The following is a 288,358-nucleotide window of genomic DNA, read 5'->3' as shown; positions in this document are numbered from 1 at the left end:
AGCAAACCACCTCAGGCCAGGGGCACAGAGGCCCACCTCACACTGACTGCCATTGATACTTTGTGCAAGTATCACAGAAAGTCAATTGAACGGGTTGAAATGAGGCCAAAAATCTAAAACCAACATACTTGACATGCAAGAAAGACAATTGTTCTCTCCTAAGACACCAATGCAATGTAAGTTTCCTGTTCTGTGGCTGAGCTTCCTTGCAGCTTGATCATTCATCACAAAACCTGTCATTTGAGAAAATTAGCTGGGCTACATTTTCACGCTGTTCATTTCTGATTTATAGCGCGCATCAAAACCTGGAATTGAATCTAGACAGGAAGGTGTCCACATCCACCAGACCTGGGTCAATTACACGTTACTAACCAAAATTCTAGTAACGTGTTGATGGTCCACGTGGTGCACTGCCGGGGTAACGTGCTTTGTCTGGTGTAGAATGGCTGGCACAGTGTCTAGATGATGTCCTTCAGCTGTGGGAAGGAAATCAGGGGTTGTTTATTTCTTCCTGCTTTCTCGCTGGCCGGCAGGTTTATTGTTTTCACCAAACGGTTTATCTCAGGATTACTCTGAATCTTCCAGCCTGAGCGTTGGAGTGAACAGAGTCGTCAGTGCTTATTGGCTGAGGGCTAACAGGAAGTCCATTCCACATTTAAAGCTGCTGGCCAGCTCTGGTGTTGTACAGAGGAGTTTATGGGGCTCCTCGGTTGTGGAAGGATTGTTTGTTTCCTGTCTTTCTCGCTTCGTTTTGGAGATGGTATCTGGTATTGCATTCCAGAAGGGCAATAAAGCTAATCCCCCACCCCCCTCTGTGGAGGCCCGAGGAGGAGATAGTGAAACAGTTATTTTCTCTAGAAAGGGGAAGGTGAGAATAAAAATGACTGAAACAGCGGTTAGTAATCAATGTAACAAATGTATGCTCCAGGTATAATTTGCTAAGAGCTTTGAAACTGGACTTTCTCCACCTCTTCCTGAGCTTATATGAAGGTCCTGCAAGTCTATGTTTACAAAGCTGCTTTCAAATTCCCACACCAGTGTAACATTATCTCCCAGTAGTTTTCGGTTTTAAATAGCTTTTAATTTGAAAAGGTGAAAAAATGTTAGCTGAGATGACATTCTGCTTGTGACCATTTTGCAGTTTTAGTCCATCAATTATAATAATAAATCAACAAATACATTCAATACTCCATCTAGATTTTCAGCCACACAGCCCAGTGCTAAATCAGCAACAATTTGCCCAAACTTGACAGCCCTGCTTTACATGAAATCTGTGAATGCCAACACTATTTATTTTTTAGTGTTAGAACTCAGTGTTTCATAAGCTGTCAAGTGCTTCCATACGAGCTTACAAAAAGACGTATAAAAACATTCTCATGCTTGAATTTTTCAGGTTCATTTGTTGTAGTTTAAAATGCGTTGGCCTATATTTTACTTATTGTGATGGGTTAATTTATATCATATCCTGTCAAGTAGAGTACAAACTAGAGTGAAACTGTAATTTTATGAAGAAACGTGAAGTTTGCAGCTGCTTAATTAGCAAATAAATCTATATGCTGTCACATGCTGTTCCGTTGTAAAGGTGCTTGGAATGATTTGATAAAAAAACAAGACATCCACAGAGCTTGCAGATAGATGCCGAGTGAAAGTATTGCTTTTCATAAAAATGATACTGGCTGTGAATTTGTCATTTAAAATATATTTTACGGTCTGTAAACCATGTTGTGTTCATGGCTGTCTGGGACATCCAATCCTGGGGTTTCTGCCTCCATCAATGATTCTGAGCCAGCAGCACGCCCATCTTTTTCTTTTTCACAAATAAAATGCACCGCCAGTTGCCAGTTAGTGTCAGATGAAGAAATTACTTCATTGGTATGTTTCACCAGAGAGCCAGCTAAGCCCAACCAGCTTGAAAAGTATTCTCCTAGCTGCATAAACAATGAAGAATGCTAATGTTAGCTGTCAAGCTACTGTACCGTTCTGTCATAGCTAACATGCACGTCGAACAACACCAAACACATCTGGCCTGCAAGAGACAAATCGCATCACAATCACATTTCTGTAGCTAATGCATTGCTATAAGACATTGCAAAGTTGCTATATAAATATAGAATCTGACATAAGACTTATCATTTGGCATTTTGGAATGCTACAGTAGTCCGCTTCCTGTCACTATATTCAGCACTGTACATTCATCATGAACAAAGACACAGGCTGTGAGACAACCTGGCAACCAATCGCGGAGCTGAGTTTTGATCAAAAGCAACTAGCAAGGTGGTGTCATGCTACAGGTTGGGACTGCAGTTCTCCCTTGTGGACACTAGGTTGGGTTTCAAATACTCAATTGCACCTTTAAATGCACCTGTTAATGGGACATAGCTCTTTATTACCACCAAAATACTGCATACTGATTAAGTCTGTTTAAGTTAAGTTCAGTAATATTGTATAACCAGGTTGATTGCAGTACAATTCATTTAACGCTGGAAGTTTGTATCTAGGCTAATTTCTGGGAAAGTTCTGAGAACATGGCGTTTGAAGAGTTCTTTTGCCTGAATTGTATATATTTTTTCTTCACTGTTTGGTATCATTGTGAGTGATGCTTTGGGAATATAAAAATGGAAGATTACACACTAATATATATATATATATATATATATATTATATATAATATATATTAGTGTGTGTGTGTGTGGGGGCTACTCTACAGCTTATGTTCATTCATCGCTGCTGTATATACCTGTAAAGTAACCATGGCAGCAGCACAGCACCACACAATGCATAGAAATATAAGGCACATTAACCATTAGCAAATCTGCTACACATCAGCAGTATGGTTTTCGGCAGTTGGCTTAGCTGGCATTATTTGTGTGCTAGGTCCCCCCAGACCCACGCATTAAACAAGAGGTAAATCTGCTTTGGAGAAAAAAAAGGCTTTTTAATCTTTAAAGCAAAGAGTGCAGGACAGCATTTTTTATATGAACCAGTATTACAGTGTGGCAGAAATGTAATAATGTGCAGGTCTCGTTGCCCTATTATGACTTTGTTAAAAAAGAAAAAAGTGAAATTTCAATGGGAGTATTTACTATTGTTGACAAGGTCACTAACAATGCTGTACTCTAAGGGATCTCAAATTAAAATGCACAAGTTCCTACAATGACCAGCTGAGTACAGGCAAGACAGAAGTTCACACACACACACACGCACGCATGCGTGCAAGGGTGGATGGTGGCACACCACTTTCAACAGAATTGATTGGAAATGACATTAGCTGTTTTTTTTTCCTATCCAGGGCAGCTTTCATAGCTTTTGTTATCACATACATACTTGTTGTAAGCAATTCAGGTTAGTACATTGCTTGAGGGTGTTAAAAAAAAAAAATGGATTTCCCTCTTCAAGCTGAGTCCTCTTAACCACTCTGCCACATTGCCTGCCCAGAAATGAGGTTGTAGTGTAAATAGCCCGTAAATGTATATGCAGAAGATGTAATTTTATTACCAGGCCAGCCTCTGGGCTCTTCAGACTCTCAACGCTGTCTAACGCTTTCATATGCACTGGCAGTGCAGGTAATTATAGAGCCCGCTCGCGTTCTTCTCTCCCTTACTATTTGTGCTGAAGTATCGGAGCAGTCTGATGCACCCCACAGAAATTAATTGCTGAGCAATATGGTGCAGAGCCGCGCCGCGGAGCACAAGAGAAATCTGTCTTGCTTCATGCATAATAGAAAACGCGCAGAGAAAGTACGCAGTATGCTTTGCGCGCTGAGCTACAGTGAGCGCCTCCACCGGTCCGGCGTCGAAGCCGACCTGTCCTCGGGCATTGGGGCAAGGCCGCATCATCACCCCCTCCCCCCCCACCCCGACCCCATTGCATACGGTCTCACACGACTGAATGTTCACCTTCCCCTCTCCCTCCTTCCCTCCCTCCCGCGGAATCCAGAAAAGAAGAGCTGTCTGCGGGCGTGTGTTGTAAGCAAACCCTCCACCGCTCCGCGCTCCGGGCGGCCCCTCTCTCATTTGATACGTTTCATTTGATGGCTACCGGTTGCGTAGAAGTGTCCTGGCGTGCGGGCGCCAGGCCTGTGGTGTAATCCTCTGTGAAGTGCCTCGGCCTGGCTGAACACTTCTCAGCCGTTACGGGGCCTCGGGAAGGCATCGAGGGGGCCTGCCAATTAATGGGGCTTGAAGGCGGTGGATCGGGCCTGGAGCCGATGTGAACAGGTCCGGCAGTGGGGCGCGGGTTTGGAGGGACAGGCACTGGTAGAAAGGAAAGGTATAATTCCAAAAGAACACTTTTGTGTCTGTGGATAGAAAGAAAACCATCCAGGTGCTGGCAGTTCACTTTTCCATTTGCCATTCCGTTTTCTCACCCGGCAATAGCTAAGGTGTTGTCCCCTAAACTAACTTGTTAGAGCTTTTTTTCATTACCCTGAGAAGGAAAATTCATTTAAAGCCAATTTGCATTTTTTTTACGAAGTCATTGTTTGGTTGATATTTTAATTTGATATTGATATTTTAGGAATTCTTGTTGCTGTGTTAGATGTGAACAGAACGCGCGCCATTTTGGAACATTTTCAGCGCAAAGAATGGATGAATGAGGACGGCTTGATTACGGCACTAATAGGGCTAATTACCTCCTGCTTTGTATTCCTAGGATAATGAAGCATTCTTCTTAGTAATAAATGCATGTTTTATTTTCTCACAGGGACGGTCCTGGTCGAAAATATGCAAATAAATGGAAGATCTCAAGACCCAGACCGGACCATTTCCTTGTCCTTGCGAGACAACTACGACCGCTGGGTTATCTTGGACCCGGTGGCACAAAGATTATACCTAAACAGCACTGGTCGAGTTCTCGACAGAGACGTAAGTATGCACGGCTAAATACGCCGAATGTTTGTTCATGTTATTCCCCGCTGCAGGTATTTTCATTCATTAATACGGGGCATTATTTATCATTGTTAACTGGGCTGTAAAGCCTACAGACCTCAATGAGAAGTTATGTCACATCCTGCTATTTCAATCAGAATTACAGCCTTCCTACCAGAATTAGATTGCAACACCTAATTGGCTGGATATCCAAAGATTTATCAATGCTTCTGCATCTGTTTGGCACACAATCATCCATGTATTTTGCCTGAAACAGGGAAATGTCATTATATTGTTGCCATAGAAATGAATAATGTAATATAAAAAGGCAACAATAATCAGAGACCGCCAGGGGATTCTCACAATTGTGTTCTTTCCCAAAAGGTATATATAAAAATTCCAGTAATGGCCGGCACATGCCTGTAATGGCAACATACTTTATTCATCCATGGTGTCCGAAAAAGAAACTCCTGCCAACTGTTTTTCATGCGCTACTTGAAGAAATGTCATTTTTGTCTTTCTACACGTAGATTGATGTTGTGTTGTGCTTGCCTGCTGTCTCGCTGGCCAAGGATTCCCTTAGATGTGCCAACTAATCAGGATGTTGCCCGCGATATCGACATGAAACGAGAAAAGAGAAGCAAAATTGAGACCGCCAACAAAGCCGCGTATCTCTCGAGCGCCTGCATCTTTCGGAGGCCGAGGAGATCATGTCCGTCAACAATGCGGGGAAAAAAAGCTCTGCCCGCCTGAGAGGGTTCTGTAGCGGGGAGACGGTGCCTTTGATATTCCCGACGCAATTCCCTCTGCTTCCTTACAGCCTCCGTCCTACACCCACTCCATCGTGGTGCAGGTGCAGTGCACCAACGAGCTGGTCGGGACGGTCATTCTGCACGAGGTGCGGATAGTCGTCAGGGACCGCAACGACAACACCCCTCGTTTCCAGCAGCCGCGCTACTATGTAGCGGTAAACGAGGTGAGCGATTCCAGGCCCTCGACCCAGGAGACGCGATGGCGAACAGCAAGGCCCGCGCTCTAATCAGGCTTCCCCATACCTCTGATGTAATTAAGTCTGCGGAAATTGTTTTCTCCAGAGTTTTGGATTGATATTGCTCTGTGTAATGTAAATAAATAACTTTTCACTGCAGACGTTGCTGCTGCTGTTGTAGGGACGCATGTGTGAGAATGTTTTGAATTTGACTAACATTATTATGCTTGTTTAGATGGCAGATTTTCATGGTGCCATGATCTCAAATCACACCAGTGTTTGATTTCGTGCTTTCGTTTTTCCTTAATTGAAGTGGGCTCCATGGGCTTGTGTCATTTGGTAGAACTCCTGCAGAGATGGTTGATAGCTCTCTTTAAATATTTCTGACATTGTGCTGAGGTCTTGAAACTTAATGATTATGATTCTTTGCAGTGTCCAATTGACATGGTCATTGTGATGTTTCTATAAATAACAAGGGTTTCTTTTGAAAGAAACTGTTGCCAGATACTGCTAGCCTCAGGGTCCAAAATAACCTCTCTCTTTATTATTATTATTATTATAATTCTTATTATTCATCCATCCATCCATTATCTATACCCACTTAATCCTGGTCAGGCAGGTATACACCTTGGACAGGTCACCAATCTATCGCAGAGCACACACACCATTCTCTCACACACACTCATACCTACGAGTATGTGTGTATACCCGAGACTCGAACCCAAGACCTTCTTGCTGTCAGGCGACGGTGTTACCCACTGCACCACTGTACCGCCCCTATTACTATTATTATTGCTACATTAATTGAAAATTGGCTGACATCCAAAAAAATTTTTTGTATGACTCTGGTTAGGTACAACTTAAAGTAATTAAACTTTTTTGGGCGTAGCTGGAAGGCAGAAAAGTGAAGTCTACACGGCGAGTGACCGCAATGCAATTATCCGCCGTGCTCCTCGGTGACCTATCCGTCTGTGTGTGCGCAGTTTTCAAAATAGATCGTCCGTAGGCATTGGAGAATGCGCGCTGGTGAGCAGCTCCCATACCGAGAGTGGAATAGATACATGGCGATTCTGTGGCTTTTCCTTAATTGAAATCTGTTCCCAAGGGTGTCGTCTGCAAGATTTCGCTCGTTAGGTCAGAGCTCCTTCAGAGAGTCAGACAGCTTGAAGTACTGTCTGGACTACAGTCTGAGCCAGTGTCCAGTAGAACTGAAATTGTGATTTTTTAAATTTATTTTTTAAGTTAAATGTTCAATTGACACATAGCTTAGGAGTTATTTCCGGTGTAACGCAGTCGCTCGGGCAACCTGTCAAGTCCAACCACAGTTCCTGATAAAATCAGCCTTTGCTAAGAGATTATCGAGCATAAATGTACTAGAGCAAACAAGGTTTATTGGTTACAACAAAAGCCCCTTTGTGGAAGGCCTAGGGCAAGGCTCTGGTAGTGCAGCGAGATGGAACTTGGCTGTCGCCATCCCTAAAGGTATCTCCAACATTTCAGGCTCAGCATTAGTATTTGGACGGTTTAAGAGAAACGGTCTGCTTTGCACACGCATAGCTGCATGTGCTGTATTATAAAGGCCCATATCTAGTCTTGAGCGCACAGAACTTCATAGAGCACCTTCACAGTCTCAGCTGCTGTTCTCTGTGGCATTGCTTTGGGGATGATCAGAAATGACGGTTGAGAAGCAGTTTAACGCAGGGCCTGTGATGTCATGCTGGGGCATGTGAGAAGGCTAGCACTGCAACATTTTCTCTCAGCTTCTATCTCTTTGCATGAACTATGTAAGAAAATGCTCTTTCTCCTTGCAAAGACGTACGGTTGTCATACAGTATCATGATTGCTTTGCCCCATGAGGCCTAGTTCACTGTAGAAGGGCTTCATAAATATATGGATTCTTTCTGGTTTGAACATGCTTTGGTCTAATGCATTTCTGTGGAGAAAATGGTCCATTGTGCTCATCTTTCTCAGCAGGTGGGTCATGTGGTCTGGTTAATTTCAGCTTTGTTCTCCTCTTAACAAATTTCCACTTCTATTGTGAATTGTGAGAGGACTGCACAGTAAATAAGATCAGAGGGACAAATGAATGAACATTTATCTCATTTTAAAAGTTGTACTGTAGCTTATTATAATAACTTATTTCCGTCTTTGTTCACGTGATATAATTTGTTCACATATAGGTTTGACATAGTGACGGTTTATCTGACATGAAACCCTAATGCGGTCTGTGCTGCGTGGTACTGTTCCATATTGTTAAGGTTTTTCCAAAGGCATTGTCTTAGCCTGTTGCCTTTATATTCATCTCATGTGATTCCTTGACATTCTGATTGCTAATTCAGCTGGGAAGCGGTGATAGCATTGCATGATGGAAAGCTGTAAAGTAGAACCCGGCAGCGCTTCTGAACAACCCTATAGATTCCTTGACATTTAGCCGTCAGGGAGTTACCCGGGAACATGCGTGGAGTGGGTAATGGACGCCGGTGTGCAGTTTGTCAATGCGCGCAACTCACGCTGGTCTCCTTTAGCCTGATTTAGTCTCGTGTCCGTTCACGTAATGAATTCACTTTACTGGTGCTGGAGCTCTCACAGGGTGATTGCGTAGTAGCTGATCGGCCACGCTGAGAAAATGCAAACCAGCATCCACCGAGCAGTGGAAAGTGAAAAGCATAAAGAAACATGGAGTAGAATGTAATCCTGTGAACTGCAGTATACCTATATTTATTCCTCTCCCTCCCTCTCTCCCCCTCCCTCCTCTCTCATCGCTCCTCTCTCCTCTCTCTTTGTGATAGATTCCCCTGTTCTGGTCGTTCATTTCAGTAATTTAGGATAGGTGTTTTGAAGAGGCCTCAGACAGCAGTCACTGGATGGCTGATTAAAGAGAGAGACAATATTTAATCATGATGCTGGTGCTTTTCTCAACAGTTGGACACTGAAAAACACGTTTGTGGTTGGTAATCACTCCTCTTATGAAACAAATGATGGAGGAGTCTGTTTAACATTTGCTGAAACATTGAATGGTGTGTGTGCGTGTGTGCATTCGTATGTGCGTGTGTGTGTGTTTGTGTATTCTGGCTGTGATTCAGGACCAAGGTGTAGGATCACAGGGAAATGATACCATCAGATTCCTAGAGCTCAACAATGCAAGCAGAGAAAAGGTTATGTGAGAAAAATGGGAAATAACTGGATTTAGCATTCCACTAGCTTGTGCACATCATTTGTGATAGTATGTTTTGGTGCTTCTGCTTTAAATTAGGCCTGTAATACAACCCATTATTATACATGTTGGAGAACATATAGTACATGTACCAAAAAAATAATACTTTTGCTTAAATGCATATTACACTCATAATTACTTTAAAAAAAAATTGAAATAAGATGTCTTAAAATCAGTTAGAAATAGCATAACAGCCCACTACTCTAGCTGCATTTAAATAAGAGTGTAAAATCACGAATAATTAATTGACCTCCAAAAGGAACCTCTCTAGCAGGAAATGTTAAATAAAGAGGCTTTTTATCCCTCTCTGCTTTTGATCAAAGTTGTGCTTTACTTCCAGTCATCCTCCAAGATATTTATTTCTAATTTACATAAAAGGGCTAATGTATTTGAAAAAGCATGATAACATTGTGTTATTAAACTATTATTTCCTTTGACTGCGAAAAAAATAAATACAAGTTAAGTATGTTTTGTTGCCATTGGCAACAATGAGTAATTTTCTAATTTTACAGTCTGGCACAATGGTTTTTATTTTTGATGTACAGCTTTGTGAAGCCCTTCAAATGTCTGCTAATTATCATAATTAGCTCCATTTCTCCAAGTAACTTGTTGATATTTTCATTTACACTTATCTTCTGAAAATACGTCAACTTATTATGTGTACCTGTGAAATAACCAAGGTTTGCATTGATTATGTCACAAGTTCAGGGGGGACTTGTAGAAAAGAACAAAATAAATTACCTGTATGTGGTTAGAAATAATTGATGGCAGAATGCAGACAGATTGCATACTGTTGTGTGACATAGATGGTTGATTATATCATAAGCACAAATGTTCTAGAGTCGGCCTCTAGTCGTGACAGCCAGCCACCGGTTCTACCACTATGGGACAACGCAGGCTACATGTAAATATAAGATACATGTTTTGTCAGTTTTTCACAGAACTGTCCTAAGTTCACTTTTAATCATATCTGATCTAAAATATGAGTGAAGCATAAAATTAAATTTTTAATTTTTAATCCACAGAAACTGCAAGACATATTCATTGACGCTATGCCATTATATGATTAGCTATTATGCTAAATGTATCATTTGGCAAACTGATTCCTCTCGATCTTGAAATTTCTTGTGTTTCTGTGTTCCTGGAGAGCCTTTCAGAATAGCATCCAGGGAACCATCTCAGGAAGTGAAATACAATTGAGTTCCCCAGTGTTGCCAAGCTCTCTCTCTCTCTCTCTCCGGTCTGAGCTATTACCTGCTATTTCTGCATCTGGGGCACGGGTGTGACAGGTGGAATAAGTGCTTTGGTGGTGTCCAACAGTCTGTATCAAAGAATGCGATGAAGAACTGCGCGTAGCGTGGCGGTCGGGGTATGGAGGGCATAAGTCAAACTCTGTACGGCCAATCTCCTGCTCTACGCTAGCTGAAAAAAAAAATATATGATAATATATATATATATATATATATATATATATATATATTGCTTCTTCCTTGTCTGAGCTCCAGGTTTCACTCAAGCTGTTTACTGTGGCTGCTGAGGGTTTTTTCTAAAGATTAAAGGTAGTCTTGTCCAAGCATTTTAAGGTTCACTTTAAGAAAGAGTTTCTTTACCCCTTCCCTCTCAAAGCTGACCCCCGTTGGCACGACCATCTTCACCGGCTTCTCTGGAAATAATGGCGCCACGGACATCGACGACGGGCCGAATGGACAAATCGAGTACATCATTCAGTTCAACCCGAATGACCCGGTATGTACACCCGGACCAATCAGAATTTTCCCTGAGTTATTTTTGATCCCAAGAGGATAGCATTACAAGAGCTGCAGTGTGTTTATCAAAGGGCCGTAGAATACTAGATAACCATTCAGCAGGATCGTAAGAATGGGAATGTGTTTTAAGTGTCTGGGGTATCCAAAATGTCAGTGGGCAGGATCAAAAGCTTGAACATATTTGTCTGTGTCTACAAGAGGACTGGAATACTTGCTGCACCTGGCTGTTTATCTTCACTGTTGAGGTAGTGTGTGTTTATGCTGGAGTCGTTTAACCTGGGGGGGGTGGGCGGCCTCTTCTATAGACTTCAAACAGAACCTTCAGCATCCCTCTCACCCTCGCCGGGTCGGTCGTGCTCAGGGAGAGGCTCAACTACGAGGAAACCACCCGTTACCTGGTCATCATTCAGGCTAATGTAAGTCCACCGTTATCTCGTCCTCCACATGTGCTTATAAACATTAGCTGTTATGAAGGCTTCTCCAACTGTGGCATAATGACTTGTTAGCGTTTGAGGGTTTGTTTTAGGTTTTTGTTTTCTTGTGATGGGATGAGTGCAATTTTGCTGCTTTTCAGTTCTCTCTGTGAGAGCTTTTGTCTAGGCATGTGTACGGCATCGGGGGTGGATCCTTAATTAATTTATTTAATTACATAAAATTCAGAGCAATTTAGCATGCTCTTAACCAAATTAATCAACTTGAACTGCTTAATGTAGACATTCTTACAACATATACTAACTTTCTAGTACTACTACTAATAATTATAATTATAATAACTATAAGAAGAAGAAGAAGAATGTTCTACTGGAGAATGAAAATGCTATAAAATGTTATGCTCCATTATGGTCATTTTGAATTAAAGGCTTCTAGAACACAAAACAAATAGAATAAAGTTATTAATTATTTGAAAAATTACAAATATTTAATATGTATTCCAGAAATCCTTTGATTGTTATCTTCAGAGGAAGCATCTTTTTATTTTGTGTCAGTGCTAATAATTTGTACGAGAAAGGGATCTGCCACTCTGGTGTATTAGAGTTATTAATGAACTGGCTGTTAGATTTGTGTTATGATTAAAAGTAAGCAACAGCTACCTGAACACTTTTAAATATTTTATCAAGTCTTCTGCATTATGAATAGCAATATTGCTTAATGTTAGTATTTGTGTAGAGTCAAAGAACCAACTGAGAGATTGATTTAATCTTGCCACAAAGTCATTTAGCCTCAGTTGCAATTACTAATTCATGGCAATGTTACCAATATTGCAAGGAAAATAAGCAATGGCTTTCTAATTGTTAAAGTTAAGACTAAACCATTTTGAAGGAATATTGACAGAAGCCTTAGATTATTACTCAGTGTTTCAGCCTGATTTCTGCAAGTGATATAGTATAGTAAATGCATAAATGTAGATAAAAGGTAATCATTATGTAGTTTTATATTGACAATGAATGTACATCAACATATTGATCATTATTAATTATCAAGTTTTTTTTTATAAGCACTTCCATGTTCACTTGGATATCACTTGGAATAGATATTGTTTTATAATAATGGGGGATTTTGTGTGTGTGTGTGTGTGTGTGTGTGTGTGTGTGTGTGTGTGTGTGTGTGTGTTTGTGTTTGTGTATTCTGACTGTGATTCAGGACCAAGGTGTAGGATCATAAGGTAGTGATACTATCAGATTACTAGAGCTCAACAATGCAAGCAGAGAAAAGGTTATAGTGAATAATGGGAAACAGCAGGATTTCGCTTTCAGCAAGGTTGTGCAGATGGTTTGTAATAATGTATGTTGTGGCGCATCTGCTTTAAATTAGGCCTATTATACAAGACATTATGCATGTTAGAGAAAGTATAGTACATATTCTAGGCTGTATATAGTATATAAGGCAGTCATTCGTACATGGATCTCTAAATATGGATGTAGATACCCTTAATTTAAAGCTGACTGTCTGCACTTTAACCTCATATTTATTTTCTCATTTCAAATCCAGTGTGCTGGAGTACAGAGTCAAAACGTCCAAATACTCACAGACTGCCCTGTATACTGAAAACAAGTATACAAGTTTTGAGAAAATCAGTCCTTTTTTTAGCTGTGGGCTTTGTGTGTTTTAGGCATATTAGGCACTGTATATTAAATTGCAAGCAGGTACAGACATTCCCAGCAGGCCGAGATGCTATTGATTATTCCTGTGAGGTTGCCATTCTTTCGATCGTTAATGCAACTGATAATGTTCTATAGCCCTTCGCAATACAGATTTACCTGTGCCTAGCAACCATAACACCACCTGTCCTGTCCAAATTATGTCAGTTCATTCTGTAATGGAATATTTCCTGGAAAAATCAGTTTTCTGCTCAAAGTGTATGTTGTTGTAATCCACTGTTATTATTATTATTATTATTATTACTACTACTACTACTACTACTACTATTACTGACTACCACTACTACTACCACCTGAGACTTAGACATTTCAGAAAAGTGTTGAAAAAAACTTTTACCCAAGTATTGAATGACAAGGTTTGATATTTTACCCTCCCAGAAACACTGAGAGTAAGAACCCCACTGTGTCCCTTGCTTTTCTTAATAGTGAAATGATTGACAATGAAATTGAGAAGTAACATATATTTCAGTTCAGCCAGTCATTGGTGCTAAAGACACCATTTCCAAAAGAAAGTGCCAGAGGCTGCCGTCATTTCTTCACTGGACATATTTGCGAGACTTTGGGTGTAGGCGGTGTTTTTCATGAGCTGTATACTGTTCGTGACAAGGTTCTATTACTGTTGCAGAAAGTCTTGCTTCTTCAGAATGGACTGTCTAACATTTTTGTTTACCATTCAGTTCTTGAGTGATGAAAAGAGAGCTCATAAGTGCATTGGCTTCAGGTGTAAAAGGGAAAAGAAGGTTTGAATGAATGAAACATTGCATTTATATAGCACTTTTCCAGATGCTCAAAGTGCTTTACAGTGAGGAGGGGGAAACTCACCTTAACCACCACTAATGTGTAGCACCCAGCTGGGTCATGTACAGCAGACATTTTGCACCAGAACACAACCACAGCATAGTGTAGGGGATGTAAGTGTGCGTTTGTGCTTGCATATGAGTGCGATATTACATTACAGGGCGACTGACATTGCATCCAATTATACAGCTGGATATATACTGGAGCAATGGTACAATGGCCCAACGGCAGTGTCCTACCGGGGACTAACTCCTTAGCTATTATACTGCACTGCCGCCCTTCATATTGATTCATACTACTCCCACAGCCACAAAAGGTATCAAGTGCTTACTGAGCAGATGTTCCTACCTGCAGGACCGGGCCCCTTACCCTAACGACAGGCTGACCGCCACCACCACGCTAACGGTGGACGTGCTGGACGGGGACGACCTGGGACCCATGTTCCTGCCCTGCGCGCCGGTGGGCAGCACCCGAGACTGCACCCCGCTCACCTACAAGGCCGTCATCCTGGAGCTCACGGACCCAGTAAGTCCTCTGTGCCGCGCGTTCCCGCCCGCGGCCCGTCCCCACCGGGTGCGAAGGCTCTTCCATCGCCGTTTCCTTGACGATGCTCCGACGGCTCGCCCGTTTAAAAAAAAAAAAAAAAAATTAAAAATGCCACACTTCAAGAAACTACTGACGCGGTGCTTCCTGGAGTGAAAACTCACACCCAGTCAGCTTGCTCTGGGCTCTACTGTTTGCATTCCTAATCTCCAGTGCTGCACATGTCACTGGAGCAGCATGAATATTTCATTAAATAACAAGTCGCACGATTTATTTATTTATTTATTAACTTTTTTGGGGGGGGGCTGAGAATGCTGGTGAGGTCTGTGTTACGGAAACGTGATATACAAGCTGACGTCCCTGTCTTTCCGTGGTGTGCGGGATGGGTAGTTGCTGTTTATCATCAGATCAATGTTTGCTGTGGATCACTCTGGTGGCTGTGACATAAAAACCAATTGATCTGCTAATCATCGAGATCATCAGAAATTCCAGGATAATGGTGGAGAAAATGCATTGTCAGGAGGCTGTGTTGACTCACTGAGAAACTGCGTAGCATAAACCTTTTTAGCGGGAATGAGATGGAATTGGGATTGAGTCTTTGACGTAGTTAGAACCACAGAACCTGTCCTGCGGTGTATTGTTTAGGCTTATGCAATATTAATGCTTTCTGCACACTTCGAGATTTTACCATGATTCCTTCAGAGGTGATTTGGCATAATGATAAAGGAAACCGTCGCATTTCGAAGTACTGTAGGTCTACCAGTTTCAAATTTAGAAGAACTCAATTAAGAGGGAAAAACAATGTGTTCCAGCAGACCATTGGAAAAAAACATAAATAAAGGCATAGTAATAAACAGCAAAATCATGAAAATGAGGTACTGAATTATTTAATCAGAACTTCGCTTGTCGTGACTTCTTCCTGATATTTAAAGCATGCTGCTGGTGTGTTTCTTCAGACTCTCTAAGGTTTTAGTCTTTGTTTCGCATTTGTCAGAATGTATTCACCTACTCTGATGCAGGCTGACTCTTACAGTGAATCACAATCTCAGGACTGCACTCAAAATTATTCTTTCTACTCTGTGTGCAACAGCAAGTGATGCAAAAAGTCAGCATACACTAAATTTCTGAAATTCAGAATTTGCCGGTGATTTGTTTTACACATTGGGGCTCCAGTACCTGAAAGTGGGGATAGCAAATTGCAGAAGTCAATTTATATGTAATGCATGGCTTGACAAAGAAGCAAATTTAGTGTCAGAAAACTGGATATAAAACAGATCTGTATGGTCTCTGCTTCTCTCTCTGCTTCTTTGGTTTGTTACTATACATTTACAGTATGAGACACTCTGGGTTTACCTGGAAGAGAAGTCTCTTTTTGTTAGCCTTGCCTCCAAGGCAAGGCTAACACTCTGCTGCAGAGAGAATCAGTCTATCACAGTTGTTTGATCTGCTTGGTACAAACATGCCAAACATGCCTTTGCGCTCTTGTTTTTGTAACTGTGATAGGCTAAGTACCAGTTTTGTATCAACTATTGACACCGAATGACTCCTACAACCCCGTACAACGCTGTGCTTTTGGTTGTTAATCCACACTTCGTTTAAGGATGTCCCGAGTTCCCAAGTTTTGCTTGTGGGCCAAAGAGGGATCGATATGATAGGAACAGCATTGATCTTGGTAATCTGTACTGTGAAATGGACTCGTGGACTGTACTAAATGATGTGACTCTGGTAGCAGAGCCCAGCCGGATTCCTTACAGACACTTTCACAGCAAGGCAAAAGGGAGACAGAGGAGGCACATTCTCTTATAAGGAGATACAGGTGCTGTGTGCTCCACTATAGTGAAAATATGATCTGGCGGTATCTTGAGAAAGTGTGAATATGCTGTAGTCACTTTTGTGTTGTATCACGTTTAATGATCTGCGGTCGAGAAAATCTACAATCGTTACCTCTCCTGTAGTATTTTGACATGGTAAATATTCTTATTTTGGCTTTCATTTCATTGGCATGCTATATCCAGGTGTTTTGGTCAGTTTTCCTGTCTTTAGGACTGCTCACTACAGGCCTCCAGTGAATGCCACACAGCTGAGAGTGATTTGTCACTGATGCCTCTATTAAAGTGGATGACATGACAGTACTCTGCCCATGGGCAAGTGAGGGATGACTTGAGATTTTGTGACATACTGCAATAACTGTTTCCATCCATCCATCCATCCATCCATTTTCTAAACTGCTTATTACTGGTCAGTTTCAAGCCTATTCCAGCATGCATTGGGTGAGAGGAAGAATACACCCTGGACAGGCTGCCAATCCATCAAGGGCCCACACGCCATTCACTCATTCATTCATACCTATGGACAATTTACAGTCTCCAATTACCATAACCTGCATGTATTTGGACTGTGGGCAAGCATGTATGCTTGCTTCCAGTTCCATTTTTTTGTCTCTTCAACATGGAAGGGGTATTTTCCTTCACTGCCCCAGGATTATGGTTGTAGCTGGGTATGGATGAATGAATTAATTAATAATTTATAAATACATTTCAACCATCTCAGTTAATCATTAAATTGATATCAAAAAGAGCCCAATGACTGCTAAAAGCCCGCGCTGGGTGGGAGGAATTAGGGGCTGGGCTGGTCGTTTGGGGGGTGCTTAATGACGAGTGCAGAGGACAACGGCATTGAGCTTGTGGGGAACGTTATTGGGGTTTAACAAATTTAAGGGGTCCGAACAGTCTGCTACCAGAAACCTGCATGTATGCAATCATGTGCAAGCAGTAACAGGGGACCTGAAGAGAGCCATTCTGCTTGAAGAGGGCAATTATATGTGAGATACCGATGCTATTTCTTCTACAACCATTTTCATTTCAACTCGTGAATAATGTGGCTTGCCATGACACTAACTGATAAATAAAGCACAGTCATATCTGATACTAAAACGTGTTATAAGAAATAACATGATCACTGAAGCTCCATTTTACTTCTAATTTCCCAAGCCTCTAAATTAAAAATGGCTCACAGTTCACTGCAAAGTGACCCATGGAGGTACAATGAGGAAAATCGTGCTCGCTTCAATATTTTAGTGCATTTTAGTTTGTTGTCAACCTTCAGGGACAGACTTTATGATGGTTGACAGAGGAAACACTTTGTGAAAGACTGTGACCCAGTATTCACAAGTAACATTAGCTCTTATCAAACCTCTAAAAAGCAAACAAATTCTTGCCAAGGACTCCATCATTCATGACGCTTGTCCGTTATAGATGCAGGAATAATTTTGCTGCATCTTGTCTGGTAGTCTCTTAGATGGCCTCTCTCCCATCTGAGAATGACTGTATTATCTCTAATACCTCACAGTACCTCACACAGAAAAAAAATACATGCAGTGCAGTATAACTCTTCCTTACCTTATCATTAGATACAAGAAAATGCACCTGCTAAATGAAGTCCCTAACAGAAAAAGAGACACCCCTGCCTGTTTCAGCTTACTGTGATATAGTATAACCAACATGGGCCTTTGGGTTCAACAGGCTGTAGGATATGAAGCAGCAAGTATGAAATATTTCGACTTCTCCGCACATTACAATGAGTTCAGTGGACTCAGAAATGGATTGAAAGACCGCAAAATGATTTTAAGGACAAAGCACCATAGTGGTTATATACTGTAGCACATCCCCCCCTGACAATTTGTTCGACATTGAGTCAAGCCGCAATCACTTTTCTACCTTTAATAGATCAGTGTTGCACTCATGGAATTGCCTACGTCAAAAAAACTTTCAGTTCTGCCTCACTAATCGACGTCATATCAACTTCCATGACCGACATTGATTAGATGTCTAACCAACGCACTGGTAGGTTGGAGAACAGTGTCACTGGTCAGAAAAATCAGCTCTGAATCATCAAAGTAAAGAGACCTGCAACTAGAACTGAATGGATCGAGTAACAGCCATGAATTGGTGCGGATGACTCACTCACCTAGAGCAATATCTTTATGAAGGAAAATGTTTCCTCCACAGAAGACTCCAGGTTAGTTCTTCTGTGGTAGAGTACAGTTGCTTTTTTGTGCCCACCGTTATGAGAGAGGTCCATTTCTGAGATACTCAGTCCCAGGTTCGTAGCACTTGCTCTTGAGACTCCAAAGTGTTGGTCATTGTGTGCTGCTTTGTCATCTGAAGCTTTCTTTTGTCACTTACCAAATGCAATATGGCTGTTCAGGAGATCGCCAGAGGACCCCAATATGTAATCAAAGTGAAGAAGTTGAGTCCTGCAATCTGAGATTTTGCTGTGTCTGTGCGTCACCTTTTCCAGAGGGATAGAGAACAGCACATTTTTATGGACTGGACAAGGATAAAAGTGCTTCTAAAGTAATACTACTGGCAGTGATTATGATAGTTTCATTATTAACAGGGCCTGTCAGTATTGCAACCACTGACATATGATGCTTTGTCATTTCTGTAGGGGTAGGAAGGATGTTTTCTTCTGTAATACTGTGGTTGGTGTACTGAGTGTACTATGTGGGAAGGGTTTGGGGGGGCTGAATATATTCAGGACGCTCGGATGAGTAGCCTCATGAAAACACAGGCCTACCTAGCATAAAAAGGATACTCACTGTACATCAATGTAGAGTATCCTTACAACTCTTAATGACATACATAGAGTAGTTCTCTAAGCCTTTTTAGATAACCACTTGAAATGCATAAGCCTACTCACAGGACAAAGACAAGCATAACCTCCCCTCCAAAGACTGTTCTGCAGGAAGCCACTTCTTTTTACTCTCCAGTCCATCAACTGAGTGGTGTGGTCATTGAGTCTGGGGAGTATCCTGCATATCCGACTGATGCAGGAAGACTCTCTGTGGGCTTGCCGGCTACAGTCAGCAGTGGTGCAGGGCTCAGTACTTTCAAGACTCAAAGTTAAAGACAAAGTTTAAAATAAAAGTTCAATCAAGGTTAAAAACAAGACCTTGATTGAATCCATGCTCCAGTGTTTTAGCTATATGAACCATCTGACAGCCCTCTGTAATTTGATTGACAAGTGTAGAAGTTGTATCGCTTTAATATGAAGGTGATTTAGTCCCTGTGACTTTCACTGTCAGGGAGGCGAGAAAACAAGGCGAGCTGATCGAAACAAACAACGGCCTCAAGCAAACGAGCCCTTAAGTGAAACCGTGTCACATGACCTCAGCCCCGGAGTGGCAGAGCGGACGTGGTTATGAGCGTGGATGTACTGATGCCCGGGGTCGTGCTGTTGGCAGACTGGATGGAGTCTGGCAGGGATCTGACAAGCGCACATGTCACCTGTCAGGTCAGCGTGCTGGGAGAGACAGGCGGGGTGGTGGTGTGAGCACAGCGGCTAAGGTTATAGGTGCTATGCGGAACAGTATTGCTGCTACACGCCTGCTGTACCTCACACCTGTCTAAAGCCGCAGTCCTTTTGTGCGTAGCGCTGCATAGCAAATGTCTCTGCTCCGCTCTATTAAAAACCCTACGGTCCTGTTTTATGTTCCTGCAACGAATTCTCTGTTTTATTCATTACTTCTGTGAATGGGATTGATTCATTTGCTTATTCAATTTCAAATTTAGCCAATACATCATTAGTGTGCTGCATTGTTTGGTTCAGATAGGAAAATGTAAAATTAAAATGTAGTGAAGGACATTGTGTTTTTTTCAGCAAGTGCCAAGCTAAAAATAGGCAAGGAACAAGTGTACGTTCAAAGAAGGCTGCCTGTTCATGAAAGTGGCCTTCAAGATTATTCCACATTTTTTATTTATTTATTAATTAAATAAATAAATAAATATGTTGCTTTTTCAAAAACTGAAAGTGCCCATCACTTTCAGGTTGCTGCTGTGGTCTTGTGCACATTGTCTGTAGAGCTTTCGGGCAAAGTTACAACAGAAGTGAAGACCTCTTAGGTTGAAAATAATAGACCCAAAGCGCCAACGGACACGTGATAAATCATTATTTCTTGACATGCACTTTCAAACTAATTGGAATTCAGGGGCATAGCTTTTTATTATCATGTTCCATTATTAGTCATGGCAAAGAAAAGGGGAAAAAAACAGAAGGTTAACAAAGTAACCTTTTCTGAGCGAACGGCAGTCTCTGGGTTGTATGATAAAGTGCGTTGTGTGGCAGTCAGGATGTGAATTTTGTCTATGAGGCAGCCTGCGGTGCGTGTGCGCGCACGTGTGCGACTGTATATCATGTGTCCCATAAAGGATAGTGCACGCATAAATCTTCCGTGGTTTCCTTGAACGCACCGACTCAAAACAACACGGTGGACCGGTGGCTATCTTTCACTCTGGGAACAGTGGTACCTGCTTCCATTATCTACTGTTACACTATGTAGAGAGGCAGCCGCTGAAAGTGAAAGTGAGCTGTTGCAAAAAGAAGCACTCTGGAAATATTACACTGAGAGGATTTCATCAAGTCATTTAACCGTCTGACTGAATGCATTTAAAGGGGGGGTCGCAAAATATCAGCGTTAATGAAACCGGGCTATGAAAGACTGTCATGTGCTGCATTCCATGGGAATGTGCTCCAACATGGGTGCTCAGAGTTACGTGCTGGGAGAGTTCCAGTGGTTACTTTGCAGCAACCGTTAGTAACATTGCAGCTGGCAAGAAGCTGATGCTAGCACTGACATTTTCTAAAACCATCTGAGCAGCAAAAGCTTCAGAGATACTTTATAGCATATGCTGTTTGTTGGGTACAGTAACATAGATATTAGGAGTTAAATAAGTTTAACTCCTGTTACACGTTGTTGTGTATGCTCACATTTTAAGCCATTTTGAATGATGTCAGTTTCCTCCTACTTGCCGACCCGGACCTGTGAATTGATACCCGACTTTCTGATTTGAAATTCCGAGTTAACTGATGGCTCCAACGTATCTTTCCTGGTCTGAAGGTGGTAATTACGAGTTTCCAAGGTATCTGGAATGCAGCAATATACACGCATTGGTACCAGCAAGGAATAATGGGATAATGGGACTACTTGCATCCAGTGTGTCGATGAGTCACAGACTGTCTTAACCTAATTTTATTAACCCTGCACGAAATAGCCAGCAGCCAACTAGGTATTCTCATGGAATGATCTAGCTCCCCAAAAGCTATGCTCTGATTGTGGCAGATGCTGCAATTAGGAGCAAACAAACTAATCATACTTTGGGTCAGGAACACCCTGGAGAATAACTCACATGAGGACAGATGCAGATGCTACAGCTAAAAAACTTTTTTTTTAAAATAAAATAAATAACCATACACAGACTTAGAATGAGAATGAGAACATTTCTGAGCGAGGGAGGGAGAGGGACAGAGAGAGAGAGCAAGAGAGAGAGAGAGAGCGAGAGCGATAGAGAGATGAAAATGTGTTAGCATGCTTTGGCTTGGAAGGCGAAACAAGCAAATTGCCTGTGACTTGGCTTTATTGAAATTGGGTATTAGGTGTCCCTGAGGTCTTCCGATTGTGAACAAGTCAGATGTCTTCCAGAACCTGTCACCAAGCAAGTCTATAATATTTAGCCGAACGCCCCTGCCCCTCCATAATGAGCCCCATAATCGAGCCCTGCACCAGCTCAAGGGATGTGGGGATAGAGACTCAGCATGAGACGGCTCAGCGGTCACTAAAGAAGGGGGGGAGGGGGGTGCAGGTACAGCTGCCTGGTGCCCCACAAGCAGGCAAGGCATGCCAAACAGGAGGACTGTCCATGTTGGCTCTAGATCCATCACAAGCTGGCCTCGCCACTCCTGTAAGAGGAAACTACAGAGGTACGCTTATTGAAACGTAAACATGACTGACTGAAAACCCAGTAGTGAGACACACTATATGAGAGGTCGAGTTTGATTGAATGGTCAATCACTTCCCTTGTCACCTTTTTGCTGGCAGACTGTTTGTGAAATACGGCAGGCAGGCACTGCTGTTGCCGCAGTGTAGTGGGAGTTAGCTCCCAGCAGGGAGAACTGTCATGACATATTGGATCTTGTGACATCAAGAAGCACAGATGTAAACTCACTGTAAACTTGCAGCTATTAAAAAACATGGACCAGTGCCGGTTGGTCCATCTTCAAAACGAATGTCCTTTTGTTATCACACAAAGTTCACGTGTATGATGTAGAGCAGCATGTGTACATTTAAACAGATAGGTGAGAAACAGTGCAAGAAACCAGGGACTGAGCTACCCCTGTGAACATTTTTGAGGTGGGAAGTTGGTGAAATTTTGTCAGGCATTCAAATGAAAACTCAGCTACTTGTGGTTGAAAAGTGAAAGTTTTCTAGCTGACTAGGATGTTTCCCGGCTATATCCGGGTAAAACCTGAGCTGTATTGTGGTTATCCTAGTCTATGTCAAAATCTCTCAGCCTAGATTTCCACCCCTCTAGACATCTAGATTCTGCCTTTTGCTCACTGGGGCTGTTCCCTTGTTAGAGGAGGGATTGGCACTTAGCAGTGCCACAGGGTAATTCTTGGCATGTTTCCACATTGATAAATGTCTGTTTAAGTTAAACCTTACTGCCAAACATTGAAGATATAAGAGCAGCCTAGTTTCTTTAAAAATGGGATTTCTAGCACTATTTTGTGACATTTCATTGTAGTTAGCAAGTTAGTCGGCAGAGTGAAAGTGAAAAGTTTTTCCTAACAGTGAGGAGGTGCAGTCAGGTGAAAAACAGGTTAACTGCCTTTGCTGAACAAAACCAGTGGGTTAATTTTGTGGGCTAATTCAAAAGTGGGCTACAGTGGCTAACAAGAACACTCATAGAAAATTACTGTGACCCATGAGAGAGAATACAGATGCTACAATGCAGAGGAAGGATAGCATGAGTCTATTGAGAAGTCCAAAATGGTAAACGAGATGATGGGCCAACTTTATTGAATCAGTGAATAGAGCCTGCAATATGGAGGCCTGTTATTACAAGGTAGCTAACCTAGGTGGCTACTATACAAGATACAGAATGGTTTCAACTGAATTTATAACTGCTATAATTTAACTTCCACTTGTGGGTGGTGGGTACAGCCTGTGACAGCTAAGTTTTACCGTGTCCTCAAGGTGGTAACAGATGTCAGTTAGCAGCTAGATGTTATGATATCATGAGTCTTGTGGAAGGATGTCTCCTCACTTGGGAGCATGGTTGATTCATCATTTTTCGACAGTTTATAGGTGATTGAGTAATACAGAATGCATCATCTAGGAACTATAAGAACGAGGCAGATGTGTGCATTGTTTTTTTTATACTGTAGCTTTTATGGCATACGGTCATGCATGCACACGCACATAATAGCATATTTTACTGAAAAGTACACATATTTATTCATATTACTCATCATCTGGCACCAAAGCAGCAACATTGCATCTCATTAGACAGTCCACTGGCTGTCTTCCCATGATAGAGGGGTGCCATCCATCTCATTTTTTAAAATACAGTATGGAAATAATGTGGGCTGTATATCAACAGAACTGAATAATTCAGAAACACTTTTAAACTTATAATGCTGTGTCTGGCATTATGTTCCAAGACTCCACGAGCATAATTATTCATTTAACCCTACCATTTATGAGACAAAACACTTTAGCATGCCAGAATTATTCATGAAAATTGGTCACGTAGAAAGGCTGCATTGCTGTTTTGGCTTCTGCTAATAGCGGCAAAATACAGCACTTTTCCAAACAACAGTTTACAATTCTCAGGCGTTTAAGAAATTTGCTGTATTTTCCTTCCTATCCGAAGTTTTATGGTGGCTGAATGGGGTTGGTCGCAGTGGTAGATATCTTAATATTCTTGTGATTTCATCTTCAGTAATTGCAACTATAAAAGCCACTTCACAACCATTCCTTAAGTGTACATTAGTATTTCATCAGTTTCACTCTCCAGGCATTAATTATTCGGTAATTAGAAATAGATGAGCAGTTTGAAGTGGGATGCTGAAAAATGGTATTTCTCAGCCCAAAAACAAAGAAAACAAAATCCTTCTTTTGGAAACTTAGAGAGTACAGGATTACATATGCAGTTCACTTTCAGGGAAATGTTATAATATTAAAATGTTGGAATGCAGACTTCTCCCCTTTCATGGTAATTAAAGTCAAATTTGACCAACATTTAATTATTTAACATTTTCACCTTCACCTTGTTGGAAATTCCACACACCTTTATGGTAGTAAAGTATTATTCAAACATGAATGATTGAATAATCACTAATGAAAGGAGGCTTTTGTGGAACTTACTGAAATGATGGTGTCCCATTTAGTCATTTATTTCTCCTGTGACTGCAACCACTCAAAAATCATGACTTTCAGTCCAGAGAAATTAAAAGAAAAACACGACCAGGTTAAAACCTAGTATATGGCTGGACTGGCCGACCAATGGTGTGACATCATAACTCGGCCGACCAATGGTGTAACTTCATCACTCAGTCACTCACTCAGTCACAGACATTCGTGTTTGTAGGGCTGGCCCCGCTGTTGCGGTCCAGCCAAAAATTGTTTCTGCCCTTCTTGTTTAAAATCTTAAAAGTAAAAATTGAAAAGCCATTGGAAATCTCTTTTTTGGTGTGAAGTGTAATGGTAACATGATTAATGTTACCATTAATGTTGTGATATTTAATATTTTATAGAAAAGTTGTATGTTGTATATGTATATGGTATGTTTATATGTATTGTGGGTTGAAGAAAACAGGAAATTCACATTTTTGGGTAAAATTGCTTTCATACTGTGAAAACTTTTAAACCCTTTGATAGACAACACAGCCATATTCCTGACCTGTGTAAAGGAGTAAAATATTTTCATGTTTTTTATGTTTGGCAGACTGTCAGATAGATTGTCAGAATGAATTAATATATATATATATACACCCTTTACCATATTAATAGGTATTATTGTAGCATGAGCCTTTATGGTTTTTCATGACCATTCTGTTGTAAAATACCTGTAGATAATGGCTGATTGAATGGGTTTCCCAGCTGATCTTTGCTGTGAAGACTCGGGGGGGAGGGGGAGTCTGATTTACAGCTGACACAGTCATTGTAATTGCTGGGGATGAGGATTACTCGGCAAGTCGAGGAAATAAATCTTGACCGAAGGGGCTGGGTATGAGTGGCGGTTATTAGCCATGTGAACACGAGGGGGAAGGTAGGAATGCCGTTAACCTTTAATTACCGCTGAAGTGCATGTCCGTTATGCTCTTTTGTAAATTATTCCTGCTTTTACTGTCAAAGTTAAAATAGCAAATACTCTTCAGGTGTAAAAAAAAAAATGTCTGCGTGTTGTTAAGAGTTTTTTGTTCACTTCCGATATGCATATTCCAGCTGCATGGCTTTTTGAAAGGCCATTGTGCTATGACTAACAGCACTCCTGGTGTGTTTCTCTTTATACTGATTCATTGTATTAAAAAGTGCTTTTTATTACATTATCTTACTCACAAAACAAACTGAGTGAAATGTCAGACAAATGAGAAAAAAAATACTGATGATGTTTACAAATCCTTTTAATGGATAATGATTTGCTTAAGTGCAAGCTTTCCTTTGTTTCCAAACAATGGAATAATCACGAGACACACACAGTATGTTTGTACAGTGCATTCATTAATGGGATTCTTTCTTACCAGACATTTCTGAATTCTGAAGCATTGTCAGTATTTGTTCCCAATGATTGCGATATAAAAATAAGTTAGGCTGAAGGTGGTATTTACTGTTTTTTTTATTGCTAACCTTTTCAGTATGATGAATGATTTCCATCATTCAGACACACCTGCAGAGGACATCATAGTTACTAAATTTAAGAGTGCTGTGGCCCCTCTGATTTATTACAAAAATGTATGTCATTTTTCATATCACTCTCCATGGAAGAAGCTGGGTAGTCTAGGTTTGCTTTTCTCCATTCAGTGTGTTAATGTGCTGTGAGCAGCAGCACTGAGGCTGATCTGCATCACCTCCGGGGGGGGGACACACGACACGACTGAGGCCGCTCCATCATGCATGCAGGCATTTGGTACATAATCATCGGACGTATCGAATTTGAATTGTTTGACCGGAGTTCTCCTTTAAGGGTCCTCTTGTATGTTGGTATTCATAGGTGGCTCTCGTGGCTGGGAAAACCTAATTACATGTAGGATCAGGGTGATCTGCGACCATCCGTAGCCGTGGGGATAGACATGCAGACTTAGCATTATTCAGTGTGCGCCGTGGCAGAGCGCCCGTTCCCTGGGATCGCGGGTGCGAATACGAGTCTCGCCTGACTCCCGCGCGTGAATACCGCGAAGCACGGCCAAGGGTTTACTCACAACGGCCAATACCGGTCTCGGTGCGCCACGCATCACACCTAGCTTCTCGCCACTGAGAATTATTCGGCTGCCGAAAGCTCTCCTCGTTAAAATAAGTTTGAAAAATAAGATATACAATTGTACGCCGCATGCACTGTGCTGTCTGAACGAGCTGTATTGTTTTTTGACGTTTGCTTGGTTCTGAATTAGACTTCTCCTGAGCTAGCGTGAGTCTGTGTCTCTGCGTGCCCGTGTGCAGATGGGTGGATGTGCTCGTCGCAGCGATGTCGTGGCGAGATGCACTTAAGGGAGCAGGGGCTCCTGCTGTTGTTTGTACACCCCGCCGTGAATTACATGCAGCCTTACATTCACCAGGGCTCTTATCTGGAGAAGGCCACCATGATTAAATTCGCAGTTGATCACCTTTCAAGTGTGTCATGAAATTTTCATGCGAGCTAGAATGAGATAGGAGTTCTTTCCAGGTACATTCAGATAGCTAAGTGAGCCCCAAAAGTTCCTTTGGTCCTGTGTAGAATTTTTTCGATACCCTGTCTGTGCTCCTTCTCCCATGGTCCATACCCAATTTTTTAACATTTGAAACGTGTCCCGAATGAAAATCGGAAGTGAGGTGTCACGAGCCCAGCCTGCTGAAATTGATATCACGTTTCACATGCTGTGTTTTGTTCTGAATTATGCTGTTGCGCTAAAAACATAAAAACGGCACGGACTGTTTAACACATCCGAATGCTAGCTTACAGTGTTAGCTCTTTGCTTGAATGCTTTTCTTGAATGGAGTCACACTGGCATCTGCGACATTATGCAGTTACTCCTCCATGCCAAGTTTAGGTTTTTTTTTTATTTTTTTTTTTTAAGATGGCGATATTTCCCAAGAACGACTCCTCCAGGAAAGTCGCTGTTTATTTCAGGGTGTACAACGAAAATTCCAGTTCCTGCAAATGTGTTTCATTGACTGTAGCTCACTCACACTCACACTCAAAAACAAAAAAACATCCTCTTTTATTTCAGAGCAGAGTGAACCCCGTTAATGTCACTCCTCCCATTCAAGCGGTTGATCAGGACCGAAACATCCAGCCTCCGTCGGACCGGCCGGGCGTCCTTTACTCCATCCTCGTTGGTAGGTGCCTGTCAAACGCGCCGCCGTCTGCAATCAGTCACCGCTCGCAGAAACCCCGGCCCCGGCTTTTTTAGAGGAACAATTTACTGCGAGAGCTGCATTAGAGAGGCAGCCCCGCTCAGTCACTGTGGGGTGCGGAGGGGATGGAATGCATTTGTGCGGGCCGACGGGGTGCAGGCCACCTGTCGAGAGGGAGAACGAGGCTCAGGGGGGCGGGGGGGTGTGGGGGGGGGCACGCTTCCCTGCCCCCGCTCGCACATGTCAAGCAATCATTGGGGATTATGGGGGACTGGCGTCAGCGATGTTTCTGCAATTGGTTTAATTTTCTTTATTTCCGGAAACTTCCAAGCATCTGATGTTCCGCAACGTATTATTAAAATTTTGCATGTGCACACATGGCTTTTTAACTGAATGTTGAATTCAATTCATTATCTCAAAGTTCTGCAGTAGTAAGAATCAGTGCAGAACACGTTGTAAATGTACTTTAATGTCGTAACGGAGCTGAGGTTGAATATGATAAAGTACTCACAGTCTGCACACCCCTGAAATTTCTTCTTCAGTGTCTCTTTATATTTTTCAGGCAAACCGGAGACGTACACAGAGTACTTCACACTGAATCGGACCACAGCTGAGCTCCATCTCCTGAAGCCGATCAGCAGGGACCTGTACCACAAATTTGACTTGGTAATCAAGGTAATAATAGTACTTTAAATGGGTCAGAGACACACACGGCGACAAGAATGTTGATGTTTTTTTGTTTTTCTCCTTCTTTTTATTAGTCCTAAGAACTTTCCCATAAATCATTTAACGGGGTTGGGAATGCCTGGGCTCCAGAGCGTCATCAGGGCGACTCGTGCGTAGAGCCGTGAAAGGCTGTCTCTCCGAACTCAGGAGGATGACGAACCGTAAAGAACGTCCCGCGTGCCTGGGGGGTTTCTCGCATTGAGCGGGAAAGTGTAGAAATCAGCCTGCGTGTGATATAACAGCCTTATCTGGCTGAGCGTGCTCCTGTGGGTTTCGTACCGCTGGCGCGAAGGAAAGAGGGGGGGGGGGGGGTACGGTGAAATGGAGATTACGCCGCCGCGCGCTACGCGATGCGATCTCAGGGATCCGCAGAGCGCACACGCGAAGCGGGCGCCTGATATTTCCATTGCGCGCGGATCCGGCGTGAAGAAGCCGAGCCCCATCACGCTACACTTAGACTCTGTATCAGGAGCCAGGTGGAGCGGTCGCTGATCCGTGGGGGGAGGTGGGTGCGTGACGGAGTGCCGACAAGGGGGGGCAGGAAGAGGGCGAGAGCCCCGGCCCTCCTACCTCTGCCAGCGCCTGACCCCCCGCCCACCCGGCGCTGGAAATGGAACCAAGCTCTCCCAAAATGCCAGTCTTGGCGGAGAGGGTGAATGGAAAGTGACAGTTAAACTATGACTCGTCTGCCACAGAAAGAGTGCGCTTCTCTCACCAGCTGCTAGATACACTAGGAGACAAAATAACCCCATTTGCCAGTCCCTCCCTCTATGTATCAGTTTCAAAGGGCCTGGCCATTAGGACTGTTGCGTATATTGTTCTTCTTTCCTCTATCTGCCATACCCAGTTGCGGTTTTTTTGAAGTTAATGTTTTAAGAATGGGATTGTGCGGATTTAACATGTTAATCGTATTCATTTGATCCTTTTGTCGAACGGTGAGCGTTTCATATTATTTCTACTCCCTCTCGTCGGTTCCACGTCCATTAATGTCCTCTAGCAGATCAAATAAAGGTGTGCGTTTTCAAAAGGACTCGGTACAGTGGCATTGCAGGTGACAATGGCCTTGTGAATTCATTCAAATTCCCTTCAGTGAGCCGCGATCCTTCCTTCTACGAGCGAGAGAGGACATTAAGCCATTGACGCCACTCAGCGCACATATAAGTTGCCGTAGAATGCCATTTCAATAAGATGAGTGTGGGTGAGTATGCTTAATGTACAATTTGCTGATCACCCAGCCTTCTTCTTCTGGGTTGTCGCACCGTGAAAAACCCTCTGCGACAGCGAAGCAGGTGTACTGGTTACAAACCCCCGGCTCTAGCCCGGTAGCACGGAAGGATTGAAACAACTGCTGGAGGGGTCTGTGCGATATCCCGGCGTGTGTAAACAGAGGTCAGGGGGCTACCATCTGCTGGATGTGATGTCTATGGTGCCTCAGGCAGGCTGGGAATGTGCAGTCAGCTGTACGGCCACTTCCTGGCAGTGGTCGGCGTGGTGCTGTCACGTGTGCTCTTGATATTTAAATCTATTACGTTTATTCGAACCCACTGTATGATGTTTGTTTGTTTGTTTGTTTTTATTTTTTTATTGTGTCATTGCACTTGACCCAAAGCTTTGATAATTGCTTGCTGACAGCTGGTTGAGAAATTTTAATTTGTGCTGTCTATAATTAGTACTTATAACTGTCTTACATTTGTATAATTAGATTGTACTGTGTGTTGCATTGGGGCTATGTTAAAGAAAAGGCTTTTGGAATGACTGGGAGGAAGTCATTATCCTACACTGATTTACACAATTATCATCTCAATATCTTAGCAAACCAGCTTGAAAAAAATAACTACACAATGCCTTATCAGTAACTGCAGAAGTGTACTTATAATTAGATAAAACATTGTTTCTTTAATTAAAGTGATTGTCCTCTGGATAAATTCCCTATTGTTTGCTTATAATAAAATAGTGACACTATTTAGTAGTTTTGGTGCTACTGCTGAAAGCCTTGACTATTTGACTATTTATGACCCATTTGACTATTTAAATGTCTTAGTGATCAATCTTTTTTATGGATTGTGCAGTTCCTGGCTGAATGTAGCTTAGTTAGATACTGATGCTGTAGAAGTAGTATTTCTGGAATAAATAAATAATAATAATTTTAACATCCACGCAAAGTTTATAACCTCTAGTCACTGAATCAGTCCAACCCGCAATCTGATCAATAATTCCAGCAAAATAATCTGAGATTTGTTTTATGCTGTTCAGCTGTTCAAATATGCTGCCCATACAAGAAATGTATCAGGATCAAAGGGAAGAGGATGAGGTTCACACTCCTTTCACGAGCACGCGTGTTTGCGTGTTCTTAATGTTAACGAAACATAATCTGTCCCTTTTAGGCGGAGCAAGACAACGGGCACCCCCTGCCAGCGTTTGCTAGTTTGCACATCGAGGTCCTTGATGAGAATAATCAGGCCCCGTACTTCAACGTGTCCTCCTATCAGGGGTTCATCATCGAGTCCGCGCCAGTGGGGACGACTATCTCGAGCAATTCCAATCTCACCGCGCCCCTCAGCATCATTGCCTTGGATAATGACATTGAGGAGGTAGGAATAACAATGCGCTTTGGGGCATTCAATATTGGTCATTCTAGAGAGATGCCAGAATAAACTCTATTTTTGAAAATAATTTTTTACAATTTACTAAAATAAATTGTAATCATGAATTTGATCATATGAGAAGTTTTTCATCTCCTTTTTGAAAATGAAAATGTACTATTTGAGTTCAAAATCGTGCATAGGTTTAATATAGTATTTGAATATTTATGTTCTCTTAACGGAACTTTCTATGAAACAGATGCTGCAGTTTTAATGTATTCTTTCTTGTACTCATTCTTATTTTTTCTTAGCACAGAAAGTGTAGAAATTCAAATTCTACAACTGCTATGCATTAGACAGTTGTTTCATTCACATTGTGTCATTCATTGTCTGACAATGCGCCTGAGAAGGGAAAGTATTGAAATGATTTCCCACACTTGTATGTGAAACATTGTTTAACACGATCCCTCACAAATATGACTTGAGATAGGTTTGAGCATTGTCCTTAAATCGTACCATATGTTTTGTCTCTGTGTTTTAGCTTTCACGCAATGCCACACCTGTAGGTATTAGGCACTTTGTTTGTACTCTAATTACAGGAGTGATCTTTGCTTTATGTTAGAGTAATGTAATGTCCAGTAAGGGTTGCTATGGTGTGTGCTATTTGCTTTAACGTTAATTTACTTTAACGTTTCAGTATTTCCTCTTTTTTTGTTCTGCATGTTTAATCTTTTCATGCAGTGCATGAAAATGAATGTGATTTGTTTCTGCATTGTTTTTTGGTGTGTTTGTGTCTTTTTTCAGTGATGTGACATTACTGATATCACATGTCATATTTATCACTTACTGTTGGCATAAACCTGGCAAGTGATAAATTAGTGAGTAGTGACATACTGAAACATTACTCAGAGCTGTACCTTTCAATTGGAATGTTAGCATTCATTTTTTTCTATCTTTGTTGACATTTCTCGTTAATTTCTGGTTAAAATCAAATTGAAATACTGTGTCATACTGTGTCAATACTGTCAATTTATGACAAAATGTTGAAACTTATGGTTCAGCATTCTCTGAGTGAAATTTCAATACTGAAAACTTTAAAAAAAGTGTCAGGTGTATGAAACGTTTTATATGTAAAAATTCACATACATCATTCTAATTCTACAACTGCTATACGAAGCTGTTGTATCTCCTTCTGGCAAAAAAAAAGCCTTTAAGCCTCTCACATATTTGTGATTAAAGAATAAATGCAGTCTTCAAGCTTTGCCCTCTCTCCCATTTGCTTTTAATACTTTAGAATACATTTTAATGTTAGGGTACTAAGTGGCTCAGCTAATAAATACACTCACCACGAGCGTAGAGTAAGACCGACAGTCATAGAATCAAACCCCTCTACTGTATGTCATTCACCTAGTATGACCAGGACTCCGCAGTGGTTGTACGCAGGTGGCCTTATCCCACCAGAGGTAGGGGGCATTAAAGTCAGCCCGGGTTACTATGGTTACTATTCCATTAGATCCTACCAATTACAGTGCATTCAAGCATCCAAATGAGTGCATGGTTGAAGATTCCTGTGAGCCATGGGTTATCTAAAGTGGGTCCACGGGCCCCTGGGAGTCCTTGAAGGTACTGTGGGGGTCCCCGGCCAGATGTGATGTGCAATGACTATGCAAAGCGTAGATTAGGGAAAGTATTTCAAAATATAAAACGTCTTTTTTTAATATATTACATTACAGGCATATAGCAGAAGCTATATTACACAAGTAAATATATTTTATATTGCATTTACTGTGTATTCATGTATACAGCACTTACGTTGTATCCATTTATACTTTTATACAGCAGGATATATACTGAAGAATTGCAGGTTAAGTACTATGCTCAAGGGTACAATGGCAAGTGTCCAACTAAGGATTCAAACCTGTGACCGTAGGTTATATAACCTCTTTTAACTTTTAATGGGGGTCCCCTGGATCTCCTGGGTCCTAGGTCCCCCTTTGAGCCTGGGTTGAGAGTCGCTGGATCAGGAAAGGTTGAAAACCCCTGCTGCGGGTTGTAAAATGCTTTCTTGCTTTCAGAAACTGCATTAGAGTCAGTCGTTTGACAAGATCATTTGATATTACATGCTACAAATGGTTTGTTTTTGCCATACGCAGAAAGGGAAACGGGCCAGTGTTTTTTTCTCTTTTTTTTCTTGAGAAAATGGAGTCTAAGCCTTTATATAGGCGATTTGTCACCAGCCACTCAAGTGCATTTGCCGAGCCATTAGTTGTGTCATTTCACTTTTTTCATAATTCAGCCACCGTGAACTAGATTGCGGATGTTCTTCAGTATTGTGAGGCTGTGCCGAATTATGCTCCTTTTACTGTGTATGCAGTTACTTCAAAGAAAGCTAATTTCCTTTTTTGCACGTAATGCTTACTGTAATCATATTGCTGTTGGGTATAAATTAACAGTACATGCAGTTATGGCAGAGATAAGGATGAACTTTGCACAGAAGTGCCACTTTACATTTGCTCATACCCTTCACAGCAGAAAATTATTTGTGGCAGTCCTGGATAAAATACATTAAATTGGCATAATGTAGTGACCTGACAAATGGGGGGCTGGGAGTTTTGCTTTCAGTATTGCCATGTCCATTTTATAATTTTAAAAAATGTGTGCTGTCTGTCACAGTTACTCATTTTCACTTTAATTCGGTTGTGCTTCCTGGCAGCTGACTGGGTTTAAATTGTGTAGAGCAAGCATGGCGTTTTATAAGTACGCCAGCAGGAACAATAGATGCACAAACGGATATTGCACGAAGGCAATGAAAGCTGTCATGAAAAGACTTCCCTGGTAACAATATTGCAACAGGTTGGGATAAGGTTTGAATTCATATCGGCTGAATTCATATAAATGTGTGCTCCAGCAATGCTCATCATTGCGCTGAATACCAAGTGCAGTTACAGGAGAAAGAAGAAAAGAGAACTTCAAATGCACTTGGCGAGAATGTGTTTCTAGCAGCCTCAAAAGCATTTGAATAAGTAAACACCTGTTCACAGAAGTGCAGAAGTAGACATTTGTAACAGGCAGGCTTATGCTGTTTGTATTGCTGTCACCCATGGATGTTTTCTGAAAGAATTTCGAAAAAGAAATATTATTCGCTTGTGATATACAGTATTACCAAACAAATATTGCTACACAGATACTTCACACATCATTTTAACACATAGAACCAAAAGTGACCAAAGGCTTTATTTTATTTTGTAAGCATTTGGTCTTATTATTAAGAATTCCAGTTATTTATGATGTCGACTCTGACTTAGTATCATGATTATAATGATCTGTTAAAATAAGCTTAAGAGCTGATGTGTGAGACACAGCGTAGATTAAATGAATTAAATGAACTGTGAACTACTGCCAAATGATTGTAATGAGCTCGATTTCAGCAACCTGTTTTTAAACTAAATTCAGGTATAATAATGTTAATAATTGCATGAAGATTTGTTTTATCTGTTTTTCTGTTTATTATTAATTTTTATCAACATGATTGTTGTTATAATTATTTATTTTGAAATACGTGCAGTTATCCAGCAGTATTCTAGTATATGTAATATTGTAAGGATTCTTAATATTGTAATATTATTATATTCTACGCTGGTATCTCTGTCTCCCGTCCTGGAAGGCTGCTGTGTCTGCTGTTTTTTGATGTGTTCCAGAACTTAAGTGATTAATTTATGTCATTGATTGGCTAAAGGGTCTGCACACCTTGTTTCCAAGGCCTAAATTGGGTGCTGATTGGAAGGAAATTACAAAAACAAGCAGGGGCTGTGAGTCCTCCTGGATTCGGGTTTGAGACCCCTGTTCTAAGGCTTTAATATTCCAATGATTATCTTCCTGAGCAAACGCGGACAGCAGGCTGTTAGAGAGCCTTGGCACAGATCATTATGCCTAATTATGTTATAAACTTCCCATTGTTTTGAATGTATGGCCTGTTATTTCACACTGAATGCCAGAGAAAGGTTGTTGTTTTTGCTTTGTGGATATATTTCTCATCTCCCCAAGACTCTTTTCTCGTTGCTTGAGAAACGTGAACTTCCTTTGGCCAGTCATTGCAGTGTTAACCAGCTATCTTTCATTCCAATTTAGATTTAATCCCTCATTCATAAAAAAATGTCATGCAGCATCTCTTCATAAATTAGGGAAATGACAAAACCCAAATTCAAAGCAGGTAAGGATTTTTCATAGAGTAACAACTCTGCTTATGTACCCAGTAGTCTTTATTACAGACTTGAATCTTTACAACTCCGTATCGGTGGTCGAAATGTAGGTTTTGTTTGGCATGGCTCACTGAAATCTGATTGGATGCAGCCAATTTGAGTGCATGAGTATTTCTGTCAATGAAAGCCATGTGACATTTTTTTTTTTTTTTTTTGAAGCTTGTTCGTAGACACTCTGGAAAAAGGTTTGGGGACTGTGTGTAGAGGAGCACTGTGATTATTTCCCAATGTGAAACGCTGCCTACCCTCTTACATTAATCCAACTGTAAGCTTCTTCTCTGATCAGCAATTTCCGTTCTAGAATATGGCCTGTTCTGTCCACTTGAGAGGATATTTCACTAGCAGGCTGATAGCAATAAGCTAGACACCTTGCAAGCAGAGACTATGTCCCTCATTCCCTTTAAATCATGTCAGAAATCAGGTGTTTGATTCTGGAATCACCAGGCCCTGCAGGCATGAACCAGTGGTTACTGTTCATTGGTCATGGATCACTCCTACTGTTCTTTGAACACGCAACATCTTTTCTGATTTTAAGAAAAATAATTCCTTCTTTTTTTGTTTTTCAATGATTACCGCAGTCCGCCTTTGTCTCATTAGCATGTCGCTAAACCCCTTTTTGACTGTAATGGCCTGAGAATGAGATTATGTTTCTGATCCACTCTAAATCCTGTTTTGAAGACAAAAGACCCCATGGTGCAGATATCCTTGAACAGCTACAACAGCATCTTCACCGTGACTCCCCTGGGGATCACGCGGCATCTCACCCTGCTGAAACCCTTGGACCGTGAAGAACAGCAGACCTACACCTTCACGGTAAGACCTTCCACTTGCTTTCGCGGTACACTCCGGTCTGCCCTTCACGACCTCTCCTTTCAAATACAGCTCTCCCCCATTCCTCCACCATGCCTGCACTTTTCCATACTGTAGCTCTCCAGGGCCACAACTGAAAGGACATCCGCTGTACTGAACGTGCAACCTTGTATACCCGTTCCAGATATTCATCCCTGATTATGCCTTTAACCTCCAGCCTATGCTATCATAAATTGAGCTTCTCGCTTATTCTGTTGTACTTTTAACTTAATTGGTCTCTCATCGACATACGTGATTGTGTATTCTAAACAGCGTCCTGTAAGTTTGAACCAGACACACTCACTCTAGCTGATGTCACAATCCGGCTATGCCACCACCCGGTGCCTTGCATTAAGGCAAATATAGAATTGCTGTACTAAAAATACCACAGATAGCTCTGCTAATCACTAAAAGATGCCAAGAGTAAGGAAAACTCCTTTTGAGCATGTATTTTGTGCATGGAGTCAATTTTGTTTTTTGGGGCTGAAACCCTTTCAAAAGGAAGATGGCTTCTTCAATGAGCACGCTTTGATTTTCACTCAGTTTCCGAGCAGTGGAATCATCATTGCAAACAAACCACAAATTGATACACTCACAACTCAGTTTTACACAGTATTCACTGCCTTTTCAGTGATCAAAGAACTACCCTCGCTTTTTGTACAGTATTTATCTGTTCACTCTTATAGATCACTCTCTCATACTGTGGGTGTCATCTTCTGGAATGTTGAACTGTACACATAAGTACTCTACAAACGTTGCAGATAAAAATGATAATTTTCAGAGATCTTATTTTGTGGTTCTCACCTAGACACTACACATTTCTATTTCACTTTCATACCTCAGCATGTACCGCTGCATCAACATAACTTTCAAAGCCGTAGATTTAGAAAATTCTGTGTCATTATCTGGCCCTTCAGTTGAATTGCATAGCCTTTGATTTTTTTTTCTTTCGTTTGCATATTCCTATGCGATAAGGCTTCCAGTTGTGTGTGTGCCTGTGTGCGTGCATGCGTGTTTTTGTGCAGTGCGTACCTGTGCCTGTCTGTGCACATACAGCAATATATAGGAAAATAAAGTAAAAAAGCTCTGTGTTTTTGTATTGATTGTTTGTATAGGAAGAAGCAATCAGCGTAAGAGCACTCATTGAAAAATTAAATTGTGGAAAAAGATAAATGGGAGATTCTTAATGTAATGTGATACTGTAGCCTCTCTCATTAACTGTTTCTGCAGACCTCTTGAGCATGCATCTTTCATAAGACATAAGACAGGATTCATTGTAAATGAAGCAATACTTATGCAGAGAGTAAAATCCTCTGTAATCCACCTTTCTCACAACTATGTTCTGAACGGCCATGGAAGGCATACTGTGTATTTGCAAACAAGGCAGTTTTTTGTCATTTGAGTGACCTTCGATTGTACTTGCGGTCAGACCATGTCTTTTTTGTTTGTCATGCCTAAACATGGAAATGCATTGCCAACAGGAACAAAACGCTTTTGATTTGAAAATACAGCAATCCTTGAGATGCGATCTTCCCAGTTTGAAAGGAAATGTTGGTCTTTTTATTTAACTGATGAATCAAACCTTCCATAAAGTTTGTTCCATAAAGGTTGTCCAGCAAAAGCAGCACTAAAAGAATTTCACTGAAACATTCTCACTGAAAAATTAATATTCACACTATGCCATGTAAACAATTTTACTATCATAATTGCATTTGCTATATAATTTATCTGCTGTACAGTATATCAGTTTTATTACAAGAAATTTAAAATTTACTTGGAATTCCATTTTGTATACCATACCATAATTACAAAGTTTACATTATTTTTGTAATCATGTGGGCAGCAATTGTTTTGTTGCTTTTAATTAAAATGATAAATCTATTATCTATTATAAAACATACAGTATGTGTATATGTGTGTTTGTGTGCGTGTGCGTGTGTGTGTGTGTGCGTGTGTGTGTGTGTGTGTTAGCTCATTACAATTGCACCATGCTCCGGACATTGCAGCTCCCTATAGATGAATGCACTGGTTTATAAGGGGAAGTGTCAATTAGTTCTCCCATTTTTGTGTCTGAGGATAAGCCTTTCTGTCAGTGATATCACTTCTCTTGTCAGGCTTTTAAATTGAGAAGTACCACACAGGAAACCGAAAATCTTCAGAAGTGAACCCAATTCTACAGTTCTGTTTGTTTGGTCCTTACCTAAAACTTCTAATTTTGAAAGCAAAAGCTTTGTCAAATAGCATAAAGGAGCCTATTTAAAACACTGCTTTCAGATCAAAATCTTCTGTTCTAAAGTATATAAGATTGCTGGATGAGTCTGCGGGCAATGCAATTTTTATTTTGTGATCAGAAGATTAAAGGTGTTCATGCTCATGCTAAAAATCATGACATACATTCCTCTACATCAACACATTTTCCATGTCAAAATAATTCATTACTGTGTATAGTGGTGCTTTTTAATTTTTTAATATCTGTTTTCTTTTTTAAATTTGGTGTAATTCAAAATAGGTGAATTTCATTATTCCGACACATCAACCATGCAATTATTGCATAAAATGCAGGATTCTGGGGCCGTCTGGGTAAAAGAGGTAGAGGTAAAAGCACTCGCCTACCACTGCAGAGACCCGGGTTCAATCCCCGGCAGCGGTACTTCCGGCTTGGTCAGACGTTCCTACGAACACAGTTGGCAGTGTTCGCGGGTGGGAAGCCGGTGAGGGTATGAGTCCTGATCGTTGCATTAGCGACTCCTACTGGTTGGTGGGGGCTCCTGTTCAGCAGGGAGGGGATCTGGGGGAAACAGCGTGAACCTCTGCACGCGTTACGCTCTCCCAGTGAAACTCCTCGCGGTCAGGTGAAAAGAAGCGGCTGGCGACTCCACATGTATCGGAGGAGGCTTGTGGTAGTCTACACCTTCCCCAGACCAATAGAAGGATACCGCATCGACCAGGACCGTGATACACATGGGGAATTGGTATAACAACTAAATTGAGGAGAAAATGGGAGAAAAATGGCAACAAAAAAAAGGATTCTTCATACCTCTCTGAATGCAAATAGGAGTCTGCTCCCTCTCTCCGGACTCTGGGGACCCAGTCCGGGAGAGTTAGCATTCCAAACACTCCAGATCTCTTCTGCCTCTCGTACTCACAGTCAGAGATTGATTAAAGCAGCAAGACATGGTATCCATGCCAGCTGAGGCCTCAGAGACAAAATTCTCACCGTTGTGTATAATTACAGGCACATTTCACATGTAGTAGTCACTGACTGCCTAAAATAACTACGGTTGACTTTAGGATAGAGCCAGATGAACAATATATTGTTATAATATGATAATAATTTAATCTTCTGTAGTATTGTGTGAGCTGTGTGTTGTAAAATAGATTATTTTCCCACAGGTGAGTGCATAGGAGGAGTGCTCAGGCATCACCTGTAGTGCTCCGTGAACATGGGACAGGACAGGTGGCTTGGCACAATTTGGGATTCCAATTTGGGGGGGGGGGGTAGTGGCAAGCAAGTGAAAAGTGCAGGATACCACATAAAGTAAGTTTTTCAAGTTCAAACTGTGAAGTCATTGGAAAGCCAGGGATAAAAGTGGACCAGAGTATTGTGGTCAGACTAATCCCCATCAGGGGGAGTGTGGGAGTGAACCGCTGCAACGCGGTCAGGCTAATCCTCATCAGGGGAAAGGTGGGAATTGCCGCAGTCGACAGCTGTGTGATTTGTTAGTTTCCTGGAACTGTTTCAATATCAGCATTTTTACAAGATCCATTTCATAGGGACACGGAAACCTAAAATCCCTCATTCAGCTCAGACCTCTTGTCCTGTGTTCCTTTTATGGGTCCCGCAAGGTCTCTGAACCGTCTCATTGTTATTGGTTAGCTTAAGCCCGACCCTTTTTGTGCTTCTCCATCACGTCTCTGTCATGTTTAGAACCAGGTCCCTCCAGACGGCGGCCCCTTTGCCTGACCCTCCACCTGACAAATAATGAACATGGGAGAAAGTGCCATCTGCATCTCTCAATGGCTGCCCTGATCTTGAAAAGAAAAATCATACAGGTCCCCAGAGGCCAGCAAAATGATGAACAGGAAGGCCTCTTTTTCCTTGCCGCCCACTCGAGTGAATAAAATACGGATTTGATCTTCAATTAATAAATGGAGATTCTCCAGTGAATTCATGTGTTGGTAATAGCATATTTTTACAAAAAAGTCTCTTGATATTTGATGTTTCTGTAGGATAGAAAGACAGACATTTTTTGTTAGGTGTGGGATTTTCTTAGCATATATTGTGGAATTTCTAACACTTAGGGCTTATTTAAATATTGTACTGTTTTTCTGTTGTTTGTTTGTTTGTTTTTTTCTTGAAGATGATTGCGTCTGACGGGGTCCAGGAGAGTGCACCGGTGACTGTTAATATTTCAGTGATCGATGCCAACGATAACACTCCAACCTTCCCCAACATCTCCTACAGTGTCGATGTTTACACAGACATGCAACCGGGGGAAACAGTGTTACGGGTAATCAATATCTACTTACTGTTTTTGCAAACAGACCACTTACTTAGAGTAATAGCATTAGGTTGGTCCTTTATTAATGGCTTATCGCTAATAAGTGCAGCAGTCTTGTGTGGCCTTAGTCTCAGCAGGCTTTCTCTTTGGTAATTTGGGTTTGGAAGATGTTGGGTAATGGCTCATTTGTGGTCAGCTCATGATCTGCATCAGTTGCTTAGAAATGCTGGGCCAGAAGCCGAAACAGAAGGTCAGCAGCTCTCTCTCTCTCTCTCTCTCTCTCTCTCTCTCTCTCTCTCTCTCTCTCTCTCTCTCTCTCTTTTCTCTCTCTCTTTCTCTCTCTCTGTCTTTATGTCTCTTTGTCTCTCTCTCTCCCTCTCTCTGTCTCACTCTCTTCACTGTCTTACTTACTGTCTCTAAAATAAAATTCTGCTGTTACTGTAAGTGCTATTCTGACGTGAAGAATATTGCGCATGACTAGGTATATGTTTTTATGGTTTTATGTTTTTACAGCTATACGTTTTATGGTTTCACCTTTGGTCGGGCAGCCACTTGATATTAATAAGGTGGATATTCAAGCAAGGAGTTTCTAATCAGCCTAACAGATCCTAAAAGGATTGTGGAGTGGAGATATATACCCTAGCTGATAAGACTGCAAAATGTAACTTGTGTGTTAAACTTTTGGACTGTTTGATGATTCCACCCAAGTCCACTTATGGATCCAGCTAGCTATAGATATAAATGCAGGCAACTATGGATATAAATGCAGGCAATCATACTGGACGCACTGCATTGCAGACTGTTTCCATAGCAGCAAAGACATGGAAAAGAGTGCAACCTCACCGCTTCTGCTTTCAGCTGATGGCCCTGGATGCGGACGAGGGTCCCAACGGGCTGATAAGCTACGAGATCTTGGCCGGCGGTCAGGGAGACTTCACCATCAATAACCGCAGCGGCCTGATCGCCGTGGCGCCCGGGGTCCGCCTGGCTGTGGGGCGCTCCTATGCCCTGACTGTCAAGGCCGAGGACAACGCCCACGAGTCTCAGAGAAGGTAAATCAATTAAGGATGAGAGTGTGGGATGGGGTGTGGGGTGGCGGGGTTAGCGGGTGTGGTGTTTGGGCTTTGGGAAACGCTGGCGAGCCGGTCGCGTTCGGGCAAGCGCGGGCCCCACTGCGGCTCGCTCGCCCCCTCCGCCTCCGAATCGATAAAACCAGGGAGGGTTGAAAGATTTGCCTTGGCACCGAACGCCGCGGCAATGCTAATATTATCAGCGCCACCGTTCCGTCTGGCACCTCGGCGGGTGGGAACGCGGGGTTTAGAGAATAACTGCAGACGCGTCCTCGCCAGCCCTGTTTAATCACGCCGCCTTTGTGCCCTCCGCTACGCGCCGGCCTCGCAGGATCAATAAAACTCCCGACAACATGTGATAGGAACAGATTCTGCATGTCCCGAAAGTTTATTGTGTTATTCCGTGCAGGTGCTTAGTGTGTGTGCTCGCGCATCTATTGAACTCCTCAGCACAGCTGCAATGGGAAATTCCTAAGACTATTATATGTGGAACGGCAGTATGCGAGAAGGAAGAAGCCAATTTGGTAATGACAAGAGGGTCTGTCTTGCAGGGCAGGGCTGACTGTTTTGCAGTAAACGAAAGCTGCCTTAAAAATGTACATACAAAATGTAAAGAATAGAATCTTGACCCACCCATTTATCTTGGTTGAACCACCAAACCCAATTGTAAATTCGGTTAGGTAGTTCTGGCCCACGTACTGTAGCAGGCCAAACTGTATGAACATTTCTGGCTACGCTGCTGTTGTAGAGTGGACTTACTGTAAGTTGGCTGTGACTCCTCAGGTTTCCACTGCTCGAGTACAAAGCAGCCACTCTGCAGCCACCCACCAGTCATCTTCAATGGGACATACACCTGAAATACCTCTCCTCTCTACCTCTCACTCTCGCCTCTTCCCTCTGTAGTACCATGTGAGCCGCGTGCCGTAAAACAGCTTCTGTAGTACGCTCTGTTTCTCATAGGGTGGGAAAACAGTCGCTGGTTCACAGGAAGATGTAGGAGGAGCACACACACTCAGCATGACAAACGAGCAGCGGGTGACAGTGCGATCGGTTTTCCAAAAAAAAAAGCAGGGGATGGGGTAAAAAAAAAAACAGCAAAGAGCTTTGTAGGGAAGCACCAGGTGCATTATATTTGGGGATTAAAGATGGAAAGAGCAGGGAGGGTTCATCTCACAATTTTTTTTTTTACAAGAGAGGGCTAGAATTCGGTTTATAGCACACCACTGGAGAGTAACAAAACAAAGTGTGCCCATCCAAATAAAGTAGCATAAACAGGTATTTCAAGAGAATGCAGTCTGCTGCTTTATCACTGCAATACATATCTAAAGTGCTGAGACTTCCAAGATCCTCAATATTGTGTTTTGATCAACAAAAGTTTGACTGTTGTCACAGCTTCCCCAATTCTGTTTTTTTTTTTTTTACTTTGTTTTACAGACTTTTTTTTCAGTTTGTCATGCATTCACTGACACTAAGCAACATGAAAATGAATGGTTAACTTTTAACTGAACAAAACTGTTAACATGTTTATCTGACCTTTTCCTAATCCTTTTTCTTGCATGTGAATATAAACAATGTGAGTACACTCGACTGACATTTTTCTTCACACTAAACCACTAAACTAGCTTTCCCATCTAGCGTCTTTGTTTTTTTAATCATCGTTTCTGGGTCAATCCACGTGTCCTTAACTTTTACAGAATGTATCCAAGACACACACTCTTCTTGACACCCCTTCACACACACAGTTTTTGCAAAGTTAAGCCAGCACCAAAATTAAACTGCCTCCACCAAACCACGTGAGGAAGTCACACTTGCTTTTTCAAAGTTGAGAAGACATGTTGACCGAATCCAGGCCGGCGCCATTATTTAGGCGCAGCGGTGCGCGTGACCAGCACATCAGTAACCCTTGCCAACCCCCCCTCATCATTCTGCGTTTCAGGAGCTCCATCACCACCGTGTACATAGAGGTCCTCCCCCCCAACAACCAGAGCCCCCCTCGCTTCCCCTCCTTCACGTACAGCCTGGAGGTCAGCGAAGCCATGAGGACGGGGGCCGTTCTGCTCAACCTGCAGGTGAGCCGGGGGCCACTGGGCCTGCCGACGCCTCGGCGTCCCTCCAGACCCCCGTCGAACCACTCTGAGAGAACGCACCACGAGCACAATAGCATCCCTGTACGCTGGCTGGGCTCAGTTCATGCTATAGGTACTGAGTAAAGAGAGGCCTTTCTGAACGGATGTGTCGAATGAAGGACGCCCGCCTAGCTGACGTGTCTCCATTGTGCCAGGAAGAGGTTACAGTGTTCGTGTGCAGTGAGTTTGAAAGGTCGTTCAGAGTAGTAATTTAGAGATTAAAGTAATTGCAGTTGCGATCATAGTTTTTTGTTGCGAACAGACCTGGTTTCTGTCTTTGTTATGAATGCCAGGTGTCCGTTGTAGGCCAGACTGAATTTTCTTCTTTGCATCTGTCGATATTGCATGTCTGGACCGTTGCACGGTTATTATATACATTTATCTTGTTTTTGTTCTTTTCCTTTCAGGCAACGGACCGTGAAAGGGATCCAATCACATACCGCATCCAAAACGGTGATTCAGAAAACAACTTCAACCTCTCAGAAACGTAAGCTCAGTCATGGGTCTTTTTGAATTAATGAATAGTTGGCTTGGGATTTCCAAAGGACAAGGTATACTGAGCAAGAATATATCAATGTGTCCAGCAACTCGATCTGAAAAATCCTTGAACTTTGTATGCTTTTTTTCTTTTTTAATTTGTTTTTTACTTTTAAAACTTTAATCTGACACATGTCTAGGTGTGACTATGTACTGGAGCAGGGATTCCAAAACTCTCAGAGTCCATGTCCCACTTAATGAGAAAATGCATTTACTCTGACTCACCCTTTATTCAAATGTATCATGAAGTATGTTCAATTATGGACATCATGATACATCAGGTGTCAACGTGCGTCGAAGGCAACCACATGTACACTTGGTAGTGCAGTGCAAATACTGAGTGCTCTGTTTTATTTGAGTAATGTGAAGGTTGAGGGAGAGTATGTTACACACTCATTCCCAACCCAAAGAATCCCTGTCTTAGCTCATAACATGGTCAGTTTTTGGAAATGTGAGGTCAAAGTGAGGGTATCCGATACAATGAAGCCTTTCCCCAAATCTCTGCTGAGCTGAGTTTGCTAGTCCTCATCTTGTTCCTTCTCAAGTGCGCCCTCAGATGCTTCAGGAGATCTTTTGCAGATGAAATTAATTATTAACAAGTAATACATACAAATACAGTATATAGTTGGTAATTTCCTTATTTGAAAACCGGAATAAAGTTGGTTTTGTTGTTTTATTTTTGTTTTGAGAAGCTAAAATGGTCTGTGGTTGGTAAATATGTTTGGGTCGTTGTATATCAAATATCAAAAAACTCTTTGTTAGATTAAATTAAATGATGTAGTGTCGTCGGTTCCACTGTGGAAGGCCGCAGAGGAGAGATATTGGAAAGGGTAGAGTGAAAGCCTCTGTGAGGACATGTAAACAGCCCAGCCTCCACTGCTTTTTTTGGCTCTCATTTTAGAGACACTGGAAGAGATGCCCTCACTTTCTACAAGATTCTTCCAACATCTGAAAAGAAAGATCATGATTAACCTTTCCCATGGTTTTAAAACCACTGGGACTGAAAACAATATAAAATCTGAATAAGTTTGGAGCTGTTAGTGTTTCTTCAATAAACAAGCAAATAGAACTGAAGCACTTGGCCAAAGCAATTGTATTGGGAGATTGTGAATCTTACGTTCAAGCCGTATTCCCTGATTGATCGAGGCCCATCCTCTTCAGTCAATTTCCATGTTTTTGTCGAACTGTTATTTTCCCAAATTGATTTTATTTTTTGGCTTGAGAACATATTTTCAAAGGGAAGCTCTGTCATCATGAGGAATGTAATTTTCCAACAGCGAAGGGCAGGTAAACAGACGAATCGTGACATGATCACAGACATGTCATACATTTCATTCTTGGGTAATGGCAGATTTTCAAGTGATTTATATAAAAAAGTACATGATTGGCACTAATGTACGGCAGCAAGAAAAGCATTTGTGATTCTTCTGCCCTGCTGTGATTATGTTATCATGCTTTCTGGAAATGACTATTGCTACTTCGGCAGTTCCACTCCAAATTCCACATTGAATCGGATGTAAAATTTACCTGTAATACCGCAGTCCTGTGAAGGTTCTCTGCAATACCAATGGAATGGTGCTCTCAAAGTAAAGGATATTCCACTTCTCAAGCCTTTTCATAAAAGAATACCTTGGTTGAATACCTTACCTACTGGTTTGGTATTGCCAAACATTTCATTTACTGTAGTGTGTGAGTACTGATTTTTTTTTTTCTTGCAAGGACGGGCTGCAGACACAATGGTATCATAGAACTGAGAGGCTCTGATGAAAGAATACACCGGAAAACATTTTTAAAAAATATGTTTTTCTTTAGAAAGAATTGAAACCAGCGCAAAACTGCGGGTTAAGTGGCTCACATCAAACAATTGTCGGCCATTTCAGCCTCAGGAATGCTGAGCAGAAAAAGAGATTTGAATCGGTTGAGTCACCTCTGCTTTGTTCTGGCTTCGAAGAGAAAGGTCCCCAGCTTCCAATAATTTGATAGTTCGTCATTCTTTCAAAAATATTTCCTTTTATTTGTAACCTTAAAGCCTGATGTTGTGCAGCTGCTATGAATGATTATCTTTCATTTTCTGTTATTATCATCATTGGTGTTCTTGCAGTGTAAATGGATTGTTTTTTTTTTGTTTTTTTCTTAGCCGCTTTATAATGCTTTATAAATAAACATGAGGCAATTAGCTGTTCTTTCAAGCAATGTGTAGCAGGCCAAAACACATGCAGGACTGTTTGTTATACAGATATGAATGAATGCTTCTCTCATGCTGGTTAATTGAGGGTTAAGTTCAGAATGAAACAATATATGTCATTTTACTATCATTACATGGAATACTAAATTAAATCTGTTTTTTAATAATATAGAAAATTTGAAAAGACAGATGTTAGATCTTCCCTGTATTTTTTAAAGCATATTCCTGACAAATAGCAGTTAAAAATATTTGAATGCAAAAGGTACATACTGGATAATTTGTAGCCACCTATTACTGAAGCAATGCCTCTGAGCATTTTCCCATAAATCTTTGTATACTGCAGCGCAAACTCTGGAGAACAAATTGTAGTTGAAAGGAATAGAAAGAAAAATAAGTACACACGTACATGGACAAAGCATCACACTAGCTTTAAATTACACCCCAGTCAGGAACAGCACTGCAAAACTGAGTTGAATACAAACTAGAAAGTAAATCTGACAGGAATTAATCTTAATCCCAGTAATTAATCCCCTGCAATTAAACATTGAATCAATGCCCTGCGAAAGTTCTGGAATCATAGCAGCATGCATGTCCAAGTAATTCAGTCCAAGTTCCTTTGCGATTTAAATGCTGTGATTGACAATGGTGCCACGCATAATCTGCCCCCTGAGGAGAGATCTGGGTGGAATGTGTGCATGTCACTGTGTGGTGCACCTGCCTGTGTCCCGCCTTTTATTTCATTTAAAATTGGATATTTGCTTCTTTAAGAGATTTAAAAATGTCTACATCAATCTGAGCCATGCAAACCAAAACAATGAACATGTCCACCATTTAAAAAGTGCCTGCTTATTTAATTTTATGCCTTGCCAAGAGCATTTTGTACCAAAAAAAAAAAACAGATTTTTTGTGTCTCTGAAAAATCAACAATTCTATTAATGCAATATTTACATTGACATTTTTTTATTAATCCTTATTTCAGTGTGATGTTTATAGTTTAATCTAATGTACTGGAAGCCTTTGTATCACGTATAGTGTTTCATGTAATATTTGTTCATTTATTTATGTTTAATTTCACAGTAAGACAATGAAAGAGAGCATTTTTTTCTCACACAAGGCTTGTGGCACATTTACAGTTTTCTGAACTCATTTGTTTCTTCTCCTCACAGTTCAGGGCTACTTTTACTGGGGAAGGCGCTGGACAGGGAGACCACAGATCACTACATCCTGTCCATCACCGCCGGCGACGGTCGCCCAGAGGGGGTACGGTCCCCCTGCTGCCAGGGGAACAGGCGTAGCGAGATTTTGCATGTTCCTGTGTCCCCGCGGGCTCCCGAGGCCTGTGTAGAAGGGTGGGCCCCTGGTCAAAATCACAAAAGGAATTTAACTAAATGGAGAAGAATGGGCAGCAGTGCAAAGCATGTTCCATAGGCCAGGAAGTAATTATTTTAGAGAATAAAGATAAATGAATGGGGAGGGGATTGCAGCTATGCAGCGTGGACTTATTTTATGTTATTCAGTTTGGGGAGTATTGCATAGAGACGTGTGATTATGTATTTAAAAGGGGTTCCTTCAAAACTGATGAAGCGAAATGATAAAGGAGTTCATGCCAGTGCAAGTCCTACAGATTTATATACTTCCCCTTTTAGCTAGATGGATGACTTTAATGGTTTTTGCATTTCAGATTCACAGAAGATTAACATACACCTCATTGAATGTATGCCAGACTTAAAACCTGCCTGTTTTTTGTCATTTATACTATTGCATAACACTATTAAATGTCCTTCTAAGCTATGGTATTTCCAAATAAGTTGTTTTTAGCCCAACAAATGTAATCTGAGTTAAGAAAGGTTCATGAGAGTGCATTATAATGTACAATAGCTGTGACAGTGAGTTCACTTGGTGCGTCTGGAGTATGTATTTTAAATTCATCTATTCTATCAGTATTTCATAAAACGTATTGAGTAAACAGTGACTAAGTAGTAACTAATGGTTCTCAAATCCTCGCTTTACTTTTCACCTCTAGCTCAATGACAGAAGTGTCAAAGACAGATTTGTGTCACATTAGAGTCATTTATGCCAGCTGCAGCATTTTAATGCAGGTTTAACTTGGGAACGTTGTGACCTTTGTGGAAAATGAATACAAATCTCTGTCTCCTGCCAAGCGCTTATGACTAAATATCCCCTCCCGATTTAATCAGAAGTCACCTTAATTGGCAGTTTAATTGGCATTTTTCCCACTTTGGTGATAAATCCTTTCCTCTTTAATGGAGAAATCTTGTGCGATTGTCTTAGGAAAGGAGAGTGAAACACCAGAGGACACTACTTAAATCCCTCCACTGCTGGCTGACAGTTTATTTCCCTGCTCTATCACCACAGCACTCCCTCTTTGTTCATGAAATCATGGACTCATTGCAAAACTGAAGTGCGTGCAGGAGAGGTCTTTGAAATGCACTGACCTTTCAAGATCAGTTGGCCATTGGCCAATTTTTACCAAACTGACTAACCTAAGTGTTCAGTTGAGTGAGGTATGGGAAAGATTAGAACGGAATCAGGTCAACGGGGGCGTTGAACTCCTGACCTGTGTGACCTCTGACCGAGGCTCTGGGGTATTTAGTGGGATTATGGAAAGCAGACAGACCTGTAACTCTGTCGTACTCCAAGTAGGGGACAGTGTGCAGTCATGGCATGAACGCAGCTCTGTAAAAGAAAAGGGATATCGGTCTGATCAACCTTACTAGATAAAAGATGAATCTTCTTTATTTTATGCCATTATATGCAGCAACTAGTAATAAATTGTTACAGTAAAATGAATTCCCCAGTCTAGAGAAACACTATTAAGCCTTTTATTTCCCTTTTGCAGTTGTGCGCATTTTTTATGAATTCTATGTGCATTCATTGCAAAGTGTTTTATTTTTTATCCACTCTTTTTACATTAGCTTTGAGGTTATTTTGGGGAGTAATTAACTACTCTATGCTCTTAGAAATACAATAAGAGTGAATATGGCAGAGGCTGAAACATAAATATTTCCCCTCTTCATTATTGATAAAGCACAGCAGACCGTGAGGTAGTGTAGCCTATGTCAATACATTTGAATAGTATCTACGAAAGATTAGTGTTCGTCTTATCCTATCAATAATGTTTTATTGAAGAATCCCCAGTTTGGCGCAATCTTTGTAATATGTTTTTTTTCAAATTGCCATGAGGGAACCAGTGTAAAAAAGACCATTTTATTTTCTTGAGTCATTTTTATGTCACTTGGTAAGTAACTATGAATTTTTAAAACGATTTTCTTTGATCTGCTGTACACGGGGCACAGCATACGTGAGATTAATTTCATTTTGAAAACCTTATGGTTTTTTTCTTTTTTTTGTATTTGAGAAATGACTGACAGGGGAGATCACTAGCTGTGTGGAGCTCACTATGCTACGGTGCCACGAAAAAGAATTTTCCCCGCTTACTGATTTCCTCAATCTCTTTGTCTAATATTACAGTCTGTCTAAAGATCTGAAACCATTCAGTGTGACAAGTATGCAATAATAGAGGAAATTTAGGAAGGGGGCAAATGCTTTTTTGTAGCACAGTGCATTTAGTGCTCTTTTTAAAGAAAATGTCTTTTTGCAGTGTAGTTTCAATCGTGGCTATGATTTTGAAATCATGTTAGTTTTTTTTTTTTTTTGGCTGCTGGGTACATTTAGTCAGCGAGAGAACTGTTAAATCTGTTCTTCCACTTTGGTAGTGCTGTGCCACTTCAAAGGTCTTCCAGATTTTTCCTAGGGTTGTCAGTATGTTTTAAAAGACTGTATTGCTTACATATTTGGCAATGTTAATGCTAGCATAAAAAAAAAATCCTTGTAACCTTTAGTCTTGCTTTGACCATTAGCCTGGTCAAATGTTGCCATTTCACTTGTATCATTGATGTTTGTTGCTCTGGAAGTGCTTTCTTATCAAGCCACTATTATGCCTGGGTGTAATTACCTTTCAAAGATATATTTGCCCTTCTTTATAATTTGATGGCAGAGGGGAGGGAGGACACCACAGAGGGGTTATTCTTCAAGATAAAGTACAGAAAGCCATTAATCAACATCAAAATGATGGCTACGGACCTAATGCAATGATCTGCTTTGATACCACCAGGCTAGAGAGAACCTAATTGGCTTCAAAGTCTAGAGTGAATCCATCATATGTGTGATGCTGTACAAGTAAATCTCCCTTGCCCATGTTCAGCTGCAGATTAAAAGTGTAGGTTGAAATCTTCTCTGACAGCCACCTCCTATAAGGCAAATTGCTTAAAATATCACTCATTGAACCCTGCCGCATTTATGAAAAGCTGTGAAAGTGCTAGGTCATTTGCAGTTGGATTTCTACCGTAAAGTAGCTCCAACAGCCTAACCTGTTAGATTGTGAGTGTTGAGGGGGTTTTGTTATAAAACCCATGTGCCTTCTAACAGCTGGGAAATTAAAGCAGTCGAATACAGTGCAATTGTTCAGAACTGTTTTCTTTGTGTTTAGGACATGGTGAAATGTGTCTTAAACACAAAAGCTGGGGTTTTGGCGGGAAGCGTCCTTGATGTGGCTGAAACTTAGGGGGTATCAGTTGCCCTGTGCTTCTCTTCTTCCAAATGCCTAATAGGTTCAACTTCATTCCGTATCATCGCTAGCAGGATTTTATTTTTCCTTGCAAGGCCAGGGGACCCTTATTTACGGTGGATGGTGAATCCATAGCTGGCCTTCATGGCCTATGATGAAAGGTTACGATGGTCTTTGCCCTCTTGCCTTTGGGTTTGAGTTCAGTAGTGTAACAGTGTATTCCGACGCCTGATGCAGTCACACGTCACGTTTGTTCAGACACTGAGGCACTGAGGTTATAATTTCACAGCTAAGCAGCATGTAATGTTCCTGTTTATTTCACCCTCTTTGACTGAAGTAACTGTCGAATCACTATAATTGTGTTATTCAATCCTTTTTTTCTTACAGCTTGTTGTTCTTGTAGACATTTATCAACAATTGTGTGCTGTACACAAAAATAACTTTGAAAGATTATGAAAGTTCAGATGTACATTTATTATGTGTCAGTATTATCTATGAGACAGTACTTCACAAAGTTACATTTTTTAAAAGCATCATATAATTACCTCAATTTGTATAAGTGTTCATGTACAAGAATATGATCTTCAGTTCTGAAGGTTTGGTGTTTCTTCATAATATATTTATTCAAGGTTATGATGAAGTGTTTCATTTCTACATTGTGTAATTCTCACAAGAAATGATGTGTGGAGATATGCTTGTTTGTTCTGGTTCTGTTGCCATAGCATTCTCACCACAATGCAAATTAAGTGATAAATATTAACTAAATTTTAATTTAATTATTTGTTGTCTGAGCCTGAATCCAAACACAGCATCATTTTACAAGAGCTATGTAAATTCATCAGTAAATTGTATTTGTTGACAGGAGCTATAGTGCTAGCAAGTTGGCAGAAACTGTATTTGATCAATTTTCATTTTTTAACACGTTGATGTTGATTTATGAATTAGAATTATTTGTAAATGTATTATTTACTTGTTTGTGTTTGGCTTGTCACAATGCAGCATTCTCTATTTATGTCTATTTATGGAATATGCGTGACTTCTGGAAAGCAAATGGCAGCTTCTTTCTGTTGTGAAAACTTTTTTTTTTTTTTTTCCAAAATGTCAGTAACTTTCTTTGGTTACAGATCTCCACAGCCACTGTAACAATAGTGGTCACTGACGTCAACGACAACGATCCTGTCTTTGACCTGCTTCTGCCCAAAAACTTCACTGTGAAGGAAGAGGAGGCCAATTTGTTTGTTGGTCAAGTAAAGGTATGTCCGTCGCCGTATATAAATATAAACAGCATGTGTGTATGTCTGAACAGTTGGTTTGATTTGAATGAGACTATCCCAGAAAGCATGGCTATGTCATTGTGAATTAGATACCCTACACTGTGGAACCACAATTAGTCTGTTGTAGATGTAGAGTAACATCTGACTGAGAGGCAAAATTCGGAATTGGCACAATATAATTCCATTTGGCTTCTGCTATGTAAAGTATCAGTAATTCTTGCAATTCTATTTCTGTGGCTGGCATTTGGCTTATTATGGCATTTGGGGTCCTTGTGGAGGGGAAGCACGGTGCCAGGGACCTCAGTGTCCAACACGCTCTCTGGATCGTAGCGCTGAACCACAATGACCAGCTGCCAAGAACCCGAAACCAACGGCAGCCCAGTATCCCCTAGCAACCGCCCTGCCCAATACCTTTATTTTAGTGTGTCTACAATTTTCCAATTAAATAAAAGTCATTTAAATAATTTGTCACCTTCAGAGACATCCCATAATGAGCAGCATTGTTCAGCTGCGTTAAGCCCCAAGGAGCTTTAATTACTGGTTAAGATTAATAGCGCTCCAGTTTGTTTGAAAAATAATCGGAGACTAATGCGATGAGACATCTTCGGAGAGCGTCTGTTCGTAGATTCCGAGACCCTATTTTATTTTATCTATTTATTTATTTATTTATTTTTTGTATGTGTGATTTGTCTCGCATCGCTCGGTTGATGTTAACCCCGGACAGCGTCCTGATGAAAAATGGCGGCGGCCGTTGACGGGAGCGACGCTGATTGATGGTTGTCTCGCTCGCCCGCCCCGTCTCTCCTCCGGTCCGACGCTCGCTCCGGTCTGTCAGTCATCCGTGAGTCATGAGCGCTGGACGCGGTCCGAGACTAACGGCCCCTAAACGGCGGCTCGCCTCGTCCGTGGCGGGACGTCCGCGGAGCGTCCGTGTCACGCTGAGGATCCTAACACGCCGCATCGCTGCCAGCATTAAACGCGCCGGTCCGTCGGCCCTCGTTCGTTGACTTGGGAGTTTGGCTGCGTGCCCCGAAATGTGAGCTGGGTCATTAGCAGGTACATGACATACTGTACATCCGAAATTACGCCTGTGACTGATCGCAGCAGTGTCCCATCTGCTGGGAAAAGTCGTGCGACCTTCTCGTCTGACGAGCTGTTTGTTCTGCGTTTTTTTTTTTGTTTCGTTTTTTGAAGAGGTGCTAACCGCTTCCTCTGTTGTTGTTTTTGTTTGTTAGTTTTATTTTTCTCAAATGAAATATCGTACCTGTCTGCTGTCTGTCAACACAGCTGCGTTTGCGGTTTGTGATGCGAAGAAGCGACTCGAGGGCGGACGTGTTCGAATTCGCCTCAGCAGAGCGATAAAAGTTGCGTGAAATATAGCCGCTAATTGGGGAAAATGGCGGAAGCTGCTCTGTTTGCTTTCATTATCTCCCTGTTAATAGAATCAGCCGCCCAGTCGCCGCCTGGCACTTTGTGTTGAGCCAGGTGCTCCTTTCCGTTCATCAGCACAGAAACGCGTGTCACTGTATTTACAAGACAGGCCGCGTGAGGAGGCATGAGAAATCAGAGCTTACTGCCTGCCCTTACCAGAGCCTTCCACACTAGTGTAATTACACCTTAGCAATTTCAAGTGTTTACTGACACTATTGTGCTGCACAGCTGCTCACACGGTTTTCTTATAAACCATTTTAATTAACTTTGAATTGATCTCCGAGTAGATAAATGCTTTCATTGCTATGACCTTTTTAAGTGCTTGATAAAAGCACTCTGAATGCCTGCAAGTGCTGAATTACAATGTTCATTTTTAGTTTTCTGTTCTTAGTGTGGGCAAAGTAAAAGAAAAGCTTTAAAAAAATTTTTGTTGTTGTTTATTAAAGATGTACAACAAAACTAAAGCTATGTACGTTTAACCCTGTGTGTATTCACAGTATGAAAATAGTCTGACAGTTCAGTCTTTGCTATGTTCGATTTTATAGTATTTCTGCATAGTATAGTATAGGTCAAGTTGTTGCTTTTTAAGAACCTCAAAGCTAATTTAAAGCAAGTCGATATCACATAAACTACTCTGAAATGCAGGCACAGAGAATTCATAAACATGTTCACAATTGTAGGAGAATAAATGATGTGACTTTAGTGTTACGTTGCTGTACTGTTCTAATGTACTAAGACAGGTGAATAAAAGTATAAAAAGAGCACAAATATAAAATGAAAATTAAGGCAGCCATTTTGTGTCTCTAGACTATGAACATTCATTTTATGACTAATTGTACAGTACTCTGTGCTGTGTCCAAGGTACAGATTTTTAATAGACATAATGTTATCATTTAAGTTATAAATTTAATATTAACTTATACTTAATTCTACCTATGCCCTATCCTTTAAGTTTCATGAAAATGCATTTTTATTAACATGTTCAAAAGAAACGTTAATTCTAAGTCCACCCTCACATTTGTATTCAACTCAAATGTCAGTTTGTGTAAGAGTTGCTTGCTCTGATTTGTAATTGCTCCTAAAGTGGTCAGCTGCTGGTTTCAGGATTGATTTTAATCAACGGTAGAGTCAACAAGCTCATTAGCCGGTCATCTTCGGTCCGGTCAGCAGATTTAATTCCTCTGTCAAACAATGAATGCTAACATTCCAGCCTGTGCAAGCTGAACTTTACCTTACAGTAAGTGCCACAGATTCACCCCAATCAAACGCTCACTTCGCTGTGTTGTGACCCCGGCTGAGAGGAGGATTGTGGTGTCACCTGGCACGGTGCCAGCTGAAATGCACCCAAAACCCAGAGGGTGGGTTTTCCCTCCTTCTTCGTCAGTAATTAAAAAGGAAAAGGAAGATATGACTGCTTTTCAGAAACTATTAGGACTACTTTCAAGCTCTTGGCCAAATTGTAATGAGCTGTCGTATTCAACAGGGAATTAGTATTGCAGCTCTTCTTGGCCCTCAAGGGGTCAGAAAACCCTTAAAACCCATGTTTTCTTATCTGTGATTTTTCATATGACTATACCCCTTACTTTTTGTTTTTTCTAAGTAAAATATTATGAGTTGGAAGGTTTACCTAAGAGTCATGGGGCATTCTTTCATAACTGTACATATTAGTATGGAGTGTGGTACTCCTGTGTTGGAATGGTTGAGATACTACCAGGTTTCTGACCCAGAATGTGTTTAGATGAAAATGGTTATTCCAGCACAACAGGGGATTATTCTGAATATTCAAATAGATATATTTTAATATAATTTGTACAGATTTCATGACTTTTTGAATGTTAAATGATGGCACTATAATATTGCGTCTGATGAAAGGGATACATCAGGGATGCTCAAATTTGGCCCTTGAGGCCAGTAGTACTGCTGGCTTTCATTAGTCCTTTCTAATAATGACTGATTTAAACATGGGCCACCTAGTGAGTTCAATCTCTGGCTAATCAGTGGCACTAATCAATCAATTAACTATTGGGTAGGGAGAAAAAGCAGCAGTGCTACTTGCCTCAAGGGTCAGATCCGAGTATCCTTGGTATACATCCTGTGGAATTTTCTCTCTCGAAGCAGGCCGTGGGTTTTGTTTATTAATCTTCTTGGCCGTGTGGATAACTGCGGCCCCTGTGATCTCCAGGCCACTGATCCGGATGCGGGGGTTAACGGACAGGTGAGGTACCGGCTGGTGAACCACGCCGGGCTGTTCAGGATCAACAGCAACGGCACCGTCTTCACGGGCGTGCCCTTGGACCGCGAGGCCCGGAGCGAGTACCACCTGGTGGTGGAGGCCTCGGACGGCGCCGTGGACCCCCGCCGCGCCACCGTCACGCTCTCCGTCCAGGTGCTGGACGTCGACGACAACAGCCCCGTCTTCACCCAGGCCTCCTACGCGGTCAGCCTGCCGGAGAATGGCCCCGTGGGCACGGTCATCCTGCAGCTGAGCGTGAGTGCAGTAAACCCTGCCCTGCCGTGCCACCTCACCCCCCCCCCCCGACCCCCACGTCCCCTCCCCCCTCCAACCCCTCCCCCCCAGCAGCGGGAGTCCCCAGTCTAAACATCTGTTGCATCAAAGCATGCCAGGTCATTAGGCGCTCTTAAGACCCTGGAGGTTGTGAGATGATGATATCAGCTCCACGCAAAGGGGACAGATGCCCAACCCTGCCATCACGCGCAGTCTGAGTTTACCGCAGGTGCAACACGATCCTCTTTAACGAGAAAAAAATACACTTGTCCAGCATGACTCTTAGAGATACTCAGATTGATTTCAGTTATCAGCAGAGAACCGCATTCTTCTGGCCCGGGATGGGTTACTGTTTCGCTTTGACATGTGAAGTGCGGCACGTGTCGTTCCACGGTCGTTTTCCGTTGAGCGCACCTGTGTGTGTGCGTCAGTCCATCCGAGCACAAGATTTTAGGTACAGTAGATTTAACTCGTCTGCCGTTGGCGCTGTAAGTTTGACGCAACGTTCGGGATTCTTTCAAGTGAAGCGAATGCTTCCTGTGAGCACGAGGAGACACGCACAATTACGCCGCTGAAGCTCGGAAAGGCTGTTATTAGCAGCTCATCCTGAATGAGTGATTGAGTGACACCCCGGCCACTGACAGCGCGACCGCTGATCTGTCTTCGGCGACAGGCCCGTCATCATCTTCATCATCATCACGTTCCCCGGTTCCTCCCGGCACCGGCGGGGGGAAAGCCCCCGTGATGGGCTGTGATTCTTAGAAAATGAAGGCACTGAAGGGGTTTTTTTTTTTTTCTTTATCAGTGTGTAAAGCGGTACCCTTTGAGCACTCCACATGAATGACTGCTACTTCCGAGGCTTTCAAACGCCTGGATAACCTGGCGTGGTTCACTTTTGATTCCGTTGTCAATAAGACATCGCTAATTCCAGAGGGGAAGTGCGCAGCTCGTTGTGAGGGACTGTGCACGGGGGGAGGGGTGCTGCTGTTGAATATTACATTCTCTCTGTTGAATATCAGGATAGGTTAAGTGCAGTGGATCAAGCGTGTAAATTAAGTCAATTTGAGGCAAATGGAGAAATAACTGCCGCCCTCTCCAGTGTTGTAAGAACATAATTTTAACTGCATGGTAACAGATCTGACTCACATATTAATTACTTCCCAGAACATTTTGGATTTCTTGCTTATGAGTTTATGAGCTTGTAGAAACAGTTAAGTGTTAATCTGGTGTATGTAGAGCCTTTCAGCTTGCGACTTTCTTTTGTTTGACCCAGGCCAAAGACGCAGACCTCGACTCCAACGTCACCTACCGGATAAGGACAGAGGAGGCCAGGCAGCTGTTCTCCATCAGTCCGGTTACCGGGCAGCTATCGGTGCTGCAGGCGCTGGATTTCGAGAACCTCTCCGCTTCAGGGGCCACCTACACCTTTGTGGTGGAGGCCTTGGACAGTGGTGGGAACATGCCCCCAGGGATGGCCACTGTCACCGTAAAAGTCACAGTAAGACTTCTCCTCTCTGTTTTTCCCCCTCACTGACGCTCACGATGTTCGCAAAATCCCACTTACAGTTGAAAATGTAGAGATGTGCCTCGCAAACTAATTAAGTAGGCCCCGTGAAGGCCACTTTGCAGATTGCTAAAGCCGCAGAACCGTCTTCACGAGATGGCACTGTCCAAGATAAATTGGCCCTCCTCTATTTCCACATTCATCAGCTCTTACATATGGCGAGCATGCTGACTGATTGATACAGTACAGCACTACAGTAAGGCAGGGATTTTTTTACGTGCGAGCGATCATTAGGTCTGTGAGGACTCTATTTTGTCAGGATTGCGGATGTGTGATTTATAGTGTTTCGGGGGAATAACCGTCGCGCGTCAGCTGAATGAAAATTTGCTTGCAGCAGGGAGCAGAAAATCAGCTCTGGTTAATGGAAACGGCCATAAAGCATATAGCAAAGGCTTTAGCAAATATGTAATGTTACACAATAGTCAGTGGCAACAGAAGAAATTAAAGTTTTTTTAATAGCTTGTTTCCTTATTTCCTCCACAAGTTGGGATTGGCGATTGTGGCACTTTGTGTCCTAGTTATGTCCTAGTGCCCAGTTATGACTCCTCCCGATCTTTGCTAATTATGAATTATTAGTAATTACATAGCTGCAAATATAGGGCCTAGGCTGAACTGGTGTCTGCCTGCAGGAGCACATGCACACAGTTAGTATGGCCCTAAATCATAGCTGAAATTCATCTCAATATCTTCAGTGTGTTTCTATCTGCAAGTCATAAGCAAACTTTTTGCATTGTTAAAATGGTATGTTTTCCAGTGACATTGAGCTTGCTCGCTGTCAGTCAAGAAAAGTACATTTGTATTCCTCAGATAAGGACATCCTTTGTTGTAATTTCTTATGTGTTCAGACTTTTTTGATAGGGGACTAGCAATTTATTCATGTTCTCACTTGATAAACTCAACATGAACTCATACTAATGTAGCCGGTTCAATTTCCCTTCCTTTATTGCTCTTTCTTAAGGATCACTCAGTAACCTTGACAGTCTTTGTTTATTTATTTATTTGTTTTGCAAAGGTTTTCAGTATTAAATCTTGTTTAGTCATATCCACAGAGCTTAAATTAAATTTGCTCACATTCTTTCCCTTCTCTGTTAAGATATTACAAAAAGGTATACTCGTGTCCACCAGGAGTTCATTATTAAAACAAAGGTATTGAATTATTGTTGTTGTGCAGCCAGGTGGGGAAAGTAATCAGAAGAAGATTTTTCCAATGTTACCCAGTGGAAAAAAAGGTCCAACTTCGTGAACTTAATTACAAAATGACTGACTGCATCAACTGATTTTCTCATTAAATGTCGTTAGCCAATTGAAGTACATTAGATTTAATGTTTAATTCTTCCTCACCACCTCACCTGTTTATTTCTTTGTCACTGTCACCACTGTTTCTGCACAATTTCTCTCCCATCTATGCAAAACTGCCCAATTTCCTCTCTGAATTCTGCCATACGGCGGTAGAATTTATAGCCACAAGGACTGGTGTGGAAATACAATGCCAGTTGCGGCAGTCATAAAGGTGCCATTGTAGCCAAACTTAGGTGCGCCCATTACACTGCATTGTGTGGTTTCAAATGACTAGTGGCCGTTGACATTCATGAAAAATGGCATCTAACAATCAAATTGACCTATTCCTTTCAGAACAGAGTGCATTGTGTTTTCATTGAATGGGAGCCATGGTATCTTGCAGTGCCAAGAATGAATGGGCCAAAGATTCCAGTCCTTTTCTGGCACTCAAATTAGAATTGTGTCCACGCTTAGAGAAAAAATTTCTATCGCTCTATACTGTAACTATAGATTTGCAAAGTCAATCTCTTTATCATGGTAAAAGGGTAACAGCACGTCCATTTCCTGGTGCTTTAATCCTTTTAAACTGCGACTGTTTCCAGTGAACGGAGGCACTGTAGACTGATTGCATCCCATAATTGCCAGTGACGTATGGCTTTGTGACATGTTGCATCCCCTCTGGGCTGTTGGTGTGCGATTCAACCTTGAACCGAAACGCACTCAGACAAGAGCCAATACCAGATGTTCAATACCATCTTGCTGCTCTAACGGAGTGGATTGTCTAAGCTTCCTTATAGCGGTAAGGTCTTAAAGGGAATCTCATTAGGGGACAGTGCCTTTGGGTAATCAGAGCCTGCATGGTAATTTCAACTTAAAGGGAGAAAATTTTCAAATGAGGTAGAGCGAGCATCTGACAGAAACTTAATGGCCACAAAGACCGGGGTCCATTTGTGACACCCCTAATTATTAATTAGCTGCAGGAGAGACATGCTGCTCTGTCCTGGGCAGAAAGTGGATTGTCCGATGCGGCAGATGGAGACATTGTGATATCAGAGGGGTGGGGTTATATGTGCTCAGTGGGCCTTATTGAAGTGATGTGAAACTGCTGCTTGGAGAATAATAAATGTTTGTGTGCTTTGTGTATGTGTGTGTGTGAATTTTTTTGTGTGCGCACGTATGTGCGGGTGTGTGTGCGTGCATGTTTGTGTGTGTGCTTGTAGGTGCATGTTTGTGTGCATGTGTGTGCGTGTGTAAACGTGCGTGTGTATGTGTGTGTGTGTGCGCGTGCATGTGTGAGTGTGGGTGTTTGTGCATGTGCAAGCGCATGTGCATGTGTGTGCGTGTATGTGTGTTTCTGTGCGCTTGTGCATACACATGCGACTCTGTGTGTGTGTGTGTGTGTATGTGCATGCATGTGAATGTGTTTGTGTGTGTGTGAGAATGTGCACGTGCATGTGTCTGTGTGTGTGTGTGTGTGTGTGTGTGTGTGTGCATGCATGTGTGTGAGTGTGTGTGTGTGCATGTGCTTGCAAGTGTATGTGTGTGTGTGCATGTGCGTGTGTGTGCGTTACTTTCTCATTTCCAGCTGGAAATGACTCCCCTGAACATTGCATCCCAATGTTGCGCGAAGGGCATTCTCAAACGCTGCTATTTCCTGCGTGTCTCGAAGCAATGAAAACCTTTATTTGCTCGAGCCCCGTCCAAGGACGTCTTGGGAGAGACTTGGAAGGGCGGCAGAGATGCTGGTTAGATGATTTGGACTCCTCAGCTGCGCTGCCCTCTCCTTGGACTCTGGGAAAGAGGCTCTATTGAACGCATGCAAATGGAGCTCTGTCTTCAGAGATGAATGGCTGCAGTGCAGGAGCTGGCAGCGGTTGCTTTGCCATCCCAGGCTTGAGTCTTCCTGGACTCCTAAGTAAAAACTAGCGAATCTCTTATAAATAATTTTCTCCAGCAAAGAAAAAGGCTCTTAATAATTCCCCCAGGTCGTTTATCGTTTCGGCAAAGGCCCCCCCCCCCCCCGTCACACTGTAGGCAAAATCACACCGTGCCTCTCAGAATATGGAATTTCCCTCGGTCCCAAAACACATACCCCCCGTGTTGCATTATTAATGCTCCGCAATAATGCGTTATTGAATATATGCCATTTTAGTTTAGTGCTTTCCCTTGGTGTTAATGGGATCTTCACTACTAGCGGCTGACACTTGTAAATGCGTTCCGTAGTAGGGAGGGAGTAGAGGGGGACCATTCAAGGAGCTGCTCTGTTGAAATGTGTCACTAATCCAGTTCTGATTTCCGCTCCAAAAGCGCTAACGATGTCTTTGTGGGTTTTTCATTTTATTTTGTTTGATTTTTTTCAGGATATGAACGATTACTCCCCGGTGTTCAGTCGGGCCATGTACAGGGGTATGGTGGCGCCCGATGCTGTCAAGGGAACGGTCATCACCGCGGTGTTCGCCGAGGACCAGGACCCTGCGGTGAGCGTGAATGTCGGCCTTGCGGCCGGTCGATACCGGAACCGGGCCGCTCCCTTTGTCCGTGTTTCAGGAGTGCCGTGCGCTTCTTGAGCGTGGAGAGGAAAATCAAGTGCTTTCCTTTCTTCAGCAAGTCTTTTGAAGCTCTCTGACGGTTTTTTTTTTTTTCACGTTAACCCTTAAAGCAACATGCTTTCAGATCTTTCAGGTGAAATTTTCTGATTTGTTCAAGTTGTTTATCTCTGTCGTTTATTGTTACCATGACTGAAACGATTGGAATGATTTGATAGCTCATTTTAGCTGAGTGATGAGCTCACTTTAAAGTTTTGTGTTTTATGTTCCTTTTTATTGGCATACTCTTTTTATCTCCTCGAAGTTTGAATGTAATTTCTGACATAATTCTGAAATTTGACACAAAAATAAATCCCCACGGAACCTAGTATAAATCTAGTTTATTTGAAGTGCCTGTTTAACTGTACTTTGGAATAGATATGGAGCAGTCATGACTGATTACAGTACCTTGCAAAACAGTAATTTTGCAAAGAAACTGACAGAAATCATTCAAATTTTGTTGCTGTGTCTACAGTAGCTGAAAAAAAAAAAACTTGGCATGCTCCACAAAAATATGTTCTCCCATTGGCAGAATGCAGCATGTAATTAAAACTGTTTGGGGGTTCTCCCCGTGGTTGTATGATTCATCTGTGATATCACAATACTTTGATTGACATGGCTGGGCAGCTTTGCAGCTGTAAAAGCAATCTGCTAACCGCATACTCGGGAACACTCATAGGACATGGGGTATGCCCTGCACTGCAGAAATAATTTCACTATTACCAGTTAGGAATCATGGAGCATGAAAATACATTGTTAGATTTATGACGCATCGCTATATAGATATAAGGAGTTTAACATTTGCCCTCTGCCAATGGGTGATTGCGCAAAGTAAGCCTATCACCACAAAGCAAAAACACATAAATAAAGATCGAGAACAAGCTTGTTATGTTCCAAGGTGTTAGTTTTCTTTCAGTCATAAAACCACCACTAAAATCAATAGCAGTTTTTATATGCACTATACGCATTTCAAGATATCCATGAGACAGAATTCTTATATCTTTTCTTGCCTATGTATTTTTTATGTATTTTATTTTGCGTGGTTGTTGAACCTGACACATACTTTTGAACCTAATGGTTCAGTAGTAGAGCCATTTGTGGCTAGCTGTTGCAATATCACTGTGTTACATGTTTTTGTTTTGCGAGTTGAGTGAACATACTGAGTTCACAGCGTGCAATGAGGAATAAAGGAGTGAAGAAACCAGAAAAGACGGGCCCTCTGGGGGTCACGCTGACCTACCGCTTTGCCGGGCCAGCTGAGAAACTTTGATATCCCTCTTCACCTGTGGGAGGCACAGCAAGCCGTGGCGATGCTTTCTCCTCTCCTCCTTCAAATACATGTAAAGCAGTTCTGAGATCACAAGAGCGGCAACTTCTCTCAGGCTGAGCGAGCAGATGAATCAGTCAGACACAGCCGCCTGGCGTCGGGCCCGACCTGAGCGTCGAAGCGCCTACCCCCCATACGGCCGCCCCCCCCCCCTTGGGTCCCGTGCCAGTTTTACGATCCCAGACCCAGGCTGTGCTGATGCAAGCCCCTCCTGACAGCAGCACTCCCTCCCTACTGGCACAAGCAGGCCGATGCCAATGATCCCCAAACTGTAGGTCATGGGAGGGGTTGAAATGGGTCATTAGTCATCCACCCAGAAATAAGTTTATTGTGTATGATGCAGTCCGGCGTAGACATTAACACCTGTCTATTGACTGCATCATAATCTATATGTCCTGCGCTGGTATAGTGTACATGTAGCGTTTTATGTTTAAAACATTAGAAGAATGTCTTTAATAAATCATGGGCCACATATTTGCTCATGAAATGGATCGTGGGCTCAAAGTTTGGTAGCCCCTGGTCTAGAAGGACTGCAATAGAGCACAGGTGTGTACAGATCAAGTGGAACTTTTTTCACACTAGTGGGGGCCCTGTCATTTTGCTTTTACTGGGATGATCAATGCCCATCTCCTTAAGGTCTCCCAGGGGTGCTTCCAGTCAATCTATCATTGCCTCAGCTGGTGCTGCGCTCTGTTGTTCCTGCCTGATCGATTCATTACTATTGCCTGATTCACTGACCCTCTGTTGTACCAGTGGTTCTGCAGCTGCCTGTTTGTGGCTTTTTTCCCACGCCACTTCGGTGTTAGCTTCGGTTTGGATCAGCTTGTGTCTCCAGTCGGGGAAGCCAGACTTACTTGTAGCCCCTTAAGGACCACAGGCATGAGTGTGGGCCCAACAAAATCCAAATCCATTATGCGGTTGGTGAAGAGCGTAAAAAGGCACCCGTCTGCATGAGGAAATAGTTTGCCTGAACTGACATGATAATTGCTTATTCGTTTTTTAAACAATTGTTTAATCAGTCCTAAGCAAAAAAACTAGATGATACAATATGTTTCATGCTTGTTTGTTTCAGCTACTTCCTTTGTACTTTTGTAAAGGCAAAACTTTTCTGGTTCTGCACTTCTCATCATCAATGTAAAACAAAGCAAAGGAAATAATACCAAAGCTGCTGTGATTTAACCAAATCCAGAAAAAGCCTCTTTCTAGAATATTCTGTGTGGTTTCATGCATAGCATAAGGTGTTCTCCCCTTCCAGGAAAACTTTCTAAAGCCAACGTTGAAGTTTCATATTCTCACCAAAAATAATGGCCTGGATTCAGTTTGCATTTGTACTTAACTCACAACTAAATGAAAGTATTACTTTTTTCTTAAGAAACTTTTTGTTTCCTTATTTCATTTTGAGGTTCTCCTGGATAACACACTTCACTCCTCACTAAAACACAGTAAAATAAACTTATATTCAAAGTGTTCTTTTTCCTCAGACAAACCAGATATTACATGGACTTTCCACATTCCAAAACTAGCTCAAATAGTACTGGATCAATTATAAAATATTTTTTGAAAATTTCAGAATTTGTTTTGGTAGTTCATTCTGTTTCCTGGAACACATGGATTTGTTATGATGGTTTATCCACAGTGATGGATATGTTTTCTTTCGATTTTTTCTTGCAGCATGTCTGTACTTCATATAATTCTGAAGATATGAATCATTATTAAAGGGTATGTGGTAGTAAGAAGAAATCAGCCAAACATTCCTCAGTCCTTAAAATTTTAAATAAAGTTTTAGGTTGAGTATGAGCTCATGAAATAGATCAAGGGAAATGTGCAGTTCAGATTAAACTTTTGTTTGAAATTTTAAATTGTTTTTGCTTTTCAAGCATGGTCGCGTGATAAGACAGGAGCTCTTCATGAAATAAAACCTAAATTATAAAGAAATTGCAGGAACCCAATTTCTAGTGAGGACATTTTGATTAATTTACTCAGAGGAAACGAGAAAGGTCTTAATGCAGGATTATACTATTGTTGGCATCAGATAACAGCATTAACACTGTTCTCAACATGACAGCTTAAAACATGTGGCGCAATGACAACATAAAAGCATTTTGAAGGAGAGTCATTAGCAGATTGCTTTATGTATTAATTACAAATTGTATGAATTTATGTATCAGAACATAGTAAATCTGAATACCATCTCCTTTACTTGTTTAATTAAGGTGGTTAAAATTCAGTTAAATTCTGTCTCTCTCGAGTAATTTTAGAGGTTGGTTTTTTAATGATAAAGTGTACATTTTCTGGAGTTTTTCCAAATATTAAGATACTGCGCATACATTCAACAGTTTATCTTTTTTGTTGATGACATTTTTCAGCAGGGAGGAGATTACAGATATGACTGGAATTATATCTGATGCACTGGAAACATTGTGTTTTATATATATATATATATATATATATATATATATATATATATATATATATATAGAAATGGTACTGTGAAGGACTGGGCAATTGCCAAAAATGTATGAAAAAAAACTGCCGTATGTCTAACTTTCGTTTAAATAATTAACAAGTTTGGTAGAATTTGGTAGATTCCTTAAAAAGTGAAACGTTTTATGACCAATTGTAAAGTGGGCAGTAACAATTTATGGGAAGCGTATAAGCTGGGTTATGTCGTATAGTAAAAAAAAGATACTAATGTCAGAAGAAATACCCAGTAGCTCTTGTAAAACTCAAGAGAAGGACAATACGATTGGTCCCGGATGTCAAATTTTTTGAGGGTGTACACTAAGGACAGCTGGTAAGCACAGTATTTGGTAGCTTTGAAGCATCTGCATAAAAATGACTTTTGTGCACAGATTGTCTTGAATTGAATAGCTGCAGGTGTCTGTCTATGGCTTTATGTCGATCTCAGACACAAAGTTATAGAACGTATCAGTTGATGAGTTTGAAATACATGCAGCAGTTTGAAAGGCTTTGTTGTGGTTGTCATACTGGCTGCTGCTTTTTCTGGTGTATTCTTATATGTGTTACCCATGACCCTGGGAGCTTATCTATTCCCATCATGCACTGTATTTTGCATGCATTTCACAGAACGCCACGCTGGTATGATGCAGAAAACTTGCGGAAAGTAGGATTTAGCCATTTCTGAAAATGGCCCTATACTGTACGTGTGAGTGGAATGCAAATGTTGTCTTTTGAAGAATTAATGTATTTAATCTGAGCACAAGTAGACACGTTGGCTTTTCATTGAGGCTTTTCCGTCTTTAAAAGGGATTAATAGCGTGAATTACAGGAGCTCTTCCAGGTTGAGTTCTGATGTAGTGCTGCATGGCATACTTTTGATGGAGCTTTTGAAGTATTTATTAAAGCTTGGAACAGCTAGCCAAGACTTATAGTAGAAGCAGGGACCCTCAGGAGTGTTCAGGTCTAGGCATAACACGCACATATGAAAAATGATTGGTTGAATGGTTACAGCGTATCAAGAGAAAATGAACGGAACCCAGAATGTTGTAAACTCCTTTTAATTTAATCACATTGCTAGTGTGTGGTGAGGTTAGCTGCACACACTCAGAGGATCTTTATTGTTTGTTTTTATTCATTGCAACATTTGTGCGTTTTGGGCTTTGGTATGGATTTTATTTCTTTCAGTTTCTGCTGAACCCAAAGTGAAATAAATAAATAAAAAACATTGAAGTAAATGCTGTTTATTGCATGAGAGAGTTTGTGTTTATCACCAAAATTGATAGCATATCATGTGTATAAAATGGCCCTTAAGATCTGGTTTGGGCTCAAAAATGCTTTGGGATGTCAGTTTTTAAAATTAACTGTGATGAATATGAAATCAAACAAAATACCATTGCGTGGCTGCTGTTGAGAGTTGCACCAATATTTTGTGGTCATTCAAACAGACTTTATCCTGACATGATAGACCTTTATTTGACTTTCAAATTAGACCTTTAAAGGACACTACATTTTCATGGAGCCAGGAAAGGTGATAATTCAGAGCATTTTCAGCAATTAAAGATTTTATTATTACATTTACCTTTTTATTCTTTTGTTTAGTGTCCTCTAAATACATTTGTTGTATGTTGTGACCCCATGTTTTCTACAATTCCATCCTACTGGCCATGTCTGTATTCAAATGTGCTTATTTTGTAGTGTGAATTTAAATAATATTTAAGGAGTCATTATTTGTAAAAGTTATACCATTTTAGTGGATTAAGGTTAATTGACACAAGAGTTCATCACACGTGCCTTTTGCCTGCAGATTTTAGAGCTTATAGTGCTACTGTTCTGTTCTTTTTATTATTTCATTACTTTTTCATTATTTAAACTGTGTCTGCTTAAAATTATTAATTTGATATTTATATTTATTCATCAGTTCATTTATACAAAAGCAATTCTAAACAAATTTAAGCAAGTTTTAAGAACAGAGGTCAGTTTTAGATGTGACTCGTAATGTTGTGACTTGTTTCTGTAATGGATCAGATCTCAACTGGGTGAGACGTCACTGGGAATTTTAATACCTTCAGTGGACACGACCCCTTTCCTTCGCTCATTCTACGCCAGATGGCAAAGCAGTGGGTCGAGGCTGTCTGTGATTCGCTGAGCTGTCCGCTCCCCGTCCCATCCGAGGCACCCCGCCCTGAACCTCGCCGTGTTTAGGCAGCATGGTGTTAAGGGGAGGGGGGGGGGCTCCGCCACTTCTGTACGCCGTGCTAGCTTGTGCGCGATCCGCGGTGAAGAGATTAGTCTCGCTTCTTGTTAGCAGAAGGATGCCTCCATTGGCACTCGCGGGCTGTTGATGACTTCCATTGACAGACGAGACCGATCACAATTTGATAATTAACTGAAATGCCAATGGAAAGTGTTTTGTCTTTTTCTTTTTATAAACAGTCGAATATATGGTTCTATACAAGTAGCAAAGAGGCATATCTTAGAGAGCACTTTTATTGTTTCCTGTATATCCAGGATTGCATTTTGATGTCTTCTTGAACATAAATTACCTTCTTATTTTGTCATTAACCCTCCTGGCATTCTACGCATTAAGGCATAATGTGCTTGAATATAAAATCTGTCATTGAATCTGTCTGCTTTTTTCCAGCTTGGTTGCTGTAAACAGAACAACTGCAATAAAATAGGATAGATAAAAAGAACTGCATTGCAACAGAAATGATCAGACAGTGCTGTCAGTTGTGGTTTGCTAAGCGGTACATTCAGTCTGTTCACACTTGTTTGATAGCTAAACCAGAATGCTTACTCATATTAGAATAGCACTTACAACTGATGTCACAGGGAGGTATCGTTACTATATAACTATAAACAGGCTTTACACTACTATTTTCCATGCTTATGTGCTGTGTCAACAGTTTTGATTTAAAAAAGGGACTCTCACAAGTGCTGTCAATGCAACCCTGGTATCACATTTGTGTTATTTTACATTATCCCCTTAATCCTTTATGAAATGTGAAAATGAAAATGGCCATTTAAATACATGGAGGGATCAAGGATAAGCACAAAGGTTCAGGATGTAATGCTGTGTCTTTGATTTATTTAACAGATAGTGTGAATTATATTTTGTGAGTGTATCATCATTTTTTCAGTGGTACATTGACCTGGTTGTTTCATAGTCTGTTAATGCTATTCCAAGGCACCTCTCTAATCCTCATATTCTCATAGCATCTGTCCATTGGCTCTTGATAGCAGCATCCGATAGCTCCTGAAGCCTGTCCATTTTTGTTTTATTCATTACCCGTTTCGCTTCATCCTGAATAAAAAGTCAACTATAAAAGCATGTTTTTAAAAAGTAAGGTCCTCCGACGCTTAAAATAATTACAGGTTCTTGAAATTTCCACGTTTCTAAGTGTCGCAATTATGTCTACACTTTGTCATCTGCTTTCGAAGTCACCAAGGATGGCTCTGTGAGAAAATTGAACCTAGGAAAAGTGGTTTCTTGGTTAATTCGAGCAATTAGGTTATTTTGGGTGCAACCTCCAAACACTTTTCCTAGATTCTAACACTATGGCTTTTTTGAAGGTGAGGAATTGTGTGAATACATGCTAAATTACAATTGCTTTACTAATCAAATACTCACATATCTGCCAGTGGAGCACTGTAAAGTATATTAAAGTACTGTATATTTCAGTTGGCCAGTCTGCCAAGCAAATAAACCTGAGCATGCCTGCAGAGTGCATTGTTCGAAACTGCTGAGGCAAAAAAAAGAAGAAAAAAAAAAGAAAAAGGTGCCTTCTGAGAATATGCTGGTTTCACAGTAGGGGGGGGGAAATAGAAAGACATAAAACACAAACAACGAGCATGTTTATGGAGTGCACACATAACACAATCAGCCGTGTTTCCTTTGAATTTTCTTTTGGGAACGTCATTTGGGAGACAAATTGCGTTCGGAGTGCTCAGAAACGCACTTCGCCGATTGGGCGACGGTGGTGGATTTACAAGGCGTATTGATTGAAATACGGTTCATTGATTGGCTTCTCTAAACCCCCCTGGGGTCCGGGCCTTTTTACGGGAGCGTTTATGCTGTTGAAAGATGGATTTATTTGAGCCAGTGCCCCCTTGGGTCCGCCCTGGCTCTAGGTCCCATTTCTCATTCTAGTTCACCCACATGCATTAGTGCGAACCCAGTAGGGCCACAACCTCAATGATTTTTCTTTGATGTGTACAGATGCTGAAGCATATTTGATTTTTGGAAGAAAAAAAAAGAAACCTACAGACATGTCTATTCAGTGAGAGCCACTGGGAAAATAAACCAACTGAACAAGTCAGTCAGGTTCATTGCCCTGCTGTGGCAAGTACTAATAATTGCCCTCTCAAACCGAGAGCTTTTGCAGACAAAATGGTCACTTAGGTGTTTGTTTTTTTAGTGGGTAATGTGTTTGTTTTTTTTTCATTTGTTTTGTGCTTCTGTATTCTTACGTGGCTGCATACTGTAGTCTGCACAATATATTTCAGATGTATTGTAAAATTTATTTATGCTTTCAAATGCTTTTGGCGCAATGGGCGAGCTGTGTCTGTGCTTTGCTTTTCAGGACACTGCAGCCAGCCGGGTTCGGTACCGGGTGGATCCAGACCAGTTTCCCTACAGCGGCAGCATTTTTGACGTGGAAGAAGATTCCGGAAATGTCATCACCAGGGTCAATCTCAACGAGCAGCCCAGTACAACATTCAGGGTGAATGTAACCTTTATACAATCTGACTCGTGCTGTCACAAAGAAAATACACGTGAATGCTGCTCTCAGATGAAACCTGACTGCTTCAGGCTAGGATGAAATGAGGACGAGCGCATGAATGTGACAATCAGATGTTTACTGAGGTGAACAGGAAACAAGGAGATGAATTTCCTTCATGTTGCTTCTGTTTCTGTGCTCTGGTGTGTGAGTGAATCTAGTTTCAGGCTCCACCCATGCATGATGCAGGTGTGCTTCTCTCTCCTGCTGTAGCTTGTTGTCATCGCGTATGATGACGGTGACCCAGTGAAGCTCAACCGGACCCTGGTGGAGATCACTGTTCTTCAGCCTTCAGTAATCCCTGTCTTCATCCAAGAGGAATACAGGTAGAGGTCTTTCATTCTTCACATCAGCTGAAATAAAATCAAGCCGAGAGCAGTGACTTCAAAAGCATACTGTCATGCTTGTACTACCAGATATATTTGTAGTCCAAATGCAATTTCAAAAACATTTTCTTCTATCATATAATTTATATATTTGTATAAAAAAATCCCTACTTTCCCTCCAGAGAAAGGGGAGTGTCTTTGTCAAAACGCACAGTATTATCGGCGTGTGAATGTTTCACACCAAAAGAATTGATATTGCAATAGTATATGGACAAATATAATATATAATAATATATAAATTATTGCCACTTCAGACATTGCAATGTATTCATTTAAGAATACATTTTTTAAAGTGAAATATATTTTTAATTATACAAAGATATCATGTTTTTATGCATTGCGTGTTGAATGTTTATTACAATGTTCATGAATAAACATTACAGCTGTTACATGATGGTAATCAAACTCAATGTAATCGCACGGATATTCTGAACTCATCAGTATTCAGGCCCAGTTTATTGTATTTGGTATGTGCTGTGTCAGTAAAGCTTGCTCCTGTGTGGTTTAGAGGGAACTGTTTTTTTTCCCAAAAAAGGAAATATTAAATTTGCCCCAATACCTACTGGGTAATGTTTGGTTTTGGGGTGAATTAATGTACCTGCTTATCTCCCTGACCCTTGGCACTGGGCTAGAACTGTTTCGCTCTTTGCATGGACTGTCTCATTTAATTCCTGACTTTTATTCATTGCATCTCTCAACATTTCTGTATCTGTCTGCTAAAAGTAAGAGAAAAATGTGAATAAATATTCAATTGGGAAGACATAGAGTCAATATTAAAGTTATTTTGTTTTCTTCTATTTCCTGGAATCCATTGTAGAAAACTCTGTAAATATGTAGCATAGCCCAAAGCTATGCGATGCAAATGTGCAGTGCACCAAATCATTGGTTTCTCAAACAGCAGGGTGTGCTTTTTTGGGTTTCTTACAAAATGTGTTTTTATGGGTTTAATAATTTTGAGGTTATTGGTCTAACCTTATGGTTTCTGTGGTAGTTAGTTTTGAGCTGTTCATTATGATTAATCGTGTAATATGATTTATTTGATTATCAGATGTACCAAAGTGTAAATCAGCAGTGATGTTATATTAACTAAAACCAAATGATTCACCAGCATCTTTAATAAATTAAGTTTTTCACAAAATCCAAAACAGAACAAAACATTAGTTTTTACTTAGAAAGGAAGTATTTGAATGATTTCTGCAACAGTGCCACCTAAGCATTGAGTTTTTGTTCATGGTTATATTAATATTCAAGCAACAAGCGAAGTCTTGTATATAATTAGACTGTTGTACTACAACCGCGCAGGAAGACTGGGGCTGCCATCAGCTTTTCTGATGAACTGTCACGATCACAAAATGAAAGAGCATCAGTGGCAGAGAGGATTGTGTGCTACTTCTTAAAAACATACCTGCGTAAACAGTGGATATTCCAGACTCCCAGATGAAGAAAAACTGTGTCTTACCTCCCAAAATATAAAGAATTTCTCACCAAGCCCCCTATCAGATAGATGGGTTGCGCTACTGAAACATTCTTCGCTTTTCTCCCCTCAGATCACGTCTGCTTTTCCTCACAAGTTCAGTTTTCTGACTGCAGGGGTTTGTCCCTGTTACAGCTTTCATAGTAGCTTTAAAAGTTTTTAAAAGACAACATGCACCATAGCAGTTTCTGCAAATTCCTACAAAATAGTTCCATGTCCAATGGTAAAACAATGTGTCAAGTCAGTTAAAACTGTTTTTTCTTGTATATTTTCCCAATCCCGTGGATTGGTCTAATGAAATGAGATGTAGCAAGCATATATGGAATTAACTTTCCAGTTATGAGTCATCATAATTAAATGTGTAAATTAACGTGAAATTATAGAATAATTCAATGCAAGCCTTACTTTTGGCACTAAAAATTATTTGGTTTCCCATTTTTAGTAATTTTTTAAAGACCTGTGTTGATCATTGCTTGATATGTGTTTTAGCTTTGCCATGCATCTCTAGGCACAGCAAAAATACAGAACCCAGAATGCATGTGACATGGTCCAAAATAAGGAAATATGCGCGTTGTGTGAGGTACGACCTGAGCTGTGACTTTCTGTGCCGGTTGATCAATGGGATACACACGGAAGCGTGGGAGATGAAAGGTTTGGGATTAGGGTTTGAATTAATGCTGGGAGCACAGGTCCTGGAATGTCACAGCCGACAGCTCCCCTCTGACAGGTTAGGAATAGCGATGCTGCGGCACATCAGGCGATGTCCCGATTTCGGGATCTTTCCGAAGAAAGCATTGACCGGGTGTTCGCTTGCCATCCGCGGTTAGAGGAGCGCGGTAGGTGCTTTTGCTCTGTCTCCTTGAGGAGGGCAGGTTTTATATAAGGCACTGTGTATGTGTGACTTGTGAATGTATCAGAATTTCCTTTCCGAGGCTCCTGCCAGTCATGTTCACCAAACATGCAGCATGCGCGTTTTTCCTGGTGCTTATCTCATAAACACGCTTAATGAAGCTACGGCAAGATTCCCTAAATCATTGTCATTGCAACTCACTGTGTGAGGTTGTCATTTTCTTACGATCTCTGCAATCACAGCCTGCTTTTTTTTTCTCTTTTTTTTTTTTTGCTTGCCTCTAGATGTGTGTAGTAGGGTTCATCTGCATTTCTGCATTCGCATTTATCCACTGAAAGAAGATGGTGTAGCGTGTGGGGACCAGATCAAATTTGCCTATGGCTCGGTGATGTTCTGGGCTGCACATTGAAAAGAACTCTACAATGCTGGTTAGTTGAAATTGGCCTTTTGCAAACCGCTCACACTGTGTGCTTTTAGCACAAACCATGCTACATGTAGAGAGCATGTTTAATGATCATCTTGATCACCGTGATAATCATCATCATCATTATCATCATCATCATCATTATCAATGGCAGTGATGGTGAAACATCATGAAGGATGGCACTTAAATATACCATTAGGCTCAGCTGCAGTGTTTCCCTTTTGTAATATTTGATGCATTGCGTCTGTGAGAAGGAAGTGCTGCTCTCAGCTTGTTAGCATTCAACAATAAATGAGTAAGACGGAAGCCACCCCAGGTGCCACCGCAGGTCACTTCTCTGTGCCATAATTCATCTCTTTGTTTGGAGGGAAGCGAGGGTGCGACCGTCGTTCTGAGCTGAGATCGTCATTAGCAGACACAAATAAAGTGCCGTACTATTTCGAACACTGTTCAGCGGGGTTGCTTTTCAAAACCGGAATGCCATTAGCCCTTTCCCTCCGCAGCCTTTGTAAAGGCATTGTGCTGAAATTACGCGCTGAAAAAAACCGTCACACAGAGAAGTATTCCAAAAAAAAAAAGCTCTCGGGCGACTTAAGCACGTGACTTTATTTTGACTGTTTTGCTGCTGTTCAGCTCCACTCCGCATTGTCACTTTGTCATTTTTATTTTTTTGTCTGGAGTGAAAGAGGAGGATTGTTCAAAAGTGTCATCCTTCATGGTTTTGTGCATTTTAATGGAGGGGGATTAGTTACCTGAGTGATGTGAATCCCACTGTTAGCACAGACTGCACTCCACCTCTGTTCTGTAGTGTGTAATTAGGGGACTGGGCTAGCCTTGCCGGCAGAGAACACCTGCAAGATTAGTATGCAGCCATTGACAGCCTGTGTGCAGTGTTACCGGCACAGGGTCAGGCAAACAAGCACGCCATTAGCATAACATTGTGTAGTGATGAACAGGCCATGTATTTCAGGAAGGGGTGCGCTGACAAACCGACACACGGCCAACTGTCTTGTTAATGAATGACATTAACAGCAGTGAGTAAACAATTAAGATCAGTAGATATGATTTATTTCATTATTTGTTTCTTGTGAATCAGCTTATTTGGACCTCTCTAAGGATGCTGGCCATTATAGATTGTGTGTGTGTGTGTGTGTGTGTGTGTGTGTGTCTGTGTTATGAAGCAGTGCTGCCTCGACATATCTGACACAAGGCTATATTGATCCTGCTGCAGTTTGAAATTTTAGAATGAGCAGTCGTTTTTGAACTTGCCGTTGCATTTCCATTTTCACATGGACTGCACCAAAATGCATGCCCTCTGAGCTTGAGCAGGCTAGGCCAAAATAATTTAGTCAGAAGTGCAGTTGCTCATTCATAGCCCGTCATAGTTAGAGCAGTGATTCCTTTAACCATAAACATTATAAATTATGCAATATGCGTTTCGTATTTATGTATTCTACCTGAATTTAGACTGCAGTTTGACCTTTACCTCATGTTTGGGTAGGACAAGCACAGTATTTCAACTTGCTGCCAACAATACTAATCCCAAATAGAAATGAAAAGGTCAATATCTAATCTTCCCGCAGACATTCTCTAAAAATCCACCTGTGATTGTATATCTTAATATATATTTGCTCATTTTTGTTTATTTATTTTGTATTTTTTTATTTTTAGTTTTATTCTTTGTGACAGCCTATTTATGCAAAGCAATACACTGCAGCCCCATGGGAGCATCAGAAATACTTTTACCAATGTCCGTGTGTAACAGATCCACCTCCAGCAGTTTCCTGTCTTTTTGTTTTACAAGAATAAATAAAATCAAAGTGCAAGTTAACCAAATTCGCTAGCCAGCTAATGTTTTCTATTTTTTTAACTAGCTTACTTAAAGTTTGTAAATTGCATGTATATTCACCTATTGTATCTATCAATTAATCAATCTATATAGATGTGCGTGCGTGCGTGCGTGCGTGCGTGAGCGTGTGTGCGTGCGACATGAAACACTTCAAACAAACCAGAAAATCAGCAGTTAACAGTCTAGCAGTGGTACATTAAGCTAACCCTCAGAGACAAGTATTCATTTCATGAAGCGCTATTGCCATACCTGGCACTGTAGATTCATATGACCACAGTGCAAATATTGGAATTTAAATTGTGGTGGCTGTGATAGCGGCATTACTCTGCGGACCTCATTAGTCTCACACTTAACCGTCTGCTTGTCTGGAGCAGCTATTAAAGTGTGGTGAGAGGACGGGAAGGAATGAGTATTCCGTGTGTTATCTGTACAAACACAGCTCAGCCTCCTTTTGGCAGGAGGGTCTGATTGGGAAATGTCAGAGGGGGATTATGGGGGTGAATGAGCTACTGAGGGCTTCCGCTGCGGCGCATCTCGCATACCAAAACTGTGAGCGAATTTCATATAACGCCACCCCAGTGAGCCCATCATTGCTTTACCACCATAAGGTAGAAAATAAATGAACTGAAAAGAAACTGTTCCACCTTTGTTGATATCCTGTAAATGGGTTTCCGCGTGCCGCATGTGCCCCAGTAGCAGGAAATTGTGAACCAGCCCTGCGTCGCGCGTGGCTGGCTGCCATTGCGGCTCTTCCGTGACGTGTCACCGGTTTAGTGGAAATACGGCCCCTGGTTCTGGCAGACCCTTTTCGCTGGAGAGCAGCGTGGTGTCGCCCAAGACCTTGAGCGAGGCGGACATGCCAGCGTGCGAGCCCTACGCAGGGCGTGGATCATCCCCGACTTTGAGGGCTACGCTGAGTTTGCCCTCCAAACGGCTCCGCTCTCGCGGGTGCTGCAGCTCTCCTGTGGTCGGGACCAGACGTTAGCATGACAGCCCAGTTAATGAGGGAAAGAATTCCGTCTGATTCACCTTGCAGTAAGATCCAAAGATCCAATTAAACAGGCTTTCTTTGTCAACATAATTTCATGTATACTAGCTGGTGACATATTTAGTTTGACTGAATGAGTATTATTAATTATATGGGTGGAAACACCTGTTCAAGAACTTCCATTGTTTAGTGGCTTTTGTTCCACTAGTGCTCATTGTTGTTTTTGTTTCAGTTTTATATCTTTTTTCTAGTTTGCCAGCCTTGGAAACAGCTTTTATGTTCTTCACAGTTTAGATGAGTAAATCTGACAAAACACTTGCTTGAAAAGCAGAGGTCGATAAAACATTCTTTAAAACGGTTGAACGGTTTCATATTATTGTTTTCAAGTGTATTGGATAGTTTTTTTTTTAAATGAACCATTCCTTTTTTGGAGGAGCCATTCAGCTCATTGCAAACAAAAGAAAATGAAGTGAGTTCTACTCTTTTAAATTGGGCTTATTTGGCTATTTTGTTAGATTTCATTCATTCAACTTTAAAAACATTTTGATTTGCATCAACAAATATTAGTAGAAATTTCTCAACGCACTGAACAGGTCTTGTAAAACGGTAATGAAAGCAGGTGGCTGAAGATATGTCCTTGATGTTTGGTTAGTATTCAGCTGGAGCAACCCGTGTAAAAAATACACAAATGAAATTTGAAAACCTGTAATAAAATGAGGTGAAAGGCCCTATCCTCTCCAAATTGTGTTGCATACTTGGAAATCTCAGCAACTTACTTCCACATACCATTAGGTATAGGGTAGATGGTAGAATCCTATTTTAAATGGTGTTTTATTAATACTTTTTGAAAAACTGATAGAAAGTGATTTGGTCAGACTGTTGTTTTGCAGCACCTTCCCAATATAGCTCTGTCTGTGTATTCTCATGAGACTCTTTTTCCCATGATGCAGCTGGATGCCAGTAGTTAGAAAGACTTTCCTTCACATGAAGTTCTACTAGTCTTAATGAGATTCTCTCCCAGTGAACAGCAGTCAAGGTGTCAGAATTCACTTATTTAGCCTGGAAACGCAGAGAGTGATGCAGAAAGACTTGTACTGTTACTTGTGACATCACTGTGTATTATTCTACACCTACTATGACAAATAAATTAGGCATACTGAAAAAATGGTTTTGATCTGCAGTAGCAGCATGTTTGTACCCAAATACTGTATTTGGAAATGCACCGATAATGCATTGTGTGCAGGAAATTTTTTGTGATTAGACTATCATAAAAAAAAAGCGAGCACTTAAAAAATGAAGCAGCAGTGTAAAATGGTTCATTTCAGTAATTTATGAAGGATGAATTTATACGTCCGAGTGTACGGGCCAAGGCAAGGTGAGGTGCTGAGCATGTGTGCTTTTTGGAAATGGGACAGCAGCTTTCACCACGACCTGAGAGTAGTCGCTCCACCAGCGCTCTGTGATCCACATAGTAATGAGCACGTCCAGATGTGCTTTCCTTGGTTGTCACATCCACTTGTCATCAGGCTTTGCTTCCCCAGGCAATACTCTGACTTGTGTGACACACGCACACACACACACACACACACACACACATCAACAGGACTCTTATGCTCTTATGTACACACAGGGATACACATGTACACATTTCTCTGTCACTCTGTAATAAATGAATACAGTGAAGCGAATAACATGCAAATGCCCTGCAGTTGGTCCAGTTAATTGTATTTGTCTGTTTATGAATTATTTATTCAGGGGTGGCTGTTTCTTCGGGTCAGAGCAGCTCACGATAGTTTACACAGAGCGCGTCTTCTGTCGCCGCGGTAGCTGCTGTCCGGGGTAGGGTGTAGATGCTAGCTGAGGCAGCCTGGCTGTGTTATCGCTGCCTTTCAGAGGGACTTTGTTTGAAGACTGAAATTTTAATTCCCCACTCATTCCGTGCTGTAAGGAAAAGCGCGTGGCTTTATGGAAATTGCTGGCTCTTGATCAGGAGTGCGGCCGGCCCGTGGATACAAAACGCGTCCTTCGGGCGGAATTTTTGCGGGAGGAAAGGACGGATGTCTAGAAAATTAGTATTTGTAAATGTGGAGTTTTTTTTAAACCGTACTATGGGTGGAGAGACTAATGTACCATCAGAAATTGATTTTAGGGTGAGGTTCCCCTTTAACATATCCTTTAACACATTCAAGCGATGGTTTTTCGCTAGAGCACAAAATTACCCAGTTAAATGAAGCAATCTTTTCTATTTCGATTAAGGGGTCCAGATTTAGATCCTCATTGAACCCCGGTTGTTCCAAGGTTTATACATTTACAAGACTCGCTCTGCAGCAGGTCTTTGAGGTGGTTACCACCTCTTGTTGGAAAATGTAGGGAGTGCGTGGGTGAGTTCTTGCTGTTATGTTTTTCTATGGAATAATAATAGTCCCTTTTATTTGACTAATGTCAGTAATGTATGCTTTGGAAAATTAGTCCCTTGGTTTTGCTGTTCATAAAGCCTTTCAAATTAGTTGTGTTTGAGCACACTGTGTACACTGTCCAGACCTACACGTTTCCATCTGGAGGTTTTAAGAGCCAAATGTGTTTTTTATTTATTTATTTGGACTGTATGAAATGAAATGTGAAAAGGTGACCAAGAAAATCCTAAAAAAAAAAAAATTAAAAAGCTGCACCTATTGCTATTCATTTTTTCCTGTATGTAGTATTTTCCTCCAAAGGTACAGCTAAAGTAATTTGAGTCAAGACTGATAGCAAGCAGGGTCAGTAGAAAGTTTTGCAGGTTGTAGATCAGTCTTATGGTAGGAAGGGTTGTAGATGCTGTTGAATCTTTCACCTTCAGCTTTGAGGAGATTTATTAGAGACTGATTTAATGAATTGATTTTACAGCATCCATGCCCTGCAGTACTCTAACTTTGACTGAATAACACCTACTGGTGTGTGTGTGTGTGCACGTGCGTGCAGGTGTGTGTGTGTTTGTGGACGGAGTGTAGCACAGTGGGTAAGGAACTGGGCTTGTAACCGAAAGGTCGCAGGTTCGATTCCCGCTATATAAAAGTTGTGTAAGTCGCTCTGGATAAGAGCGTCTGCTAAATGCCTGTAATGTAATGTAATGTTTGCGTCCATACATAGGTTTGTGCGTATGTGTATAGGTTTGTGTGTGTGTGCGTATGTATGTGTCCACACGTAGGTTTGTGCTCTACGTGTGTAGGTTTGTGTGTGTGTGAATGCTTTAAGTTGTGTGTGTATGAATGCTTTAAGTTGTTTTCTGTTGTACCTGTGTTGTTTAATAACCTTTTAAAAGCACAAAATTGAAATGCTGAATAAAGAATAGCATCTGCCGTGATGCTTTTCCCTACCTGTGGTTCTATGGTCCAGCTTCATAGTCCAGTTGTTGATTTGTTTGTGCCTTTGGGATGTCTGGTGTATTGCCTATGATCGTGCATGTTCCTGTCCCTTTGGTGCGTTTACATCTTATTATCAAGGCACCATTCATGAATTGGTATCAGTTATCTCACTCTGTTAATTTGCCATGTGTTAAAAGAGAACACAGACTAATTATTTGCTAAATAAATAGAGTTTATGTCACAGACTTTGATTTACACTAAATATCCGAGTGCCAAATATCAGTTTATGTAATCAAGCTATTTGGCATTTATCCTTTATTTGCACTACCAAAATTACCATTGGATCATGTTGATTTTTTTTTTATATCACACGAAATAGCATGCGTTTTCACCCCTCATTGATTATTTATGATTCTTCCTCTGTAATAAAAAGGCATGATGGGTTTTGGCTGAGTCAGTCTTTCTCTGTGCATGAGGGTAGGTGCCAATGTGCTGACGTTTGAGTCCTTCCCAATTTTCTCTCTCTGTTCTGCTCACATCCATGTTAGCAGCTGCAGAATCAGAGCCTAGACACGCAGTGCGAGTGTGCAGAACAGCAGGCTACAAGCACAAGGCTGAATGCTTCAAAGTGTACTTAACCGCTCAAAACAAATCTAAGCATTTCGGGGAAGAAAGGGTCGCACGGAAAGCTGAGGCTCCGCGGAACGCTGACGCCGTCGGTAATGGCTGAATTAAATTACATTACATTCATTTGCCAGACACTCTTATCCAGAGTGACTTACAGTGCGGGAGAAACGGAAGCTCATTCACCTGATTAAAATAAGCCACAGTTCCAGTCTTGGTTAACAACATTCTCAGGCCGGTGGGTAAAGATGCAGCATCGCTAAAGCAATAGTGCTATGCCGACCAAGAACAAGTACCCACCGCTGTGGAGCCAGTACAGACACCTCAAGCTGACAGAAAGGAGAGATCTGGCTGGGGTGCAGGTTTTGAAGATCGATTGGATGGTGGACCTGTCACATCCACTGCCCTATAGGCTAGCACCTATTTTTTGCCGGGCTTATTTTGTAGCAAGTGAAGTAAGGTGAGGACCAGTGTGGCATGTTTGGCAAGAGTGAAGACAAGTCATTCGGCTGTGTTCTGTATTAGTTCCAGGGGTTAGTGGTACACGCAGAGAGTCTAGTATAACAACTCTTAGTGAGCTCTCCTGTAGCATCTAGATTAAAACAGAGCTCTGAAAGTGGTAAGAATTTTGTGAGAATGTATAGCCCCTTAGTCTTAGCCTGGTTCAGCTTATGATGATGGTCCTCTATCCAGCAAAGATGTCCTTCTGGCTAGCTGAGACGCAAAGTGAGTCTCAGGTGGATGGAAAGAGGAGAAGAGATGAGTACAGTCAGTGTACAAATGGCATGAAAACCATAGAAGGAGATGAGAGATGCAAGGGATTGCGTATAAAGGAAATAGAGTAGAGAACCGAGCCAAGTATAGAGCCTTGGGGGACACCTGTAAGAAGGTCCTGGGTATCAGCCAAGCAACTGCTCACCTGCCAAATATTTTATCAGTCTCTGTATTAACCTGACGTTGGGTTTCATATATGGAACTGGAAATAAAGGAGAGACTATTGCCTGATTTTCTGTCCTTTTTTATGCCTTTGCAAGGATGGTTCATATTGTACTAATGCAAACACTCAAAACTAGTTTGACCTTTATCATATTTTTTAAATTATTCTGGCAGACTCAAAGTACATTAAGTTACCTGGATCAAAAAGACAACAACAGGGAAGTGAGGTAGCAACAGCATGGTACTAGATTGTTGCATCTGCCCCAAAGCCGTGCCATTTTAATTTGGGACTTTTTTAACAGTTTTAAACAGCACTGTACCTAAGATATTTTATAACAGAAAAACTACAAACAAGTTGTTTTTGTGTTTTTATTTTAAATATTAGGTCTAACATTTTTTGGAATTATATGTACATTTATACTAGCCTGTCATTTTTATGGAATGAATCCCATAATAATTAAATTATAATGTATGATATTTATTGGTGAGATTGGTGAGGTACTATAATTTGAATGCTACATAGGCTAGTTAACAACAAGAACATTTGGCTTTTTATTGAATTTAGTTCATTTACGGTGAAATTTAGATAAAATAGTGGGTGTATAATGCAATATAATGGTTTATAGACAATGCCTGCATGCCAATAACAGCAACGTACACAATTTTTCATAATAACAATAAATTATAGCATATTATTTTGTTTAAATGTCAGGCTTTTACCATTTTTACACTCTGGGTTCTTCTGTGTGTTTTGTGCATTGACTAAGCTCTGCGTTGCTGACAAAACCAATTATTTATAAGTAAATATTACGGGATGTGGTCCATGAGCTTCAGGTTGCGAGTAGATTAAGACAAGTCATTTTAACTGCCATTTGGTAGCATCCCTGCTGTATACTGTATGCCATTGTGTGTTTGCAGGTTTGCACCTGTGAGTGAGAATGCTCAAGTGGGGAAGGTGGTGGGAACCGTAATGGCTGCCGCTGTGAACCAGACAATAGTGTACTCCATTGTGGAAGGGAATGAAAATGGTAAGTTGGTTGCACTGCGCTACAACAAAGCCCATGTTACTGTTGAATTTCAAAACAACATTCGCTGTTTATACCTAATCATTAAGCAAACTAGCCTCAAAAGTATGTTGTTTATTATGATTTTTTTTCTGTTGTGCTGTTTGTCCCAAGCATTACCACATCTGCCAGTCTCCTGCGCTGTATTGGGGTACATCAGTTCAGTTCACTTTATTGGTTTTTATTTACTTATTGGTTTTCACAGTTTGAATCAACATGGGGTTCATGTCCGGAAATGAATTCCCTGTGTTGTTGGCTGAGACACCGATGTCAACAGTGCTTTTTTTAATGCTAGAGCAACTTAAGCCTAAAAGCCTGTGATGTGCTATACAGTGCTGTTCTGTTTGCAGTAACCTTCAGTTGCTTTTGAACAGCCTTCTCGTCTGTGTCTGCTTCCCATTTCATTGCCTTTGTCATCACCGCATTAAAAGTGGTAAAGGATAATAAGATGACGACTCATTTCGTACAGTGGCGACGACCTGTTCCTCTGCCTCCTGGGGTGTGAACAGATTAAATTGCCTCCGAGTTTGCCTCCACTCGATATTAAAATCTAAATTAAAGGACGCTCGGAACACTTACTCGCCCGGAAGGAGAGGAATAGAGTTTGTTTAATTCCCTTTTTAAATTCAATGAAGGGACTTTGTAAGATAATAAAAGTGTCCTCTAAAGTTTGGCTCCTGGAATCTAGAGCTTACAATTCATTGACATTCTGCTAGTCCATGAAAGTTGGCGTCTTTAAAATGTCTGCTTGACCTGGTGCCAGTAGGATATGATTTCTGTTGATTTCCCCCTTTCCTAAAATGATCAGAAGTGAAATGGTGGAATGGCAAGGCCTGGGTGAACAGTTTCATTTCATCCGTACAGCAACTGAGTCGAAAACACAGCCGTGAAAATGCTTAATTTTCTGTGGGCGTGCCTCCTGTCTTCCTTCTCAGGAATATTCTCAATGAATAACATCACTGGGGTCATCTCCACGGCCAGCCTGTTGGACTACGAGTCCGTCAATGGCTACACCCTCCGTGTGCAGGCGGACTCCATGAGCGTGGTTGCGTCCAATCTACGCGTGACTGCAAAAAGTAAGCCAGCAGCCAGGGCATTTGCACGGCTCGATTGCGACGATGACTGTTATAATTCCAGACATAATTGCCTCTAGGTTGTCTTTTTTTTGCTTTTTAATTTACATTTTTTTTTTTTTTTTGGTTTTGACACAATTAGAATAATTAGTGGCCAAGAGGTGTTTGTTTTCATGTGGGTATATTGATGTGGCCAAGAGGTATTGATTTTGATGTGGGGTATTGATGCTCTTTTAATTTCATTTTCATTTGCATTTCTATATTTATTTACTTGTGTCCAATTACCTTTTTCCGTCTTCCTGTTGATATAGTGCGTATCAAGGTCTAACCAGCAAAGTAAATTATATTCCATCATCTGCTTTTAAAATGCTAATCCTTTTATTGTATTTGTACGGCTGATTACCGCAAATTGGTTGTGGGCACCATACTGAGTAGCATTAAATGTTTTTGAAGTTCATGGAAATGCCAGGCATTTAATAGAGGCCCCTGTGTTGCAGATTGTGCCTGTCATTGGTCAATTAGCCAAATTCAGCTTATCTTTACTTGATTATGCAGTATTAATGGTCGGAATCAATTTTAAACAACTTTTTTCCCCCCTGTGCTACTGCTTAATGTGCACATTAATGTGAAAATGATAGCCCACGTGCTAATAGATTTTCTGTTTTCTGCATCTGTTATTTAATAATGAAAAATTGGTGGCCTGAGTATTATGAGCAGTCAGCTTCCACACAGAACCTTGCCTGCAAATGGCTCGAGAGAAGGAGATTTGTCACCGGTTGCTTTTTTGCCATCTCACTCTGACAGATCATAATAGAAAATATCAGGGGTACTACAGAGGCATCTGCAGCACTGCAGACCACTGTCAAATGCAATCAATTAGAGCTCATTACGCCAGAATGGAATCGGTTAAGAAATCTGAGTGATTCTTATTGGTTGGAGCGCCCCGTCGCTTGGTGTGTTGCGTAACCGGTTTGAGTCGGGGGTTTGAGGGGGGGACACGGACGACGCGGTAAATGGCCGTTCTGCCGTCGAGCGGATTGGGGGGCCACCCGCCGCCAATGTGTAGGCGTCTGAAGTGCCCGTCGTCAGAACGGCGTGAACGCACTTAACGCCGAGCTGATCAGCCTGCCATCGGCAATTCGGAGCCGCGTTAAAATGCAGCAGGTACGCCCGGTGGCTGTTATTACCCCCGTCTGGCAACACACGTCCTATAAGAGACGCGGAGAAGGAGGGGGGAGGGGTGGGGGGGGGGTGATTCTGCTCTCGCCTGGGGCAGGCTGTATGATAGATATCCATAAATACCACTATGCGTGTTGTTTTCCACCCTGTGCCATTTTAGGCCTTGACCTGCCACATGACTTTATGTTGTGTAACCGAAATCGTAGGTTGAGCAAGTAATCCTTTCCATGAACTGCAATGCAGTACCGCATTATGTAAATGGCATCTTATGCTCCTTGCAGTGGAAATTAGTTGGTTCACTTCGCTGCTGTACAAGGTGTATCTGCACACTGGTGTGTTGCATTCATATCATTTAGTCTAGCTGCAGTTATTGATTGATGGAAATGTGCTGCCAGTGCACTTGATGCACAGTTCATTTGGAATGCAGGGGAGATTTGACCGGCCTTTGTTCTTGTTCTTTTTTTTTTTTTACAGCCAACACAGCCAAAGTGTTTATTGATGTTCAGGATGAAAATGATCACCCTCCTGTTTTCACCGAAAAGCTCTACCTGGGAGGGGTCACAGAAGATGCCAAGACGTTCACCTCCGTGCTCCAGGTCCAAGTAAGAGAACAGCTTGCATAACTAAAGTCATGGTCTCCACAGTCTACATGGGATGTATAATTAGTACGGGGCCTGCTGTCTCTCCACCAGTGATTTGGGCCGCGGGTTCGATGAATGCGTCCCGGCTCCGGCATTGCGAAGCACGCGTACGTGTCAGCGGCTGGCAAAATGTTTCAGCCCTGGCCATCAACACGGAAGCAGCCAGACCAATTATAATAAGAGCCGCGCACTGAATGAAGCCCCCCACTTAGCGGCAGCTGAGCAATTACACCGAAACGACCGACAATGGCGCCAACTAGGTTGGGTGCCTTTCGCTTCGCGAGAAACGAGCGATTGAATTTGGCCATTGTTCTGTCGGTGAAACGGCGCCATCGCATGGCCCCAGCCGATGCCCGGACGATTATTGAGGGTTTTTCAAAATGGAAACGAGGTATACGGAGCTCTGTAGTTGTGTTCCCGGTTAAAGCGCTAGCCCTGGATGTCGCGACGAGCCCCGTGGTCCTGAATAGAATCCTGGCCTTGTCAACGTTGTGGCCGGCAGCTCCGTTGGAAAAGGCGCCATTTTGGCTCCAGCGTTGGCCGAGCAGGGAGGGCCCTGCAGCAGGTGCTCAGTAAGCGCTATCCGCTGCTGCAGTGGCCGTGTGGCTAAGCTGGTGGGCTGCAGAGGAAAGACAACAGCTAGCGGGCACAATGATAGTCTGCACTGGTCTCGACTGGCAGAGGATGATGCTGCGGGCATGTGTATTTGGCGAAAAGTAAAATCCGTGGAAAATGTGCCAGAAAAACATGTATTTTTCCAACAATCCCAAAGAAAATATGCATATGAACCTGGCTTATCCTAAAGGGCCAAAATATAGTGATAATATCTACCCATACTGTATGGTTTCACTGGATTTGTGGGTGGTGATGAGGCAGAGAGTGCTTTTTTTAAAGGTTTAATCTTTTAAAGCTGTAAAATAATTGAATCAGGCAGGTCTCATTGCTTTATTGGGGAGTAGTCTCCATTTGGAAAGTGTGAGCTGAACCAGTATTGTCATTGTAAAAGGGAAAGTAGGGCTAATGTATCACGGATTATCAGTAAAAGCAATTTGATTCGCTTCATTTCTTTCTAATCACTGAATCAGACTTATTTCTGTTCAGGTACCTTTTTGAAGCTCACCACATATATGGTACGCCCACGTGACCATGGCAGCATTCACAATTTTCTGTGCCTGAGATACCTAGAACTCTGGAAAGACTTGCATTGATTGTGAATGAAAAAACTGACCCAATTGCTTCAAGGTCATCAGGAAGGACATTGATATGTTGGACGTAGGACATCGAACGCCTAGTACACTGGAGCCTTTACTGTGCTCGTTTGGACAGTATCAAGCCTGCAGTCATAATCCATAGCGCTGGGCTCAGCTAACCTGCAGTAGTAATGTAGCCTCTGATCCCCACACCTGGGCAAGATCATTATATCTGTCTGAGACCCAGGGATCCTCATTGTCTTGCATCCACAAATGTAAAACTGGTTCAGGGCAATGCATCTTGTTTGGGCACAAAGGCTCTCCGACAGCAGCGTGCCAAATCGTTCAGTATGCTCCAGCGAGAGGGAGAGGCGCTGGTCCCATTGCGCTGTGAGCACAGGCGAGGGTGTTATGTTCTCACCCCACACATCGCACATTGTAATCCCTTCACGTTTAGGAGCGACTGCACAGCAGCGTGCGGCGGCCGTCTCTCAGACCCCTGTGGGGCTGTTCCCGTTCCGTTCGCCCGGCGCAGACCCAGCCGAGCCCCTCGGGGGTGCCCAGAATTGGGGCCTCGGGACCATGTTCGCCTCTGAGCTGCCTGCTGCGCGTCCCGCTGAGGAGAATGGGATGGCCCACAGAGAAACGAATGCTCGTTTGATGCCAGAGCCACACTGGCTGCTAGCAGTGCTGAGGAGGAAAAGAGGACACATAGCATGTGATACATATTTACTCCATGTTTACTATTTTGATTACAATCAGAAATAGCTTTTACTGTGTATAGATATATGTCTGTATATACACGTGTGAGCCCTTTCCCAATCACTTTTTTACTGCTAACTGGGGTCTCTGGTTTTCTGGGGTATCTGTATCCCAAGGTGCATCTGTCTTGTGAGCTGCACACCCACTCAAGGGCAATTCGCATGGTGATTAGCCTATGACTGTAGCTTGTTAAGAGCTCCATCATTTGGCTCACTGGGTGCTCAGTACAAGGAATCATCTGACAGAAACACAATTGAGATTCACATGCAATGCAGGGGGCTCTATTTTTTATTTTTGTTATTCGGTCTATTTTGCGGAAACTACTCCGGGTTTGTTTGGCCTTGTTTAGCCAGGGCTGATAAAGAGGTAATCCCTAAGCAGTGAGAAGATGGAATCCTCAGGTGGGATGCGAACCAAGCCAAGATGTTGCACGTCTGTGTCCCCGCTGTTTCTGCCTAATCCTTTTGGGTTTTGTTCACAGCGAGTGCCGTTTGGTTTTTTTTTTTTTTTTTTTGCGCATTCATGGAGTTTCTAGCCGCTGAATTAATGCATAGGCGTCGTGGATCTTAATATGGGTTTAAGAAAAGCCTCTCAGTAGGTCGAAGATTAGACTAATCTACTTTTAAATCCCTCTTTAAATAGTTTTGAAGAGAAATAAGAGAATTGAACACCTACAGTATCGAACTGGAAGTATAGATCACTCCTTCCTGGCATTATAACAATAATTGCTTGGGTTTTATCACATGAAATAATTTGCCTTGCTGATCGCATAATTAATCGGTTACCCATTGAAAAAAATTGCTACTCTCAGCAAATTTTCTTTTTTTTTTTTTCTTTATTTCATGCATTACATTACAGGCATTTATCAGATTCTCTTATCCCGAGCAACTTACACATAGCATTTACATTGCATCCATTTATACAGCTGGATATATACTGAAGCAATGCAGGTTAAGTACCTTTCTCAAGGGTACAGCAGCAGTGTCCTACAGTGTCCGAACCTGTGACCTTTAGGTTACAAGACCAGTTCCTTACCCATTAGACTACACTGCTGCCCTGTATCCCCGCAACCCTGCACATTATATACAAATATTGACATTTCCGCGTACAAAAAAAGTTAATTCAATTTCACGGAAGTTTCCTTCCATATAAATCCTAAACCTGCAGTGCAACAGAAGTCAAGTGCATGCCATATTTTCAGGCAGAAAGCACAGCTGTCAGTCAGCTCACACAATCTACAATACTTGAAGATGACAGAGCACATGCGTTTATAGTAATGTTCCCATTCAAGTTTGCATCCCCACTTTCACACACTCACTGTCTCCGTTTATTTGAATTCCGATAAAAATTACAAATACCAAGGCTGAGACCTTTACTCCAGCGTAATGTATGTGGTATAATATTGAGTGGAACAGTTCCTTAGCATATTGGAAATATCTCATTTGTGTTAATGACGGTGTCAGGCTGGGGCACAGTGCTATCTGCGTGCCTTTACATTCGCTCAGTCCTAAAAGGTATTATAAATCAATGTCACTGCAGAGGAATGCATTGAATGTTGAAGTCAGCTGAACGGAGTGATGTTAAACCGTGTCCTTACTGCACCTCCGAAGCTCAAAGTCTCCCCCTGTTGTTCGGCTGCAGAACTGCAATGCGAGTGGGCGACAGGGAGGGGGCTTCATTGGACCAGTTGATGAATATCTGTGTTTGTGTCTGATGTTTAATTGCATTTTTTTCTCCTCACAGGCTTTGGACGAGGACACAGGGAATTACAGTGCGATGCAGTACAGGCTGGTCATTCCATCCATGGCCCGCAAAAAGGACGGCTTTGTGGTGGAGCCATACACTGGCGTCATTAAAACTGCCATCATGTACAGAAACATGCGCAGGTCCTACTTCAAATTCGACGTCGTTGCGACGGATAACTACGGGAAGGGTTTGAGCAGCAGTGCGCAAGTAGTGGTGAGTATCACTTTGAAAGGAAATTCAAATGTATTTTGTTTTTTTTTGTTTTTTCTTACTGGTTCACGGCTGACCAGGGCACTGGTTGCCCAGCTCTCCTGCTGGTTTCAATTTTCAGTCTTTAACCCACCACAGCCAATTTCTGGGTCTGTATTGCAGTCAAGTGCCAGAATCTAATCTGTTCAGTGTCCAGCTGCATCTGATCAATTCAGAATGACAGTGGGTGGGTTAGGAAGTGGCAGGTTTGGTTCAATCTCAGATACCTAGGTTCTGTGCCCAGGAGCCAAATTAGAGAGATGCCAACGACTGTAAAAATATCCCTATCTTTCCCACATAATTAGCATATTTTTTTCCTGTATTAACATACTTATGTAATGGATGTATGATTATCATAAGACACGTGTTTTCCATACTGGCAGTTGGTTTCTCTTGAAGCGTGCTGTTGATTGTCTTTGTTAGCGATCTTGCTGAGGATGGGTTTTTGTAAATTGATTTTACGCCATGAGGCCTGTTTTAATAATATATTTTTAATGACATCGGGGGTCCGAGATCGAATCTGTTTAAGTGAATCCACGGCGCGGTTCGTTTGTTAGTTAATACCTAAGAGGAAGCTTCATTTCATTAGGGCGGTGCGAAGGAGCGCTAAACATGGCGAGATTTCCCAGGTGTCTTAGCGACGCTGAAATCTGAATCAGTCGGGCGAACGGCGCGGCTCGCATGCGAACAGCGCCGTCGCTCGCGATTACCCGGCGGCGCCGTGACTGGGGGGAGCCCGCGGGCTGTAGGACTGACTCCGCCCCCTTTCGCCCCCAGGTCTCGGTGGTTAATCAGCTGGACATGCAGGTGGTGGTGTCCAACGTGCCTCCCACCGTCGTCGAGCAGAACAAAGACCAGCTCGTCGGGTAAGGCTCCTTCAGAAATGGGCCAGTGCGCCTGGGAATTATCATTTTTTTGTTTTGTTTGTTTGTTTTCTTTAGTGTCCTTTCAAATTTGTGTTCGTAAGCGCCGTCTCCTCTTTTCTTGCGAAATGCTTTCATGTCAGAAACAAGCAGCGCTCTTAACCTCCGCCCTGTAAAACGCACGGAGATGGATTGGACGGCGGCGGGTGAATTAGCATACTGTTTGGTTTCATCAGCGTCTCTCAAACATAAAACGGCGTCTCTCTCTGATTGCTTTCCCTGACAAACAGGCCAAGAAAACGTTGCCCCTCCCCGTGTTCAATTTCTGTTAAAGTGATGCATGGCCTTCCTTATAAACGCTGTCATAGATGTCACATTGTGACAGCCCAGTACTGTTTCCCCTTTGTTGTGCGGTAAAAATGGTAATCGCTTCATATTCCATGTAAACAAACACACACACACTCATACACACCCACACACACACACACACACACACACATCCACACCCACACATCCACACACACACACACACACTGATGCAGAGCTGATCTTAGCGGGACGTGGTTGTTTCATGTCTGTTAGCGGCCCTGACACAACCGCGCGGTCACCCAGGAGCCGCCGTTCCTGTCTCCGGGCTACGCGCGGTACGGCTGTTGGCCGCTCATATAAACCTGTCTGTCATCGCCCCCGTCGCCGCTGACGAGGCTTGACGTCTGACATGAGGCGCGCGGTGGTTTCCGGCGACTCCGGCTCTCGCGCGCGGGCGCCCAGATTAGCACCCGGAGCGGTGGGGTGGGGTGGGGGCAGTGGGGGGGCCTCAGCTGCAAAGAGCCTGGCCCATCTGGGTTTTTCAGGCCCCAAAGGGGACACATCAATCTGCACTCCACACCGCTCCCCCCTGCTCAGCCCCAGCAGGAAATTCTCCCGCCTGCCACAGGTAATTGGCTCAGAAATGGCCACCCGCTCACAGATGAAAACTCGGGATGTAGCGAGCTTCAGCGGACGGGAAAAGACATTTGCTTTTGAACCGATATCGCTGCAGACACTTCGTTCTAACATTTCGTGTCCCTCCGTCCTGTTTTTCTTCTTCGTTTAGTCACACAAAGCAATATTGTCAAGAAATTAGGTGGTTCCTTTTGTTTTTTTTGCCATCCTCCCGTGATGCTATTGGCTGGCTGAAGGGAACGCTGAAGAACCATTAAAGGTCAAGAGGACTCTTCTCGCAAACTGAGAATGGCCAGTACAATTTGATACGCCCTCTTCACCTAAAAACACCATCTCAGAACAAAGCTGAAAGCTAGATCCAATCTCTGCACACATGAGAAGGCAGGCTCAGGCTACACTGATCATGTTCTGGTCATAATTTAAACACCGTGGAATAAAATGTGGGTGCACTTGCAAAGAGGACTGCTTATCATAACATTTCTTTGGAGTATGTATTTCTCTTTGAAGTGAGCTGCCTACTTTCAGAGCAAGCTCGAGATAAAAAAAAGCATTTGTTCAAGGGTACAAGGATGTAGTATGCTATTACCCTAATGGTGTTTACTGTGGTTTATTTTTTACATTGCAACGTTACGTTTCCAAAGTGCAGGATCACAATCCTCAGAGAGCACACAGGGATACGGATGGTCGATTCATCTGATCTAAGAAACAGGATGAGCACTGCTAGATCTTGCCCTCTGGCTTCTGTCTGTGGCCATTATTGATGCATTATTTGTTTATTGTGTCTGCTGTCATAAAGAGTTATGTTATTGAGCGTAAAAACCCAGGGCCCTGCCAAAAGTTTTTTGTGAAGTTTTCCAAATGAAAGATCAAATATCTGACGGAATATATTCAAGAAGTTATGCCTAGTAAAGCCTAACACATTCTGGTCTCCCTTTTAACTGCCCCTTGCTTTTTAAAAATGCAGGATTCTGGAGCGTTACGTTCAGGACCAGATCTCAGGGGCCAAAGTGGTGGTGGAGTCCATCGGGCCACGGCGGTATGGGGACGGGTTCGAGCAGGAGGATTATTCTAAGTCTGACCTTGTGGTGTACGCCATCGACCCTATGACCAACCGGGCCATATCGCGGCAGGAGCTCTTCAAGTGAGTGGAAAACGGATCTTCTCATTTCCCTAAAAAACCCAGTCGTACGCCATCCGTCCCTTTTTGCAGGGACCCTAAATCTTGGTGGGAACCTTTTATAACGAACACATTTCCTCTACACCTCTGCTTGTTTTGGCTCTCCTTAAAGATAACTCCCCTACTCCCCCTCCACAGACACCTGTGTTCCGCCATTCACCGGTGGCCCGTAAATCCATCTCTGTACATCACGTGACGGCCACCGTCGCCATGAAAACAGCTTCATCCCTTCTGGGAACTGTTTGCTCCAGTGTTCCCACCAGATACCAGGCCCCTTTATCACAGAAACAATATTGTCACTTTCATTCTCTCTCCAAACACGTCCCTGCTCCTTGGTGCAGGCAACCATTTGAATTCCCCCTTAACAAATGTGTAGGGGGAAATGCTTTGAGGGCAAAATGTTAATCTTCCTACAATATTGTTCTGTCCTTGGCTGCCAGTGGTGTGTCACATGAGATGTTGTGTTTTAAAGAAGGTAATTTATGGGGATTTTACTAGAGAGCAGAGTACATTAGTCTTATCACACACGACAGCTTTTGAAGAAAGGAGTGTAATTATAAGAGCAAGCTCACAGATCTCATCTTTAATAAAAAGCTACTTCTGGCACAAAAGTACTATTATAGAGACAGAAGCCTCAGTCCAACAGTTTTAAGGCAGAAACATACTGCCTTCTTTTCGCCATTGATGATGGTGCATGATTGTTCCTGTACGTCTGACTGAATGAATTCTTGAGTTGAATGCCTGCCTGTCACCTTGAAACCATTTTCTGCATGGTTTTTTCCTCCTCAGTGAAGGGCATGGTGTCCCTGTTTCCTGCAATTTATGAATCTGAAACAAAAAAAGGACAAGCCTTTTTGAATTTTAATGAATAGTCTTACAATGAACGGGGTGAAATACAACCCGCAGATATTTTGTGAGCTAATGTCACCAACAAGACTTCACGTCAAAATAATAGGGATTAATAGCATTCATCTCATTCAGCAGCAGCATTCTTGTAGCTGTAGTGTATTCTGGTAGTACGTAAGGCAGTCAAAAAGCCCTCGAGCCCACGCTTTGAGCAGAAATTCAGCAATAATAGATATAACTAGCATATCAATAAAAATGTTTTGAAAATGGAAAATACTTTGGCTAACACATATTGAAGGTAGGTAGAAAAGCCAATTAACTGGTTTGCAAGTAGAGCTTGTTTTTCCTCAAGAAGTGAAAAAACAAATATGCTTTTCTCAAGAAGTGCTTTGATATTATCGTAAGAGAACTATGTACAGAACAAGTACACAGTTGTCCATTGACCCGTATACAATTCATTTTTATGCCCTTGTTACACAGAAACGCATTTCCTACACGCATTTTCTGCCACGGCGTCATTGTAGGCCAGGAGTTCTCAACCCTGGTCCTGGAGAGCCGCAGGGTCCGTTGGTTTTTATTGTTACTCGCTACTTTTTTATTGAACGATTAAATCAGCTTATTACACAATTAATGTGTCTTGGGTCTGAGCTGGTCACTGGTGCAAAGGTGAACACAGGAAGCAGCAGACACCGGGGCCCTCTGGGATCAGTGTTGCGAACCTTGCCCGAGGCAGTATTTTAGCGTCTTTATGTTTATGTGCATGTCAGAGGTATGCTAATGGCGTAGTAGCGAGACTGAGATTAATGGCGCCGACGCGGATCGCTGTGTGTGAGACTGTGTGTCGGGCCGCTCCTCGCGTAGGTTCCTGGACGGCAAGCTCCTGGACATAAACAAGGAGTTCCTGCCCTACCTGGGCCAGGGCGGGCGCATCCTGGAGATCCGCACCCCCGACATCGTGGCCAGCGTCAAGAAGGCGGCGCAGTCCATGGGCTACACGGAGGGGGCGCTGCTGGCCCTGGCCATCATCATCATCGTCTGCTGCGTCCCCGCCATCCTTATCGTCATGTTGACGTACAAACAGTGAGTACTGAATATCCTTCCGCTGGGGTCATGGGTGACGGGCGGAGTCTGCTACCTGAACCCGAAGGCATCTGAGATTCGCGCAACGTCAGGAATTCGGAGAAGGCCGCTACCTAATTTGCCGTGGAAACTGCTTTCTCAGCTGGCTTACTCTTCTATCTGAGCTCCATGAAAGCAGATTAATTAATGCCATTTGTGACAAATGTCCAGTCCTAATAGTGGGAGTTGCGGGAGATTTTCTCACTCTGAAACGGCTAACAAAGCAGCATATGGCAGCGTTGAATGTTTGTTTGTGGAGAACAGTTGTAAAGATGCCTGCGATAAATGCTAAAATGATGCTGGGGGAGTTCTAGAGCAAATAACCTGTGACTCGAGGAACAGGAGTCCCAGAACAGGATCAGCCCAGACGAGCAGTTCTGTGAAATAAAAACCAACCTCTCATTTAAAGAAATATTTTACATTAAAACAAGAAGTTAAGTCAAATATGTGCTTAAAACAAGAATTTATAGCATTAATTTTCTTAGCATTTTCTTAGTGTTTATTTGCTTCCCTGTTCCCATCCTATATAAAATCTGAAAACAAGGAAAAATAAAATTTCTGGTTTAAGTAAACAAGGAGCCCCGTAAGAAAATGAATTCTATAAATTCTCTTAAGTTTTGCGTCCCCTTGAAACTCTTGTTCTTAGTACAGTGATACGCCCTGAATTGTAGACTCTGTAATCTCAGCAAATTAAACAAATGAAGAACCTGGTGGGACTGGCTTTTATATTTAAAAGCCAGTAATAACAGCCCTCCCAGGTGATGTATCCTGTTGAGTTACTTGTTTTCAGTGCAATGAAGTGCAGTTCCAGGCCAGTGCCTTGTGGTAACACAGAGTGATGTACGTATAACTGGCCGCAGCATCAGGGAAGGATATACAGTAAGTAGGCTTGGTATCTCATGCCTGGCTGCTTAATAGCAAATCCTTTGGTCAATCTGCCTGCCCTACTTGCATTAATTGTGCAGTCCTCCATCCCTGTAGCTACAGCAACTCTGCTGGTTGAGAGTGGAGAGAGTGTGTACACATTTTGTGGGACGCGTGTGCTAGTGCGCAGCTGTCCTGAGTTTACAGAGGACTTTGCAGTAATGGAATTGGCTTTTCGTCAGTTATGCATTCCAAATTGTGGTGGAAAACATGAAGAGCCCCTCCCTAATATATTAATTAAACTGCCCCAGAAAATATGATTACGGCTATGGAGCAACTTCATTGCCACACACAGACCGCATAGACAGATTTGCTGGACTTTACAAGCACACATATCAGTGGCGATTATTTTAAGAGTACAGTGCACTGGTGTAAATAATGGAGAATTTAAAAAAGGTAAAAGTGGCAGCTGTTGGATGGATGTGTGTCTTTTTTCTGATAGTATGCGCACAGCTCATAAACATTGCTGGGTTACAAACTTTTTCAATCAGTACCGAATTTTCCGTTGAGACCTGACATGTTCTCTCAAGTGTATTCTGCATTTGATAGAAACTTTTATTTGAGCATTTCCCTTGTTATCAGAGTAACTTAAAAGGAATTGTATGAATAATAGAGAGTATTTCACCTGGAGCCGTGTATTTTTGAAAAATAACTTTAAAGACAGCAAATCATTAAAAAGCAATATTTTGTGAACGGGAGAAAATCAAATTCCATTGAGCTGATAAAATTCCAGCATGTAATATTAACAGTGCATGGACCATTCCAATATTTCTGTGTTACTGACTTTTGCTTTTTTCTTATTTTTCATTGCTCGTCATCAGGTTCAAAGAGTAAGTGTTGTTATTTAAATATTTCATAGAATTATTATCAGTGTTTGTGCATGTATCTGTACCGTATTTCTTTATGTTGTTCAGTTTCAGTGACTTTTTTAGATTAAAGTAGAATAACTTCAGTAATGTGTTGTTGGTAAGCTCTGTGTGTACGGAGTCGTGTATTTGTGTTTGCGTGTATAATGCGGCAGCATGCTCTTCAGGCTCACTGATGCCGTAGCTTTGGATGACCTCTCGACTTATTTTTTGTCTTGGCTGAAGGCGACAGGCCGAATGCGCCAAAACTGCCAGGATCCAAATGGCACTGCCAGCTGGCAAAACCGCCGGGGGTGCTGCCAACAACCTCTACGAAGAACTTGGAGACAGCTCCATGTAAGTTTTAATTTAAAATTATTTCAGTTTTTTTCTTTTGTAAACTTACTGCATACATAGTCAATTTCTGTGCTTCACCTAAAGGTCAGTGAATCTTTATTCAGGAGGTAATAAAGGGAAACATTTTTAAGTTGATCGTAAAGGTTAACAAGACGCGCCACTCTTCAGTCTAATGCTTTCTGGACAAAGGTGCGTTCATCCTTTATCAGTTCTCCACACTTCAGTAGTTTTGCGGCGCATAGATTTAGTGCTGTTTATGTAAGAGCATTTTATACTGAAGTAAAATCGATCTTAAATATGAAAAGAATTTTTAAAAGGCCGGCAAGCCAGAAAAATAATAGGGGAAATGAATGTGAGTTTAAGTAATTGAACCGAATGCAGTGACTAATTTAAGGTGACTGTGATGAAACATAATTAAATGTATTGATAAACTGTTAAGTGGACCTACAACAGGATGTCAAGAGCAATTGTGGAGAGTTTTTTTTTTTTTTGCTGTGCTAGTGCAGTGGGTGTGTTTCTCAAGGTTGGTTGAATATTCCTCATCCTCTTATATAAGTGCTCTTATACTGTAGAATATAATTTATTTTATCCCATCAAAGCTCAGCAATCTACATAGAAAACCAATATAAGCCGTCATTTCGCACAATCTGTTTGCCAAATGTTTAGTCTAATTCAGAGAATCAAAATCATATGTAAAGAAAGGAAATGCCTTAAACATTTTTTCCATATTTTAAGGCCAAATCCTACCTACATATTGACACTTCCCTGTTGTCACACTCCACTGTCTTAACTGCAAATTGTAGGCATCTGCAAAGTGTGTCTTAAGACCAGAAACAGACCAGTCTTCAAAGGTCACCCTTCATATTTGGTTTGTCTGAGGTGTCAGTTGTCATTGTCTAAAAATTAATTTCAGTAGTTCAGAATCACACAAAGAGCGACTGAAAATAGTTTCATCGGTTTTTATAGAATTACTGGATATTCTTTATTCTCAGTTATTCTTACTGTTCATGGTATCATTTTAGTGTTTTACATCTCCCACCAATCTGTCTCTTATCTTTGTCCACTCATTTCTCTTCTATGGATTCAGACTTAAGTAAGTACTGTAGCTCTTTCATTAGCTGGGTCCAAGGCTTGTAGATATATGGTGTAGTGGCTTTGTAGCACTGTTGTTCTGTTTCAAATGTGTTTGCTTCCTTTAAGCATCTGTGATCCAATTATTATTATTTTTTATTTTTTATTTTTTTTGGAAAAATTTAACAGTAGTTCATTGTTAAGACATGTTTTTATATTTATTATGCAGTTTAGTGTTCAAAACTTCCATTGCTTTTGGTGTCTGGCATCCTGTCAGTCGTTGTTTCATTCTCGACATTTCCTATTTTTTTTACAAATTGGTTACTCATAGTTTACGCCAATACGTTCTAGTATTTATCAAAAAGGTGAAAATGTTAGAGTAGCTAATCACTGTAGTCCAAACAATTGATAGAAAAGCCAGTGACACTCCGTCATGTATCCAAAAAAAGATACATTCAGCGACATAGTGGTGACTCAAAATCTGTCCTTAAAATGAGGTGATGTTATATGTGCCTCAGCATTCCCAGCCCATGGTCAATGGGCAGTAGATATTTCTTTTTGGCTACAGAGCACCCGGCTCATCTGCACCCTTGTTTAGCTATACTCGTGTGTTGGATTGTTCAGAGGCAGTACAGTGAATGTTATCCTTCGCTGAAACAGAACGTAGAAGCCGTCCTCCCTTTAGTTAGTGAATTCCTATTTACATTAAGCCATTAGAGTGCCCTCCTTCTGTTTTACCATGCTCTCCACCCTCATAACAATGCAAAGAGGCATTGTCCCACACAGCAGAAAATTAAGTTTTTATTTCCAGTAAAAGAAACTCCATCAATAACAATATAGAGAGGATACCATTAGAGTATACACAAGCTATTTATAATTTATCCTTTACCACGGGCATCACTTTTCCAGAACTTTAAAGCACATTGATTTTGTACAGTAGTTAAATATTAAATGCGACTACTCCGGGAACACTGATAATAATAAAGGTAATTTATGATAATGAAGTAGAGTTTTAATTCTGACTGATATCAGATCAGAGTGTTAGGTTAAGTTTATCCCACAGAGTTTAGTTATGAATATTCGATATGCTAGGCAACAGTATGAGTGTGGAGGGTTATGAAACAGCAGATTTTTGTTTATTTTATTTATTTATTTGCTTAGAGGTTCTGGCCTATACCCTTTTCCTTCCTCCCCTTCTCATCTGCACTTCATTGCTTTCTTTTCCTTCAAGTTTTCTTTTCTTCTCTTGCCATTCTCGAACGAGCAGGGCTAAAAGGTGCATGCTCGAAGAGGGTGATCGCCAACGGCTGATTAGCACGTTCGCCTCACGTGCCATCGCTGCCCACAAGCAGTCCACGGCCAACGGGATACTGCTCAACAACCTGCCCAAATCCTCCAGCAACATCACTTTCCTGTCCGACGAAAACCCGCTAACCACCAAAAACCCCCTGTTCGACGACGGGACCCTCAGCAGCCCGGAGCCCGAGGGGGCCTCGGAGAGGAGGAGGGAGTTAATGGGTTTGCAGTCTTCCGGGGGGAAGGACTTGAAGGATTGGTTTCCCCAGGGGGGGTCCGGGAACGCCTGGACACTGCCTTCCAGGCTCCACAAGGCGCAGATGTACGACTCGCTCCGGCGGCAGGTGGTGATGGACCCGGTGCAGTGGGAGATGGAGCTGCTGAAAGCAGAGGGCAGAGAGAAGAAGGACCTGCACCTGGAGGCCTTCCAGATCGCGGGCCACAAGGGGCCGGAGGCCAAGCTGACGGTGAAGGAGCAGGCTCGGCAGTTCGAGCAGCAGGCCCGGCAGGAGATGAAGCAGCACCAAGGCTGCGAGTCCAGGGGGTCGCTGCCCGCCGACTACCTGCTCTCCACCCTGGAGGGCCTCCAGAGGCCGTTCTCGCCGGTCTCTGGATCGGCCGCGGGCCGAGACGTGCCTCCTTGCATCATCATCACCGAGAGCGACGGCACGCCGCCGCCGAGCCGCAAGCCCACCCCGCCCGTCCTGCGCAAGTTCGGCTTCGCAGCTGCCGATTCTATCAAAGTCCACGTGGAGGTCATCCCCGACCCTCCTGATGTCCCCGCTCCCCCGCCACCTCCTTCTTCCCCTCCGCCACCCCCTCCCCCAACCACTCCCCCACCCCCGCCCCCTCCCCCAACCGCTCCCTCAGCACCTCCCCAACCACTCCCCCTCCCCCTCCCCCTCCCCCTCCCTCAGCACCTCCCGAGCCCGCCCTCTCCCCGCCTCCAACCTCCTCCCCACCTCTCCGCAACCCGGCTCCGCCTCCCCGCCTCCGCTCCCACCCCCCTGCTCTCCCTCTTCCTCCTCCTCGACCTCCCGCGTGACCCCTGCCTCTACCTTCGTCCTGCCTTCCCTGCCCTCCGTGTCCTCCCTCCGCCCGGTGTCCTTACGAGCCCCACCCCCGCCCCTCCCCACCCAGCCAGAGCCCCCAAAGAGGGAGCTGAAGGGAATCTTGAAAAACATCCAGAACATAGCAGACATAGAGAAATCTGTTGCCAACATGTACAGTCAAATAGACAAAAAGCGGAAGGCGCCAAAACCGCAAGTGTCTGTGGAATCGGAGCCGTCGTCAAATCAGTCCGAGCCCTCCGACCCCCCCGCCCCCCCCGAGGTTACGGATCCCCCCGAGGGACAGGAGGCCATGCCCAAGCTCGACTTGAACCCCATCGTGGAAGAACTGGAAAAGCGCTTTCCCTCCCAGTCCACCGCCCTGTAACTGCTTGTATCTGTTCATTTTTTCATCTATTACTTTATCTCTTCCACTTTTTTTGTTCCTCGTCTTCATTTCTTTAATTTCTTACCTGTTGTAGTATATTTTTAAGTCTTTCAAAACTGTGTATCATGATAGAGCAGGTTTTTTAAGATTGGTTTTATATCTTAAAAATGTTTTGTTTTTGAGATATACAAAGGTTTTTGTATGCTTTTTTAAGTCAGTGATTTTGGATTTGGATTCATACAACATCTACTTTGATTTAGGCTAGGATTATTTTAGGTAATGTGGACACAAAATGTGGAAAAGAAGTGATAAGGTCACACTACTCACAAGCAATCTGATAAGAGAAAAAGCTAAGCATTTGTTGCTTTGCAGTCGTTTCAAATGTGAAACTAAACTTGTCATCCAATCAAGCCATTGTTCAGCTGAACTGGCAACTCAGAATTAATTTATAAAGGTGTTCTGTGGTTCCTCAATGTTGTTGCACTTCACTGAACAGAATATAAAGATTTGCTCACCATCACACTGCATGCTTGTTTCTGTTTTTCTTTCTCTCTTGCATTTCATGCCTTGCATTTTACACTGCTTCATGCTTACTATGGGTCTGGAGATGAATGCATATTAAACAGAGATTTTTATACGCGGCACTGGTCAAGACAGGGAAATATCTGGCCTGTGTTCATTTAACCGTTGTCTTTAGCGTTGACTTACAAAACATGTGCTGTGCCTGTGAAGTTAAAATAAATGTAACATCAGACTGTAGGTGAGTCAAAGTTAAGGACAAACGTTGATTGAGTCCTGGCCATTGTCTCTGCAGTGATGTCATATAGAATGTGGGTGTGTCCTCTCGCCGATATTTCCAGCACAAGCTGAAAGAGTGTTGATATGGAAAGGGAGCTGTCAGAGAGGGAATTTTTAATTAGTCAAAGGATCAATCTTGTAGCCATTTGGACTCCTGCTTCCTCTGTCTCTCTGGTGTGTTTAATTCAGTAAACATCTTGTGGTAATCCCGACTAGGCTAATCATACTGCAGAAAATTGGTGGCGGAAAATATCTCGTCACTACGTGCGATAATCACTATTTCCATAAAGACGCTCCATCATTGTTTTTTCTGATTTTCATTTTGAGCCTCTTCAGCGGACTAGCTAGTGGATCAGGCTGCATTTCGAAAATTGTTACAAAAAAAACAGCAATTTCGAAGCATGTTTCCGTTTCCCACCCTTTGGGTTTTTCTCTCCAGGCAGCCAGTCGCATGGTGTCTGTAGAGGAAGCAGCCACCCCTCACAACACTGTCCCCTCGTCTCCCTTTCAACATCTTCTGTTTCAGTTTCCTCTTCCTCATCTGAGGTCCTGTTCACCGATATTCACCGTGAATAGTGCTGGCACCAGTCAGCCGGTATGTTCATTCAGCCTGCGGGGTGGCCATAAAGCCAATTTAATATCCAAATTACTTCAGATGGGAAACACATATTTTCCCTGCCGCTAATTTGGAAAGGAAGTACACCTCAAATTCTGTGACAGCGTGAGGCTGATCAAATGAACGCTGCATCCTCAATTCATCCCGAAATATATCCTGAAACTTTGTAGTGAAAACAAAGGAGCGAAAAAATCTCAAAACCTTGAAATGTTGCTTATCAAGTGTATTAGGCAACAGGCAGCAATGGTTTCTGGTACACCACACTGTTTTTAACGAACAGATGGATTATGGTACACGCGGGATATTAATGTGGTTTCTTTTTTTATTATTCCTTGTCATATTTTATGTTTCTGTGCTCGTTGTAATGATTTTACCGCGGGACCTCTCAGTGGAGGTGGTACAGCTATGGCTGGATCTCTTCCAGCGCAAAAACCTGAGTGACGCTAGCAGGCCGCTGCTGCATCGCTGCTCGCCAGCGCCTCCGACAGGGAACATAACTCTCCCGCTCCTGGGTCGCTAACCCTCGGCGCAACAAATTTCACAACGGTGTGATTAAACCCGCGATTAGCGCCAGCGCCGCTCTCTGTCACGTGGGCCGGCGCTAGCCCGCTAGCTCGCGCGTTATTAGTGACAGTTGACTTCCTTTGCTCGGCCCTGTGGAAGCCCATCTGTCTTTGGCTTTCTAGATTGCGCAGTCTGACCTAATTCAGCGCGGTATCCATCACACGCCCCATCCAGAGAGGCGTGGCGCGGAGAGCACGCACAGGTACCCACGTCAAACCCCCCGTCGGATTGACTGCCGCGCCAGGAAGGGGGTAAAGAAACCCGAAGCCAGGAAAAAAAAGGAAAAAAGATTGTCTCTGAAAATCACAGACCGTTGTTTAGCCATAAATCTTCATTTGCATTCATCATTACTTTCACATCAGTGAACAATTGCTGTAATTTTCTCCTGATAATCAGCAGCCTGGGCAGAATTTTAATTCCTTGACATTAATGCATTTGTTGTAATCAGCCACTGAAAGAGATGCTCATCGCCGCCTTTTGTTTTTTTTTAATGTCGTTGTAATCTCAAAAATCTCCCTTGTCCACAACTTTTGAATGCTAGCAAGCTAGGACTGTGTTCCAAAGCTGGGTCACAACTTGGCATGGTTAGCAGCCTGACCCCCCCCCCCCCCCATCCTCCTCCCACCCCCACAATTCCATTCAGAAGTAAAATGAGCCATCCTGAATTAGCAGGAGGGGTAAGGTACGCCAGGTCTAGCTCAGTTCTGCTGGGAATGCAGTTAAGCGGGCTAGTTTAGAATGTCAGGAATCAGAATTTTACGCAACATTATCGGCGAGTTCCGTGGAGTAAGCAATTTCAGCCTGCCTTTGCATCAGAAGCATTAACCCGCATTCTCGATCGTCAGAAGCCCACAAGCTATGAATTCATTTTCTGTACACGTCCAATTTCCAATTCGTTTGAGTTGCAAAAACGTGTGGCCCATATGGTAAGTAGAAAGTCAATATGCCACACTATCAATGTTTATTTATTTATTTTCGGAAAGGTTATTGAGGCTTTTACAATTCCCTAGCCTATTTCCTGACGACGGTTTGTTTCTCTCTGATTTTCTGTGATATTTTGCTGACTAAGCAGTGGTAATTTTAAAGCTCGGTTCACATACTGGCTCTCAAAGGAGAGGCGTAACGATGTAAATCTGGTCACATAATTACCATTGAAAAAAAAGGCAATGACTGTGTTTGACATAAGCGCATAACCTGAGATTCAGCCGGAAAACAATGTTTCGTGTTGGAACACTCATATTTATCTTACCACAATCTTTCCCTTGATTTCTGCAATTTTATTTCTTCACAGGCGAGGATATGGACATCAAGAGGTAAGCACTTATTCATTTGAAAAACATAACTTTTGGATTGGGTCCCTACTTCAGACAATAGTATATGCCATCAGTAGTTTTTTATTTTTTATTTTTTACCTGTAGATATCATCTGATAGATGCACAGAAAATACAGATTAGATTAGAGTGAATCATTTTGTACATCCAGAAGTGCAGACACCATGTACAGACATTTAAAACAAAGTGGAAAAAGTTTGTAGTCCTTGTCTGAGCCGGTCTAGCCTCATTAATCCTTGGTGTTTGTGTTGGCGGGTGCTGTCGGTCTCTGCACTGGCCCTTCATTGAATTCTTCCTCAAGACTAATTTTCAAACTTTTACTTTCTGCCCTTGGCGCCTCCTCCCTCCAGCCATTCTGGCCATCTTGGCTCATCTGATATCACTGTGATAAAGTTTTCTTTTTCTCTCCTGTCGTCTTTATACTTCTCTTCCTCTGTCCTCTTGTCTTCCAGCAACAGCAGTTGCTAAGGCCGTCTCTCCTAAGGCCAGAGGTACACCACCATTGCGTTTCTGACAGGGTGGAGATATTCCCCTGTAATGTGGCATGAGTCTCTGTGGGGGGTTGGGGGGGGGGGGGAAGGAAGGAGATGTTAGTGGCTTGTTTTTGCTGTTTCTCTTGCTGTGTTCTCTTCGCATAATGACTGTGCTGTAACCGCAGGAGCTCTCCATGGAGTCCGGCATCGACCCAGGGCAGGAGTACTACACCCAGGATTACTATAATTATGACCACGGGTGAGCCTACGCTCGTCGGATCAGAGAGATCCTCGCATTGGCCTGACAGGCTTCACCTCACGGCTGCAGAGCATCCATTCCATGCCCCTCCTCACCCATCCAAAATATCCACCAGAAGCAGGACTTATGAACTCAATAATATTTTTTCCGTATTTAAATACATGAATTATTCATAAATTGGCCCATACTTACACACCCTCATACAACACACACACACACACAGTCACATACTGAAACTGAAAATTTGTGGGGGGGGGTTTCATTTGGATGGGATAAATTATTCATCTTTGATTAGGACACCAGAGAGGAGAACATTGGGCTTGTTTGGACAGTTATGGCAAGGCTGATCCCTCACCAGGCAGAGCACGACGAGCGTCGCCCATATGGCCCTTATGAAAGAGAAATGCACCGATGCAAATGGAACGTCGAGCGCTCGATCCAGCCCTGAGGGCTGCATTCCGGGCCTGGGGGACAGGCCAGTGCATTCAAAGGAATGGTCTGAATCAATGGCTAACCAGAGGCAGATGTGCAGAGTCTTCAGCGCTGTGCATCACTCTACCTGACATCTTATCAGATTTTTAATAAGGATGTCCAAACATATTTTCACTGGTCTATCCTTTCCTTACTCAGAATGCTCAGCCCGCAAATGAATGTCTCATTAAACTGAATTAATGCAATCTTCACATGATGTACTGTATTTTTCACTAAAATGAGATATTACGGGCACACACACACATGACAAAGAAGACCTGAATAACACTTTTTTTTTTCAATCACAGACTAAAGCTGACACTGCAAACATAATTTAATCGGGGGGAATATAGATTTTTTCCCACACGCCTAACACAGTCAATAAATGCTGTTTGTGTTGAGCTCCACACAATGTCAGGACTGCCGGTCTCTTGCTGACTAAAGCACAGGAGGCCAGAGGGTAGAAATCAGTGTTCTGAATGATGTCAGATTGACCCTGGGGTTCCTGCCGCCTGTTCCTGTTTAAACAGCCGCTCACTGTTTATTAGCGGTTTGATCTCTTAATCCAGGCGCCATTGTGTGTCACGGGGAGTGACATCACAAGTAGGTGTCAAAGTCCTCTGAACATAATCTGACAGATTTAAAATGTCTGTCACAGCCTACTTCTGCCACTCAGGATTCGCTGCAGCAGCGCGTGACATCACCCTAGCTAATCATGAAGGCAAAATCGTACAGGTCTTACTCCATAGTCAATCAGGTGCTTAACAGACTTCACCACTAATAGCCCATTTTACTAGCTACCAGGGTTCCAAGTCCTTTCAGATGTATTCCGTGATTTACTTACTTACACATACAGTCTGACAAAAGGGTGCCATCTTGAAGCACATGTGTGTGTTTGTGTGCGTCAGTCTGTCTCTCGTCTTCAGGTATTTTTATGACTGGGTTGCATGTTTGTTTTTTTTTTCCCAGCTATGACCTTCCACAGTACGGCAGTCGCAGGAAGTTGATCTCTCCATCGGGCTTGTATGATGAGTATGGAGAGGTGATTGTGGAGGATGATGGGAGCTTCTACTACAGCCCGCATGGGTCAGAAGGAGAGGTAGGCTTCACTAATTTTATTTATTATATATGGAACAGTTTATGGGCTGAAGTTTTTTTTAATGCCACGAATTAAGGAAAACCTGCATACAGTTAATGTGAAGTTCAAAATAAATACAATGTGTAATTCTTGTCTGGTGATATCAAATAGATGGGAATATAGTTTATGCATTTTTAATTATGATATACATTTATCATTACGTTACATTTTTTTGGCATATACATTTATCATCCTGGAGAGTGGCCATCTTTGGCAATATGGTTATAGTAAATTAAGGCCACCTTCCACATTAGTGTACATCCAACATGTCTGAAATTTGGTTTTCAGTTTTCTCGTTAGGATAAAGTATAAATGGTTCTAATTCTACTAGCAGCTGACTTGCTTTGACAGAGAGCCGTGGTGTTGGGGAAAATGCTGATTACCTGGAATAAACTACACACAGGTTTCCACTCGAGGCAGGCGGCCATTGCGTGGCCAAGATCTGCCTGGGAGACCCCAGAGAGTGGCTTTTGGGGTCCCGCCCCCAGCTGATCCGGTCAGGCAGGCGGAGCCCACAGACAAGGGCACAGAGGCCAGGGGCTCAAAGACAACTAAGAGGACTAAGCTGATCATGAAACTCAGCAAGTTCTTAGTGGCCAGCAGGGGCACTGCTGAGCAGGCCGATGCCTCCGCCTCCACCCCCGCCCCCGCCTCACGTCACATTCCATGGAAGAAGTCTAAAATATTCCCCATGATGTTCCCCAAGGAGAAAAAAGATAGCAGGGACTACGACAAGCTGGCGTCCATGCGGCGCCCTGACAGTCTGGAAAGTGGCATGGTCATCAGCGGCAGCTACTTCCAGAAGTCTGACGGCAAGTCCTCGGCAAAGAAGAGGCTGGGGAAGGCATTGAACCACATTAACATCTCTCAGAAGCTGCGCTCTCGGAGGGTGTCCCAGAGCAGTGGCAGCATGAGCCGGAGGGAAGAGCCCTCTTCACAGGCTGCTGGTGACTCTGAAAAGGATCAGAGAAGATCCAAGGTCTCTATCAGCATCATGGGTGTGAGTGAACCTGAGGCCGGCAGCATCCGCAGCGCAGTGCCCTCTGTGGGCGTGGTGGACTCATTTGAGAGAAGAAGCGTTGCCCCTTTGACTGAAAGCAAAAACTATCTTAAGCTGGACATGTATCCAGGGGACCGCAATGAGAGCACTGTGGATTCGGACGAGGAAGGCCCAGCGGATTCAGATGGGAGCAAGTCAAGGTCTGACACAGATAAAGACTATTCTGCCACAGAAAAAGAGTCAGAGACTGAGAGAGAATCAGAGACAGAAAGAGAATTACACACAGGAATAGAGTCTGAGACAGAGAAAGACTCAGACTCAGGAAGGGAGTCAGAGACTGAGAAAGAATCAGTCACAGAAAAGGAATCAGAGACAGAGAAAGAGTCTGATTCAGAAAAGGAATCTGAAACAGGCCAGGAGTCTGAATATAATGATGATAATGAAGAAAAAAGTATATCATCAGGTGAGTCAGAGGATGAGGAGTCACATACATTTGCAGCCTCTGAGTCTGGATCACAGATGTCCTCTGTTCACACCTCCACAAGATCTTCACACACAGGAAGTAGCACAAGGTCGTCAGGCAGGTCCAGCAAAGACACATCAGCAAGTGGGAGAACCAGTGGCACAAAGAGCAGAGGAGCTTCAGTGAACAGCCGGGGCAACGGTACGCACTCCTCTAAAACAGAGCTGAGGAAGGAGGCCACTGACGGAAGCTCCAGGAGCTTAAGATCCACAAGAGGGAGCTCCAGATCGAGGAAGTCATCTTTCCCTGGAGGACCAGAAGACACGATTGAAGAGGAAAGCGAGGAAGAGGAGTCTGTTTCAGGAGAAGAAGAGCGAAGAACGGAGAGCCCTCAGTCAGAGGACTCAGAAGAAGTCATGAGTGAGGGGTCCACGTCCAGGAGGTCCACTTTCAACCAGAGCAGTAAAAGCAGAAGTCTGAGGTCCCACGGTGGGACACTGGGCAGCACAAAGACCCGCAGCGGTGTGACGGAGAGCTCGGAGGAAGGCAGTGACCTTTCACCCATAACAGAAGTGGACGAAGACCCAACTGCATCTGAGGAAGCGTCAGTGGACAGTAGATCACGGAGAAAGGTCAGCAGACAGGCCAAATCAGGAAAATCCATGTCCAGTGCCACTAGCCACAGCGCTACTTCCAGGGCGCGAGCTTTCGGGTCGAGTCGTTCCGCCGTCTCCGGGTCCCGCTCTCTGTCCTCTGCCAGCGTCAAGTCCCGTGGCCGACGGTCCTCAGCGTCTAAGGTGGCCTTGGGTGCCAGCAACCAGCCTTCATCAGACAGGACTATCGTGGAGGAGGAGGAGGAGGAGTCTGAAAATGAGACCACAGATTCAGAGGCCTAAGGAGCTGCCTCTTTTTAAACGACATTCTTTTTCCAGCGTCACTGAGTAAGCTTAGCAGATCTCTTTTCTTTCTCATATTCCTGCTGAATATGAGTACCTCGAGTGGTCTGTGTGCATTTTTTCCTCAGTGTAATTCCTTTATCTCAATCTCTCTCTTCAGACTTACTGAGAATCACTCAAGCATCTACCGCCTGCCTTGCCCTCTGGTTCTTCTGGTTGCCCTGTGTGGACCTGTGGTGCTGTTTTGTTATTTGAATGAAACCGATACCCTTTGGAGTTCTGTGTCATTCTCAATGTGTGATAATCTTAAATTCTCAACAGGCAATCATTTCATGCAGTGGAACTGAAATGGTGCTTTTATCACCCAAAAAGATAATCTGAGTCACAGCTTCCTGTTGTACCGCATGCGATGGGTTTAGAAAGTGTCAGTGTGTCTTTTTCTGTGCGTGAGTGTTTCCTGATCTTACAGTGGTACTCATTTCTGGCCAGTCCTCATTCTTTTGTGTGTTTTACAGTATGGAAGAAAGAAAAGGATCAAGCTGGTAGTGGATCGGGAGTACGAGACCAGCTCCACCGGGGAGGACAGTGCCCCTGAGTCTCAGAGGAACCGCCTGTCCCATATCAACAGCCACAGCAACATCAATGGGAGCATCTACCTCGCTCAGAATGGGTCCATCATCCGAACCAGGCGAGGGGGGCACCCCAACAACATAAAAGTGAATTCCCCCTCCCGCCTGGGGAAGCACTTCAAAAAGCTGGACAAACTGGCGGTGACTCACGAAGAGAGGCTCCCCCTCAACAGCCCCGTCGCTGCGGGTGTCTCCTCCACTCCGGACGAGAACCTCAACACCAGGCCCTCCAGCGGGTCCCTGGCATCCAGCACCATGGGCCGGGATAGCCTCAGGTCCAAATCCAACATCGCAAGAGCGAGGGACGGTGGGGCGGGCGGCGCTGATGAACAGGAGTCCACGGTCGACAATGAGGACGTCAAAGAGCCTTTAGAGTCTCCTAGCGACCACGCGCAATCCGACGAGGAAGAGCTGTGGATGGGACCTTGGAACAACCTGCACATACCAATGACAAAACTGTGACATTTCCAGCCTCTTCTCTGTTTTACAATGTAAAAATGTACTTTTTATCGTCTTTATTGAAGAGTATAATGTTATTATTGTGCACCTATGTTGTACATGGGAATTACACAATTCACTGTGTAAGGAAATCTATGAAATTGCACTTACATTCAGTATTATTATTTGTTAATTACCATTGTTTGATGAGATTGCATTGATGAAATGAGGTGTCTTAAAATGTTGTGATTGTTAAACCACTTGATTGAAGGCATCATAAATATGAACTGGAATACCTTTTGGTATTCACTACCTTATAATTGCTGAATCTGATGCAGGATTTAAGAGCTTTTTAGATGATCTTTACATTTGGGTGTGGGGGAAAGCATGGCAGATTGGTCTAATGCAAAAAGTAAAGTTTAGGGTTTAACAATCTCTTCACAAATGCTCTCTGAAACCGTCTGCATTGTGTGAAATGGATGCAAACGGCCCCATGACAGAATTTGTGGCTGTTCATCAGGGCCACATGATTATCTGTCTACTTCACACTGCAGAAATTGAGATAAACTCTTGAACTGACCCATCCCAAGAGTCTCAAACACACTGTTGATGATTATTATCTTTTTTATATTAATCACCAAAACTCAGAAGGTTTATTCAAATACTGTCACATTTACTGCATACATCTTTGCCATGTTTGTCAATATTTTGGCTATGTTCTGTTTTTTTTTTTTTTATTGATATTTGTAATTACAGTGTGATATTTTACTACATATGCAATGTAGTATCCTCTGTTATTATAACAATGATGTTTGATTGATCATACACCTTCATCTCAACCAGAAAAGAAAACCAAATACCTGGCGCCGAAATAAACTCATTTGTCCAACATCTCTGAGTATTATTGACCCAATTCCCTCCCTGTGCTCCTCCAGACTGATTGAGGTTGAAAATGGCTGCCATGAAGGGTTAGAATTATATGACTGTAAAGTGTAGAAAACATTTTTTTTTGGGAAAAAAAAACAAACTTTTTTGCTGTGTTAATTCTGAGATGGATTACGCTGGAATACTGTTAACTAGACTGGGAGCTGTACTACTGCAAAAGAGCCACAGGGGGGCGATCAGAGTTTGGGTTTTATGAATATACAAGTGCCTAAGGGACTGCTCAACAGCTAGCTAGAATTACAAGCTTTTTTATGTATGTAAGTGAACATATGAGTGCATAAGAGAATTTGTTGTGATATTCATTACGTGACTGCCATTGATTCATGGTTTGCTGAGCGGATGACCTGTGGTAGAGGAGAAGGATGCCTACCAGCTGAGCTCCTTTTTTATTTCATAGGAGTAAGAGTACTCTCAGAGAAAACACACTGCCTGGCCTGCGCAATTTCAAAGGCTGACTCAATGTTTGCCGATACGTAGAAAAGTCAAAGTCATGAAGTGTTGTTGTGAGCATCTTTTCAGGAGCTTTGCTACATGTTCAGCGAAGGTGTTGCTGGTCAGCTTTCATAGATGCAGGTCATCCTACAGGTGCGTGGTGAAATAAAATATAAAAGAAACGGTCTATGAAATGTACTGTGCATCATGATGTTACACCACGTCTTTGTTTGAGCTCTCATCTGTTTATTCAAGTGATGCCCATCTACTGTTCAACCTGAAGTGATTTTGCACACATTGTCTAATGTGCATGCACATAATACAAATTGCACATTTTTCACATTTTTGCTCAATTGTATTTGTACATTTTGAAATAATTCTGATTGAATTTGTCTGTTGCTTTTTTCTCATATAGTGTGTTGCTGCTTACAAGTTGGGCCTCTACGCCAGAGACTGCTGTTGTTTTGAGTGCCATTAATTTGTTTCTTGAAGATGAATTTATCAGGCTGGAGCCCTGCTGATTCAACTAAATCGGCAAATTATTGCAATTCCAATGCTCAAATTGATTTGCGATGCTTTATTAGCCCTGCCAGTGAGAGGATACTGTCAGCCTCATTACTCTCCCTCAGATCAGAGAGCAGTCAAGTGCTGTGCACCGAGGGAAGCTTCCTCTGAAAAGCTAAGTTGGAAACCGTTTCAACAGTTTGACACAAGAGTGGTGTTAGTGGTGCAGGTTGCTGATTTGTTTCTTTCATTTTCCCCTAAAGAGCACATGTGCATTCTCAAAAAATGCAGGGCGCCCTTTTAATGTCATTTCAAACTAAAAATAACATAAAATAATTTGCTCCTGGAAATTGCATCCAGCTTCTCTTGTTCTTCTGGTGTTCATCATATGTAGGTTTGAACAAATGGTATTTGGAAGGTATCTGGAATTAGCACACTCAGACAGTGCTGAGATGTGAGAAGAGTTTGTTTATGGTGTAAATGTATTAAGTGATTTTATAACTCCTATTAATCTTGTTGTTAGGCATACCTATTAATGTGACTTCTTAAAATGACATTCTTCATTCATGGTTGAGAGGCCTTTGGCTTTGGACAATGATAATTGGTTATTTTGGCATCACATGTCACACTAACCCCACTAACTCTGTGTCTTCTCAATAAGAATATGAAAGCGTATATCTTTATATTTTTTTATGATATACTGTATGTGTCTGCTGAATGAATTGGATCACCTTGCTCCAACAGGCATCAGCTTGTTTACACAGAGACTGACAGTGGTGATGTTTTCCTATTTTAATTTTAACTTTGTGCTTTCACTGGCTGAAACTTTTATCCATTTGTACTTGAAGGTGTTGACGTCTCTTGTCATCATACTCACATTTAGGGTCTTGTTTATGGACCAATTTGGAATCGTAAGGTAGGGTTCCACTGCTGCAGTATCCCCTGCTAATCCAGGAGAGAGCATAGCAGCATCAGTGCCTTCTGAAACATGTACTCCGCAGTCCGCCAGCTGAGCTGCGCAGTCACTGTGCCGGAAGATTCTCTCTCCTGCACAGCCGGGGCAGATAGACTGCAGGCATTGGTGTTGCATGATAAGAGGGCGAATATCCTTTTCCTTTTATTTTTGTTCTCTCTATTCCATCTTGCCATGGGAAATGAAATACTGCTGATGCCCATTTAGGATTTGAGGAAGTAATACAATAGCATTCAATATGCAACCAGTAGCTTGTTCATAGAGTAGCAGCTTCTGTCCAAGTACTGAATATATAACTCAACATGTGTAACTGACAAAACAACTAATTGTGACAAAGATGTGGGAAGAAAGGTAAAATGAGGTCTTCAAAGTGCCGCTTGTAAGGTTGTATTCTTCTGTCAACATTCCTCAAAGCTGATTGTCTTTCTTCTCTGGTCTCAGGTGTTTCTCATTCTATTGAATCAAAGTTCCAGGGCTTCTGGTGAATGGACCAGTCCAGTTAAGGAAACTGCACAATCAGACCTCCAAAAGGGAAGTGAAAATGAGAAGGGTATGATGGGATTTCGCTGTGTCCAAGGACGCCATGTCAACAGGTATCTCGTCACTACAGGTGTAATTTAATTCTCTGAAACATGCTTGCGATGTCATCCTTATCCTATACTATTCTGTTCACATATGGTGAATTTACATTTTAATTTGTAAACTGCTGCTAATAAATTCAGAACACCATTCAAATTCACTTCAACATTCAAAGCTCAGTTTTAGTTGTTTATTTCTTCTGTCCTTCATGCAGTAAATATGTAGTGCTATTACTAAATACTCAATAATTGATAAATTCACTGATTTGAATGAACTGTTTTTAATTTTTATTTTAAAATTACATTAGGTTGAAAACATGTTGGTAATGAAAGCACACACACACACACACACACACATATATATATATATATACTGACAAAGACATATGTGTACAATTATATATGTATAATTGATAGACCTATATCTTCTGACCCCGAGGATAACGTAATGTGTTCTTTTTAGCCACTAGATGGCATCTGTTACTTTCCAGTGAATGTACTCCAGCTCCTCGTACTGCACATGTAAATGAATGAGAATGAGTGTGTTATTTCAGTTGTTGTTTTTGTGTTGATAATGATGATTATGGACATTGTGCCTTCGTTGTCAATGGCGAGCATAAATACCTTTATATTAATGGAGCAGGTAGCTAAATGTCTTAGGCAAACCATAATAAGCAGTTACCTGCATGATATTAACATTGAGTACCTGGATAACAGAAGCAAAGTATAAATGGTCTAAATGAAATTGAATAACTTTCTAAAACTATTTTGGAATCTTCTCACCCTTCTCACCCTGTGTAATGCCGATTTGAATGGACAGCCCCAACTGCAAAGTTAGGGATGTATTACCTGAACTTCTCCAGATAAATTTCTGAACTGCAATGCAGAAATTAATTTACACCAGCAGGTGGGGAAAACTCAAAGGAATGACCATGAGATGATAGGCATTGGATCTCAATTATAACTGCCTGGGAGTACAAGGTTGGCTGTTCCATGGGGACTTGGGGACCGTATTCCACGTAGTTTCACAAATTGGTGTGCAATGTGTAAGAAATTGGCAAAAGGTGATCAAAGAACTTTGAATCAATGAGTGGAAATGATTTACACTGTAATTAATTCATAAGCAGGTTCTCTGGGGGGGTGGGGGGGTACGTGCACACTCCGGCGAAATGGGGTTTCGCAAGTTCACAGCGCAGACATTTTAAGCAAAATTGGGCCGTTTGAAAATGTGTGGGCAGCGGCAATTGTGGCGCCATTAACAACAAAACTATTATTTTCACATTCTGTTCGGATCAGAAAGTAGATTTTGTAAAGTGGCACGGGATGTTCAGGACATGTGTAGGAGTTATCCTGAAATGTTGGGAACAACTTTGGTAGTCTCTTAAATAGATGTTAAAAACGACAGGCTATAATTATGATAATGCCTCTTCTTGCAGTATTTCAGCTTATGTCTGTTGATTCCTGTTAAATGCATTGTTATACAGACACACTGGGCATAATACTTTAATGCTTCCTTGGACTCTTGGAGATTTTTTCTCTAGCAATCTAGATGTACATTTTAATGATCATAATAGGATGACGTGATACGGTACATTTATGGCGGGAATTGAGGAGTGGGTGGTACTAAGGTGAACAATCCACACTTGAACTGGCAGATACGTGGTAGTGGCATTATGTCAACTGGTAATGTCACAACCAAAAGAAGGACACTGTTTCAAGTTAGAACAAGTTTTAACCCATAGAATTTGTGTATAGCTACTGTATGCACATTTTAAATGCCATGGCATTTTGTCTAGCCCTGTATGTGTACATGTTTGTGTGTGTTTTGAGCATTGTTATATCACATTCCTGAGCATGTTGTGGATATGAGTTAGCTTCTTGTTGTCTGTCCGCATCCAAGCTTTTGAGAGTTTGCCCGGTGCCGACCATAACAGGTTGCACGCAGTACTTTACCGAAGAGTTTTAAGCAACCACTAGGGTGAAGCTTAGTGTGATGCAATGAATTTCCATACTACCTTTCCTCATTTTATATCCCTCTCCCTATCAAGGAATACAATTCATTGTGATTATTTGAACATTGTTTTTAAGACAAGGAGCCATGTCTCTCCATGGTGAGAATTTGGCAAGCAGTCAGGACGCGAGACACTGAGACCAGTACTGAAATGGAGATATGAAATTCACGTGCCAAAGCCAAACATGAATTTTCATCACAGCACATATATGCAGGTATTTATATGCAGGTTAGTCGCACTGTACCAATACCACCCAAGCTGAAATATGCTTTAAGACTATGTATTTATATACTTTATTCATGACTAACTGAGTCAACCTGCTCTTAAAAAATGTGAAAACAGAATATTTACCTGAGGAGGTCCAATCTAATTATAGTTTAATAATTATAAGAGCGCTGTAATATACTTGCTAAGCTTGATTTAATAACCTTTACCTTTTGATCTTCATTTGTGATTCCATAAGAGGCACTTCAACTATGAACCCCAAAAAATAATTTTAAAAAACATAAATGTTAACTTAACTTAGCAGCGTACATATTATAGGCATGCCTCGCTAGCAAAGGTTCATAATTATTTATAATTCTATATTCACCCATATAATTTGAGTGAACAGTAAATCAAAGTGTCAGAATGCAGGACCTGCAGCAGAAATTCCATTTCAGGGTAAGGGTGGATATCTTTAGAAAGCTACGCAAAAAACATCCTCTGATCTCAGCTGTATGCTATCAAATCATTGTTGCTTCCAGGTTCATAATAGCATTGCCACAGAGTATTAAAACTACAGTATTATAACTGCACAGTATATAAAACTATCCGCATGTGAGATATTGCACCTAAAATTGGGATCACGCACATTGGGAGCCAAGCCTTCTCATTTCTCATGAAAAATAGAACCCTTCAGTTATTTTGAAGGCAAAGATAAAAGGAACGTTCTCCTTGCACTGTGTGAGAGTCGCTCATAGCACCTCAGTAATTTTAACTCTACAATTTTTTTGCTTGCCATATAAAGACTGTAGTGTGTGTCAGTAATCTCAGGAAGTGTTAATTTAAGGAAGGCTTTGTCCTGGCATCTGCAAGAGTGCATGCTGACTGTATTTTAGTGTGCCTTCTAGAAATATGCTTTTTTTCGCAGCAGATGCAATCCTTTCTGCTGTCCTAAACTATATGTTGTAGGTTTTCCGCTCTTTATAATTTCTGTGCGTGCACTGGTAAGTTGTTATTTCAGAGATGTACTTTATCTGTTTGAACCCAAATTAAGGTTTAACTGACACACATGTGCTCACACACACACACACACACACACACGCACACAGACAGAGAGAAAGAAAATGTAGTCTTTCTCAATGACATCCCACCCAAGCGTTTTATTATTTCTGAAATGCAGGGTGTGTAGAAAAATATAAGTAGTCTGGTTCCACTAATGAAGGGGTGCATCATGCATGTCTCCATCTCAGACATTACACGATATGCCATTGATATCATGCCACTTTATATTTTCACCAGCAGTATTCCATACGGTGCAGTATATGCATAATATAAAATCTCCACTGCAAACTTGGTGGCTTATCCTGTTTTGCCAAAAGCTATAAACTTTATAATGCGGAGTATAATGCTGAGTCAGCTGAAGTTTGATTCATATTGCACCGATGACAGGCGAAAACCATTTATAGCCACTCTTTATGGCCCTGTGTACACACTTTTATTGGACAGTATGATTCTCATAAAGAGCTTCTTGTCAGGCTTCTACTACTAAGTGGTCAGCTATTCTGTGACCTTGTGTGAATTATTGTGGTTATATCTGGGGTTGATTAATAATACACAAGTATTCAAGTGCATGCGATATCACTAAAGTGATTTCACAATAAATGGGAAGTATTCATATTTCTTGCTGGTCACACAGACCAATGGTATGAGGAAGGGAAAATGACTATAAGCTTGTAGCATCAGCTGTATTTTAAAATAGAATAGCTTATTGCTTTCATTCTGAATGGTGTTGAGGCATAATGTTGGAAAAAGAGATCCCTTTAAGGGGCTTAACCCAAATAAAAACATTAATCGCTATTTCTGATTATACAGCTAGACTTTCATGCCTTAAGATTGATTTTGGAGCCGTTGGTTTGTTCGTGTAATTGTGGCCAATTTTGGAAAAAAAAGCATTGTGACATAGCATTCATTGTATTTTTACTTTTACTGTTTTTCAGCTAGCTGCCAATTATGAATTATTTCCAGAAGTGAAGTAAGAAAAGAAAATACAAATGAAGATTACCTGAACCACAGCATTGTTACATTTAAAATCCTGCTGCCCTGCAGCAGGCTGAGAGCTCTAGATTTCAGCATTCTCAGTCTTAACAAGAAATTTGATGCCGGCAGTGAACTTGTTAAAACGAAATTAAGATGCAACGATAGCGAATTCTGCGGTTAGAGCACTCGGTACGTTTGAGGTAAGCAGAGTTTTTTAATGAGAGCTCGACTGTCTGCTTTCATTAAAACAACTGCCAAGGCTGACTGCGCGTCCAACCGCAGAGTCTCGCGCCCGCCAACCGCTCAGTGCTTACTCGAAGAAAAGAAACAAAACTGTCCCTCGCATGCCAAGTAATTGCGGGTGTTGATTCGCTCAGTGTTTTAGAGAAGTAGCCTTCGTTTTAGGTAGCAAGCGAGAGAAGTGGAATAGGTATTTATTAATGCCCATAAGCTGCAGTGCACTGGCAGAGTAGACGTGGCAGCCAAGCTCTGACAGCCAAATAGTGGTTCTCCTCAGTTTTCCATTAGCACTCTTGAATAGCATTTGAAGGTATTTGAACGCGTGTTAATATGATGAAAAAATGTTGGCTATTGCATTGTCTCGTTTGTCGTATTTGTGTTGTATTTGATTCACAGTATACCCAGTATACTCGTCTAGCTTGGGCAGTGGACCAAATGATGTGTGTGAACTGTCACACCAGAAAGCATCACAGAAAGAATCTTCTGTGTCATTTTAAAACAGGAAGTTGCTCTTATGCCACGCTTACGTTAACGGGCTTTAGGCGCATCTCAGCGTGGCTGTGGTTCGAAGAGCGTTTACATTACCTCCCAGGTACTGCACAGTCCGGGCCAGGAGTGGTTACCATGGCTCCCTTCCCAGCCTGACACTCTGCATGCTGCCACCCAAAGCTTAGCTGTAGTCCACATGCTGAGCTGCGCAGTCGCTGCAGCCAAGGGGTGTGCTGATGTGTAGCTGGCATAGGCGGATTGCAGGCACCTCACCAGACTGGGCCAGACCAGAGGACTCTTGCATGCTGAGAGGGGGGACTCTGTGCCAAATTGGATCTCTCCCGCCACCCCCCCTCTCACTTGCTGACATTGTGGCTAGTTAATCATCACCTACAGGGCAAACAGCCACAGGCATCATTGTCAGTCAGGATTCCATGTAAAACAGTAGGCAGATCGCTATAATGAAAACCAGTGCTTTAGCGGAACATGCCGCTCAACAAACCCATTTTCGTTTCTTAACATTGCTGATAACCTGACATGCAATCGATAAAGACAGTCCCTGAAGCATAATTAATTTCAGACAGTGTGTTTGATTTGTTAAGTCTCAATCTAGGTTCCCTGTGAATAACTGCAAGTAACGTGTTGGCACAGAAAGACTATAATTCACGAGCAAGATGTGCAGATGTTGTGTAAAGGCAGAGTGAAAGACAGTGGATGGGATCCAGAGTTGGGTACATCTGCAGAAGGTGAAAATGACCCAGCTGGACTGAAATGTGGTGCGATTGCACTCTTCTGCATGGACAGACCCAGGTGGCTGTTTTCTTCACCGCATCTGGTCCTGCAGCTCTGGCCTCCTACTCTCCAAACATAATAATGAAACATCTCTGAGTTTCCACTTTTCAGGGCATGTTCATTTGTGAATACGAGAGTAGGACACTTTACCGAGCTAGGATGATCATTTTCCCTAATGCTCTTTTTGAAACATATTCATATTGTATTTTTGTAGTTGTGTATTATATAACTCTCAAGCTGCTTCTGTATGTTTAAAAGTTTTGTGTGGCTTATGTGAACCCACACACACGCACTCATGCAAACACACATCACACGTGAACCCTGACAGATGTCATATCGATTATTGCCGTTTGTGACACCTTGTTCTGCTAATCCAAACACCAAGTAACAGCATAACATTAAATGCACTCTGAATTTAATTGCTTCTGTACTATGGCTTGCTAATTACAGGTTTAAGAGTTTACTCAAAGGTACAATAGCAGTGCACTTGGGAATAGAACCTGCGGTTTTATGGTCATAAGCACAGTTCCTTCAGAACACTACCCCCAATCTGCCTGGCTATTACAAGTGTAAAGGGACCCTTTTTTTTACCAGCACTAGAATTCTGAACTGGAGATGGAGCCTTGGAGTAGTGTGGGCAGAGGCTATATAGTGGAGACACACTGTAGAGCGGGGTGGAGTTACACGGCTGGGCTTTTAGGGATGGTGACGGTGGTCAGGTTGATTTGGGTTTAATGGGGGTTGTACGTGAGGACCGGAGCCCTGGTCAAGACTGCGGTCTGCCAGCCCCACGCGGCGGTTATTTATGACACCGTCTCTGCGCTCGGCGGTCGGCCTGCGGTGGACTGACGCTAGACTGAGGGGCACATTGTGCATTTAAGTCTGATTCCCGGTTACCGTAGCAAGAGCCATAAACAAGCTTTTCATATGCAGGGTTTTTATCAGTGTTACGCAGGGATACGGCTTCATTGCTGCCAGCTGTTGTTACCCTTTTCAGTTACTATTTTTCCATGATGTCTGTAACCCTTTGGACTGGCTGGTGGTTCCAAAATACATAATCCTTTCAAACGACATTCATGTATTTGTAATTCATACGATACATTTTTTAAAATTTACATAACATTTCTGGATAAAGAAATAAAACGTCTCCCTTTCAAATATTTAATTCAGTGTAGTACACAGAATGTGAAACCGTATTTTAGAGAAATAGCCCGCAGGTACATGAAGATCTCATCTCATTAAGATGACACTCAAGCCACTAGAAGACATTTGAGAGAAAATCAACAGACTTGGCTACCAGTCATCAGTCTTTAATCGGCATAAGTACATCGATCCATAGGCGGTGACTGGGGTTTGAATATGTGGTTTTTGCCCCCAGCTTTCAGCACCAATCTGCACAATGCAGCCAAACCAAATGGTATTTCTGACAGAGATCTGTTCTGCTCATATCAAATGTGGTTTATAAATATAGACTCTATCCATAGCGCAAATCCATAACAAAGCTAGTCTATGTTAGGTAACAGTAGGACATATGTTTGTCTTCCTGTGCAGGAAGTCATGGTGTTGAGGACTTCCTGACTCTATGTAATGTGAACTGGTACGATTAAGTTGCTTCTATATCAGCAACTCACAGCTTTTTGTTAATGGACTGTGGCACTGTTCTCTCTTAGTCATGTCCCACCTCCATTTACTATGTTCTCCAGGACTAGAGTTATAATTTGCTGTAAGTTCTATTATAAGGTACTTGATAAGTCAAGTTATGGGTGTGAATGCTTTTTTCTCTTGTTTAAGGCTAGGATGAATTTGGGATTTGAAACAAAAAATCAACAATTTACTTGTTTTTCCAAGCAGTCCAATTAGTTTGAGTTCACTGCAAGGCCAGATCGATGATGAAGTTTGGAAGCCAAATTTGGATGATAAAGTGAATGAGTTTTTCAGAGTCAAATCAATCACCTGACCTGAATCCAATTGAACACGTGTTTCACTTGCTGAAGAAGGAATTCAAAACGCCATAGAAACAAATAGTGACTGAAGATCACTGCTGTGCAGACATAGCAAGGCATCACCAGGGAAGATACCTGGCACCTGGTGTTGTCAATGGATTGCAGACTTCAGGCAGTCCTCAAATGCAAAGGATTTGTAACCAGTTACTGCATATGACAAGTGGACATAATATCACCCATTTCATGTTTCCTCTCACTTCTATCACTGAGGAAGACCTCTATTCTCCTTTATTTATTTGTTAATTTTTTTGTTGTTTGTTTTTTGTTTTTTTGTTTGACTAGACTGGAGATGGCTGTTTCCAGAACTTCCAGACTCCAACATGCTCTGCATCACAATGTTAGAATATGGGCAATCTTGACTGTCATTCCATTTCAGGTCATCAGGGAATTACTCCAGTTCTACAAGAATTATTACAAGAACATCAGCCTACTCTGTGTCAGAAATATATATTTGAGACGTTCTCAACATCTTTTTGGCAGTCCTTTTAAAGGTGGCTTCATATGCAAACTCCAGTACTTATTCACAGCTTATGTGTATTCGGCAAACCTGAATGTGATTGCCTTTCTTTCATACTGAAGTATTCAAAATGACAAACCATTGAACAGATTCTGTTAGGTACCAGAAATTATACTTGTCTGTGCAGAATATGTCAAGTAGGTGCATCTTCTTCTTGTTTGGATAAAAATGCTTGTTAAATGTTTGCAGGTTTGCCCAACAAATGAAAAAGGATACATGTTTTGCAGTTTATGAAATGTCTTGTGCCTTTTACATGTGGCCTTTTGTATCTTGTAAGAGACAGTCCCATCCTATAAACCCTTTTGACTGCTGACCTCTGATAGGCTAATTACAGAGTTGGAGTCTATTAGAGGTAATTAAAGTCATTTTGGTCTTGTTTGCATTTCTTTTATGTCAGAAGTTTTTTTTTTCTTTTTTCCCTTCTACAAGAAAAAAATACTCTGTGTCTTAATGTGTCACATTTAACCCTGGTGATAAAACAGCGAATGATATTTCTAATGTCCAGATCCAACAAATGAGCAGAATCTATGTTTTGGTACTGGTAGGGGGGAGGCGGGGTTTGGGGGAGGGAGTCTCCTGGGTAGATATGTCTCTTTACAGCTATTACTATGCAATTTTCCTCTCACTTTTATCTTCTGTCTGTCAACTCTCATTTAGGAAGATGGATTATCTCCGCAAAGGCTTTAATCTCTCAGGTGTCTGAAGGTTGAGCAGGAGTCCAAAAAACAGATAGAGAATGAGTGAGATTTTTCATCAGGGCAGAACTGCTTTACGCCCCTCTTTAAATTAAAGTCAGACTAGAGTAAGTCTTTCATATTCCTCGCTTAGCTGGAGACACTGGACGTCAGTGCCTTGGTAATGCCACAGATTATTCTTTGTTATTCACTTCACTTGACATAGACCACCAATTGATATATATATATATATATATATATTAATATGAGGGGCCAAACAGGAAATATATAAATATATTTTGAATAATTTCTTTTTTTTCTTCATGGGCTACTGAGTGAGCAAAACAAGTTTAACATTAGCATCAGTAAAATTTTACAGTACAATCAAGGATAATCAAACAAAAACATTAAATAATTAAAATTTGAATGAGGCAATAATTCGAACTTCATTAAGGGGTCCTTATTTTCTTGGTATTAGGACCTTTCAAGCAGGGGCACCAAATTTCACAGGGAATGGCCCAGAGAGCTAGAGAAATAGTAAATAATCTCTTATTTTGAGCAGTGACACTTTTGGACCATGAAATCTTCTGTGTTCAGTAGATATACAGAGAGACAGAATGAATGCTGTCACTCCCCAGTTCTAAGTAACTTAGCCCAGAAAACAGTATCAGCTCGGTCTATCAGCAAACATATGCCTCAGCCATGGTAATAATTTCTCAGGAATAATAGTATTTTTCAAGAAACGACGAAAGTCATCGATAAAATTTCACCAGGTGCAGTGTCTTTTACCTACGAGTTGGGGTGAGAAAGCGTTGCTTTCACTGCTACCACAGACTGAATGCGTAATGCAGCTTTCGGATACGCTGGGGTATAAAACGGTATTACAACAGTAAAATTTGACATATTAAACATAGTTTAAAAGCTTATTCTGTCACCTATTGGATCGATGAAGTGTAGATCAAGCCAGATTGTACTACAACGGACGACAACATCGAAAGCAACATGGTATTACAAGCTGACATTGTTTTCTAGAGTAAAGACCGGACCAGAAGCTGCTGCATACGTGTTGTTGACAGCGTTGTTGCTCTTTTTAGTACAGTCTGGCTTGATTGAGAATTCATTTATTCAGTAGGTGAGAGTATAAGCTTTCTAACCATGTATAACACATCTAATTTTGGTTTTGGAATATCGTTTTATAGGTCAACAGAAAGTTTTCTCATCATCGCATTCACTCTGTGTTAGCAGCATAGCAGTATATATGTATATATATATATATATATATATATATATAATTTGTCCACTGATACGTATCATGTAATAGTGTGAAAGAAAAATGAGGTAAATTCAAAAGGCGCCTTTTCCTATGTCAACAACCTTTTTCTTTTGTTTTCCCTCACACTATCCTTCTCACATGCATCCTTCCTTCAGTCCTTCTGTAATTACCGGTCTGGGGAACCTGTTCGCACTACAAGCTGTCCGGGCTTGATGGTCAGTTGCACCTTGTCAAACACGCACATATCGTCAGAGTGATCCTGTCAGCTTGAAGTGGCTTGATCCAGCTGGATTCAGTAAGAGGAAATTGAGGTGTTTAAACAAAGATAACACACAATGTTCTCACACTGTTTCATAAAGGGAATCATATTTCTTTGCCAGGAAGGCATGATAAGTGTATATCCCACCAGTACTGTATGTGTCAAACATATTTATCCTGTATTGCCTTATAGACCATATATAGTAGATGTATAGCAGAACATAGTAAGATATGGAACAGATCTGTTGCTTCTTGCGTTGTTTGTTTTCCTGTGAATTGCTGTGGCCTGCTATGACCCTATGAATTGTTTCCATGGTAGCGCTGATGGGAGTTCTTATAATGCTGTAGTCGTCCTTTTTCCACTGTAATGGGCTGGTAATGATATGTTTGAATGTGTTCGTGTTTTGTCAACTGTACCTAGATTGATGGTATAAGATGAGTTTCGAGTCGTACAAATCAGAGTATTGTCTGACTTTGGTTCTTACAAAAAGGTTGTTTGTAAATGGCCCTGTAAGTGTTTCCGTCAGCTATTTGGATGTAGGTCCAAATCAACTATAGGAAAAAGAGATTCATTCATTCTGCAGTGGCCCGTAATCGCAGCTGTGTTTTGTGTAATTATCCTGAGTCATTCATGCGATGTCACCTGCACTACAATAAAACTATTTCTCAAATGTGCACAATTGAACTGGGGTGATGACTGGAGCCTTGCAAGTTGGCAGCATGGGACAGTACTGAAATTAGCCTTATAAACTAAATAGCACCAAACACAGCTTCATCAAATACGCAGCTCTTAATACCAAGGCCATCTGCTATATATGTTATGAATAAATTACTTCTAATACGAATCATGTACAATGGTAGCTGTCCATGTTGTGACTTTGCTAAATTTAATTTAAAAAATATTTCCCTTCTATGATATGGCTGTAAGCACAAAACCAGTAAAATATTTGTGGTGCATTTTGTCATTTTGGCCTTTTTCACTATTTTTGCCACTGAAAAATATTTACAGCTCAAGACATTCTGCTGAATAACAAATTATTCATCACCAGCTGCCAACATGACACAATACACAGGGTTGCAGGGTGCAAACAATTAGCATTTAGCGAAATGATGTTGCCATAAAAAGGCCGTTTTTTGCAGTATTTCAAGGCCTTCTATATTGAGGAGACCTGTAATGGAGGGTTGTGGCTGGCACGGAGCTGTGACTTCATCCCTCTTGGCGTTTTCAAAAGCCTGCATGGCTCTTCAGAATGCCTGCAGGTTTTTGGCAGCCTGGTTTGGCAGGTGGGCGCAATTACACCCGTTTAAAGTCTTACCAGCCTCATGTCAGCCTAAGCCTTCTAACATGCAGAACAAAGATAAATAAAGCAATGACTGAAACGCGATGCATCTATTATGGAGTCTGTGCTAACAAAAAAGGGAGCAGACTGCTTGTTTGTACCGTTTTTTTGTGTGATTTGTTCCTCGTCATTACGTGGGACTGTCCAACTCAAGACACACGGATGATTTATTATTTATCTGGGCAGAGCACTCACTTAAGTAATTTTAGTAAGCTGTAAATTGCAATGATAGTTATTCCTCTGGCCAAGAAAAAAGAAAACAAGCCATATTTTGCATGATATAACTAAATACTGTTCTGCATGCAAAGTTGTTTTATCAGTGCTTCTGATATCTATTCTGTTGAATGTGTCTGATTTAAAAAATGCACAGCAGCCTATACAATTGTAGGTGATAATATTTCATGGTCTGTATTGAACTAAAAAAGCTGTGAGGCAATATTTGGTTGTGTCCAGAGATGACATGCTGAAGAAACATTTTATCACGTGCAAGTTTTTGGAGGAAAGAATAAGCAGAGTGTTGAGCCCTTCACACTTGGCAAAGATATGTAAGGTTGGGGGGTACTGTACCTTCAAAGCAATCATTTAGTTATAATGATGAGGCGTCTGATTAGCAGAACAAAGTAAGAGTGGGAAGCCAGGAGCCTGTGTGGCTGACCAACAGCAGCTTTACTCTTCAATCAAGGGGGTGGAAATTGCTACCCTGTCAACTTGAAGGTGTTGATCAAAACAAAGCCAGGACAAGCCGAAGATTATGCAACCCTGTTCCCTTCGGCTCGCTGGTGCCATGAGGGGGCTCAGTTGTGATTAATGCACCATGACCTATATGTAAATCCTTGCTGGCTTAATCGTGGCTGACTTTGAGAGGCAAAGCACTGTCTGGTGGGAAGGCTCCAGAGCTCATGGGAGGTGACACATTGCCAGAGCTCATACACCCAGTATGTAGTACTGCGCAAACCTCAGGTTCTGGACTTCATTTCCCATGATGCAGTATGAAATGTTTTTCTCAGAAAGAATTTACCCAGGTGAGCTCTGTGCTTGCCGAAAGAGCCAGAAGGCAGGGAGACCTTAGATTGTTACGTGCAAGGAATTGTAGAGGCTTAGTCACAATTACTAAACACCAAAATATGTGTGCAATTTCCTTTAAACCACTTACACAAAAAGAAACAAACATCCATGAATGGGAAAAAGTGATTTTCCTTAATGGCATGTTTGTTTATATTTTTAATCTAATCTTACTTTCTCATTAAAATAAAAAAGTGCTTTTTTTACATGTTTCTGTTCTCGGAACCATCCTTTTCTCAACAAAATCTATGTACCATCTCTTTAAGTAATTAAAAAGAATAAAACTATTTTAAGATTCCTGTTTGAGTGGTCTAGGAGCATGGTGGTCTCAGAAGTGACAGATCTGTATTACACGCTGAGATTCTCTTTCCATTTGACTCATCTGGATCACATCGCTTTGTAGATGAGACGTGATTTAGTGGGGCCAAGCGTGTTTTTGAAAGAAACCCTGAACCCTCACCCTGCCCACAAAAGGACACACCTTTTATGACAGACGTTTTTGTGGTTTGCATCCATGGAGACGATGAGGCAATGAGGCAACAAGGAAGAAAGCTCAAGCAGGGAGTACTGTATGTGTAAAGAAGTGGAATGTCTGTTTTGAAGCAAAGCTAATTGTTACAGCAAATAGTGTGATTCACGAAAAGTAAATACCCTGCTGGTCAGAAATGGAAAAAGAAACATTGTCGTACATCACCACTTTTTTAGGTTTAAAAAATAATATTTTGAGGCCCTCTGTCTTAATGACCCAGTTTATATTTAATGATTACATTCAAGTTATCTTTTCAAACCCCAAGAGGGAGATTGGAGACAGACAGGGTTATTAAAATAGGGTTAAGACAGGCTGTGATGTGACCAGGTATTGGTGCCAAGCTGGGACCAAACTGTTTAAGCTGTGGTATATGCAATGCCACAGAGGTCTATGCTTTCTCTGGGTTGGTGTTTAAAATTAATAATTAAGATGTTGTAGGCACCTCACTTGCAGTAAATAGGCACTTATCGGTGAAGGTTAGCCAAGAATCTTCCCAAAACCTTAAATCCTCAAGAAAGCTCCACTTGGGTTTACTTGATAAAATCTTTCCTACATTACATTGTTATGAACTGTTCTGTTGCCGTTCCATTTTCAATTTATACCGCTAGTTCCGCGATAGTTCCGGTGAATAACGTAAATACGAAAATAACGTTATTTGCCATAGATAAACATTGGATCATGTGCCGCCCCCCCCCCCCAGCGGTTGTGGCCCTAAACAACCGCGTAGAGTGTTTATGCCGCGGGCCGGCCCTGATACCCATAATGAAAATGATGAGGCATTCACTTTTGTCTGCCTAAAAGTACAGGGAATAATAATTAGTATGAATAAAGGATACATTGTTTTTTCAATAGACTATAGACAAGCCCTGTAAAAATTTCAGATGACATTAAACTGGTTCAAACACATTAGTTGGGTAATTCACAAAGCATGATGGCCGAGTTACCTGGATAACTGCACTGAGTAAAAAAAGCAGCTCTTTTTACTTCAGTCAGTGTTCCACATTAGGGAGGGTTTCCGGGTTTTACTCAGTGCACTCATCCAGTTGACTCAGTAATCCTGCTTCGTGCAATACCCCCCAGGTCCTTTCTGTGATTAGTCCGTCCAGGACAGAAGTGTCTGCGGGCAGGGAGAACAGCAAAACCACTGTTCGTGCACCGTGCATGCCCACTGTTTGTACCCGCTGCCTGTGCCCAGTGCCTGGCAGCTGGCCTGGGGGCAGCTGTAAGCGATGGCACCCCTGTACCATGACGTTCTCATAAATCAGCACTGCCATGCAGCTGCGGTGTACCCTGTCTTGTTGTCTACAATATTGATGCCATGCATATGGTTATAATAGCATGTTTCTATGAGCCATCTAAATGGCCATGCTTTCGACTCAATCATTTGGACAGATAATTGGACCCCTCCGTAGATTTAAAGCCCCAATGGTATAGGGAGAATGCCAGACATTTTCAGCATGTTTCAGAATAACAGTAGTGATTGTGGTTTTTGGCATCAGAAAACAACTGTTGGGTTATTTGGTGTAAAGCAGACTGCACAACAAGAACAACTTTGCTCTCTCTTTCTCTTTCACTCACTGTCTCTCATTCACTCACTTTCTCTCTCTCTCTCTCTCTCTCTCTAGATTGTTGTGTTAATATGAATAATATCCACAAGGTAAGTATTTTTGTTGCATGTACTTTAAAATACCTTCCTCAGATTATTTAATTGGCAGTTGTTTATTTTATTGCTGTTGTTGTAAGGAGGAAATACCAGCTCATGGTTTGAGGTGTCAGGACGATAGCCAGTGTTTAGTACTGAGCTGAATCTTTTAAGCTGGACATCATTGTGCTTGAGGTTTTTAGTGATGTAGTGTCTAACTCTGAGGTTTCCCATCATCTCACCTCTGCTGACGGGTGTATTGATCGGATTGCAATTGTCTTTACTCAGCCATCTTAAGCACTCTCTACAACGAATGAAACTCAGTGTGAATTGAGTTTTTTTGTTTTGTGTGTGTGTGTGTGTGTTCAAATCACTGAAGAGTTCTAATATGTGGACACTCACACAATTTCATAGTTTACTTATTCAAACTGGACTGGATCAAATACAATCTAAAAAATAAGTGGGACCCCCGATAAAAATGCATGTTTAGTTGTTATGCCTTTTCTGAAACAGAGATTCCTTATTTCTGCCAGACGTGAGAGTGGACATTAAAGTGTCTCTCTCGCCTGTGATTTCTCGCCCTGAGCGGACCAGCCTGTGATGGGTCCTGTGATGGGGTCTGGCCGCTCTGATAGGCTGGCAGCTGTGGCCCGCCATGTCCTGGATGTGAGAGGCTCGTATCTCCCTGCCGTAAGCCTGTAGGACTGAGCACAGCTGGGGCCCAGATGAGAAGAGGCTTTCTTCTCTCCTCTGTCACCCCTCCATCCCTCCCTCTGACGGACGGGACTGGGCCGTGCTTCCCGTTACAGACAGGGGGCTTCTCTCTCTCCCTCTCTCTCTCTCGCTCTCTGTCTCTGTCTCTCTCTCTCCCCCCCCTTTCTCTCTCTCTCTCTCTCTCTCTCTCTCTCTCTCCCTCTCTCTGTTTCTTATCATGAGTGAAGTGGATCCAGGCTGGGAGTCTGAAAAGCATCTCGGGACAATTGCTGACAGAATCGCTGGGAGCGGGGTCTCTGAAGTCCATTCCTTCCTGGGCTGGGGTACCGTTTGAAGGCTTATCGGTCCGAAATTAATTAGAGTGAAGTATTACACCGCTTCTGATAAAAATCCCTATTACCCGCACCCCCCTTTCCCTCGCTGAGCTTTTTGGGCTACCTTATTTAGACGTAGTTTATCTTCTTTCATGCCTTTGAGCCTACGATCAAAACATGGCACTATGTTTATCATTCCCTCAGCTTTTCTACTACTGATATTTTTAAGACTGTTAGAGCTTTTGAATTATTCTATTTGTTTTCTCTTTTTTCTGGAAATCACCAAATCGCCCATTTCAATATCAACACGGGCATCTTGAAGTAATTTATTTTCTTTTAAAAATGCTATTAGAAAATGACCCCCGTATTAAATAAAGCCTGATTGGTTAATTAAATGTGTTTCTGCGAGAGCGTCGTGTTTTAAAAGGCTCTCTGTTCCTGATTAATGTAATGGAGACAATCAATCATCAAAGAGTGTGAGGCCTCTTTTCAGAGGGTAATGACTGGCCTCATTTATGTGGAGAGTCACCTACACATCAGGTCCCATTAACACAGCAAGGAATTCAGGAGAGGAAGAACGGTGTCGATCTCCCCGCTGCAGCGCGTGTGGGCCTGAATGTTAAACACAGAAAAATCCGGAAGGTTTTCAGGGTGTTAGGCATCCACAGATCTGAGCTTGTCAAAGAACACGCTGCCCTTTTGCGTTGAGTAATGGGAAATACTGAGAAGTGTACTTGGAGTTCTGAGTGTCAGACAGTTTGTCAGAAAAGACCGTATATTCCAACTTTTCACCGGTTTGGCTCACACATAGGTGTCACGTTCTGAGAAAATCAGATCATTTTATGTTCGTTGGTGGCAGCCTGTGTACTTTGTTTCATGCCGAGTTGTGTCACCAAACAGGCCCAAACACTTCAGAGGTGGCTGTCCTGCTTTTGGTTACCTGTGGCCGTGCGGTTTTTCCAGAAATGCCAACTGGCCCCAGGTTCAAATGCGTGTTTGCCTCTTTCTGGTGGTGGCGGCGACGTTCCTGCACCCTCCTGGGAGTGTTGTGTTGTTGCGGTGCAGCGACAGGGGGAAGATTGATAGTTCCCATTTTAACGCACACCAGGGCGAGGGCGGGGGCGGGTGTGCGGGTTGGGGGGGGGATCGGCGAGGACGGTGGCTGCGGTCTTAATGCGAAGCAGACTGGCTGCGCTCCCGGGGCCCCGCCGGCTTCCTGCTCGGCCGGTGCCAGGCAGCAGGCTGGCCCTCGGCAGCGGGCGCTCCTCGCAGACGGGGCGGCCCGGCGCGGCGGAGTCGGAGACCGCAGCCGTCTGCCTTTCATGTGCGCTCGCTCTCTCTCTCTCTCTCTCTCTCTCCGCGGCGAGCGAGCAAGCGAGCGAGCGAGCGACGCACCAGGGGCAGGGCGGCCTGCCGCCGCTGCTGCGGCTTTTCCCAGGCTTCAGACGAGAGGGTGTCTCCGAGATCAAAAACACGTCCCTGACAGTGATGAGAAGCCGGGGAAATTAGGAGCGAGCGCGGCAGATCTATTACTAGAATGTCAAGACAGCGCGCAGACTGTCTGCGACAACAACAACAACCCAAAAAAAAAGAAAAGAAAAAAGAGAGCAGGGCTGTCTTTTATCCCTGGTAAGTGAGAATGACTACCCCTTTTCCAGGGTGGTATTGGGTAACTCAAGTCGCTTGCATCTTCTCAGAAGACAGGCTCTGAGGAGTTTCTCACACTTTAGGTGGGTTCCGGGGTGGGGGGTGGGGGTTGGGGGTTGGGGGAGGCCCACGTCAGACGGAACCGAATCCCGAGCCGATTCCTGCAGGCCGTTTCTCTGGGAACAGCTAGCCCTGCCTGAAAGGGACGTTGGCCAAAATGAGCAGTGGGGTCATATCTAATTCTACCAGTGCCTTCACTTCCGAACCGCAGAACATATTTTTAACTCGGAGCACGAAGTAAAAAATACCCATAAAATTGCTACTCTCTTGCCCTGCCCGATTATCCTAAAATACCTATGCGCTGAAGGAGGCCCACAACCTGATGTTGTATTTTGTTTTGGCTTTTTTGTTTCTTTTTTTTTTTGTCTGGTTACCGTTTAACTCTTTGATTTTTTTTAAGGTAAAATTATTCCTTGGCAACACAGTGTTGAGGTGGCTCCACTAATGGAGCAGTAATTTAGAAGCACTTTGATGTTTCATTCATTACCTGGGATGCAGCCGGCTGGCGTTTGTATCCGAGTCCATTTTTTTTTTTTTTTTGCTGCCTAATTAAATGTAATTGCTTTATTTTGTAGCGGGACCCATACATGCAGCCTAGCCTTGTAATAAGAGAAATTGCATGGATGGACCCGAGGACTGGCGACGCCGGCTAGAAGACTCTCCCGCTGTCACTCCCAGCCCTGGTACGTACATCTGCACCACGCAACCTTGTCATTACCCCCTTCCCTTCTCTCCTGACGCTCCTGGGCTGACGGCGATGAAGTCATTTGTTTTACAGGAAGGAATGCAGTCTCTTGCGTTCCCCGTCGAAAAAAATATTTCACATTTCTCAGTCTGGCGCTCGCCGTGCGTTTGCCAGAATTTCTGCAGCGCGTGAACAGCATTCGTTGCATTCTTGTCAATTTGAAGTATCTCCGTAGCGCAGGTACGTTGCTCTAATAAGACCAGCTGAAGAGAGATGCGTCATTTTTGATCCTTTCAAATTTTCCGGAAACTGGAATGTGTTTCCTGGTGTCCTTGTAGCCTTTTTTTTTTTTTTTACAGTGGGTGGCAACTGACCTTCTGAAGTATTCCAAAAATGATGTTACAACATCAAGACAAGAACACCCCCTTTATTAGGCACGATATCGAGTTTAAGCACCTCCAACGGCGTAGACACCTACTAGTTTTCCCGCGCCCCTTTCGAATGCAGAACAAGACGCACGTTTCGGGCGGGGGGAGGGGGGGGGTTTTGGGGGGGTAGAAATTACAAGCCTCCGAGGGCCCGTAATGAAGAGGGGAGTGTGGGTGACCCCTTCAGGCGCGAGCCGGCCGAAGGTGTGACGCTGGGCCGGGACGATTAATCACATGGTTCGGGGCTGGAGTCGGCCCCTCCTAATGACAGGCCTTCCCCCCCCTCCAGCACCGCGAGCATCTTTCTCCCTCCCCGCGCTGGTGCCAGCCGGTCTGCCACGGAACCCGCTCCGGCTCCGGCTCCTATTTCAGCCCAATGTGAGAAACTGCAGCCAGTAACTTAAGTCTGATAGCGGCAGACGGATCGATAAAAAGTACGGGATATTAAAGGGCACCCGGGCCCGTTCCCTGTAGACGGAAAAAAATAAAAAGAAATAAAAAAAAAGGTTGTGTTTGTAGTTATCATTTAACATGGATATCTAATTGGGGATTTTTTAAGGTTTCTTGGGGGAAAACAGCCTTGTTAGGTCTGTAAACTCGACATAGCGAACACAAATTAAGCCAGCGGTCCTCACAAGGCATGTTTACGACAGGCTGCCCGTCGAAACGGTTTCCAGGGGTGTAATATACTCATCACGCCACTGCTAAGCCTGCACGCCTTGTCAGCAGCGCCTGGGGTTTTTTTTTACAATCCGGGGAAGCGATGATCGAATCATCTCATGAAGATGTCAGGGAAAGGAAGCAGGGGGATCTCTCCCGTGCAGTTGAACCCGCAGCCGCTTGGGAGAGCGAACGGGGGGGGGAGGGGGGAAACGTCTGCATTGTAGCACGATCTCGCCATAAAGTGTGACATCAACTGTCATGGAGGGATCACACACGTCTTCCCCTCGCGTGTGGTCCTTGTACCACAGCCACTCTTTTCCTATTTGAAAGGCAGCAACTTTGGTGATCCATATGCAAATCATCAGCCACATGGTCATTTGGGTTATTCCTGGAAGTCTTCTTGTATTTTTTTTAATTTATGTTTTAATTTCAGATAAAACACTTGGGAGTTGAAATGCTATAAATTGCGAGTTAAATAGTAACTTCCTTTAAACATGTAGATTCCCAATTGCAGTATTATTTTTATTTTTTTGGTATGTTTATGAACATGTTACTTTTTAAATGTATATTTATATAGATCTGCACACATGTACTAAAGTGATCTCATGAAAGAATAATAAGGTTTTAATTAAAGTACAAATTCACATGAAAATCTGATATTGAATAATGTAAGGCATAGCACAAGTGTGAGGTTTGTAAATGGAAATATTTTTAAAGCATAATTAATGATGACGTATTTCATTCATCACTGTAGACCATTTTATTTATTTTGCAATGCATTTTTACGCAGCTTTTCCTCATAATAAGAACCAGTCATATTTCATTTTACCCTTTGGTGTAGTTGTTATTTATCTGTTTTGGCCCTCTAATTCTTAGAATTAGGTGGAAGTTGTCCCTGGCCAACAGTGTCATTATTGAACTATAAATCTTTGCGTTGTCTTCTCTGACGCTGGATAGTGTCTGCTCAGCGTCAAACATTCCCCGGCTGGCTTGTGTTATGAGGCCTACAAATGACTCAACAAAGAATTCTGTGAATGCATAGAAGCTTCTGGACTAGGAAGCTTGTGCACTAGGAGATGTTCCTGTGTGTAGCTGATACATGTTCTGAAGTCCCTGTACTCCCAGTATTTGATCCGCACTAAAGCGTTCACAGTGCATTTTGTCTTTCCACTCTTAATGAATGTTAAGGACCTCAATGGACTCGCTGGATGTTGTTGAGTGGTTTGTCATCGCAAGTATTGCACTTTTGGAATGCCTCCTTACATAACTACCAGAGTTTTCTTGGCAGTTACCGGAGTGAAATGATTGTTGTCACCGTAGGCGCTATGGTGTTAGAAGCTGGCAGAGATATTTTTCACATGCTGTTGGAGGGGATTAAAAGAAAGCCACACCTGCCCTCGCCCCCCCCCCCCCCCTTCTCCCCACTCCATGTGTCTCCCCTGCAGGACCCAAGAATATTCACCTTGAAAAGCTTGAATTGTCCTCCTGGCTATAGGAAATGGAACCACTTCCCCGGCTTTGGTCCTGTCAGGTCTAATCGTCGTGGCGTTTCATTAATACCTCCTCCACATGGAATAATCCCCAGTCCAAAGGACGGTGACTCGCCTCTTACAAGAATCCCCTCATGACCCAGGTAATTAAGCCTACAAATTAGTGAAAGGCACCAATGCGGAAGTCAACTGGTAGACTGTGGTCGGGACGCAAATTTATGGATTTTCCCTTAAGCTGCTTGTCTTGTGGAAGCTTTGATAGAAAACATATGATATCAATTATCATTAACTCCGTGCGGTTTCCGTGTTAGGAGCCCCGATGCAGACCCTTCCATTATCATCCTCTCGCAATGTCTTTTAAGTATTGCAGATTGGCTCGGCGCTCAGACATGCAGTCGTTGTTATCTTCCGAAGCAGAATCTTCTGTTCAGAGTGAATCCAGTTGTCCCCAGATTGCTGGAAGTGTATCTTTGTGAAGTTTACATACCTCTTTAGCATTCCATCTCTTCTGATCTTGAGAGAATAGGCTGCATTTAGCAGTGCAGATAAAATGAATATTTCTATTATGAAACACTGACAGTGAAGGAAGTGAGGGGATTATTTCCAACTGCATAAATATTATAAGCGAAGAAGCACAGTATGATTTCAATCAGGATAAGATAAAAAGAAATAGGACAGAGTACGTATATGAAATTCAAGCTGCTATCTGACATTAATTCAGCAAATAGTCTGTTGGATGGAACATAGAGAAACTTAGACCATGTGCAGTGTCCATCAGCATCTGCAAATGTTGTTCCTATATATTTTTTTTGTTCTCATCAGTGACAATTTAAATTCATATAGGGACTTTTTTGAAATAGAAGTAACACTTATTTATATTCATTTTACATGGTAAATGCTGGAATTTATTGTGGTTATACTGAATCTGGGTCCTAACCACTTTTCTGCATAGTAGCTAAGAGGCCTCTTACTATAAGCATGTATGATTTACAATTATTTGGAATGATGTTTTAATTTGATTTACTGTCCTAAAACCCATTTAAATCCCTTGAATGGTTGGATGGCTCTGCAAAGTCAAATTAACAGTTTGTGTTTCATGAGATTTGTTGAAAGATTCGGATGAATTGACCTCAATCCAAAAGTTTCCAGGCCACCTAAGAGCTGTATGATACTGTCCTCTCTGCTGTCTCAGCTCTTATTTGAGTGACCCAAGGACGATTGCTCAAGATTTTTGGGTTCTTCGCGTCTTTTTAATTCACCAGTGTTTTTTTTTTTCTCCAAACTTTACTTTCCTAATCACATCTGTAAGCCTGTTCCGCTCAGCTACTGGGGAGACTAACTCAACTGCCATCCCAAGAGTGTGCACCCAGCCACTTCTTGTTTCCACTCTACCGTCCACCAGATCCACTGTGCGGTCTCTGCTGGAACAGGCAGACTGCAGTCAATCGATCAATCACAGGAGTCGCTAATGTCCAATGAGGAGAAGCGGACTATCTACTAAAACCCTCCCTCCCTGGCCAACACTATAGCTAATTGTCTCTCAGCCGCAGTCTGGGCTGGCACAAGCAGCATTGAAATCTTGACTGTGGAACACATCATCAAGCCAAAAGCTTTTGCTTTTTTCAGCAGGGCAGACCAGCTGATAGCCTTTTGCTCCCGGTTTAATGAAATCAAGGGTACTATTGAAAGCAAACCTTTTTAAATGTCACGCTTATAATTATATGACCAAATGGCGGGTTATGTGCATTGACATGCTGCACTTTGATGTCCTTTCTTCCTGTCTTCTTAGTGCAGTTAAGGCCCGTCACATTGAAGTTGTCCACCTGTTTGAGAGTCTGTTTATTAATATTCTGAGTCAGATTTTAAGTGTACCGTGGATGAATGCCAAGCTTTCTGGAGCAAGACTGCTGGGTCATAAATGTTTCAGTGAGGCAGTAGATGCGGGTGGCCTTTGAGTAGTTTTCCATAGTTTATCCTGAGCTTTGTTTTATTGTTCCATCAACAAATAAACTTGGAATTAATATTCAATAACTAATACCCTATTATTTTTTATTGTTAATTTATTGTTAATTTTCAGATATCATCTACACAATTTTTAATGACTGATTTGAATCAACAGCAACTTTGTGTTTTAGAATGAAATTTAAAACAGCATTTTTTTAGAGTAGCAGGCTGGTTCTTTCATTTAAGGAACAGAATGTCCAAACATGAGCAGCAAGGTTGAAAAACTGTCTATTTGTACTAATTCTGAGCTCCTTATAAACAAGGCGGTAAATTCTCTTAATGCTTCTGAATTACTGTTATGGGTTAGTTTGCCCAGCTTTGCTTTCCAAAGTTTTCCACCACAGAAATTTTCAATGCATCGCGTGCCAGTGCAGACTAATATGTAGATGACTGGCAAACCATGTTTTTGATGAGGCTGGCGTCTCACCTCCCCATATTTTGACATTTGTAATTTTATTTTTTATTTATAGGTTACTGCTAATGACCTGGTTTGGCCAGCAGGGTTTAAATTAGACATGCGAGGTATATATGCTTTTTTGCAGACTTAGTTTCACTTACAGTTTCCATAAAAGCACAAGCTCACGCAAAGCAATACATGCAAGGCTTCTCAGAGAGTGCCTTTTAAAAAGCATTTTTAAAATTGGTGGTATTAAAATAAAATGCAAAACCTATGCTTTTTTTTTTTTTTTTTTGCTTTTTAAATAAAACCGCACATTGATGAATCAAACTCGTCGCAGCCATATTAGGGGTCTGAACCCTTCTGAGGTCCCAGTTCTGGTTGGAGCAGACTCACAGCAGACGCCCAACGCCGCCGTCGTCTGGTTCAGTGTGTGGATATCATTGGTGTTGTGGTTAGCGTGGCATTCTGGGACTGAGATGGCCCGTTCACAGTGGCTCCCAGTATCATGATCCCCCTCTTGCTTCACTAAATCTCTCAGTTTCCCTCTAATTACCTCTTAAGAAAACCTAGATGGTCTGAAGAAGGCTTGTATGTTGTACTGCTGATGTGATGATGGGGGTGTGTGTGTGATTATGGCTGAAAACCATGGGGAATGTGTTTTGATTCGCATGGTAGGATGCTGAGGGAAATTTAAGGGGAGGAGGGGGCAGTTTGTGAGGGTAAACCCCGCCATAGCTCAGGGCCATGCTAGTGCGCACTCATGGAAGAATATGCGAGACTGTAGGCTTGAAAATGAAATGCGTATATATGAGATTTTACGGTGAGCTGCTTCAGCCAGTTTTCTCATTAAGAAAAATTATAGGTATGCTTATGCTAGTGGTTACTTTCGGTTTACACCAAATGTCGCTATATACAACAAAGATAAGTCTATAATGCTAAGCATTGTATGTGAATTGTCATACATGCCATTTTACAAACACCCTAAGGTGGAGTTTAGTCTAATCTTACAGTGTACAAAGTTATTCTGGGTTGTGATGGGACTTCACCAGGCCAAATTGCTCTTGAAATAGACTATTCATTGGGGAAAACTATACCAGGTGATTTTGGTTACTCCTCAAAATAACTTAAGGAGACCATGTACTTGTCATCTCTGTGTTTAGCCCTGCCAGCAGATGCTAGAAAACATACTTCCTTCAAAGCAAAATAATGTACAATCATCTGTTTAATCAAACATAATGGCATTTATCAAACCTCTGCCCACAAAGTTCCACTTTTATCTTTGGTAATTAGCACAGGACCGAGCTGTCCAAGTGCCCACTGTCTCTTTCTGTGATCACTTCGCTTTTTGGGTGATTATGTAGCCTCTTGTTTGGAGCCTCTGTTGTAGTGAATGCTCATTGAAGGAAACTATTTCACTAAATGCCGACCATTCAGACCATTCGCTTTCCTCATATCCTGCCAGATAAGCTCGTACAAAAGCCCTATTGCTCACCAGAGGCTTCAAACAGCTGCCAAACTATGCACTTGTTGCTTAACATCCTCTTTTCCCTTAAACCTGATAAAAGGAGTTGTAATGTCAGGAAGTGAACGCATTCCTTTCATCCTATTCACAAATTCGAGCTATGAGAAGAAGCCGCATGTTCCCAGCAGAATGGCCCGGGATTAGCGTAAAATGGGACTTATAAGTTATGTCGTCATCCAGTGTCTGGCTACATATCCAAGCATGGCACATGTAGTCTTTACTCAGTTTGTAGGTCACAATAGGGTAAACTTTGCCCACAACTAGACCAGAACATGTCATGAATATGCAACTATAAATTAAAATGAATGGCATTCATTCATGAGGGTCACCATAATAAGGTTCTGTTGGATCCAAAAACTGTTTTTTTCCCCAGATGAACATCTGAAATAGAAATAGACTATTGTGAACAGTCTCTAATAATCATTTCATAAATCATTTGTATACAATGTCATAGTTCAATATCCATTGATTTAACTATTCCTGAGCACAGATAGATACATTGCACAGAATATTTTGATTGGCAACAAAATAGTGATGAGCCATGATACAAGACATCCTAACATAGAATAATGTATTAGACACATGTAACTGGCAAAATAAAACAACTGTATTCATTTTTCTTCAGTTCGATATACAAAATACTTTTTCTTTGTGTATTTCTCCCAGGAACAGGGCTTAACATGCATCTGTAGTTCTGAGAAGATCTGAACTATTTCTTAAAATCATTAATATTCCTTGCAAATTCATATGCAATGGTTAGCAATGGTTAAGAGAACTTCTGAAAAATAAAATGTACTGGCTCATGTTTTGGAAAGAGGTTCTGATTACTCAAATACAAAGAGGTTTTAAGCAATACTCTGTTTCATTGATCTCTTGCCAAATATCCTCTTAATTAGATGCCTCTGCACTCTGTAATATTGTTGGAAAACCGAGGAGTAAAATTTACAAAGTCTTGAAACTCTGTCATGGATCAAATGCAGCTTTGAAGAGCTCCAGCTGAATGAGAGCAGAATTTTGAGAATGCCCATGAACAGTTGTCAACTTTCAAGTGCTAAAACCAGAATAGCTTCCAAAAATGTGAACAATGTACTTGATCAATACAAAAAGAGAATATTAGTCTTTAGTCAAAGATAGTTCTGATTTTAAACAAAAATATTTGGCTACTATATATATACGCACACACGCACACATGCACACACACACACACACACACACACACACACACACGCACACATACACAGACACACACACACACACACACAAGGTTCAGGGATCCATTAATTGCTAAGGTATTCCATGGCTTAAAAAGAGAGTTTTGACAGAGCTTTTCCATCTTCTGAAGATCCAAGGAATCTTTTCATTGTTCCGTCATAAAGGGGAAGCTCTTCAGAGTACAAATACAAAAAGCCCGTGCGCCAAACTGGGGGGAAGCACGTTACTGTTAACCTGCCCTCCCGATAATCCAGTAATTGCGCTGAGAAGAAGAGAAATGCATTTATTATTACGATGATGAGCGCAGTTGCCTTCAGGTGTGCTTTTTGAGTTTGCTATGCACTCTTGGCTTGGCATACACATCTTACATTAGACATGGTTCAAAACAATAAAGGAGGGGGGGGAAAAAACCCTATGTGAATTCCACCATGTCTGGTATTGCCGAGGCATGTGCGGAAGAATTTCTGTCCTCGTCAAACAATTTGGATTGCACCTCAGGGCTGTCTCCTCATGAGAATTGATTATTATAGTTTGCACTTTAATTTTACACCATTACTGCAATTACAGGTATCATAGCTACCATTAAGATGCTTTAAGATAAGTATGTTGTTTGATAAGAGGGATATATACACTTCTTGTTAAAAGAAGGCTGCAGTTATGTTAATGTAATTTACTGACATGGCACAAGATGTTTGTGTGTACACATGACAAGTGTAACTGTGAATGACAAAAAAAATAGCACATTAAAGATATAGCATTTTACACAGACCCATTCTGAGGCGGTAAAAGTGGACTGTAAAAATAGTTGTTCAAGAGTTACAGACAATTCATGAATCTGTTTATCCTTGTACTTTTTTGTACTTTAACTTATCTAGTTATGAGCAGTAGTTGATTACTTTTCCTTACAAAAAACTTTGTATTGATTAAGCCAAATCAATCAAGAAATTTCAAGTTAGATGCCATAGCATATGTGACCAACCCTGTCAGTGGTGACTCATTGTAATTTTTATTCTCTAATAAATAGGTGTTGTGTTCATGTTCATACTGGGGGAGTCCATGTAGTCCTGCTTTTAATTCACTGTGTTTGATTTATATTCAATTCAGCAGTCACTTAAAACACAGTTACGTGAAATCTTATTTGTATTTTTAAGCCTTTTGCAGGAATGAAAAGGATGAACGCATGAGCTGGACTGTTGAACTTGCAGCAGCTGCAGTTGTTGTCAGGGCACGGCTGTGTCCATCCTATGGACTTCTAACCTTTTTGTTGGACAACGAAACTCCAAGACTGTTCCGTGAGTGAAAACACACACATCTAATTTATTGTACTATGTTACCTCAGGACTTTAGTTAAGCTGGTTTTATGAAGAAATAAATGTAGGTGTGTGGTCAAGTCACAATCCAGAAAATATGGATTATTTTTTTCTCTTACAAATAGTGTTTTTAATTCAGTGTTTTTGTTAATGGTGGATTTTAGACAACAGCATTATTTTCCCAATATTTGGAAAACAAATAATTTAATTAAATCACAAATAACATGTTTAGATATTGTTTCTGGTTACAGTAATTTGGTTAATGTTGATTTAAACTACTTCATTAAATTTGCTGTGGGATTATGGGGACCATTTTATACTTCTCATGATAAGCCTCGTATTGTTCTTAGCCCTTAAATATTCAGCATCTCAATGGGGAGCGCAATTTAGCGGGTGCAATTTAAGGAAAACTGGTCAATGACGGGAATTGTTTTATGTGTTACAGTCAGAAAGCACAAAAACACTTGTGGTTTTTTTTTTTATCACTAACTGGTAAATGCACAATAAAATTCAAACTTGGTATTCAACCTCAAATGCTGAAATGGGGATGCATTTTTGTAGTGAGGAGATAATTGAGTTTTAAAGGCCTGGAATTTGTTTTTTTGTGTTTTTTTTTAGGGGAAAAAAAACCTCTTTGTAAACATGTTTGTTTGGATGGGAAACACCTGCGGGAAGAGATGAGATTAAGAAAGACATGGGACTCACGAGGGCTGTTTTTCACCTGATAAGTAACGCTGTGCGCTATTAGAGCTAGCTTCCTTCACCTGCACGGAGGCTGCACTCAACATGTCAACACTTAAGGTGGAGCCATTCCTTTCGCGTCAGTCAGTGGGGCCTGTCTCAGGCCTGGTCTGGCTCTAGCTCTTCTCCTCAGCCCAGAGGTTTCCACTTAAGGCCTTGTGCATCCACCCACTGCTAAGAACTTTGCGCCACCTTCCTCTTGGCGCATAAAGACCTGTAAAGCATTATGGGAAGTGTTACTGTTGCAGGAATGAAAAGGGTGACAGCATGAGCTGGACTGTTGAAGTTGCAGCACCTGTGGTTATGGCCATAGAACGGCTGTGTTCTTCTATGGGAAGAGTGGAAGGGTTCGGTGACTGGGACAGAAGTAGAATCAGACTTCTGGCCTTTTTCTTGGACAACAAAACTCCAAGTCTGTTCCTGAAAAGCATGACCTGGTCTGGTCCCACAATGCTCTGGGGCAGAGACATGAGCTTGCACTGGTGTCCCTGCCACCTCATTTTGTTGTGGTATCTCATGTTGTTCTAAAATCCTCCACAACCTAGACAAATCTGGCAAGGGTGTTATTGCATATAGCTGCTGCCTCTCCATTAATTCACAGTTTGAGCTGTTATCTGTAAGTCAACTTCATAGCTCATTAACTCAGTCAGGCTTGCCTAATTGTTTTAAACTTCAATTATCATTAATAATTCCTTCAGGATCTGTGCTGAAACGTAACTGAGTGTTGTAACGGAGCGTTTTCTTCAAAGGCTTTTGTTTTTAAATAATGTTGGCTCATTGAAGTTTAAATACATTTTGTTTGGGTATAGCCTAGTTCATTTTCTGATAGGGTTAAAACTGCATTTCACAAATGGGTTGAATGGGAATTAAGATTTGTTCACTTTTATGTAATAAGAGGGAAGTATATGAGTTTTTCTTTCTACTCAGTATTAGTGGATAAATTGAGACAATGTCAATAACTACTGTCAAATAAGAGTGTGATCTATTTGAATAATTCCTTATTTGCCATGTAGAAAAGTATGCATTCATCTAATTCTGCTTACAATGCAAAATACATACATCATGCTTATAAAAATAAATTATATTTAAAGTTTCTATGTATGGTTTCCATTAAAATTTCACAAATGCTTTTGGCTTGCAATTGAGCTATTGCAAACCACACCACTTAGGCAAACTCCCACAAGCTAAACTGAAACCAAGATATTGGCAAGAGAGGTAACAACAGTGGCATTGTAATTGCACAGAAACAAAATGACAGTAATTTCTGTTACCACAGGTAGGCATTTTTGCATTTCAGCAATGGAAATAATAGCTGGAGGGCTGGGGAGTTCAGTGTCTTAGCTCTTTAACAGTCACATTTGTCTTGAAATGTATGGAGCCACATGGGAGAAGACCACCGTTACAATCCAGCCCTGGTCGTATTAAGGAATTTAAAATTGCTGTTAAAGCCCGCTCACATGGTTTTGCCTTCTTAGAAGCAATCATTTTCAAATATGGCCTTTGTGTAATCTAACCACAAAACAACATGTCTTTTAAACTGAATATTATTTATTTATTTATTTATTTATTTATTTATACATACTTTCTTCACAATCATGCATTTTAATACCTGCTGACTAAAAGTAGCTAGTTTAAAATAAATTAGAATAGAGAATAGATGCCTCCATTTGCTTAAGCATGCATTCATGTCCGTGGCCTGCCAGGGAGTTGACAATACAATGAACTCAAATGAATGTGCATGTACATGCGCATTCATGCTTGCGCGTGCTGCCCGTTTGCAATGTGAAAACAAAGTCGCCAGAGCTTGACAGAAGAAGAAAAGCACAGATCTGTGGGAGAAGTGCTTCCATATGGACAAAGGAAAGGGTGCATTCTTCTGGAAATGAAGGCTGCTCCTTTAATCTGAGAGACATAATCAATAAATGATAAGGCTTCCAGCAGTGAGACATAGCCGGCCATGGAGATAACTCTCGAGGCTAATGACAGCGCAGGGCCATGATAGTGAATTAAAACATTATGCAGAGTTCCTCACTAATCACATTCCACCAGACATGGAATGCAATCAGTCAGTCAGATCATTTCCTGATGGACCTATTTTCATTTTTGGAGCTATCCTTGCTTTTTTTCCTGAAAGAATGATAATTGTACTCAGCAACAAGAAAAAAAGACATCAGGGAGCAATGATAAATTGACAAAGTTGAAACATTTGTTGCAAAAAATGTGTTGTATATATATATATGTGTGTGTGTGTGTGATACCCTAATTCAGAGTAAATAAGCATATGTACAATTAAATTAATATATTTTAGAAATATGATAATTCTAGTAAGTACATTTATTTAAAATATATCTGTACAATGGCTTCAAATGAATTCAAGTGGTGATGCTTGAAGTCAAGCTAGATGAATCTAATCAAAATTAATAGACTGAACCTAGATAACCATTTTCATTACTGAACAGTTCATAGTATTACAGGGTTGTGGTTTTTTGATAATGAAACAGCCAAAAGATACTTCATGTGAATCTGAGTTGGATTGGGATGGATTTAGATACAGCTGTACTCCCATACTGGATATATTTATGTTAAATTGAATGTTTAACAGCAGATGCTGAATTACTGCTGTCGGAGGAAATCTCCTCCACTCTGTGGTACCTTTAACTTCTGGAGGCTAAATTTAAAATGGCAGTTCCGCGCAGTTTCATTTAACGATCTCGAGCAATGGGTCATTTTAATTATTTCCTATAGCAGTTTGATTGCAGCAATTTAATGCAGATGCAGATAACTTCGACTTGTGTTCAGCCTGTGATTAATTTTTTCTGGGTACCCCCAAGGTTAGATTGTTTTGACATGTGAATGTTTCTTGGAAAGTTTGTTACTTCTGTAGCCAAGGTTGCCTCTGGACATTTTTTTTCCAAAAGGAAGTTCCATAAGTTCATCATTGCATACTAAAAAATGCCAAAAACGTGTGTGGAGGGAAAATGATATCTCAACTGGAAGGTACAAAATGTATTACCCGGGGGCCTAATCGTAAAGTATATGCAAAACCTTGGAGAGTTGCCAAAAGCACTATAGCAGCGCTACTGTGTAAAGCCACAGATTTAATGATGATGCAGATTTGCAACACAGGGACGCATAGGGTTAAGAAGACTATTAAAATGACACAATGATACCACTCCGCCATATTTGTTTTTTTCCTCTCAGATCATAGCATTTGACTACCTCTGTTCCTTCCTTCTGCACTCTCTAATTAGAGTATGGTTGCTATTCTCAACACTTTGGACGTGATGACAATAATGTGATATCCTTTTAACGGATGTATTAAAGGTGAAGCAGGAGAGTTAAGAGAGTAAATGCCTGGCTATTGGATTTCAAAGGAAACTGGTGGGATACTTCAATTCATGTTGAGATCAGAACGTTGCATTTGGGGCAGTGTGCATAACATGTTTTTTGGTTGTTGTTGCTTTGGTTTTTTATTCCTTTAAGGTCACCATGAAATTATTTCAAACAAGTTAACCTGGTGTTCTCATGAGTCGCTCTGACATTAACAGAATAAGACAATTCCATGAAGGAAATATCTTGGTGATTGATGATAATGGTTCATTTGTATTGCTCAGTTCATTTGGTTTTCAACAGCCTTATACCTGGGGATGCATTTTCACCCTTGAATGCTGATGCTTGTGGAGCCAAAATGAATATTTCACTTGATGAAATTGGCCAGAGAAATCAGTCAGAGAAAAAGATGCTTTAGTTGCATTGGCTTCACATACTCACATCACATATTTAATTATATTGCAATGGTCTTGATATGATGTATTTCAAACCCTGTTCTCTAGCTGAGACAACAAGGGGTCGATTGCAGAGCTGATTTACACACTTCACCTCCGCTATTGCACTGGAAAGGGCATCGGCACAACAGAATAACAGATACATGAAAACATTATTCTAAAAGATTCAGTCCAGCTTAACATCAGTGTGTTGCCAGGTTTGTAACGGGAGAATCCGTAACACTTAAGGGTTTCCAGTTGGTCTTAGGGAGCACAGAGGAGCAGCAGGCCAGGAGTTGCCACTATGCCAGCGAAGGCTGGAGCAATCAGCACTCTCTTTCATTTCTTCTTTTCTCTTTGAGCACTGTAAATACTGGCACTCTGACCTCAACTACACTGTGTAAATGAGCCACCTCATCAAGACTTCTGTTTGTGGAGGGGGGGGCGGGGGTGGTGGTTGGGGGGGAACTTCCTGACACCATGTTTGTTACTTTAACTCTGGTATATTTCACGTATGGTATTTTCTAAGTTATACTTCATGTATGTGCTGGAACAGGAAAGCCAGTGTTACTTTTCTATGTACGTACGTTGAAGGGTTCAATGTGACAAGCCCATACAAATTGTTTCTTACCTTTTTTATTTTGTAATCTTTTTTTTTTTTTTAAAAAGCGAGAGCTTTTGTTATAATATTATAGCACTAGTATATTACCATTCGTTATGTTTAGCATTTGTTTCATGTCCAGTTCGTTGTCTGTCCCAGGCAACACAGGGTAATTAAGGTCACTGTCTTACAGGTAAACAGGAACACACATAGGCTAGAACAATGTTTTAAGTCTATGCATTACCCTGGAATGCACAGTCCTTCTGTTTTATATTAATGGTCATTCTTGATGAAAATTACATTTAAATGGATTCAGCATTTACTTTGTTTGTATTTTTTGAATTGGTGCTTGCTGTACTAAATGGAAAATGCGATGGTAAAGTTAAATTATTTTTGTTTTGACCTATCTGCATGTATGTGTGCAGTAATGAAGATTCATGTAGGTGAATGAGAGATAACACTGAAGTTGGATAGAAAAGATGGATGCACATTCAAACATTAGAAGATGTACTAAGAAGAAATGAAAGTAAAGACAATGAAATAGTGAGAACAACGAGAGCAGCTGTTAATGCTTTATTATCTTCATACAAACCAGGTATAGTATTATTTGAGGATTTAAAAGTTATTCTTTAACATTTCTCTCTTTTTTTTACACTTTCAATATAAAAGTTTTTAGCCACTGTTTAACCCCAGAACTCATTTTTCATGGTATGTGTAAATGTCACAGAAACTCAAGTTTATATTTGAAGAGAATTGGGAGACCATCCAATCACCATACCACAATTCTCATATTAAGTGTTTATATAAAAATAATTCAACTATATACGCCACTGGGGCTTAGAATTGTTGCTCCTGAGGTCACGAAGGTTCTACTAAATGATGGCTTTAAATAGAAAATGTGTTTACAATATTACACACTACCAGCCTTGAGTATCGGTTACATATTATAATTTTCTTTCTTGGCTGATGTAGGGTTGGTTAGCAGTGGCTTTTCTTTGTGTGTCTGTGATTGAGAGCATATTTTCTCACAGCCCAGCCAACTGTAAAACCATGGGGTTAATTGAAATTGCCGGTGGGTGAAGGGGGGTCAGCTTTGTCACCTAAACATATCCTTTTTACCGTTTCAAGTTCTCAGATATTTGTTTTGACCTCTCTCTTTCTTTAGAGGAGACTCACGAGTGTCCCCGGGATCGGTGAATGATCTTGCCCCCAGTCTCTTCACATGAATAAGCACCTTGAACATAACCACACTACCTTAGCTGTTGGGGGAAAAGGGGCCTTTGAAGTCTTGTAATGTACACCAACCCCTCCCTCTTCCTCTTTGCCTTATTTATGGTATTTGTTTCAAGAGTAGATGAGAAGGAAAACAGTTTTTATACATACATATGAGGAGTGGGGATAGAGAAGAGAGAGAGAGAGGGAGAGAGAGGAAGGCAAGAGAGAGTGCATGATGTTTAACGGGCATGATAAACCATTGAAATGGATGACCTGCTGGTGGGACTGTTGAGGAGGGTGGAACTGTATGTAAGACCTCACCGATTTAGCTCATCTGAGCCTTTCATCTCCCATCTAAGGCCTTGTTCCTCATTGTCAGTGGGCACCAAAGCACTGAGCGTTGTTTGTCTTCAGATAGGAGAAAAACCTGCGAGTGGAGCTATTTTTGAAGTGTGTCATCTTACTTAGGGGCTGCCTACTGTTCTTGTCAGCAGACACAGATAAACTTGATGGACCCCAAGCGTCTGTTTTAATTCCCCATTGACACGTATCCTTGCCCTTAAACACTTGTGCAAATGAGTAAACATTGTGATAGTAACGTGTCGATAATAGCCTGCGCTAGGTCGGCCATTGTTTCACCCTCCGCTTCACACCACCAGACAACAACCGCTGGGGGAAAAAAAGAGAAGCCAGCACGTTTACACCTCACTGAGATCAAAGATTCTTTATTTTCCTCTTCTTTATTTTGGGCGACAATCACTTAAGCAAATGAGATTCTGTGTAACCCCCTCTTTGTGTGGTTTAAGTCAGTCTTTTGTGTAGGACAAATGGGGGCATTATGAGTTGAACTGAGGAAGGAGTGGTATCAAAGAGAGGCAGCCTTTCCTATTAAGCCCTGTAAACTGTACGCGGCACAATGGAGACAATTGAAAACGCTAAATTGGCTTTGGCTGCCTCCCTCCCCAAGTCGAGAGGGGAAATAGATGTGACATAATTGCCTTTAATAATGAACATCAGTAGACTGTGTGATCCCGAGGAATGCCAGCGCCCTCTTTCATATGGAGACAGCAGCCAGGCCTTTCATTTCCAAATGATTGTTTAACCTCCCGAAGATCTGGAGTTATACACACAGTGTTATCTTATTTCACCTCCACCTGACCTTCATGGCTCACTTTGGGAGCTCTTCCCTCTGCCCCGCTTCTTCTTATTAAAGGAATCTTCTGCGGGTTGTTGGGGAGGCAGCTCTGATACTCCCGCATACATCAGAAATGTATCTTTTACAGGAGCTGGTACCACGCAGTGCCACCATGTGCCACCACCCAGCTTTCCACAAAACAGACTTTAAATGAAATAAGGGTGTGTAGGCCTCACTGTTTTTTATTTTTATTTCTTGATTTGAATGTTTCCGTTGTAGGGCTTTTTTTAAGGCTTGTTGTATATGTGGTATAAGAGTATTTACACTCTGTGTGTATGTATGTATATATATATATATATATATATATATATATATATAGACTGTAAATAATCTTATGTATATATATATACATACAGCTTTTTTCTTTCTTTCTTTCTTTTCAAGCTAAAATACAACTGTGACCAATTCAGCTAATGCAATGCAGGCATTTTATTCAGGATTGAATTTTTGCTCCGGGGCATGTATTTATTTTATTTTGTCTGGCATAAAGGGGGAGACGTAACATATTGTGCCGTTATTTGTATAAACATTTCCCAGATGAAACGAAATGAAACGAACATCTGTGGAGACGTGAGTCCGATACGTCAGGATGAAACGCGGACCGCGGCCAGAGCCATCCGAGTCTGTCTGGTGCGTGAGGCGATGCGTTCTAGTTGTGTGCCGGGAGCTGGGATTACATGTTTAAAGCCATTCGCCGTTAATGGGGTTTCAGATGAACGAAAGTGAAAAGGCAAGCGACTTGCATTGCCCTGTGTGGGGGAAATGAATGGGGTGGGGGGCGAGAGACAGGGAGGAATTGTCTCCGCATGAATGGGACATTAAGAGATGACTGAGGAGAAATCGGGGGGCAGGCAGAGCAGAGCAGAGCATCACCCAAGATCAAAACAAGCACCCGGTCAAGAAAGAGTACACCACACACAGCTTAGAGCTACCCATGCGTCAGGAGAGATGGACAGCTGCTTATAGGCCAGGCCTCAACGCTGAACTGATAAAGTCCAATAGAAGCATTTAGTCCTCAAGGTTGTTTGTGTGTAGTAGTAATTGCCTCATAAACATCTGGAAACTGTGAATTTGTTCAATGTAACCACACTGGCATTTTCAACTTAAATCCTTCAATCTTCAATGGTGAAGATGATGAAAAGAATTGATAGTACAATTATATGTATGTGTGTGATTATATGCGGCAAGAAGATCAATTTGTTATCACACAAATATTGGTCACATTCTCTGTTTGCAGGGAACCAGCAATCCTAACACAAGTCCTTCTGTTGACTTTCACTAGCAGTATATTTTTAATGTTGTATGATTCTGATACGCATCCACTCTAAACAGACATGGCCCTTTGAAGTGGCTGATTCCAGTTATTGCTGAAGTGTTTTTGGATTAAATTCCTTCATCTGTTGTTTTATCCCTTGGCACTTGTTTAGTAATAAATAATGGTTTAGAAATCACTTAGCAACCGCTCAGAATAAGAGCAGTTCTAATCATATGCCAGAGGGTTCAGCAGAACAGAGGTGCATTGCATTTTTCTGTAATTTGGAGGAACAAAAGTCTTTCCTTTTGAGATAACCAAAAGGTAATCTTCCAACATTTGTATAATATTTTACTTATTTTAAAACAGAATTCTTAAATGGAGCACATTTGACACGTCATCTCCTTAAGAGTGCTCTGCAAGAATCTGACTTCTCATTTCAGATTTGAAATTACATATCGAAAGGAAACATATGCATTCACATGTAACTCTATTTTAAGCAGTGTTGGTTACAGGGCTACTAGAAATAATCATTTGGATCTATTTAAAAGAATATATGGATTGTTTTTTTCCTTTCATCAGCTGTTGTATATCCAGTTAGGTCAGTTTAAATCATTACCATTACCTGTGACAGTTTCTCTTGTGACGCTACATAGTGAGTACAAGGTAAGAATTAAATTAGTCACAAACATTAGTTTTTAGCACAGCAAGTGGTGTGAAACATTCAAAAATGAACTGAAGGGCTCACGACTTCAGCTCAGACCGTTGCCTGCGTAGGGCCGCAGAAGCGTGTTTGTGTTTTCCTGCAGAGCGCAGCCACCGCTCTCTCTGGCCCTCTGGAGGAAAGGCACATGTGACCAGCAGGAGTCTGTGGTCTGCCTCATAACAAGCTGTTCTGTGCAAACACTGTTTACAGAAAGCCTGCGATCCGGCTGGGCAGCCTTTGGCAGATGTTACATCATAAATTAAAATGCTGTTTTTCAGCAGAAGATTGTCATTTTTTTCTTTTCCTGGGTCTAAAATTTATGGAAATGTTGATTGAATTTCTTTGGCGTTCAAAATGTAGAGATGCGTATTTCAGAAAATGTTATGAACATACTGTAGATGTGGGTTTAGTTTAGAGCATAAAATGCTTGAAAATATTCAAGTTAATTTAATGCAGGTGAAACCACAAGTTATCCTGCTATTGCACATGCTGCAGAAAAACATTTTTATAACATGTACGGCTAGCTAGGCTTGGTTGCTATGCATTAAGAAACTCCTCTTTGCATGGCATCAACTGCTGGTGAATAGCCATCCCAAGAGTTGTCTCAAATTAGTTGTAAGTTGCCATTAGACCTGCAAACCTCATATCACCTGCAGCCTCAACCTGTAGCCCGCAGATCCAGCACATTTTCAACAATGAGGGAAGAGTAGTCTGTCACTTCACTGTGATTTAGAGGTGTTGAAAGATGACTGACACCAGACCAAAACAAATATTTGGCCATGATACAGAAACACATTTACAATACAGTCACAGCATGCCAAAACATTACACAAAATTACAGAAAATTAAAATTTAGCTTTTATTTATTTATTTATTCATGATCATGACCATCCAAAGTAATTATTTGGTCCAAAAAATAATGAATTCTGTATTATTTCAATTTTGTAAATATTACATTCAATTTGGAATACGAAATAACTTAAATTTTCAAAAAATGTTTCAGCCTATTTACTATAGCTTATATTATGTCAAGATAATATTTATACATAACTAAGAGTGAAAGCTTTGAATCACTGCTCTTTATACATCAAAGGGTGATATTTCAATATGAAGCTGCTACAGCAAGAGCATCTATTTACCTTGCCCCATGTAATGTGTCTGTGGTCAGGCAGTGGTTGGAGTTAGCATGCAGTGCCTGTCACAGTGCTATGGAGTGCTCGCGACAGAAATGTCCCGTTTCGTTACGTCTCTGTGAGTCACAATACACAGGGGCCTTTCCGATCACCCTCTCTCAGAATGCCCTCCCCCCCCCCCCCCCCCAAGGGACATGACAGCAAGCAGCAGGGGCTTTGGAGTTTTTTTATCTTCTCATAGATCTTTCACTTCTTATGTGTTTTGAATCTTTTCTGGAATGCCTGGAGTCTGGTCTACTTATTGGCATAATTTCCTCCAGCAGAGCCATGTTGCACCTGCAGATTTGCCCTGGAGAGATTAGGATGAGAATTAATTAAATGACCAAGGATCTCAGCCTTGCCGACCTCAATAAGCTGTGTTACATTTCCAGGGAAGGGATCTAGCAGGGATGGTTTTTTTTTTAAATTCATTTATTTATTTTTGGTAACCAAAATTCCACATTGACGGCAAAAAATATTTTGTATTAATACTTAGGCCTCTTTACCAAATTATATGGAGAATTACAGATTAAGTATCAAATGCATTAAGAAGTAGAGTAGTCACTGGCAGTCACTTGCTCTTGGTGAAGTTCCCATTAATAATTATAGTTAGACATGCCAGCACTAAAACTTCCAAAACTGAACATCATCTGTCGTAGTGTGGTACTGTAGTTTTTTTAAATTTGTGTTTTGATATTTGTCTGATATTGGTTTCCCTTTTATTATTATTAGATAAAAATGTCATTTACCATTTAAACCAGATAAATGAACAAAGCCATGTTTATCAGCAGATTCTGGGGCCTGGAGTCAGATGTATATTGTGACGGAACGGCCAAATCAAGAACATCTGTTGGGCTGGCTGTCATTGTTATTGTTGCTGGCTTGATGTTGCCAGATGACAAATTCATAACATATCTGTGGTACTCTGCTAGCGCCTGTTTGGCAGGGGGGCAATAATCACACAGTTGGGTCCAATAAAGGTTTCAAACATTGGGCTTTGAGAAAGACAAGACCATTTGATTGAATAATATGGGCTGCAGTCAACGTTGGGTTTAGTTTGGCATGTATCGTTTGATAGCGACTGCGTTTTGAAATTGTCCGTTACCTCCAGCAGGTCAGCACAGGCTGACAGCTTCGGAGCAGGTTGGTGGGACGCTTTGAAACACCTCGTCTCCTCTCTGTAATTTACCGCATATTTACCGCGAGCTTCGCGGGCCCAGTCTTTCAGCAGAAGGTATTTACATGGTTTGGCTGAGAAATCGGGCGTGTGTTTGTCCTGGGTGTTTGATTGTTTGAAATGTTCATAAGAATTAGTGGTGCAGTGCGGGGCATGAGCTCTCGGTTTTACTGCCGCTCTCAAACACATCATAAATTTGATTTTATGCTGTCATTTTCCAGTCATTAATATACTTTTTTTTTTTTTTTATCTGCCGTTTTTATTCCATGCTACACTTTGACTAAGGGGTCTCCTATGTAAACATACAAGCAGAAGGTGGCTAGCTCTCCCCAACCAATTGCATGTTGATCCCTCAGACAGCTGTCTACTTCTTCAAACCCTGTATGAGGGGAAAACAGTCTGCTTCTCCAAGACCTCGAATCTGCGACGCCTGACATCATTAAAGCTGGATCTTCCTGTCTGTAATTTTCAGTCATGGCAGTCAGTCGTCAGTCGGGCTTGTAAAAGAGCTGGCGGTAGACCTGGGTCACCCAGTGTGCATTTGGAGGGCTCTTTCCCTGAGGCGTCAGCTTTCTTCGTCCCCACAGTCTAAGTCGCCTCATTTTTTTTCCATGAAGAATAACAAGGGACGTTTGACAAGTCGCAAGATGGCATTAGAAACTGGACTCCACACGCCCATGTGTTTGGTGTCGTACCATATGTCTCTTAGCTTCTTTCCCGCCAACTATAAACCTACTTACTAACCGCACTACAGGGTTATGCTTATGTTTTAGCCATCCATTGCAGTGTTAAATTGGGGCAAATAAAGTGACATGATTCAAAGTGAATCGTGCTGTACACACATAAACCGCATGCCTGCATCACTTAAGTGATGAAACAGTGCAAATCTGTCTAAAGCTGCTTGGACATATTTTCTTACATCCAGATCTGACTGTTGCCTATTCAGAGAAATCATTTACAAGGGCACATATTAATGACTTATTCCAGTAATGGGCAGTGGCCTGACGGAAGCGGAGATTTAATTAGTAATCGTATGCGTCTCCGGTATTTCTTTTTTTTGTGTCAACTTTTAATCCCTTTGATGCAAACATCAGAAGCAGGGAGTGATACATGAAGCTTTAGGCTGCAATCTCACTGGTACCTGTCAGTAATTATCCACATTGCCTAAATTAAAGACAGGTACTCTGGCATATATTATGTCAGTAAAGCAAGTGCTGGAAAAGTGATAGGCCAAGCCATGCAGTCTGAGCTTTGCGCTCACATGGAGTCCCTGTGCTTGGAAACACAGTACGCTTCATGTCCTACACCTGCTTTAGCTTCAGCAGAATAAAGTAATTAGAGGCTGAGGCATCTGTATGTTCTAACCCACTTTAAGAGACGGAAGGCCCAATTAAACGCTAGGCAGAAACGCCATAGTTTCAGATGAGAAGAAAGGCTATTGGCCAGCAGGCGATGCTGTCATTATGCTATTAATGCCTGTTTTTGATTGATAAAAACACACTGGGTTTATGGGTTTACCAGTCAGTGTTGCTGTCTAATCACCGCTCTTGCCCATTGCATATTAATCCAGAACAGTGTTTTTTTTACACTGTCCAGGGCTGCCGTACAACCGGCATCCATAGGAGCCTCGTTGAGTTATTTGAGAAGACTGCTGAGGAGCGTTTCTGTGAGGAAATGGAGCTGTCTGTGTTGAGTGGAGAGACGGCGAGAGTTCCTGCTTGCTGCTGTCAGCAGCGTTGAAGGACATGTAACTCAACACCGTCACAGAGTCCATCCCCAGAGCATTGTATCCGATGTTGCTGCTGTGGTTGCACGTGTGGATATGCTATCCTAGTTTATACTTTTATTTTTAAATTCCTAGTATCATAAAATGATTTAAACCAGGCTGTACAGCAAGGATGCCATGCAGAATATATGAACAGTCTATAGCATATATATAGGTCTCCACCATTAATATGATGAAGATGTAAAAAAAATGTTTGCGCAGAATAAAACATCATCTGCCTCATTTTTCTGTTGATGGTTTAATTTATTTATCAGAATCATCAACATTGCTCTGCTCTTTGGTAAAATCAGTGTAACAAATGAGTTGATTGCTTTAGAGAAGGCAGCTTCTTTTCGAGACTCTTTTTACTCTCTTTTCAATAGAACTGAACTGTATTGAGTGCAAAACGGGGCTTTATTTTTTTAACACCTGTATTAGTGGATTAGTTAGGAGTGAATGCCAGAAACATGCCCTGGTACCTCTTGCCTACCTTCAGGGAGACAGATCAAATAGCATTGTCCTTCCTTTGGAATCCAAAAGATGCCCGTTCTTTTGTTTTCTACCCCCAAAGAATTGTCCTCTGTACTGTATGTCTAACAGGTGGTTTTGAGTTTCCTTTGCGCCATTGTGCTGTATGAGATTCCTACCACAGATGTTTTGGGTCTCTCTGCTGTTGATGGTATTGACAAAAGCTGGGGGGAAACCTCTCCAGCGCTTTGCTGAGCCCCCTCTGTGGGAAAGGAGATGATCACTAACTGTATATCCTGGGCTTTGAAATGCCTACCCCCTTGGCTTTGTGTCTCTTGACAGTTTGAAGTAAAGGCCTAAACTCGGGAGTTTCTAATTACCTAAAAACACACAGGAGGAAACTCTGCGAAACTTTTTCAAAAATCATTTTTTAAGAAGGAAGAATTTTTCTCATTTCTGTTCAGTTTTCTGAAACAGGTATTTCAAAATGAAAACATAACCACAATAGTTATGTGGAGGCAAAATAATGTGCTGCAATGCATTAAGACCAACAGAAGTATTGTGAAATGTTTAGCGACCACCATGCGTTTTGCACTTTGCTATTTTAGCATTGATGGATGTAAAGCTGTGCCTGTTCTCTACTTTCAAATGATCTTAAAATGCATTACAAATGACAGTATTAGAGTCCAGACAAGTAAAGATGTTCAATCTTATCATGACTTGTCATCATAAGACGAGGAAAATCTTCCCTGGCTCTCATTTGAGAGTTTGACCTCCCAAACCATGGGCTTACCAAAAGAAATGGAAGAGTTTGTTCAAACTGTTTCACATATGCAGGACCATATGGCTCCTCCAGGGAATGGGGAATGGGGTTTCAGTGAGCATGTCTGGGACCATTGGCAAGGGAATCTCACCTGAGGACCAGCCTGTCCAGCACAGCACTCAATAAAACTGCCATATGGTGGGCAGCAAAGGGGCTAACGCACGGCTACCATCAAATAAAACAGGGCCAAAAACCAAGTTAACCACCCGATGGGACCGTGTAAATGTGAAATTGGTGTAATAAAGGCTGTTGATCTGGGAAATCAAAGCACGGTGCCAGAGGGAACCTCCAAAGTACAATCTGAGGAATATAATAGATAATAATATATGGTTTTAACTTTAAAGCAATGTAAGTCACAATCATTCTTTACAATCTTATCAAACAACAAGGGAGAAAATTATTACATTTTCTATTTCATATTTATATATGAAACTGAGTACATGGCTCTCATTCATCTTGGATGGAATCACCCCTCTCTTTATACTCTTGGTCTATACATGTCAGGTATAGACTCTTTTAACCCATAAAAAATATTCCCAGTTCGTTTTTTTCTGTCCTGATTAAGAATATAATTGGGTGAATTTATTTTGGATTTCAATATTCCTCAGGAATACACACACACCCTCACACACACACATTTTGTCTAGTTGTTATCAGCATGATTTAATAAAACACTTAAATATTTTTACAGTGTCTTTATTTCAAATAAAAATATAGGCATTTATATCAAGATTCTAAATAACAATAGAAATCACATTGTTTATAAATTTACAATAACATGGTAGAATCATGTAGCACTTGCCCTTAGAATAGTTGTGTTGACAGAAATCACTAGAGTTAAGTGCCACTTTCAGTATGGTATTTACAATACAGTAATTTACTGCAACCATTGTGAATCTCAAGTTCCATAAAAGAGAAACAATCAAAGCTACTCTGCTATTTCGAAAAACAAAATTGAAGAAAAAGAACAGAGTATATCCAAAGCAAATGCCCTCTTCAGCGCTTGAAAATGCTCTTCGGAAGTTAAAAAAAAAATCCTTTAAAACTCTCCGATGGGCTTGAACAATGTCCTGAAGATATCAGACTGTGGAGACTCAGTGTCTTTGGCAAGTGTGGAGACTCCGAGAACCCTTGCTGTTGTTCTCTCCCTTCTGCGTTCGGCAAGAAAGGCCGTGCGCACAGTCGCAGCGCTGGAATATCTCCAAGCCATGGGTGCCTTTCCTGCGATGCTTGGTGCACACTTGTCCCTCCTTCAGAACAGGTTTGCAGATTTTGGACCAAAAGTGACGGGCGCAGCAGAGTCCCTCTGAGCAGTCTGTGGACCTCAAACAGTTCTCACCCTCCTGACCTGGAAGATTAAAGGTCCATAAATTAGGGAATAGAGCAAGGACTTTCAGCTCGACACGCTCTGCAACATTAGTCTGCTGTGTACCTTTCATGGTAGCGTCACAAAGCAGTCTACATACCTTTGAGTGATTGCGATTTCCCCTGGGATGCACGCTTGGAATTTACTTCCACTGTTGAGTTATCGTCTTGCACGAAAGTGACAGACACAGCCTCTTCAGCACCAGTGTGTTGAGCAGTGTCAGAGTCATTGGGCAAACACACTCCTGAAAAGAGATAATGAGTTTAGACCACTGAAACCCTGGCAAACACAAATGTTTAACAAAACATTTTAAAAACACAATCCTCAACAAGTCTTCACACAAGTGTATACTCAAAACTGAGTTATTGCTGCAAAAGTGTAATACTATAAAAACATTTAGTAAGAATCTTTTCCCTTTCTTTTCATATGAAATTAAAATATGCGAGTTTTTTATCCGCTGGTCGATTCAAAAGTCGCGCTTACCGTTGCTGCAGTGGTTGCCAGGGCAGCACATAGCGTCCCGGATACAACGTTTCCTACGTTTCTTGCATGGAAGACAGTCGCCTCTGGATCCGTAGCAAAACTCTTCATCACCGCAATCTTCGTCGACCACGCAACTTGTAGGCTAAATATTGATGAGAAAAGTTGTAAATACATACAATTCTGAAAATAAACTCTTTAACAACAAAGTTATAAACATTTTTAGCACGAAGTCTGAAATGGACTGAAAACATTATTACACTGTGGCATTTTAAGCACGTGTCACATTTTACCTGTAAAGTATCAATCGCCATGTTCTGACTGCCGCTGTCAAAAGGTAGAACGTCTGGGCTCGCGCTGACCGGGTGGCTGGGATTTGCAACCCCTCCGGGGAGGTTTTTGATAGCATTAGAGTTGAGTAGAATTGACCCGGCATGGGCATTCTCGGAGTACAAGCCCATAGTACAGCAAAAAACAACAAACACAGGTACCGAAACTCGCAACATTGTTACAGGAGTAGCGCAACAAGAAGTCAAACTCCGTGGCAAGGACTTGAGCTAGGTGTAGTATTCCTTAGCAGGTAAGCAGCTCGCGAGGATGATGTAAGTGTACTGAACCTCCTTGTCTCCTCTGAAGACTCTGCTTTCCTGATGCTCGATTTATAATGTGGAGTTGTTTGCATTCCCGCCCCTAGCTATGTGTAACAAAGGGGTGGATGAAATTTCAAAGAGCTTGAGTGCATGACGCTTGCCACAGCAGCTAACCTATTAAAAGAGAATCCTAGGATTTCACGATAATGTTTGTGTATAATTATCAATGAGTCTCCGCGACTTGACATCAAACAAACACCGAAAAAAATGTTTCGCTAATACACTCTTTGCCCGTACTTTAATTTGGATTTAAAGGATATTACTAAACCTGGTGTTGATTTAAGGTGACATCCTAAAAAGCTTATGGTATTTGCTCCTCTGTTTACTGTCAACATAATGTAAACGAGTTTTTAACGTTTTTAGACTCCAACAGATATTCAGTCATTCGTCTTGCTATCTTATGGTTAAAAGGGTAAATTGTGAATCACGTTTTTAAATAGGCTCGTCAGAATTCAGTAAATCGCATGCGCATCTCTGTACAGTTGTCTGTCACTGTGATACGGTTCAAAGTTTAGTAGTTACATTTGTGCATTGTCATTTTGTCAAGTCCCATGCAGCGTCAAATAACTGGACAACAAAGGTCGATGGGCCAGACGGTCCTTCTGTTTTTTTTGTAATGGGTGGTTATTCAAGTCATTTTCGGTCCATTAGCAGCATTTGATCCGTAATTGTAATGGGAGAACTTTGAAATGCACTTGATTAAACATGCGGCGAAGATCAAAGACGAATATGCAAATTGTGGGGAGTGAAAAGTTTACCGAATTAATTATCATTCAGGCTAAGTGCTTTAAAACAAATATGGGCTGATTAGCACTCTACGATAAGGAACTCGCATCGGTCTCTCTGAACTTCAGCTGTGTGCTCTAAAACAATTACACACGTACTTTCCACGTACGCTACACTTGTGTTCCACAGTTGTCTACTAGGCTACTTGCACTGGCTTTGGTGAAACGTCACTGTTGTGTTAAAGATGTGAGTAAGAAATGTTGGCCTTCTTGCACGTACAAAAAATGTTTACCTATAATCCCAGTTGCTCATGTAATAAGGATGCACATAACTGTTCTCATATCGGAAAAAAACAAGAACAAGAAAGCAGCTCGTCTCCATGAAGGCAAATGTAAAATAGTCAAAGATTTAGGAAGCCACAATTATTCGTCTGTTGCTCTGAATTGCTAGGTATTCAGTTTATCGCCCTATTACTGTTATGAAGGTATGAGATTATAGGCTACACCTGACAAGGTGGCTTGTACAGCACTTTATCTATCGGTTCACCCAGGGAACTAAGAGCGTAATTGATGACGTATTCAAATATCATATGTGTTTGAATTATAGACATTATTTGCAATTCTTATGAATTGAATTCGGTTTTAATGCCAACCATGGCACAGGTCCACCCATATACAAATACATGTGGGCTGAATGCGGTGGGCACAGAATTACTGATTCTAAAAAAAGAATGTGAAAAAGCAGAAGACTATGCCCAATTAAAAACAAGACCCGACGCAAAATTAAGGTAAAAAAGAGAAGAAAACTGGTCCACAGATATTTCAGAGCTGAAGGGCGTTTACTGCGCAAACTCTTTGGGTTACATGTTTGTGGCCACAAAATGCGGTAACGATTTAACAGTTTCTAAGCGCAAATCTGCCAAATACTTGGGATAACCTCCCAAATAAAAAGGCTTTGATGCTGTTGACAGAGGTTAGTTATAATAGGCAACTACAAGACAAACGTTCAATACACTTCATTAAACGTGAATTGGCAGCATTCATCCCGATTCTTTGGTCTTTTGGCTTTGTTTTAATTGTACATCCAGTGCTTACAGTGGTGTAAAATGAAGCTTGTGTAAAAGACCCTTTGATGAGGACAGATCAAACAGAACTGAGACCCCATGTCTTAATCGGACTTCAGCAGACATGGCGTTTTCACAAACGATCCGTTTGCTCGGCTTTTAGCGGGTTTTAGCAGACATTGTACTCAGCAAATTCATTTGGTTGGATGCCAGGTAATCCTGTTTTTGAAATGCTTGCCTGTCGCCTAATCCGTTCATGCTAGTAGACCTCGGAAGTTACTCATGTCTGTGAAGTTGAAAAGTATGGGATCACATCTTTTTACTGTTGCATTGAAAATAATAAAGAGTAGGTGGTTAAAACTAAGTGTGGGCAAGAGACGAGAGCCTGGTCACGGATGTGTCCTTTGCTCTACCTGGTGGCCTATAGTGATAATAAATGGCAGGCCAAACGTGTTTGACCTGGTACGATTTTAGTTTCACATATTACAGTATCCTACATATCCCACCACACAGATAAAAAACAATTCAATGTTTTTTTTTTGTTTTTTTTTATAGGCCTACTTGTTATGAGCTGAATATGTAAAATTAAACGTTGACACTTTTCCATTAACTAGTATACAGGCAAATTAAATGTGTTTACTCTTCAGGGCAGGCCCTGTCCTTGTTTTAGGTGACAATGCTTCACTGCTGTTGTTCAACTCAGGGGGTAATCTGCCCCTCTCTGAAGAGTCTCCCATACAAACTTGTTCCTGTGTTTATACACAGACATGCTGCTGAGTGCTGGGATGTTTGAAGCTGAGTCAGGAACTGGCCTTTTGTTACAGGTCAGTCATTTCCACCAGAGATTGATTGATACGAGCAACATGGCTGATACATTATGTAGGCCTACCGCACCAGCTGCCACAAACAGGTCAGGTGTTCTGAAAAGAGGGGCCAAAGCAATGTTGTGTGTTGCAAGAAGTGGGAATTGCTGAATAAATCCATAGATGTGTTATTGAATGCGCATTAAATATGTATTAGAATGTGAAAACATTGGTGTGGAACTATCCTTAATTATCTACCTATAAATCCTACAGTGCAAACTCCAAGTGCAGACACTGATTTCAGGAGATAAATAGTACATATTAGTTTCTCTTTAATCTGGCAGGTTTGCACACTGCAGTGCTTGGGCTTGCCAGTACTCAGCGGCTAGTTTCTTTCTCTTGAGGTATGTCAATATAAGCAGTCGCTGATTTTGCTTCATTTGCTGCTGTTTTCTAAACAAGACATTAATGAACTAACTCAAATATATGTTTGGTGTAATTTAGAGCATGTATAGCCTCTGGCTATCTTGGTGTGGTGTGGTATGTTTTACACTGACAGATACAGGCATGCAAAGTGCACTGTGGTCTCAGATGCAACACCTCCTGTACACCACCTCCCCAGGCAGTGTGTTTCTTTGTGTGAAAGGTAGAGACTCTCCTAACTGTTGCATACAACAGATGAGTTTTCTACTTCTGTTCCACTGAAAATGAAGTGAAATCAGTTTTATTTTCTTTTGCCATTTCAGAAGAGGAAGAGAGAGAAATTTACCCGAAAGTAGTAACTTGTATTTATTTAAGTTTTGTGAAGTTTTACAATAGGCACTCGGCAAGTAAAGTAACAATAAAAATACAGAACAAAAGGGAATGCAGTATACTTGACAGAATACATATTTCAGGCAACATTGACTGCAACGGATTCAGTACCACTCATTTAGTTTCCATTAGAAAAAACCCACAACAAAAAGACTACAAATTCAAAGTAGCAAAATAACAAACACTGAGGAACTGCAAGGAGCTTACGAATGCTGAAAATGGTAACTTCTCTGTTGCACTTACGGTGTGACGGAATAGTATTTTTTTTATTTTACTTCCAGCAACATGGTTTACATCACTGCAGTGAAGAGAGAGATTTGGCAGTAAACTTTTTCAGTCACCGGAGGTTGCATATACAAGTGGTTTGACGTGATGCTGCTACAGTGCTGTTGATTCAGCGTAGCTACGCTCCCTTCTCTTTGATGATAGCCTCAGGAACCATGAACTGCAATACTGTGGACATCCATCCTGTCATCATCTTTGGGGAAGGGGGACGGGGCGATTAACTGACGATAATGATTAAAATTCTGCATAAGCTGGTGCGTTAGAAGACGTGCATGTCGCTCTTCTTTTACACACCGAGTGCAGTAGGGTCTCTGTAAGGCTGCCCGTATCTAAGGCCCTTTGCCACTCGCTTTAAGGTTCGCGGGAGCCTGTAAGGAAATCATATCAATGCAGTCTTGTGTTCGCCGCATGCCACACGCTGCCAAGCGAGACCACCCAGTGAAGTAAGCCGCTACGTCTAACCAAAAAGCAGCATGAAGAGTTCCTTGTCTTAAGCTAATCTGCGCAAATCGTTTTTACATTTCACAGAAATGAGGCAGCATCGTACAAACAGATTTACAGGTCCAGGCCACAGAAATGAGGGGTTTCACTTAGTGTCATTTTGAAAGTTACACTTTATTGTAAGAAAAAAGGCATATAAATAGCTGAACCATAAAAAAGCAACAAGCCAAGAAAGGACAACAATTTGAGGTGTCTGGCTTTGTCATGCAGCATTGAAACGAACGTTTAAGATATTTTTGGATGCCATTTATTTAAGGCACTTGCAATAATGCCAAATATAGCTATGTAATGATCACTAAACTAGACTGAGGGAGCGTACTGTCGAGCTGATGATTAACATTGTGACATTTTCTTCAAGTCCAATTAAATAAATTCAAAAGACAAAAAAAACACAATTTCCCAAATATTTAAATCATATAATAACGCCTGATATACTTTAACAATTCAAAGTTGTACAAGTATCACAAAATATTAGCACTGAATATTTATATACAGAAATATTTCCCTCTGGTCCAAACAATAAATAAGGTTCTCCATTTGTTTATCCAGCACAGTGTATGCGTTATTATGAGCCTGGAGAATTGCAGTCTTCAAACCATCACTCAAAGCGTGACATTATCTTACAGTAGATGCCTGCTCACAGGAAGTCAAATGTGACTCTTGAATAAGAATTATGCCCAGGTGAATATTGTGGTATCAGTAAATTGATGTCATTCTCTTTGCTTCAGAGAAACATAATAAGTAATAAAATATAATGACAAAGTAATAAATGGCGAGGGGAAATGACAATTAGTGAGCTAAATGTGGAAATAGTTTAAGAATACTAAATAATACCTTGGAATAAGGACTGTTCCCTTGCTACCTGAACATCTATTCCTAATCTGTGATTCTTTGCAATCTTAATTCCATCTCAGGTGGTTTGTGTACACCATAGAATATATAAAGCCTGTAAAGTACTTTTGTTCAAAAGCTTTCCATGTAGTTTCTTGTTTGTCATGATGGTCTGTCATCAAACATTTTCTTTTGTCATAGTCTGCCCCCTTGTGGTGTACTGCACACATCACCTCCAAGTCTTCATTTTAGATGCAGCACATCATTCAGGTAATTGTTCACTAGAAATTACATCAGACATAGATGGGAAAGACTGATATATTGTTATATAATTAATATTTTACCAGATTGAAATTTGCCCTTGTCATTTTTAGGATTAAAACAATAATAGCTTGCAAACTTCCATGTTTATTATTTTCTTAACCCAAAGTCATGAGAAACAAAACTACCCAGTTACTCAATGCAAATGAACAGCAAATTCCGGAAACTCAGAGTTGCAAAAAATAAAAATGGAAAAATATCACAGTACTTCAATGCTTGTTTTATCTTCATGGAACAAGTGTGGTGACAGGTCAATGGCTATTGCAGTTTTTACTTAAAATAAAAATGAGGACAGGAAAAGTGTGCTTCATGAGTAAATCGAATATATACTGAGGTGTGTGCGTGTGCGTGTGTGTGTGTGTGCATGTGTGTGTGCGCGTGCGCGTGTGCGTGCAAGTACTTCGATATATGTGCAATATATACATATACTGTATGCCATATACTTAGACTATACCATTTAAAATTGACTTGAAAATGACATTCAGGTCTGTCACAGTGGGAAGCCAGACAGCGCTGAGGTTCTGGAGGAACAGAAAGGTGAGGACGTCTCAGCGGGGGAGGCTCCGCACACGCGCGCCGCAGGCGGCTCCGCACGCTGTCAGAGCGATCAACTTCCGAGAGCTCAGGAATCCACGGCGAGGAATGGAATGCGGGCCTTGAGTCGTGGGGGGGGGGGGGAGGGGAGTGAATTCAGCTCAATTTTCCTAAAAAAAAAACACAAAAAAAAAACCTGAAACTATCCGTTGACATGAAGGGCCGACTCCCGTGATGGTCCTCAGCATAGCGGCGGTTGTGAGGAGCCCGTTAGCGCCGGTGCTACGCTGGTGACGGCGGCAGCATCGGTGAAGGCATCTTTGGTGACCCAGAGCATTGCGTTCCCCTTCTCATCCTCTTTGCAGTTTTACTCCCGCCATTTTCTCTCTTTCCTTTTTTTTTTGTTTCAGCAGCTCTGTTGAAGCTGCCCCAGGCTACACAGAAGCGGGTTTGGGAAGTAGGGTATAAGGACTGGGGATGGGGCGGAGTAGAAGTCGAGTAAGGGGGAGTGGTTAAAAATCTGTGTCCCAGCCAGAGTTGTCATCTGGAGGAGGGTCGTCATTGTCCTCAGGGAAACTGTCAAAGTTACTCGTGTCCGTTGGTGACGAGACCTGATTGACAGACAAACAGACACAAGTATATTACTTCATTGAGCTGCAGAATAAATGAGATCACTTTAACTTCCATACCCTTTTAAGTGCACAGACAAGTCACAGCTCACCTACCCCAAACCCCCCTGTGGTTCTCCCTGGTCTACTCCTGCACTGTTAGGGTTTTATAAATTGCTCTGGGGAAAAACATGTTGGGCTTCCAAGTAGTGCATCCAACTCAGTCAATTTAGTCCTTAGTTCAGTAATTCCCTGTTCACTCTGGACCTGGACTGGCACTCCGGTACGGAGGGTGGAAGGTTCTCCTCCTTGTTACTCAAGTGAGACTTTGATTGATTGGGTGGCTGTGATTTTTCTGCATCAGTCAGGCTTCCCACAATAACCTCCCAGCCTTGCTGGTGGATTACAGAGAGAAGAAGCCTCAGATGGCTGCATGCGTTTTGGGAGGACTGGGATACCTGCTGATGTGTGAGCTCATAACGTAACAGAGGACAGTGCAGTCATGTGACAGGCCTACAATTACAACTGGGCATTCTAAATTGGAGAAGAGAGGAAAGCTGAGGAATAAAAAAAAACCTGTGCGAAAAAGAATGCTTTTCTGGGACGGCACAGAACCGAAGGGCTGGTCTGTACTCACAGTGGGGACGATAGGGGGTGTCAGCGTTCCTTTCCGCAGCCCTTCCCAGTTAAAGCCTTCGAACCACCTGTGGGAGCCACACATCGAGACGGGAATCAGTGACACGTGATTGTGGCTCCAGGTGGGGAATCAGATAATGTTCTACCAGCTGTGTTTGACCGCCACGACTTTTTCGCCGCGCTGTCACTTACTTGTGCTTTTGGATATCTTTGACACCGTTTTTCAAGTTTCCCAGTCTTTCAGAAGGATTGTCCCTGGAAGAGGACATTTGTCAGCAAACATGCATCCAATAGCGGGTACTAGGAGGAGAATAATAACTGACTACCGAAATGTTTCATTCTTTTGAGATTTCACTAGGGTTTACCTGCATAGCTTCTTTATTAAGTTGGCAGCATTTTTGGTAATCTTCTTTGGAAATTCAATCATGTCTATGCCTCTCAGTATGATGTTGTATGTTTTCATTGGGTCAGGGCCGGAGAACGGTGGGCTGGAAGGAGGTCAAGAGGAAATCAAGAGTACCATTATAAAAACCCTTCTGGCTTTCTCAGCTTATAGACACCCTGACAAATAGAATTATGCCCAGTTAGCCAAGTACAATAAATAATTTCAATCCAGAACGATTGGAATATATATTTTAATATATGTGAAAACAAGACAAAATTTCATAATAAAATAATTTAAAAAATAATAAATAATATACAGCCCCAATAGACATACTGTATATGTTACATATTTTACTGTATGTTTTAGAATCTTTTAATCAAATACATATGAATTGACAATGACATCCACTGTAATACAGGCAGAAACATGTTTTAAAATACATGTAAAATCTATTCCTACAATTTAGTATTCCATATTCAGATACAGATTACTTTTTAAGGGACTGTTACCCAGGTAGAACATCTTCTCTAGTGTGAGAATATGCAATAATGAGCCATCCAGCAATCTGATCATAAACAATATGCCTTTGAGTTTTTCTTGAGAAATCAAGGTGTGCGTTTACCTGCCGGTCAGAAGTTCGTACATGAGGATGCCCAGCGACCAGTAGTCTGCGGAGATGTCATGCCCTTTGTTCAGGATGATCTCCGGCGCTACGTATTCCGGCGTTCCGCAGAAAGTCCACGTCTTCTTCCCGAACCCAATCTTTTTGGCGAAGCCGAAGTCCACCTGAAAAATACGTTCAGAGTCAGAGCGTGCGGGCAAGGGGCAGGGTGGTGTTAAAAACCAAGGTACTGAGGTACAGAGGTTTGTTTCTCACTAGCTTAGCGTAGCCTCTGTGATCCAGGATGAGGTTCTCCGGCTTGAGGTCTCTGTAGATGATTCCTTTGGAATGCAGGTAAGCGAACGCTTCCACCACGCACGCCGTGTAGAAGCGGGTCGTTGAGTCTTCAAATGAACCTCTGCAAAGGCAAATTATTTATATTTGTCATGCATCCAAACAGTGGGCTGGGACTTGGCTACTAGGAACTGGGTGAATTACAATATGATGCTTTTCCTCAGCACCACCAAGTAGACTGCTGCCTCTCTTTAAAGAGTTAGAGGGACTCACACCTTGGGTGAGAGTTGTTCACTACATACTCTAAATGTGATTCAGTCTTGGTTTCATTTACTAGATTGCAGCAAATAAGGTTATGTAATGCTTTATGCCACTTGAAATGTATCATTCATACCTGTCCCTAAGAATGGTCCATAATTCACCTCCCAGGCAAGCCTCCATTAGCATGTACAGGTACTTGCTGTCCTTGAAAGTCCTGTACAGTCTGAAAAAGAAGAAGGACGAGAGCTTTTGAACTCACCGCTTCAGAAAACACAGAGGTTTTTCTCCACGGGTGAGTCCTCAGGAAATAAGACAGAGACAAAGTGCGCAAACTCAACACTGACCCACGGACATTTCTTTCGATTCATTCTTCCTCTCATTACCCTCCCGCATTACGTTATTCCCCTTCAGGGGTAGAAGGTGGGCCGGTGTACGATTATAATTGCGGCTGATGTCGTTTAATGATTTGACATTTCAGAGATACGGAGTTCACGCGTGGGCACGATTCTCTCCTCATCCACCCATCTCTCACCTCCGGGGGCACGCGCTCTCGTACACACCGCGTATCAGTTCATTTCCACATGCTCTCACACCACGTTTTCTCAGCCCGTACCGCTCGATTACACCACTCCTGTTAGTCATCGAAAATTCCGTGTTTCTGGCACCGCCGGACGAAAAGAGCAGCCATTTTGTCACCTTGCGTGGTCGCAATCGCGCTGTACGGTAAATTAGCGCTACGGCTCGGAGCAGCAGTTAGAGCATCATAGCACGGGCTAATGGACTGTGGGTTTGAGTGCGAGCTGGAGAAGAGACGGCCTAGCGGGAGACACTATCCCTCAATTGCCCGAGGAAAGCTCAGGCTGGATCATGGCATACTTTCCCAGAAATTAGTGCCTGTAAGGCAAATAATGCTATGGGGCCGTGTCATATGAGGTGCCGGGTGTTTGCTACATAGCACTAGGTGAAATTATTGGAACACTGGGCTGTGGGTCTGACAATCATGGCTGACTCCAAAGTGAGACACTGCAGCTGCTGCCTGCGGCTAAGTACTTCATCTCCGTACAAGTCGTGCCGTAGGGCGATAAATAATTTGGCGATAACCCGGCGGTGACCGCGCCGCGCCGTGCCGTGCCGTACCTCACGATGAAGTCGGAGTGGGCCTCCTGCATGATCTGCTTCTCCGAGCGGATGTGCTCCTGCTGCCGCGTGTCCACGATGTGGCGCTTCTTCAGGATCTTCATGGCGAACGTCTTCACCTCGTCGCTCTTCAGCTGAACCTGCGGGGGGGACGGACATGGCCAGAGGAGGCCCGTGCATCAGACGCTTTTAAGTTCCACGCGCCGCAGAGGACGTAAACACAGGCCCTGTTAAGATCAGCGTCTGGTCCGGCAAGCTATTTTGCAGATGTGAAGTTCCCTCCTCTAATAGCGTATGACTCATGGTCTATACATAACTCTGAACCTGAGAATGCTTTCACGGTGAGCTGGATTCTTCACATCATGTATCCTTGGGAGCACTGCATGTCAGGGGTCATTCAATCCCTACTATCTAGCAATGCTTCACGCCACCGTGAACACGATGCCTCAGGCGAAAGGCCACTGTTTTTTTATGGGTGCCGCAGTGCTTAAAATAGGCAGGGACAGCTCAGGCGGGGATTCCTCTTTAGGGCAGGCTGCAGGGCTTTTCCAGCTCAGAGCTAGGAAGAGACTCCTGCATTGCGCCACTCAGTCTCTCTCTCTGTGCCTCTCTCTCTCAAAGGGCGTCTTCAGCAACTGCTATAGCAGTTTATGTGAGTTTTTGTTTTCCTGCCACCAATATACTTGCTTGGTATCCAACATGAAACATACAACAAATCATAACTGCACTTTGTATTATGCTTTCCTAGGCTGATGTCATCAGATGTATAGCTAATTTTCCCATTTGTGATAAACGCTAGCTATACCACATCTACAGAGTGAATAAGTTTAATATGAATAGATGCCACGTTAAAATGATATAATACTATGAACAATTAAGTCAATTATGATTATATACAATATAAACCTAAATGGGAAAGAGATGTTCAACATGAATATTCAGTTAAAGATTTGCTAAATCTTTTACAAAATTCACAAAAATTACTGACTAATACAAAACAGAATGATCCAATTCAATATTCTGCCTCGCATTTACTGCACCCCATATAGTGCATCACTTTTATTATAATGCACCAGTTTTATTAAAATACCTCTAACAAATGTCCTAGATGTGATATAAAAAAGGCAGCTCTTCTACATATGTTTGGTGGATGGTGGAATGACTTTGTATAATATTGCACCCCTGAAAATAATATATATACCACGAAAGGTGAGCTATTTAAAAAAAAGCAATTATCAGTAGATGGAAATATTGAGGCTTTAAGCTTATAGATAACCTTACAGGCTTTAATGTCCTAATAGAAGACTGAGCTGAACTTAAAAAAAAAAAATATATATATATATATATATATATATATATATTTCTGTGATATTAATATGTGATGTACTTCAGATTTGTAAAGATGTGATTGATCAGGTTAACTAATGGTTTGCACAAGAGCTGGGGATGGGAGGGATATGGGACAACAGTTATTGTGTTTTGATTTGTAAATACGCAATTGTTGTAGCTAAACAGTTAGCCACACCTGACAGAATATCACTAGTTAACAGCAGTGGCATTTCTAACTTCTAAAATAGTTTTGACCTTAACTGATGAAACAGCATTGTGCAATTCGCTTCCCAGACTTTCAGTTCAATGTGAAGAATGCCCTCTACTGGCCAGGAGATCTCATGTTTTTTTTAACCATTTTTGCAGGGGTTATATAGGGAGAAGATTACCTCACAGCAGAGATTTTCACATGAAAGAAATGCCCTTTTTAATTTGCTGCCTTTTTTTTTTTTTCCTTCTCCCCTAGCTCTAGGTAGGTGCACAGTATCAGCTCAATTTATCTTTTCTGATTGTTTTAAGATAGCGCTCTTGAAAATAATTTACTTCTCTGGACAATGTTCTGAGCGCAGTTATTTACTGGTCCTCTGTGACCGGGGCTTCATCTCATGTCACATGGCAGGATTCCCAGAATCCTCTCTGCTTACTTTGCGGAAAATCAACCTCAAATAGAACGGAGGCTGTTTCAAACCTGTGACTGGCGCTGTCTCTAAGGAGCCAGATCAAAACAACACTCACATTTTTTTTAAAATCATGCATAGGTCATTACTGCAGCAGTCCAGCTTTCATTTATCATTCGCTAATGTGCTCGCTGTGTTATGTTACTCCTTACATATCAAATATGACATTGTATTCTCTCTGCTGTAAACCGCGAATAACCTTATGCCTGATAGAAAATTGGATTGATTCTCTTAAATTGCATTAGCAAAAAAAATGTTTCACCTTGGGAATCCCATTTCTTAATTTAATTAATGCTGTGCCCTTGCCTCTTTATTTTTAGCACAGGAAAACCCAGTATTCCACAATGGAAATAAATGACAGAATCTTTTATTAGATAATCTGTGAAAGAGGATTCGAGCCGCTACATTTTAGTTCTTGTCACAAAATCTTGAGTGTGCACTTTGACATTAGCAGGAATCATATCCTCTGTCTAAGCTACTATGTAGCTTATGATAAATTACATAATTTTCCACACATATTTGCAGATACGGCTGACTGGACATTATTCACACAATTTCAGCTGACACTCTGTCCTGACAGTTCTCTCTATCTCTCTCAGAGGATTTCAGCTCTGCAAACTCTACACTCATATAAACTTGCACTATAAATGTATGTGCTTGTGTGTACTGCTATGATGACAGCTCTGATTCTCTTGTGCCCCTAAAACGCAAGTGTGGTCCAGATGAGAAGAATAAAATTAAAGAAACGAAAGGACCAAAGAAAGAAAGCCAGAGAGTAAAGAAAGCGAATAATGAAATGAAAAAGAGAAACGCGAATGGAGGTCCTACCAGTTCGACGCGGCCGAATCCTCCCACTCCCAACGTGTCGATGATGTTGAAGTCCACCAGCTTGAGGTTGGAGAAGAAGGCGTTCTCCGCTTCGTATCTGCATTTTTTGAGATGGAAGAAGGGGAACTTCTTAAAGGTGTGGATCCAGTAGGTGATGGGGAAGGACAGGGGCGGGGAGGGCGAGGGGAGAGCGCTCTGCTGCTCCCTCTCTTTCCGCACCGGGACCGGAAGAGGCTCGCGCATCTGCACCCTCTCTTTTTGGTCCAACCGAAAAAAAAACTGAAAGTTACTCAACCGCGCCGGTCGAAAGACTCTGGCTTTTGTCCTAAAAAAGACTGCGGTCTTTACAACGCGTGGTTTCTGAATTCAGAATTCTTACGTTTTTTTTTCTTTTCAAGTGCACAACCTACGGAGCTGTAGCAAATGTCCCGTTTCCCTCGTAAAGGTGCAGTAGAGGTGCCACCTCCACTCTACATTTTGAGTGGCGTGCGGATTTGTCCTCGAGCGGCTGGCAGGAAAAGCCTCCAAAGACCTGGATTCTCCCTGCATGAAGATCAGTCCGCCGGGCCTTTCTGGAACACAGGCTACGTAAACCCGGCCTGGAAGCAGCGGCGTGGACGGAAAGCGCTGAGCAGAAGCGCTTCTCAGGGCTCGGAGCAAGCCGGAGACGGTGACCGCAGGGAGGGAAGAAGCCCCGGCAGATGTCAGAGCTCGGTGCTGGGACCGGCGATGCCCTCACGGCTCGAAGCCTTGGATCCAGCCGCGCGTGACAGCCCAGACAGCTCAGCTCCCCAGGATACGCCTGGCTGAGGCTTTTCCCGAATCGCTGGGGGCCACGGTATCGCTGAGAACCGGCGCAGGAGTCAGCTTGCGCCCGCTGCACACAGGGTGAGCCTCTGTGCCAAAACAACCCTGAGTATGTTGACCCCGCGCCCACCAGCCCCTACAAATGCCCCCCCGCCCGCCCGAAGCCAGCGGTATTTTTAGCACGCAGACATCGCGTGGGGTTTCGCCCAGTTGCGCACTGCGCCTGCATTTCGAGTGGCCTGCCAAAAAAAAAAAAGGAGGGCTCTCGTAATACGAAAGGCCACGCAATTCACTTTCAACCCTTCTGTACAAATCACCGGATGCCTAGTTACACATTAGGCTGGTAGACCTGTTATGGTTACCTCACTTTTTCTCTTTTCGTCCTTATTTTCTAACCCCGTCAATTTTTTAACACGGCAGATGTTATTCCTTCAGGTAACATCTTCATTAGGCTTCCTTAATTACAGTAGTGTTATGCATAACAATCTCTTTGGTTCATCGCAATACATTCTGATGAATGATTCTGTCTATTTCAGCGATAGTTTATGTTTCCTAATTAAAATCAGATTTTCTGTGGGAAAGTAACACAAGACCAACGACCTTGCATTGTTTTTTCCCCGAACGAGTGTCATTGGAGATGCCGCTTAATCGCCACCGATCAGTAATAGAGCACCGAGCGTTTCCCGTCACACCTGTCTGGTATAAGCCCTGCTTACATAACTGACAGTGCTATACTGGGCTGAACAGCAGGGTGTGGGACCCTCAGTCCCGCTGTACGGTGTGGAAAACTAGGCTTGGGCTGCCATCACTCAGGCCTGAACTTTGAACCTTTTTAGAATTGCTTTTCCTCGGTAACATCATCTGATGTTATGAAAAGGGTATGAGAAGGACCCGGCTTTTATTCTGTTTGACCAGTAAGTAACGTTACCTCTAGCCATGCAGCTAGAGTCGCCAGTAGTCCAGTTTTTGACTGGAGTGAGCGGTTTTCAAATTATTTGTACATGCCCGGTTCGTGGTCCCAACCGGACAATGTAACATAATGTCCGGCCCAAGTGGTTAATGAGAGAGTTTTAGCGGTAGTTCCTAATGAATTTGCGTGCCTGTGACTCAGTCTGGTACTCGGGGGTGAGTGGGCACGGTTGAAGACAGAGGAGACTTTTTTGATTGTAAGCACAGGCTAAAAGCCTTTAAACTTTGACTTAACTGCAAATCTCATCTTTGCTCATCTTACTTGGAGGAAGAAAGTTAAGCACACATGTATAGTGGGTCCAGTCCTCTGTGATTTGCGGGGACAGATTGTCCGGTTGAAGCAGACAAGGACAGGGAAACACATGGGTTGCCGGGAGACGCGGCTGCCAGGGGACGTTGAGCCAGACCCCGGCCTTCGCTCGGCCCTGGCAGAGAGAGATGCTGCCCCCGCCTAACTGACGGGCTGAAGAACCCGACACCACCCCCCTGGGACAGCCAATCACGGCTTGACACAACGTCCCGGGAGACGAGTAACAGGCCAGAATGGGGGCTCGCACCACCCGAGCGCAATCCCAGAAGTCTGGGCAGCGTCACCCGCACTCATGCTGCATCTGACAGCTATTACTATCAGACATTACAGTAAATCTGAGGCATTTACTCAATATAACAGCTATGCACCAACCTCTTTTGTTAATTCTCGAACAATATTTTTCATTACCTTCTGTGACCTCTTGACAAAGCATATCAAATTCTGGGAGAGAAAAAGTGACATTCGCTCATGTTCAGCAAAGCTCAATGGTTTTGGAGAGAAATGGCCAAAATGACAGTTACAGCTCACACAAATGAGAGATCAAATTGCATAATAACGCAACTATTGAGGTAGGGGCACCCTGCTTGAAAATACAGCTGCGGGCAGGGTTTGAACCCGTTAATTACCCTGTACTCATAAATCCAACCCACAGCACCAAACAGCTTCCAGAAATCAGGGCAGCTGCAATTGTAAAGTTGTTGGCACTGGACACTGCACAGGTCAAAAGAGGATGGCGATGTCAGCACTCAAGGGTGGCATGTTGGGAGGCATGTGGGCATACAGATAATACATCTAATTTTAATCTCTGCCTCAAGGGGAGCTTGAACATAGAGTTTTGAATTTTGAATAAAACTGTCAAACCTCACAAACCTATAGACTCAGCATCACTACAGCCAGTGGTTTACATAAGGCACATGCTTTGAAAAGTGCAGACAAGTTCCAGACAGCGCTAGCTTGCCTGTAGGTGTAATCGTGGCTGTTTGTTTGGCCGTCACCATAGCAACTGGGTTGACCTTTGACAGGTGACACCTGACTTCCTGTCTTCGCTCTCTGTTCCTTAAGAGGGAAGAGGCCCCAGAGCAGCGTCACGTGAGCGGGGGTAATGCGCCAGCCAGTGACAGCCGATATGCTGAATGATGCCTCCAGTGGCATGTTCCTCTCCCCCCAGTCTATATACTGTAGTAATTTTCCATAGGGTCGTGCTCCCCTGCTGTAGGATCGATATGGTTAATGCTATGTTTAACATGTCCCTGTTTGTCTCGGGAGCAGAAGACCTCGGGGGCACCACGTGGGCAGAGTGCGGCGCTCTTGGCCGCGGGTTCAAATCTCTCACGGAAAATGTGTATTTTGGCACGGCGCCTCAACGGGGACAAAATCAAGCCCTACAAATGAGTTACCTAACAGAATGTAAAAGCTTAGCCGTCCGTGAAATGGGAAGACATACACAGAGCCCTCCTGATTAGGGGCCTTTTTCTTGCCTCAACAGATACAGGGCAGGTACCGCCACATCCAGAATACATGTCACGAATGCTCACAGAGAAGTTTATAGAAAGGAGAGGTCCGTTCCCCGAAAAAGGTCAAAGCCCCCCTGTTCAAACAGTGCTGTTGTAATGCCGGCCTCTCCTGAAGGGGTGCAGCCGCAATTCGACCAACTCAGCAGCGGCGGGCGTGCCACGGCGGCGGCTACATTCCGCAAATCTGACACAGTCACTTTCGATATCTCCAGCCGCCGTTGCCGCCGCCTCTCGCGGCTTCAGCTGCACAAATAACCCGGGCGAAGCCTCGACCCGAGCAAAGCTCTTTCCCTCGCGGGTCAGCGCGCAGACGAGGCCGGAGCAGAAGGGGGCACTCGGCCTCCCGTCTGATTAGCGCCGAAAAAAAAAAACCGGCAGGGAAGAAATAACAAAAATAACCGCAGTAAAAAGAAAGAGGCAGGCTGCCAGGTGTTAAGCCACAATGCGGCAGTTGACCCCATTAAGTCCCCGTGACCTGAGGTCCCTGCCCGACAGAAAATGCTAGTTTAAGCCCCGAGCGGACCGCGCTGCCCTTGTCCTTGCCGCATTATATTCCTCTCAGTGAAGCTGCCTCGCGTCTGTCTTTGAATGCATTCCTGGGCTTACCGCCGCCTTGGATTTATGAGCTCCGAAATGTGCAGATACTCAAATATCCATTTTTCTGGGTCTTCAGCATTGTGGAAAAGGGCTTAAATTTTTATCACCAAGAATTATGGCTTTAAGGGGCAGGCGGATTACAAGTCAATGTGTCAATGATTTGTATGGGTATTTCTAACGTGTATATTCACCAAATTCTTACTTTTAAAAATTAAGAGTGATCCAATGATACTATTACTTAATTTGGATACTGTTTTATTACCAATGAAGAGTTAAAAACACAGCATGTCTTTAACACTGTGTGGACAAGCAAACTGCAGTAATTTTTTTTGTTTAAGGATGAATTTGTGAAACAACTCTTTACTCATAGGAATTGTCATCTAATCAAAGACATGATCGCCCCCTAGTGCTTATGAAAGAATTCTGTCATGGGTCAGGCATGTAAGCATTATGAAGTATAAAACCAAATATGCACGGAACAGCACAATATCACGGCAACCAAAGCAAAGCATGCGCAATTGTGGAGTAAAACCACAACTTATAGCACTTCCTGCTGTCAATATGATTCCAGGAATTATTTTATGTCATTGTAATACATGTCAAAAATTACCAAAACCATACAAAAACATGCTACGCTACAATTTAAAAATGATTTTCTTTACTGCCGTGTCTCTTTGAATCATTCAGCTCAGACTATTTCTCGGTTACAGCCAGCAATGCTTTCCTGTGTGTGTTCAGAGGAAAGATCTATGCTTGATTAATAAGGTGCACCTTTGAGCCTTTAAGAACCTATCTGGGAGCGATGGGAGACTTGCATTTAGACCCAAACACAAGGTCTTGAATGCATAAATGCTACAGCGGTGGTGACTTAATAATCTCCTCCTTGCTCTATTTCTCAGGGCTCTGTCACCCTGCAAATAGCATCAATCAGAGCGATCTCTGTGATCCATGTGAGGAGGTTCATCCCACATTTGTGTCTCATTGAATTGGAAACACTAATAAAGCACACAGTCCCTAACAGTTCTTGTGAATTAAGCAATGGTGACATAACCACTCATTATTATTATTATTATTATTATTATTATTATTATTTTACATTTGTCATAGATTAAATGTATTTTTTTTACGTAACAGTGCAGAATGCATGGCTTCCTCTGTGACCCTGTCACAACACTCCAAGGACCCCGCTGCTGTCAAACGTATTTATTTTGACCCTGACCGAAACGCAGCATGTAAAAATAATCATCTTACATAACTGTCTTTCAAGATAGAATGTCTTCTGTCAAAATGCCAAGTTTAACTATTTGCATTTAGAGAGTTCCCACAACACTGTTTGTGTTGTGAATTAAATCATTAATTACTGCTGAGAATTTAATTGATTTAATTTAAATCGTTTATTTAAAACTAAAAACTACAGTTAGTGCACTAGCTGCCCCCCCACATCACAAACCATATTTTCTATAATAACAAGATAACACATTATTGGCATGAATTACAGTATTACACTAAGAGTGAATTACACCATAAGAACATTTACATAGGGATATACAGAAGTGCCTATAAAGACCAAGTGCCATAGGAGCATTGTCCTTGAAGCGTTGGCTTGGCTGCTCAACAGCCAATCAAGAATGTGGATCACAAGGTTGGCACGACTTGGGAAATCCTCCAGCGTTGCCACATATAGACGCTGTTTATGCCAAGAGATTCTCAGAACGCTGGCACGTGTTCTGCCGCACCGGACAGCTGTCCCCTTTCAGGTTAACCAACCTTCTTATGTGTGAGGTGGGTGCTGTCGGGTACAACTTGTTCAGACGGTGGACTCACAGGGACACAGGTGCACACAGCCCTTGCACAGGATTGATGCTCAAGTCTTTTCTCTTCCCTTTCACCACAATAAACTACGGTGCTGCAGCTATCTAGGGCAGATGTTTTCCATACCCTATGTCACAGTGGGTGGCCGTGCTTGACAGCAGCACACCACTTATTTAAATTCCGGACGAGGGAATGAATTACATGTTCTACATTCAAGAGCCAGTTATGCCCTCGGAAGAGTACAATTCAATGGCGTATCACCTAAAAGGCACCCTACAATGGCATGACCGCCATTGCAGCCCAGACCCCTCTGCCGAGCTGTACGTGAGACCTTCTCACAGAAATGTCCCCTAAAGAAAGACGAAAAAATTTGCCTATGAAACACGACATATGTTTTTGTACCAAGGAAAAATGAAAAATTTCTACACTCGGGTAGTTTCTACACTCAGGTAGTTCTCAGAGGGCTAAGAGAACTAAAGATGGGCTCATGGCTTAGAGCAAGGTTACTGCTGCTTAGGTTCCTATGGAGATTTCACCCAAAGCAACCACTTGCAGGGCACAGCACTTACGTAGAAGGGCGTCTTTATTTGTTGTAGTTTTAAATGTCAGTGGAATTAAACAATGCATGTAAATGGGGAATAATGGATAAGAGGAAAACCAAAGAGGTTTATGACAAGAAATGAAACTAGTTAAATTAACACTGATAATAATCTATTTCAATATTAGGAGCACGTGAAGAAAACAAATAACCTAACAAATCACCTAGCTGTACTTTAACAATGGCTTTTTCCCACTTTTTGCCACAACTAGGTTTGACATAAGTTCACTTCACACCACTGAAAACACTTATTCTAAGAGTGCTACCATGCTACATAATTAGCATTATATAGCATTACATTACATGCACTATAATTATTGCAAGCCAACTTACAATTAGAAACATGGCTAATTAGCTGCAAATAATATTTTCCAACCTTCCAAATCTAATTTGCTCGCAGAATAACTAGAAACATCCGCTTGTGTTCTAACTAGCTCAATTAGCTATTTAACTATAAGTTATCTGTGAAAGAAACAGTGTGAAAAGATCCAACTAGCATCCGTCAAAATAAGCAATGTTCTCTAGGGCCAAATAGTAGATCTAAGCAGGATCTGGTGTGACTTTGGAAGCCAAATGCCTTTCAGTGTCCTGACAGTGCAAAAACAAGGGAGCAGTAATTTAGCCCAGAGACCCCTGTGTGAGGAAATGAAAGTTGGCACATCCTGGCCGGACTTGATAATGGAAAGGTGGCTACTGTCACCTCTTGACCACATGACTCCTCCCCCTTCAGAAAGAATGCCAAGCTGTTTATCATCCTCCACATGAGCATTGTTTTTAACATGCAAACATTGTTTAACAATGTTTAACATCCATATAAAGTATGTGACAGCTCTGTGTGAACATAGGTAATTACCAGTTTGCTGTATTGCTTTTTCAAAACTCAAACACTATTTGGTGGGCCATAGACTACGGTAGATGTTTAGAGTAGAAAAGGAGGTTTAATTCATCAGCGGCAGAAGGCAGCACACATGCTAAGCATTCCTTGTTATGTCAAAAAGACTAAATCACTCACTAGGCCCAAAAAGGAAGCTGTGTTTCATCTCCTGGGTTTGTTTACTTATAGATATGGCAGGGGAGACAGCGAGCTGAATGTCTGGTATGCTTCGACACAGGATGCGGAGAAAGGATTCCGTTTTGTAAATAAGAAGATGTGCAGCAGAGTATATTCATTTCCATCAGTTCAGAGCTCAGTGACCTGAAGTTTTTTTTAGACAGGGAACCACTTTACGTAATGTGCTCTGTTATTAAACTTTCATGAAACTTTTATGGCCGTGGAAACACTATGGCCTTTGTTTGGTTAGTTGAAGGTATATTAGTAACCCAGGAATTACTGTGAACCCAGCGTGGATGTGCTTCATGGCTGCACTATTTTGCCATTATGTGAGCCTGCCTGTCAAAGGAACAGACTTCCTATGATGCAATGCTGAACTGCAGGTATTATTGATCGCCAGCAGATTTCACCCCAAGCACACTCTAAGCGCTAGGGCTGCACACAGCTAACGAGAACGCAGTAAAACTACATCCGGCCCAAACGACCAGGAGAACCCTGAGCCGCCGACGTCGGTTGACGGTTCGTCATGGCAACAACAAACAGTCGCGTGGAGTAGAGGCGCACGGCTGGGTGAGGAGAGGTAAAGAATGCCTGGATCGTGACCCGCATTTGCATTGGGTATTTACATGGCCTCCTCAGCCCTTTCACTAGGCCCTGTAACACACAGCACATGAGTAGAGACAGAAAGCCCGGGCCACTAATTCCCCCTTCGCTCTCTCTGCACTATTTTGCATGGTCTTTGTCCCTCAGATGTGGACTCTTTAATCATCTCAAGGGCTTGTCAGGAATATATGGCCATTGGGTTTTGCATGCGATGATGATAAAGCCCGTCTCCCTTTCAGACATGGTTAATGCACACAGAGCCCATTGTGTACTGCGGGATATATCCGAGGGCTTGGTAAAGAGGCACCAAATGAATGGTAATTTACTGAATTCAAATGTTTGAATAACAACAGGGAAGTAAAGTTTAAATAAAGACCAAAAAAAATCCAGTAAAGAAATAAGTCAAAAAAGAGAAGATCAATGCATATCTTATAACATACAGCAGTATGTAATTGAAATAGTGAACAGCTAAAGCCAAATGCCATCTGTAACTTAGAGCACATAAAATCTACTTTTCCATGCAAGGCCAGTTATAGTTAACATAGCATTGAATATTATCACTGATATTCACTGTAACTGACTTTGCTAAACTGAATTTTCAAGGAAATGAGAAGAATTATTAACACGTGGATAAATCATAGTATAAAGTATCAAGTAACCACTTTGTGCAAAGGCAATGCGAAAAGAATATCTATTATACAATTACCATGTTGAACCACCAGAGGGTGCCCTAGGATTATATATATTCTGAAGGAAGGCAACAATACATTTGTTTAGAAAGCAAAAACAACATGCTAACGTGTTCTACATTTTGTCCGACTAATATAAATTATCTGAACACCTGCTTTTTAAACATCAATTCTATTTATAAGTGCAGAGTCATTTACAGAGGGATTCAATGTTTTTTGTTTGCTGGAATCTTCGAGTTGTATTCACCGTCTAATACTGAAAAAGAAAAAGGACTTCTAATACTGCAATGCCCCAGTCAATCATGAGCACAAACCTTCGACGGCCTTCCATGAAGTGATGCGATCGATCAAGCTGCAGAGACTAATAACGGCGGCGAGGACTGGCCACGGGCTCTCTCGAGCACTGCTGCGAAGGCTACGGCGGTTAGAGCGGTGTCAGTGACAAAAGAGTGATGGAACAATTGGACACATCAGGAGTTCATAGCTGCCACCCCCCACCCCCCTCCACCTCCCCTCAAAAGAATCTATCTCTTCCCGCTCTCTGCGTATGAAGATATTTTCTCTACCAGTAGCAGGGAGATCGATCGAGTGCTGCGTACAACAAGGGTCACGACCCCCACAGCCTGGAGCAAATACAGCGCAACCGTAAAATTACCTCCCCGCTCCTCTGGTGCAGCACATATCGCAGCGCTCCACAAATATGAGACCGGTTCTGAGCTCAAAATGGCTCCTCCTCTTATTCAGCAAGGCCTTTTGTGGCTTTCAATAATCAGTGAGTGCATGTCTTCTGGGGTTTTTTTCTTTCTTTTTTTTTTTTTTTTTGATTGCTAACATTCAGTTTCCTCAGTCAGAGCACGGTGCCTTGGAATGTAATGATTCCTGATTAGATTGTCTGATTCTTTCTTGTTAAGTGCAGCCATGTGAGTCTGCCCACTTTTTTTTCCAGGGCTGACTTGCTTCTGGAGAATTTTTCAAATGTCAATCAACATTTGTCCTTAATTTGGACCCGTGCTCTTCAACTTGAATGTTCTTCAGTCACCAAAATGAGCTTGCCAATTTGTGTTCACAAAGAAAAAAAAAAAAAAAACTTAATTTAATCATGTCTCAAAGTTAAGCACAACTGTTGATGTAATCCTGGCCTGTTTCTTGTCCCAGACACTGAGTTGACAGTAGTCAGCACCTAAAGGCACAAATGAATCAGCTGGCCTGAATGGTTTACATGAAGATCTCACCTCATGGATGAAAGACCAACATGGCAATGGAAGCTTTTCCCAAATTTACAAATGAAGAGCAGTTAAAAACAGTCATGTTGGATGACTTTACATCCTGTTTAGACTGGGAAGAAACAGAAGGACTTAGAAAGCAGCTTGCGTAATATTTCTGCAGTTGTGTAAACTGCCTTTCGAAAGCCAGAAATGGGCTAATCTAATATGGCCGCCGCAAAAAAATCCCCACAGATTTCTGTTTAAAACTGACTCATGGCCCGAACACAAATTACAAAACAGAGTGACGTTTCATACCTCACTGCATTAACGCATTCAAGTAATTGGATCTCTTCATTTTGGCAAAAACATACAGTCATTTTATTTTCCTTCCCTTATCTACAGGAAAGCCATGTCAGCACAGATAATAATAACCACGAGGTCAAGGACGGCCAGTCCGGCAACAAGCATTCAGATCAAGTTAAGGTCCACAGAGACAAATTTATTAAAGCACCGCCTGGACCGTCCTAGCACAGCACATACCGCCATTCATCACGATAGTATTAATGACCCCATTTTGTGAGCGATTAGCATGTTTGTAATTATTGAGGCGTCTGACAGGGTGCCTGGACATGTGAGTGTTAGTGTCTGTGCCGATTGTATGCGTATGACCTTTCAAACAGAACACTCATAAAATGAGCTGAAGTATCCATTTTAAAATGAAGGAAAAACTGACTTCACTTCTATTGGCAAAGACACGTGGGAATGTCCGTTTCCCTGGCGATAGAGAAGCTGGGGAGAGGAACAATGATAAATCCCATAATTTTCCCATCTCACAGATCTGACCGCCGGGAAAGACAATCCGCCATGGAGTCTCTCCCGTCTCCACTTCCGCAAAGCCCTGTCGTCAGGATGTACCTTAGCCACAGCTGTCAATCAATCAATTAAATGAAATTACATTTGACACAGGGCCCAAAAAATAATTATCTCAGGGCATCTCACGGATCACATTCCGTGTAATCAATTTACGAGATGTCTTACAGGAAACTGACACACAGGAAGGTATGGCAAAATGACATAAACAAATATATGATTTTTTTAAAAAGTTAAAATGATAAAATGATTTCAGCTATATGGAAGCTCTGTGCATCCTATCAAGGGTAAAAAGAATTTGCCCTCAACAGAATGCAAAAGCAGGCATACAAAACCCCCCCCGGCCACCTAGTGGCAGTCAACGATAAGACGTCAGTAAAGTCTTTGATGAGCTCATTTGCAAGCCTGTTTCGGACTGAGACTGCTGCTGCACAGACAGAGACAGGGACTTACTTTGCTTTGGCCCCGGCATCCTCATAACCTTTGTTGGAAACATCTTCCAGGCCTCCGATCAAGTGTTTAAAAGAGCTGAAAAAAGAAAGAAACACAAGAAAGGTCACAACATTAAACCCACAAGCCAAGAAGACTTTTATGCGCAAGCTGTACCACACACAGATCTAGTCACACATTTTAAACTGCAGCAGTGCACTACGTAAGCAGGGTTAGTAAACTACTCAACACAACTACATCATTTGTGATTCAATGTCTGGGTCCTTATTACATTGCTAGGACATCTAACCTTTAGACAACTACATCATTTGTGATTCAGTGTTTGGGTCCTTATTACATTGCTAGGACATCTAACCTTTAGACTACTACAGCATTTGTGATTCAGTGTTTACTTAGCAAAGAAATCTTACATTAAGGGAAGCTAAAACACAAACAAAATCCAGGTTCCAGACCAGCCCAATTAAAGATGTGAGTTCACTCAGGTACATATTTATCGGTTAAAAATACAGCAATGTATTATTTACAGAAAAACCTCTTATGTGCTGTTTGATTCCAACTGCATGCATAATTTCAGTGATTTTATTTATTCTGACCCGTGCATGTAAATACCAGTATAAATCTGAAACTGCTACAGTCAGTGGAACCATCATGGAGAGGAGATAGTTATGAAAGTGCCTTCATCTGTAATGGAATATTAATCTTCAGCTTCAACCTCTCAGAATGATAAGATGCATGGTAGAGCTAAAGTCATGCTTGCTCTAGTTCAATGGGAACAATATTGATGTTCTACAACTGAACAGATTTCATAATCAAAAGGAAATTATATTTTAGACTAAGCCAGATGATGATATATGTAATGTTTTTAGAGATACATATCCATAGCTCAGACTCAAAAATTACATCTGTTTTTCAGGTTACTGAAAGGTCAGTTAGCACTGACACGGCAACAAATTTAAACTTTCAAAGCTTTTCAGAAATAAATGGATAAAACTGAGTTAATTGTAATTTATGAAGTTTTTATAATAACAAGGGAATCTGGCAGATAAATTAATGAATGGCTCTCTGATGTTGATTTTAATCACCCTAGTCACAAAACACAAACACGCAGCTCGGAGAGAGAGAGAGAGAGAGCGAGAAGCCCACACAGGCATTTTTCACAATCATAGCGCAATCACGGGCAAATAAATTTCCGAAATGGAGACGAGGCTAATGCGGACGGTGACACGACACAAGAGCGATGCGTCCGTTTGTCCCTCCGCGTGGGAGCGGCTGCCTCGTCGAGGGCCCTCTTGTGCTTCTTTAGCCTGATGTTCAGAGCCATCTGTTCCAGGCCACCGCAGGGAGAGCGTCAGAGACCGAGAGCTCCGATTACCATACCGCATTACCGATATAAGGGCAGGTCAGCGCGCTTTCTGAAACGCTTCATGGCTGAAAAACCCGTCTGCGAAATGATTCTCAGCCTCCCTCCCACCTCGCTGGCCGTGGCCTCATCTGTTCCCAGCCGGATCAGTGCAGCTGGAATGAGAGCAGCCTCCTGCTCCTCTCTCGAATAAGCTTTCAGCAGAGCTCTTACCACCCTCTCAACACCGCCAACTCCTCTCCCTGCTTTTTTTTAATGTCATATGTGATATTAATTCACACCAGCCAGACAATTCATCACACTGTACAACAGTGACATGGCAATCATACATATGTATATATATATATATATATATATATATATATATATATATATATATAGATAGATAGATAGATAGATAGATAGATAGATAGATAGATAGATAGATAGATAGATAGATAGATAGATAGATCATATATACACACACATACGCAGGCATGCATGCACGCACACAAGCACGCACACAGCGTTATGATGTTTATTTGCCAAATATTTATTCAAAATAATCACTTGCTGACACCTTGCAGGCTTATTGGCAAACATCATGAGCTTAGCCCAATCGATGCAGTATCTGAATGTACAAAGACAAAATGAGGTCCCAACAGGAAACGTTGTAGATTGGCAAACACAAGACAGAGTTTGTCCAAATTTCCATTTCATCTCTTTGGAGTGATACGTTCCTGTATGAATGGCACAACGATTTACACAGAGCTGATATCGCAAATGCAATGCACTGGAATTTTTTGATCCAATCAGTGTTCCATGTAACTATAACATGCCCCTTGGAAAATGGAAAATAATGTTGGAAGGAACAGAAAGATTCATTAGCTTGGTGGATGCAATTACACTGAGACAATACTGAGGTCAATTTTCTGTCACTTAAAATGAGTATTTTTATTTTTTGAAGATCCATCATTTTTTACGCTAATGGAATATTGACACAGTAAATGGAACAAAAAATGTATCTTCTGTTTCTTGTGCTATCTGTGATATTGTATGGAACATTATTATGACTGAAAAGTTGACAGTCAATGAGGAACTGCTGAATGCGTTCTTAAATAGTCTCAGTTACACCCATGCTATGCATTGATAAAATGGAAAGACTCTCACTCCTCCTAATGGTTTATAACCCTATTCCATGTGAGAACCATTTTAAAATAAATATATAAATTAACCTATTGGGCCAGTTTCCTTCCTGAAGAGTAGCTGTGTGCACACGTGTACATTGTGTTAAGATATTCGACAGTTTTAACTGAACCATTCTGATGCTAAAAAGCAAAAGAGGTTATACAGCAGGCAGAGACGAACATGGCAAAGCTACTCAGCAGGAGTGATGGGAAATAAATTATGCTGTCACAGCACTACCAGCCACTTATTTCAGCTTCTTTCAACTGAGTCAGCTGCTGAGACCGTCAAGCTTCTTTACATTTTTCAGAAGATAACGTTGCCAGCTCTGATGGCATTTTACTCAAAAAGTGTGAAAAGCCATTCATTTTGCTCCCTTGCAGTTGCTGGTGCTAACTAGCTGTGCATTTAGACGGAGAACATGCTAAACACTGAGTCCTCAGACGCCCCATTATTTGTTCACACTTAAACCGCGTCGATCTTCTTTGTAGAGCTGAAGCGCACCATTATAAGGGCCCTATTACAGTGGGCTGCAGAGTTTCTATTAATTACACCATAACAGTGAGAAACTGACAGCCGAGATTACATTTGAGAAGGCAACCTCATTATGGATTATGTGAACACAGAGTTAATTATTCTGCAGCGACAGGTTTCAGATGTGTGTCTGATAACATCAACTCTAAGAGCTAATAAATAATTACTTCAAATGGAAATGACTTTATGATAAATGTACATGCCCTACTTGCCATTTAATTCTTAGTACTGTACATATATTTTAATAATACATAACTGACCTTTTATTGGATTTGTGCCAGTTTTAGGTGAAGTAATATAATCGGTGCATTCATATTCACTGTGCGCCCTTTCTCATAAACATCTGCTCTTCAGTGTAATTTCAAGTTTAAATGTGCAACACACTAAACCACATATATGGCTATATATATAGGGTTATCGGCCACATATAGGGCTATCTGCTGAGAAAGTGTTTGAATGATTGTAATAATTTGAATTGAGATTTTCAAAGGCAGGCAATGATCTAGGCTATGGCAGCCAGATCTATGTCTGTCAGTTACATTCTCTCCTGATAAGAGCCTAAGAACAAGCCAAGTGATTGGGAAAAAACCTGGGAGCAGCACCTTTAACTGCGGTGTAAAACACTTCTCTGCTGTATCACAGTGAAAAATGTATAAACAATTTCATTTTCTTCTTCATTCTGTGGCGTATTCTGCTGGCAAGCCTCCACAAGCTTCAGTCAGTTTGCGTTATCGCTTAATTCCCACAGATCTGGCACCCGTGACCCTCCCGGTGAACGGCAGCGCCGCAAAGGTCGCACAAATCAAATAATCACCGGCGCAGCGACAGCAGCGGGACACGGCAAGCTCAGCGAAAACAAGCGGGCTTTAATGGAGAGCGTCATAAACCTCTCAGCCGGACGCTACGATAAAACAAATGACCGGGTTCCCGGGGACAAACGGCTCCCCCCACAGCCCCCCTCCGCGGAGGAATTCCTTTTTTTAGCACCGCCGCGGAGCCACTCGATTCTGACGCTCGTGCAATTGCGCCTACGGAGCGAAGAAAGGACACAAGCCGCAAGCGTCTGCATGCAAACAAATCAGGCCTACCTGTCCTACCACACAGGGTGACTTTACATAACTGCTGCCCTACTCACCAGATAGATAGCTAGTTTGCTAAGATATTGGTTTTCAGGCATTTTGACAGATTATTTTGTACACTATTATTCTTTGCACAGAAACAGAATCAATCAAATGTAAACAATTTGGACTGGCCTGGCTAAACTTAAACACAGTGACTGACGCAAAGTATACTGCAACTACCGTAATAGAAAATTCTATAAATATTGAAACATAAAACAAATAACGTCTTCTTCACCAGAGCTCATACTTCTTTATTTTAAAAAGGAGTAAACATGTTGCTGTCTCCTACTGAGCTAACAAGCAAACTCCAGTGTAAGTAATGTATATTTGGGAGTGAGGTGGGCCAAAAATGAAGCAAACCTTTATAAACTGTATACAGTGTGTCTCGAAATTCGACTTGAATCACTGCTTAGTCATTCAATAAAAACACAGCTTTGATAAGCAATCTTAAACAGGGATAATAAGCTGATGATGGCTACATGATGTTGAAATGTTTAATTTGAAATGAAAACACGGGGTATGGCATGTGGTTTAAAAAAGGAAATACCAAGGCAGTGAGCCTGATAAACAACTTCAATCAAAGCTCATTCTTATCCAGAAATGGAATCGACAAAGGTAAATTAAAATGGATTAAGGTACACTTAACTGATAACTTGTACATTCAAATGTGTTGAAGTGATGAATAAATTCAGCTGAAATATTAAAAGAAATGGTAATAAGCACTCTTCCCACACCAGCCAATCTAGTTTGGGAATGTGTGACATTGTCATTAGTCATTATTATCATCTGTTCTCCAGTGGCACCATATGAAATCAGTAAGCAACCTCCCAGCCTGTTCAACATCACCACACTTGACTGTGGGTTAATGGGGATATTACACAGGCTACTCTGTGTTATGTCTTTAATAACAGGGTCCTACTTCATAAGGTCACAGCACTCATCAAGTAAAACATTTTGAAATAATTTACAGATTATTCAAAAAACCTGTGAAAAGATAAAACAAGTGAATGGCTAACTGAGACCATTCAGTAAACTGGATTATAAAAATGTGATAGACGGTTCTGGGCAGTACTGAAGGAATATATCATATGAACATCATCATAGCAAAAGACACAAAAAGACATAGACGGGACGTGGTACTCACTCTCTGTCAATGACCAGGCAAGTGACAGCTTCAGCAGCGATGACATTGGCAGTCCTGATATCTTCCCTGTGAAAACAAACAATAATACCCCATCCGTGAAAAACAAGACACCTCTATAACCCATTTGTTATGTCAGCCGCAGAACACAATTTCTTTGGGCAATCACTTCCCTAATGATGTAATACAGCAACTCACTTATCACACTTTGCGTTTGCGACAGACAAGATATACAACATTTCTGCCATGCATCCTGTTGAACTTACAGACATCTTTCAAAGCGCATTTTCAAAACTTATCCAAGGTGCTTACTTCAAACAGGCAAAACACTAAAGAGTCAACAATCCGCTTTACCAAATCCTACTTGTGTGAAGAATCGGAATCAATAGACGGCTCAATACTTCCATCAACACTTTGAGCTTTTTGAAGATCCATGTAAAGATTACAAATAAGACCCAAAGCCACACAATCATATTTTGTTTTAGATCCCATCCCCCCCATTAATCGTGCCCTGACTCCAGCAGGAAGCAGGCTATTAATAAGCATTTACTCCGAGCACTGATCCGCGGCGTCATCGGAAAAGTCCTCGCTGCGTTCTGAGTACCCCCGCCGGTCGCAGGAGTCCTCGTCCGATTCTACGGGGTCCGCGGCGGCGGTCCCGGACCCGCCCGACGGGACGCGCGCGCGCTCTGACCCTCGCGCTCGCCCCCGTTGCTCGGACGCGGGCTCTCTCGGCCGGACCATGGCGGCGATCCTCGTTAACGACCGCAGCTGCCGGGGGGGGTGCTGAGATGTATAGGCGCGCGAGGGCTGGACCGGAGGGCACGGGGGGGTGGGGGTGGGGGTGGGTTGGGTTTGGGTGGCAGGTGTTAGTGACCCGCCGCCCGCGTGGGCAGGTGGGCACGGGCGTGGCCCACGGGAGCGGGCGCTCGGCGCACCCGATACTGTGCCCTCAATATCGTGGGTTCGTGTTCAGTCTTCCTCGCATTTGTGAAAACAGAGTGCTGCTGACCACACCGCACAATGCCAGCAGAAAACCTGGCACTGTTGACCATGTCACACAACAACCTGCTAGCCCTGAAAACTGTATTTTTATTTATTTCTTTTTTTTGTTTTTATTGGCAGCAAAGCTAAAGCTATTTAACAGTGTGTGTGTTCCCTGTCCTAGCTAATATCTGTCTGCTTAGCAACTGATAACAGGCAATGGAAGAGAGGTTACTGTTCTTTCTATGGAAAAAAGATGAATAACTATCTAATATATCCGTCACTGCTGCTGTGGCGGCTATGAGATAAGCATTACCTGTTCAAGCCTCATTTCATATATGTCCAGCTTGAGCCAGTCCTATTGTGTGCAGTATTAAATTCAAACTCAATATCACCAACAAGCTTGGAAGAGTTTATTAAAAAAAGACATGTATCTCCTTCATGTGCAGACAGGTTGTCGATAAGCAGCACACGGAAGGCCAGCACACGGAACAGATATATGTTTTATATTATTCGCTTCAACCAGATGAAACGGGTCTCTTTTTAATAACGACTGACATTCAGTTCCCATGCGAATGCCTCCTGAAGTTCCCATCTGGTCCACCTCTTGGGTAAAGGGGGGATATCTGGGGGAATTATCTGGACTGGGGGTATTCCAGCTTCCCCTGGGGATCCGGGAGAACGTCGTACCAGATGGGCGGAGGTAATCGCGGTCGGTGCCATTACGTGTCCTGGACTTCGGGGGGAAGGGAGAGATACATCCTGATACCCGGGCATTAATGTCCATTAGCTGTTCATGACCTCACCAGGTACCAGTGGGACCAATATGGCGAGACGATGCCACTTACATTTGCATTACATGCATTTACCAGAGGATCTTATCCAGAGCAACTTACAAATCAAAGAGCCTACAACAAGACTATAAGAACAGGGAAGAGAAACTACAATAAACCGTATTTACAATGAACACCTTTTAAGGACCACCAAATACAGATTAATTATTAGTTGTGACTTCATGTGAAACAAGACAATTAGTCTCTTGATGTGCCTATCACAATCAGTTAAACCAAACTTTAAACAAGTAAAGTCAAGTTCAAGTCATTGGGACAAAGGAACTCTTTATGACCTGGGAAAATCCAAAATAAAATGAATTCACAGAATTAAAATGAACCAAATTATACGTACAACTGATTAAACTTAGGTTCCAAATTCTGATTTCTCGGTGTTATTCATGAAATTCTTTGAATGAAATGAAAGGTAGAGACTTTGGGATTTTCATAATTGGGAGGCAGCTTTGTAAGTCGTGCCTGGAATCTGCGAGAAGCCTGTGCCGGAGACGAGCTGTCAACGATCCCTTGCCGACTCGGAGCAGCACAGACTGCATGTCAAAAATAGTTCATTTATGTGCAAAGTTTTATAGCAGCCTCTATCTGACCAATCACAATGCTCCATGAGCCTGCCAGTCAGTTTGCATTAACCTCATAATCACCAGTGTTCTCACCATTATTTGCTTAAGCAGTAGCACTTACGCAGCATAACTTACCACTGGACATGTTATTCATACCGTATCCAAAATGTATGAATGTGCCATGTGGTATAACAACCACAATGGCATCCATTACCCACATGCCAACTTAAGAGCTTTTCTTCTTTTGTTTTTGTCACGGTTTATTATTTCTTTGTGACCGTAGCAAGAATACCATCGGCCTTAAATGTTACCACAACCCAGATGGCACTTGGTAACTCAGTAATTACTGGGATTTAAAAAAGAATCCAAACGGGCTTCAACACCTCCGGTTTAAATAAAGACACATCTGTCTACTGCGCTGTCACCACCACGAGAAGTTATATAACACGCACATTACAGAGCGTGTCCTTCTCTGCCCAGGAAGCTCACTTCACATGGAGGCAGCAGCTGCAGCTGCTCGGCTTGTCTGTCAGAGGCGTGCCAAGGAGGCACGTCGGACGCATTCACCAGGAAGACAGGAATATAATCTAATTTGCCGGGGCAATCTGGCGTCGCTGGGAGCAGGTGTAAAACTGTGAGGCAAGGTTCTCCTCTAAGTTCTCCTCTCCACAGAGAATAAAAACACACCCGGGTCAACCGGGTCTACCTGCAGCTAACAGCCGAGATCAAGCAGCCCGCTACTTCGCCATGTTCCGACAGGAGAGACAATTACAGCGGCCGCATCCCGCAAGAACGAGAAAGGCATCCCGAAAACCCCGGGGTCCGTCCACAAAACGAGGACGCTCTTTTATGCGACGTGGATACAGATCCACAAGCAACAGAGGTCGGGTATTATAAGGAGGTCTGTGCCTGGCGGCGAAGCTCAATTGGAATATGTTCCTGCACAGCAGAAAGCCGAAATGAGATCCCCCACAGAGGGACAAAGCCGTGCCAAGGCCTACAGAACCACTCGCGGCGGGAGGGGAAAAATCGCGCTCAACTTTCTCACCTCGCTAACTGCATGCGCGCGATGTAATTTTAACGCAAGCTCGGTGGACACATACTGCGACGTCTAATAAGCGAACTGGTATGACACGACTGTATTTCTGTTAGCAAAATACACCCACTGATTCTGTCTGCAGGATTTTTCCTGTGCAACGTTCCATTAGAGGGAGCGAGCCAAGAACAGGAGGCACCGTTCCAGCAGATGTCTTAAGTCTGCTTCGGTAGCAGTCGTAACAACTAGGGAGGCCGCTCAAAAGGAAAAGGTCAGGGTTGTCAAACCAGCTGAAAAAGACACAACAAACAAAGTTTAATAGAATGTGTCTCCTTGGGTGCTTTCATGCTTGGTTTACCACAGGAGGAGCAAGGTAAAAGCGTTCGGATGGCTAGGCATTACTACATTATTACAATATGAATTATTATCGCAACATTACATCATTAACATTATTACATTTACATTATAAACATACACGTGTGTGTGTGTGTGCGCGTGCGTGTGTGTGTGTGTGCGACCGTAGCTGGACCATTTGTAAATTGGGACAAATCTCTCATTAATTGTCAGTAAGTTGATTTAATTTAGGTGAACAAGGCACTATGTCAAAGGACAGCGTGGCGTGATAGTACATTCAGTATCCCTCTCATTTATTATCAAAGCTGATAAAATCCTTTATAACACCCTTAGCTCCTGGAGAGATTACATGCATTAACGGTTCGTTTTCTCTCGTCCATCATTTGGTGTTCCTAAAACTCCGCCCACTCATCCACTCTCTCCCCAGACTCTAGATAATTACTTTCTAAAGAGAATCACTTTGCAAATATTGCAAAAGATCAAAGACACTATCTTGGGCAAATAAAGTAGCCTTTGTGAAGGCCCAATTCATTTGCTAAATGCATTTACACACAAGATTTTCCTCTAATTAAAACTGAGATGGGAGATCAAAAGCAGTGGAATAAAAAACATCTTTTAAAAAATATCACCTTTCAAAATAGAATTAAAGCATATTCAAATCTCTAGTGCTGCTCTCAGTTCAACATCAAAGTTGAACACCGCATGAAGCTGGTTTCACTCTTGGAAAAGATATGCAACAGGACCCAAGATGGCCACACTGGTCTTTACATTGAATGTATTACATTTACATTACTTAGGAAAGAATAACAGATCTATCAAAGTGCTTCTTTAAAAGGTCTTCAATAAGCCACTCAAAGCAGAAAAATGGCAAGAAATGACAGTTTGATCTGTGCTATTACAGTAAATGGCCACATAACCGATCTCAATGGGACTAGAGGGGAGGCAGACCTGTACATTAAAGGCCGGATATTCTAAATATTAAATGAAAATATAAATATTAAACATGGCAGCAGAGGCAATTTCAAAATGTGAATATGTAAAAAAAGAATTCATTCAACACACCGTCTAGATTCCATTTTCTCTCATTTTCACAGCGCTGTGAACATTGACAATCAATCACATACGGCGAGAGAGATCTAGTAGTCCTAGCTTGCACCACGCACTGACGTACTGCTAATGTACTGGACTTTGCCAGGCTGCCAATCTCGATTAAAAGCCGACACCAACATTCAAACCAGGGCGGCGAATTATCTGGTGGGTCGTTTAAGCGGGAAATGACTCTGTGAGTTCACTGTACGGGCATTATTACAGATTAAGGTGATTACAAAAAAAGAGCACTTGTTAGCATATCATTCAGCTTCAGAACTACATTAATATAAAATACAAAGACAGCGATTTAACGGCCACACAGAACAATCTGAACAATCTTTAATATAGTGTGATGTTCAAGATTAGAGAGTGGAGACTTTCGTTACACTCCAATCAAGACTCTTTAAATTAAATTTACTGAATTGAAAAGCAGATGTTAACACTTAGAATTATTCCCTTTGAAACATAGACAACCAGTCTAGATTTCACAGTCTTTTCCCCTATACTATAGACCTGAAAATTTCTAACATATCACAAGAATAATACTAACACCAAATCATTTAAAGTGAAAATTCATTACAGAATTTCCACAGAAGAGTTAAAACTTCATTTCTCAGGCATCTACCGATATATCCTGATTAACAATCTCTAAGACAGCAGTTAGCGGATAAAGTGAAAAACTTTTAATAAAAAATAAAAACTGCAGATGAGGGCCAGAGAACTAAGCCTGACAGCCAAGAAAGCTATCGTGAGGATGAAAGAAAAGAAACAATTGATTCAAGCTCTCACAGAACGGTTTTGTATTCCAAAGTCAACAGAAGGGAATGTCCCAAAGAAGAAACTACCTACTGGAATACAGAGAAAATAAACAACCAATTTAACACAAATGTCCCATTACTTTTGCATTTAGCTCTACATTGATATGGTTTTTGAAGCTTCTGCTGCCTTAGTGTCCTAGAGATTGCATGGTATGGGCTCTCTCGCCAGTACCACAGGAAACCATCTCACCCCACTTCCTGTCTGCGCATACTGCAAAACCACACCATCTCGGGCCCAAATGATAGCTCCGTGTCTGGCCTCAAACAGCACCTCTCTCCCCAGGGATCAATAGGTGCTGCATTTGATCCATCTGGAGAAAATTCACATGCCAGCACCGTGCTCTCTACAGAGTCCTTGTGGTGGCCTTGAACACCCCATTAGTGCAGCACTAATCCAGCTCAATCCAGCCAATATGGTTCCTTATCAAATGGCAGCTTCTGTGGCTCCCAGAGCCTCTGTGTTTCACTGTGACAGCCTTACCGTTCAGGGTCAGTAGTTTTACAGCCGGAATACATAAGTGTCCTACTGCATAATGGCGTCCCTATTTACTTAGTGCTAAAACCATTTATTACATTCAGATTATTGAAGCAGTCACAAATCCAGACAACCAGCAAGCAGCGCTAATTGACCGAATTAAAGTGCACTTTTTGGACAGCAACTAGTATTCCTTCACCCACAAGGTGGCACTGTAGCATCTTCTCTAGCCCCTAAGACGTTGGATAATATCTCCAAACATTAACTTAATATTCTCTCCCTGTGGCAGGCTCTTTTAATGAACCCTCCTTTATCACCTATGAACAAATGACCACCGACAAAAGATAAACTCTCTCCGATCACAATAGTCAATTAAAGTCAAGTTTGGCCCAGGCAAAAAGGTAAGGGTATGCAGGGTACGATCGCACTGTTTGACTGATAAGGGAAGTGCTCAGACATTCCTGTTGAAGCACTTGCTTACTCTCTTCCTCTTGCCTCTCTTCCATCACTGGAGCACACGACTGCCAGTGATCTATGACGATGGATTTCAGCTCTGTAAATGTTTATCCATCAGTCTGCTGGGTTGTTTGTACTGCCGAAACACTGCGTAACAGTGCACTGTGCACCCCACGGTCTGCGTCAAAAACTGCGTCAGTGCCGACCGTGACTGGAAGACTCGTCAGGCAGCGCAGTACTGACCAGGGTAGGTAGGTGGGTCTTGTCATTGCGCAAGATCAGCTGCTCTGGTTGCCCTGCCAGCTGATGCCTGTCTGCGCCGGCTGTACAGGAAGTGCACTCACTACAGTATGTTGCAATAACTGTGCAGCTGGCAAGCAGCAGCTGGCAGGACACACTGTAAAGGGGTTCTCCCTGACTGACGCAGTACACTGGCCCAACGAGACAGGCACGCAAATACAACTGCGCATTCCATATTAGGAGAAAAGAAAAACGAAATCTATAAAATATTATCTACAGTACCATTCTGCGTTGACGTCCTCCCTCGCAAGGCCTACAACGAGCACCTCCGCTAGTTCTTTGCCTATAATCGCCCCACGTGGTGAAAGTGGTTCGCAATTTCAATCAAACAGATTCCAAAACACCACATCTCATTTGAGTTACCTCGTAAATACTGCGACAATGTTTTCCGTCCCGTGAGGTGCGTCTGTCGTAAGCTGATACATGGTGCAAAAGGATTGACTGCGTAATAGTGGTCCCCTGATTTAAATACCCCCAAGGATCAGTACAGAGGCAGCAATGATCCCCTGCTAATCACTGCACTCATCGTGCTAACCGATGTTTCTGGGAAACTGTGGATTAAGGCACTGAGCCAGTCACTCAAAGGCCAGCTCTCTCTTACCTGGCGAGGCACCGCCATTATATGCTGGAGCGGGGCACTTACCCCGAACATCTACAGCGGTATAAATGGACAATGAGCTAAGTGTACGCTTCAGGCGCGGCGGAAACGGGGCAGCTGTCACTCAAATAAATCAAGTAGTGAACTGAGAACGGGCCGCTTCGATTCGACCGCCGGTGGCGGCCTTTCTGCGAGAAAGGATCGGGTGACAGGCTTACCCCTGCAGGGCCTTCTCTCCGAACCAGTCTCCCTTCTCTAGCGCGCGTAGATAGACCGGGTCCTCGCTGGGCGAATCTTCTCGCGTCACGTTCACCTGTCAATAAGGAGAACGTGGTCTTGCATAAACTTGCATAAGCTGTGGTGCCTACCAGGTGTGCGGAGTATTTATGTTAATTTTCCAAGCAATTCCTGAACCAGATAAAAAACGAATTTAAAAACATAATTTCAAGTCCGTATGACTACAGTCACCTACATTTTGATAATAATAAAGACTATTTAAAGCAGATTGGACACTCCACACAGAACTTTTCCATTCTCATTTTATGCCTACGTTGCCTTAAGATGCTTGTGAAGAACATTCACTTCCATCCTTCAAAAATCCTGCATTTCTATGACCACCTGTGGAACACATGTGAGAGCAACACAGGGCATGAAGGATCGCTTCCTTACTTATAGCAATAATTCAGAAATTATGAGGCATATCACAAATATTTTTTCTGGAATATAATGTACGGCTAGAGTTGTGTGTTGCTAACAATCAGTGACAATCAATTGTGTTCTTCTATGTCAGAGCCAGGGACCTGCTCCAATTCAGCTAATCAAGACTGAACAGGGAATTCACGAAACTTGGCTGTACCAAGAGTGAAATTACCACTGAGATAACTTCTTTAAAAAAATAAAAATTAAAAAAACATTTATTTTCCCTAGAAAATACCAAATCTTTTTCTGGTTTTAGTCCATATTTGTACCTAAAACATTCAACAGCACCTCTTGGCCTGAAGTGCGCTTTTTTATGAGCCCACAGAAGCATGGAGTGGATGATGAAAACTCAGAGCAGTTCTCCATCTCTTTTGCAATCTTCCCTTCATTTTTCAACACTAGTGGCTCCTGCTCTGTGTTCCAACCTTTCTCTCTACTCTCTATGTGGATTCCTTCAACAATAAAAGGTTTCTGTGGCAGTACATGATGCAAGATTTCAGTGTAATAGCAAGTCTGTGTTCATTCTTTTGACATAGTATTGATTGGCAGGATTGATAAATATCTGCCTTAAAAGGAGGTATTTCTGACATTCCAAATTTTAAATATGTGAAATGTCAAAAGTATGTCCTATTATGACAGAGATTTATCAATCCTGCCAATCAATACAGAGATATACTTTAATCTTATTTAATCTTATTTGATGAACAAATTATGTTTTCTCTCCTTTCTTTTATAGCCATGCAATAGCATCATCCATCTTTTTATTATTTATGCTGTTTAAATTATATTTGATTAAAGAAACACGGGGCACAGGGATAATGGAAGAGAGACAGAAAGCATGATTGAGAGAGAAAGCGAGATAGAGAGGGATGGAAGGAGAGAGAGAGAGATAGAGAGAGAGAGAGAATGGGTGAACAGCGGTCCCTGTTGAAACCAGACATTAATTGAATGTGAAAGTGTTAACCTCTGCTCCTACGGGAGCAGACAGATAGGGACTAGCTTTGCTGGCGCCCTCGGTCGCCATTAATAACGTCCGCCGTCTGGCTGATAGAAGTCTCACCTTCCCCTTGCTGATGATGAAGAAGGTGTCTCCTGTGGCGCCCTGCCGGATGATGTACTCCCCGTCCTCGTAGTGCGTCTGCGGGGAGAGGAGACGGTGTCAAGCGGGCGGGGCCGAGCGGACGGCTGTCCCCGTGCACCGGGGGGGGCGCCAGCTGTCCCCCAAGGCCCCCCGGGCCAGGTGGCTCCTCCAAGACGCCAGCCCCCAGAATTACTGATTCATTCCAACAGATTGCGCTCGACGTGTCCCGTTCGGACAAGGGGGCCGGGGGGAGGGGTGGGAATTGGGGAAGCAACAGATTTCTGCCTCAGAATGAAGAGAAATAGGCCCTAATATTCAACAGCTCACTTCGCTGCACCTGTTCATCTGTTGGCAGTGACATATTAGACACATAATCGCCAGGTTACATTTTAGGGTAACCACGCTTCTTGTTTCAGATAAAGATAAAATATCATTGAAATAAAGTCATGTTACTGGACATTTAACAGAGGCACAATGTACTGGTTAAAAACCCAGGGATTCCTGCATTTCCACACTCCCAACTCCCAACCTGATGTGAGTGAAAATCACACACAGAAGCTTTGAGCTCAATATCCACAGACGGACACAAAAGGCAGAGGAAAAGCCCAGACACGGGCTCAATCGGCTGGCTTGGCCTTGCGTCCCGTCGCATGGTAGTAGCAGCGATTGGCAGGCGAAATAACAAATACCTGCACACTGCTGATAATTACAGAGTCTGAGGGAAGGCCCCCGCTATTCATGGAAATGAAGCAATTTATTTATCAGAGGGGGACGTTTGCACACTCTGTGCAGCCCTGCACAGACAGCAAAGTGAACAGAGCTGCCCCTTCCTTTTAATGAAGTGTCGTCTTTTTTGTTGTTTGTTCATTTGTCCTCACCTTTTACTGTGCCAAAAAGAGATAGCTTTGATGAGCCCCTCCAGAGATCACCACTTGCACACACACACACACAGCTGGCATAGCCAGGGTAAGGAAGACTTAGCAACCAGCAGCACGCCACCAGGGCTTTCTGAAGGGTCTGTGTGAAAGAGCTTTCCAGCCCAACAGTTCGAATTTCACAGAGTACAGCCTTATTCCTCCCCCCCCCCCCCCCGCCTTTCAGGGTGGGGGTGGGGGGGGGTGAGGGGCAGACGTGAGGAGGATGGGATCGCTGTCGCCAAAGTGCTGACAGCATTAGCGCGTACAGGAAGTCCATCGGCTCTCCCTTTGATCTCCAGATAAGCAGCTTCCAGCAGGAGTGAGCCGTGGGCCAGGATGCAGATGGACCAGAAGGAAGGCTGGGCGAATGCGCAGAGAGATGCAAAAGGTACTGTACACTACCAAACGGCCAAAACCGGGCTTGTCTTTTTGAGAGACGTTGCTCACTAGCACCAGTGCGGTTGGCTCCGGTATAGCTGTTTCTGCGACGTGTTTCAACCTAAGTCAATGCTAACAATACCGTCAGAATACGAAGACAATGATTTGTTACCACAAGAAAAAAAGTCACAACTGCTGTTTTTTCTTTGTCTAATGTCTCCCCCATATGCCCGATTTGTTAAGTCACTGTTTTATTTGGACAAGATACAACATACAACATAATATTCTGTGGATGAATCAGGGACAGTTTGCATCACTGCCAAGTCACTGTTTCTCATGCCCTTATTGGACGACCGGACTTCAAAAAAAACTATCTGTGAGAAAAGCAAGATTGAATCAAGTCATTGAAATGTTCATTAGGATGGACCAATGCTCAAAGTTAACATTTAAACACAAATATGTGTGCAATACTTTTTTTATACCATGGAATGGCCTCAAATGAAAAACTGAAAAAGCACTATCATTTTTTTATGATTTGCATAATACCACACAAGACACAATTTGCAGCCATGTATTAGGGAAAAAATGCTAATTTCTGATCTAAAAAATGAGCTAACTATTGAGAGGACAATTTCCCATTGTAAAATGTCTACACTAGCTTGAGGCCTGTCTGCAGTGTATCGATCAGTACCATCTGCTCAACGATCTTTCCCTCTTTTTCTCTCCCTCGCTCGCTCTCTCCCTCTCCATCCCTCCCTCTCATAGAGCATCTGACATCTGTTTGGCAGATAAACTATTTCAACAGGAGCGGTCGCTGTGAACCAGGCTGACTGCAAGCCGCCTGTCCAGAAAGTCAACTACCTTACTCCATCGCCCCTCGCACACAAATAGGAAAACCATGACCTTTGACACGGAAGTGCTTCATATCGCCCAGAACAGTGTGGGAACCGCCGCCCACTCTCCCATACAATCCAGATGTCGGCAGTCAAAGATAAACTGGAGACTTTCCAAAAGCTGCTTACTGGAGCAACTCTTTCTAAAAGGCATTTGCAAAAAAAAGGAACAATCATCATATGTTATTCATAAACTTATTTGTAGTCCTTTGTCTTATTTGTTTTACTTTGTGACCCGTGCTCTTGAACTTCCATTTCAAATCAGGCGCGTATGCGTGCTAGACAATCTCAGTTTCCTGCTTTATTTTTAGACCATGCTTGCTTATGCTGGACTTTATTTACCAAAAAAAAAAAGCAAATAGTGCAAACTAGGTTACGGTGACAAATGCTTCAATTCAATTGCTTCCTGTAGGCCTGCTAAAATGTGTCCTATTGTAAAAGAAAGTGCTGGAAAAAGCACAGAACCATAATGATTGTTACACGTTAAGATATCTATAACTGTAACACACTAAAATCTCACACAGCTATAGAAAAATTCAGTCAGACATAAATATATCAATGTGGAGGGCATGTGATCAGGTTGGTTTGCCCGTTTCAAAGATGTTATATCAAACTACACTTTAAAAACTGATCCCCAAAGGACAGCTTTGACACAAAACTATTCCTTCTGAAGTTTGACGGCCATATTGTCAACTTGGTCTCATGCTCTTTGCGTTGATTGGTTGACGTCTTGCCACAGTGACGCAAAGAGATAAGACCAGGTCAAAACTTCTGAAAGGGGTTTCTTCTATTAAACCACAGCGTAAAAACCCAGTGGCCAAGCAACCCGAAACACAATCAGATTGTATAAATGACATCCCTTTTTTCAGCCATATCCATCTTGAAATAGCAGCTGAATAGTGAATAGGTGTTGCTAAATGGGATTATCGCGCACACACACAAGGTACAGGATGTAGGCGTAGGATAATTCCAGCACGTTCCCTGAAACGCATCTTACATGCTAAGGTGATGGTGAGATCAATTCCTCTTTTGATCCTCAGACACATGTTAATGCTGTAATTATCTCTACAGAAGAGGAATGCCGGGTCAGCAATAAATTCACAGAGCAAACACTCTGATCCAAAACAATTACACAGCTCACATTTATCTGTGTACATCTGGTGCAGTTCACTGCTGAATCGAATAAACATTCATAAACCTAAGAAAACATAATGATTAGAGCACAAGATGATGTGGACGGGCATTCTCAGTGTCTGATTAATAAAACACCGTGGGACGGATCAACAGATTCAGAGCAACAGAAATAAATGAAGAGCCTGCAAGTGAAAGCACGAGACAGGATGCGAGATAAAAGCAAGACAGAAAACGAGTCTGATCTTTTCTTTGTTGGGTTCCTGTTTTGGGATTTTGAAAAATTGACGAAAATTGGATCCCTGTTTATCAACATAATTGTTTTTCAGCATTCATGGGTAATGATACCATCGCATTATTACTTGTGCTGCCGTTTTAAAAAGCGGCTCAGCTCCAAGATAAATATTCATTCTCAATTAAAAATGAATTTATGCGGTACTTTTGTGACAGAAGAGTTTGCTTATTTCAGTAAACAGCGACAGTAAAACCATTCCACAGCAATACAGCCTTGGGTGCAGCCAGGCGCATTACATCTAATCTGAAAGAGAACTCCATAAGGGTCCCACATATTGTAAGCTGTTCACAGCAACCATGCTATTAATAATTTACTGACATTCCTGCAGTTTTTTCCTATACATGCTGAATGGTGGAAATACAGAGAAAGGGAGCAAAAGAGAGAAGTCAATCTTTTCAGGCACCCTTAAAGCAGCAATGGGAAATAGTTTGACACCTCACAGGCTCAAATGAAATGTCATGCCGTGGTGTGCGTTGAAAAAGACGACAGATTCCGTAACCCTTTACGACACCCTGACCTCTCTAATGAGAAAGACTTTAGACTAAGCTTGGTGAGAGAGAATGCTATACTCCTGTTCGCTCCAGTGCATCACTCACAGCTGCAACTCATCAAAAACTCCTCCTACTCTTGTTTTTTTTACATTTTGCCAAGTTTCCTCCGTTGATTTTTTTTACCGCCTTCATTATCAATCCATCATTTTTTGTGAAGGTGCAGCTTAATTACATTTCAAGTCGCCTCTTCCTCAGGATCAACGTGAACCACAGGTGAATGCTTAATTCGCGCCACTTCCTGGTTTAACAGCAATGAATGCAAATTCACTCACCGTGACAGTTCATTTAATAAATATCTGACAGCCTAGTTTGAAGAGACGAATTCTTCAAATACCTGTCACCTTCCATAAACCTTACATTGTACATGCAGTAAAACGGTGAGCTAACTTATCCTAGAGTCAACAACCAGCAAATAACACCCGATCATACCATCAACTTACTTGTAAGGTTGTACATGCAGTCTGTGTGTGTGTGTGTGTGTATATATATATATATATATATATATATATATATATATATATATGTATATACACACACACAGACAGGTGACAAATTCAGGGAAAAACCAGCATAAAGTGTCTTAGCAAGATGTTGGACCACCACAAGCCACCAGCTTCCTCAGCTTCAATGTTCCTTGGCATGTCTCTGAAGCTCTACTGAAGGGATGGAACACCATTCTTCCAAAAGATGTTCCCTCATTTGGTGTTTTAATGACGGTGGTGGAGAGTGCTGTCTAACACGTTGGTCCAAAATCTCCCATAGGTGTTCAAACTGGGTTGAGATCTGCAGGCCGTAGCATATGATTGACACCATTTTCAAACTCATCAAACCAGTCAGTGACCCCTTGTGCCCTGTGGATGGCGGCATAAAATTGTTTCATCATTGGACCAAGGTGATCACTTTGCAGTGACCCTTAGAGTCTAAGGGGACAAGTGGACTCAAACCATGGCAGGAAAATGCCCTCCACAGCATAACAGAGCCCCTCACAGTGTCTCTCCATTCATTTATTCAGATTTTCCTTTAATTTGTCACCTGTCTGTGTATATATATATATATATATATATATATATATAGAGAGAGAGAGAGAGAGAGAGAGAGAGAGAGAGAGAGAGAGAGACCTTTGCCACATCAACAGAAAGGAGGAGAAAAGGGTGAAAATTACTGAGAAAATTACTGTTCTACTAAGAATAGCTGGATATTGACTAATGGCTTCATACTCACAAGAGACAAGGTGACATTTGGGACACTGGATTTGTAACATTAGTCCAAGCCAAAGAAACCGGGCGATTTTTATCACATTACTACTATTAATATTCTGAATGACTAAAGCGCACCACCAGCACAGAGCAATAATACTTTGAACACTCCCCCTAACCAGCCCCCCCCCCCCCCCCCCCCCCCCAGGTCCCAATGTGCGGATGAATGAGTGTAATCTCAGGAAAGTAAAGCCGGAGGATTAATGGAGTCCTGCTGTGCTGGTGTATCACACGGAGCCGTTGAGGGAGAGGGACCACGCTCTTCACGCTCCAGGCATCCTGTCTCACTGCAGGGGACTCGCCAGCTCTCCACCAATCAGCAAACCCCTCACAGAAACGAAATATACTTCAAATATATTGGAATACAATATATTTTGTCAAGAATTTGCTTCGCTTCACAATATGGGCAATATGGCAGCGATAGTAAATTCTACTTCCGCACGGTCATCATTTATCACACCCCGGAGTCTTTTGGGTTTGGTTTAGCCTCGATGCCTCTTTTTTTCCCCATTTCACTTTTTAAAGGACACAGGAGAAGAGGTCAATAACCTCCGAGAAATTCTCAATGAAAAAGAAAAAAACCTCGGTACACTGAATAGTGCCTCGTGGTTTATTGATTGCTCTTTTTCACCGGAGCAAGGCTGAATTATCTATGGAGCTCGTTTCCTGAGATACGGTATCAACCTTTCATAGTCACATTAAAGAGCGCTTACGCGATGCGTCAACGTCGCCGCTGAGGAGGACGGTTAATAATCACAAATTACCTCAGCATTAGCACAAAGATGACATCAGTCAAAAACGGTACACTCTTAATACACGTGGAAACTGCATTGAAATGCTGGGAGAAATTATTAACAAGCAAGCTAATGTATGAGCTCTGTGCTGGCATAGATCCTGTCAAGGCCATCCTGCTTCCATGCAGAGGATAACAAAGCAAATGTAAATTGTGTGGCCCAATTAGTATTGTACGTTTTCTAATAGTAGAATTTCTGCCATCATATTTAAGCAAAGGTGACTTGAGTCCCTTTCATTGATTGCTGCAAAAAGTCAACAGAACAGTCAGTCTTTCTTCATTAATAATTAATGAAAATGCAATATTCTGTGGAGATAATTAGTATTTGCCATGCAGTCCATTTCATTACATTCAATTAGATCATAAAACAATAAAAATACATAAGGATACAGCTATAAGGACTGGATAAAGTCCCCGTAATTTATTGTTATGCTCTTCTTTCGCGAAACATATTCAAGGCGATTGGCAATTAGGTCTTTAACAACATTCACTGGGAAACTGTACGGGAATCAAGGCTGTTCTGAGCATAAACCATGTGCTCTTCTCCTAAGGCCAGCAAACGAGCCCAAAATGGCGACAGCCCACACAAATTTCATGCTAAATGTTTGCAGAGTGAATGCAATGAGTGGATTTTATAGAGTCTACAAATGGTCCCTTCACAACCGAAACCTCCTCTTATGAAGGAGAAGGCTGAATGCAAACAATGATCAAGGCAAACATTTTGCAATAGACTATTACAGAGAACATGGCAATTTAGAGAAATGTTAACAGAAAATGAACAAACAATCGTTGCAAGCCAAATGACTTAATTATTATCAGGCAGGGAGACTGCCAATTAAGATTACCTACAATTCATGATCTGAAATCACATGCAAATCTGTATTGAACATTGCATCATTTTTCATTAATTGCAATTCAGTTCTCTAAAAGCCTGACTGATTTTAAATTACTAGTGCCAAAAAATGCAAACAACGTAGAGCCTAAGGAAAAGAGCATCAGCAAATGTTAGAACTCTGCTACTCTGAGACTGCGTGTTTACGAAAACATTCTCTGAATCATTTATTTATTCATTCAACCAGGAGATTGAGCTGAGAACTAATTTAATTTTTACAGTAATGGTCTGGGGGCGAGGGGAAGAGAAGGAAAGTGAGACTGCATTTCCCATGAGCACTGGGTCGGCCTCATACACCCAAGCTGTAGACATTTCCTAGGACACGCAGTTACCTCATATACCTTATGTAAACAGTCACATGAGTCACAGGGGGTCAAGTACAGTGTGCTTAGTTGGGTTTAAACCTCAAGATCACAGAAATGTATTTCAACTGGAACAACTAATCCTTATTTCACAACTTTGGATAGCTTGCACCCACTGTTATGCAGTTCTGTTGTCAAGCGTTTTAAACCTGAGATTTAAACTCCAGCAATGCAATTGACCCAGAGCGTTGGTGTCTTGTTCGATAGCTTGCTACCATCACTGGAATGGAGCACAAAGCCTGGAGAGGTGCCCTCTACTGACCACGCAACAGTGCACCCAGCAGCAACAGAAACTGGAAATCCAAGAAGGTTTTTCATTGATGCACAAATCACACCCAGACCTGCTAATCCTCAGCCATTCGGTGAAAGGTCACGCAGAGTTGCAGCTAACAGACATTTCTCATTAATTACATTCAGCGGATGTATATTTTAAGGCATTGCCATAATTAAATCTATATGGATGATTTTGATGGATTTTATTAATATTTCAGGCGCTCTTAGCCCTGCTTTACAAATTCCACCATCCACCTCTTCAGTAAAGTAATGAACATCAGCATGAAAACAGCAGTCGGCACTTCCCCTGCAGGTTAATGCCGCCAGGGGTTGGTCAGCCCATTTGTTGACATGGTGTATAACAGAAGAAAATGAGGGTAGTTTATTACAGCCTGAAGATAAACTCTGTCTTAATCCCCTTTAATGGCATTATAATGATCAGAGAGCGCATGCATCTCACTTAAGTCACCCATGCACTGCACAGGCAAGGCCACAGAGTAGAAATGGTGCACAGACACCTAGAGTAAGTAATAAAGCTCTTGCCTTAGCTTTGAAATATAATGACAAATACAGTTTGCAATATATTATATCCTACTCTAATAATTCACAGCAGTATAATATATTGGGGGGCGACATAGCTCAGGAGGTAAGACCGATTGTCTGGCAGTCGGAGGGTTGCCGGTTCGATCCCCGCCCTGGGTGTGTCGAAGTGTCCTTGAGCAAGACACCTAACCCCCAACTGCTCTGGCGAATGAGAGGCATCAATTGTAAAGCGCTTTGGATAAAAGCGCTATATAAATGCAGTCCATTTACCATTTACCATATTGCAACACCATATGTGTTTGGCCTTATGTTGTGAAGTATTGCTATATCGGTGATACATTTTATTTCAATACATTTTCAGTATATCCCATTTCCATAAGGGTTAAGCACTATAGTAACACTGAATTGTAACTTAGGTGATATATGACATCGGGGGCATAACTTCACCACTATACACTGACAGTCTTGTTTATGCTGACATATTGATTCATTGTTGCTCGTAGTTTGATGCATTATGAACAGTCGTAATGTGAAACAGGGAGTTGCTCACTCACAGAAAACTCTGTGCTTCCCCACTGCAAAGAAAAACGTTTCCATGGCCCTTCTGTGTGTCTTAAAGAACTGAGCGAAAAACAAATTGGTGTGATGCCTTACCTCCTCAAGTACGTCAGCAAGCTTGCTCAGGATCTCTTCAGAAAGGCCTTGGAATGTAGGAACACTGAGAGAGAGAGAGAGGATTGAGCAATTGAGCATTTGGCATACAGTTTGAAAACATGCTCCACATGTGCAGGAGGTCAGTGTAAACAGCAGTGCTGAGAGGCACAGCTGCTTAGTGTGGCACATGCAGCGTGCTACAGAGTTCCAGGACACATCCTGTCATTCATCTGGCCTAGCACAGTATGCTAAACACATCCTGCAAGCGCTGACTTGAGATATTGATCTTCTACTGTGGCCATCTCTTCACGACCGTCCAGAAAGAGCCCCTCACACTCCACGCGTTCATTGGCTTGTTATGGTGGCAGCGACTTCTCGCAGTCAAAGTGGCGATGCGCAGCATTCAAAAAGCATGCGACCCTAAGAAAGATGGAAATTTGTACGACAGCACGAGGCTGCGGTATTCAATAATAGCAACAGTGGAGCCAAGCAGACCTGCAATTCATGGGAGCAAAACCCTGGATGAAAAAAAAGGCTCTTCATTTTTGGAGAATCTCTACACTGCCTGTGTCCGCCGTTTCCTCTTTAAAAGTAAGATATTTCCAGTGGTGCCTAGGACATAAATACCCTTCTCAGACCCAGAAGGGCTCTGCTCAAGTACTACTTAAGCAGAGACCACGGACCGACGTCCACCGTTCCTTGGGCCCTTCAGGTAGAGAGTGAGATTAAGCAGGAGAGGGCAGCCGACCCATTCATGCCACCATCCCCGGAAACCACAGGCTCGCCAGACCTCTCTCTGCGTTTTATACCTCTGAGCCGATCAGGATCTCTTCAACCGAAGAATCTCCGAAGTGGAGATATCGCAGGGAGTTCTCAGCTAATAATCTTTTATTGTTGGCTGCCATGGTAACGGCTCTGTGTACAACTATCGGCCTGATGCCTGTAATTTTCTTTTATTGAGGCAAAAATATAAAAAAGATAATTCCATTAATTAGACATCCGAAAACAAATTAAATATTTGTTTTGTTTTATCACTGATGTATGCGAACTGCACGTATGGTGATATGTGACAGATTTTCTGTTATGCCTTATTATTTTAGAGATCTGTTTTTATAAGGAAAACATTGAAAAAAAGGCAGGCAGCAAAAGCCTGAAATGTTATCGTCGTGAGCATCCAAAAGGTAGGATTTTGAATGGAGTAAAAATATCACCATTCTGAAAGAAAAGACAAAAGGAGCTCGGAAGCATATGATAAACTTCAGTCAGCATCTCCATTAGCATGCCATAACGGAAGAAGTAAAGCAAGATTATTGATTTGCACAAAGCGGCTATAGTCCATATACACTCCCATACCCAGGAATGCACCAAAGGCCTCTTACGTTACCGCTAAAAGCTGACTTCACCAAAATCGATGCCCGCTTTTCCTGCCCCGTGACATCATCTGTCAAAACGCTTCCCGTAAAGTGCAATCGAAGGCCTTTCAGGGGGAGCTACGATTAGCGCACCAAGTCTTTTGTCTTGCTGGACGGTCTATTTTAGCATTGGAAGGAGCAGAGGCTGGGTCCAGTTACTGCTGAATATGGTCAAGAATAGCATTATAACAGACATAGCTCAATGATGCATTCATACCAGCGACAAAAACACATAAACGGACCATTATACACAGACATACATTTACAAGCTTAGCACGTACACACATGCTATTGCAAGTAAAGCCGAGAAAATCCCATTCAAAATTTCGATTACAGCACTAATGATAATGCAGAGGTGACACTTTACTTCAGTAGACAATAAGGGCTGTAACTGCTTCAGTGAGCTCATTCAATGGAGAGATGCTTCTTAACATCTGATTTCATCATTCAGTGCTGGAACTGCACACAGAGTTACCCTTCGCCCCAAGACTTTCAAAAGTCACTGTAGACCTCTAGTGGCAACATGAAGAACACACTCTCTCCGATAAGGATCTCCTGTAGTCTCAACACGATTGATCCATCTGTGTTCAAGAATCTCCTACGCTGTCAACATGCTTCAGTCATTTGTGTGAAAATTACCCAGCAGAGTGAAAATAAACTTCAGCTGAATTGTCCAAATGTAAAACCAGACAAGGGCTGATGAAGGCCTTGCTAGAGTGTTCTTCCAACTGAAGTCACAGAGACATTAAATGTTTCCTCCATGCATATATTTCTATTTCCTTCCATATGTAGCTCTGTCCTATAATTATTTTCCTGTAGGTCGTCCTATAGTTATTTTCCTATATAGGGCTTTCTTAGGAAAGGGAAGAGTGTGACAGATATTAACAATGGCCATGATTCAGTCAACATTAGTCCTAAACTGCGATTCATGATTAAACACAAATGTTCGGAATTTTCTTTTCCAACTTCACTTCAGCGAGTTTGCCCTTGGCTGTTTGTGAAGGGCAAGGAAAAAGCATTATTCAAAGTCGACGGCGAAAGCTGACGCATCCAAACAAATGTCTTTTAGGCTTTTAGGCAAGTCCTCTTTATTGCCTGCATTTACTAAAAAGGTAAAACTTTATGAAAAAAAGGATTAGAGTAAATACCAAGAAAAGGAGAAAGAGAAATTAAACTTCCCAGCATCCTAGGATTACCCCTCGGTGCAAAGTAAACGTGGGCAATAAAATGATAGCAGCTGCTCCGTGTCGCAAACTTCAGAACCTGCCGGTTGAATTAATATGCCCTCGTTGGAGTGATTAATGGCCTTCAGTCCCTTTACCTCCATGTTTTTCACCCTTCTGTACCAAGGGCATGCCGTCCACCCAAGGAATATACTGTGAAGAAGGACAATTTATCAAGCCATAAGAGATTTCATATTTTAAATAAAGCACCAAAGCACCAACAGTACGGAGCGATAAGGATTTGGTAAGAATGGCTCCCTTTCCCACATAGGATCAGGGTTGGAGCAAATTCAATTATATGTGTTTGGGGTACTTTGCTATCTGTTCCCCTATGCTACTTTTCCAGGATAATTATAGACAGTGCCATATCAATATTTCCTCCACCCAGAAACACAAATCATTTTCACCCTTGAATAAAATATAACATTGATATGCTATAAAATTCATTTCAGCTGTCAGATTTAGTTCCAAACAGCAGATGTTCAGTGCACATCTAGATAAAATTAAACAGGACATATTGTATGGAATGCAAAATTATAATTGTAATGAAGTTTAATATTTACATTGCTATTCACTAAAATGCTGAGGAAAACCCAAGACACACCAAATTATTCTGTGGTAACTTATAAGACTGTGGTTCCTAATGCCAACTCAGTCAGTCATGAAGAACAACTAATGGTGGTTATCCATTACCAAACAGGCTAGATGTTTCAATACATCCAGGTCAGGAATGTGTACCATTTGTCCAAAAGATGCAAAACAGTTTCAAATATAGATGTTTTGGAAAATGTTATTTCTTTGCTTGATAATGTATTGCAAGAAGATGATATGACTGTTACTTATTTGCTGAGAAGGACATTGCAGCCAATAAATATTGATTAACAAACTACTTGAATATAAAACCACATAAAAACATGAGGAAACATCAGCTAAGTAATCTTGGGACCGTTAAGCAGAGAACAAAATAGATGATGTGAATTCAGAACAGAACAGAACAGAAGTATGAGAAAAATTGTTACTTGACTGGGTTAGACCTGTCCCCTTTCAAATAAAAAATGAATAATCTGCTATGTAATATAATTTATTACTGAAACTTTTCAGATGACATAACACTCAAGCCGGGGCCATAATGAGCCAGTGCAGATGTAGAAAGACACAGCTAATATTCCTCAGTAATGTTTCATGCTCTTTGATGAGCATTACTTTCATCTGTCATACCAGCGCAACAATGCGCCTATCAGCCTTTAATATGTAAAAATCTGCTCTGCCACATTTGACGTGTTTCCTCCCTTTTTCGTCAACCGTTATGCAAATGGCGGGACTGATGATGAAAAGAACGGAGGAGGAAGGAGATGCGCGGTTTCCTGGGGAGGGACAGGTGGGTGCGCTCATGGCCGGGGGCGGAGGGGAGGAGGGACTGGGGGCGGGGATGGGTGGCCTGCAGCGCATCCACGATGAGAAGAAGCAGAGGAGGAGAGGAGAAGAAAGGAGCGTTCCCACCTTTTCAGAAACTCCATGTACTCGGCGTGCTTGATCAGCCCCGTGCGCATCATGATGGTCTGGAAACATTGTCTGTCGATGGCCCACAGCTTCACGTTGGTGAGAGCTGGCGAGGGAGAGGGAGAGAGAGAGAGAGAGAGAGAGAGAGAGAGAGAGAGAGAGAGAGCGATGTCACGCTGCTGGTGCGACAGGCTAACACCGCTTCAGGCGATAATCAAATCGAGGAGCCCTAAACGATCTAAATGAGTCATCTCGCAATGGTAAGGAACGTCCCAGAAGAGTGCTTAGGCAGGTCTTCCCCTCATTACATTGTTTGTGTTCGAGCTGGTTATTGCGGCCTCTTAAGAAAACGTGTGAAAAGAATACATAAAAAGGAAAAAGACATTAGGAACAGATTTGAATAATCTCAGCAGAGGATACTTTTTTGCCCAGTTTTTAATGATATCCAGAGCATCATTATCATCCTCCATTTTGAAGTGAGGCGAGCTGAAGAAGCAGGGCTGCTACTGAAATAGTCCAGGTTGAACACTTGGATGAAAGGTTCAGTCAGTCATTTATAAACCTAACATCCTTCTAATTGACAGCCAAGGATCACCACATTCTCCCAGGAATCTGTGGGTTTATCTTAGAGAGCACCATGGGCTCTTCTTTGAAAATGATCAGCTGTTCATCTTACATTTATTGTTCATTTATTATTCAAGGTATATATCTAATTGCCCCCGCATGAAAACAAGTCAATGAATATTTTAAAATGAAAATACAGGGAATGTATTTACTTGGATGCACTGAGCAGGCAGTCTGTGGCCCTTATAAATCTTTAGCAGGTCCAAACACCTTCCCCAGTGTTATACTTCCTTTCAGGGTCTGTCACCATTTCTTCCATAATCGTGATTAGCAAAATGTGCACAGTATGCCAAACTAAACACAGCATGTCAATGACCTGACCACTCATTTCTTCCATCTTTTTGAAGACCTAGAACCGACATTTTACTTTGCCTTACGTTGTATTATACTGCTTGCCCTGAATGGATAATTATCCACGTAAAAGATGAGGAAATTTAACCCGAATAACAAAAGCCTGAAATAACTGTCATTTCACAGCATTATTCCAATATACATTAATGAGGATATTAGCACTGCTATGAGGAAAATCCTAAATTACTTTTAGATGAAACAGCACAGATATCCCCTTTAGACCTGCGCAGAATGAGGGCAAAATGGCAATATTTGCATAATCTTTCATCATACATGCCACAGTGTTTACTCCAAAAGATTCCTTCTGTATTTTCTTAATCTTCTTGTGCGATGAACGCTGTCTTCAGTGACCACTCCACACCCACATCTACCCCCTTAGGGTGGGATATTTATATGAGCACAGATTAGGAACATGTCAAAGCTGCACAAATATAACACTAAAAAGCACACTGTCAGCATTGATTTATGAGCAGAATCTTAACTCTACGTTAAATTGAGACCAGACCATGGAGGCATTGTACTCTAGACATCAGAGCACTTCGTTGTCCTAGTTAATACAGAAAGCTGGCTCTTCTAGGAACAGAGAACAATCTAAACCACTGGTAACTCCTGTGGGCCATCTGGGACACTCTTACTTGGAAGTGATTACGATATCAAGAATTACAGAAAATGAGTTGAGGAATTCTAAACAACCCTGGTTTAAATGATTCACTTTTGATCATTGCAGCATTTCTTTCTAGATCAATAACATCTTGCTCTTAGGGGAGCAATCCAGCAAAAGACAAGCATTTTATTATGTGAGCTCGGGATGTATTTGTTTCTTGAAGGCAGTTTAAATTCTAACCCAATCAGGGAGCAGGATGATCAGTGATACAGCTTGAGGACCATTAAAAATTCTGCATGCCAAAAAAACTGAGGCATGAGAGCTATAGGCCACACTTTCAGCACTCGTTAAACAGAAATTAGCAGGCTCTTATATAAGCCTATCAAAACGTATTTATAGAGCTCACACACGCATACTCGAATGTAAATTTTGATGGTAATCCTATTTGTGGAAGTGCACAACTCTCTTGGGCATTCAGCCACTTTGGATAAATCTGCAATGAGGGGACTCCAATGAATTGATCAAGGACCATGGGATGTAATGCAAACATCATTTCTGAACATTATTTATTAACGTTTATGCACCGTGGGACTTTTCATGGGAGGTGAGAAGCTGAATTTGAATGTCCTGCTCAATGAGACATCACAAACGCACGCTGAAAAAATCCGCTTGAAGTCCGATAACGGTAGCCCGCGTGGATCTGCCTTTCTTCCCTGGTGAAACGAATACCAATTATTCCCCCTGAACTCAATATTTTACCCAGAGAGTCCACTGAACCTCAATGGACACATCCTCCCTCACTGTGTGTACACTGTGGACTGGAAATATATCCCTGACGCAGCTCCAAGAAATAGGCCTGCTAAACATAATTCAGCCCTCATGTGAATCATCATAGTCTTCTCTCCATTTTAATAACAGAGATGAAGTACAATGCCAAAGACTCAAGGTCGTAAACACAACAGCACATTGCTTTGGCTCAATAGATTTTATCAGTTGTACAATAGATTTGCACAGAGTAATCACATTCTGAATAAACCTGTGCTTCACTGAAACAGTTCAAAAGTAAGGGATATGGCTGAAATGGACTTAAATGACAGCAGTCATAAAGGAAACTACTTGATGGCAGCCTTCCTAATCTCTAGTTCACATTAAGCCTTTATTATTAATGCTTAACTGCTGGAGTTGCACGAGTGACCCCAATAAATCGGGCAAGCAGCTCGCAGGCTCCGTTGACTGGTGTGGTGCAAAGAGTCAGGCGAGTGTTCCAAAACAAGAGTAGAGATAATCTTACCCAATAATTCTGTGGTATATTTTCACCAAACAAAAAGGGTGCAAATCAATTTCAGTGGCGTGGAACTTGGCCTCCTTTTTTGTTTCCGGAGAATGACACATTTTAGACTGCGCTGCTGCAGATTTGTTAAGGTCACAGAAATACCTGATTAAACTCCCTTTGTCTACGAAGGCAGACAACGTTTTCTTTTTTGACTGAGGCCTAACAATGGAAAAGGAGTGTGAACATTTACTGAAAATGCAATGGCTTTGATCTGAGGTCGGCTTCCCAGAACCCCTTCATCAGCAGCGCTAAACCATTTCCCTTGTGCAGCGATTCAACCTTTCAGCTATGGTAAAAATTGCTTTATAAACACAAGATGCTCAGAAAGTGAGACAGAAAGTGTTGGGATTCTACTGACTCAAATAATGTGAACTGAAAGCACTATGCCACAGAAACCATTTTGTCGATGTGGCCTTGCAGCATAAAGCAGAACCCTGAACACTACAGTTCAGTCTTGAGTCTGGGTGTTCACCACATTTCCTTTTTACAAATGAAGCTTAATGTTTACACAGCGTCTGTTTTTTAAATGATGCTTATCAAAAAAGGCCTAGTCCCTTTGACACCCGAACCGCTGCTCACTCATTTTCACTCACTCCCTCTCTCTATCTCTCTCAGTCCCTCCCTCCCTCCTTCCTTCCATCCCTCTATTTTTTTCTTCTTTTCTCAAGGGAAGGTGGAAATGACACACTGTTTCCACAATAGCAAGACGCAAGAAGATCAAAATAATTATCAGTAAATGTCAGAAACCTCTCATGTATTCTGGGAAAAGTACAAAAGTATAGAGTTTAAGTGGTTCCCATTAAAGTCGCTGCATAGTAGTCATCAGCCTCCCAGCCCCTTCACCCAATGCCAATTTGCCATCTGTACTACCAGGGAGAGGAGAAAAATTACAACAAATGGCAAACAAAAAAATCCCATCCTTCAGAAGCCCCCATACAGCTTCAGCTAAAGCAGAATGAGAAAAAAAAAACAAGCCAATTATCAGCAGTTGAATCACACTAATGACACAGCTGTTTCTGTTGATTAAAAGAATTCCAATATTAAACCCAGTCCCACTGTTACTATTCGGTGGAAAAAGATTACTTGAAAGTGGTTCATTTTTAACGGAATTCCAATTAAATCACTTCACAGGCAAAAAAATAAATGAATAAAATATTTAGGCCTAGTTGCTAGTGTTGGTGGTGGCTAATACATTACCTGGGTAAAATGGTATTAAAATGTCAAATGTCCATGACACAGACAAATGCTCAGGCAAATGCTTTTTCGGGAGGACGTAAAGCCCAGTAAACATCCCGCCAATCATAGGCGATGAGTCGGCTGGCTCAAAAAATACGCCAGGTGTGCCAATTGGTTCTGGATGGAAATAGCATGCAGCTGTACCCCACAAACCTACATGTGCAATTTTTGTCAGTTATTACTGAAGGCAGTTTGAATTCTGACCCAACCAGAGAGCAGGATAATCAGTGGAAAAAACTACAAGAGCCACAGGCCACTCTTTCAGCATTCGTTCAAATTAAATTAGCAGGCTCTTACAAATGTCAATCAAAGCTTATTTATAGAGCTCATACAAGCATACTCAAAGTGAAATTTTGATGGTAATACTCATATTTTACATAATGCTATTATTTCATTAAACCCAATTATAATAAATGAATGGCACCATGACTGTCCAAACGGATGCGGCTAAATTCTAGAAGCAGCAGCATAAGTTTGCCTTCCCTCTTGTAGACACTGCATTTGTTTGTAGAGTATTATGCGTGAACAGAGTTGAGTAAACATGTTTATTTCTTTACCCACTCGGTACAGAGGAACCCAGGATGGCTGCTTTCCGTAGAGTTTCATTTTTCCAGGAATATTGGGACAATATCAGGTCAGTGTGCCCTGACTTCAAAAAGTAATATATATGTAAACAATAAATTTAGAATGAATATATACTGTGTATATACAATACAGGCCAAAAGTATCAGGCCACCTGTGCTTTTTTATTTCTTTAGGTAGAGAAGAATTCAGTTAATTTATGAGTATTTATTGAATAACAAACCAAAGTACAAACATTTTTTTGTCTAATTTCTACCTATAATAACAAAAAAGACGAGTTTTACTGTAAACAATCTATGCCACGATTTGGCTTTGATTACAGTTAAACAAATTATTGGAAGTCAATCCAATCATTTTGCAAAGTGAGATGAGGAGGGGCCGGAAGGAGGTAGAGTGGTAGTTAAATTGACTGAAATCTTATCTACCAAAGTTACCCTAATACCATTGGCCTGCTGTGTAAGTAAAATAGGCACTAGAGGTGCAATAAATATACCAAAGAAGAAGGAGTTAGGCTTCGATGTGGGGAGTCAAGTAAACATACTGTGGCAGGGTTATTCCCAGCGAAATTTCAAATGAGCTTAAGATTTCCAGGTGCGGTGTTCAGTACACACTCAGAAGGGTCCAGGTGATGGGCAGCAATGTTAACAGAAGACCAGGAAGAAGGAGGATAACATCAGAGGTAGAAGACAAATATCATGTGGTGTCAAGCAAAATAAACTGCACCACAACTACAGGAAGAACTCATTGCAATTAGAGAGAAACCCGTTTCCCTGACTACAGTATGATCAGCTGGTCTAAAATAATTGGTTTAACTGCAATTAAATGTAAAGGATGCTATTTTGAGTAAAATCATTCCTAAGATTATATTTTCAAGTAAGCAATACTCATATTTTATGTTATTATAGGTAGAAATGTTTATGTTTATAACATAAAAATGTTCATACTGTGGTAGGTTAAGCATTAAGTGTGCATTTATTAACTGAATTCTTCTCAACCAAAAATAATTTTGGTGTATATATATACATATAGACACAAAAAAAACTTGGAGGAATCACAACAGTTGCCGCAGCGGTTGTGTACAAGACAGATGCAAGGACAGCTTAACATATATTTGTTTTCTACAACGTATTTGTTCTGTTCTCTGAAGTAAAGGAATATATGTAACAAACATAACTGAATAATGGCTTTAAATTAATTAAATTAACAGTGAATGTGATTTTGGTAATTACAAAGTATGGTTAATTATGCCATTTTTAATTATGTTCCCAATTGAATGGTTTATATTGGCATCTGACATACAAAAATAATGACAGCCAGCCTGACACAGTTCCTTATATGTAAACCCCATGGTTTCATTTGGCCCCTTTTATATGATGTCAGTTTGAAGCTACTACAACAGATTGTCAGTCAGTCAAGATAGCAGTTTCCCAGGTAACCTTTCATGCTGTAATACCACGGTGGTCTCTGTGTTCCTCTTCTTTGAATTAGGTTAATCCCCTGTGGTTTAATTAAGGCTCAGCAACTGTAACCATGGAAAAGGCGTATTTTGAAACAGCTCAGATATCAATTATGCTGAAATCTAGGGATTGACATATTCCACTACTGTCTTGGACTGCTGCATAATTATGTACGGCAAAAAATGTGGCCTTTCTTGAGTGAAATTGACTTTTTATATCATTCTTACATAATCTCAGGATAACAGCTATTACTGCTATTACATCACATGAATTAAGTATCAGGCGCTCTTTGTGGAATTAAACATGCAGGCAAAAAGCTAGTAACAACAAAACGAAGAGGTAATGACAGAGATGGTGTACAGTCAGTACACAGCAAATATAAATACTTCAGCAGACAAGTCTGCATTTAAACACAGAACTTTCTTAAATTTAGAATGAAATGCAAAACACAGAAAGCTCCACTTGTACTAAAAAACATGTTGTTACGCTATGCAATGCGAAAATGAGTACTGTTAGTACTGAATCTGTTGCTTGCATGTCATGCCAGCTGTTATATCTAAAGGATTCACTGTGCCCCTGTGCATTTCAGAGCGGGAGAGTAACAAACTGGTTCACTTTGGTCACAGGCTGAAGAGCTGTCACTGTTCCAGTTCCTGCCACTGCAATTACACACCAGCCTCAGCTTCCAAAGCCCGCAGCTGCAGTGTCGAGGCTCGGGCGACAGATATCGATTCGTCCACAAAGGGCGGCCCTTCCCTCGCGCTCGTCAGCCCGCCCGGAATGAAGCCGCCAAGACTGCCGTTCGGAGACGCCCCGCCGCCGCCCGACATGGCAGCCTTCCCACAGCGCCATGTGAACATCCCGCGGACCGCAGGCTTTCAGATGCAGCGAGAGGAAGCAGGATCACCACGGGGTTAATGGTTTTCAGATGGCTCTGAACCCTAACCCTCCAATTCCTCCACTCCACCCAAGAAAGAAAACTCCCTGGGAGTGTCGCTTTTTCTCAAACTCCTGGGAGTTATTAGAGTCCTGTTATTATATTTTAAAAAAAACTCTTCTGACAGACAGAAGGGAAAAGCTAAATGAATGCTCATAAAATGTTTCTGTTTGACCTCACACAGGAGTTAATGTCCTGCTGAGAGGGGGAAACGTACTGTACTAGCAGAAGAACATACGCACTTCCTCATTTCAGATGATGTCAATGTGTTGGGGATCACTGTTTCCCTTAGATACTCAAAATTATAGTAATAATAGTTATATCACTTAGCTTGACATGAAAGCCAGGGCCAGACAATGTTCTCAGATTTAATTAACCCTGTGCAGTAATTTTAGACAGTTTTTATTTTTTTTCTCCTTCAACAGCTCTTATGTTCTCAACTGGGTAGATATCTATGAGAACAGAGAAGCTCCTTTGGATCAATATCAAAGCATCACAAGAGGGCTAACTGCAGCACAGAACAGCCTCAGATGTGACATTTTTGTCCAGGGCGCTTAGAGACAAGTTCACAGCTTTCATTATGCTTATCCACCAGTCACGACACTTTCTGATTATAGGTTTAACAAGCACACAAATGAAACTACTACTTCTGGCCAGGTCCACAGGCAGTCCTGTAATTTTCTATTCATCCATGTCCAGCAAGGGTAAGTCCAAACGTTCATTTTAACAGAAAACTAGAGTTCCACACTTCAAATCTGCAGAGTAAAAAAATTCTGACTCATGATTTGTTGCCTTGCAGTAAGTTCATCTGATTTGAAGGACATTAATGAAATATTACAAAATCTGTTTTAAAAACGACAGAAAGGATGTACTTTTATGAATGCTGTGGCTGACACCTCTCTGTGTGCTACAGAATATCACACAGACTAAGATAATGACGCAAAAAAAACTTGTGATCACAATGACGTCCACAGGTTTCTCTAACCTAATCAAACTTGCATTGTCTTTTCTTGTTCTCAGTCCTTCTGTGTTGCACAGAACAAGGGCAAGAACGGCTCATAATCTAACTCACAAGCCAATAACCAGTGCCCAGGTCAGTAAGTGGTCAACGCATTATAACAGCAGTAGTTCTCTTTTCCACTTACTTACATGTTAAGGAAGTCCATCAGAGACTAGCTAATCAAGTGGGGTCTAAACTCCAGGGGGTTCTTGCAGACCAAAAGGGGTCCACAAACTACATTTGAGAACCACTATGTTAGAAAAGCTGAACGTGTACAGAAGACATCAAGACCCAATTGCCATCCCGGTTGGCATTCATAAGCCAGCCCATAGGGGACCAATGGTGTTCACATTGGCAGTGAACAAAAACAAAACAGGCCTTCACTCCTACTTCCACCTGTCCTCAGTTTGAATTTTATTTTCTTCAAAGAGTGGAACAGTTGGACAAATACAGAAAATGAATTAATCAAGCTTACTAAGGAAGACCTCTCAAAAAATCACAGGAGAAAAATGTGTGTAAGCCCACTGCTTATACTTGAAACTGGAATTGGAAGTAGTTTAATTTGTTCTTGTCTGTGACTCAAAAATCAAAAGGAATAACCATTAAATTACTTCAGAAATCAATCATACAGTTCTGTTGCATTCATTTTGTTCTTCAGATACAGGCCTAAAAAGGGATCTTGGAGGTAGATGAAATGAGTCCACTTTGAATAAAATGTTAATGTGTCCATCAGAATCCATCACATCTCCATCAGTCAGCCTGACTTATTAGACCCCAATGGACAATTTCCAAATGAGCAGATCATTAGTTTAGTTATGGTTTCCGCTAAAGCACAGGATACTTGGCCAGTTGACAAGGAGTGTCTCCACACATTGTACAGAGACAGTTATGACGATATTATGCAATTTCAGATATTTGATATCCTTAGGAATGGGGGGGGGGGGGCATTTAAAATAAATAGAATAAAATACTGCAATTGGTGTACAAATGTATTGGGTTGCTTGGCACATATATTGGTTAGATATGCGTATCTATTGGTTTGTCATTTACGCATTTATTGGTTTGTCATTAGTGCATCCATTGGTTTGATTGTCATGTATATTGGTTTGCTTCACATATATATATATATTTGTTTGATATCCAGTAGGGGTAAATGACAAACCAATACATATGCATATTAAACCAATATATATGGCAAGCAAACCAATATACAGTATATACATAAATTTAATTGATAATTTTCTTCTGAACATCACCCCATGTTTTGGAGCCACTTAGTCATCAATTTACAGTGAGGATGGCAGGTGAAGAGGTAATGAGAAATTAGACCAATTTTAGAACCTTATTAAAAGTTTTAGCTTCATTTTAGGATTTGTATTTAACAAGAGAACCTAATTGTTTAAATAGATGAAGCACTGACAACCCACGGTATGAGTTATGATACATATTTGACTGACAGCTTTGGTGTTTGTCTGGCTTGTAATGAGTTGTTGATTGAGAAATAATAGGCACTTGTACAGAGAAAAAAGGAAAACAACTCTCCCTGATACAGTGCATAAGCATAACAACTGAATAAATTATCATGAATCTGAAATGTACTGTGAATATTGATTGATGTCAAATATCAATGTTGTCTTTCCTTCATGTAAAATTCATGCAGACATGCAGACTGGGAAATCTGCCATTATAGAAGTGTATTACACTGCCTTATATTGTAAATATGAAAAATGCAAATATGACTTTTTTTGGAAAATGTAATGATATATTTCATAGCAATGTGTTTTTCTAATAAGAGTACAATATCTGAAAGTAGCAATTTGTACACTTGCCCATATATTCTAAAATGTTACAATATCCTAATTTCTTAACAATGAGGCAGGGAGTTTTCGGAAAGTTGCTTCTGTCATTCCTGCACAGAGTTTTCATTTGAATCTATTATACATATCTCATCATGATTTAAGTGTTTATTTCTTTCCATTTGAGAGCTTTAACCTCAGTTGCTGGATTTTGGTCGGGGTTCAACCCGGTCCTGCCAAACATTTCCTATTTCCTGTTTTTCTGCAAAGCATCTGTGACAGTGTCTCTCTAAAAAGGCTTTTAGAAATAAAAATTAAATTTACTGAACTGAGCTGAATTATGGACACAATACCATACCTTCAGCTGATAAACATGTTTACTAAGCCAATAACGATCCTGGCCCAAAGCCACAAAGTAAGGAGAAGTTCACAGCTGTTACCACTTGTGTTCCCGACTGATGAATATTCAAAACACCAACAAAGGTTCAGATGCCATCTTACCACTTATCTGAAATGAGAGCAACTTAAAGTCAGACTTACATTTGAAGCAATTTGATAGTAAAATGTTTTTGGAATGTTTTAGCATTGGTGTATGATTTTTTGTTTTGGAACAATTTGCAATGGATCCACAACGAAAAATACCAAGCGGTTTGTTCTGCTTATTTCACAACAGCTACAAAGGCTACATGGTAACAACTGCTTCGCTAAAGTATTAATGCAAATCAAGTAACCGGGCAACCATGGCCAAACAGTCAGCGAGTTCAGTACAGTTCACAAGTATAATATTATATCAAAGCTTTAGTGGCAGAACACAAGGTTCTGTCACTAAAACATCAAATCAACCTTTATACGATGTTTTTGAGCGAGGTTTACAAAGTTTTTTCATCTCTGTGAAGCCCTTATATATTATAGTAGAAACTACAGATGTTGTTATCTTGATCACAATGTGACAGCTCCCCCTCAATAGTACAGCCTCTTCCAAAGCATACAGAATAACATTCAAAACACATAGTACAGAGCAGTACAACTATAACAGGAAATAATGATAACAGTCGGGCATATGGTTGCAATCTGACCAGCTTAATTCTCGTACTCTTTTCCCACAGGAGAATATGCAGTAAGTGGTCAAACACAGAACGACCACTTACTGTATATTCTCCAGTGAGAAAAGAGTAAGGGAATTCAGCTGATTTCATTTATTAAATTAAAGTAGTCATTAAAATAATAACATATCAAATTCTGTGTCAAATGGTTTTTTGTTTAATTGCGTAATTGTTTGACTGCTTTTCCCAGGATCACAGGGCTTTCTTTTGTGTGTGTGTGTGTGTGTGTGTGTGCATTTGTGTGTGCATGTGTGGGTATGTGTGTGCACACACATGCATGTGTTGTAAAATTATTAAAGAAGAATAAAACATTACACACCTTGTTTCTGTTAACAGAAAAAAAATGCCCAATTTTAAATCAGGTCTCTCCACAGCAAAGATTCCTCACTCGTTATGTTATGCGTGTCAGAATGACACAAATTACTTCAGGATTACTTGCCATAACATTGCTTTTCTGTCACAGTAATCCAACAGACTTTTCAGTTAAATTCATTTTACCGTCTGCAGTACTTAATTTCTTATCTTTTTTAATGCACTGCTTTTGCCCAAAATCTCCAGTGATTGGAAAATTTGCTGTTTAATACCATTCAAAATAAAGGACATATTGTACACAAATCAAAGGTGCTCAATTGAAGAGACAAAAAAGTACATCGGTGGAAAATTAAAGGCAATGGCTTCTGGGGGACTGCCCTGCATGCGGGTTAGGGTGGGTAGCTCTTTAAGGAGGCAGGAAGAGAGCAGGGGAGGCCCACTGTGTCACATGTCAGTGCAGTCATCACCAAGGGACAACTGTGCAAGTGTACCCGTTCTGCTGTCTTCACCAGTATGAGGTCACTTATTTAGCAACAATAATAATAATAAACTTTATTTGTATAGCACCTTTCATGCAAAACATGCAGCCCGAAGTGCTTTACACAAAGATTTCAGACACAAAAATATGTATTAAGAACAATCAGTGACATAAAAGGCATAGAAGTGTGAGGTTTTCAAAGCCAAGGGAAGAAGGTTATACAGAAAAGGGATGAAAATATGAGCAGCAGCACTGAGAACCAACATAGTGAAATCCAAAGCCCGACCGTGGTCTGCATCGCAGAGGGGCAGATCAGACGCTACACATGTGAAACCAGGATGCACAGACAGGCCTAGACAGTGTAAGAGCAAAACACCTCCTCACTATCAAAAGTCTGTCCAGCTTCAGTCACTTTGACATTAATAAATTGTGATGTGTCAATAGGCAAAGGGCTATTGATGAGAATTTAAGTGCTGTTAAGTGGAAAATGGATAGCGGGAATGGAAAATAATTCCTCATTTTCACAGCAGATGGCAATGTATTGGGAATAACTTTTGGATGACTCTTTAAGTAATGGAGAAATGCAAGGTTTTTACACCATACACCTTCCATATGTCGCCTCCCAATTTTCAATTAAAAAAGAGAATGAAGGGCCCAGCAGGCTCATGATTAAAGTCATCACCGGAGAGCACGCAGTGCAAAGTGGAGCGAACCTCAGTCCCATCAGGCAAACAGCTCAGGACTGATTACTCACCAACATGGAAAGGAACCAGAGACAAGCCCTTGTTCCTTCACAAGACATGTAAACCCTGCAGGCCAACTCCAGCTGTGCACAGCTGGATAAAAAACTACAAACAACCCTTATCTGGAAATCTCTACAAATGGCGTTTCACGATTTTGAACTGAAAGGGTACTAACTGGGCACTAATCCCATGCGCTGGTATGTTAGAATCAAATCCCATTTGCAGCCCCATAGCCTTTTATGTATGATTACATCCATGTGTTAACAGTTGTACTGTAGCCACTCCCTCCAAGCTACTTGACTCCTGCACCAGGGCCTACAAATATGTTTGTGTAAATATCAAATGAGTGATTTACATGTCAGGAAGACACTTGTTCCAAATATTTCATTGTGAAAAATTATCTAACAGGGTTTATAGTATATGAGTCCACTACGGCCCAAATATACTCATTGTTAAATTGCACATTGTTTTCTGTGCAACTGAACTGAAAGGGTTACGGGAAATTCTGTCTCCCTGAAAACAGTCCGATAATTATGAAATGCATCAGCACACGGAGCCCAGTGTTTGATAAGAGCACTTTTAATGATGCTAATGGCCGTTCGCCTCTGATTGTAGCCAAGCAAAAGAGATGCTGAACAGGATACCTAATGTTAATTACCCTGGCAGCACAGCACAGAAAACCCCCTACCCAAGGAAGGAACTCTAACTCACCAAAACACTGACGAACCAAGCATCCCAGCATGCATTTGCCATTAATTCATTCAATAACAGTTTGTTATTTGGGGTGAATTGTGACCTAAATGTAAACATTTTGTTCAGCCCAGCCCTCTCTATCAAAATAAGGGGCTTTTTAGCATCTTTTGCTGATCCCAGATCAGTGTGATTTTTGTATATCACCATGGTGTTTGTGCTCTGTCATATAGAGGAAGGAACAAAAAGACCATTGTCTCTATCACAAAAGAACCATACCATTCTCATGAGAATCCTCCATTAAAGGGATATTTTTGAGCGTAGGCCCTTTCCACAATGAGCAAGAACAAATGGCAATGGCATCACAGGAAACCAGTTTCCTCGCCGTGCTGACAGAATGCCGTTGTGTGCATTCATTTCAAATGAATATACAATGAAGCCGTAAGCAAGAGGGACATGTGAGCTCACACAAGGAACGTCAGTGTCTTCGTCTCGATAGCAAATGACACACTTCTCGAAACCCCCACATTTATTAGCTCAACTAACTGATCCCCCCCAGCAAAAATGAATAGACATCTCTCCATCTAAGATTCATCTTTTCAGTACATATAAATAATGCAAGAGGAGTAGGCAATGTTCCCCGCTGAATTTCGCTCTTGTGCTGATACACAGCCTTTAAGTTGTGCCGTGTAGCCGGGTCTAAGGTTAACCACTGCATAAAAAGTAACATGAGACCTCTGAGCATGCTAATGACACCTGCAATAACAAACGAGTGGGGGGTTGGCAACTAATGCCACAGACCCTCGCGGCTCTATAGGAAAAGCAGATGAACCCAGATCACTTCTTTTAAAGCAAAAACATTGATCATCAGAGACATCTCTCCTCAGATACATCCATCCACCAAATTACACTTAGCTAAGTATGCTAAGCTTTATAAATTCAGACTCAAGAAATTAAATAAATATATATGAATAGACTTAAAACTGTTTTCAGAAACTGTGATGGTTCTTATTTAGGCCAATTTCTGTCAAAAAGCGATACTTTTTAAAGTAAAGGAATACTGTTTAAACATTTAACATTATTCAATCGGGGGTATGTCTGATTTGTTTGGACGAAGCATGACAAAAAAATAACAAAAAAAACATTTCCTTCTTCCAATGGCCTCGATTCATCTTTCAAGTACCTTATCTCCCCCCAAAAATAAGCCTTGACAAATGTTGAAGCTCATGTCTTTTTTAATATGCCATTAGCCTTCAGAAATACAGCTTCATCTGGGGACATGGCAGCACTATAGACCAATAAAACTGTTTACCTAAAAGGGACAGCCAATAAACTGCTTATGCCATTTTAATGGTAAGTCAGGTTGAGTCTCCGTCTTTATATAAGCCTGCATTGTGCAGTCTGCATCAAAGACTAATGCATTACTTCAAACAGTGACTTCAAGTCGCTCAATGCATCCAGCGCATTTAGCCATGGAGTGCAACATCACAAAATGTTTTAGGGCAAACGACAGATTTGACAATCCGAAGAACCATATACAAGTTGTTTTTATTCATTTTTATAAAAAGGACGGTTTTATGCACCAATGAGTGCAATTGCAAACAGGAATGGCCTTCACCTTTCAACAGCCAAATGTTTGGAAGTGTTCTTATTCATAACTCACAAAACTTGTTTACAGCCACTAAACTACATAACCTATGCCTATATAACTATATTGCAATCTATGCACAATAGTTTTGACCTTCTGTTGATCAATTGTCCAGTTGTTGTTTCTGAATTTATGCTGTGTATTATATTATTTACTAATCTCTTAAAACTGAGAAAGTATCAACACTGCTGGCATTGAATGACTCAATGGCTTCAATTAGATCATTGATGGTCATTATTTCAGTTTTCAAATCAGAATGTGGTTTAGCAATTTGAGGACACTCATTTGAATATCAAATGAAGTGAAAGGTATTCTGCATCCTGAACATGACACCTGCTAAGAACCCAGTTACATGCATTTAAAGCATGGACCGACCCATCACACTAGCCATCAATGTTTACATATATTCTCAGGTTATCTCAGATTTCTCTATTGAATAAGATACTATACCAAGGTAAGAGATACGTAACACTAATATTTAATATCTTGCCTTCATGATAACCCACAAATACAGATAATACTAGAGACATATATAACCAGGAGTATCAGTTAAATTCTTCTTGCTAATGGAATTGGCAAATGAAAATATGCCGGTATGCACCATAATTAAATCTCATTGTGCAAATCACAAGTGTTGTTTACTCATTCATTTTTCAAACATAGAAATGACGGCAATCAACAGTCACGCACATATTTAAGCTCTAAAAAGAGATCATCTCTGTCGTTGACATGATGCGGCAGCTGAGCCAAGCAGCAAGTGGCCAGAGATATTTTTTGTCAGATACATCACCTCATAACAGGAGAAAAGAAAAGAGGAGATGGAATTTCAAATAGGTGCTGTGGGTTCCTGTAATGCCTCTAGGGAGGACCAGCAGTCAGACAGGCAAAGCCAGAGGGTTGCAAGGGGGGGGGGGGGGGGGGGGGGACTTCCCCAGGATCAAACACATCATCCAAACACCACTACACAAAGGAACAGAACACACAAGATTGTATTTTTTCCCCTCCAAACCTCTAATATCACCACAGCTTTCATTCCCTGCTCGCATTTGCTAAATCAAACAAGCTCTTATCTTTCCCCCTTTGTTTAACTGCCTCAAACTGCATTAAAACTGTGTGCCGAACGCATACCATAGCCACACAAATCTCTTGGCAACAACATCAAATGTAAGTTAGAAAATAAATAAATCCAATAAGTCTGCTTCGAGAAACGCTATCAGAACAAAACAGAGTCACAGCGCAAGTCAATGCAAAAGCAGTCCCTTCTACATTCTGCTTTGCGCATGACTGAATACCTTAATAATTCCTAAGTTCTTGGCTCTCCTGGATTCTAAGATATGCATTAAGGGAAGGTCAGGCTGCATAGAATTTTATATAACAGATGTCAGACGAAACACAAATAATGACTTCGGAAATGGCTGTCCTTTAATCGGCAGAGCATCAAGTGAAGGAACACAATAATTCAGTACGGTGTATAAAATATAAAATGGTGGCTTTTAACAGAATCGTCAAAAATATCGTACTTCCTGGGTTTACCAATTCCATTAGCTTTAAAGCCCTGCCTTTTGCTTCTTACATAATGCATTACCAGCGGGAAAGCCGTTCTCTTTGGATTTCTTTCAGGCATGCTCATTCTTCTCCCGTGGTTTTGAGGAAGCTAAAATGAATTTCTTTACAAATGATGGAGGAGAACAAAACGAACCAGCAGTAGCTCAGAATCAAAACAATACACGGCTGTTTTGCCTTCAGACAGAGGGATAATAACTGTGCGGCAATAATAATGGCAAAGGAAAGACGGTTTATTATTTTCAAACCATTGGTTTCAACAGATCCCACAGGGGGAAGATGAGTTAAAATATTATTTAACCATAAAATATATCCAAATCAAGATGATGAGCATATATTATCTCCCAAACAAAAATGTACCTGTGGTTTTGTACAAGAAAAAAACGAATGAGTATAAATCGGTCGACAAATGGAAACCATAGGGACTAAATCTATGAATATGTGCTTTATTGGTGAAAATGCCACTCACCTCTACTCAATTTGTACCAGCAGTATCCAGCAACCCCCCACCTCCGCATTTCTACATCCAATTCAGCTTTTAATCTATGCTTTTATTCATCTCCGGCCCCCACTGATGATGCCCAGAGGGGTCAACAACCTGTCCTACGGTCAGATGCACCCTGCTTCCAGACTCCCAGCCAAAGATTTAGTGCATCAATACCTGCGATTGACTGCCGGGTACACCTCAATAAAAACCATTATTTTTTGCATATTCATGTTATAAAAATATTTTATAACTTTATGAACCGCATGAAGGTTTCCAACTGATTTCTACTGTGGAGTCAATAATGAAATTAAAAGGTTTTATTAAATAATAAAACTACGTGTCCCACAGTGGCAGAGTATATTTTAGCATTACATTGCCCTGTCCGGCTCTCTCTAATCTGTTGAATGTTTTGCCAAACTGGGAATTCCCATCCGTATTTTCGTAAGCACAAATAATCACAGCAGTCAACTCCTATATCCCAATATCCCTATATCATCCAATTTCATATCGGGTTAGAGGGAGCAAGCAGAAGACCTGCGGCCACAGTCAGTAGTAGTGCCCTCAGGCTTTAGAAACGAGACCGTGGCACATCACACGATGTCCTCTGTATCTCCAGCACAAGCGTCCCACAGCCTTCTCACTCCCTTTTTCAATTTACAAGCTAAATTGTATTTTTAAATCCCCGGTGCACATGTCCACACGTACTCCACAGGTTTTAGGCAATAAATAAAAACACAATGGGATCATAGCAATAAGCACACGCTCTCTGGCTACTGAAGCCACTCCAATGCCACATCTCAATGGGACAAGCAAGAGCAACAACTGTGTCCAAGATAAATGTGTCAGACCTCATTGTTCGAAGCGCTGTCCATGTGAAAGACGACATTTCTTCCCCCTTGCCTCTCCTACCAATATCAGAAACAGCACAGCTTGGATCTGGATATGTATATGAGTGGGGGCTGTGAGAAAAACCTTTAACTGAATCTCATAAAAGGACGAGAGGAGACAGTTCTGTCTCTTTCTGCAGTGAAAGAAAAAACTTCTCAAATGCATCTGCCAATTCATTACTCGTGGCAGGCAAGGATCCAGCTTCTCTTTGTGGAAAAGCAATTATTCTGGCTAATAATACTTTTTGTTTATATTACTTGAAAATTAAAGGAAAATGCCAGGTAATGGAAAAGAAAAGATAATTACCAGATGTTCTGTGCGATTCCTTCAATGACGCCGACAAAATCCCTAACCGCCACCTATTTCTAATGGGCTGGGGCCAAAGATCTTCACGCTTCTGTTAAACTTTACCTTACATGGCATTATATTACTGGCATTTTGCAAACACAAGTTCAAAGATCAGGGAGCTTTCATTAAGAATCATTTCACTGCACGAAACCAAACTAAAAATTGCATCTGGTGGTACCATTCACTTTAATCCTAATGCCTGATTAAAGCTGATGGTACTACTATCAGCAAAGCTCCAATGTACTGGGCGGCAGTGTAGTATAATGGGTAAGGAGCTAGTCTTGTAACCTAAAGGTCAGAGGTTTGATTCCCAGTTAGGACACTGCCGTTGTACCCTTGAGCAAGGGTACTTAACCTGCATTGCTTCAGTATATGTCCAATTGTGTTGTGTAAGGCTGCTAAATGCCTGTAATGTACCATTCCTGGGACCTCCTCTGTCAACTGAGGCCCTTGCAATAGATACAGTATATAACTTAGGGCTCCTACTTTCCAATGAGCCCAGAGACACTGAAGAATGTACGAGGAACTGACAGTTGGAATGTTACTGAATGCAAATGGCAAACAATGAATGAAATACTTTACAGCGCCACACGTCGGCACACCAACAGGCATAAAACAAGTGAAATTATGTGCACTGCCCACATGTTCTAGCCAATAAAACAAGAGAGAGGGGTGTGCATGCAGATGCCGTTATGCTGGAAGTGCCAATTCACTGAGCTGTGGTTTGTGTTTGTAAATAGGTGCACAACCCTTCCCATGCTGAAGCAGTTGCCATTCATTTTTCAGTAAAATAATAGTAGAAAATTCAATTCATTTTCTGTAACTATGCATTGACCATGGAGGGAAGAAGCAGCAAGTCTAACATTACAGAAATTTCCATCATCACCTAAACAGTCTTGACAAAGAAGACTGCAGTTATAAGTATTAACTGTTCTTTTATTTTATGCTGCTGCTTCAGCTTTGCACTAATTACTTGTCAGTTGCTTTGGAAATACAATTGTTGTGTTTATGGTATCAATCAATGAAACAGAAATGAAAAACAGAATTTACCATTGCAAAACAAAGGATATTGTCCTTTGAAAAAAAAAATAATAACCCAAATAACCTTCATTTACAACAACTGAATGTTCAAATAATTGTAATTATCAAAGATTAATTATAAATGCCCTCTATCAGAGTAAAGATTTTATCTTAATTTTTTCTCCATCAGGCCACAGCCGTCAAGCTGTACAAAAAGAGTCAGAATAAAAATAAAACCATTTCAGAAAGAAACACAATAATTCTCCTTCAAGTTCAGCCCTTTAATTGAGTGGAGATATTTTTTGAAAACCGAAATACCTTCCCTTCACCTCTTCACATTCGCTTATTTTAGTGATCAAAAAGTCTGAATGGGAAGCTTCAGGTTTACGCTGTGACGGTTAGAGAATACATTTAAACTAAATTCAGCGTTCCACAGCGTGAACAGGGCCCGACCCAGCCAGTCCCCTCCAGATGAAAAGCAACGCTGCCACAGAGATTTTATTTTTAATTGCATCGCATTCTGCAGAACCAGCCTGTTGGTTACCAGGTAACATTCAAATAGCAGCGGAGGAAATGGCTCGCGAATGGAGGTTTCTTCCGGGGAGCTCTGGGGCTATTTGCGAACGCTATCAGATTTTATCAGACCCCGACCGTTACAATGTGACATTTGCATACAAACATTAGCCTCCCTGCGCTTCCTCAAATGCACGCACACAGCTGCTGAACGAAAAAGCCTGAGGTGTTTCTTCTCCTGAGATGCGATCCGCATTACGCCTCCCTGACAAGGGTTAAAACACCCACAGCACTTCATCTCTCCCTCCTCATCCTCCTCTCAAAATATGAGGGCGGCACTACCACGGTATCACCGTCTTTTACAGCTGACAGGAGGCAGAACTGGTGCCCGTGACTCCCCTGAAGCGACTGTGGACCGTTGCTCCCCATAAACTCCCCACCACCACCCCCTCCCCTCCCCTCCCCTCCCACTGCCAAACAAAAAGAGATGAAAACAATGCGATAGCCAAAACAGGCAATTAATTTCAGAGAAAACTGACGCGTGGCATCCAGGGGGGGACCCCCACGAGGAGGTCTGCGAGTCACGCCGGGCTTGGTTGGTCAGACAGCCGTGGTGAGCTTGATCTCATGTTTGTCAAAGGGCACCTCGACCCTTTCATCCATCAACCCACCAGAGGACCGACTGCTGTGTGAGCATGTCGCCATGGCAACTAATTGAAATAAGAGTTTTTTTGTTTCCATCCTTTCCCTGCAACTTGTCTCCATGCAAAAAAAAAAAAATATAAAACCAACAGCCCTGCTGATTCTGACAGATTCCTTTTCAAATCCTCCATGTAACAAATTGAAAATGAAATCGTTCAGAAGCAAGTGGTTAACTAATAGCACCAGAACTGCCACAGGAGGTGTAAGAATGGAGAAATGGCAATAGATCTATGAGGGCATGCTGGATGCTCAGGGTAGATTTGAGAGATCTGCAGTGTCTAATCATTCTGACCATTTGCATTGACCCACTAATCTTCTCTCCACCAAAAGAGTCACATAATGAACAATTCTGATAAACCATTCACATGTGGATCTACCCTTGCACAAGTAATATGTAATATCTATCGACCAAAATAAATTCTATACGTAGGGACAATTTCTAAACAAGGGCACTGTCCAGTGAGCTATATTATGGCTCTAATGATATACATAACATATTAATATGTTAGTCGTTAGACAGCCATAATCAACTAATGCATTAGTCGAACAAAACATTTTTGAAGGACGTTAATCTGGTTTATTTTTATCCACATTAAGCACATAATGTGTTCACCATGGAGAAATACAGGCAACAGATCTGTTTTTAGACAACTGCAAATAATGAAATCATAAACATCCAACATCATTATACAGTGATTGGGAGCCCATTTCAGTTTCAGCACAAAGTACAAACGTCTTCAAAGAAATTCAAAAGTTGTTTTTGGTTGCAAGATATATCCGACAGATAAACAGTCTACTGCCTCCATTATTGTTCATATAAGGGCAAATTTGACCTTTCACCTTGTTTTCTTGAGCCAAGCACTCACTCACCACTGCTGGTTAGCAAAATAAAAATGAGTGACATTTCTACTGTGAAATATTCCACTTTTTTCAAAATGTGCCATCCTCTCAGCAATAAAATCTCTGATTCCAAATTGAATGTCTCTGTTTTGGAACTTAAGGCATTTAATAGGAACAAAAAAACAGATGGAACAGTGCTGAAAAATGACAACATTCAATATACAAAATAATTCAAGTAATATGAAAAGAATGATCTTGTTTTTTGATCAGATGACAGCCCTAATCTTATCTTTGCCTGCTGAATGGGACGGCAGACTGAACCCCCTGAATTTAACCCTGACTGACTGTGGAGGCTTCCTACCCATGCAGGCCCATCAGGAACACATTCTACAGCTTGGACAAGCACCCTCAGAGGCTTCGTAACATGATGATGGCGACGGACATATAGGACAAAATGTAACATGGTTTACAAATGGATGCACAAATACTCCCTGCACAGCTCCCAAGTTTACACGTAGGAGCTTGTATATCCTTCCTACCGGATCCTCTCTGCGTGGAGTTTGCATGTTCTCCCCGTGTTCGCGTGGGTGTACTCCGGGTACTCCGTTTCCTCCCACACTCAAAGACATGCATGTTAGGTGCGCTCCTGCAGTCGCCCATGGCCAAGGCACTGGCCTCAGAACTGGAGTTGGTCCCTGGCGCTGCACTGTGGCTGCCCACTGCTCCTAAGTAACTGGGATGTGTCAAATCCAGAGGACAAATTACCCCATGAGGTTCAATAAAAGTATATCTTAAATCTACAGGGCAGGAATTCATATCCAGCTGTTAACGCCACCACAGACTGGGTAGGTTATAACCTTTTCAACTGCAAGCGCAATGGGTTACAGCTCGGTCTGCAAAGCTCACACCTCAGCATACAATTTAAATGCTATATTTACCGCAGATTCTCCTCCAGGAAAGACGCCGTCAATACAAAGCGGCTTAGGTCACTCTGACAAAATTAATTCATTCTCGCTCGACATCTCCAAGCTGACAGCTGAATTTGAAATCAGCAGCAAAACCGAGGGTGAATCAGATTATACAAGTCAAAAAGATAAATGGAGTCTTATCCTGTCATTCACATTCAAATGTGTTTCTTATGGTGTTTGTTTCCGTAAGAATATGTTACCCTCTATGGCCTACATAGTGCCGAATTAAAATGAGTCCTTATTGTGGTTTTGATTGATATTTTTCTAAACGTGAAACAGTCAATGACTTCACTTTAGTAACACCATACTGGGCATAAACCTACAGGAACTTTCCACTGAAACTTGTCATACTGTTTAACACTGTTTAGACGACTTGGGTAATACAGAACAGTGCCTACTTTAGACAACTTTGGCATTTAAATCCACAGTTTGTGTAGACTTGTGCTTTCTCTCAGCTGAAGACTTCCTGGGAATGCTTCTCCTCTTAAGACTCTACCCCAGGTGACATTTATTAAAGAGCTCTAACAGACTAATTTCCATATTGAGCCAGACTCTCTGAGAGAAAAAAAAAATCCAAAAAAGCCAAGCAAATCATGCAGTTGGGTAATCATTAGTTTATGCATTCAAGTAAACAGTGCTCAGGGAAAGGTCAGATAAATTCATTGGTCATGGCTTCTTGTTGGGGAGTGTCTGGACAGTTGAACATTGCACCAGCCTTGTACTGCGCATGTTAATTACTTCATCTGTTGGTCTTTTTTTTTGGAAATTAATGTGTATAGCTCAACTCTGGACCTGTAAAGTAAAAAAAAAAAAATGCGTGAAATAGCTGTTCCATTGAACTATGATGTTGCACACAAAAACCTGCGTGCTCACACACACACACACACACACACACACACACAAAAATGCATGCATTTAGGCTTGCAAACCTAAAGATCCGTGTTCAACCCCAATATGAGAATTTCTTATAGGGGGGCAGTGTAGCGTTATGGTTAGGGAACTGGCCATTTAACCCAAAAGTTCCCACGTAGGATACTGCCGTTGTACCCTTGAGAAAGGTACTTAATATGAATTAACGTACTTAACGTTAATTGTTTCAGTATATATCCAGCTGTATAAATGGATCCTGCTAAAAAAGATGTGTAAGTTGCTCTGGATAAGGGTGTCTGCTAAATGTCTGCAATGTAATGTAATGTACATGCATCAGAACATAAGCATTCATTTTAGTAACTAACAAGAACAGCTCACTGCTTGGACATTCAAAATACGATTTAAGTGTGTAAGATGAAATCAGCAACCCTCAGTCCCAACATATCAAGGGACTTACCGCGAGGAAAACTGTTTTCTCAGAAGAATATATTGAGCTACAGAGCAAAACATAACTGACCATTCTCTAGTCCATTTCACAGATGTCTCAGACAGCCCTGGGTAATACCAATGTGTGTGGACTAACAGCTGAGCCATCCTCTCTGAGGAGTCCAAACATTTTCTCAAGAAAATTTTGAAGAAAAGAAATGGTTTGCTGCTAATTTGCTGTAGGCCAACAAAATTACTTTTTGAATTTCGGTTTATCCATGCAAGAATAATGTGCAATTACTGTACAATGAAATATTTTTTGGCCACTTTTTTATTTTGTCTGATTGCAGAAGGATTACTATTTATATGAGAAAATAAAATTTGATGCAGCTGTATCTGGTTCTTGTCTCAGGCAAAACAGACCCCTAGGCTAGGACTTCGCAGATTCAAGACAACCCTTCTTATTACATACCCAAAGGAAAATGATCTTCTGAAATCCCATGCTAATCTCATTAAATGCTACCAGTAAATATATGGTTTAATATGACATGTAAGCCCTAACATTTACAAAACCATTATTACATTATACCTACCATTTAAGGAAATATTATGACAAAAGTAAATTATTCACGTCTTAGTGGTTCTAAATTGTGTTTAGCATTGAGTCTTTTTCCACATCTGCCATTCTCCTTCCTAGCAAATCACCCAAAACCAAAGATATGAAGAATGAATTATAAACGCATCATATTGAAAAAATATGCATGTTTAGCATGGAACAATTACATTTACAAAAGTTATTAAAAAACACGTACTCAAGGCAATAAAAACAATGAAATCATGAGCTCTTTTGTTTTTTTCACTTTATTCAATGTTCATTTGTTCATAAAAAAAATCCGCAAATGCAATTGATGGATTTTGAGTCGCATCAAACACTACACAGAAAACAATACATCCAAATTATTCCAAAAGTGTTCGAAATCTCATTATTTAGGCCATACATACAGTTGGCTATCATTATACTGGGTACTGGGTCCTCATCAGAACACTGGATCAAAAACTTAACCAGCCCTATGGCTTAAATAGGATAGGAGTTTGAAGTTTACTTAGCTACTGGTTTTGATATATACTTTCAGCTCCGAACCTTACGCTAAATTATTGTGCACTTACTTCGCGGTCACAGACACAAAGGCAAAGAAAGCTGACTCATACTGCATGGGCAGTGGACAGAAGTCTGTTGTGAGGGGGATAAAATTTGTCGTTATTATGTGCTTTATAAACTCCCCCTGGTGAAGCTGTGCTCTATCAACCCAATTTGGAGGGATGACAACTATAAAAACAGTAATCATGCAATCACCACGCTCTCCACAGCTCATTCAATCCAACAATATTGGATGACAAAGACAAGTGGAGAGCAACCGCTTATTGGGTCATTTCTGTGAACCAAACCACCTGCAGGTCTGGCACCGGTTCATCATTAGCCTCCGTGTTCCAATATTGCAATAAAGTAGGACGTGCCATTACATTGGCAAATGGGATATGAAGTGGACTTTAAACAGGTTCTGTTCTATTTCTGTTTCCCCTCATGCCATTTGTTTACCTGTCAGAAACAATAAGAAGGCGCTTGCTAACGCTATGCAATTGTGCTCTCCCTTGCCCAATGGCATTCAGGCAACCAGCAAATGCATATGGTACGTTTGGACTGTGAAAGCGAATTTCTTCGACGGGCATGAGGCCGCTGAATGAAATGCATTAGCCCCAGGATCAAAATTTCCAGAACATCTTAACAAACCTACAGTTGTGTTAGACGTCAACAGGGCTTAATTGGATCACCAACTGAAGCACTAAACACCACGTACACGGTGTTGAAACAACGCGTTGAAGTGCTTCTTCACAAAGAGAAAAATCACTGGCTAATTCAAATCACTCACGAGGGACTGCGCAAAAAACAAAAGCAGGGAGACATCAGGATTTCTCCGAAGCTGTGCCGGAGTGAATTTTCGAAGGCTGATTGCCTCACGACCCACGTACCGCGTTCCCCGCACATTTTTTTCAGTCCTACCCGCCCCTTAGCGGAGGGCATCCTGGGTCACAGTTCTGACAGCCTGGCATTCACTGAATGACACGGGACTTCACAGAGGGGTTGCGCGAGAACAAAACGCAGAGGCTAAAATGCTACGAGTGCTTGACCCACAGCTGCCGGTGATGCAAATGACTCAGGGTAGGAGCCAGGCCAGTTCACGGTGCTCCGCCAGTATCAGTCCAAACCAGCCAAGTTATCCTGTTCATGCCAGTTGCCCAGTACTACCAGTTAACCAGTAGAATTTAACTTTTCGGAGTTAAAAAATATATCAGGATTAACAGGCTTCATCCACAAGCGAGTGGAATCCAATTTAGCCAAAGAATCATACTAGTCTCACACCATGCCATTAAAAGTGTCTATGGTTACTGTTACAGATACACGTTATGGAATTTTTGGGCAGTTATCAATAACCAATGTTTGTCGGGCCAAGTTGGTCGACAGCATTGCCGCAGTTGTACATTAAAGCACAACTGCAAACAGCAGCCAAATTTCCACATTCATAGAAGACATAAATAAGCACAACTTATGAAGGCAAAAATGTAACAAATTTTATTTGTGTAACAAAATATTTCCACTTGCTTACTTTATTATTAAGCAGGGAGCATGACTCTAGAGACTCTCTGTATAGCTTTGCTTGTGAGTTTGACTGGTAAAAATGAAAAAGTAACAAATAAATGATAGAGGTTCAGACAATATGATTTGGCTACTCTTTCAGAATGACATTTTTGCATTATTTATATCATTGCCTTTGTTTTATTCAATAGGAAAATCTAATTATTAAATATGTTTAAAAGAAATATTAAACATATCAATATTGCATTACACGGCTGACTTCCTTTGGAAACACTTTTAAGCAATGTGTCTCACAACTTACATTTTTCATATGATCAGCTTTTTCAGCTGGATATGCACTTAAGTAATTTAGGTGAAGTACCCTTCTACTGGTGTGCACTTGCCTAGGGAATTGAACCTGTCAGTTTATCCATACTACTCTACACTGCCACCTGCAGTGTTACCTATAAATACAAACTATCATAACATACAAAATATCATTACTAACTACCATATGCCAATCAAAATTAAGCTAAAATGCACGCATTAATACAGTATGAATAAATGGTGTTTATTAAATTAAACATGAAGTCCTATCTGATGTGACAGAAATTATGCTTTTTCAATTTTCAGTGGAAACAGCTTCCAAGGACCTGATCACACTCCTCAAGGAGCGTAATTACCTCAGAGAGATCTTAGCATTCTCACACATAATTAGCCATTACCACTGACTAGAAACCTAAAAAACAGCACTTACTCTGTATGATGATTACAGGTTTTTGCTATGGCTAAAGAAATTACTAAAACACTGAAATGGTGGATGCATCTACAAGTAAGTAGGCCCGTGTGCTGCCAGTGTTCTAGACGGAGTGTTCCTGAGCGTTGACTTTCATTTGTAACTCAGATTAAGAAACGCCTCAGAGGTAACTGGAGATGGTGAAGCAATCAAATCGCAATGAAGGCATCTACATTTCTTGTTGGCAAAATGAGATAACTGAAGAGCGAAGAAAGAAATATTCTAAGATAATTATCGGGCAGGGAAATCAAACGTAATATGGAAGCAAACAGCAAATATGATACCGTGCTGTCAGAAGTGTTGCCTTTACCCGATATGCCTCATAGCTCAGAGAAGGAAAATGGAGAGCAAAGATACCTTTTCTTTAAAAAAAAAAAAAAAAGACAGACAGTCCACCCTGCTTTCATATGTTTTTCTTCATTCAGACAGGTAGAAAGCAGAGGGGGTAATAGACGGAGAAGGGACAACAGCTCAGAAGGTGCCTTGGCGGGGGATCGAACCCCCGTCCGCACGTAAAGGGTAAAGAGTCGGCTGCTCCACAGCCTGCACCACACGTCTTCCCAAGCCGAGACACATTTTCCAACCTGTAACAAGTTAAAGAAGAGGTGGGAAGAATGTGGGGGGGGGGAGCCTGTAATTGGCTGAGAAGAGCTGTCTTAGCGGGGTGGCGGTGGCTTACAGACGGCCATTCAGAGACATAATGAACACGGTGCATCTCCGGTTCCGTCAGGTACAGGTGGGAGTGGAAGAGCGAGCGCCTCTCCTGCGTCAGTCACAGCAGGACCCCCCTCAGGTGCTTCCCGGCTGCCATTATACGGAACGGAACATGCCCGGAAACCCGCGGTTCGGATGCTACGGAGACGCCGTTAGCACCCGTTAGCACTCATTATCCGCAAATGGTAATGATCGGCAGTGGAACTCCCTCCGAGTGCAACAATGAACAATCAGCCACATCTGTACCCGGTAATCTTTAGCCCCCGTGTTCGCTGGAGCGTGCTCGGATTGTGAATTCCTCTGGTTACGTCACATCTTGAGGAATCTCGAGTCCCCCTACTGTGGCCATAAAGACACAGATGTCACTCGTAATTCAAAGACTTCATCATCACCCGTATTTAGAATCATTTTAACATGACGTTGCCACAAATGTGTTACAATTAAGATTTACAATATCGAAATGAAACTCCGAGCTAATGCATTAAATGGGGCATGAACTGTAATGTGACACAATGTTAGCATATCTGTAACGGCATGCAACTGCCACAAGCAATGTCAAGCCGTGAGCTGTCAGCTTTAAACAGATGGCATCTTTACAACTGCCTACAAAATTAAAGAGACATCAATATGGGAATTCAATCACACAAACTTCTGAAATATTGAATTGTTCCTTTCCTTATTCTATTAATCACAGTCAACACTTTGATACATCACTTTATGCCTGTAAAGCCAATCTTTATCAGCATTTTTACTACACACCTCACAGCAGAGGATCGGGGGGGCACTTATATAGCATTTAGGCTACCTCAACCAAGAGTAGTCTTCGATGTTTTTGGGATTGCAGATAATAGGTGACATTTTGTGTCCTGAACTGCTGCGTAGCTGGTCAAGGTGATGTGCTGTATAAGTCTCTAAAACATGTTCACCTTTTCCAGGCAAGATACAGTTGACCAGGTTTTTGGATTCCAACATAGGATTTCAAGATGACCTTTTGGATGCCAACACTTTAACACAGAGAAGCCTCCTTGACAACAGCTGCAAAATTTAATATATTTAATTGAATGTATTCAATAAATCTCAATGCAACAATAAGCAATACAATATTCAGCATGCTGCCTTCATTGATTACAGTTGTTGCCTCAACTGTAACTTCTTTTATGGCACAGAAAGCTACTGTATGAAGACTGAGACTCCACGTATTCTACCATTTAGAATACATATGATGTAATGGAAAAGAACCATCGGCCTAAATGAGCCGTTTCAAGCCGTTTCCACTGATGCTTCAACATACTCAACGAGGTATGTCATAGAGACAGGTCACAACAGGTGAGATTTGGGATATAAATGTTTTATTTGAAGAAACAAATCAACAAGCATCTGTACACAGTGTTACCAACTGCAAGCCCTTTGAAAGGGAGCAGCTATTTAGCATAGTGCACACAGATTGTCCGCCAGGCCAATTGCAGGGGGCTTTTTGTGTCTTTCGCAGCAAAGAGGCAGAACAAAAAGAAACAGATATATGAATTACTCATGTGAGTGGTGCTCTTAGCATTTTGACAAACCTGCGATGCCGCATGCTATTACACGTGAACGAGCCAAGCGCAGGCAGCCAGATGAAAGGTGGCAGGAGGAAGGAATCTGCCCAGAAATGATGAAATACAAATGAAGGAATCCACCCGCCCAGGGCTCGACAGGCAGCCATCTGCGCCGTGGCGGGAAAAGAGCGTTTTAAAAGCGGCGCTACCGGGATGCTAGCGCGCACCCCACCGGAAAAGTGCCATTCCACGCGCGGGCCGCGCGGCTAGCTCCGATACGGCGAAGTTACCCACTTATCTCGAATTCCCTCAAATTCGGTCGGGCGTGGCAGCGCCGGGCATCAGATCGCCCATTCAACTGTGCCGCCCATGAAGAGGCCATTTGCCACCAAGTTACCACCGCGACCCGTATAAGGGAGAATTAATGATTCAATATACTCCACTGTCCCTGCGCTATCCAGAGGGCACAGCCAGCATATGAAAGGGGAAATATACTCTCCCCCGAGGTTCAGTATAAATAGTCCGGATGGAGGCGTCTCCATGGCAACAAGCTACTCAGAAAGCGCACGCTATTTGAATGAAAAGGGCTGATTGACAAGCCTCGTCCCCCCCTCATCCCCCCCACCCACCCCACCCCACCCCACCCCAACCCGACTCACACACCTACCCGACTGATCCTCGCACCTTCAGCTCGCAGAGTTTTTAATGTGAGAAAGCCCGCGGGACTCGAACCGAGCAGGCGTGCTTTCAGAATGGGGCCTCCCACGTCTTACCCTGCACCAGATAATGACACTGTGCGGTGTGAGCAGCGGTGCGGAGCTGTGGCACCCTGAGTGGACCCCCTCCACAGATTTAAATACCTCACGCACTCTCTGAATCATGACCAGCCAAGGTGTGAGCCAATTAATATTACTTGTCCGAGGCTGTTTCACCAGTAAAGAAAATGCAAACAGGCAAGGGACCTGAATTTACCACAGGCATCCCAATAATAAATCAACAAGACATGCAGACCCCCCAGTTTAAATGCAAACAATGCACAGGCACAGATACCGCAGTATAAATGTTCAAGATGCAGAGACACAGACACCCCAATATAAATGCACCAGATGCACAGACACAGACACCCCAATATAAATGCACAAAAAATGCTAACAGGAGGTCTGCACTGGAGAGAAGAGAGGGATTGCTTTGCTTTGCTTTGCTTTACAATGCCTCTTGTATGAGAGAAAGATAGAGTAACAGACAATCTGCAACACATCACAGCAATGGAGCATGGTTTACAAAAAAAATAAAACAGCAAGTCAAATGACAATGATGTCCTACAGACAATATGATGAATAAAGGCATTTTTTCAACTTGAAATATTTGAGCAAGGATGTGTTTTCTCTTTTGCACATATCCAAAAGTCCATTGCCTCAGCTCTCCTGACTCGAACTTTCATTTTGTGAGTTGTGTTTTAATGACAGTGGCGTTCAGTTACATACCATTTCACTACTTACACGAAGCACTCCTAGATGTTGGTTCTCAGTTCATCTATACTATGCCTGAAACGTACAATAGCTTTGACAGTGGACAGCCCCAGGACACGTAACTTCTCAAACAGAACTAGGCCAGCTGCTACCACATTGGAAATAGTGCATTTTCAAAATATACATATTCAAAAAATGGCATATTTTCATCATTTTTAATATTAGTGAATTGTCACTGAAGTGTCCCATAAGCCTCCTGGCTCTCCTTGTTTTGCACTTCCCTTGAATTTAATGTCTCCCCATGTACAGCAGTGAGGCTCCTGGGAACCCATGTTTGTGATTGACAGATGACCCAACGGGCAGCTTAAGGCTGGGTCAAAGCAGGGTGCCCCTATCTCCAGAGAGTCCACCTCCAGGGACAACTCTGCGCAAATTAATTCTGAACGCTGCACATTAGGGGATTCAGTCTGCCCTTGACATCTATTCTGATATAAATCACAGAGCAAATAAGCTATATATATATATATATATTTAAATCCTGACCATGAACACATTCGTGTGTGAAGCTACTGCTGAGGTGAAGGCTGCACTATTCTCTGTTGAGAAACCTTTTAGTTTGGAGAATGAGGCCTTTCGAGTATTACTTCCACAATACACAGTCCTGTTTCCCAAAAATATAACACAGCAATTGTGTGCAGCTGCTAAAAACAGCCATGTATGTCAATATTTCTTTTATGTGTTCAATAAAGAATGTTTACAACTTTATGGGAAAAGGCGCAAAACTAAACGACCCTTAATAGATCGAACAAATCCAGCAAAGCTTCCCTAATCGACAGGAGAGACAAACACACAACTCAAACACAAAGAGGTACTGCACAAAACAAACAGAAGAAATATGCGCTTTTCCGAGTCGCAAAGCAGTCTGTGTTAATACAGAGGTTCCCCGCTGATATAATTCATCCTTCAAAGATTACGCAACAGCAAATGGCATGCAATTTCTCTTGAAGAGAAGGAGGCCTTTCCAAATATATTGTTGAAGAGTTGCAAACATTCTCCTTTCTAACTAAATGTAATCTATTTTTCAAGGTAGCGCACATGTATGTGTGCATGCAGTGCCTTGAAAAATATACCCAGAAAACCAATGTGTTATATGAAAACAATTGAAGTGGACACAGCACACAAAATTGACTAATCAAATCTCCCAGAGCAACAGCTGCTGCTCTGACAATTTACATTTGCTTTAGCCCTCAGACCAGATTATGCTGAAATATGTGGCTGTCATCGGCAAGATTCGAGATTGAAATATAATGGTTGCATTTGTTCTTCAATGCGTTTCATCATATCTCCTTTACCTGCATCGAAACAAACTGCTTTGCCTTTGGATTGCATTGTGCAAAACAGGAGCGCGAGCACAGAAGGGTAAAATTAGCCGCCAATAGCTGTTCTCTGTGCCATTCGTAATCTTGGCCTTGACAGCATAGCCAAAAGAACAGGTCACTGCATGCAGAATGAATGTACAGTGAATAAAGACGGACCTTCCCTCACAGTGTGTAGGCAAACTCTAATTAAATCTAACCAAGGCGTACAGGCAGCCTTGGCTAAATTTAACTGTGCAACAATAAGGTGCCATCACTGTAGTAAGACATGTTCATTAATGACCAGGACTTACAGAGATTACCCAGCAGTCTCTTTAAAGTTTTCAGCACAGTAGCGGCGCGGCGCGTGCACTGGTACTTACTTTTAACCGTTGCGGTCCTCGTGCAGTTGTAGAGGATGGCCAGCTCCCCGAACACTTTCCCGGGCCCCATGGTGCACAGCTTCATGCTCTCCTTCGTCACCTCCACCTTCCCGTCTGAAAGCAGAAGGACATATTTCCCGTTGATGCAAAGCCGGCCGAATTGGACGCGACAGGCCAGAAATTCGATAGCGGCGGCCGCCGCGCATTATTCTTCCGCGGGCTCGGCGAGCGCGGCGGCTATCGCCTCCAAATAAAAGTCTCGTCTGATTACCCGAACGCACACGAGAGCGGGGTTTTAAAAAAAGAAGCAGGCTCGCCGGGGCGGATTCGCTGCTTCTGAAATTAAAGGCGTCGCGAGAATAATGGCGCCGCCAAGAAACAGCAGGGGGAAGCGTCAGCGAGCCAGGCGCTTTCCCCAAAGTCACATTAAAGCAGCGATCGCGTGAGCGTTACCCGAGCGCCACGCGTAAAACCCTCTGGGCGTGCCATTAACCGTCTTAATTTAATCTTCATGGTAAGCCTTACAGTGTGACCACCTGCTGATTACAATTGAAAAAACTGGCAGTGACCGGTAGTGTGCAGTGACAGCAGTGGTGTGTTGCATGACATGGTACCCGGATTCTGCCACCTGTAGCTGTCCGGTGGTCGACAGAGAACAGGAGGATTTTTCTCTAAATAGCATGAAAGCAACTCAAATATTCGGTCCATTTCACATCTGGCATTGATTACAAATGGCTGTCTTAATCATAAGCATTTTTATTTTGTACTGCGGCCATGCAACCAGCCTAAATTTCATAGCAAGACAAAAAAAAATAGTACAAATGTAAACCCTCCTTATATCATTTGGATTTATGACTTCATGTTTATAATCAGAGTAGGTTCAACAAGTCTGACTGTTACGGCAAACGTGTAGTCATGGCAACGGAGGCGTGAGGTGCGATGCCACCTGCAGAGTGTGAGCAAAACTGCAACGTGAACCACGATATTTTTACAGAAGCTACAGAACCTCGCCTGACGGCTTCGCCATTACCAAGCTGCAGAGTACAAGGGTCCATGCACCCTCCATTAGTGCACCCTTCATGTGGAGCTGAGAAGTTCCAACAAGTTCAAAGGAGTGCGCCCAATGTGTTTTCTGAATCCCTTTCCAGCTGCCTGTCCAATGGGAGCTGTGACCCTCCACTCAGGCAGTAAAGCTTTTTACCCCATGGAAGCGAGAGTTTGGTATGTTTCGAAATGAAACTGTGCAAGCTTGTTTCTCCCCCCTTCTTCCTACAGTGACGGGAAAAGTCTGTCCTGGTCTTGGAGGCTCAAACCCGAAGTGACACCAATCTGGCTCTTTGACATCAACAAATAGTGTATCTGGAGTGTGTCACATTTAATGGCCGCAGAGTTCTCAACTCTGAGACAAGTACATCCCCAGCTGTACCTCTGGAGCCTTTGAACTCCCTGTTCCTTTCAAGAGTGGATGACACCAAGCGGAGATCAGACACGGGCAGCTATGCGTTGCTTAAATTACAATATTCCGCACCTGGAGAATAGGCAGTTTTATTTTGTGCTCTGAACAAAATAAAGCCATTTACATAAGACTGAATAATTCCAGCAAGATTCTAATGAACTAGCTAGGAAAACAATATATTTTTTTCTTTTTATTATTGTATATTGTCTCTAATAACAGTACAAAGTACAAAGAGGTACCAAGGACAGCAGCAAAGCATTTTAAAAGCATTTAGCAATAAACCACAGATAAGCAAGTTCCTGCATCCTAGGACTATTTCAGCATCCTGTAAACTGACCAGACTGGTGTCCTGAAAAAGCCACAAAAGTCAGGATGTGTTTTAAACACAAATTTTCAATGAAAACAAAATCTCTGCATTCCGCAATTCACAGCCATATGAAAAAACGGCTTACAGCCTTGGCCACACATTATAGACCCTGCCCACCCAACCCCCAACCCCCCAACCCCCCAACCCCCATACACACACCCTGAGATGAATGGACTCACCACAACAAGAGATTATAACCACAGGCAGAAGTGTGAGGTTTGGTTGTGGCGGCCACAATTCATTACCTCACTAGGCACACATTTTACAAGTGGTGCCGACCGTGCTTATCGGCAAACAAGCGTGGAACTGAGGTTCAGGGGGGTATCGCCAGAGAGGAAATGAATCTGTCTTAGTGGCGTACGCATCTAACTGCCGCCCCAAAGTCACGGAGCTGACGCTTCTGAGCCAATGATAAGGAGTCCCATTGAAGGTTGATTATGGCAATAATCACGATGGGTCGTGTTAAGCACTGCACGAGCTGTTCTGTCAGAACAACCCCCTTAGCAGACCCCTTTGTTCTCATTTCACCCGCGGAGGGAAAGCCAGACTTGCCTTTTAATGTGAGTACTTTTCATTTAAATTTTTCTAAAGTGCCCAGGGTTCAACACCAACCCTTTCTCACTTTCCCAGGGCAAGTAAAACCAGGTGTTGGGCAAGTAAATATGTTCAGCTATGTGCCTGATTAGGCAAGTGAAAATTCAGGGCAGAGAAATTCATTATTCCGTTTTGTTCAAATCTCTGTTTGACACCACTAAGCCAAGCCAAGTTTTTACAGAGGCTTAATTGTACTGGCCAGGTTAACTTGCCCAGCCATTTTTACTATATTCACAAATGAACATCACCAACATAAAATCTGTCTGTATTTGAGCTATACTGCCAGAAGCAGCAAGGCAAAACAAAACATACAAAAATCTGATTCAGTTCTGTCTGCTAATGCGCTGTGTTTACTGTTCTTCAGTGTCCTTCAAGAACAGAACTTCTGTAAAGCCATGGTGCACAACACAGTTCAATGCGTGTTCCACTGCTAATATTTGCTTACAGCTTTCTGTCCTGCGGTCAAATAGAAAAGAATTTGTTCTTCTGGAACGGAGGGATTATACACTCGCGCAAACGTTCTTCAATCGGAACGCAAAGAGAGAGCTGACTCGTTGAAATCCAGAAGATGGAAATGGGAGTTTTCCGATGCCCCGGGCAGTAACCAGGAGAACTAATTCTTAAGCTGCAGGTCAAGAAAGGGGCCGAGGGTCATGAGACAACTGCCAAAAACCAGGTGAGATCCCTTCCATTCACACTGCAAAGGCAAGCCTGCAGGCGGTGTAGATCACATATGCTTCAAACCATTTTCGGTCCGCATTTGAGCGTGTGGCAGGCTAAATGTTAAAGATAAATGGGATGTCAACATTGTTGGTCTGGTTACAGCTGTCTGTTTGAGCTTAGAGGATGTCCTCACTCTTACAGGAAGTGCCTACGTCAATTTGTACACGCGTTTGCACATCTGCGGCATCTTGGCACAGTGTTTAGCACGGTTCCCTTGCAAGAAGAAGGTTCTGCATTTGAGTCCTCTCTGCCTCGAGTTTGCATATTCTCTCTGCGTTCAGGTGGGTTTTCTCAGGGTACTCCAACTTCCTGTGAAAGATTACCTGCACTCTCCTTATGAGTCACTGAGCATTCATAAGCAGGGTGCGGGTAATCCTTATCTCTTACAGTTTTATATATTTGTGTGCCCTGCACCTGGCTATAAATTTGTGCACACATTCTATCTTCTTTTCCAGTTCCCTCCCACAGTCCAAAGACACGTAGGCTCCAGGCTAGCAAAAACATTTGTCAATCTCAGTTTGAATATCCTTGTTAAAGGAGAAATAAAAAGAAATTCATAAAATAGCAGTAACGGCTAAACCATTAGCCATTTTCTAATTGGTGTCCTTATAAAAGGGTGATATCATGTTCAGATTCCTTACAGAGTGAAAAACTTTTAACACTTTGTTCTTGTGAGATGGTGAAGCTTTTTTCTATAAGATATGTGCACGGCTCTGCAGTATACTGCGACAAATATAGCTGGCGTAGGAGTGAAAGTCAAGATCAACTATGGACAGCTACTGTATACTGTATAACATTCAGCATGTCCATTTTACCCTACACAGATCACAGCAAGATACTATTTTGCATATAACTAATATGCTGTATGTAGCCTAATTAAAGGGATGTTGCAAATAAATCTCACAAATTGCATCACTGCTTCGACAAAGAAAATCCATTAATTCAAGTAAATTAAATTTAAATGACATTAATTGCAATTCAGATAAAATATATATTTTTAAATCACATTTGAAAATGCTATTTATTATTTTTTAAGCATCACACAATATCATTAAAAATACATCAAAGACCATACAGGCATTTGTAATGGTTTTCATGCATAGAAGCAAAGAATGTTCATATGTCATAGACAAAATGCACCACACATATAAACATGGCAGCCTTACTCCAAGTTTAAAACTGAACTGGGAGGCAAGAGACGCCTTTGCAATTTGCTTATGAAATTGCAAATTCAAGCAACCATAAAGGCAATGCAAGCCACTTTGGATGACTTGGTCTCCAGTATCCCAAAAAAAAAAAGCCATGGAGATTCAGGCAGATTCTACCAGGCATGTAAAAAAAAAAGCCAGCACTCTTTGAATCCCCAACCCATTAAACATGGAGCCTTGCAGCACAGCATTGTCTGCCCCTTGTCCCCTGTTGTCATCCATCATAGAGATCATCTCCAAATGAGCAGTTAAGCCCACACAGACTCCCCAATAACCTCTCCGTGGCAGCGGGCGCGCAAATTGTTTAACAGAGAGAGGGGAAGCGTGTTTACGCTGCCGTACAGCTGTGCCGAGCGTCTGACAGGGCTGTTTAGCCGGAACCAGTGACCCACAGGACTGGCTAAATGGCAGGTGAGAGAACAGACGGGAGGGAGCGCACTTCCACACTTCGCCGCCTCTTTGCCCGAGCAGCTGGATGTGGCCCCGCGGTTTCCCGTGACAACTGTCACTCACGAGCGTAGTCGGGGGGCCCCCGACGGCCCTGTCGACAGAGAGCCCACGCTCCGGGGGCGGCGGGAGACGGGTGCCGCCGACGTAAAAAAACCAGGCTGTCATCCAACACAAACACACCAACACGAGGAGGAATGCCGACGCCTTTTTCCCATCCCCCCCAAAAGAGGCCACCAGGCATCCATTTGAAATTTTCCTCATACTTTTTTTCTCCTCCTGTTCCCCTTCCAAACAGCGCGTTCCAAATAAGCCCGCTTCAAGTTATGATTCAAATTTTTCACTAACTGCTCGAGCGTACACAAGACATCCGTTTATGGTTGTCGAGTGCAATTTCGTCCGCCGGCCAGTTTGGAAACAAATTAGCCAAAGGAGTCAAATGAAAAATGGAAGTGGAAAGGAAGGGCTCCTCTGAGGAAACAGACATTATCGCAGCTTTGCTCCCGATCAAAACTCTGGGGCACACAGCCAGGCTTGATATCTGCCATCATCACACAAGATACATCCCCCTCCCCCCCCCCCATTCCCTTCCAGCTGATAGTAGAGTGCTTGACTCTCAGGTTCAAGAAAATTTCATTATTAAAACCTTTTTGTTTGTTTGCCAGATGGTGTTAGTCAATACAATATAACTTAGTGAAATGCTACCGTTTCTACAACATGCAGCGTTACATGCTGTTCCTCCCCGTAAGATCTGATTCTCAGTGCAATTTAAGCATGTATTTGCACAGTGAATTTGAATGTCTATCTGTTACAGGGCCTTGATATTTTACTACCGGTCTGCATGCACAACAACCTCTATAGCAGCTTCTGCATCAGTCGCCCTACAGGCATCGCAACCTGTTGCTAATATTTAAACCTTTCATTGTTTAAATAGACAGTCAATTCAAATAAAAGCAAATATAAGAAAAAGGCAACCTAAAATGACCTACAGTATAGCGATAAAGTCCAATAGGTAATTAAGAGCAGTTGCTTAATCTCAACAGAAACCTGAAGGCCCATCAACTTTGTCCAGTTTCTCATTAGTCAGCTGGACAACCTGGACCAATTGTCTGACAACTACCTGACAGCCTTTTTCTAAGCAGGAAAGTTAAATACTGTTTTGATTGTTTTTCATATGGTATCATTTTGCATGAAGGACAATACAAGGTCCTTGTATCGGTAGATTGAGCATCACTTTCGTTTCTCTTGTCATAGGGTATAGAGGTCATATGAAAATCTACAGCACATTTGGCTATTATCTCTTATGGGGAGGGAAGTTGTAATTGACCTGAGCTGACCTCTACTATTCCTCTACCCCTGCAAAGATACAGGGTACGCAGGAAATAATTCAGGTATATCCCAGATTTCCTCCAGCATTTCAAACTAATTCTTCCAAATGACATCTTTAAATGCCAGATGCTCAAATGTCAGATATATAAAATGTTAAGTTTCTTTATCTAATCAATTATTTATGTTGTAATGGGGCAAGAGACGGTGATTAAACTTTCAAAGATGTCATAATAACCCGGCTACTGCTGTAAGACGCTGCTGCATCTCCCGAGGGAAAGGCAAACACCCTACGCTAGCCGTCTCACTTAGCCACACAAGCACATTCTCCGAAACACAAAAACCCTCCCAATGCCACGCACCATCCTCCCACAGGAAAGAGAGAGAGGATCTCATTTACCGTGGGAGACGTGCGAACACGGTCCTCCCACAAGCACCCACTCTCCTTTGCTACATACTGCATCTGCTGCATCCGTGCCATGTTATCTGTGCGAGAGCACGCTGGCCATTGCTGAAGTTTGATTGGCATACATTTCACACAGGCCTTGAAGATGGTTCAAAGGAACAACTACAGAATGAGAAAAAGACATGAAAATTCTACACTCCTACACTCCTTGGAACCTGAAAAGCAAAATCAGTGCAGCGTTTCCAATATTTGAAGTCGCTTGGTATGCCTTCCAACTGGTTTACAGTTTGCATGCATGTTGTCCATCCCCTGACAAACAGCAACGCTTTTACATTATGCATTCTGTGTCTGTCCTATCACCTTCTGAGGCATCACAGAGGTACGGAACAAGCAGGAAAGGCATTTGGATTCACATTAGTTAGAAGTCATTCCCGTACTGCCAGAGGAATTGAAAAATCCTGTTTATGCATACACACACACACACAGAATTCAATCCACATTCTACGGCTCCCTTTGTGACATTCAGACGAGCAGACAAAAACATGCCAATGAGGACAAACTTCTGCCTCCGAAAACATGATGGCAGGAACTAAAAGAATATCACTATTTTGTAAGTATGTATTTACCTAACTTAGCCTGCTGATAATTGCAGAGCCGAAACATCAGGAAAGAGATTAATGTGACATTTAAATTACACTAATGGTTTCATCTCATCCTCTGTCAGGCCGGAAATATCCGAGCAAAGACATTGTGGATGGTAATTAGACGGATAAAAAGTTCAAGTCATAATCTTCAGTCACATCACCGCTGATTTCACTCATACTGAGTTTGCTCATACTCCGATGTCCCATTTGAATAACAAAGTGGCTGCTTCAAATGTTAAAATGAAATAAACAAAGCGGAGAATAGCCATGAACTCTTGATTGTGTGAATTTATCCAAAATACAAGTTTGGCCTTGGTACCAAGGCTGTAACATATCCGTACCTAAAAAATACATATATATATTTATATATAGTGTTAGGACTAAAATGACAGGCCATATAATATGAATCACTTTACTCTACCATTTTCCAGATTTCTCTAAAACCAGGTCATGCCTCCAGGAATTGAACACAAATTATTCCCCCAACTTCCCCTACCCCCGCCCCCCAGCAAGACACTAGGTTGGTTGCCAGGTGTTAGCAAAGTCTGCCTAATTGACACTGTAGTCCAGAGTAGGAACTTTGGAATGGTAGGCGCACCCAATTAAGAGGGATCTACACAGAGAATAAAGAGGGTTGGCATGAAGTCAAATACTTGCGGTGCTGTTTTCTACTCTAATTGTATTTTATTTCTTTTTTTTTTTTTTACTCACTGGCATGAGTCACAAGCAAACAAATAAAGTTTCATGGGAGGCCAAACATAATCATTCTAATCTCAGAAAAATACAAGACTGCAACAAATCACTGTCACTGTACACAAAACAGGTCCAATATACGCGTGATAGACCTTATCTGCAATATTGAGACAAATGGCAGGCAGTGAGGTTATAACATGGAATGAAAAGCTAAAATGTCATCACATTCATCTTTATCTTAGAATGTGGACTACCATTCATAAGGACCACGTGGCGGAGGTAAGCTGACATTTTAGGAAATGACAGTACGTCCAGATGTTTATATGCCAAACCCTCTCCTCATCACGCCCCGAGCTTTGAGGACGATATAACCACACAGGCTACAGTCAAATTCACGAGACAGACAAGAATCGATACCTGTCTCAGTACCGCAGTGACATTATTTTCCCACAGGGATTTTAATGTATAACCTTTGTTGGATGTCACATTGCCCAGTTTAATGGGGAGAATTGTGCACCATTTTTCATCTACTCCTCTATTGAATTTTTTTTTTCTTTTCACAGATGAATCAGGGTATTTTCTGTGCTTCACAAGGCCTTCAGGAGCCCATTTGACCTTCAGAAATTCACAAGCCAGTGGCCATCTTCAAGCACTGCACCATTTGCCATCTCGTTTTTTTGAACATGAGTGACGTGATTTTAATTAATCAAACTGAACTACAGAAATATACATATCCCTAACAGACTAGAGCATAACTAAGTGCTTCTTGTGCAGTTTTTTATTTTTATTTTAAAAATGATGATTTTACTGTAGCATTATTTCACCTGTCAACAAGCCCACATAACAAATTTTTTTTAACATCATCAGAAGAAGATCTGTTTGTAAAGATCTTAAGCAAGCAACACTAGGGAAACATCTATTAAAAAATTAACACTATCTGAAAATCAGTCATCAGAAAAATGTATAGGCTGTGCCATGACATGGTTAATCCGTCCATCTTTCTCAAGTATTCCTACAGGACTAGAGAGGATGGCTGAGCAGAGAGATGACAAGAAAACACACCGCTGTAAGCTTTTTTTTATGGGGTCCACAGCTATAGCAACAATGCAGGAGCACTGTCTGCGGCAGAAGAAATATTCAGCCACGAAACCGCGGCAACGGCACCTGCGGCCGCGTCTCTGATCCAGTCCGGAGGAACGAGGCTTTTCTCCGCTGCGTGCTGCTGCTCTCCAGCCACAACAGGATGCTTTGGCTCCTCCTCCAGTACACACCCAGAGAGTCAGTATGTAAGGGAATGCATTGAGCGGGAGTGACTCCTTCCAGACTCTTCTTTCTCCCACTAGCACGATCCCGAAAGCACACCTAGAAGCTTGGAGGACTCTCACTAAATATTCATTGACAGGCCATGAGGTAAAGACCTTCACAAATTAGCCATTAAACCTGACATTTAATGCATATTGATACAACCAATGTGCAGGAAAAAAACATCAATATCCACTTTGGTGGCAAATAAATATGTCCTTTGCATACTAATGAAAGAGTGATGCCTAATCTTCAGTGCCTTCTCTTGGGAAAGGAAAAAAAAACAATAGTTGCATGGTGAAGTCCATTTGCACATAAATTACACATTACTTCTTGGTATGTACAGGTACAGCACGAGAGAGATTAGGGCCTCCTGCAATTTCTACACCAATATTGGCCCAATGGGTGTCCTGGTTCGTTTCATTCTTGAAACAGAATCATTCACATTTCGGCTAACAATAAGGTCCTTATGCTTACTTTGGGTTGTTCTGCATGACTGCTCTGTTCCTGAAATAGGCACATTTGATTGGCCGCTTTCTCGCCAGTAAGGTGTTTCTCTCACTTTCTCAATAAAAACTGTCATCAGGTATAATCAAAGCATGAATTCCCCACTCCCCGGATGGATATTTGAAATGAAACTGACCTAGAATGACATCTTTTATCCTTCTCTGCTGCCTCGTTTAATGCCATCAGCATAAAATTCACTAGCAGGTGGGCGACACAACGGATAGCATGAGGATAGCAGTACAATAACGTAAGTACAGCATTAGCAACCGCACACTTAATTTAGATGAGGCTGTTACACTGATTGCCGAATGGAGGCTTGTGGCAGATGGCCTGGGGACAACTCTGGCCTCATTCAGCCTGGTAAAGACAACCTGCACTTCTTCCATGAGCTACATCTCCATTTCACAGGCTCCATAAACACACTGCTTCCAATGCAGCCCAAGATTGAAGCTCCACCCTTACCAATCAGGACCTTTCATTTTAAAAGTTCAATGCTTGTTGATTGTACCATGACCATACTGAGCCTTCCCTCTGAGGGCAATGGGGAGAACAGCCAGCCCAGAAAAAAAACTATTAACATTAAAGATGTGGAGCAAGATCCCCACACCATCAGCATGCAGTCCTACTGCATGCACAGCTCACACCACGAAGGAAGTCAGTGCGATGCAGATGAAACCAATTGTGAGGAATCGTCTTCAGTAGTTAAGGGAGAGTGAGGTTTCATGGATAAATTCCAATGGATGGAGCAGCAACGAGCTGTAAAACAATGACTTAATCAAACTAATCTAAAAAAAAATTTCTTGAAAAAGCAAAGCACAATGACTGGTTGAATTTAGTGGGTTACTGATACCATACAATAGATCCACCCTTTTTCAATCATGACAGGCAGATTCTATCAACATTTGAACTATGTGACAGATATTTTGACAATAAATTGTGAGTGTTCTTGCTTTACACAGACATTGAATTAAAAAACTTACTAAACTATTTATTTCAAAAATTATCACTTGTATTTATTTTGGAGTCAATGTTGACCCCTCTAATAAGAATTATGAACACTATAATTCTTTGATCATTACTCTTCAGAAAGCAGCCAAAATCTCTGACACACCCACTCACCCACTGTCCTTCCCCGTCTTCAGCACCAAAGAATTTTCATCAAACTGCTCTTAATTGCAATGTGCTGAAAACTCCAATTAATTTACAGATAAGCATCCACCGCACGCTGGACAAATGATATGATTCATTCTGAGCCACAACCAATCCACTGCTGTTCTTCCCCACTGAGAACTTCTCTGCTTGCTTTTGCAATACATCCTAATTAAATGTAAAATAAGCAAATATGCCCTTTGAATGCCACTTTGCTGTAAACTTGGGACATGCATCCTAATACGGATACAAAAAGTAGGAATTTCCTTTCATCGGGTTGCTATGCAACCATACCCTTGTTAAGACAGTTTGGTATATTCTTTTATTATTATGACTGGTTAACTCTTTCCTGGCTCATACGAGGCTGGAGGTTTCCAACATAAGTGCAATTTTTTCTTAAAAAAAGCTTTTTTAATGGGAAACCTCATTGTCAGGACAGAGAAAAGTGGAATTTTCAATCAAATTAAAATGTTTTCAATATTAGAATTTGGATTGTATTTTGAATCCCGGCTACAGCAGTGTTGCACACCTGTGCAAGGCACTCAACCTGAATTACAGTACTTCAGTGATCAACCAGTATAACCAGATAAAATGTGAAATTTAAGTGTCTCTCTAGACACAGTGGTGCACAAACAGATTAACACAAAAATATGTAACTTTATCTCGCTTAATGTAATGATTATCATATGTATTCCTTGCATATGTTAAAGGGGGATTCAGGAGGGTGTCGATGATCCAGTAAGAACACCGTTTCCAGTAGCCCCATGGGGCAATACCACTGCCCAGCATGGCAGGGCTCCAATTAGCACGGTTCTCCCCTCCTCATGGCCACTCAGTCCGGTTCAGAGTGAAAAGTAGACCTGTGACTCGTACTAGTCCACACTCTCCAGAAGATACGAAGGATGAGCAACAATAGAAAGGGATGGGACTACAACAAGATGGTTGGACTTTCCAAAAAAAAAGGGGGGCATTTCTTATTCCAAGATTTGCCCACGTTATACTGTGAGAGTGAAGAGGTAATTCATGTTAATCTGCTTCAGGAGCTCATGACACACTGTGCTCTCCCATTACTTGAAGGCAGTCTAATTTTCACATCTTGCACACGTTTATTTCATTCCCGGCTGAAGGCTGCACTGCATTAACTCGACATAACGCCGTGGTTTAACGTCAACAAGCAGGGAACGAGCCATCCTCCATTCTTCCAGATGTCAAGTGCCCGAAAACCACTCTACGCAGAAGACAGAAGATTATCATGGGTTTTTCTTGCTATTAATGCCAGGGCAGAAGTGAGGCTGTTATTAATCGCTGGCAGCGGTATTGATTCTGTCACGCACTGCCACTGCGTGCCACACATTCAAATGCCGTTCCAGAAGAACTCCCGTTCATTCCGTTTACTGGCCGGCGGACTATCTGCGCATCTCTTAACGGCATGGAAAACACCAGAGTGTTGCCATTCAACCAGCAAGACTTCACAGCTGAGATAAAGCTTCCAGGGATTCCCATTCACAAAAAAAAGAATGTTGAAGCGGCTTCAGGTCGTGTCTTTCAGGGCATGTGCATGGGCTTTGCCAGTAATGTGTTAAATGGGACATGAAATGGCATTTACGGCTTAGCCTTTTACACAAATGGCTCCTTTAAGCTTCTTTGCTGGTTCTATGAAGGTTTCTGAAATGTTAGACACATGCATAAATTGCCTATTTCTCACACAATGTTTCAATGGCCACCTTAATCATAAGCTAATGGTGCCAGACACAGGCACAAAACTATGGGCTCCAGAGACAGCCGTAAGTTCATTAGTTTGCAGTGGCAAATACCCTGAAAGGGAACTTGTTTCTTCATAAACTCCTTAATCAGTAATAGTCCCATACCATTGCTTCAATGTTCATTATCTCGCACTCAAAAGGAATTCCAGTGCGCTGGCTACCACCCCCACACGGCAAAACAACAGGAATTATTACTTGCGCTGGCTGACAGTTTCCAATTATTTTGATGAAATGAGAGAAGCAGTCAGACAAGACAGAAATTTGAAAGGGGGAATATCACATACCGGTCAGTGCTGATTCAGACATTTCCCTGAAGGACCAAGATTTGAATGTGCAACAAATTGAAAATCTGTGTTTACCAAATTTTCCCCATTTTTCTCTTTTTTTCTGCCTGTCAATGGCACATTAAAGCCTTCTATGTGTTGGACATTCAGACCTGTCAAAGCTTTAAACTATGAAATGTTTAAATATTCCATTAATTCTAACATGGCAATGTATTTCTGCCGGATATTTCAATGAATATATCCGTGTTGAAGTGGTACTACTGGTATATATAGCTGTTGGATCATAACAAATTTGTCACTGATGCTTGTATGTGCTTATTATGAAAGCACATTATTTATCTGTACAAACAACACATTAATCATCTGCAGCAACAACAAATATGCTGAAGAGTGCCCCACCGGTGCAGTGTGAAGTCATAGATGAGGTCCATCAAAGTAAAATGTCTACCACTAAGGGGCCCAGATGGGTAAATAGGAAAATGAAACATAATTAGTCGTTCAGCCCCGAGTAAAACACTACTGTACTACTGTCAGAACCGAAAACTCAACTTGTGTGAATATCTTTCAATGGTTCTTTCCATTATTTCCTGGGAGACCAATGTTCTCACCAGATCACTCAGTTGAAACAAAAAGCATATCCACTCATATAAAGTGCACACTATTCATCACTTTCAAATCTGGCACCAGTTGTGTTACTGAATTAATCAGAGGAGGACAAAACATGTTCACACAAGTGGAAGAGTTCAAAGCACATAATCTGTTTTTTTGTAATGCTTTTGGCTAAAAAGTTGTTGAAGTGGAACATAAAACAGATTTTTTTTTAACAGAACGCTAGAACTTCTCTGAAGATATATAAAGGACCAGCACACTGAATCACAGTTAAAGTTAATTCCAACATTTGTGAGAAATACATAGCAGCAAATCAATTTGACTCCCATTATGAATGAAATGACCCCCTTATGTCCCTGAACAGGCGCTTTGTGAACTGCACCAAGACGACAGCCTCCCAGTTCGAGTGCTTTGAAAACCCTGCTGAGATTATGGTATTTGCCTTGTTTATTTTCAATCAAACGCTGGGTGCAGTTCAATGACAGCCACAGACATACTGAAATCAACTGAAGTGTCTCCATGAGGTCCACTCTGAACATTGGAAACTTAGAATTGTAATGTAAAAACCTTTTTTATGCTGTCTTTTCCATTCCATGTTTTTTTTTAGTTTTTTTTTTTAAGTTTCATCTTCCTAAAAATGTGTAAGGAGCAATGAGGGTGTACACAAGTGTATGTGTGCGAGTGTGTGCGTGTGTGGGCGTGTATGTATTTTGTGTGTGTGTGTGTGTATGTATTGTGTGAGTATGTGTGTGTGTGTGTGCACGTATTCTGTTTGTGTGTGTGTGTGTGTGCATGTGTGTATGTATTTTGTGTGTATGTGTGTGTGTGGGCGAGTGGATGCGTATTTTTTGCATGTGTCATTGTGTGAGGGAGTGCCTCCTTTAAACAAATGAAACATTACGGTTAAATGACAGGAATCTCAGAGACGACAGACTGTGGCAGTTTGTGAGTATGAAGGGTTGCGCAAAAGAGACCATTTAAGGTGCTTTTCCTGCTTTCACTGCACAGCAGGGGAAGATGTGCCCAACCCGAGGAACATCACAAAAACCAAAAATACCTTCCAATCAAGTTAAACTGTGACAGGCATCTTCTGCGGTACTTATTGTTCTGGCTATCTGTGGTAAGAGCAAACCTACAAGAGAAAAATGGTAACTTCAAAAGAATCACAAATGGCCCTCTAAAACAAAACAAAGAAATAAAGATCCATCTCAGTGCTGTAAGGTGGCATACACCATTGATGTAAAATGGCCACTCACTGCAATCTCTGATGCAGCACCGAAGCCATTGTTAAAATGCTACCCAGTTTAAATTGTCTCAACCCCACATGCTCTATTAGCAGGATGAGCTGCACTTTGTGATATTGGTTTTCTTGCAATCGGACTGGCTCCAACATTTTTTAGCCAACATTACGTTATAGATCAGTGGTTAAGTTGAATTGAATTGCCACAGCCATTTGGAGCACCGCCTACATAGTCATGAATAATTAATGAACTCTTGGTTTATTAGTAAAGCTAATCCCTGGAAACTGAGTTTACCTCACATCAGTCTCAAAATGGTCAGGCTCATAGTACCATAATATTCTGAGCCAGGCAATTGAGGCTACACTCTTAGTAAAATGATTGTTTCTGTTATTGGTACTTAAAAAATACTGGTATTTTTAAAGATTGTTACGTATGTGCTCCCTTGTCTGTGGTATGTAAATTGAAAATTTATTGAAAAAATATATTTTATATGTAGTATATTATTATTCTACTCACATGAGCATTTATCTAAGGTACTTTTCAATTTAGCTAGCTACAATACTTCCATGTAACATAATTACATAATTAACCACACAAGCGAAAAGTTCAGCCATGCTACAGCTTTCTGACCCAGGCGTCAAAGGTTATAAATTTATAGCTGGCTCCTTCCTTTTTGGTCTTTATGTTTGATAAATGCATGGATGCTGCAAAAGGCCCATCTGGAGGTGATGTTGTGCACACAGAATATCTTTATTTAGGGGGCTGCTGGGTGGCTCATCCTGTTAAGGTACTGTTCTAGCATGTGGTTTAATACTGAATCTTCATGTGCCAGTGACGATTGGTGTCAAGTGGCGTCAGCACCTCCCAGGGAATGGGATGACAGAGCCTTGTTGCGCAAAAACAATCCCCGCTGGTCGATCGGACACATGTGGTTGAACTGTCAGGAAGAGCCGCCTTCCTCTGACTCACGTCTCTGCAAGTCCAGCTGGCGAACTGTGGTGTGCTAAGAAGCGGTGGCTGACGTCACACGCTGCAGAGTCCTAAATTGATAGCAGAGGGCGCAACATAACTGCTAATGAATACGACTGGACATTCCAAAAAATTATAGTGCAAAAATGGAGAAGGATTAAAAAAAGAATACAATTGCGTAGTTCCTACATAATTAATGTTACAAGAGCATAAAATGCAGCAACATAAGTATTTTAGAGAGCAGAGTTAGGGGAGAAGTATGTAGGAAGCTAGAGATGAACAGGACAGAACCAATGAACAGGAACCATTAAACTGCAGATAACTATCTGCCAAATGACTGCAAAGGGGATAATAATTTTTTTTATATAGTTTTGTGACCAGCAAGGCCCTTTCATATTTGTCATGCATTAGCTTTTGTAACAGAGCCCACATCATATAAATAACAGCAATTTCACCAGCTCAATTCACACTACAAAACTACCTGGCCACAGGCAGCCATAAACCACCTCCAAAGTAGAATGACAGACAGTACCAAAGGGACTTTCACCGCGCAATATAATAGATATTGCTAGTGTCCATAATTATGATTCTGATTAGTATGGAACTAGTAAATTGTAGCTCCACTCTGCTCTAGAAAACTGAAGGGGAAGTATTCAAGAGGTTCTTTGTGAGGCACGTCACACCCCATTGGCCCAGGTGTGTGCCTAAATCATGCTCTCATCTCAATGGCTTATCAATGTATATGTCTACCACACACCTGGCGCTGGTGAACGATCACTGAATAGAGTGAAGGGGAAAAGTCATCACCCTTTTAGAATGGTAGGACTGATCTCCGGGGGCATGTTAGTTCAGGCAGACACAGAGTCAAAAGGGGGGGGGGGGCAGGATCTGATAGGGCCAGGGTCTACCCCCACAAAGATATGATGCGAGTTCCAGGCCATGCTGTTTAACCTAATGGAAAAGAGGAGCTGATATCGATCATCCCTGCAGCCGAAAGGCAATCGCTTCCTATGAGCGCAGAGTGAGGAGGCAGCTTAGTCACTAACTCTATTTACAGAGCTGTGTGTGAACCCGCTGCTCCAATACAGTATGTGTCTGCACCGTTCGATTCAGCGTCGCACTGGGGAAGGCAAAACATGTCATGATACGGTTTAACGTGTAAACACAAGTGATATTCTAAAAACACTAATGAAGTTTCAGATCCACAATAACAGTGTTAAGTTTAAAGATTGATGGCTTTACATTTTTCAGAATATATCAGAAAAATAATTATTTGTAATATGGTTAAGTGTGCAAACACCAGTAATATTCTGCCTTGTATCTAGATCACTTGGTCAATCCAACATCGCCATGCACATTTAGCCGTTTTGCATAAATATGTCTTAGATGTTGAAATCATTTAATATTTAATCAAAAATTAATCTCGTCTTCGGATTAGGAATGAACATCAATGTGTTTATTAGTTCTTATGAGAACCATTAGACCAAAAAGTGACAAAAAGTGTTAAAATGTATCATAGATCCATATTCCTTTTTTATTGCTTTTGATTCATTCACTGATTCAATAAAAAAAATTCCCTGCTGTAAGAAGTCTTAACTACTACCTGCTCAGACTAATCTGTTCCTCCAAGGACGTGGTTAACAATCAACAGTATCCAATTTTTTCTTTCTCCGCACTAAACATATAATTTATATACTCAGCTCAAACAGGAGTAAAATTATTACTGTGACTATATTCGAAATCAGCCAGTATTACTCATATACATTCTAACAATAACACATTATTGCAGGCTATTCAGAACTGTTATACATCTGCTAATATTACTGCGCATATTAGTATCAGATAAAATTAGACGCAATACGCTTACATCATTCAGCTTATCATCAGAACAAACACAGCAGGCCCTGGTGAATGAGCACAAAATGAACTGTGAGATAAATATGGGCGGTGCTGATTTATAAGGGTAACTCAGGCCAGCCGAAGACTTAGCAAAGGATAGAGTTGTCCATGGCTATGCTAAGAAGGGAACTCCTTGTCACTTGACTTATGATAAAAAAAGACAGACCAGCTGCACTTCCAAAACAAAATGGGTTTAGGTGTTAGCAATGTACAGTAAGAGCCAAAACCCAGTTAATTTGTGCTATTCAAAGAAACGGGCGAGTGAACAAACAACAAATTACCTTCAACACTGTGTCAGAATGTCCTTTGTGTGTCTGTGCTACTTAATGTCACATTGGTCACCAACTTTCAGTTTCACATTTTGTATTTTACCACACATTTTGCCCAATTATTAATAAAATGTTTAGTATTTTTTTGGTAAATGCCATTGCCTTTAATCTTACCAAGGATTTATTAGTGTATCAGTACATCATCTGCATGTTGCAGCCAAACATTAAAGTCATGTTTTCAGATGTCACTTTATTCGAAAATGATAAGCCCACATGTTCCACAGCTCAATACAATTTGCTCACTTAAAGAAACACATAAAAACTTCTGAAATATCACCATATTCATATTCCATGCTGATGCAACGCCACTGGCCTACTCATCACCAAGCCTGAGTTGTGTGATATATGAGTTATACTCAATTTACAATGCACATACAAAATCTTATACGCAAATCGTATATTCGATGCAGAAACAAAGGATGTTGTGTACAGACAGACTCTGTAACACAACAAGTGCATCTGCATTAAATCAAACAAGCTAATTTTTTCAGAATGCAATAAAATCATGTCTCAAACGCATCCTCTGGCAGTGGCAAATCACAGCATGACCATGCATCTCTTTTTCTTGTTATATTCAGGAGTTATAAAAATGTCTCATTGAAATTCCACAGACAGTTTTAGGTTGTTGCAGGATTGGAGAGTGTAACATTAAAAAAATCGACTTGACATCCTGTCTTACTGTAAATTCACTCATATTCTAGGTTGTGCTACTGCCGCAATATTCAAATGGGAATTAAAAGCAACGGATAAATAAATTAGAAATACCGCCTCGCGGTTGTATGCCTCCACCAACCAGTAGCTAGTTTGGATATAAAATGTCATCACTTCATCGTTTTAACCTATTAGACATTTGTGTGAAACTTTGTCATAATTAGCATATGAATTCTTGAGTTATGGACAAAAACGTGTTTTGTGATGTCACAGTGACCTTGACCTTTGACCACCAAAATCTAATCAGTTCATCCTTGAGTCGAAGTGGACGTTTGTGCCAAATCTGAAGAAATTCCCTCAAGGCGTTCCTGAGATATCGCGTTCACGATAATCGGGACGGACGGACGGACGGAAGGACAGACGGACGGACAACCCGAAAACATAATGCCTCCTGCTGTGCCGTTGCGGAGGCATAAAAATGATCAGATTGTAAGCAAGGTGTGTCAGATATGAACTGTCTGACAGCTAAGTTATTAAAGTATGACTTGAAAGCGCATTGTCAAATTAATAAATATGGTCAAGATTTTTCAGATAGGTAACACTGATAGACTGTACCTACTGCTTGACTGAGAAAATACCCTGATGATACTGTCTGTACATAAAGAAACAGCTGAATGAAGCTCAGAGGCTCACTCTGCTTCTTGCTCAATATTGTATGGAATGTGAACGTTTAGATAGAATAAATAAGACCATGCAGTGTGTTGATGACTTTCAGCGTGACAATCACACTGGTTCCCAAAAAAGGAAGACCAGCTAGCACCTACAGTCCAGCTGCAGGGCCTATTTCCAAGTGAGAAAATTAATTTGAATAATTCAGAATTAACTGTGCATTTCAGCTTGGTTTTAACCTTTGGCCCATGTTAGTGTTTGTAATGTCTCAACGCTGGCATGGCTTGTGGACTTTAATCAAAAGTTAGGACTTTGAAGACCAGCAAAATGCATTTTGATTAAAGCCCACTAGCCATGCCAACTTGAGCTTAGCGCTGTAAGTGCAGTTTACTTTCATTACAATTTTCCTCAAGTTCAGAACACCATGTTTGTGTTTGCGCTCATCTTCATCAACTTCCTCTGTTGATTCAGGAGAGTGCAGACTAGCAAATGTCGCCCTCTGAAATGTGATGTTGAGCTATGCTTCAACATCACATCCAGCCCCCCCCCCAGCCGTTAAGATTCACAGACACTGAGCTTATGGGGAGTGCACGCCATGTGTAGCTTCTACAGGTGTGAACCAGAATGAGTAGAGGGGTTCATTGATATGTCAGGAGACATCTGGCAGACTGACATCCTTCCCCAAAACACTACAAATAGCACAAAAATTCAACAGCCAGCACTGTCCAGAGTCAATATGAGACCATGGCATGCAACAGTGCCTTAACTGGGTGAGCCAACCAGCAGCCCTTGTTCAGAGCACTTGTTTTGATGAATTGTTGTAGGCTTAACAATATAAAATCTTAACTGGGAGGGAAAAAAGCTCATCTTTAGGTCATTCTGGTACATAGGTTTGGAGTTATGACAGCAGTTATGACGTTTAGAAAATAAAGGTAAGGGATATTGGCAAGTCTGGAACAGCCCTCCTAGAAGTATTGACAGGCAGAAAATTAAGATAAGAAAAATGGACATTTAAAAATAACAGCACTTGCATCCAGTATGTTATTTGACCAAAGAACAAGTGACCTGCATAGACTATTACCACAAGCGTATTCTAGAACATTACCCCAGGCTCACTCTAGAATATTACCTCCAGCCAATTTTAGAATATCACTCCCAGCCCATTCTAGAATATTACCCAATGATTACACAAATTAAAAAAACATTTACTGTGACATACCTTCCATAACATACACCAATGATCCCACATCACCCTCTTTGATGATGCAGCTGTCCTTTCCATATTCTACTGGATACATGCAGTCTACTATTTCCTGGATCTGAGAAATCTCAAGGTTCTTCATGAAGTCATTGTCCAGAATAGCTTCCTTGATTAAATCCTTGGACCTGTAAGCAAAAATGGAATATGGTGAATTAAGGACGTTTCATCATAAAATTATTATTTTATTATTCTGCACTAATTCTTATCATATACAACAGTCTATTAAGCCTAGTTCCTATTCAAATAACATTCAATTGCTCGATTCGAGGGCATTACTCGACTTGTGTAAGACAAGCCTCAGAAAAGTTTAACTTTATTTTACAAACAAGATAAAATCGGCATTATCGAGGGGACCATACTGCATGGAAGCATACACACAGGAAATAAGATTAAACTCAGTTTCTCAGCGCTGTTTTTGCAGCTTGCTCCCTTATTTTCATGAAGCTTTTTTACTTTGTCCCTGCACAGTCACCGAGGGACACCGAGGGTTTCCAAAAATGAAGATAAAGTTTTTTATTTTCTCACGAAAAAAACTTAGACTTTCCATGCAGCAGCCTTCTTCTTAAAACAGATTTGTAAGTAATCGGGTAACTGGCCACCAAAACCCTTATTTGGACATGCTGGTCAGACCTCAGCTTTTGGCTGCTGATGAGTCATGTTTTATTGAGGAAGGGAGTCCATGAGAGAGCGGCCATTTAAACACAGAATCAGCAGTTCGCTTGGTCTGGAAGGCCTCATCGTTACAGTACGTGAACTCGCATGGCATAACCCTGGCAGTTCTCAGAAAACAGCAAAATGATGCCCCCATTGATCACTGTAATGACACGAATGTACAGACCATGCAAAAAAATCGCTTTGAAAAATGTTATGATGCCGATACTTAAAAAAAAAAAGTAAATGGTGTTTTTCCGACATAATGGCTTTGATGGTACATCTGCAGCACTGAAAACGACGGAGCCACAGGGACTACAGCAGACCTGAGAGGATTAGGGAACAGACAGATTGCAGCGTGATGCAAAGCATTAAGTCTGTCCCACCAGCCATACTGAAAAGCCGCCTCTGTGCGCGTTAATGTCCTGCCTGTGAAGGGAAGCACACTCATCTGTCGTTGGACTAACAGAACAAGCGACACTCTAATGCACTTTCAAAAGTATTTTAATGCATGGTTAGCCTTTATAATTGAAATTTCTTGTAGATGTGCTAAAGATGAGACTGTCAAACCGGGCTATTGGCAAATATGCTGTCTTTTTACATTCACTTTATGTGCCAAAATTATTTTTCTTCCTTCAGCCCTCTCCCACAAATCCAATAAAACAGCCCTCAACCTGTTCTGAGCATGTGGCTGAAGCAGACAATTGCTTCCGCTTTCAAATGACACAGATTGTATGCACAGCTCAACATTTGGTCGATCATACTGCCTACAAGGGACTGTCTGTTCTCCAGCGCATTTGAATTAATTTGAGGTCCTGCAATTCTTTTCCTTCCATCCCAGTTGGCCCAGTTTACACATATCCAGACAAATTACGACGGGGGGGGGGGGGGGGGAGGTGGGATTCTGTCATAGTTCAGGAAAAAAAAGCCAATTCTACCAGCTTCTGGTTCCACAGCTGGTTTATCTGCCAACACATAAATAAGTAAGCCAGACAGGGGCCTTCTGTATGAGAAGCATGATAGTGTTATCTACTTGAGTCAAGTAGGAAATGTAGCGGAGGTCCTCCTCAGGGTGTTCTGCGAGATTCACTTTAATAGGATGTGTTTACTCTTCAGATCGCATGCTTCAGATGTGTCTTCAGATTTTTACGCCTGCTTGATTAACAAGTTCCATAGCTGTGGTGAATTCTTCCACCATGCCTTCCGAACCAAAACACTCACAGCAGTGCTAAACATTATTATTGTACTTGCGGATTCTTTTCAGGAATTCATTAATGTTCCAACACTTAATAAGTCACTTAGTAAGGAACAACAGCCATAACAAAAAGGATCCGCTTCAGCGAACAGTAAACAAATTTGGTGGGGGGTGCGGGGTTTGACGATGAGTCCTGATGTCAAACTCACAGCAAGTCACAAATTTCACTTGCAGCCCGTTCCTACATAAGAGACACAGTTTACATCAGCTAAGAGGGGGGTGTCAGAGATAAAGACAGCAGCAGAACTACAACACCAACAAAGACAGCCAACTACAACAACAGTCATAACCTTTAATTCAGGTCACCAGAAGAGTGAATACAGAGTCGCACCAACACAGTTAGCGTTTGAACTTCACACATGGACTAAAGAACAGATATACCTGTTAGCTTTAGTTACTAGCAACCAGCACCAGCTTCCTCTGAAATCATCATAGCAGCATAGCAGCATTAACTGAAAGACATACTGTACCTGTGCATGGACTCATTTCTAACTCTATGGTGGCTTTAATATAGAAAATACACAACACTAGAAATAAATACTCATACAATCTTAATTTTTTTCCTTGTCGGACTAACAATACTTTTCAATATTTTCAGTGAATGTGCTGGTTGAGTACAGGGACACATTATTATACTTGTGATAGGAGCTCTGGAATGAATCAGCAGAAAGACTTGCAGGCGAATTAGCACATTGAGCATAATAGCATTTCTCACATCATTACTGATTAACACCTGAATACTGCACTGGAGAGAAAAGCCATCAAACTGTTATTGATATTCAGAAATGACAAATCCCGCAAAAAAGGGAGATAAAATTGTATTACGAAAAGAAGAAAGAAATCTGAATTATTACCAGACCTACCGCTACTCTTGCAACATTGTGCAACTCAGACCTAATTTGGAATATAATTAACATCTGATGCACTTGATTATGTTGCTGTGTCAACAATTGCTGAGGCCAGTGTGTGAAACAGTGAAGTGAAGGCATTTGGATCAAAGGTTGTTTTTTGGGGTCCTGAATGTGGTGCACAATTGCTCTGCCAAACATCAATTACTTACAATTAACAGAAAAGCAATTAGAAGGCAGCTTGCTATGCCACAAGCTGAGATGCTCCTTCCCCGGGTCCTGTTGGAATTGTGTTTACATCACCATGGAAACAGAAGCGATCTGCCGTCCAGCGAGATGGGCCAGAGATTGGCAGCGTTGAGCACCGTCCTCATGGACTCAAAAAAGGATCTCCAAATCAGGTTAATCACATGTAATGAAGTTACGGGTGAGACTGGAGCACACCCAACAATCTTTTATCCAAAATCCAGATCACGGGAGGTGAAAAATTGATTCTGGTAATAATAGCTGCCTGAAATCAGCAGCTAAGGGTGAAATTATGCATGTGGCCTCTTGTTGAACACAACAGCATACAAGAAAATTATGCATGTATAAACCTGTTAAACACGGAAAAGCACAGATGCTCTGTTTTCATGTTCATAAACTCAAAATGATCCAAACAAGGATAGCAGACAGCATATACAAAAAAATGTACCAAATACTCCATAGAGTATGACACTTTAGGAGCAGATTTATTGCAAGTATGAAGATGTATTTTTCAGTCAGAAAATATAGATATAGGTAAAAATCCTTCGAGGAACCAAAGCAAAGCTTTGAGAAAAAGCTTAATAGAACAGGTCAAAGGGACAGCTTTCAATGTTCTGAACTACAGGTGGCGGCCAGCTTTGAAGACTGCCACCTCAATGGCCTGTCATCTTCCCACTTTGAAGGAGCAACTGCAGAAAAAGAGACACAATTTCCACTCCACGTCGAGCCGCTCAATATTAATCAGAGGGCTTCGTATCAAAAGCAGGGAAGCAGCGAGCACCCTGGCAACATTTTCTGAGGAATGCTGATGTGGTGCTTGCCCAGATGGGGAGCGATTTAGCCGGAACACAGCATGCACATCGGATAGATTTACATGTTCTAAAAGAAGTGAGTAGCTGGTGACAGACGTCCGCGAACAACCAGTGACGTGCGCTCTCTTCCCCTGAAAGCCTCCCCCTTTCCTAAAGTGTATCTTTTTTTCTTTTCTTCCGCAAAAGAGGATTTGTGACTGTCAGCCCTGAGAGATAAACACAGACAGATTCCCTTAAAAGGAGAAATATGCTCCTTTAGGAGGAAGTAACAATGGACACATTCCACAAGACTTCCCATAAGCCAAGGAAAGTGAAAGAACAATATTGGCCTGTGGCATGTCTTCGGACAAGAGGCAATGCAATCAAGTTTTCGTTAGGTCTGACTGTAGCATACCAGTAAAAACAAACTTGAATGTTATAAACAGAGACTGGAATGTCTACAATGGCCTCTTGGAGACTAAGCTTTTTTTAATCCACTTTCGCTTCATCACTAGAGAACAGGGCATGAATTCAGTGTACCTAAAAAGATGATTTACAGCACAAAATAAAAGCAGAAATTGTGTCTCAGACATCATTCAAAATCGATAACTCCAAGGTAAGCTATTTCCTTGAGCAGAATGACTTCAGTTGTGGAGAAGGCAATTACTGACAAATACCATTCATGCCAGTCCTTCGCATTCCAAATTTTCAATGCTGGAAAGCTGACACTGCCATACTCAAACACTGCCACTTTCCCATAAGATAAATGCGAATATTTTAAGTGTGTGAATATGCCTGCAGCCTCCTCAGACTCTCAGACTTCAAGGTGTTTACAGTATGTAGCCTGAGAGAAAATGGTATTTATGAATACCACATAACATGGCCAGATGTACTTAAAGAGTAGACAGCAGCTAAACTCGTTAAAAGGACACCTGAATAGTTGATTTGCATTGCTCAGGCACTGAGCCTATACCTGTAGTCATAAGACATAAGGTTCATTACTTAACAAGATTACATAAATGAACAAGTTTTGCAAATAAATCTATTTTACAATTTGTTATAAAAAGTGCAGTAAAAAAGGAGATGAAACTACGAAGATTTCAACACCATAAATGTGACTGTTTTCCACCTAAACAGTTTTAAAGGTAGAACAGAGTACTGAAATCAGTCCTCATTATCCACATAAGATACATGGGAATCTTGGAAACATTTAAAGAGTGAGATAGCACTGCTAAGAATATCTAGTGCAAAAAATAAGGTCATCTAAAATAAAATACAAGACAGCAAATTAAGTTATAACAAAACTGGGCAATAACACCCACTATCAGCACTGAGGTTTGATGGTTATAGAAAATGCCTAAATGTTTATTTCATGGCCAGTGCTTGTCAATTCAAGCACAGCCCAACTGGCACAATCCTGCTTCTATGATGTAGACCAGCTGAGAAAACACAAGCGAATACCATTGAATGTTTTTTTAAATCTCCATTCCCTTGGAGTTGTGCCACTTCTAAACGTAAGTACGATGACAAAGTAACTAAAATTGAGATTTACCACATGAATCTGAAGTTCATGCTGGACATAAAACTTCCCTGCTTCCACCATTTAGTGCTGTTTATGGTCGAGCAGGGGATTCACTATATAAACCACAGGCTTCTTTACAGAGTTCATTCTGTTGTCTGAGCAGGCATCTGCCTGATATGGGAACCAAGGGACACAAAACTCAGAGAGTCACAGTTTATTTGCATCTCCCACACAAAAAAGGACATCTTGGCAGCTGATTATAAAGACTTTAGATTGTATCTCTGGCTCTTAGAAACAACCCCAAATTGCTTCTCTGCCTCAAATAACAAACCTTTATATCACTAACTGTGGACTTCTCATTTGCCAGTGCTCTGTTTGCAAGCTCCTGAAAGCATATTCTTATCTGTGAATATATGACTGAATTTGGGAGGTTGTCATGCTGCAGTACAGTACAACTACATTTAAATATAGATCATGCAAATATTTTTGAAACTATCTCTGACTGTGGAAAACGCCAATCTGAAATATCACCTACCACACACCATGGGTTAATATGGCTCTACTGCTACACTGCTGTTCTCGTATTGTACATCAATAGTTTGTTCATAATTACTGTGAAAAGTGAATTATGATCGCAGTTCCTTATTTTATTGGTTTTCCATATCTGACCGGTCAAAGGTGGAAGGGGGAAAATATGCCCACGTTCGCTTGCTTGCTTGTTTATCATCTTTGAGGAGTGTATACCTGAAAGCAATATGCCGTCTTTGATTCACACTCAGAACTAACTGAATTACAGACAGCAGCCAAGCGAAAGCAACAAGTGAAAACCTAACTCTCAACCCTTAACAAGCACGAGAGTCATACAATGCGAGCGTGTTGATTCACCTAGAAATATAATAAATGCGCAGGGACCTCAGGTCCAGTGTGAAACGCGTGATATGACTCACATTATCAGAATATAAACACACAGTCGATTAAATAAATATTTATAATGGACCTCAATATTATTTAGACTCCTGAGCTCCTGCGTTTAAATTGTACCAACCCCACCACCAAAAAAATAATAATAATTAAATAAAGATCAATATCACCATGGTACTACGTGTAACTATATCACCAGTGTACTACGTGTAAATAGCTGTGTAAAAAATATAAACTCCAATTTGTCTGACGTCTAACATCTTTTCGAACGTTCTTTTTTCATTGGCTGATCAAGAACGCTACAGGTAGTTTTTTCGGTAACAGTAACACTCAAAGTAATGTGATATTGACGGAGGGTGTTTTAATATCTGTCAGGGGTATTCATCCGACTTCTCTTCCATCTTATTAACATAGGGAATTATTAGTAATTAAAATCCCAATAAGAAATGAAACGGAGCATAACTGTTACGGAGGATAAGAAAATTAAAAGTTAGAATGCCGACAATGTTCCATGGGTTTATGAATAAGCCAATATGAAATGCGTAATATAACTGTATTCTGTGATGTGTTTAGAACGTCTGCGGCTATTAAACTACATTAAACGAAAAGAAAAACAGATCAAGAAATAGTTAAAATATTTTCCAAAACCTACTGTGGGCTCTTGGGGTAGAAGGGGAGAGTAACGTGGCTGAGATCCTGAATGTCAAAGGCTGTAGGCTCCGCTGAAATAGCCTGCCTCTTGGTTCTCTGCTGTTCTTGCAAGACGCTCTGTTTGTGGACCTGTTGGGTTGCCGGTCTAATAACAGAACGGTATTTATCCAGCTCATTCTGTAGCTTCTGAATCAACTCGTCCTTCTGATCTAGTTCCAACTCCAGCTCATCGATAAGTGCGTCCCGCTGTCTCAGTTCCTCAATCTTCTCTTGTAAGGCGTACTGGAGATCGCGCAGTGTGCCCATAGCTCTCAAAGGACAAGACTGCTCAAGTGGTGGAAACTTCACCAAGTATGTCCCCCCGTTCAGTTTCTTCTTTCCCTTCGTGTGAAATAAAATTAAAACGTTCTCAAGCTTGTCAGCGTAGGCAAAAAATGCCTTCCTTTAGTATAATTTAAGGCTGCCGGGTGCCCAGATGAGTTAGCCTACCGAAACACACGTATGGAGAGTATCGTAATGAAAGAGAGTGGAGCTCTGGAGCATTGCAGCGTGAAAATTTGAAGTTTCAAACAGCAGAAATGTTCTTCCTCGAATACGTCAGCCACTCGTTTCCAAAGAGTGGGCTAGGCGCCTGCAGAATACCGAAGCATAATGCAATCGCTGAGAGAGTAACAAGTCTGTGGCTCAGCTCAATGCTGTAGCCAGCCAACAGGCTAAAACGTGCACGCGCACCTTACTGGGAATAGGTGGTAAACGCCGTCGCACCGAGGGGCACAGGTAGTTGAAATCAGAGACGAAACTGCATATGAATAGCCTTATAGAACACACTTTGTGCTGTAGGGAGATCATTACTTAATTTGCAAGGTACACGATTTGTACGTTTTTACGCACGTTCCAGTCTATTCATTGACATGAGCATTCCTTTGAGATGTTCTAGTTTATTTCACAGCTAGTTAACGTAAGTGCACTGAATTAGAAACATTCGGAGCATGCTACTCAACAAGTAACCGATTGCAGACAGCCTACGTTGTGTTCCTACTATTACGCAGCTCAAAATGTGCACCGAAAATACCTGTTGCTCGAACAGCACATCTTGTAACTTAGTAGAATAGAGGTATATGTAGCTCAAGATGATGTTGGTCAAAATGTATCTGTATAATAAACACTAATTCATTAAGATTAATGTTAAATCACAACATTTTTTACGAAACACGGGGAATCCTGTGACAATGTGCATAGTAAAATGCAGGTTTGGTACAGATACAGGCACCTGGGCCAGTATTTCGGTTTTCTATGCCATCTATAAGTCTTCTGTGCACCAGACACATGGAGCCAGGGGATCTCCTCCTTCACGGACAGATAACACATTTAAGTGCAGTAGATAGATTCAACTAACATTCCATAGCAACTGTACATTTCCTGGCAACAGCAACCATTTATTGATTGATTGATTGATTGATTGATTGATTGATTGATTGGCCAAATGATGGATTCATACAGGCTGATCAGAGATTTAGCTACTTATTTTTGACAACAAAAATATTACTTTCTGTATTCCATATAAGGATGTGTGTTTGTTAATTGGAGTTCACAAGTAATCTAAATAGCAGCCAATTTAATCACCCAGAATTGCAACCAACGCCATTCAATAAATCACTGTGTGTGCTTGGATGAATATGCATGTAAAAGCATACATGTGTTAAAACATCCAGGGCTGCATGTATATATATATATACACTATCTTTGGTGTGGAATAGTATCCTAGCTTTTTTTCTATACATTTATTGTATCTCTATGCTGTGATTTAGATTGCACTACTATTCTTATATCTTATGTCTTATGTCTTATGTCTTATTCGCTCATAAACATCATATCCTTGCCAGACAAAGAAATCCCCTCAAACTCTTTCCAAATCAAGTTCCATTGCTAAATGTCAAAATTTATGTTCTATTCTCCTTTGAAAATGTTGCATGCTTGGGGACACTTAATTGTTGTTTAATTGCTAAACTAAAGAATTCTCACAATATGCCCAGTCTGCATGATAAACTTAATACGCAAGCAGTATGCTGAGTAAAATAATATACATATTTTAATATGGTTGTGATGCCGTAGCAGCACTGTGAACTTAAGCATGTCTCTTCATTTTACACATTAATAAATCATACAGAAATAGCTCCTTCCCACTCATCACCTGCAGGTCAAACCTGTGGTCTTTATTCCCCACTCCCTCGCCTCCAATCACACAATCTCTTCCGCAGTCAATCCTCAGTTCCATACGGTTAATTCAAGCTATAACCCAGCATACTCCCTCCTATTGTCTAAGGGTTTTAAATATAGATTCCAATAGTAATGAATCGTCCCAAATGCCAAAATCTTGTAGATTTTTTAGGTGCTGAATCCATGCCCAGTTGTAAGAAATGTATAACATTCCTAATGGCTGCCATAAGTGCAATGTTACATGTAAATGAATTACTGTACAGCTTATCTTGAACAAAATTCACCACAAGACGGCAACACAATAAAGTCTTTCTTATATATTTTCGTGTAAAAATATAAATTTCACCAACAATTGATGCTTTGCTTTTTATGAAAACCGAAAAAATCCAAAATGGCTTCCTTTACTGGCAGGTTACTAGGGAATCATACGAAAGCTGCACTGATATCAAAGCACTTCAAATACACAGAATTTCAAAATCTTATATCTTCACTCTCTAATCTCAAATTCTGTTGAACAAAAATTTTAACTATTCATTAATATGTCCAAAATTATTAAATTCTTCCACTAACATGTTTTACTCTGAGATACAGTGTTATCACCATGAAGCATTTTATGAGAAAAAAAACAGATCTATGTCAGGGGACCCCTGATCTACTTCAGGGGGCAGTCAGTTATTGACCTGATTCATTAAGTCTCACTTAATAGTAAGTTTGAAACAGGTTGAATAACAGGTGAGAAGTGTATTATTTGGAAGGAAGTTGAAGGAAGAATGCATAAAGCTTAGACACCCAGAATGAAGACGTGATTCGAGACTGGCTGAGTGGTTATTGATGTGTGGTTCTGAGACCTCCCAGAGGGAACTGTTACCACCAGAACATATTTCCTCCTCTACTCCATTTGAAATGGCACTCAGGCCTAAGAGGAATACCGTCACAGTGAGATTACTGGGAGACTATCATAAGATTTTTTAATGGCTATTGGCCTGCTTAACTGAAATTTATTCCATAGTTTGGCCCTGCAGGGTTTCTCACAAGAAAATAAGTCGAAGGACTAGGTGTTACAGAAAGTATCAGACATTTGACAGGTCGGTCGGCAACAGAAATTGATCACTTCGTCTAGACATCACACCCTCGCCACCGTGTTCTGCAACTACTATTTTGCGTTTAAAGATTGAGGCCCAAGGTATACAGTACATCGTATGGAACTACAGTATGTTGTGGTCAAAGTACTCAAAATATTCAAAGAAGGATCACACACGCCCTCTTGTGGTCATCTAACTGAAGCTGAAGTTGTTCCAATTCTACAATTATTATTATATTACAAAAAAAGCCAGGGAAAACATTCATGTATTGCTGCATTCACAACTAAAGATCCTTAATGTCATACTGTTGAGAAATCAAACTGTGCACAGTAGCAGCTGATCCAGCAGTTAGATCATTGATCATTGGTAACCAACCCTGTTCTTGGAGATCTATCATCTTGTAGGGTTTTCATTTCAACCCTAATTTTGCACACTTAACTCTACTGATTTGCCGCACAGCAAGATCTGTCTGCTGATTAAGGTGTGCTTTGTTAGAGTTAGAGAGGAAACCTGCAGGACAGTAGATCTCAGGGAACAGGGTTGGTTACCACTGGGTTAGATCAACAAGGGAAGGCAAACGGGGTCGTGTTTGAACAGTGTTACACAGTTACTGTGCATTTCAGAAGAGTGAAGAAACACACTGGAGCTCGTTTATCACGACTTGCGTTCCATTCCCGCAACCTAAATTCTATACAGATGTCCAGGCAGAAGAGGTTCGTGACAATTTAGCCGAGAATTCACAAGACGTAAGCAGCAGCAGCAGCACAGATCAAAGTGTCTAAGAAAGCGGATGTGGGGGATGCGACGCTTGAGCGTTCACCCGAGCTCTTCTATTCCATATGAGAGGAAGCGACGCTGGTAATGCAAGAGCTTTTATCTGCCCGATCCAGACAGCACTTTCCAATGTGAAGTGCGTTTGAATGAGCTTGTTGATTACTAATTTAGGGAGTTTGCGGAGAGAATAACAGGAAGAACCCTCACATTTGTTCCCACCATATGTTTTTTTCGCCCAGTTTTCTTTTCAACAGTAATGCTCTCGTTTACGCCTCATATATTATGCATAACTTAATTACTGAATTATTCTCTAGACCTACTACAGCTTCAGCGTGGCCCTTATTGTCACGATATACCGCCACCATAAACAGTAGGGTGCCTATAACATATTTAGAGATTTGTAAAATGCATGCACATAGTATGAGAATCAAAGCTCCTGCTACCGACTGTAATTGAAATAGGTCATTTAAAGTAATTAACAAGGGCTACTTTATTGATTCGAGGTGATGCATCTTTAAACACTCTGCCATTATAATTGCGTGGTTACTATGTAGGCTGTGTTGACTCCTTAAGGAGTGTGAAAATTGAATTTGCACTGTAATTGCACATTAATGAAAATAACCAAAGCCCCTTCTCAAACCATAACCACAAACCTATGCTTGACTGCACTTATAAACATACTGAAACCCCAAAGCCCTGCCCTACACATTTCTCAGATACAGGATAGATAACTATACATATATAAATATATATATATATATATATATATATATATAACGTTTTGTGAACTGTATAGATGAAATGAAAGATGACCAATTCTCATTAAATGTTCAGCAATTTGTTGTTTTTCCCCTTTGGATGCTATGAAAAAGGTCTTTGTCTCATGAAAGAACAGTTGTGTGTCCAAAATTGATTTTTAATCCACTTTTCTACAAAGATGGTTGGCTCAATTCTCATTCCTAAATTTAAAATGTACTAAAAAATTAGGTTTTTTGGCACGGATGAATGTTTTCTCGCTACCATGATCTTAGAACAGTTACATATCATTTTAATTCAGCCAAGAATGCCAAAAATCTTGTAATTATACAAGTTTCATAGAAGATGTATTATTATTGTATAACAAATCTGCAATTGTATATACATCAGGAGAAAAGAAATCTGTCACAAAAGATGAAATCACATAGAACAAGATTTCATGCTTAAATTTAATCTATATATGAAACTGTTCGGAATCAGCTACATATTACAATAGCTACATATATCAATTTCTGATTTATTTAACATTTTGTCATCACAATGCAGAAGTTCACATTATATGTCATCACAGATACCATAACATACAAATCCTCTACTGGCTTCAGCATGCTCTGCTGGATGTCTGACACAAAGCTTATTGTCATGTCATTACCTGTACTGTGTTTTACTGCCATTTATCCCAAGCAACTTACAATGCAAACATAAACACTAAGATCAGGGATCGAAGTGTAGTAATTTCTTAGGGGGGAGGGGAAGTGTAATCACATTTTCAGTCATAACAAAAGGTCCAAGTCTTTCTACACAAACCTTCAGCTGCAAGTACCCGCCACTGAGCTGTCTATCATTTGGTAATGTACTATTATATGGTACTCTTACATTCAAAGGTCACAACACACTTAAAATACAAAGCTTAAGAAAGTTATTTTTGGTTAACTTTTTCCCACAGTACATCTTGAGAGAAAATATCACTGCTATCACTTTTCACAACTGCCGAATGTTTCTTGAATTAGCAAAAAGATCAATTAAAGTAACAGAAACTAAACAATGGCCAAAATACTTTCCAAGTCTCCCTAGGGTCTCCCTTCTCTCTTCTGCACCCAACTTTTACTGTTTTATCGTTGCTTGTAAAATCAGAAAGCATAATGATATTACAGAGGACACACACATTGCCCATGCTAGTTATGGCTATAGCCAGTCATTATCAATTAAGTTTGTTGAAAACATATGTTTAAGTGCTTTCCTTTTTCATCGCTATGCTTTGCACAAATGGCTTTGTGTAAGTGGCCAGGTCTCTACACTTTCAGCAATTAGGGTCCCATTGTTTTGATTGGTCTGTCTACGATTTAATCACACAAAATCTATGCCTTTAAAAATGACTTTATAAAATGACTAAAATTGCCACGTAGCACTTTAAGGAAAATTAAAGCATTAGATTATCTGACTGACTCAAAGTCTTGGTATTTGCATAAGAGACATCTATTCTTCGCATAGTTGTTTCTTACACCACATAGCTGTTTCTTACACAGTGTGGTCTTCATATTGTAAATCATTTAGCAGGTAATTAAAAGTGTCTAATTAATAACAATTAACAGCTTGTTACAATTCAATCAGTGCAACTGCAGTTGGGATGAAAAACAGCATACCCACCAGGTCCTGAATTTGAAAACACCTAGTTATGAGCAGCCACTCCTCTCAAGTGGGAACAAGTACCCAATACAGGTTCAAATTCCAACCACAGGGTATGCCTCTACACTAATCAGACCTGTCACGTGACCTCTTTTACCCATTTAGTGATATTGCTGATGATCTATGTTGTCCATTTCATCTGTTTGTACAAATTTAAGAATGTACCAGTCTGGGAGAAAGACACACACATTGTATAAGAATATAATGCATTTGTAGACTTTACAAACCAAAGACAGCATGCAAAAATTGAGCCATATTCAATAGACCAATAGAATCTGAGAATATACCACACTTTTCTAAGGCTAGCTAGCCAACATTCATGTAATGTAAGGACTTTATTGTATTTTGTTTAATGTATAATTGAGGTATATGCAACATTTGGGTAGAAAATCATTACCACAAATCTGTCTAAACACTCAAATCTCAATAAGATGATTTAGACAGCTACTCTACCAGACATATCCGTATTTGTCAACACATTGCTGAGGTAATACAACTGCGATTTCAAAATCCAACACCAATTTTTCTTTAGTGTTATGGTGCCTGAACAAAGTAACATTACTGATTTGTCTAATTTAGTTTTTTTAAAAAGGTGTTCCATGTGAAATGCATACTCTCTTTAAAGCCAAGTTTACAGCCATTTTCACATCTCTCAGACACTGCAGTGTTCAGCATTGCATAGTTTTCAACTCCCTGTGACACAACGTTTAATAAGATGATGCGGTCTCTCAGTGGTGCTGTAAACCATTTCTTGGGTGGTCTAACATGGAGTAAACTCATAATCTTTGTAAGCACACAGCACAGTTACTGGTAACAGTAAATCAAGTTGGCTGTAGAAGAGACAGATCCTTTGCATGTGGGCTACTGAAATGTTTTTACTGTAGGTGATGTTTTTCTTGGAGGTGATGTCAGTATCAATAGTACATGTCAACTTTGTTTTCTCTGTTTGCATCACTGTGGTCAGACATCAGGCCATGAGACTAATATGGCTGACTGTTCAACTTTAACAGATTTGTATCAAAGCCAACCTTTACAGTCAAAATTTTTTGTTCAAAGTGCATTTGTAGAAGTTATCACAACTGATGTACCCTTAGTAGTTGTACTTGAAACATATATTTTAGTAAATCTTTGAAATTTGAGAAAGCAATCTTGTCTCATGCCCTTTCGCACAAATAGGAGGCTGTGTGACTTGAAAAGCATGAGAGTAAGTGGTGTATAAACATTACTCAGCTTAACATTAAACACCTTGTGGCTCCTGTGCATGGATTCTGAAGTGATAAAGAAACAACCCAGACAGGATGTTTCGTTTTGCAGAAAAAACCTCACCCTTGACCTTCAGAATGTTTTTATAACTCCTGTTTTTGTATTTCATGTACTTAAAGTACAGTATACTATGGTGCACTTTGGCCACCATGGTAAATGTGTAAAATATTTCACACGTTAGCATAATCGTTTATGAATAAAGTAATGAATTCCAAAAAAAGGTTTTAAGTCAAAGTATGAGCAAACAAAATGTGAAGATTCTGTCTTCTGACTTGACTTTTCTGACACAATAGCCACCGTGCAGTTTTATGGCTTTATTTTTAATAACTTTTAATGCATTGTTTTACTTACTCCCAGTTTAGAATGTCAAACTATATTTGCAGTCCTGTGGCATTACGGAAATATCCTCAGTCAATTTAGGACAGGACAGGCTGGCACACATTTCCTCTGAAGCATGTGTAGCCAACCACCACATCTTTTCAACCAGCTGAGCCACACTGCTATTGGGCAGGAGGACTGTGCTCCTTGACCAGCTGGCACAAGCAGACCTATTGCCCAAAGGAGTCACTAAATAGTAGTGACAAGGGGCAAAACACTACTAAGCGAAATATGTTTTGTTGTGCAAAAGCAAAGACAATGTTTCAAATAACAAAGGTTGTCATGAGGTAAGGTGAATATCAGACCTGTAATTATTTTGGATGTGAATACACCCTGTCTGGTTAAATGCTGGATGAGTCACTGGACCAAAGGATGACTCATGGCAGTATTGATTCAACGCTCTGTTGAGTGAGATATTACACCAGGGACCAGCACTGTAGATTGACACCCGCTCATTCATGATTTTCTTGTTTGTTCAGAACTCAATGCAGATATTATTATTGATAGTAGTACTAGTAACAAGAACAACAGCAATAATAATAATAATAATAATAATAATAATAATAATAACAAATGAATCGTGTGTATTTATTGCGAATTATATTGTAAGAGCACTTCCTTAAAATTGTACTTCAGCAGGACTTAAGCTGACCTTTTACTATACTTCTTGATTTCTATTATAGATCAACAGAAATCTGATCTGTAATTAATGACATTGTCATATGATGAAGAAGACCGTACTCTGGTTTCATATATTAAGACTAATGGAACATTTTCTTATCAATCGCCTCTGTGTGTGATACATCTTTGTATCTGATTACATAATTTTTGCATTTTTGCAATTTCTAGAACAGTGAGATCTGTTGTTAGTCTTTAATGGACAGGATTAAGAACATGAGAGTTTAGGTCTGCAAGCATATTTCCCTAACAATTATGCAACCCTGCCACCCTGTATACATTTGCTTGTTTATGTTACACCATTAACAACAGTCAAACTGCGAAGGACGTCAAAGTCCTTGAGCATCCAGTCATCTTTTCTTCCTGTGTGTCATTTGTTTAAGATAAAGTACCCAAAAATGAATCTGTTGTCACAGAGGTCAGAATTCACATTTCCCAGATTGGCAGGGGTTTTCTATTCACACCACCCTACACCCTCTGGCCATTCTTCACGGGTGAATGGATCTTCCGATGTGGCTTTAAGTTGTAGATGGCTCCTTTTTAAAATAAGCTATCTTGACCCTCATGTTGCCAATGTGAGTTTTTTTCTTTTTTTACTTTCAATGACAATATTATTAAATAGTTCATGCAATCTGTCTGCACCAACTTCACATCTGATTTTTAATGTTAATCAGTTTGATAACATTTTTTCCAAAACATTCATGTTTGTGAATCTCTACATAGCTGACTTGACAGCTATGCAGAATTTTGCTGCCATCCAGTGGTATCATTGAGTATAAGTTAAGTCAGGTGTAAAGATATTTCGTCAGATTCTTTCAAAAAATGTAGTAATATGTATACAAAGCCCATCTTAGAATCTGAATTGAGCAATTGCGTCATGCCATTGTTTACCATAGTGTGAAGGTGGAAAACTAGACAGATTTCATACAAAACATACAATTTATATAAAATTAAAAAATGTTTTGAGAGAAGCTAAAATTCAGGAAATTTTCTTTTTATACTTCACAATGAAATGGAAAATTGCAGGTTCCAATGTGCAGCACCTACAAATTGCTGAAGCTCTATTCATGGAATTGGACACATTATCCCAATAGCCAATAAGAAATAGTCTGAATATGAAGTAGACAGAACGCCAAAATTCTATTTAAAAAGCTCAAAGTGATTCTGGCTATTACCTTGAAAAGTAATTTAGTCATTCTGATTGCAACGGACATAAAATATTAATCACATGCGAAGAGCAGGAAAGAAGGCCGCCTGGCAACATTGCCAAAGTGGGGCTGGTCGATCGCTTTACTCCGGGCAGAGTCGTCTCAGACAGTGGTCATGATGATGCGTTCTCAGACTGAAAGAAAATCTGAGCCATGCGTTTGCAAGGTAGTATCATTTGTAGACGTACCATACGATAGGTTGTGTCTTTCAAGGTGGTATTATTTATAACTATTGATTAGGTTGTGTCTTTCGAGGTGGTATGATATGTGTAGCAATGCAGTACATTAGGTTGTAGCCTGCGATGTGGTATCATTTGAAGCCATTTGAAAAGGTCACTCTCTTCAAGGTGATATTATTTGTAGCTGTGCATTTGGTTGTCAATTGCGCTGTGTTGCTGAAAGTCACGTGGTGCATTAGGAGGTATTACTGTAACATAGCAGAATGCTAGGTCTCCTTTGTGTCCATCACAGAATTCACACTGTTACTCTGAATTGTGCATTTGATGCAACCCTGCAACACTTTAGCAACCCTGGAGTTTAGTATCCAGAAATATCCTGTGCACCCTTACCTATAAGGGTGGTACAGTATATGGTAGTGTGGTGTGGCTGTTGAAAACTGGGCTGGGTAACAAAAGCTTTTGTTTTCATTCCTAGGTTAAGCACTGATGTTGCATACCAGAGCGAGATATATAACCTAAATTACTTTGATAAAAATTGAAAAAGTGTTTTAAGAAAATGTAATATGTAGCAGGTGTCCAGTGTCCTGTCTTATCAGAAAAGCACTGGTGTGACCAAAGGTTATTGTTTTTGCCCAGCATTAAGATACCTGATTCTACTTATCAAGGTCTTGATCGAGGACCATGATTAGTTAAGTAGTTGAATCAGGTGGTGCAACATATATGAGAGATTCAACTGTTCAGCAACTGACTTTTGACGTTTCAGCCACATGTTTTATACATTCCACAGACCTACAGCAATGTATGAAACTGCATGTTGACTGTACAGTTAATATTGCAATGTTGCAAATAAGCACAATAGTACTGGGGATGTTTAAGTGTTGAAAAGTGTTGTATCTACAACAGTCACAGTAACGTTCATTCCATTAACTGGGGGAGTTCATTCAACATATATACTGATCTCTGCTTAGTTGCTCTCCGAACTGTGGAATACCGCGTCCACGACAACACTGCTTGAAGTCGGAATTGCGCAAACAGGGAATTACCATGCTGGAGAAGTACGCGTAGATGCACACCAACAAGAAAAATAGCCGGTCTAGTATGAAATATAGCTCATTATTGATTAAATGTACACGAATTAATACATTAATTATCATCGTCTTAATTTTCTGTTTATCTTATATCTGATTTTATTGACATGATTATCTGTTCAGATGTATCAGATCAAGGAGACAGTTCGAAAAAAGAATCTGACGTTTCATTTGGGTGAAAATGCCAGTTACTGAAAAGCGAACCCTATGGAATGGCATTCCCCACGCCCGCCTAGGACGAAAGTAAAAATGAGGCACAGTCTATACCGGTGTATGTGTGTGTGTGTGCGTGTGTGTGTGTGTTCTTTTGTTTCAATAATGCATGCTTATAATTCATTCGTGCTGAACACGTAGGCTACAGCTTCAGATCTAACATCATGAAAAGGACCAGGCGTAAAAAATTCTTGGGAAAAATAGGGGCACACAAAGCATTTCTAATTGAGTATTAAATGTCCTTAAACATGCATTTCAGCTCTCAGCATCCATCTACTAAAAGCCAATAATGCACTACACTTCCTCCATCGAATTTCCCCTGGGAATTCCGTGATGGAGCAGATCAATTAAACTCGTTGATGGCTTATGTTATTTTCTCCACTTAGAAGTACCTTTTCCCTTCAGAATGAAAGTGTTGCCCGATTGATCGGCCAGTGACATCTGCAAAAAGTAGCTAAATGTAGTCTGACTCAAGTTTCAGTGCGACTGCTACCTTACGGTGATTTGATTCGCCTGCTGTTCTCTTATCGCAAACATTATGTCTTAAAAACAACCCACATTGCCATACATGCAAACGTACCATTAGATCGTATACAGTACAATTACAATGCAATTACTTATGACGGTATTCCTCAAGGTGAACCTAACTAAAAAAAACAACGCCTTACTTGTCAGACTTTGCGTATTTCCGAAAGGCTTGACTGGTCAGGTCCTGGAAGGATCTATACGTCTGAGGCTCCGCCGAGATGCCTTGGGCTCGCCGGGTCCTAGGTCCAATTATCTGAGCGCTTGGTAAAACGGATTGACATTTGTGGAGTTTTCTTTTCAGTTCATGGATCTCTTCCTCCTTTTCGGCTAGGCGTCTCTCCATGTCTCTTATCCTCTCCTCCTTTAGCATGAGGATCTTGGCAAAGTCGTCTTCCAGGTCACTCATTTTAGAATCTGCACAAACTTTTCTCCCGCGTATGAGTGGTGATAACAAAATCCAGTGGATGCTGTGGTCGAGCTGTTTGGATTCTGATGTAGACACCTGGCACCAAAAAGCCGGCGTGTGAACCTTTTCGACCCTGTTACAGTAGTTACTGCTGATTCAACCGAGAGGTACAGACAAAATGATGTTTGGGCGGTAAGCAACGGGGTATGCTGAGTGCTAATCCTCAGAACACTCTGGGGAGTTGGTGGTTAGATTTCATTGAGAAACCTATTAGAACGCCCCCCTTTACTCCAAAGAGACATTCGGTTTGAGCTGGAGCCCAGCGCTTTCAAATGAGTGAGTTGGATTAGAGCTGGTATTAGCCGAGATAGCATCTATAGCAAGCAACACGAACTGATCGAAGAAGAGAGAAAAAGACTAATCTTTAAACCCAAGACTTGATGCTTGAGATGGCAGTAATTGCCATGTGATCCAATGCGTGACGCAGCCCCGTGTAACTCGATCCAGTTCTTAAAGACAATGTTTACATCACGATTGTGCTGAGCACTGCACCGTTTCTGGAGAACGTGAACCCAAGTCTTCACCGGGAGTTTATGGTTTCAAATGTAGCATATTTCGTGTTACCCTGTGTCATAGTCTGAGTTGAAACCTCGGGGCATGCGTTTTGGTAATTTCGGCCAAATTGAATCAGACATTGATGGGATAATAAAATAAACCCTACCTTTTACTTGTTATTCTAATATCGTTCAACCTGCTAGACATTTCTTCCCCGGTAAACATTGTAGTTACAGATTAATCTCCACTTTTTAGAAGAGTTTAAAAAATGATTACGCACTTCTGAACGTTTTCCCTGCTTGCAGCCTATTTTATTCGTTGAAACGATCGGTGTGCAAAAGTATCCACATTACGATTTTAACTAGAACATGCCTTAGCCTACGCATTCTTTGCACTGCTGTCTTATTATGTCTCTGATTTCGCATCAGTTCATTCATCATCAGTCTGGCCAATGTGCTAAGAGAATGATTAATTGAAAAGCGCAGTAGCCTACGGAGAATAAATAGCCTGCATGATGTGCAGAATATTTTGCCTTTGCAGATTTCATTCATATCCTCTTAGTAGTCTTAGTTTTTATTATTATTATTATTATTATTATTATTATTATTATTATTATTGTTGTTGTTGTTGTTGTACTTTATATTTTGTTATTGCAACAATGGTTTAAAAATTTTTACCATCAGCTGTATGTGTTTATTTTAGCAAAGAAACGGCTGCCTTGATTAATCTGCATTCCCTTTACAACACGGTTGTTTTGAGAAGGTAAAGCCAATCGTTCTTTACTAAACCGTCCTGTATGGCCGCTCTGATGACCGCAACATATGACTCCCCTTCTACTTCTGTCTTTAGCGGAGCGGGACCCATGGCCCTTGGGAAGAAACATGATCAGACACAACCTGGTGAGATCACACCTGCACCCATAAATGTGGAGCGCCACCCTGTGTTCGAGTCAAATTCATAAAAATCCTGTTGGTTTAATTGAACACAAAAATATGAAATACTGTCGATAAGCCAATACTATTATATTAATCATTTATTTTTATTTGTCCACCATTTGTAAATGTGAATGCTGGTTTTCACATACACACACTGACACACACACATAATTATTTTCTTTTTATATTTCGGTGCTGAATTTCCTGATATCTCAATAGTCCAGACATATATGTTTGATGTATTACTTATTATTAATGACACATTCAGTTATATCCAGATTGATTTAACCCACAAGGTCACCATAGCCATATACATAGTGTGTATGCATATGCTGTCATGATATGCAAAGTCAGACAAGTGTGTGTTTTGGTGGGTGTGTGTGAATATATATGTATGTGTGTGTGTGTGTACATGTGTGTGGATGAGGCTACCATAAAGCTAAACAAGTTACATAAATCTTACCTTGCTTTCACTAGATAAGTATATTTTTATTAGATTATGTTTCACTAATCTATGCTAAGCACTGTTATGTAATGTTTCACTAGTTATGGTAAGCATGTAAGTCAATGGAATGCAAGTCCTGCTTCTTCCAGCAGTAACCTGAAGTTAATGTTTACAAATGTCAAGAAATCCTATGAAGCGTGACTTGGCAACTTGGCAGTTGAATTCAGGCAAAACTATGGAAAGTGTTTCTTCCAGATTATACATATATGAATATCTTGTTCATTTGAAGAAGAAAAAAACACAAACACACACACACACACACACATACTTTTGGTGTATGGCCTGAGCATGAAGACGATAAGCACTCCCTTGTCTGAAAAACCCCTGATATATATCAGAGTAAAATGATGCAGCTGAGCAGGGTTTTATTATTGACATGCACCATGTATGCTTATAGCAGCATTAGAGTCGATTAGGGCGTTATTTTCAGCACTCTGTTAATTGCACGTTACCAGGATTGCATCATATGATGTCCACAGCTCATAACCACGTTGGAAGTGTCGGGTGGAAGTCATTGGTGTGTTTTTGCCACTTACGTCTGCCCGTTTCACACCGAACAGATGTGACAGTTCACACAAAAAAAATGAGCATTGCCAAGCCTCACATCAGAATAAACAAGAGCCCTCCTCATTTCCAAAGGAGAGATCGGGTTTCAGAGGAGTCCAGCAGACATTAGTCATCCCCTTCCTGTAATGCTTACACAGTCCCCCTTGGAAACTATAGAGGGTCTACTCTGAGAAGACAAGAGTTTTTTTTTTCTTTTTTCTTTTTTCTTTTTCAAGATCAATACTGTTTACGTCCGGTGCCCAGCATTCAGAAATCATCTCTGAGGACGGTGAAATGTTAACTGGCTTTGTGCCATTGATAACAGGCATGAGCGTTTCATTGTTGTGTAAAACAAAACAAAATGCAAAAAAAAGGATGATAAAGGTCAATAACTTGAATGCATCTCTTCCCAATTTATCCCCACACACACAGATTTTACCACGTGTCAGGAAAATGCACTGCCAGCCTTACTTAAGAAAATCCTCTCTTTTTATGCTCAAGTAACAGAAATGTTCGGGCATAAAACTTATTTTAGTTACCTGTTCACACTTTTGAACAATAGAAATACAAAAATTGTGCAACAGCAAGGTTTATTTAAAGCCTTTATTTTGAAGGCCTGTTTGTCTATGGGTAGTACAAAGCTGCCATTTGCCATTAGTACAGTTTACAAGTTCACAGTTTATTCACTGGGTTATTTAAGTCCTGTGTATTTTTAGGTCTTTTTTTCCTCACTTTCATCTCAGATTATTTTTACTCAAGCTATTCTAACCCAGAGATCAGACAGACTTTTATATCACTTCTCCCACATTGTCTGAAGCTTTGAAGGTGGTGTGATTTTAAGCTTTGCTGAACAAAATCCAGGAGATTACTTATTACATATACTTCTAAGCTTCATATATACTGTAGAACAAAGTGGAGACTGATGACCACATCTGAGTGAGTGGACAAAGGAAGGCACGGGTATGCCAAGATGAATGGACGCTTTACAACCAAGAGACTGCTAAATGCCCAAAAATGAGCTGACCTGTTTCCATATACCCCCTCATTCTCACCTTTGTTACACCTCTTAAGACCTCCCGTCGGTAGATTTCCAGATGTCCACCACGACAGACTGCTTGAGGTAAATGCTTGAAATAACAAAGTTCGCCCCTCCTCTGTCTATCTGTCTGTGTGTGTGTGTGTGTGTGTCTCTCTCTCTCTTTCTCTGTATTAAGTAAGTGCATATTTGGAAAGGTCAGAGCATTCTATTTTAACTACAGAAAAAGAAAAGAGCCAGAAAAGATAAGTTTATGTGTGTCTTTTGATGAGAGGGGAGCAAATGAAATATTTTCTTCTGGGCAGACAGCCATGAAACTGGTATGATTCTTTGTTAGCAAAGGATTTTTTAAAAATAAAACAAAACAAATACACATTTGTAAAAAAATAAATAATTTGTAATTGATTAAATAAACCATCAGTGAAAGTTGGCTCGGTTAAGTGGAATTTAACACTTACAAATGTTCTTGGAGACTCGTTCCAGATTTCAGTATATGATTGATTTGCTTTATAAATTGTAAGTTATGTGAAATGTGTCACAAAAAATATATTTCACTCATCAATTAAAATGTATCTTATTTCTATGTCAAGTATTAATATTGCTGCCCCTAAGCAGTGTACCATAATGGTTTGGGATTTGGGCCTGTAACGTTGAGAGAGCAGGTTTGATTTTCGGGTCGGTCACTGCAGTTGTACACTTAAGCAAGATACATAACCTGAATTGTTTCCAGAAATATCCGGCTGTATAACTGGATCGTATGTAAGCTGTGCAAGTCACTTTAGAAAATTTGTGACTACACTACGTTGTTCATAGAAAGCAGCATATGTACTCCCAATATAGTCTCCATTCATGAGCCCATTTAAGATCAAATTTATCATATGTTGAGCTAGATTTATGTATTTGAAGACAGACATTGTCTTGATAGACATTCAGTCCTTCATAATGGATTCATTCGGGGTGAAAACAATTCCACTATCTTATTTTTATGATATCTATTGTCGTTAGTTTTTTCTGTGTATGTTGAAACCCTGAAGACCATGTTTTGTAAGCCTATAAAGAACATTGAAATATGAGAGGAAAAAAAGTTTTTTTAAAAAGATCGACTGGCATCTGTAGGCAGAAATGAACCCCCAGATATGACACCAAGATGTAGAGCCGTGTACAGGGAGAGGCGGTGAGGAAATATCTTGCTTGAGACTGGGTTTATTTATAACAGTGCATGTAGCTGATGCACAAGTGCTCTTGTGTTTATTAATCATCCTTGGGGGGGGTGCATATTTATTACTGTTCTCGGTAAGAACTAGGGCACGTTCGATCAATGAGGCTTCTCTTCAGAAGCAGCTTGACGGCGCAGATAGTCTTTCATAAAAACAGCTCATATTTCTGTCTGCGTGAGGCTGTTGTCCTGACCGTTGTCCATTAATCACGCTCATTCAGAAGGAAGAAAGATTTTGATATACCCCGCTTTGTGAAATGATGCCGTTGCAATTGATTCATTCTGGAATTGTGTCTACAAGTGCAGCAGAGCATCATAAGCCACCCCCCTCCTCCCACACACGCACACAAACAAAAAAAAAAGCTTCAGATTTTCAGCATCGTTGCATTTTACAGGGAAATTATATTTGACACAGGTCTTCGCCGGTGCAGTGCAGAGCTCGCATTTTACATTCCACTCATAAAATCAAAAAAAGATCTTGAATGATTCATCCCCTTCCACAAAGATCATTATATCAAACAATGGGAGACATCACCCTGGGCTGCTGAACCTGATTCAGAAGCAGGGAGTTCTCGGTAATAGCTCTCTAATGGCGCCGCGGTGACCCCTGACCCCGTAATGTACCAGCACTTTTATTGAATGCGGACCCGTTGCCCACGTGACGCGCCGCTCTGCCTGCCGGACCATGAGAAAGCCACTTAGGGCGCATTTGGAATAAAGGAGGGAATGGATTATGGCAGTCGAAGCTGGGACTAATTTTAACGTGGTGCGCCATTTTTATTTTTTTTCCAGCCTTTGAAAGGGAAACAGAATTACCGCGAGGCGTAAAAACGACGCCCTTGGTTAAGGTGAGGGAATGGGAAAATGGGAGTTCCAGGCGGCGCTGACCTTTCCTGTTTTGTTTCGGGCAGACCGGACGGGTGAGAACGCAGGGCGCTTTAGGCTGAGGTCAACCGGTGCAGAGGTCACCTTGTCTCCGGCCCAGACTGGACGCGGCGCATTTAAAAAAAAAAATCATAATTAGACACCTGATACTAATAACATTGTTATCAGAAAAGTTGACCTGCGTGGGCGTTTTAACGAAGAGAGAACCTCTGGTTAGAGTGATGCCTTATTCAAATCCCCATAGCCAAACCATCTAATTGCTGCCATAATTTGCATACGTTTTTATATTGCTCAGGTTTACACCTAGGACAGAAATCATGTGGTGAGAGTAAGTGAGAAAGAGAACAGACAGGCTGGGAATGGGCTGAGAATTATTTAATCTAAAGAGGGTTAGAGGAAAAAAAATCCCCAGCAATGTACACATATAGCTGAGAATCAAAATTTTCTTTTAGCAATGTTGGAGATATATCCAGTATGTGTACTAAAATCCATGCTCATTAGATCATATCTAACAGCATACATTGTTCATTTTTACAAATATTTTGACTGTATGTCTAATGATATCAACTGTATCATGTCTCTTTTTATTGTGATGTTACTGGGATATGTATCCTATTAAAAAGGCCCAGGAAAAGGCTGATACAACCATAAGTCAGAGACTGTCCAAGTTATCAATCATGAAATCTAAACAAAGGCCGTTTTCCTAAACTGAATCATAAGTAAAACTTTGTTTATATATTTTTACCATTAATTTTTACATTAGAAGACTGAGGTAAAGAGTCTTTCTGGAGGGTAAAGCAGAAGGTCAGTGTTCAGTGCTTTTACCTCTTCTACACAATTCATACTTCACCAAGTAATTGACAATCAGTTCTTCTTTCGTGACTAATTCCTGCCAGGAGTATTGGCAAACCCTTCAGATGAACTCATTTATTTCAGTCCAAAGGGGCTTTGTGTGTTTACCTCTCCTAGGAGCGACACAGGGAATATGGGCGGCTTCTGCAGAGGTTCATTCAATCAGTAAGCATCGCATGAAAGGCTAACAAGGTCTCACGACTGCCTTATCAGGAGATAATAAGAACATAACAAACTGTTGCTAATAGAGTGAAGAGAACAAAAAAGACCTCGGTGGCTTGCCTCAGACTCTTTCTTTAGTACCTCTTCAGATGGTTCATTCGGAAAATAAACGCATTATAATTTGAAATGATGCCGAAATTATATGCAACA

The 288,358-nt window shown here is 41.6% G+C and overlaps 3 protein-coding genes across 9 annotated transcripts in view; 1 reads left to right on the top strand and 2 right to left on the bottom strand.

Annotated features, from left to right (window-relative positions):
- Positions 1-109,979, top strand: part of pcdh15b (protocadherin-related 15b) — a 202,743-nt gene extending 92,764 nt beyond the window's left edge. For 3 of the 6 annotated variants that reach the window (XM_064319951.1, XM_064319943.1, XM_064319947.1), the window contains 29 exons: positions 4,702-4,862; positions 5,686-5,841; positions 10,694-10,813; positions 11,139-11,249; positions 14,145-14,315; positions 27,600-27,708; positions 28,289-28,401; positions 30,837-31,043; positions 35,972-36,106; positions 40,504-40,653; positions 41,503-41,696; positions 43,651-43,783; positions 44,248-44,327; positions 47,729-47,822; positions 52,275-52,403; positions 56,038-56,343; positions 57,635-57,859; positions 61,564-61,680; positions 70,159-70,299; positions 70,570-70,682; positions 82,147-82,256; positions 83,228-83,368; positions 85,019-85,146; positions 88,881-89,096; positions 89,910-89,998; positions 91,905-92,081; positions 93,825-94,043; positions 96,098-96,208; positions 98,547-103,275. In XM_064319951.1, coding sequence (XP_064176021.1) covers positions 4,702-4,862; positions 5,686-5,841; positions 10,694-10,813; positions 11,139-11,249; positions 14,145-14,315; positions 27,600-27,708; positions 28,289-28,401; positions 30,837-31,043; positions 35,972-36,106; positions 40,504-40,653; positions 41,503-41,696; positions 43,651-43,783; positions 44,248-44,327; positions 47,729-47,822; positions 52,275-52,403; positions 56,038-56,343; positions 57,635-57,859; positions 61,564-61,680; positions 70,159-70,299; positions 70,570-70,682; positions 82,147-82,256; positions 83,228-83,368; positions 85,019-85,146; positions 88,881-89,096; positions 89,910-89,998; positions 91,905-92,081; positions 93,825-94,043; positions 96,098-96,208; positions 98,547-100,089 — 5,699 coding nt within the window. In that variant the 3' untranslated portion in view covers positions 100,090-103,275. The other 3 variants (XM_064319963.1, XM_064319957.1, XM_064319961.1) reach the window with 3 other exon arrangements.
- A 45,621-nt stretch (positions 109,980-155,600) lies between these two features.
- On the bottom strand, positions 155,601-157,468 carry dkk1b (dickkopf WNT signaling pathway inhibitor 1b). Its single transcript, XM_064319939.1, has 4 exons — positions 157,060-157,468; positions 156,770-156,911; positions 156,387-156,530; positions 155,601-156,268 (listed from the first exon to the last, which is right to left on the bottom strand). Exons 1-4 carry the CDS (start codon positions 157,270-157,272, stop codon positions 156,015-156,017), a joined length of 753 nt encoding a protein of 250 aa, XP_064176009.1. The 5' UTR covers positions 157,273-157,468; the 3' UTR covers positions 155,601-156,014.
- A 3,316-nt stretch (positions 157,469-160,784) lies between these two features.
- On the bottom strand, positions 160,785-281,859 carry prkg1b (protein kinase cGMP-dependent 1b). Of its 2 annotated transcripts, none has more exons than XM_064319933.1 (18): positions 281,191-281,859; positions 262,074-262,240; positions 241,619-241,732; positions 209,216-209,321; positions 205,081-205,144; positions 196,122-196,199; positions 194,581-194,675; positions 186,848-186,913; positions 181,528-181,602; positions 170,050-170,146; positions 167,216-167,355; positions 166,212-166,301; positions 165,800-165,941; positions 165,545-165,708; positions 164,903-165,025; positions 164,730-164,792; positions 164,539-164,605; positions 160,785-163,904 (listed from the first exon to the last, which is right to left on the bottom strand). In XM_064319933.1, exons 1-18 carry the CDS (start codon positions 281,454-281,456, stop codon positions 163,806-163,808), a joined length of 2,016 nt encoding a protein of 671 aa, XP_064176003.1. In that variant the 5' UTR covers positions 281,457-281,859; the 3' UTR covers positions 160,785-163,805. The 2 variants fall into 2 exon arrangements, with proteins under 2 accessions (XP_064176003.1, XP_064175995.1); XM_064319925.1 differs by lacking the exon at positions 281,191-281,859 and adding an exon at positions 269,002-269,760.
- Positions 281,860-288,358: the final 6,499 nt, after the last annotated feature.

This window comes from Anguilla rostrata, chromosome 2, assembly GCF_018555375.3.
Source record: "Anguilla rostrata isolate EN2019 chromosome 2, ASM1855537v3, whole genome shotgun sequence".
Taxonomy (NCBI): Eukaryota; Metazoa; Chordata; class Actinopteri; order Anguilliformes; family Anguillidae; genus Anguilla; species Anguilla rostrata.
Note: the sequence above shows the minus strand (reverse complement) of the source record. Positions and strands in the feature narration are given on the sequence as shown.

Coding starts and splice junctions, on each gene's coding strand:
- prkg1b (XM_064319925.1), bottom strand. CDS start 269,306: ATGGGCACACTGCGCGATCTCCAGTACGCCTTACAAGAGAAGATTGAG. Junction 165,942..166,211: donor TGGACCATTCTTAGGGACAG/GTATGAATGATA, acceptor TTGCCTTTGCAG/AGGTTCATTTGAAGACTCAA. Junction 165,709..165,799: donor ACAGAGGCTACGCTAAGCTA/GTGAGAAACAAA, acceptor CGTATTTTTCAG/GTGGACTTCGGCTTCGCCAA.
- dkk1b (XM_064319939.1), bottom strand. CDS start 157,272: ATGTTGCGAGTTTCGGTACCTGTGTTTGTTGTTTTTTGCTGTACTATG. Junction 156,531..156,769: donor TGGCAACCACTGCAGCAACG/GTAAGCGCGACT, acceptor ATCTCTTTTCAG/GAGTGTGTTTGCCCAATGAC. Junction 156,269..156,386: donor GAAATCGCAATCACTCAAAG/GTATGTAGACTG, acceptor TTAATCTTCCAG/GTCAGGAGGGTGAGAACTGT.